Source organism: Columba livia, chromosome 1 (assembly GCF_036013475.1).
Source record: "Columba livia isolate bColLiv1 breed racing homer chromosome 1, bColLiv1.pat.W.v2, whole genome shotgun sequence".
NCBI lineage: Eukaryota > Metazoa > Chordata > Aves > Columbiformes > Columbidae > Columba > Columba livia.
In genome coordinates, this window is record NC_088602.1 from 54,957,620 (window position 1) to 55,166,827 (window position 209,208).

At 40.3% G+C, this 209,208-nt stretch overlaps 1 protein-coding gene across 3 annotated transcripts; it reads right to left on the bottom strand.

Moving 5' to 3' along the window:
• Positions 1-47,472: 47,472 nt before the first annotated feature.
• ABCC4 (ATP binding cassette subfamily C member 4 (PEL blood group)) lies at positions 47,473-204,629 on the bottom strand. Of its 3 annotated transcripts, XM_065056982.1 has the most exons (31): positions 204,419-204,629; positions 190,381-190,491; positions 187,819-187,939; positions 186,943-187,167; positions 180,810-180,899; positions 180,191-180,354; positions 175,918-176,043; positions 172,407-172,656; positions 168,152-168,256; positions 163,006-163,095; positions 162,459-162,650; positions 160,827-160,921; positions 160,634-160,720; positions 149,734-149,830; positions 148,487-148,702; positions 146,533-146,673; positions 145,400-145,437; positions 144,943-145,043; positions 141,760-141,906; positions 115,077-115,156; positions 95,796-95,946; positions 95,045-95,164; positions 91,102-91,212; positions 89,486-89,586; positions 87,136-87,327; positions 82,419-82,574; positions 78,458-78,547; positions 77,818-77,990; positions 71,596-71,701; positions 56,769-56,903; positions 47,473-51,904 (listed from the first exon to the last, which is right to left on the bottom strand). In XM_065056982.1, exons 1-31 carry the CDS (start codon positions 204,490-204,492, stop codon positions 51,797-51,799), a joined length of 3,993 nt encoding a protein of 1,330 aa, XP_064913054.1. In that variant the 5' UTR covers positions 204,493-204,629; the 3' UTR covers positions 47,473-51,796. The 3 variants fall into 3 exon arrangements, with proteins under 3 accessions (XP_064913054.1, XP_064913062.1, XP_064913067.1); XM_065056990.1 differs by lacking the exons at positions 47,473-51,904; positions 56,769-56,903 and adding an exon at positions 64,664-64,810; XM_065056995.1 differs by lacking the exons at positions 47,473-51,904; positions 56,769-56,903 and adding an exon at positions 68,528-68,651.
• Between the last annotated feature and the right edge of the window lie 4,579 nt (positions 204,630-209,208).

Sequence of the window (209,208 nt, forward strand, 5' to 3'; positions counted from 1 at the left end):
ATGACGCATGGAGGATAACAACTCCCGGGACAAACAAATGGCACTGTTTGGCAGTGTAAGCCTCACTTTCCACTTGCATTTGTACGTGTCTGTACGCTTCCCAAGGCAAAACTGGAAGCCAGCTTCAGCTGTGTGGTGGCAAGGTTGGAGGGGAGGGACTGAGGGAGGGAGAGGAGGAGAACAATAAGATTTTAGATACCTAGAACAGCGAGCATATGGTTAGACAAGAATAACGCATACAGACCAAAAGCTAGAGACAGCTAAGGATCAGTTACACACTGAGCCTCTAATGACCTGCTTACATCAAAAGCCCTTTCAAGGCACAGCAACATACCTGCCCTGCAAAGGCTCCTGAGCTACAGGATAATGTAATCATCCGTACAATATCCCTTCTCTTTTGTGAGTAGTTTAAGCAAAGAAAAGCAGCCACTAGTATTAAGCCTCATCTTGAACAATAACTAGGAACAATAATGTCACCTTATTTGCTAAAATGTACTGGATGTGTGTACACAGAATGACACTACCTGGGATATTTGGGCATTCCTTGAAGAGCCTGAGTATTTTTTTTAATTATTATTTTTTTATTTCTGGTGGCCATTGTGTAGTTGTGTGGGAGCTGGGGAATAATTGTCGAATCGGTTGAATTCATCTCATTTGTTTCACGAGCAGGTATTTAGATGAGCTTTGTCTCCCTAAACCTCTTAATATAAAGAGTAAACTAGATTGCCTGTGAGTGTATTGACTGTGTTAAGAATGCTGGATTGTATTGCAAAGGAGTTCAGGCCTGTAATGTTATCACTCAGCAGGAATGGATCCCATCAGAAGGCACATGGCGTGCCATGACGTAGCCAGCCTTAGACCACAAAAGCAGACTTTTCTCTGTGAATTAGACAAACCACACAAAAGGCAACAATAGCTAGCATAAACACTATTTAATACTATTCACAGGCTATTGAAGAGATGGGCGTTGACTAAGAATTGCAGCAAAGCCAGTACATTGTTGTCAGATGAAAGGACGCCTAATGAACAGGAAGCATCATTTGAGCAGGCTGACAGTAACCATATAACTGCAGGATTGTGGGACTGGCATTTACCCCATGGGTCTTTACAGTCAAAAAAATAAAGAGAAATTAAAGCATAAGGAATCCTTTTTTGTAGGCACTTAAAGCCCATAAAGCAACACAAGAAAGTGTACAATTGTCTTTTCATGATTTGTCTGTGCTTCAGCTAATCGTGAAAAAGAACTTTTGGGGTGCAGTAACTATAGGTTCTGTGTCGTAAAATAAACCCTTCAAACAACAGAAGATTTGAGAATTTGCAAATTGTCCCAATTGAAATAAGAGCTATATTTTTTCCCCAGCTATCTCAAAATAGATTCTAGCAATAGCTACCTTAGTAATGTCACAACAATAAACACTTTTGTACTTGCCCCAACAACCAGGCAAAATAAATGCCTAGCCGTGGTCCTACTTTGTTTGCTAGTGTGTAACACTAGAGGGAAACTAATGAAGTAGATTCCCTTCTGATACAATTATTCCAACTATGTCTCCCATCCCCATGATCACACACAGAAAATAGCTTCAAATTGTTCCTGCTTTTTGTTTTTAACTTTTTAAATCTTGCACTTAGGATTCAAGAAAGGTACTAAAATTGCTTTCTGTCAAGACTTCATCTGAGACAGAAGTGACTCAGGTTCTTAGAGAACAGAGGTCTGAGAGCCGAATTTTGTTAGTGAGAGTTTTTCTGAGTAATACTGAAAACATTTTATGACTGGCAAGTTTCAAAATGTTCTTTGGGAAACTGAATCTGGAATAGTGTCCACAGAAAGACCTCCAGGCCACTCTCGGCCTGTTATTTGGCAAAAGGCTGTGATGAATAGCACTGTGGCCAGGAAGGGGATATTATTATGTTCTGAAACTGAAGAACTGGCTCTATGCTGTTTGCCACTGCCTGAGCTAGGACAGTGGAGATATATATACATGCATAGATATACACACACATATATGTGTGTATATATATGTGGACTGGAAAATCAGCTCCTGTACTTCTGTTTTTCTCAGCCACCTGCCCCAGTAACACAGCAACCAGTGCACACAAGGGGCTGCAGGCAGGATTGATATGGATATGTATCTCTTTACTCCCACTTTTGGACACTTCAACCACAGAGAGCCCCAAACCAACATTTTTGGCACTGACACTGTGAGTAGGAAGCAAAGCAAGTTTTGAGTAACAAAGTAGTATATCCCATATCATGATTTTACCTCCTTCTCCACTAACCCCTATCAGCTCTTTCAATAGGTGCACTGTAATACACTCACAGAAAAGAAAGAGAAAGCAGGTGTCGAGGGAATGAAAACCTAAGATCCTTTTCCACATGAAACAGCTGTGAAAACGCAATGCATCTTGAACTGTGTTTCAGAGGTTTCCAGCTAAATTGTCCCCTTAAGGATTTCATTTTCTTTACAAAAATTCAACTACTTCAAAAATTAGTTCTACATTAAAAATTCTCTGAATGAACAAATGAGGGATCCAGCCAGCTCCTGACTCACTATCAGCCCAATTTACCTCACCCACGCAAACCTTTTGATATGTTCTGAATTAGAGCACTGCTTATGCAGTTGACTTTATACACTGTTTATTAACTGGCAGAAGGAGACGAAAAGAAACACTCAGATTACAGCATGCTGTGCCATTACACTGTTTTTAAACATCCCCTTTATGTTTATATAAATATATTTAAACATACATTAAAATAGAGAGGATGATTTTCACCAATACAGTCACAGTGACTAATCTGTCTAGTTCTAGAAATATGTAAGACACAATTATAAAAATTCATTGAGCTCGAGTAAGTAAGTCAGTGAATTAATGTTTAAGGGGGCACAGCTAAGATTTTCTGGGTAGCACAAACCGAGGAGGATGTGTGTGAGGGTGATCAAATGAATAGCTGATTTCAGCTTTAACCACCGACTGACTAGTGTAGTTTATCATTCATTTAAGGCTGGAAAAGAAAAACAAAAAGAAAGAAACAAAAAGAAAGAAGAGAAACAGAAGTTTAATTAAATGCCATGGATGCAGTATAATGCAAATCTCCCAAATAGAGCATAATTGGTTTAGCAGAGAGATCCAATGCCATAAATAACCATTCATAATCATATACAATTAACATATCAATAGTTCTTTTTTGGAGTTATAGTCCATAAGCTAAGTTAGTTCTTCACTAGAAAAGTCTGGCAAAACCAAGCTGTTAATTAAAACCTTTTCAGAATTTGGTGCCACATTTTGACTCCTCCACAAAAAAGTCTGAACCTATTATAGCGTCCCTCTTCTTCACAAGCAGAAGGACATGCTTTTTTGCCTGTTTAATATGGCATAAATCTTCAGAGAGGAGAAAACCAGCAATCTCAAGCCTTCCCATTACAGCTGTCTGGGTGAAGTTCACTGTGCCGTAGTACAGCACAAGGACAATACAGCAGAGCAGAGACTTCAGCTTTTTGTGCAGTGCCAAACAGAGTTTGTGTCTGATTGAAAAACACTTCATGATAACCTGAAACAGTCTTAAAAGAACCCAGTCCCAGCTGAGAGTTCACGTGCTTTAGGTGATAAGTATAAGAATAGGTTAAATATCATATTTTCCTCAGAATTAATGTCCTTCTTCTGTGTGTATAACAAAAATTCGATCCTGATCTCTCAGCAAAATAAAAGAGCTCATTAAAGAATGGCAAAGAGCTTGTCAGTTACCTGCAAAAATGCTGCGAGCTTTCTGAATTCTCCCAAATTAAAGGGCAATTAGAAAAGCTTTAACTGGTTGCACAAAGGGCTGAAATTTTCACCTCAAAATTGCTTCAAAGGAAGGTGTCTCTCCAAACAGCTGGAGTCCCTGCCCTGCTTTGAACAGAAGACGTGCAGACAGGCTTGCTTTCCAACTTTGCACCTTTCCTGGGGTTTGCCTTTATTATTAACTTCACAAAACATAAGTCCACAAAACAAACACCGGCCCCTTCTTGACTGACTGCTCCTCAGACCGCCATGGGCCTTCCTCCACCCTTTCTCTTTCTGTTCCTCTTTACCTGATGAGGTCCCACTTCAGCAGAAGATCTCCACTGTCTCTCTAGAGGCTTCAGCCATTGGAGAGGAACGTGACTAAATAGATGTCCTAGGTCCCTGCCATGCTGCTCACCCCTTTAGGTGGAAGTGCAATCATACCGGTTTTATTTTTGATTTACTGGTATGTTATCTTTTAACAACAACTCCACCAAAAGGCCTTGGAGCAACTATGTGGCCCTGCATGTGACAACATTTTGTCTTCATATCCACACATTTTCACCCTCACCTGCAAATCCGGCAGAACCATGAGGAGCAACACCCGTATTTAGCTCCATTGTAACTACAAAGTTTATTATTGAAATTACTTAAACCAACAAGCTAGTCTTTTCGAGATGACACTCATCTCACCAAAAAGAACATAAAGACACAAAGACTTGCCAGGATTCTCCCTCAAAGGAACCATGTCAAGCTGCAGCATCAGGTATATTTTTAAAAGAGATGATGCCTTTCTTATTCATTGAGTGTTGCTATATTATCAGCAAATCAGCTTAGACACAAATAACAGTCAGGACAGATATAATAGGAGTTATAAAACACTTTCTGAGCAAATATCCCTTCCAGACTCTTTGTTGAAATGAAATGGGACTCCAACACAAAAAATTGAATAATGAAAGGTCACCTTTCACCCCCTTAATTCTAATGCTATACTCAAGTCTGTGGGCTTTCTTACCAACATTTCATTAACAATGCTGTGGGAGGAATAGGGACTTTGATTGATGGGACCAGTGTTACACCATGCTAGTTGATTATTTCATATTGGATGTCATACAAAGATATCTAATAGCACTTAAATCATCAGCTAATGTAAAACAGAGACCATTTAAATCATGAGATAATGGGTACAGAAGCTGTACTAGTGTTTTAGTGTTTCCTAATCTCTGAATCAGCTGAACTTTCAAAACCAAACTCTAAATCCGGAGTTTCCAAATTCTCTAATACCAGTTCAAAACTGGCAGGCACGGGAAAAACAACAGCCTGCTACTCAACACCGTGGCCTTATAGACACAGATCTATGAGCTTAATCACTTGCTAGGACTTGATGACATTCCTCATTAATTTAACATGGTTTCCATCTTCAGAAGTAGAATAGCGCATGTAGTGGAATTTTTTCCCCACACCTGTAAGCCTGCTCTGCATCGTGTATATTATACATATGAATGAATGAAGCCCCATGGGCAGACATTTGTGGCACTGAGAACAGCAAGTGCCAACGTAAATAATATCTCTACTTCATTTTGAGCACAGGCAGAAGTCACCCACGTGCTTGTGTCATGCACGGAGAATGTGGGCACAAGCCTTTCTTCAGGTGAGGGCATGAGGAAACATCTGGGAAGTACTACAAGGGATTTTTGGATCCAAAAGGTGAACGAGTGTGCCAAGCACAGACATATTAGGAAAGCAAACATTGCAGGCCATCACTTCAGGGGCTGATGGAACACATGGAGGCAGTTGGGTCAGTCACGCTCAGTCTGTTCCTCTGGGAAACCTAGCCATTTTTCTGTTTCGCATTGACACATTTTTATGATCACCACCTGATCAAGGGCACCTTTCTCAAAGAGTTTTGTTGTTGTCTGATGAAGTGAGCTATTCAGGCAGTTTGAGTTTGGGCAGTCTGAAGACCATCATGGGCAGTGCAAGGAGCTGCAGGTACCTGAGAGGTGGCCATGTGGTGCAGCTTTTCAGTCACTGAAGGCAGCTAATATTCATTCACATGGGGTAGTACCTGGTTGACCAAACAAACATCTACAGTAATGTGAGACATCTAACTGTTCCCAAGACAGCTTGCTGGTATGACCCATGACCTTACAGTATAGCTCAAGGCCAGGTGGGACACTCTATACCTATGTTTAGACACTTACTGCCAGTCATAAACACAGCACAGGGTATAAATAGGCAGAGTTTGCAAAACAGCTACACTGTAAAACAAAATGTGGAGAAAGGGAATTTTGAAAAGGTCATAAATGAAGATTTGTTGGTGATGGCTCTACCAGGAGCAACAAGAGCAAGGTTTAGAGTAATATATGTCAAAGGACATGTGGGGGATGGTTTGAGAAGAACAGTGACAAGCTTGGAGCAGTGGATGAGAAACAAGGCTTTGTCCATGATGGCCCATATGGCTGGGCTGTGCGTGGAAGATCTGCTCTGCAAGAGCAGGGGTTGGAAGGTGAAATGTCAGGACAGACTTAAAAATGGTCAAGAAAGCTGTGAGAAGAGGACAAGTCTCAAAGGGAACATCCAAATATAAAGTTACTGAAGCTGGAAGTCTCTCTACTTCTCAAAAAAAGAGAGGAGAGGAGAGGAGAGGAGAGGAGAGGAGAGGAGAGGAGAGGAGAGGAGAGGAGAGGAGAGGAGAGGAGAGGAGAGGAGAGGAGAGGAGAGGAGAGGAGAGGAGAGGAGAGGAGAGGAGAGGAGAGGAGAGGAGAGGAGAGGAGAGGAGAGGAGAGGAGAGGAGAGGAGAGGAGAGGAGAGGAGAGAGGAGAGGAGAAAAAGAAAGAAGAAAAGGAAAGAAGAAAAAGAAAAAAAAAAGAAAAAGAAAAGAAAAAGATAAAGAAAAAGAAAAAGATAAAGAAAAAGAAAAAGAAAAAGAAAAAGAAAAAGAAAAAGAAAAAGAAAAAGAAAAAGAAAAAGAAAAAGAAAAAGAAAAAGAAAAAGAAAAAGAAAAAGAAAAAGAAAAAGAAAAAGAAAAAGAAAAAGAAAAAGGAAAAGGAAAAGAAAAAGAAAAAAAAGAAAATAAAATCAAGGCTTCCTGAAACAGCATTGCATTGCCACCTTTGGAGTTACCGAAGCTCTGATTTTATACTCAGATAAGAGTTTCCTCCACTCCTGGACTTGGGTCGCACCCAGAGCCTTTATTTCATTGCACCTGGTATGTGGGCAACACAAGAGAGTCCTGCTCCTGCTGCCCCTAACAAGCAGGGCTATTCAGTGAGAGTCCTTTGACATCCTAACCCTGGCTCTGGGACCAGCCCTTTTGAGCACGTCTGTTCAGACCTTCCCTTTGTCTTAATTTCCTTTCCCCCTTAGCATTTTTTTTTCTTCCTTTTTTTATTTCCTTTTTTTTTTTTTTTCCTTTTTCCCCAAAAAGACACTGCACAGTCCAGAAATTCCCTGCTCCTTGTGTTGCATGTCTGGAATCCTAACAAGTCAAACCACAGGAGTTAAGCCAAAAATTTGAATGGAGACAATTAAATTCTTCAACACTTGCAAAAATTAAGGAGTCATAATTTATACCAACTTTAAAATCCACCCCATCTGTTAGTACATTTCTAACAATGTGATTTGTCACAGGAAAAAGTAATTAAATGAAGTATATAAAAACAAGTTTCATACTGTTTAATGCATAATATATATTTTATTATAATTAGTCACCTGAACAAAGGATGATAAAGCTAATATAAATGGCAACACTTAGAGCATTTACACACACAGAAGATGTAGTGCAATCAAAATATTTTCTCCATAAAGAATTGATTTACACAGAATATTTATATGGAAAAAAATGAATTTTATTTAGGTAATCCAATTGTCTTCAAGAAACAGAAAGTTTTGCAAAAGGAGAGCAGTTATGTACAGTGTTTGGGCCTGATTCAGAGTCAATTAAAAGGCTCCTGCTGATTTCAGTGGCTTTCAACCAGCTTTCTCAGTGTGCCACTATGCTGAAGAGCTCCCTCACTGAGCCCATAGAAGGAATCAATGGTCTTTTACACTAAGAGAAGAACATCCCACCCAGATTAAATTGATCTCACTGGCTCCACTATGTAAAAATTTCACATTAAAGCTGCCTATTATCATATGAATAAATAAACCTTTCTAATGCTGTTATTGTTTTTGCCATTTCCATGTTGTGTGTGTTGTTTTGTTGGTTTTTTTTTTCTGTTTTTTTAGTTGTTTTGTTTTGCTTTGTTTTGGTTTTCCCCTTGACACTTGCAGACACACCTGTAGTGTTCTATTTTTGAGCAAGAAAACAGAAGGCTCTTTGGTTAAGTGTAATACTTTCAGCTGTGAGGAGATGTTATTGTTTGTGTGCATAGACCAAACAAGAAACTGCGAGGAAAAAAAAAAGAAAGGAACTTTAAAAATATGGTACTAGACACAGTTATAATGAAAATCTATTGCAGGGGAGGGAGATGGAGTTTATACCATAATCGGAAATGGCAGTAAAAGCAGAGAAACAAAAAGAACACCCGGAGTGGGAATGGTGAGGGGACCCATTTCCAACCTGACTCAGCCAGAAGGAGACTGTTCCTGTCGGACATTTAGCAAGAGCCACCGGTACTTACCAAACAGCCTTCTCCAAGGGAGCACCTATCTGTGGCCTCTCAAAAGAAACAAACAATCAGACAAAGTCATTTAGGGTCAGAACAGATAATAACGTCTGTCCTTCTAATTTTAGAATGAATTTCTAATACGTCTCAGAAACGTAAACCTCCTTCTTCCCCTTCCTGCAGCTATAGTCTTTTAAGTTTTCTTCTGCTTTTGGGCAAGGAGGATTTTGTTTATAGTGCTGAAAAGACAAAATCCAAAGAACTTTTGTTTGAAATCCTGGAGGGACTTTTTTTTTCCTTATTGATGTCTCTTAAACTAAGAATTTGTTATGTAAATTTAAGTTGCCAACTTTATATTATGCTTGTGCATGTTCTTTGTTTCTTTAATCAACCTTACTCTTGTGATGTAGGAAAAGGACGAACTACAATAAGCATGAGTCAAATTTTCCAGAAAGTAGCACACAAAAAAGCATTAGTGTTCCTTGTCATCCTTCATTTTACCTATTTATGCCCAAAATCTAGCTAATCAGTATTACCCACAGCTAAGAGCACTGCAGGCCAGAACATCACTGTATTGACTCCTAGGCAGAAAAAGAATAAGTGACATTGTTCATAACTCAAACATTACTACCACATTTCACTTCCAACATTTAAAAATAAAAACCAGAACCCCAAAGCCTTCATTATTTAAGTTAAACAATGAAATTATTACTGCGTCGCTTGAAGCCCTGCTTTGCTCCCAGTGTCTTAGGACAAATTTTTTTCCTGGAGAGTGATGAAGAACACATTTTATAAGACACAGATATATGCAAAGGAAGGCATCTTTAGATCAGCTCCAGGATTACAGGTTGCTATGAAATGAAGAAAAAAAGAGAGAAGGGATTATGCCAAGAAAACACGAGAAAAAACACTTTCATCTCACTGTCGAGGTTTGCAGGGAGGCAGTTTTAAAAGGTTGTTTTCTTCACCTTCCCTGTTACCTGGGAAATTCTCAGAATAAAGATGAACAAAATGTGAAAATTCTTCAGCTTGGCTAGCAAGCCAGAGCAGTGTTGACAGGATTACAGAAGTTGCCTAATTGATTCCTACTTTGCTAATATCCACCCCAAGAACTCCACTTTAAATGGTAAACAATCAACAATTCAGGGAGCTAAACTCAGGAGCTAAGTATCAAATCTGACTGCTCTTCTTTCCTTTTGGGGCTTGCCTGCCACCAGGGCTGCTCCTGCAGACAGTAGGGATGGGTTTGGGGAAGGGGCAGCCCCTGTCCCAACTCGACCCTTCAGATGCACAGTGACACCACACAGGTGGCGGACCAGAATGTAGGGCAACCAGCCCTACAACCTCCCCAAAGGCAGGGTGACCTTCCTCTTCCCCCTCTTCTACCAGGGTTTGGAAAAGGGAGAGGCATAACTTAATTCTGATTTTTAATTTATTTTTCTTTAAGGGAGCAGGAATTGCTAATCAGGTGTGTACGTGCGCTTGTGGGAGGTTTGCCTTCCACACACTCCCATGAGGAGGGGGATGGATGTTCCTACTAAGGGATGCAGCTGATGTGCTACCCGTGTGAGCCCTGTACTAAAACCAGGTGTGACAGTGACCAGCAGCTGGATCTCTATGTGCCTTGAATGAATAAGCATGACTTGCAATTTACGGATGATTCCTTGGCATGTATATGGATTATAAAATCTTGGACCAATGTTTACACACCCAAAGAAGCAGAAATTACTATGATTTTTTTTCTCTTTTCTCTACTGAAAAAAAAAAAAAAAATCAGCAGTAAAAACCAAACCCCCGAAATAGCAGTAGAAAGTTTTAATAAATGCACCTTTCTGAAACAAAAATGAATTAAAGTCCCCTAGAATTTCCCAGTGACTTGATAACAACCATTGTGTATCTTCATCTCTTCCTTAAAGGAATAATAATAAAAAAACCCTTACAATTCACAAAGCTGTCCCAATTCATTGCTATACTCATTTGCATGTACGTTTTATTCCCATTCTTCTACCCTTCTATTTGTGTCCTCTAGATGGTTAACTCCACAGGGAAGGGATTATATCTTTTCTTTTTTATACAGTTCTATGCATAATACTCCCCTACTGGTTCCTTTGGACACCACCGTAATATAAATATAAATATTTACTACAGTTCTAGCACCTAGGAGGAATTATCTCAAATAGCTGTACAGATGTAGGCAGTAAAATTTTAAAGATCATGGTCCAACAAATGCATGTGAATTGCTGTTACGTATTGATCCATACGTGAGGGATTCTTGCAAGACCTGCAGCCATCCAGGTTAGTCACTATTAGTCCTCATTTGCCAGCACTATCAGGGCTCTATATCACTGCTAGCTGATAGATATGCAGTAGGTTACATGCCCCACATTGTGTGAATTATTTTCTTTTTTCATGGGACTCGCCATTAACAGGGAAAGAAATTATAACCTCTGTCCAGGAAGTCCTGGGCCTGTGCAATCCTCCTCCCTTTCATTTGCAGAGTGGCACACTAAAAGCTGGCAAGACAAACTGTATGCAAAGCCATTCTGTAATAAAAGTATGACACAAGCGACTACTTGTAAATGATGGATTTTCTCCTTTCTCCTCAGTTCCCTGCTGTATATTATATAATATGGTCTGGTGTTAAAGGGAGATTATATGCTTGCCACATGGTAAAGTTTTCATGAACGCTGACTCCAGTTTCCACAGTTAAATCTACTGTTTTTCTAACGCAGGCAGGCACATGTGTCCTTTTAAAGTCAAGCTCAAATGAAATACAGGATCAAGTGAAAATAATACTACAGCAGGTGTCTCAGTTCCAAATTGGTTTTCTTAGATTGTTAGCAAGTTTTTACTCCAGAAAAAAAAAAAAAAAGAAAAAAATAATAGTGTGTCTTGCCAGTAATTCTTTATTATACAAGGTTTCAGGTAGAACAGCTGTATGAACAGCAAAGGAATTCCCTTTCTCCTTTGATCTCTAAAATGGGTCTATCTCTGAAATACAGCTACTTTTCAGTGCTGGAAATCAAGTGACAATCCTTAGAGGCAGACACTTTCTTGCCCACACAAAAATAGGGGCAGATGGGTTGCTCTTGGAGTGTCTTCAGATGATGTTTGTGATTTGGTCTCCTCTGAAGGCTGCCCTGCAAATCCCCAAGCTGACATTGTCACCCCAATAACCACAAAGCTATGACTGGACATCCCTTTGTCTATGCTGTCTACGTGGCTAAGACGAAGATGTCAGCTGGAGTGTCCTTGTTGGGATGTCTTCAAGAAGCAGAGTGCTTGGTGTAGTACATGGCTTCTGCTCAGTGGATAGGCCTGACCGTGAGAAGAAGCTGCAGATGCTCATGGGCAGCATCCTGCTTGGCAGGGAACACCTGCACCAGCTTTCTTGTTCCTGACCTTCAGATGGCTGCTCATGAACCAACTGCCCTGAACTTTCATCGCAGGCAAGGGAGAAAAGCATGAACTTTTTAGGGTAATGTTTATTTAGATGTACCTTTTAAAATGAGATTAATATCTTCTCAAACTGCTTCTTCCTGTTTCTCATTGATACCTGGGTAAATACCACCTCTAGCTGGCACATACATTTCACGGGGAAAAGTGACTCTGACACCATGAACCTGCACTTTTTTTGCTATCCATTTCTGAACTCAGAACTATACACTAACCTTGCAAAAGTGCTGTGATATGAAGTAAACAGGAGCTGATATACTCAAGCAACCCAAGTTCTTTTATTTCCCATTGCTTCCCAGGCAAGTTTTCCTTTCTCCTCCACACAGTTCTCCTGTATCAGTCCATGTACAGAGTGAAACACACCATGAAGTTATCCAGATTGTACCTCGAATGCTGAGGCCACCCCAGGAGATGTATATTAACCCAGAGCAAGATTGAAAATAAAATTTTTGTAGCAAGTTGGATTTACCACTTCAGTCAACAAATGAGTATTGCTGACTTTAAAGTAGTGACACAACTTCTTCCTTTTGCCTGGAAACCAGGCCTTGTATTTGATGGCTTGATCCATATCTTTGGTTCACCACACAGGGTAAATACGTTTGGCTTTACCTTCTGTTAATGCAGATAATTGGTGTCTGTCCAGAGTCACTAAATACCACCCAACTTTACCATGAGGCTGAGTTCAGTTGCTAGCTTAATTTCTCAAAGCTGGTGAGACTTTGCTGCCTTATTTCATTAGCATTTCATTAGCGTGTCTAGAAGACTGCTTTTCAACATTTTAAGTCTAGCCTTAGAGAGGGCTATAAAACTATTTGGTAAATAAAGTAATCTTCTATTTCGATGACATAGGCCATGTCTAACCTTTGGCTGTGCGTTGCAGTGCTCCTGGAGCTATGGTGGTCATGGTCCCCCAAATTCGGCACCAAGGAGTGCATGCCAGGGGTCCCAGCAGGGCCAGGCATCGTAGGCCACGAACAGGGGCGTTGGGCCCAGGGCTGGATCTGGGATGTAGCAGGGTGGGTACACGCCATGCACAGGCACTTGGCAGCACTCCCAGGTCCCGTAGTCTAGACACAACCAGTGGCTTAATTAACAGATGGATAAAAGTTGGGCTGAAATTTTAACGTTCCTCGAGTACTTTTATTGTTTGCTGGCAGACATTCCGGCCTATGAGGAGGAATACCCATGTATCCATGCGCTCCAGCCTGACATGGGTGTCTAACATGGCTCACAGGGAGTTGCTTTGATGGGATTAGCATCCTAATAAGAGGTGTACAGGGGCACACCAGCTGTTTTGGGGTACCTTACCTGGCCTCCATGTCCTCTCCACAGTGAGTTCTGTCAGCCCTGTGTCATACCTCCCAGCTCACACTAGGAACATGTTCAGGTACCTGAGTGACTTGCTAGGTGACTTTTGTCACAGAATCATAGAAACATAGAATGGTTTGGGTTGGAAAGGACCTTCAAAGGTCATTTAGTCCAACCCCTTGCAATGAGAAGCGACATCTTCAACTTGATCAGGTTGCTCCAGTCTGGCCTTGAATGTCTCCAGGATGGGGCATCTACCACCTCCCTGGGCAACCTGTGCCAGCGTTTCACCACCCTCATTGTAAAAAGTTTCTTCCCTATGTCCAGCCTGGATCTCCCCTCCTTTAGTTTAAAACCATTACCCTCTTTCCTGTCACAACAAGCCGTGTTAAAAAGCCTGTCCCCATCTTTTTTTTTCCCACCTTCCCCACATGCAGGGACAGTAAAATTCAGTTCCTACACTTCAGAGGCTGCAGTTACAGTAGCGAAGAGAGGTACATGCATGAACATGGGAACCAGAACAATGTGATATACAAACATTTAGCCTTCATCAGTTTAGGTATTACTGAATTGGTACTATCAGAACAAGCAGGAGCCTTAGCCTTGGACTAGGACATGCTACAGAATATACCAATGTCTTTGTTCCGAGGAAAAGGCAGAACCCGGAGAAATAAAAAGAACCAGTGTTGACTGATAACCTTGAGGTCATGACAGAAAACTCTTCCCAAATACTGGGAAAAAGTCCAAGAATACATATGAGCAAATTTAACATGGAAAAGAGAAATATTTTTCCCAGTCAAAACTAGTGGGGACCTACTTAAAATAAAGGTGAAAGGTTGGATGACGACAGGTTGTGAAAGCCCTTACCAACAAAAACAATAAACTTTATTTTTGTGCAGTAGAAAAGAGAGAATGAAAGAGAGAGAAACAAAAATTCCTACAGACCTAGCTAGTTGGGAGCAGAGAAAAAAAGCCTTTCTCAAGTTCACAGAAAAGGATTTTGCAGAATCTGCCCTTGCATGGAAAATCTGTGCTTCCTGGGGTACAAAATTTTTGACAAAGATTGTCTTTCATCTTAAAAATACATATTTCTTCTCTCTTCTTCAACCTCCTTGTCTCTGTGTCCCTCTCAGTAAAGTTATCTGCAGAGGAATGCTTGGTTAAACAAAATCTCTGGCTCGTGTCAAAGCACTAATTTTGCTCCTATTCCATGAGACGACTCAGTAGCTTCTGTTCCCCTTACCAGCTGCTATGCCTAGAAACATTTGTGCTTTTAAACAGAAATATTATTAAAATGAAATCCTGATTTGTGTTTCATATGTTGCTCGTCTTAAAAGTAAACAGACATCACGCAGACAATAAAAAGAGCTTGGACAGTGGTTTCTTAATCAGTTTCCATTTCTGCTCTCACTACACTAACACAAGGATCTCTCTAAGGATATTCCAATAAAATACAGATATTACCCACTGATATCCTCAAATATCTTAAACCTTTTCTATTCTCAACATATTTCACTAATGTCTCCTAAAAATAATAATCTGTACTGTTGCAGCTCTCTTCCACCCTACCAACATATAGACAACCAGGCGTAGAGGGACCATTGTGTCATCCACTCTGAGACCTTCTGTCCCATGAGCAAAGTGACTTTCCTGACTGCATTCCTGTTTTGATTGGAGCAGATATTATAAAACAAAAACAAAACAAAAACAAAAACAAAAACAAAAAACCAAAAAAATAATTTAACACACATATTTTTAACTTAGGATTGTGGAAACCACTACATGTGGAGGATGTTGCTGTCTGCACTAAAAACAATGTCTCCTCTGGTTTTGTATCTGAAAATCAGACCTAGTTTTGTCAGAAATTAGAGGAAAAAAAAGGCCTGTTTTTGAAGAAAATGCATCGACGAGCTGTACTTCAGTCAGAAAAAAAAAAGCAGCCATTTGTTTTCCATTACTACTTCCCATTCAAAGCCTGTAGTGAAGACTTCCCAGTTTGCCAGACAGTTGGTGGAGTCAGCCATGCCAAACTTGGCACATATTTAAGAGATATACAAACACAATGGATTAGCGGTATTTATATTTTACCCTTCACCTCTCACGGGGGTCATGTTCTCAGAAGAAGGTGACATCATTGTGAAACTTTACCCTGCTTAAGCCCCGAGCAACATGTCTCCTTATTTAAAGATCAGATTATCCCTTCTTCATTGTTTTGCGTTTGATTTTGCTTCTTTTCTCCATTTTGGGGAAGGGCAGCTCACTATTTTGAAGAGGTGATGGAGCATGCCAGGATTTAAGGAGTGAAAGGATTTTCTGCCTCTCCTTTGTGTGCTCTGAAGCTCAATATACTTAAAGTGCTGACTGCAGGTACATGGGCAGAAGAAAGCTTTTGTGCTGTTATATACCCCAGCGTTCCCTTGGACTATACCTCTATAGTCAGAAGACAGGAAAGAAGTTCAAACAGTTTTTTAGCCGCTTTCCATTTCAATGGGTGTTTATTAGCAATATCGCCAAGTCTCAGATATCAGCATTTGAAAGTGCTGATAAGGAGTTGAATGCACATGCAGATAACACAAGGCAAAGAGCAATAATGACTATAGATGTCCCTGTTTTAACGAAAGCTAGAGGACTAAGAGTTGCTCGTATCTGAGTTTATAATTTTCCACAGATGCTAGCTGGGTGTTAATATATGGGAAACAACTGCATCCATACTGCTTCTCCCACTGATATCTCCTCTGGATAGTTTTCTTAATTCATCAGCCTCAAACAAGCTCCTCAAATTAAGCAGGTTTGTAAACTTTGCCTGACTGTGGAAAACTCCTATCTTTCTATGTCAACTTTATCTACAATACTTTGCAGACTAAGGAGAGCAAACTCAAACCCCACATCATGAATCAAGGGAGTTTCTCATGTCAAGACTTTTTAGCAATTTTTAAAAATATTGCTAATATTAATTCATTGTATTTGATATTAATGGATGTGACAAACACAGAAGATATAGTAATTTCAGGAGAAAACTGTTTCAAAGAAATATGGTAAAGCAAGTGACTCAGTGAGATATTGGCAATTCTGAGGGGAACTCATGTCATTGACCATATGGAGGTGACAAAGTATCACCTCAATGCACTGTTCAAAGATTAATAGGAGAATAATATAATCTTAAATATCTGCTGAAAGCATGGGTTATAATTATGTGAATATTTTCAATACCGTCTTCTTACTGAAGGTGGGTGAATACTGTCATGAATGTCTGATCAGACATCGAACTGGATGTGTTTCCACCACACTCACCCACTTGCCAAGCACTGCAGTGTATTTTAATTTCACTAACATAAGCATTTGCAAAAAAAGTAAATTTCAAGGTCAGATATTTAAGTATTCATTGGAAAAGGCATTATAATTTAGTATGCATGAGTATTCATGCTAGAAATACTTGTATAATTATCTCATTTGAGCCAACAGCAAGGTTTGAAATCAGAAAAAAAAAATAAGAGTGCCTTTTAAAAAGCAACTGCTTTCATTGTACTGTCCTAGTCTCACCCATCCTTTCAATGGGTCAGTCACTAATAAGGAATTAAGACTGGGGAAATCTCTGTGTGCATTTTGATCTTGGTCTTGCTCCTACAGAAGTCAGTGATAAAGCTTCCACTGATTTCAGCAACGCTGCATCAGAGCTTTCATCCGCATAAGCATTAAGTAAGGGAAGAAGAATAGCACCGTGCAAGACACATGGCCAGTCACAATTTACTTAGAAGAAAAACATTAACAGGGATTAACAAAGACTTGCAGATATCTCTGTTAGCATGCATCAATCCACATTCTGCTATATTATGTTTCTTTGTATCAAATTCTAAATTCTTAACATACATATAAGCTAAATTGGGCTATTCTGGATCTGTACCTTTGGGCATTACATAGTGTGTGATCTACTCCCCGTACTGGGGGGGACACATATGTGCCAAAGTCTTCCTTGGACTTATCGTCCTCTTTCATTTCCTTCTGAAGTTCTTTTTTACTCTCAGTTTCTCTGTGGTAGGAACAAGTTCCCCCAAAAGTACTCCTACAAATAAGTACTCGTTTAAGGAAGGCAATGAAGGAAATCTCATGAAATCTATTTCCATTTGGTATCTTAGATGTATTTTATATCCAAAGATATTCCTTTTGTTTGCCATATTTAAGTTTTTGATATGGGGAGTGGCATTTCTGTGGCATTTTGCACTTCCTTTATTAATTCTTGAAGTAGCAGTTGTTCTATTTTTGCTCCCTATAAGTAACACAGGGCTTTCTCTGAGCCTTCAGGGATTCGATCTTACAGAGCTGCCGAGATTCAGTTTCTCTAGGTAAAGAAGCTCTTTTGTGTTGTTTCCACCTGAGCATCCAAACTGTGTTCAAAGAGAGGTGAAGGTAAAATTAAGAGTGAATCAGCATGTTATTAGATCTGTTTTAAGGGGAAGGGCAAAGAGAGTCCTGTTTGGTGAAGAACACCTGATCAGGCAACAGCTGTACATCAGCTCATGCATTATATCCCTGATCCATCTTGCAGAAATTACTACAAAGGGTTAAAGTTGGAGGGTACTTGTGGGCCGCAGCCTTCAATCTGCTCTTCATCTAGTGCATGCATGCATGCGGTTCTACATGCAAGGAAAGACTAATTTGACTTTGGGCACTTTTTGAACTATCTGCTGTGAGGTGTCCTCTCCTTGCCCTCTATCAAGCTAGAAATCAAGAAATGTGACCCCTGTGAAGATGTGGATACTCACAGAGAGCAAGGGTCTTGTGCTTGTGGCTCAGAGCTGCTCTCAGGGGTCCTTCAGTCCTTTATACTGCACCTGATTCTCAGTAGTTAAAATCTTGCAGACTTTAATGACTGCACGAGTAGCTGTGAGAACACAATGCTTGTGAAAATCACAGAATCACAGAATCGACTGGGTTGGAAAAGATCATCGAGTCCAACCCTTGGTCCAACTCTAGTCCGTTTACTAGATCATGGCACTAAGTGCCATGCCCAATCTCAGTTTAAAAACCTCCAGGGACGGCGAGTCCACCACCTCCCTGGGCAGGCCATTCCAATGCCTGACCACTCTCTCTGTAAAGAATTTCTTTCTAATATCCAGCCTAAATTTCCCCTGGCAGAGTTTAAGCCCATGCCCCCTTGTCCTATTGCTAACTGCCTGGGAGAAGAGACCAATCCCCACCTGGCTATAACTTCCCTTCAGGTAGTTATAGAGAGTGATGAGGTCACCTCTAAGCCTCCTCTTCTCCAGACTAAACAACCCCAGCTCCCTCAGCCTCTCCTCATAGGTCTTATGTTCAAGTCCCTTCACCAGTCGTGTTGCTCTTCTCTGGACCCGCTCCAGCACTTCAATGTCTTTCCTGAACTGAGGGGCCCAGAACTGAACACAATACTCCAGGTGTGGCCTCACCAATGCAGAGTACAGGGGAAGGATCACTTCCTTTGTCCTGCTGACCACGCTATTTTTGATACAGCCTTGCCTTCTACGTTGTATTGTAGCTAATAATAATAATAATAATAACAATAACAAAAAACAAAACAAAACAAAAACAAAAACAAACCACCACCACAAAGAATAACTAAACAAATAGCTGTCCCCCCATGAAAGCAAAACAAAACAAAACAAAACAACCAAAACCCCAAAAAACCCAAAGAACCTAAAAATAGGTAATGACTGAGTAAAATATTAAGGTCTCTTATCAGACCAAAGTAATCCTTGATGCAAGTGTTTGGGAAGGTGCACAAGAAGAGTCTCCCAGTGGTGATGTTAGAAAAGCGAGAAGTCCCATTCAGACTGCAATCAAATGTGGAAATTGTATTATAGAGAGACAGTAATTCTCCAGAGAACATGGTAGTTGTCACCGGTAAATACACCGCCAAGACCTGACATACTCTGGTTCAAGTAACCCACCCATCCGTCACACAGGCACATACACGGATACTTAAAAGCTTCCTAAATTCTGTTTCCAGGGCCTGATCCCTGCAAGGCTGAGGGACACAAATAACCTCGCCACATGCCAGTAATCCCATTATCAGGCAGGATCAGGCCCTGATCCTGAACATACCATCTCGCTGGTTCTAATCAAAATGCAAATGGCTCACTCTGCGTTTGGGTTAAGCAACAAACACCAGGAATATTTTGAGATTTCATATCCCATGGAATTAAGAAATCTTCAAGGATGTTTGTCAAGAGGAGGTTGCACCATACTTTTCTGCATTCCAGTTGTGTTAGCTATGTTAATGTATTACAATTTTAAAATCATGTTTTGTTCCCAAATCCTTCTGTGTTTTTTACAAAAACATCTCTATCATTACATTTGCATTTTAAAAGACTGCGGATGTTATACTTACAATGGGTATTATTTACATTTCAGATTTCCATGTATCTGCACCAACTGGCTTTGCTGGATATCTGATACAATCACGCTTTCCATTATCCATCTTCTTCTGCTACAAAGTTAATTCACTTTACCTCCAAACTTTGCTAGTCAAGCTTTGTATAATAACTCCTCTTACTATCCCTCACAAGTTCAGTGGCTCGTTAATATAGCGCTTACAGAGAGGGTGCACTACATATTGATCTAATTAAATGTTTTTGAATCAGGACAACAATAGTAATGGGATTAATTATTGTAATTTGTGCAGCAGAAGTATATACATAAATAGGCAATTTTTTTCCCCCCACATAGCCAGCAGAAAATGAATTTCAGACATTAGGACCTGAGAGACCAGAGAGCTACAGCTGCTGAGCTAGTGTCCCTCCCATAGTCCTGGCCAGCAGCTCTGACATCCCTGCACAAAGTAATCACAGATCACAGCATTTAATCACTGAAAACAAGCACTCCAGAGGACAGCAGTGTCAATATCCCACTCTCTCATTATCTGTTTGGATTGCACATCCACACTGTCAGATAAACAGAGTGGAAAATTAAGATTAAAAATATGGTAATTTCATTTCAGGCAGCAGGCACCACTCACTGCCCCTATTATGCTATTGATTACCTCTGAATTCAATTTTTCTTTCAATGCAAACTTTAATCTGTTTGCTACCCAGCAATTCAACTCCCCAAGGGCTATTTGAGAGTAAGTAACCATTTAATCTGATGCTAACTGAAAAATCACCGTCCTTAATGAATTGTGTAAATCATTCAGCTCTAAAGCACCTTTGACTTCTATTTCATTTTTTATTTTCTACTCAATATAGGAAGGGATCGGCGTGTGAATAATTACAAAGTAGCAAGTATTTTTAAATAGAGCAAATATGATAAAAACCCTATTATAGTGGGGCATGTGTAATGAACAGTACTTTTTAATTTCAAAATAGCTATTCATTAAAAAAGAATGGGAGATTAAAAAGAGAGGCTCAAAGCTCAAGGTAAAAGTTGATAGACATTGTAATTACATGGTTAATTTCAAAGATTTATATGCTGTTATGATTTAAAAGGAATTTTTATGACCTGACATTTTCATTTGAGAAGATTTTTTATTTAAAATTAATCTTCTAGCTCCTATTCTTAATTATTTCTTGGCAAGCGATAAATGGGAATACAAAAAATGCCCTATATCAAATTTTCAGCAGAATAAATGCATGTGAATTTGTGAACAGCAATAAAGTGGTCCTACTTACTGTAGTTGAATCACTTTACATTGAAATCCCAGGCTAAAATAAATTCTTTGTATATGGAAATTATTGACACTTTTAGGAAGGCTCTTAAGCTGCAGATTCACACCGTGATTTTTATTTTCCCAAGTAAGAAATTCAGGACACTTGGCTAAGCTGAAATTGCCTTTCTACTTTGCAATTCAGTTTTTGGCACACCTTTCCTCCTCCTCAACTTTGACGGGTTTTCTTCCCAGCTCCCAACAAAGGGACTGGCAGCCTGGGGAGGGACTTTGTCTCCCAAATTTCCTCCAGCCTCAGTGGCGGGGAGGGAGGCCAGGGGTTGATTCAGGCCAGACACACGCTCAGGTGCTTGTTTACAGCCCGGCTTGCGGAGGCGGCGTGTCCCAGGATGAGCTGGCTGCACCCCGAGGATGCTGCCCCATCCTCACCTGCCACCGAGGGCTCCTGCTCCTCCCTCCGGTGGGTCCCACACGGGATTTGGGATGCAGGGCACAGCATAAGGGATGCAGGATGCAGGATGCAGGACGTGGAATGCAGGGTGCTCACACCCTCGTGGTGCGGTGAACAGAGAGGCGAAGCAGCACACCCCAAAACATGGCTGCTGCTAACACACAGCGTTGTGGACAGCTGCAACAAGCCTAAAGGCATCCCCTGTTCCCAGTCCTGGTCTTGGTCCTCCTCCACAAAATACATCAGGCAAAAGCATGTGGGGACTGGGGGCTTATTGCATGGTACCTGACAGAAGATCCCAGTTGCCCTGCTTTCCTTCTGCAGCCTCCCCCAAATCCACATGGCCCCACTGCTTTCAGATGGAGCTGCACAGCTGCCAAGGGAGCCCTGCCAGGTCGGAGCGGTTGGCAACAACTATATTCTCCACGGCAGTAGCATGTTGAATAAGGAGAAGGACGAGCTCTGCCTCCTTGGAGCTACGCAAAGAGAGCCTGGAGGCAGCAGAACAGCAGTGGGGGGTGGCTCGCTCCCACACCCCCTGCACCCCAACGAGGGGGAAGAGCCAGCACCCACTCTGCTCCCTTGCTTGGCTGAGCAAAGCCAGCTGGCAGGTACTGAGGAAAGCACGCCACTCCTGCGGCTGTGCTGGTGTAAAACCTCCCAGGAGCATCTGGCTGCCTCCAGCCCCAGCAGGATGGTGATGGTGGTGATGGTGGTGGTGCTCGTGGCACCACGGTGGGTTCTCTGCAGCCCTGCTGTGTGCATGCAGGTCCGCGTGTATCCGCACGCCCTCAGCATCCTCTCTTCTGTTTGCACACACATCCACAACGCATGCAGGGTGATTGGTATGTGATAAATTGCAAACTTGCATACTAAATTACATTTTTATGCCCTCCAGACATAGTCACCTGCATTTTCTATCACATCTCATACACTTCTCCGTTGGCTTTGCTCTTCTTATTCCCAATCACAAATCAGTTAACAGCAGCTGCCATTTAAATTTTTCTTTTCTAATCTGCCCTGCCAGGTAAAAATTCCCTCATTTCCTACCAAATCCTCAATTCTGCAGGTGGCTAAAGTTCTACACTGCTTTATGCCCTCAGCTAGCCCAAGAGGCAACCACCAACACGACCTTTCCTGTGCAGAACACTACTGAAACTTGTCCAAAGCTGTGGGGCCAAATCCTCATGTTAGGGGTTTCGACTTCTCTAGGACTGCAGTAGCCAATGCCCAACACAAGGCTTGCTTGAGACCAGCTTTAAGATCTTTTTATGCAGTAAACAGGGAGGTGGAGAGGTTTCCACTGAGCGAGGGGGAATTTTAGCTTTCCTGCAGGATGCTTGCTTGTCATCCTGGAAATTCCTGAGCTTTCTTATAACATTAAATTATGACAGTATGATGTATGGTGAAAAGTTTTAAAGTGGGGAAAAAAACCACCAACTATTCATGTGGTAGAAGTGCACTCTCAGTTTTGCCACAGGTACTGTACAGAGTTGAAGTCAATAAGGCTACCGACATGAAGAAAGTGTTGCCGGTGTTTACAGAGCCCCAAGTCATCTGGATTGAGAGGCAGAAGGCTGGAGTGCCAATAACATTATTAAAAACTCTCTGCAATTGTTCCAAAATATTTCTTTAATAAAAGGCAGCATATACAGAATAGCCTGTGTTGGGGCAGAGTATAAAGATTTTGCTGGCACTTGTTTGGGGAAGGATGCATTAACCAATGTCTTATTACTGAAAGCATGATACCACACAGAAAGTATTTTGTGGAAACACAGATGTACTGGAAGCCTGCATGCACTGCAAACCTGCCTGACAAGACACAGCCTTTAAACAGCCTTATTCTCCCATCACAAACTCTTTCACAAAATCATAGGCATCTGACACTTAAGACTTAGGCTGAATTTTGAGCAGTTTTGTACCATGGTTGCCAAGAGTGTCTTTTTAAAATTCTTTTAGCAGTGAGACTGGTGTTTAGGGTCCCACTAGAGCTGTTATCTGTGTGTAACAAAAATTCGAAACGTTCTATTCAGACAGAAAGAGACTATAAATAAGCATTTTCAAATACTTAAATAATATTTATGTAATTAAGTCCACTTAGGAAAAGCCAGCACAAAACTCATTTGCATGAGGGACACTCTCTTTCTAAATCACTTCCAAAAATTAAACTTAGGCTCCTCAGGCTCTAGATAATGCACACTTTTCTAATTTAATCCAAAACACCTGTACAATTATCAAAACAATCCTCTGACAGGTATGTACTATACAATACACCCATGACATCGCATTTTAAAACTTGGTCTTTTCTCTATAGCAAAATGCAGATACATAAGTATATAAGCATACACAGACATGTAAACACATTGTAAGTGTGTAGATAGTATACCATAGGTATCTATGAGAGAGAAAAGTTGAGCTGTGCAACGTTTACTACAAATACGCTGTATATGCCTGCTTTCTGTCCTGTGTGTCACAGTAACGTGTGATTATACATTAAACACGTGCTATGCACATTGTATATACTTTGTCCACATACCCTGGGTATTTATTAAAAGCTGAAATTATCATTATGACTGCAAAATGAGGTTCTCCCTCCCCCTCGTTTCATGTTATACAGGAAGGATCTCCACGCAGACGAGGGCTACGAGCAGATTTTGCCAGCCTAGGAGAAGACCTGTTTTTCTGGCAGAAGGCAGCACGTTGCTAAACTGTCCCCTCAAGTTTCTCCGTCTCTTCAGGATTTTTTGTGCCTGTGTGCAGCAGGAGGCAGATCCTCCTTGGAGCAGAGCTTGGCTTTTCATCACTTGGACTTCATACATCCTCAGGAGCCCTTTCATCAACTCTCCTGCTGCCACGTTTCAGAGTCTCCAAAAAAAAAGAAAGTGATTAGATTTGTGCTTTCCAGGTGTGTCTGTTCCTCATCTGACTTACCAAAGCTTGTTTAGGCAAGAGGCAGCCAAAATCCTTTAAGCAAAGCCCCTTGCAAACAGGGAGTGCTCACCAGCAGCAGACCATGGGTTTGCATGTGTTTTTTTGGTTTTCAACCCTCTTGCCTCCCAGCATGCATGGACCTACATTCCTAATCCGATGGACACATTTGCCATAAAACAAAACACAAGCCTGCCACCTCTCATGTGCCTCTTCCAGACCTGCTCCTGTGATTTTTACAGCATCCAGCAGCCACGACTTTCAGTGGCTTGGCCAAAAGTGTAGACCTAGCCACCGGTTTGTGATTCATACTTTATTTCTAGGTGGTGCTTTTATGCTCTGCACGCACAGGTAGGATCCCTCCAGGGGGCTCGTCACTACAGTATAGCCGGGATGGCCGTGCAGGGGCTCCATGCACAGACAGGTGCGCCGTGGCCAAGTGCCCGTGTCCCTGAATGACAGATTTACCTCTTATAGAAACGGAGTGAAAAAGTTCAAAAACTTCCTCGGAGTTCTCTGAATTCCCATGTATCACTCAGATGATGTGTAGAGATCATCTGCTAGCCAGAGACCCCTGATGGAAGTTTCTACTATCTGCAATACCTAGATGCAGACGCAGTGAATAGGAGCAGGCTTACAAAAGCCCTCGGCGGCGCCTCTGCCTCACAACGGGTTGATGGAGGTGACAGACAGCAAGGGTTTAGGTTGAAGCTCCCACACTGTAATCTCTTAACCTAGAAGAGGTACCAGGTTACCTTGTTCTTTTCTTATTTCAGCTCTAAACTATCAGTATAATAGGAAAAAAAAAAAATCCGTGTGTGTGCACATAATTTCCTTTATTTGTCCTATGAGATTTCTCCTCTGGGAACATGAGTCCATAATGCATCCCCTTCATTACAGTGGTCAGTACTGATGGTCTGTCACAGTTGGAGAAAAATGCATGTATGCAGAGTAATTTTAAATTAATATATTTTACCATGTTGGTGCTGAAAACTGCCTCAAAAGCTGTTATGATCCATCATGGCAATGAGCACTTATGGACTTTTAAATCCACAAATTAGATGTTTTGCACAGGAACTAGAGGCAATTATGTTCAGCTCGGTGTGTGGAGCCTCAGACACACAAATCCAGCTTCAGCACGCCAACCCCAGCATTTGCTTGTTTGTGTATTTATTGATTTACAGGTGGGGATGAAGCTATTAAAACTGTATATATAAATAAAATGAAGTTCTGAAAGAGAGAGAAAGAAAAAAAAATCCCAAAAAAGCTCTGTGAACTTTGATCTATAAGAAGATTAGGCATCCTCAATACTTGTAGTTTTGAATTAGCGGAGACCACCGATATACGTGTACACGCACACACAATCACACACTCAAATTTCTCAACAGTAAGGAAACACAGAAAAAAAAAACCCTGAACAGACAGTTGCATGAAATTTTATTTTTAAGAATCCCATCTGGATCGAAACTTCACAGCTGAAATATCTGCAGAGTTAGCACATTTTTATGGCTATCCTAAGTCTCTGCAAAATGGATTTAATTTGAAACACCTACAGACATTTAAAGGTAAAAGGATGAAAGTGACCCCGTAGAAGAAAACACCAGACTGTGTTTTTGCAACGGTTTATTTAGGTAGCTGAACTCCCAGGTCTGCCACAGTGTCTTTCTGCCAGCCAAGCACATCCAGTACAGTAGGGGATGTTACCATAAATACAGCACAAAAACTCTTTTGGGCCTAAAAAAGTAGTCAGTACGTCTCATTACTTACCCCTTCTTTGATAACAGTGTGACATTTTCCTTTTCAGAACAGGAGTCTAAAGTGAGAAACAAGGCAAATTCCTTGCACCTCGCCTAGAAAAAAGCGATGAGCATTTGTTTCCCACTGTCTTTTTGAAAAGCTCTGTCTAAACACACAGTGAAACAGAATCTGTGAAACTTCCCATCATCACCTAAACCCTGAAGATTGGAAAGAGAGTGGGAACCACTGCCCAGTAAACCCCCAAACCTTTGACAAAGGTGTGTTTGTTTCACTCCTGCTTCCTGAGAGACCCCCAGTTTTACTGGTAGTTTCTCCAAAAACAGGCAAGTCTTTGGGTCTTGAGAGCATTGTCGCTTTTGGGGGAATTGGGGCAGTCTCAGAATACAAAAAATGCAAGACTTTCTGCATGGTTTTGAGCATGGGAAACCCCTGAGGGAAAGGTCCGTGGCAGAGGGGAGAGGAACAGAGAGGAGTAACACCAGGAGCTACGGGGACTTGGACGTAAGCTACAGTTAGCTGGTTTCTAAACTATTAAGGAAAGAACGGTGAAACCATAACTTAGAAGTACACACTGAAATGGATGTGGTGCTCAGGGCTGATTCTTGGCTTCAAAACAGACAAGGAAGGAGTGGAGAAATGCTTGACTGAAAAATTGGGACACCAGTTTTGAGAAGACATGAATAATAGGAAACGCGGGCAAGGTAAATAAAATGCTACCTAGTAGACAATTTCTGCTGTATGAATTAAGCAGCTGCTAAAGGAAACACTTTATTACACAACATATAATTAATGTGTGGGACCTTAAGCCACAGATACCACTGAGGCTAGACAAAGAGGATTTAAAAATGGGCTAGTGTTTATACGGATGGCATGAATATTGAGCGTTGTGGTACATTAGCTAGAACAAAAACCAGGTTACGTTCCAACACAAGGAGACATGTCGTACAAGGAAACTGCCTAAAAATTGATTTTGCATTATGTCCATGTCTTGTGGTTGCAGAGAACACTGAGGAGGAGCCGGGAGCCACTGCCCTGAACATCAACACCACAGCTGGGCAGGCTGGTACAGAGTCTCTCTTCAGTTGCATGGACTGAGCACATCCACAGGGGCTCGTGCCTCCGGCCAGCTTGTTGGTAGCCACCTGTTCTGCTGCAAGACATTGACTTTGCAGGGACCTGCCCTCCCACCTCCTCTCTAGGCACTCAAAAGAGTCCCGATGAGCACTTACAGCCGAGGGCATTGGAAGGGTCTGAGGGACCATGGGATGCTGAACTGAGGTCTTGGGACAGAAGAAGGAAAGCAAGATGATCATGACCAAGTCAATGGCCAGTCACACACAGCCCCTACCATTTTTCTAACTCAATAATGAGAGTTAAGAGGCAAACTTCCTCTAAGAACAATTAACATTGTAATTCTCCAAAATACAATGTCTTACCTCCTTCTCCACGATCTACAGTGTTGGCCATGCTTTCCGTCAGTGCATAAGACTACCTGCAGCCACTGTTTGTGTTTGTTTCACTACAAAGACATGTGAGAAATGACATGGCTTTGCTGCCTTCCTTCCTTTCTCATATGTAGTCTGTTAATGCGGTCTAGCTGGACTTTGTTTTGCTGAGTTACTGCGTGCCTCAAACGCGTTTACTGCTACACAGGCAATAAATAAGTATTAAATGCTGTATAAATAACAATAAATATTAAATCTACTAAACCACATTTCTGGAAGCCTCAGCAAAATGGCTCAGAGGTGGAGCACCTTTGCCATGTGGGTAGCTTGCTCTTGAAATTAAGGGCACAGATGAATGGCAAGGAAATTTATATGGCAAAGAAAGGCAGTCCAGAAGACTGTCACTGCAAGACACCTTCCAAAACAGATGAAAACATTACTTTTGATAATAAAAAGATAGATGAGCATGCACCCTGGTACCATAATAAACTCCCTGGGGACACCTCTGGGAATGTCTGAGCTTTGAGCTGAAGCACAGAGGTGGCATCATTAAGTGAGCAGCACATTAGGTGCGGCTGAGAGTGGTATAGCTCTGTCAGCAAGGTATGGAGCTTGAGCCAGGCTGAGAAGGGCAACTAAGTCATTCAAGCACAGCGTTGTATGGACCTAACTGTGCTAGTCCTGGTTTCAGCCCTGATACTCTGGTACACCAGCGGCTTTGCAAGACGTGGCCAGCCAACGTGAGCCCTGGGATCAGCAGAGGAAAGCCCCCATGTCTGATGATCCAATGTATAACAAAACGAGGACTCCAACACCTGACAAAACCAATGACTTGCACAGTGGCACTGCATATAGTCCCTTTAGCACTGGCCTCCTATCTCCCTGGTCTCACACAATTTGACAGGTCTTCTGCACAGTAAATTACCCTAACTGAGAAGCTGTGAAGATGCTTCCCTCCAAGGTGTCCCCAGCACCTGGAGATTAAAGTACTCTCTTGGGAGCAGAAATAGCTGACCACGAATTCCCACCCAGGTTCCTCGTGTCTCTGTTAGGTGTCTGAACTCTCATGCTGTGGGCTGCAGCTGGTGTGTTGGCACAGCATAACACCAAGGTGCCATGATAATGGCAGAGAGGTCTTCAGAGAGGGATTATAAGATCAGTGCTAATTGCCCAGGTGAAGCACCATCTTATCACATCTCTGTAGCACCCATTCAGTACTGTTCCTATGCTGGTTTGAGTTACGGAATCACAGAATCATAGAATAGTTTGCGTTGGAAGGGACCTTCAAAGGTCATCTAGTCCAACCCCCCTGCAATGAGCAGGGACATCTTCAACTATATCAGGTTGCTCAGAGCCCCGTCCAGCCTGGACGGGAATGTCTCCAGGGATGGGTCATCTACCACCTCTCTGGGCAACCTGGGACAGTGTTTCACCAACCTCATTGTAAAAAATTTCTTTCTTATGTCTAGCCTGAATCTCCCCTGCTTTAGTTTAAAACCATCACCTTCTCCTATCGCAACAGGCCCTGCTAAGAAGTCTGTCTACATCTTTCTTATAGGCCCTTTTAAGTAGTGAAAGACCGCGATAAGGTCTCCCCAGAGCCTTCTCTTCTCCAGGCTGAACAACCCCAACTCCCTCAGCCTGTCCTCACAGCAGAGCTGTTCCAGCCCTCTGGTCATTTCTGTGGCCTCCTCTGGCCCCTCTCCAACAGGTCCATGTCTTTCCTGTGCTGAGGGCTCCAGAGCTGGACACAGGACTCCAGGGGGGGTCTCATCAGAGCCTTTCCCTGACTGCTTGTGTTCACCCATTCTCCCCAAACACCCCAAACAGATGCTGACTAAGAGCCTCAGCAGCTAGAGTTGCCTGACTACATAACAGAGGTGGTAACCATGGTTTGCATTTCTATGGGTTTGCTTACACAGCTTTCAATACTTCACACAAGTTTCTGTGAAATATATCTCCTCCCCCAGCATTGGGACAGGGACCTTGGAACTCTGGAGGATGCGGAGCAAACGCATGTTTTCCTCCCCAGCCCTAACCCTACATCAAAACTATATACAAGTCACTGTCACAGGGGTATTAAAGACCCAAAGTTGGACTTGCTGAAGAGTTTTAAATAGCACTTGGAGCCTAATGGTTAGCTTCACGGGGTGAAATGTGCCAGCCTGGAGTGGATTCTCAGCATATAAAGAATCAATGACTGTAAACTAGGAGTGGAAATTGGAAGAGGCAAAGCACAGTGCAGAACTGAAAAGAAATGACTGAGCAACTAATGTGATAGGGCAGGAATTGAAATGGAGAAATGCATGCTATTTCTGTGCCCAAAACAGGTGGAAATGTGAGGAGGATATTTTCTTAAAAAATAAATATATATATATATATTTAAAAAGTAGTAAAAGCTTTTCAATTGAAAAAATATTGAGAGAGACCTTTGCACAGCTATGGGAGAAAAGAAAAAGGTGGCCTATGAACAAGCTGCAAAGGAGCCCGCCTCCAAATCTGAAACACGGCACAATGATAAATGGAAAGAAGTTAAACCTCTAAATGCTATAACTATCCTTGGTTCTGTTCTGGACAGATGTTTGATGTATTGTATCTCTCTGTGACAGAGACCTGAGGGTTCTGAGGTCTTTTTTTTATTATTATTATTATTTAATATTTTCACAAAACTTGCATAGCTTGTCATGCCAGCAAGGTATTTTTAATTAAAATGAAATGTATGTATGTGGGGTGAGCCAGAGTTTACGAGGACCTTCTTCAGGGGGAAAATGAATCAGTCCAGGATTTTCAAGAAGGGTTCAGGGCTGAGCTCGAGCTTACTAACTCGGGAGGAATGTAAATTAGAGTGTACTTACCAGGCAGGGAAACCTGGGATGGGAGTCAGGTTCTCCAGGCAGCGAGGGCGTCGCAGCTCAGCACGGCTGGCAGAGTATTTTCCAGCAGCAGGGGCAACACAAATGAGAGGTGCAGTTGATAACATTTAGCACAGGGAAACCAGAGCCCCATGGTGGGTGAAAGGCAGTTTTATAGGTACCTTGAGGAAGGACCTGCGTAAGCGCCATGGGGTGAGCAGCTGCTGAGTGTGTCTCCCAGGGAAGGAGAAGGGCCAGACTACACATACAACCTGGAAAAGTGCTGCTCCACAAAAATTCAGGCAGGTGGTTTAGCCTTCACTGAATCTAGAAGATCATGTTGCTGCTTGGATGGAAGCCCTTTGGAAACCAGGAGCAAACCACCCCCTTCTTCCGAAAATTTTCTGAAGTGATAAACAAGCTGCATTTACTAGGACTGATAAGCCGTGTTTTCATGGCTTTCGTCTGTGTTCAAGAGGCTGTTCATAAAAAACAATATTTAGTATTATACTGTCCTCTATATATATTGTGAATTTAATATCATACTATAATAATAGCATTTATACTAAAGAATAGTATTCTTTCCAGTGATCACAAAAAGGAGCCATTATGGTCATAAAAGTGAAACAAGAGGTGTTAGAAGACCCCCCCATTCATCTTTCTAGCATCAACACTGCTACCCTTTATTGGGATGAAAGTGGAAGTCTTCCCATTGCCCTGATTCCTGGAGTTTATCCATGAATTCATCTCTGGGGGGGAGATTCTAATCACTGAGGAATCTGACTGAGAAATGGCATGACACCTGAGTGCAGGATTAGGATTAGAGCCTAAAGAACATGGGACATGACCCTTTTTTTTGGAGGCAATTGTATATAATCATGCACTGGGAAACAAAAGGAATGTAATTGACGGCAAGAGCAGTTGAGAGGCGCAAGTTTATTTCTTCTTACAACACTTAATGAATGCTATGGATATATTTTATTTTCATATCATTCATGTAATTTCCTGAACATATAATGTGGTCTGTCTTTCCTTATCCTGGTAGATGAATAGTGTTCCTCAGTTTTTTCATTAATTTCTATATTTTTTAATTTTTTCTTCTTCCGTTGATTTCATAATGTGATATACTTATAATAAGTAGTTGTCCTCTCTGGAATCTTTCTTGATAAACAATACATGTGAATCATCATTTTTCAACCTTGTTCTGAACCATTTCAAAATTAATAGACTAATTAGTAACCTGGTAAATTATTACCATAACAATTTAAAAAAACCCAACCACTTTGGTGTGGCCAGAAATTGCTGTTGTGATAACATCTGTGACAGTCTTTTGCAACCCTCTGCCACAACCCAGGACATGAAAGCTTCTCTGCTATGTGCTGAAGCACGCTCTTGTGGCGGGACCCAGAGTGCCAAATATGAAACGGTGACTCACGTTCCCTGGGATCTGGTGATCCTCTCCTCGAATATTTTGCATAGCTGGATCTCCAGTCATCCTGCCTAACTTGAGGAGTCTGACTGAGATCCATGGAGAGGTGCAGGAGCAAGCCCTCACCCCACCAAAGGTACCTGAGGTGGCAAAACTGGGGCATCCCAGTATGGGGATGAACCTGGCGTGAACTGGGCTATATATTCAGATACTGGGCAGCAATACTCCAGCTTTGGTCTAGCTAAATTTCACCGGCTTCTTCTGTTCCTGCAGTGCTGGGTATCCCCCTCCCAGTAATAGACAGATACCCAGTACTAGACAGATACCCAGTTACAGACAGATAGCCAGGCCCTGTCCTGTTTTCTTCCATCTTTCTGAAGTTTCAAATCTTCAGCAACGCTGGTGTCTGCATTCGTGCAATACCACTGAGGGATTTTTTAATACTGCCAAAGCAGGATGACAGCCTCTGTGTGGTGATCCCATATCCAGCTTCATCTTCAGTCTCTCCCCACTACCCAGGGTGTTAACCAGATTATATTTCTATCCATCTTGCGCAAGATGAATATTTCTAAACTGGCTATCCCAGTCTCGCAGTCTGCAGCACTATCTGTGTCCGCAGCATGCATATTTTTATTTAGTCTCCCGTCCTTCAGGAGTGATTTTTCTTTGCCCTTCCCTAAGCAGAAGCCTCTCCGAAAGTCTCTTTTCCTATTATGCCTTCTCACACTCTCACCTTTAAATCTGCATGCAGGAGGGTGAGAGGGAGCTCATCTCAGACAGTGACATGTTTTGCCCACTTAGGACTCCTCCACGTACCACTTGGTGCTGCAATTATTTTACATTGTCTTAGCATGGGGCCAAAACACCCCCGCTGATCACTTTGTGTTTCCCCATGCACAGCAGCATCAGTGGCATGACAAAACATGAGCTCTGTCTCCATCACAGTCCTCACCAAGGTGCCTCCAGGAGCAAACCCACCTCCCACTCAAGCCATCACAAAACTGGCAGCTTTCTGATCATGTCCTTCACGCTGGTGCAGGAGAGGAATCAGTTTCACCTTCCTGTTGGTTTTCCTGCCAAAAGCCCAGCGTGTCTCAGTAGCGGCAGCCCATGTGTCACACAGAATCACAGAATGTTGGGGGTTGGAAGGGACCTCGAAAGATCATCCAGTCCAATCCCCCCTGCCAGAGCAGTCGTGACAAGTCTTCCTGCAGGTTTGTTGTGTTTGGGGTTTTTTGTTGTTGTTTGTTTGTATTTTGTGTGTGTGTGTTATTATTTTTTGGGGGTATTTTTGAAAAAACTATAAAAACTTATATTGTCAGCTAACTTCTTGGTAGTAAATTGAGCAGGAAATTGCATTTTTTTCCCCTCCAATACATTCAATCCATTTAATCAGGCTACAACTCTTTTTTGGTATTTTCTGTGGTTGTTTGTTTTTTTTTTTTTTTCCATTGGTTGTTTCTACGAAATTTTTAAAAATCTGCCTTTCTCTATTTACCAGATGTTTTTTTTCCATGTAACCTGCCTTCCACTATATGTAACCAAACAATCTCGAGTATCTATACTGAGACCTCGTGTAGCTAAATTTTCCTTCCTCCCTTCCTTCCTCCCTCCCTCCCTTCTTCCCTTCCTCCCTTCCTTCCTCCCTCCCTTCCTTCCTTCCTCCCTCCCTTCCTTCCTCCCTTCCTTCCTTGTTTCCTTCCTTCCTTCCTTCCTTCCTTCCTCCCTTCCTTCCTTCCTTCTTTCCTTCCTTCCTTCCTTCCTTCCTTCCTTCCTTCCTTCCTTCCTTCCTTCCTTCCTTCCTTCCTTCCTTCCCTCCTTCCTTCCTTCCTTCCTTCTTTCCTTCCTTCCTTCCTTCCTCCCTCCCTCCCTCCCTCCCTCCCTCCCTCCCTCCTGTTCTGGCTTCCTCCCTTTCTTCCCTTCCTTCCCTTCCTCCCTTCCTTGACATCCATTTGTCCATCCTCTTTGCCAAGTAACAACCAGGTGTAACAACCGTGGTACATTTATTGGGCAATAGGTAGCTATTTATATGTGCATATACATTCTGTAAAAGGAAACACTTTCTATCATGAAATGTATGCAAATGCCATACCTTGTTTCCATCACCAGGTTCCACTTAACCAATGACCGAGGCAATGATGTTTCTCGTACTTCACAGCAACAACTTTTGCTAAACTTTTGGTCTTTTGTCTAGTGGCACACAGAGAGGGCAGTGTTTGGTTGATTAGTAGGAAGGCTTTTGCTCATGTGGAATTATGAGATTGGCAGCACAGGTTTCAGATGCTCTCCTGCTAGTTGCACTACTTGAGATAAAAACTTGGCAAATGAGAATGCAGCTACAGGGGGGCAGGATCTTGTTCTAGTATATCAGCAGTTACAAAATGAGCTGAGCACCTTGTGCAGGAAAAGAAGAGGAAGCTGCGTCAGTGGCAGCAGCTGAGTACCTGCCTGGAGAGGCTTCGGCTGCTGCCCAAGAAAAGGTGCTGGAAAGCTCCAGAGGAATTTACTTCAGCTGCATCACTGGATGGAATAAATCCTCACCCTGCAAAGAGCGTGCATGTCTTCAGCTCCCAGGACTGTTTTCCTCCTCTGGCTACCTGGAAATAAGGCTGCCTGGTCAGGACTTTTATCTCAAGTTCTTCCCTTCATATCACTTCAGGAAGAAACCTGTCTCTTAATAAGTTTTCCATGGCGTAAGTTTAGCAACATTAACTCCCCTTCTGGTTTTCCACGAGCTCACAAAAGATGAGGTATATCCCTCTGGAAATGGATTATCGGACCTATATGGGCATACTTGCATGCCTATATGCTCCATCAGCAGCATCTATGGAGTCTAAGACAAGAGAAGCCACTCCAGGACTGAAATCCCTGATCCCAGCTTCCCTGTCTTGTGAAGAAGGCTGTCATGACCTGGAAATCTTCACATGGGAGTCCACAAAAGAAAGTAAAAGAGACAGAAAGAAAAGTTTGTATGGTACAAAGCATCCTACATATTCCGTAGAAAGCATGTGTTGCTCACAGAGGGACTGCAGTGGAGCAGAAGACATTTGAAAACCTTCCCTGGAGACCTGTGTTGGGTCTCCACAGAGTCTGGGAAGAAGGAAACGGGAAGACAGATGAGATTTATGATGCTTTTCTTTCAGCTTTCCCTGAATTGGAAGGTGGACATTTCAATTTAAAGGGATTTACACATAAACTCAGTTTCTTCACTTGGTAGAAGGTAAACTGTGGCCTGGGCAAAGGCTTTTAGCATTATGTTTGATTCTCCTTCCTCCTTCTTCTTTGGCAGATAAAACTTTATCTCCCCACACCCCTTATACTCAATGCCAAGATATATCTGCACATGGCCACCAGCATTTGGATACTCAAAACAGCATAAGGAAAGATAATGGCAGGCATTATAACCTTTTGGTATCAAATATGGAGAAAATAAAGACTGACAGGTCAGCACACTTCATACTTGCTGAAGGCTGGCCAAAAAGAGCTTGGTATTTAGGTCTGTGGCAGGCTTGAGGTTCCATCTGGGCTACCAACTCAATTACTTAACATAGCTTGAGAGAAAGGGCATGGTAGAGAAGATGGCATCAGTGCTTCTGAGTCCTCAAAAGCTACCTGTGGAGAAGGTAAACTCTCTTGGGGTCTATATTAAATGCTGTACATTGTGTACCTGTTGCTGAACAAAGGAAAAATAAATTGAAAATAAAACATTTCCAGGTGGGCTTAATTGATGTATAAACATACCCAGGGTACACATGGTGAAAGACTCTACTTTTTACACTTTGTTTCTCGTGTGTTTGCACACAGAAGTGCTCTTGTAACACTAACAGGACAGGATCTATGACCATAGCACAAATATAGAGGTAAGTATGGGTTTTGGCCCAAATAACTGAGACTTTAAGACTTATATCTCATCATCTGAGAGCAGTAGATTGTTTGGTGTGTTTGACACTAAAGAAATGTCCTTCATGGAGTTACAACATTGATATTAAAGCTCTTAATTACAGACCAAACAAGCCCAGAAACAAGGGTTTCATATCTTTCAATCAAGTAAAGGAGCCTTCCTGACTGCGGCAGTGTCTTCAAGAAAGATATCAGAGCCGAGTGTGGTCTGGATGTGGCCACTGGAAGAGCAGCATCGTATTATTCATAGAAATATGTCACGTCTGCAAACTCCTGTTCAGTTTCCAAATTGCATTCAGCTTTTCTAAGAAGTAGCCCTGACAATTTTTCATTCAGAGAAGAAAGGGACTCCCATAAAGCAGATCTAAGAGAAAAGAAGAAAAGTGACGAACAAGTTCCTGCATTTCCCACGGCAGGGCAAGAAAAGCACAGCTCCCAAGACATTGTCTCAAAGGGACGAGCCACAAGGTTCACATGAGGCACCTCTCCACACCACAAGCCCTGCTCAGCCTCCTTCTCCAGCCAGCACCAGCTCACCTGGGATTATCCTGCAACTATTTATTTCCATGGGAAAGCATTCCCATTTCCAATGGGAAGCATTAAGACATTCCCTTTCAGGAAAAAGAAAGGCTCCAAAAGCAGAGAAAGGGCTCAAGTAAATAAAAGGGACAAATTACCTGAACACACCAAGAAGAAATATGAAAGGATGAATTTGAATGGGTCTGCGTGGCGTGATAGTTTCTGCCATCAGACGACACCGCTGCCCGTGGTGGAAGGTCAGAGAAACACCTTTCTGCTCAGGGAGCTTGCTGAAATTAATCCCGAGACAAAGGGACAATCTGTGAAGCCAAGGCAGTTTTGACAACTCTCAAGATCAAACCCTCCATGTTTTGGTGCAGCTTTTTTTCCTCTCTTAATTTTGAAGGCAAATGCTGGGATTAAAATCCAATTTTTTCTGCAATTGTTTAGAAAAAAAAAAATGAAAATGGTGAAGAAAATATGAAGCAGAAGAAAGAATTTTCTACAACAGAGGCAGACAGGGTAATATGTTTTCCTCCCAGTTGTGCTCTGCAGGTATGGGCAGTCCCAAAGGTGAGGGAAATTTCAGCTGCTCCATGCAGGGGCTCCAGCGGAGGCAGGTCACCAAGAAGCATTGTGAGATGGAGTGGAGAAAGAGGCCCAGATCCTTCAGAAAGTCTTTATGGGACCAAGCTTCATGTCCAATGGTGGGGCAGACTTGGTGGCCATGGCCAAGCCTGCAGGCCCCCAGGGGAAGTCATCCTCTGTAAAGGGCTCCCATATAAACAGCCATCTCATCAGCAGGTAGACGCTGCACACCAGGGAGCCAGAAAAGCCGGGTAAGGGATGAGTAGGAACATATCAAAGACAATTATGTGTAAGTGTTTTTTTCCCTAAGTTTTCTCTTCCTCATCCTGCAACAGAAAAATCCTGAGAGGCCATGGATGAAGCATAAAAAATGGATAAAGGAGCGGGCTTAATTTATAGGGGAGCTTGAATTTTTAATCTTGTGCCCCAAAGAAACCACTGCCTAGGCAGCCAAATCCTATCTGCGGTGACTAATGAAGGCAGGAGGTACAGCACAGACCCCCATAGCAGCCCCATCTATCTAAGCTGGTGAGTAAGCAGATGCTTTAGCCTTCTCCACCCAGGAGGCTGAAATTCCCCTCATGAAGGCCCCTCTAACATTAATTGCAGAGACACAACTTGCCTTTTTATAAGACAAATTAATAATTTCCTTAATCCATCATCAGGAAATGGAAGGCTTTGATGCTTTAATTCCTTTCCTGTGACCATGGCAACAACAAAAAAAAAAAAAAAAAAGGAGGGAAGGGTTGGTTGTTAATTTTCTCATCCATGAGAATTTCGGCAAATAGCATGTTAGCGTTCTTTGTCTGTAAGTCTTTGCTGAAGACGAGTCTGGAGAATTACACAAAAGGTGGGTAACAAAATCAGGTGCCTGAGAGGCTATGGTACAATGAGGAGAGAGAAGCTGGAGTTAGTTGGGCTTTAGGTACCCTCCTGTAGTCAGAAATACAATGTAGAGAGAGCGGTTGGAGCACTATGGTAATTCATCTCTGTCCCACCATCCTTGAGGGTGAAAAACCAGCTCATGGGACTGTTGTGCTGGGGATGTTGAAGCCCAATGATGCTCAGAATGAGAAATCTGTTAAAATTATAATAGCAAGGGTTGGCCTACTTTCTCCAAAAAAAAGAGACAGAACAACACACCGTGGTTATTAGTCTGCAGTATAGGTAATGATAGCACTGAAATCAAGTATTGCATCTAAGTGCAGTGTATGCATGCATGTGCACATGTATATACATGTAAATGTATACACATGCATGTATCATATCTCCATACTTCACAGTCTAGTGTATGTTCACACACACACACACTACCCACTGCGAAAGAAGCTTCTAGCATCAGGATGGCAAATCCTTTTTATATCATGCACAACTTGCAGATGCGTGGGTAAACACTCTTTCCCCTCCAAAACACCTGGCCTCGTCCATACACCCCCTGAAGAGCAGTGCCTGATCCATGCTACACCCCCTGCCGCCCAGGAGGTTGTTGGACGTCGTAGGACAAAGCTGTGCCAGGGGGACCAGCTGTTTCATTCAAGGCCAGGCTGAAGGAGGCTCTGAGCAGCCTGATCTAGTTGAAAATATCCCTGATCATTGCAGGGGGGTTGGACAAGATGACCTTTGAAGGTCCCTTCCAACCCAAACTATTCTATGTTTCTGTGATTCAAAGTGTGCCCGGCTGCAGCACAGAGCTCAAGCCCTTCAGCTCACTGGTATAGACAAATCTCTGCACCCTTTCTTTAGGAGCACAGGTTCAGCCCCAGTGTCCACAACCTCCTTCTTACAAATGCCATCAGTCAGAGTAATCCAGGGCACAATCCTGCCAGCCAGTGTTCAAAAGGGCCATGATTTCACTCCTGTGGTTTGTGTAGAAAAATGCTTGCAGAGCCGATACTAAAAGCGACTCTGCTGCTGGAGTTTGCTTTGGTTATTCTGCAACAAGGAAAGGCTGGATTCCTAAGGCGTGAATCAGGCTGCGCAGTTTGAAGAAGGCTGATTCACCCAAGTTTGACTTTGCCAGAGTGACTGGAGCCAAGGCTTTGACCACGTGAAGGTATCAGAGCAAGGATCTAATATACCTAATCCCCAAACTGAATACACCATCCAGCTGGAAGAGCCCACATTCAGGTGCTAGGAGAAGGCCATGTGTCTGCAGGTCCTGGCAACAGGCTGCCTGGTCTGCTGAGAGGAGATGCTTCCCCTGCCCATGCATCCCTTTGTACCTTGGGTGTCCGGCCTCTGCTTTCTAACACACGCTCTGGACACATGCTCCTCTTTCCAGCTGCTAAGGTACCAAAACCACAATAAATGCTCAATAATATCCGATTTCACTGATAGTAAATTTAAAATGTTTTCATAGAATCACAGAATAGTTTGGGTCAGAAAGGACCTTCAGAGGTCATCTAGTCCAACCCCCTGCAATGAGCAGGGACATCTTCAACTAGATCAGGTTGCTCAGAGCCCCGTCCAGCCTGGCCTGGAATGTCTCCAGGGATGGGGCATCGACCACCTCTCTGGATAACCTCTGCCAGTGTTTTACCACCTTTGAAAGACACTGAGCTTGTTCAGCTGCTCCTCAGGGTTTCCTCACCAGTGGGACACCTCCCCAGGGATCATGTCCTACACAGCTTCATGGTTGCTCCAGAGAAGTGCTGCCTGTTGCATTTTTCCAGATGATTAAAACCCAAGACGGTGTTTTGCCGATAGCACTGAGAAATAGGAAATAGTTGCTGCAAGCCTGCATTTCATAAGGCTGGGGAGAAATTTCCAAAGAGGATTCTTCACCACTCCTGAACTAACACAAGTTTGTTTACATTCAAGAGTAAGAGAAGTTGAAAGGAAAATGTACCACACCTCTCAGGGAACAGGAGATGCAGAAAGACCTTAAAACCATACCGTTCAGAGCTAGAACTCTCAAACAGCAGTGCAGCCCAAATATTATTTTATCTCAGAAATAGTTCAGTTATTCTGACATTATGAGCTGAACTTCCCACAACAAAATTAAAATTAAATAAATTTAATTTTACCATGAGCTTAATCCGCATTTCTTAAAATACGTGTGGGCCCAGTTAACCTCGAGGGAACATTTATTCACTGAAGATGGCTGATCCCACCTCAGCGTAATATCTTGCCTTTTGTACTTCATTCCAGCTTCAAAATACAGATGTAAAGCAAGGGTATGCCGGTACCCTTGTGCCAGCACAAATCCCAAATGAACAAGTGTTTGAGTATCCCTACAGGCTACCATTTAGCTGAGATGCCCATTTAAAAATTCAGGGTGCCTTCAGAAGGTGGACAAGCAGGCCTTGGACACCCAAAGTACATTGGGAGAGTGAACTGGAGGCACACACTAGAAATGCCCTCCGAATGCCTATAACACAGAGTGTTGGTCTCTTTAACATAAAGTTGTTTACAGTAAGGTCTCAGGGCACTGTCATGTTTCTGTGAACAGCAAACAGGGAATGAGGGTATTTACAAGAGTCACAGCCCTTTGGAGCCAGTGGCAACCTATTTGCATTGCTGGGTGGGTAGAGCTGATGCACCTCGTAGTTCCAGCAAAATGAATGTTCTCAGGAGAATGGCAGAGATGTGTATTGTGTTTACTGTTACGGAGATTAGTTTAAGCACATGTATGTGTGTGGGCTTAGAGGATTAAGCATGATTGTGCACTGACAGGTCAATACTATTTGCATTTTATCATGTGTAAATGATATTAACACAGAAGTCATGACGCAATGCGTAGCAAGTTTCATTATCCCTCATTAAAGCAGCTCTCTCTTGCAAGTGCAAATTTACTGGAAGGCTGACCTAAATGTAGAAGCTGAATGCTGATCCTTATCTTAATGAACAAATACAATTAACCAAGTGTAAGAGTGTCAGGTATTGAAATGATCCTCTATAATACCTTCTTTCTTTTATTTCACTGCGATGAGCATCTCGTGATGGTATCAGAGCAGCACCTCAACTCAACACCTGGCAAAAACTAACCATGGGTCCATCGAGCATTATATCTGGGCAGTCAGTCCAGCCCCAGGGTAGCTAGCCACTTCTGCTGTGGTTGGACTTCCTTGAACATGTACTAGCCTTTCAGGATATGATGGGAAAGGCTTCTACTTAATGCCTTTCAGCTTCCTTGACTCTCTCTGAGAGTGGAGAGAGCCTCATTCCCCTCTGCAAGAGCTGGTGTACCTCACATAGTAGTGATCAACACTGAAAAATGCTTACAGAGAAAAAAGGGAAGCAACATGGCTAAAAATGAACCTAATCAGAGGCCGAAGATTGCTCCACTGGCAATTTATGATAGTGAAGATGCGAATGAAGGGGCTCCACAGGGCCTTTGCCATCCTTTGGGGATTCCTCTTGACAAAAGTGTGGCAAGGATGGTGACATCCTTTCTTCATTTTGGTTGCCTGATCTCCTCTGATTTGCAGTATCTGCTGCAATAAGCCAAAGACTTTAATCTTTCATGAAGACCCTACTGCTGAGCTGGCCTCCTCCCCTCCGGAGTTTAGTTCCTGCCTAGAAAACGAGGGAGAAATAATAGATTTCCATAGATGGAATGTTTTAAAAACAGGTTACACACAAAATTTTCAAGGTTGCAAAATTGCATTTGCATAAGGTTTATTTGTATAATCTCATCATAGAGTAAGAGTTATAAAAGTTGATGCTAATCCAGACTTGACTCCATTGATTAATAGGCACCATGTGCAACACATTTATGCTTTGGGAAGCAGAGACATCTTCCCGCTCAGTTAGGGCAAGGGACGTTTTGCTTGATCAGAGCAATGGAAAGTTGAATCTTCATGTGATTCTGCATCAAAGAGACATTTGGGACCGTCTGGGCTTTCCCAGCCAAAGAGCTACGTCAAAGTTGATTATGCAGACTATTTCGGATGAGTCTGCACAGAGTGCAATGATTAAGAGTACTTGTGAAGGTTTATTTCTGGTGTAAAGTCTTCTAAAGTTTTCAAAGCAACAAAAATTGTCTTACATACTTATACAATTATACAAGCACATCCTGCTTGATCTAGCCACCATCGCCTGTATTTTTTGAAAGAGGCAAGTTGTTTCATCTGGATTTGACAACTTAAGTAGAGAAAAAAAAGGTTAGATTTGGGATAGGTTTGGGCACTGAAACCCCTAACTTTTAGGTTATCTTGCCTCCAGCAGTTTATGAGCTGCTCTCGGACCCTTTATGTGGTTGATGGTGAAAAGTTGGGTTCTTCAGGGCTGAACCCAAGAGAGGTGGGAGGATACAGGGGATCTTCTCGAAGGGATCAGGCAGCTGCTTACATTCAGGCAATAGGAAAAGTGGAGGGCAAGGGTGTATCTGCAATTCTCTCTTGCACTAAAAGCCCCTTGAGGCTGGAGTGAGGCAATTCTGTCTGCTTGGGATCCATTGTCTGAAATCTTCTCCTGGAGATTGGTACCTACGCCCTTTCTTTCAAAAGACTCCACACAGATCAGCCTTTTAAAAAAACAAAGCAGGAAGAAGAAAAGGTGGTGATGGCTTTTATTATATAATGCCACGGTATTCAAAGTATATGCTGAGGAAGTGGGAGGCCTGGGTTCCTCTCCCGCCTCAGCCCGAGGGGCCCAAACCCACGTCTCCCACATCCCATGAGAGCGCCCCAACAACCAGGCTGGAGGCTACCTTGGGCGGAGGATCCTCCTCCACCCCTGCTTTGAAACTGCACCTCTCCGCAGCCAGGAATGTCAGACTCAGGAGGCTGGAGGGGCGTGTGGGGAGTGTGGGGAGGGAGCGCGTGTCTGACGCCGAAACCTCGCTCCCGAGGCCGGTCACCAGGCAGCGGGCAGCCTCGGGCTGCCTCCTGGCTCCCCTGGTGCTTGTCATCCCAGGAGGTTTGCACACTCACGGCGGGTTACGGCATCCAGCTTCCTCCTCGCTACCGTGGCTCTAGGAAAGGCTTCCAGCAAGGTGACACTGGAATGGGTGGGAAGGGTCTTTCCCCTCAATCCCACAGGGGTCCTTGTCCCCAAGGCACTTTCCTGGGAGGCAGCAGGCAGGGTCCTCCTTTGCCCCTCTCCCGCTACCTCTGCAGGTGCCCATAATGTACCTTCTTTTGGAGTCAGATGGCATTGCATGGGGAGGCTCTGGGTGAGGCTATTGGGGCCCACCGAGCCCTTAAACAAGGAAAATACCACTTTTCTCCATGCCAAGGAGGCTTAGGTGGGTGCAAGGAACCAGGCTGCTTGGTCTTGGCAGCTCTGGAGACCCCAAAGAACACGGCTCTGGGCAGCTGGGTAAGCTCCAAAGTAAAGACTCAGGTGTTTCCAGAGTTTCCAGGCGATTACAGGGTTAAGTGGCAATAGAGTTTTCCAGACAAGCTGCCCAGACACACGGACTTCAATTTATACCCTTTGGTTTCGATCCTACCTACAGCAGAGGAGGTTTCTTTCTTTCAAAGTGGGCATGCTGGGTGGCAGACGGGGAATTAATGTCCCCTCCCTGATGTTAGACAATAAATCAGCTCCTCACGAGAATTCGGGATTAAGGGCCATCCAGATGAATCAAAGTGGGAAATCAAGCTCTTTCCTCTACTTCAAGGCAATGGATTATAGAAGAGGGGCGCACTCGGCTTGATTCACTCGGTTATGATATGATTAGGTGTTAAAACTCTAGCACGACTGATAGTTCTCCCAACGTAAGATCAACTTTCCTAGTCAAAAAAAGAAAAAAAAGCAAGAAAGAAAGAAAGAAAGAAAAAAGGGAATTATGCAAACAATTTAACAGCAGGGGCCAGTCTTTATTACAGTCCCCTCAGGATGGGCAAATGAAAGCCCTGAACAGCTCCCAACAACAGTAGCCACAGTTACAGTAATCGCGCTTAAATATCATGTGAGCTTGGCAGCTCTCACCCAGCAAGAAGTCACAGAAAGGCACGTTACATGTAGCAATATCTGATAGACGTTTGCCTCAATATCAGTTCCAGGGAAAGGATGAACTGATAATTGCTCCTTGAGAAAAGAAAAAAAAAAAAAAAGCTGGAAGGAAAAGCAGCCTTTCTGGTAAATCTGTGACAACAGCATCAGCAGCTCCGACTGGTTTGTTGCCCATTCCTTTTGGCAGCTCGGCAAAATCATCTCCCAGAGATCTACACGTCTCTTTGTTAAGTAATCATTGCACTCACATTCATTAGGCTGCAGCAAAGGCATCCCCATTAACCAGCCCGTTGTGAGGTCCTTGTGAGCACCGTGGGCTCTTGTGCCTTCCTCACAGAGCAGCCAGGAGCTTCCATTGCTCCCTTGAAAGACAAGAAAAGAACAACTTTTTGTCTGTGAGACAGAGACGTCCGAGGGAAAACTCGCTGTTACTTCTGTCATGCTCCAGGAGTTGTCTCCCTAGAAATTTCTCCTTTTCAGAGGGCTTCTCCTCCTCCCCAGTAAGCCCGATTACTCCAAATGGGCAGCGGTCCAGCCAGCCAGCAGCTCGTGAGGACGACACCGAGATGAACAGGCTTCGGCCATGCCTGGCACAGGATAAGCATCTGCCCTTGCTTACCAGCAGCTCTTGGCCTTTCACTTTCTGCTTTCAGCAACGAGAACTGGTTCTGCGCAGCGTCTGCTGCAACTTCTTCCAGGCGCAGAAAGGCAGAGAGAACCCCGGCAAGTCAAACCAGTGCAGGGAGAGCCCTTGTAGGCCCATCCCGTCCCAGAAGAACACAGGCAGCTTGTTGCTCTCTCTGGTCTCTTGGCATGTGCAGAGGTACCTTCCTGTTCTCTCAAGGCTGGGATGGTCTCTACTGTTTGCTGCTGGAAACGGCAGCAGAGACTTTTCCATAAAACCATTCGAAAAATGCACATTCCCTTCCCTTCTGTGTCAACATGTGTGCATGACACGACATGCCGTTCGAGTAAATCTAGCTCTACTGACATGCACACTGACAGAACTGAACACACACGTGCGTTCCCAAAACTAGATGAAAACAAAAATTCAAATTCACAGGTGCCAACACAGACTATATCATTTAGTTTCTCTGATCTATTGTGACTCAAAAAAAAAATCAATAAACATTAACCACGTACATAAACGTGTGATCTACACAGAATGCTTGAAAGTAATTGCAAAAGAATTTGTTGAGTAATTAAAAAAAAAAGGGGGGGAATGAATGTCAGGAGGTGACCTGGTTGTGGGAAGAGGCACTTAATTCACTGCATGCATGACTCACGGTGAATTACTTGCATAACTCCACTTGTGGAAATCACTACTCTGCGAAAGTGCATACATGTTAAATCAACCAAAACACAGAGCGGTCCATACTCTTGATCCAATGCTGTCTTCTTGCCAGTACAGAACAAACAACTATCTAGCTAATGATATCTCAGCCTGGGCAGGGAGGTGGGGAGAAAATATTTTTTCAGTATCTTGGCAATGTTTTCAAGAGACAGCACTTGCTCGCCCTATTCATGCCCAGCATTTATGTCAAAAAGAAAATCTAGGCCTGTAATATTCAAGAGCAAGCTCTTGTTGACAATGAAACTTTGACTAATAAATCTGAGGCCGCGTTTCCCACCCAGCTCAGTTTAACGCCATAAGGTAATTATGGTCCTTTCCTGCAAAATACAGAGCTCCATGAAGCACATCAACTGGCACGAACATTAGCAAGATTTGCTTTCTTCAGGCTACTCTCAGGATAAACAACTCCTTCATTTGCTATCTGTGGTTGAACCCAGAGATACAAAGCTTACTGGAATTAAACAAAGGGAACTATTTGTCATTGCCCCCTAAGCCTTAATTTCCAATAGCAAGCCTCTAAAGCTAAAAAAAAAGGAAAAAAAGAAATAAAAGAAAAAAAAAAAAAGAAAGCTGTAGCTTTGTAATAAGCTTTGTGTGCCTACCATGATCCACCAGCCATATTTCAGGTATCAAATTCAGATGTTGGAGTCACCAGGTGGCACACATGCCTTTGGCTGCATCACAGTAGTTTAAACTGCATGAACTGGAAGCTCATTCTTTGGGTATAGTCTAAGCAGGAGCTTCAACTAGTATTTCAGAGCTCTTCTGTTAAAAGATTTATTGATTAGAAGGAAAACCTTGGTCTATAGGGAGACTCACTGCCCATATGTTGTGCAAGGAGCAGCTGCAGCAGGAACAGCTGGGTACAAAGAGCATCCCATCCAAATCAGAGGTCCATGCAGTGGTGACAGCACCGAGGGCAACAGCATCCTTGGGGAGGCAGGAGGATCGTGTTTGCTTTTGTAGAGCTGCCCAGCAGCTAAAGCACGGTCCCTGCAAACAGCTGCAGTCTCAGCCACCACCGCCCAGCTGGGGCAGGAGTTCTGGTGTTTCTACTGACAATCGTTGAATAAAATGCACAAATATTCCCTGGAACTGGGACCCGAACCTGGGATTTCCTTTGTCCCGGTGGAAACATAATCCACTCATGGTGAATATTCCTGAATATTATGCTTCGGTGATGCAGAAGACGGAAAGACCTGAGGGGCTCAGGCTAAAGAAAATGCAACCCCCGTGTCCACCCGAGTGTGTGCTCTAAAAACCCAGGAGAGAGACAAGAGCTCTGGTCCAGCTTTTAACTCAGCCACGTTTGAGGCAAGCAGGTATGATCCAAGCACCCTGCACTGAGCCCCTCCAATAACTCGGTGCAGGACATGCCCCAGCTTCCGAATGGCAGCAGGACTGCCTCCGCTGTCTTCTCCAGGTTATGATAATTTTGAGCATGTGCTGGATTTGTGGCTAAGAAGATCCACAGGGGATTCTGTATCTCAAAATGGGCGAGGCTACTGATTTCAGGCAATTTTGGGAGTTAAGTAGCGCCAAGGTGCAGACAATGGAAACCTGATTTCAGAGGTCAGCGTATGGCCCTGTGGTTTTGTACATTGATATTGCTCCAAATCCATGAACCAGCTTTATACACCGAGTTTATGAAAACTGTGTTTGTTTTGTGGGTAAGTTCATAAAACATATTTGGCTTTGCTATTGATCAGCAGCTCTCTTTCAGGCAAACTAAAAAATCCGCCTCACCTATTTTCTAAGAGGGAACTGTTGTATTAGCACAGGAGCACACAAATTTGGCAAGTGCATGCTCTGGGAGAGTACTGCACGTAGCACGAATGACTATCGTGCTGTGAAAACCTAAGCCAAACTCACAGGTAAAGATCGCTGCATGGTGGCTGCAAGGTAGACTTGTGGTAGAAACGAGACATTTTTAACACCTATTCCAGCATGATAAAAGGACAGATAACAATTCCTCTTGCATCAAGCCCTGGAAATTGCTGCACTGGGAGATTACTGACAAATGCACAATTTATCTTGTACTAAAAACTTGCATCGAAATAGTAGATTTAAGTGCCTGAGAGGGTTGGTAGACACGGGGAGAAACTTTGAGCGGTTTCCAGGAACGAGCAGATTTAGTGTCTTGTTAAATTAAGCAACAAACTCATCAGACAGAAGCACAGGATTGGGAGGTGACACCAGAATTGGGAGCTGTGCTGCTAAGCCGCTTTACTTCTGTGTCCATCAGACTTCCACATTTCGGCTGCCTAGCCCATAGAGCTTGCTGACTGCTTGGGGCAGAGACCGCAGCTGGGCAACTGCAGGGGTTCTTCCACAGCAATCACTTTTTAGCCCTTGCCATTGAAGCAAAAAAGCTTGATAATGTAATCTGAGAGATGTCAGACCGCAGATGACTGGTAAAAACAAGCTGGAATGTATTATTCTGTGTTGTACCTTTTCAGCCCTGCGAGCTGGTGATGCCATGAAGATGTGTCTGGAGATTTCAGGCGCAACCTGGCTTAGCCCAGCACTTCTGCTTTCAACCACATTCGCAATGATGACAGACTGCTGCACACTTCTGAGAAACGCCATTTATTGTATGACAGCAGTTGTCACATGAACATCGACAAAAGAAATCATTCCATAGCAATAAAAAAAAATAATTGAATTATTACACAGATGCAAACAAAACAAAACACCAAAACCAAACAAAACCAGAGTTAAAATGAAAAAGCAGTGCGTTGTTATGCAATGTAAAACATACACAGAAAGCCATGTTCTTCTGCTAAAGTGTCAGATGCTCATCGCCATCCCAGGAAATAAGTCGTATAGATTTTTTTCCTCTCCCCCTTGCCCTGCCCCAAGGAAAACTTAAAGTGAGATATTTCAAAGGGTCAGATTAACACAAAAAGCATTTTCAGGAGAATTTCTATCCTGTTTAAGTCTTTTGTACCCTTCTGGTTCTTTCCGCCATCTTGAACAGGTATTGGGAAGCCTGAAATAAACCGCCAACATCACTTAACCAACCAGCATGACTGATGTTGGTCAAAAGGTCTTCTCCCTTCCAAAGGGCCGCACAGACGGCATCGCAGAAGACAATGTCTGGCGAATGAGCTTTGGTTCAGTTCACTAAAGAGAATTTTGCCCTTAAAATAAGCAAGAGATAACCTGTCCTTGAGAACTGTGTTGGTTTTGACTCTCCCAGTGGTCTTTTGAGGAGGGGTGGAGCAAAGCTAGACCAAAATGAATGTCTGAAGAACAATTCTTGGGATTAGAAGTAGAGGCCGTTCCTAGCCTGTCGCAGAAAACAACTGATGATTTTCCGTATTACTGTATAAAATTTTATTCATTAGAAATAAGACTATGGAATACTTTAAGGCACCTCATGGTGAAGAAGTATTTTAAAGGCTTGAATAACTCACTTCTTTTTCCAAGATCTCCAGGTAGGAATGTAGCTTACAGCAACCAGCACTGCTGTTTCCAAATAAAGCATGGACATTTTCAAAGTGGAAGTTTAGAACTATTTGAACTTTTCTGTAAAAGGAAACATCAAACACCTTGCCCAAAAGGTAATTTGTCCATTTAACAGACCAAGACATTCACCAAAGGAAGGTCTTTCTCATCCCTGACCCGAGTTTTGCCATTCCGGTATATGGCACTTTTTTACTCAACTGAAATTAAACAGGTCAGTCAATCTTAACCAATAGTCACATAAACAAAGCAACTATCAACAACAAAACCAACAAAAGAATCTAAAAACCAATTTCCTGATTAAAATATTTGTTCCTTTAAACTAAAAAGATCTAAATAATGTCAACAACAGACATAAATGACTTGTTATCCATTGTTCTACCTGCAATTTATGGTTTCCAAGTGTGATTTTGTAAAAAAATTTGTTTTCTCTCACATTGATATTTGATACCTACAGCTAGTAATGTCCTGACAAAACACGTGAAGAAGCAGAATCAGCATTTTCAGAGATACCTGACATTTTTGTGCGCATTCAAAAAGCTATAGGGTCAAATTAATTCTGGGTCATAGACTGATAGCTGGATCTGTCAGGGTCTCATACCAGTGAGTCTGCAGCAGCCAGTGTTTTGCAGCTCTCCTCTGTAATGTAACTCACCATAGATTCATTTAAAAACCAAAATGAACTAAAACTGTAATTACACCCTTGGTTTACACATGTGTATCTCCTTGGTTCTGGTAGAAAAAAATATAAATTCAAGGTATACAGCCAGAAGAACGTACTGTTCTCTTAAGAGTATTTAAAACTCTCAGTGTATTATACATCATACTCACTATCTTGTAAGAACTAATGATTTAGAAATTAAAAGAATTCACTATTGTAAAACACAGTTAGACTCTGGGTATGTCCAAACTTCTCAATTAAAAAGGCAAACAAATGAGCTCAAGCATCAGACTCCATTAAGTGTCTACACTGTCTTACTGGTCAGCCCACCCTAGCTCTGTTTTTGGACCACTCCACCAATGTCTCTGCACGACAAAGCTTGAGTAGAGCTTGGACATGGCCCACACCATGGATCCCTTTCAAAAAGGCAGTTACAGACAAGACCATGCAAGGCCGAACTTTCTTCATGCGACACAGTCCCCCAGCATTATCCCAAGTGACTCTTTGCACTCAAAACTTTTCTACATCTTCACATACCTCTGCAATACAAACACCACCGTACTGAGCTGCAGAATATCCTTATTTTCAGACAATTTGAAATGAAAAGGAAGGCACAACGAAACACACTAGATGATAACCATGTTCTAGGTCTGTAAGTGGACTGCATGAGCCTGCAGAAGACCAAGGACCAAGTGACACAGAAAAGTGGATATGCTGATGTGGTCTAAGGACTGTCCATAAGCACTGCTCACAATCTGTGTGACATGGCTTTGGGGACAGGCAGCTGTCCATGACCATGTGCTGTTTAGCACCAGACGTAGCACAAGCCTCAGTGTGCACATCACTGCATGAAGTTCAGTCCCACTGACTTCCTTGGGATTCGTTCTAGTGTAAGATGCTCCACACCACAGAAGTGTCAGAACCTGCCAAAAGCAAGCTAAGGACAAGAGCATCTTATTTTGTAGCTTCCTCCCAATGACAGAAGGGGACATTACCAACAAAACAAGAGGCTTGATGCTGTTTTTAACCTGCAGCCCAGCAGGGGAAGCTGGCTGGTGGCACTGCAGGTAGTACGAGGTCCTCCTCTCTCTCCTGGGATGCCACCGCAGGACAGCAAACCTCTGAGCCTCACTGCAGGGAAGATGCTGCAAAGGGGGAATGAGAATTCCTGCATGGGACAAAGTCCTTCTAGATGAGTCCTCATACAGCCTTTGACCTCAATCTACTTCTGGACAAGGGGAGAGTAAATTTGAATTGGTTATTTGCTCGTGGAACTTCTTGATATGAGAAACATTCATGTTTGCCTTATTTTTAGACCACTGGGTGAACATTTGTCTTACAAAGGTAACAGCAAGCATCATCAGCATTTTTTTTCTCGAAAGCACAGTATTTGGCATGTCCTGAAGAGATCTGTTGCCCTTTAGTCTCTTCTGTGACCTTTAAAGAGTGAGATGAATAGATTTACTTTCCACTGGACCTCAGGGAGAAGGTATCTCCAGAAACATGAAAAAATCTGAAGCAGCACAGCACTTCCTTGATTTTTTGTCTTTTTTTTTAAAGCATGGGAATAGTGCCTTTGTGTTAAAGTGCTTTGCTGAATCAGGACATAAGTTATTCATACCGAACCTCTCACTACATTCTTCTCACTATCAGCAAGAACCACTTGAAACTACAGGTTGTACTTTCCTACCTATTCCAATAAGATGCCAACTTCAAACAGCTCGAGTTCAACGGAACCCCGATGCAAAACTTTAAATACACTAAGGTTAAATATTTTTAACATATATTTAATGAATTTGTTGTGTACCCTGCAGTTACAACTTTGGCTTGAAGGCACAAATATTAAGGCACAATAAATGCAAATAACGTATACATTTCAATGTGTTGTGTTGAAGATAACTTTGTACTACACAGTATTTAGGTATAATGACATGTCATTCAAACGTTTCCTCAAGTTATTTTAATACCTTTTTTCTTTGATAACCTGGATAAAAAAAAAAGGAATGTACGTTAAATTATTTAAATATTTCTTCAGTGCAAATGTGGTAATTTTCTTCTAAAGTATAGAGGTTTTCTTCTACAGTATAGAAGACAGACTGATTTTTCAGCATTTGGATTTTAGCAAAATAAAACTAATATTTACATTCATCTTGAACAGCATTACTTGAATTATTTATCAAAAACAAAGTATATAGTACTTTTTGCTATCAAAAAGAAAGAAGTATTTTTGGCTTGTTCTTTTTTCTACCAACCTGCATAGCTACTTATGACAGGCAGAAGGACGGCTGCGTTAGACAACTAAGGTGCACACTACCGAACCTGCTGTTGAGACACAGCTGTCGTGCTGAAGTGACACTGAAAAAAACCCCTTTGGTTTTGCTTGTTCTCCAAATATTTCCAAAAAAGAAAAAGGATGCATTCCAATTTTTTTTTTAATAGGCTCCAAATATGCACCCTAGACCTGTTAGGTGTCCTGCACCTGTTTAAATAAAACGAGATTTCTACCACATAACTTTCAAATAAAAACCGAGTCTGCCTAATTTCCTTGGCAATACAAACATAATTAATTTGAAAGAAAAACATATTGCACTGAAATGAAAGAAAGGGGGACAGCAAAAAATCTTCTTCTCAGTATTAAATAGGAAGGACGTCCAGTGCAAAGAATCGCTCCCTCTCTTCCCAATCTTGTTGACACTTGCAAACCTTGTCACTGAGTTTAGATGATCTCGGCTTTACATTCTATGGAAAACAGTTACGGTTTTGAGGGGTCACAGTGCAGTTTCAGTTATGCATAATCCTGAGGAAGGGTCCAGGGAGGAATCTGTGGCAAGCTGGCCATTCTGAACCACTTCTGGGTAATTCTTACTGAAGTACACCTACAAAAAAGATCGGATTCCATGAGTAATTATGCAACAAACACCTTTTAATTTCAAACAAAACTTCTGGAGGTAAATACAGTAGAGATAAATACATGTCCCTAAGGAATCCCAACAGGAACTTCAGGTTAGTGGCATTCAGTAACTGTGTGTAACTGAAAAATTAGTAAAATTACTATATGATCTTACATTATAACAAAGTGTGAGAAAAATCCCACGCAACCTGTAGATCCAGTCAAATCTTGGTAATTCAGATAAACCGATATATTTTATCACATTACATTAAACTGATAAGTAAAATCATTTTACTAGCTCAAAACATGAAGATAAATTAAAAACAGGATGACAAAGAAGCTGTGAAATCTTGCGTCTGCACAAGGGTTTCTCATTTTCACACATAAAATGAACACAATGGATTTGGATGTTAATATCAGGTTGTAATCCCTATATTTTACAAACTATGATTGACAACCATTGAAACTTCGAGGTATATGTATGAAATACCCCAGCGTTTAATTTGTGCTGCAGAGCAGTTATAGGGCCTATAGAAATGTGATCTCTGGATAGTGAACCACAATAATGAAAGAAGAAGCAAAAGCTTTAACAATGACTCAACCAAGCAACTTCTCTAAAATGTAAGATGATACCAAATAATAGGACAGTTCTTTGCCAAGCCTTTGAGTTCCTGAATTCTACCAATTTCTAGCTCAACTAGAAGAGATACAGGTTTCCTGATAAATGTATAATCAGAACATAAAGGAAATGAAATGCTGTCAAGTTTCACTGTTCCACAATCATCAGTTTTTAGTAGCTGTATCATATCTCTGTTCCTTGACAGATGCGCATAACAAAATGAAATAATGTCAAGACTTGTGTGCTCTTATCTGAAAATGTGTTTGGGTGAAAAAGGACTTCAAATGCAATTTTTTCAGAGAAGAATGTGAAAAGTTTTGTTCGAGTCTTTAAAAACAGAAAATGCGCTATCTTTCTGAAGCTGACACGTGTCACGAGTTAGGCCTCATAGTCAGATGGCTTTGACTGTGGCTTATGAAACATTTCTCCGATTTATATTTGAGAGTGTTGTCAACAAAGTTCAGTTTGTTTGATAATAATGTCCTTTTCGTATATATGAATACATGTATAAGATAAAAAAGAAATAGTAATTCTACAAAAACATTCCTGTAAGTATCACTGTCGTCTTTTGTGCGCGCACCCCAACGCAGGATACATGCATCTTTACAAGTTTCAAAGAATATTTAGGCCTGATTTGGATCAACAAAAGAATTGGAAGCCCTGTCGAGAGGCATCCCTTGGTAACGGGCCACAATCGGATGCAATGGAGGGAAGTAAATCAGGCGCCTGCCTGCACACAGAGACCGCAGCCCCAGTTGTGCATTCCCACCCTGTTCCTGGTTTAAAACATAAAACTCTGGCGTACTTTTAATGCAGATTTTGAATGTGACTTTTTTCTTTTTTTTTAATGGAAAGTTAATAGAAAATCTTGGCACATTACTGGAGACACAGTGAAATGGCAGCTGCTTTTCAACTGTCTCATTGCAATTCTTCCCCTGAGCCCAATCCCTCAAGATATTAAACACTCCAGTCTTTATACAAGTTTCTTCCACTGCCAATGCTGCGACGTTTTTAAAAGTAATCACTGAGGTGAGATAACACCTAATATTTTAATATTTGCACATCTGTCACAGCTTTAAAATAAAATAATCCTTATTTTTCCCTCACAGTACTCAAACTGAGTTCCCCTCACAAACTGATTGACAGAAAATCAGCCCTACCCTGATGCCACCAAAGCTTGTGGAAAAGACTCTCTCAGTGCTGCCAAGAGCATGGAAAACACACCAACTTTTGTTTATTTCAATAACTGAGCACATTTTTTCTCCTTTTTAACTCCTTGGTGACTATTTCCCACTTCCCCATAGGATTTTCTCCTGAAAGTTTTGTGTGAACTGAGCAAAAATAAAAAAAAAACGGCCTCAGGATGCCAAGCACAACTCTATTGCAGTCAGGCTCACCCGCTAGTTTATATATACACTCAGTGGTCTCCAATTCGAGCTGTGCCTGTGTTGTTCTTTTGACATTTGCAGAAAAAAATGGGGACAGTGAGTGACCAAGAGAGACATTCAAACAGCAGCGTTGGATCAATTCAGAAGCCTGAGCTAAGGTTACAGCAACAGCTTCGTCTTGCAACGCTTAGCTAAGATGCCCACAAGAATTTTTGAAAATTAGGTTTCTTCAAAGTTAGTCTTCCAATTTAAGGTGTGTAGTGCCTCTTCATTTGCACTTAAAGGATATATGTAGAATCCATACTGTTCCAGAAAACGTATTTAAAGTCTCACCTTACTTGAAAGAAGCTCTTGGTACATTTGTTCTGCACAGGACTCAGGTCCAAAGTGCAATAAATCAAATAATCGTTGCCAAAGCATGGCCACATTCCAAAGCATTTTACTTAGCAACCCACTGTAACGCCTTTTGAAAAGTATGTATATATGTCATGTTACCATTTCTTTTTATGTGCAGCATGCTGTTTTTCAACAACAGAAAAGAAGCTGTTCTTCATAAAAACAGTTCTTAGTAACCACAGTAGGAATGTACGAGACCAACAGCAATACATGTAACAGACTTACTAGTGTAAAAAGAAAAGCCATTGGAATCAGCTCTTGTGACTAAGCAACTTCTCTGAAACTAAGCATAAAGCACAAGGGACAGCAATAACAAAAACCTTGAATTAACATCCAAGCCCTTCAAACAGAAAGAACTGTAACTGTGCTTCTGGGTAGCTGCTGACTGGAGATACAGTCTCTCGATTCCCATATTTTTGGGCTGAGTGCGGATAAGCACCATGCTTTGCATTCTTGGCAGATGCTAAAGCTTGTATCTGCCTTCTAGCCTGGGAGTTAGCAAACTTTTTCATCAAACCACATTTCAGCAGAGACTGGTTCCTGGATCTCTTCCCTTCCTGTACAAAATCACATAACATTGATGTGGTAACTGCAGATGACTATACGGGCAAGCAACATCAGGCAATTATTACTTTTTTTTATATATTTTGAATTATCTTTGAATTCAATTGTGCAACTGGGGAGGGCTGTAGGGAAGGAAGAAAGGAGAGACAGCATGACACGGCTAAATCTCTACAGATGACAGCTGGACAGCCTCACCTCTTGCCTTTCCAAGGATCAAGCCTCCAGAAGCTGGCCTTCACTTTGCAAACACTGGCCATATGAATTTGAAGCTATCCTTCTAAACACCATTTATACAACCTCCAGATTGTCACACACATACCATAAAAAACATGGCTGACCCATTCCTTTCTAGTAATTAAATATAAGAAGTTACACAGTGGCAATGGAGAAGGACAGCAGGACTTAATATATAGCCTAGTTAAGGACAACACTGTTTCCTCAGTTCAGTAATTAGTGCCACACACTAATTTATAGTGTACATACAGTGTACACTCTTAGCTACAGAGCTTCACTTGAAAAACTCTCTTATAAAAAGAAACACCTTTCAGTAGCTCTAAAAAAATTCTAAGCATATGAATGGATAGAGAAACCTCTTCCATAACCTTCAAGAAGTCCAGTAAAATAGCCTCCGGACATGAGCACGCAGCCTTCAGGACAGCACGTTTTTTCTTTTCTTTTTTTCCCCAGCTTGCTGGAAATGCTCCTGGTTTTACTGGGAAATAGCCAGGCACGTGCCATTTTGTTTCCTGTCTTTACGTGTTGCTTCCCGTCTACTGGTGTCCTGTTTCCCCAGGAAACAGTTTGGAGTTTGTGTGCCCCTAGTTCTGCTCCACACATCCAGCAACTGGAGGAGTGGAAAGAATGGAATTTAGAGGTAAGACCTTTGCCTCTTGCCTTGAAAAGGCTCTCTCAGGTCGCTACATGACTAGTATCAGTGCCTTGCTTGCATGCTGAAAGTAAAGTTACAGGTCTATAAAGCAAGTTGCTGCCAATCTCTGTGTGGCTGGTCACGGCTGAAGCGGTACTGAAACTTCTTGGGCACTGGGAGAAATAAAACCTTGCTCTGGACATTTCACATGGTAAATTATCATAAAAAAAAATCAAGCCAAAAGTTAGTCAAAATGAGTTCCTCAATCACAGGTCATTTTTTTTATCTTCTTATCTCTGCTTCGGCTTTCCATCTCAAAAGTGGAGATGATATAGCCTCACCTCAGAGGCATATTATGAAAATTAAGCCATTGATGTTTCTAAAACGCTTTGATTGCCAGAGGAATGCTCACAATTACATTAATAATTCTGTACTCAGAGTAGGATCTGAATAGTAAGCAGGGAACAAGGAGGCAACCAAACATTCAACAGCTGTTTCTTAATTGAGCCTTGCTCATCCTATGTGCAGAACAGAGTGAGGGTACAAGAAAAAAGTAAGAGAAAGCACAAAAGAAAGAATTCGATCACACCCTCCAGAGACCATAATACAATTCACAGGTACTGAACCTCAAACTAAAATTTGATGGGCCCTCTTAAAAACACAGAAATAACAGATAAATGCTGGACTCTGCAGTCCTAACATGTTTTTACTGCAAGTTTTTCCTAAGATCAATGCCCAGCACAGGTGAGTATGTAATATATTATTTACACTTACTGTTTTGTGTACATACAGAAGGATGCAAGAAATCCAAACAGTCTTTCTGCTCAGGGTATATAAATACACTTATCATTTGGAAGTCTGTGTATAACCCACTAAAAAAAAAGCACTGGCAATGATGGCTTTGCCTTGCAAAGCAGAGATTCTTTACTGGAAGGCTTAGTGTGACACTGAATATGCTAACTTGAGATAAACAAACTGCAGAGGCAAACTTAATTATCCCTTCTTCTACAATTACCCTTTTTGCTGTTTCAATCAGAGAAGCCGCTTCAGTCTTGCCCACTTGTTGCACCATTTTGTAAAACAAGCCGTCTTGTTCTTGGAGCAAAATGTACGGTTCACCATATTCTTTCAGTCTTCCTGCATCTAAAACCTGTTAAATCAGCAGAAACCAACATATTAACATAAAAAATTCAAAAACAAACGTAAGAGACTACAAGCAAGGGGGAACGCAGGCACTTTAAGTGCTAAGATGAATTTTCTATCCTGAAAATGAAATATGTCTTCTTCAAAGTAGCATTGCACTTTTTCAGTTCATAGACCTGTTGTACAATTTTAGAGTGCCCTACAGCCATTCCACCTATAGGAATCCATTGCAAAGTTATGCAGAGTATGGAAATACAATGTTTGTGAAGCCAACAAAGCAGATTAGAAGACTCATTGTGTAAGAAAGAAACAAAGAGGCCTAAAATAGGCTCTGAAGTAAACAGCTGTGGGTAAAAACCACGCAATAACCACCACGACGGTTAAGGGAGAATAAGTAGGTCTTTTGGATTAGAGGAGGTGAAGATGTAATTAAAGAAAATGAGGGTGTTGCTGAAAAGATAAACAATTTCTTGCATCAGTTTTTGCCAACTATGTATTAGAAAGATACTTACCCTTAACCTATTCTTTCTGCATTAAAAAAAGAATATGAGATGCCACAAGGGATATAGGTACCCAACAGAGAGGAAGGGAGAAGGAAAAAAAACAACAAAGAAATTTAAAAGGCATTAATTCAATAAGCCACAGAGGATACATACAGCCAAATATATCAGAAAAAAAAAAAAGAATAAGCTGATTGAACCTGTAAGAAAATATTCCCACACTAGTGACTCTATTGAAGGACTGCACGGTAGCAAACACAGCACTTATATATTTGAAAGCCTTATGGGATTCATTCAGGGTCATTACAGACCAGCATATACATTTTGAGATAAGACAGCAATTTAGTAAAAATAATCATTAAAACACAAGTATAAGACACCCACATCACAGGTAGAATTTGTTGTCCACAGTTTTAGCAACAGTAAATTGTACCTCACAAATCTGATACAATTCTTAATGCACCAGGAGAAACCTGAAGGAGAAATGGTTTATATGGTTTTCCAGAAAGGTTTCTGGTGTAACCAAACAGCCGTGCTCCAAGGGACAAAAATTTTTCAAGAACCTGGACAGAAAACAGATTAGAAATAGAGATGGCATTTTCCTTTGTGGAAAACTGAACAGGTAGGAACTGGTGGGAACCACAATGTCCTGGCATATGTGGTAGCTACGTATGTGTTAGTCATCAGAAAAAGGAGTTATCAGAAAAGTGACAAACCTGCAAATGACACAAAAATGTGCAGGTAAGTCTAGACCAGAGGAGATTCAGATACAGCTCGCTAACCTCAGAGAATGAGAAATACAATAGCAGGGAAGAGTCAATATTGACCAATGCAATGCACTCAAACACTTAACTGGCTTATAAGTTAATGGTATTGACTCAAGAAAGATGTGGGTATCAGTCTACAAGTTCAGTACTTTAGTTCATGTGTAGGAGCAGCGAAGTTAAAAAAAAAAGGATTTATGTGACAAAACAAAGTCATTCAGAAAATATTTTTGTTCTTCTATAAATAAAATCTGAATACACATGGCATACTATTGAAAAAGATATTGCCACAACAGAGGGACTTCAAGGACCCCATAACCAATCCATAATTATAGCGTACACACTTGTAAGGGGAAAAAAATATATATATAAGATTAGAAACCGGAGCTGTTGATTTCAGGAAATAGATTATTATAATAAAAGGTATAATGAGGACTACTTCCAAAATAACTAAAATAGTTTGCAAACTGATGTTTGAAAGAAGAAACTCCAACGAGCTTGGAGACATATTCAAAGTCCTGTGAGGAAACTTTCAAATGTGCAATTTTTGCCCATGCAACTCCGAACAGCAAAACACCCTGATGAGCCAGAGCTGGGCAGGTCCCCAGTGCTCATGGAAAAACTTTCAAATATCGGTAATATTGCATGGCACAATATATGGTCATTTAACACACAAGAGATGCAGTATTTCACCTGTGTTAGAGAAGTCTACTTGCACGCATTGATTTTTTCGTCTATTTAGTTCTATGCCATTTAATTTGAATATTTAAGGATTAATTAGAAATATAATCACCATCTGTGACACACTGTACTACATAAAAGTTAAGGACAGCTTCCTTAAAAATACAATGGTAATATATCATATAGCGTTCAGCATAATAATTAAATTGGGGTGCCCCAGCAGAGGACATCTCTGGTGCCTTGATAATTGTAGGTTTTTTCAGCTGAGTACCAGCTTATTCAACCAGTCCTTAAGAAAGAAAACAAAAAGCATCTTCTTTAATGTGTCGCTCACAAGTAAAGAACGACAACAGAAACGCAGAGGGTTTTTTTTTTTAAATGTATATTACAGCAGTATTCAAATTTTAACATTAATTTTGCAAATTTCTGAAACAATCATAAACACGGACAATTTTCCTTCTTTAGAGGACCTGGGAGGGGAAAACGAAAATATTTATTCTTCCTTGACAAATTTTAAACAGTCAAGTCCAGAAGATGAACAGATAGTATGCGTCCAGAGCGATATGCGTGGCTAGAAAAACTGCATTCACATTTTAAACAAGTCACTAATCTGTTCATATCCTTTTCCTGAGGAATAAAACCAAACTTATGTTATCAAAATAGACAGAATAAACACAGGGAAAACAACTTGTGTTGCTTTTTAAAAAAATCTGAAATGAAAAAATAAAGTTAAACGATCAGACAATGTCATTCTTATAAGTCAGGAATACTCTACAAACCCTATTCACCAAGGAAAACCAGTGTTTCTAATAACAGCTGTCATCTACAAGACAATGGAGAGAATTTAAGCTGATTTACCTGGTAGTTATATATTTATACACTTAAAAAAAAGCGCTTAGACAAAGAGATAGGTTCTCTTCTTTGAAGAAATACGTGCTGATCGAATTTAAATAAATAAATAGGTACTTTGGCTAAGGCTTTGCATACTCTTACTCACTGACTCCAAGCCAAATTAAAATCATTAGGACTTCAAAAAGCCAGCCAATCATTCAGGAAAGGTGGAATCTGGTGTTTACCAGCCACATATTTTCTGATCAACCTCTGTGCAACTCTTATCACCCCACAATACGACCAAATCAAACTCAGATGCGCTCCAAGGCCGTCGTACCAGTGGAACTTGATACAGAAAAGCCAGAGAAGCTTCCAGCTGGTGAAATCAGATCGGCACCATCATTGTGGAAGAGACACAGGCAGGAGCACAGGACTCTGAATCAGCCTCGGATTTCATTGTAGACTTTAATGTAGATTTTGAGAGAGAGGCATTTTGGAGGAAACATTCAACTTTTCAGCTCCTTGGTCTGACCTTTTGTAAAATACACCAAATAAAGCCCCACAATCATTCTGTGGGACTTAATTGCCTGAGAAATACTTCAACACCTCTGAGAAAAATAAGACAAACACAGAAAGCTATATAAACCCAAAGCAGCCACACATAAACCAGGGCCAGATCCTCCACCGGCTTGCACTGGCAGCCTGTTTTACCTCGCCCGCACTGTTCTTGCCTTTGTAGTCAGATCTGTGTGACTTCAACAGGATTTTCTCAAGGGGAAGAGTAACTCCAACAGCACAAAATTTACAAAATTGGCCCTTAGTGATCATGCAAAAGATCACACAGAAAAATTCTTATTCAACGGAATTCATTCACCTACTTGTGTAAGGTGAAACTGCTCTTTACTCACAGCTATCCAAACTACCCTTACTCAAGCAACACTACTCAGACATTTTACGTTCAAACAGGGCTTAAATGCTGGATTCTCCTTGATTAAAATCCTCTCAAGCAAATCTAATTCCACTCCATCTAATGTTTCATCCTGGCTCAGTAGTCTGGGGCAGCGACTGCTCGTCCTAGTTGTGAAATCTTCATGTTGGGTAGAAGGCAACATAGTTTTGAGCAGCACTTTGTTTGACGTGGAGACACAGAATGACACAGGAGTGGGATTTAAAACATGGCAGGGAAGGGGCAGAGAAACAGAAAAGAAAGTTTTGAATTTGAATGACCTGCAAAGGCAAACATGGAAACACAGAATTAGCCATTTTAATGTGTTGTTTATATTAACTCCAGGTAGCACAGAAGGCCTATTTGCCTGTGCCACAAAAATGTTGCTGAACTAAATTTGTTTAAGATTTGGAAATTACAAAATAGTTGTCCATCATCTGTACCTTGCCAGTATATCCACCTCCACTCTGCCTAGGTCCCACCTCCAAAAAACCCCAAACTTTGCAGTATTTCCATTCCATAGCCTCACAGTTTAATGTATTAACCATGAAAAACACCAGGGAAGACACAAGGAAAACAAAAAACAGTGAAAAAGAAAGCAGGGATCCGTTTCACAAAGAGAGAAATGAGACAATGAGTGATGAGGATACAACATCCAGAGAGTCCAGATGCCAGCAGAGCCCTGAGCAGCAGAACCAGGACAGCACCGTTGCTCCTCGGTGACTCCTGCAAACTTACTGATATTGTTCTGTAGCACAGGACTTTGGAAAAGCATAGATTCATTTTGGAAGTGAATTTAAAATCTTCTTTGTGGATTACTGTAAGTAAGAGAAGTGTCAATAGCCAAAGAAAGGACACAGATCCTTAAAGATGCTGTAACAAATACCATATATTTATGGCTATCCATAGACACAAAAAAGAAAGTTCTAAATCCTGCTTTTTCTAACTTTCAGCAACCAAAGCAGACAAACCAAGAGAACAATAGTTATAAAACATTCTGAGAAAAAAAAACAGTCCAAGGTTGGAAGTGCTCAGCAACAGAGGAGGGGGGCATGGGAATTTATTTCAATTATTATTGAGGAATGACTACTATTCCTATTCACGTTCATCTTCACCATAAAGCCAGAGGGAAAATGGGACATTTAAGAGCTGATCATAAATGTTTTTATTTCCTATTCAAAAGGAATATAATTCAAGCAAATTATCTCCTAGGGAATACATCTGATTTAATTTAGACTTGGAGAAGACATCACCAAACAACAAAATTATTATTAAAGTTCAAAACTCCGTTAGGAGTACAACTTTGAACAATGTTTTCCTCAGAGAGCATACATCAAGATGATCTTCAATAAAGTCCTGGGAAGAGGAGAATATTCAGGAGATGCTTCTGGTTACATCATATTATAAGAAATATATTTACCAAAGACAATACAGAGCTTTGTGGGAAACAGTCTACAGCCTGTGCTCCAGTTGGTATTAAGTTCAGATGCATGTTCTGTCCCTCCATCTCACGGTTTGTCAAAACAGATCACAAACACGTACATACTTCTCTGAAGAACCATTTAGAAATATCAACCTATCTAAAGGGGTTTATGGACATTGAAGAACACTGAGACGGCTGCAAAGATGACTCAGAAAACATGATAAAGTTTTGTTTTTTCTTTTTAAGGTTTTTTTTTTGTTTGGTTTGTTGTTTTTTTTTTTAGGTTTTGGTGGTGGAGCTTTGGCTGTCTTTTGTTTTGGCTTTTTTAGTCTTCAGGTTTAATCTAAGCATTCCCCAACCTCTTTCAGGGCTCCTGTACAAATTATCAGTAACTCCAGACAAATTTGGTGTCAAGTAATGTACATTTCATACACCATATGTACAAACAAAGCAGAGCACACTTGGGCATTTACCTTCTTATAATCAGAATTATTCTTTTCAGACTTCCCAAATATTTCACCTCAGCAGAGCTTAAATTTGATGTAACAGCGTCAAATCTGCCACTGGGGTTTGACATGTGCCCCCTGCCCACCTTCCCCGCTTCACAGAAAAGGCAACTTCTGACACCTTGTTCTGTAACCAGAATCAGTGGATTTTTTTAAACTGAAATTATTCTTGTGTTATAACCTAGGGAAAATTGAGCATGCAATGCTGGCTGGTAAATTGTTGCACCTAGGAGTTACCTTTACTTTTCTTGTAGAGGCTTAAAAATCTTTTTCTCCATCTGACAGCATGCCACTGTAAGCTGGCTGGAATGTTGTGGCGAAAAAAGTATCAATTATGTATGTAGTAATGAGTCTTATTCTACTGATAATCATTTGATATTAACTCCTTCTGTCTCTTGACAGGGGAAAGAAGATTGTTAACCAGTCACTGCAGATGTTTCTTGTATTGTTCAGTCTCCTCACCTCAAAATATCTGATACACCACTGCAAGTTCAACCTTTCCCTTCGAGGTTATGAAGGGACCTCACGCCAGTTCTTACCAGCAGCTGTACACGCTGACAAAATTATTCTTTGGTCAATCAGTAATGACTGTTTCCATCACTGCGAAGCCACATTTCTCAACTGGGATTGCAGAATGGCTCAAACGTGGCCCTTAAGTGATAGAAGACACACTTCAGCTTCAGAAATCCCACTCTTTAATAAGGTTTTTGAGGGTCTTAGGAAGTTAGATAAGTTACAAGGATATTATACTTTTCAAGAAGTTAAGGAATATAGTTACAGATGACTGGGCATGTCTCTTGGTTTTATCAGTTTCTGATGACAATGAACTTGTGGCTCAGCTGCCGTGCACGCAGTTTTACCTTATCAGAAACTCTTTGCTCAAACCATCAGCCACCAGCATGTGCCCTGCTAATTTGCTTTTAAACAGCAATGCAGTATTTTTGAGGGAGTGAAAAAAAATCATTCTCTAAGATGCGTTAGTATTTCTAGTAGGGTCTGGATTCCATACCATTGTCTTTAAAGAAACATGATCTGGCCATCCTTTCCTTATGGAACCACATTCGCACACAAATGCCTGATAGAATGAGAGATCAAGGTTCATCAAACATTGGCTTCGCTTCCTGAAGTAATTCAAATCCAGCTCTTCATTTGAATGCTCCCAGCTGAAGTACTGCCTCAATAATTAGTTGTTTTATTTAGGCAAAAGAAGAATCTTGTTGGACAGCCCTCTTGAAACTGGAAGCAGCTTTTAAGAACTCAAAGATGCCAACATATTGGAGAGGTGTGGCTTAAAACTGGCAGAGAGAATCAACAATCCCAGTATCTTTTCAAGATCACTGGGATTTTGACTCATTTTAGAGACAGCTGTGCCAGGTGTGATATTTACAGCTGTCATAGATGCTTTATTTCAGCTGACAACACTTGCTCTGATACATGACCATGGCACATAGCTCAGTATTTTACACAAAACTTACCCTAAAATTCAGTATCTTCTCTTAATGGTAAAGATACATAAATTACTTAGCTTTGAAAATGTGTTCACTGCTGATATTTGTTGAACTCCATTATTAAATCCCAAGAAAGAACATGGAAGGATCTGGTTTTCCCTTATGGTTTGCTTAAATACCAACCCAGTTTCAGAAGAACTGAGAACCATGAAAATTGCCTTTGTTCACATTAAAACCAAACCGATAACTTCTGAAAAATCACTTGCTAAATGCTCAGCTCTTCCAGAAACTCTGCAAGTCTTGAGTTACCAAATGAAAGGACAAACCTAATGGTTCCCAGGCCCTTTGGTCTCCATCAGCTGTTCAGATGGGCTCCAACACAGCCAAAGGCCAAGTAGGTAGGTTGGTATCAGTCACACCCAGTGTCTGGTGGAACTGCTTCGACAGTCCAAAGAGTGGCCCTGAAATATTTCATCAGCCCTTATAATTTAGTGTTGAGATCCCTCCTAAATTTTCACATGTGATTTTTTGGATCCTGAAAATCTCGACATTCAGACAACCTTAGAGATATCCAGTCACCTTACAGAACACATGGACACAAGTGATGTTTTTGCTGTGTACATACTAATACTGATATTCAGATATTCTCGGACCAAGTACTATTTTACCTCCCTTCTGGCAAGGCATCTCAGCTGTCACCATTAACTTCAATGTTATGCTCCAGGCAGGTCCCCTTCTGTGACTATCCTTCATATTCCAACCTTCACATGGCTTTACCCAAGAGACTTTTGTCCCACAGCGCAGTCAGGATTTTTCTTAGGTTGAATAAAAAAAAATAAATTTAATTCTAATATTACCTAGTCTATATTCTCAAGACAGAAGCTTTGTCAAAAAATGAGTTTTATTAGTGATTGTTCCATTTGAATAATGACAGTAGGTGCACAAATACGAATAGAGCAACTTTACCTTGGATTAATGGATTGAGATCAACAAGGTACTTTAAGGTTTCTAGGAGGAATTAGGTGCCCAGGTATCTTTGGAGACCCGATTCCTAGTTTTGAAAATTTGATGCTCATTCAAGCTTCTATAATCCATTGAGCATCCTATTCTTTTAACAGAATAGACTTCAATAGCACAAGTATAATATGCTATAATATTTCACCATTCTCAGGATGGGCTAATATAAGGTCCAAATGCCCTTCAGCACTGTGCTACAGAACAAAAAAATACCAGTTTTACACCCTTGCAGTTTTCCTACTTTAGAATTTGGAAGGACTGAAAAACAACTCTGAATGCACCCCAAATCACTTCTACTTTTCAGAAAGTTTCATGTTTTACCATCCCAGGCTCCAGGAAAATCTATAGTCTTGCCAGTTGACCTGTCTTAAACATTTTATGCACTTGAGTGGGCCTGTATCTGACAGCAGGGAGCACTCTTAAAAAAACCCCCAGTCCTACAAGATGAGAGAGAAAACACTAAAGGCAACAACACACACAGTTTTCACAAAGAACTGTCTTACAGCTAGGACTGCACATTTCTGTATCTTGTGACTTACATAATCCTACCTAAAGAAAACATCTAAGATTTGCCGTAAAACACATCAATTTTCCAGTGGTGATATTTAACTAAGTGGCAAAAGAGCCATCAAAAGACGAGCCAACAGACCACAGCACTTACGGTTTTAACTCAGTATTACTAACTTAAGCGCACAACCACTACCTTCGTATGTTCTGCACACCTCCATCTGGAGCTGGGCCACTGCAGCAGAAGCTCATGTGAAGGCACTGGTAGGGCAGCTGGGGCTCCTTCAAGAGCTCTGCTCCTCATGGGGCTGCAGATTCACATCCCCTCATGCTCGTTCTCCCTCTAGCTCCATCACTGTTGCATCTGTGGCAGCACAGTGCTTCAAAAGAAAGAGTTGGAGACTGGCCTTGCCCTCACTGCTCTGAGTAGGGCATCCTCCTGGGAACAGGGAGCATTGTGTCCAGACCTCCTCAGAAAGAGGACAATATAGAACACAGATTTCTGCACTTCTTGGAAGAACGCCCCTCCCCATGCTAAGGAAGGGCAGCATTGCCATCTCTATTGTGTTCATGTAGGTGTCTATTGACATCATTGCCTCATCTCCAACTGAATGGATGAATACTAATGTGCAATACTGGCTCAGATAACAGAACTCCAGAGAGAGACAAGTGTTCAGACCTTGTCCACTGCACAGTATTTTCCATCTAGCTGCAGGCGACTCCCCTTTCACCATACAAACTGCCTGGATCTCTTTCCAGAGTCCCCCCTTTGCTTTCAAGATGTTTACAGCTACTCTTGCTGGACTGATTGCCCTGCTGAGGTTAGATGTCTACAGCACATTAAACACAGTGCCTGATTTATGAGACTCGAATGTTCCACCATGGTAAACGTAACATAACGTAACGTCAGAAAAATAGGAACAACTGAACAAGGGGGTGTTACCGGAAAGACGTGGGAAGTAATTTTCTGTTGACCAAAACAACAACTCAGGTCTGGCTGTGAAGTAGATTGTATTGTTACCCTGAATACTAGTCACTTCATAATGTAACCACAACAGGTTTTCCCATAAATAAATCAAATCTCTTCCCATGATTCTCTTAATCAAAAACTTCCTATTTGAATGACAGTTTTTAATTACTAGATCAAGTTCTGCTTGCATAAAGAGTTTCCATTTCAAAGAAATATTGCACTGATATGAAAAGTCTCTGTGGAGAAACATCCTTGTCATTGGAAAATGCACAAGTTTCGACTACTCTGTGGCTTTCCTATAGAGAGACCACAACACAGCATATAGAGCAAATAAATGCATCGGGCTCTTGCCAGATGCATATACTTAGTTTGCAACTGATCTACTATGTTCCTGGGTGAGCCTGCATTTCTGTTTGCTTCTGTTTCCCCCTCTGAAAAAACAGAGTTTCTATTAATAAAAAGTATTTCTCAACCTGGACAAGGAAGCAGAGAGGAGGAGGAGGCGGTGATAGGGATTTTATGAGATACCACTGGATGTCTTGGGAGTGGTGCCTCCTGGCTACCCCAGGCTGCTCCTGGCTGAGTTTTTGGTGAGCTGCAGATGCAATTTAGGTAAAAATCCCTCACCCTGTAAGGTCAGAACAGGAGAAGGAAGCAGCTGTTGTGGCGGTGGGGAAAGCTACGTGGAATGAGAAGCCAGTGAAGCAAACCTGAGCTGAGCTTCTGCTGGGTTACTCCATCACAGAAGAGGCGACTGCAGCAGTTACCCCATCCTGCCCCTTCTGCCAGGGAAAGGGGTGCCCACCTGTGCCAAAGAACTAAAATGGGTACTGCTGGCACCTGCCGGGAGGATTAACAACCTTGGTTCTCAAACTAATGAAGAAGGAATGAGAAAATGTCCTAAGAGACTCTGGAGCAGCACAGAGGGAGGGAAATAGAAATAAAAAAGAGTTTGAAAACCGCTGGATTATAATTTTATGGTAGTATTATTCGATGGCCTGACTTAACAAGTCTTTCCAACTTTGCTTCCAAAGATTGTATGGATACTCCCCTATCTCACCCAGGTGTTTGAAGTTTAATTAATTAATGTTTGTAAAGAGCGTTACAATTTCCAGATGAAAGGTCCTATGCAAGTGCAATGTAGTATTACTCATTGAGGTGATTGGGTTAGAGAGTATCACGTTACACAATACAGCTCTTCCCTCAATGATCTTAAGCGTTTGAAGTTCTGATAAAATGTATTTATCACTAAGATAGACATAATGGAAATACTCGTAAGGCGTGACCTGGATTATGAAACCAGAGGTATGGTTTTGGGAACGGAACAAACGAGAATTAAAACAACTCCTGAGGCCAGATTTGTATAAAATGTATTCTCCTCTTCCTTTTTTTTCCTCTTCCAGTAGGCTTTTCTTCTCCTCTAAAATAGAACCGGTTATTATGATGGGTGTGAGCAGACATGCAACAGTTCACGTTCAGTTCCTATTTCCATACTCATCCAACTTGACATTTTCTCAGGACTTTCTCAAAATTATTTTCTGTCTTTTTTTTTTTTTTTTCTTATATTTCTTTTTTAAATGTTTAGATTAACCCTAAAGATGAACATTTTCTTTTTGGAAAATTCTGCTTTCACTGGCAATTAAGTGGAATTAAATCAAAAGCTTGTGGACAACGTCAAAATGGAGATTGCAGTCAATATGCTCAAGACATTCAAAGCTATTTACATCAAGATAGGCTAAAGACTAGATCAGCATTAAGTTCATGACATTCAACAATGACAGATGCAAAGTCTTGAATCTGGAATGGAATAATTCCCTGCATCAATACTAGCTGAGGAGTAACTTGCCTGGGCATCACCTGTGCTGAAAAGGAGGTGAGGTCAAGCAGCATGTGCCATGGGTATCAACAGGAGCACAGAGCAAGGGAACTGCTTTACCCAGCACTCATCAGATCACATCTGGAATCTGGGGACCAGTTTTGACCCCCTCAGTACAAGAAAGATGAGGGCAAATTGAAGTGAGTTCAAAACAGAGTCACCAAGGTGGTCAGTGGGCTGGAGTACTTGACCTATGAGAGGCTGACAGAGCAGGGCTTGTTCACCCTGGAGAACAGACGGCTTCAGAGAACTTCACAGCAATCTTCCCATATCGACAAGGAATTTACTGGCAAGACAGAAGAAGCAGGAGCTTTAGTGAGACGTACATGCTATAAACTGAAGGGAGGCTTCAACTGGAAATGGGGAAAATAAGATTTCAAGGCACATAATTAAGCATTGGTGCAGGATGCCCAGAGAGACTGTGGAATGCCTATCTTTCAAGGTTTTCAAGACCCAGTTGGATAAATCCCTGAGCAACCTGATCTGAAATTGGTGCTGTCCTGTTTTGAGCAGGAGGTTAGACTAGAGACCTCCTGAGGTTCCTTCCAATCTGAATGATTCAATAGGATGGGAGGGAAACCCTAGTTTATGTTTAGGTTATGTATACTTGTTCAAGAACAGGCTTGGACTTTTGTGATCAAGAGAGTTGAACACCTTTGCTCAAAATTTCGCTGAAAAATAACTTTACTCATTATTTATCAAAAAATAATTGTTAATAATCCAACTTCCAGGTTCCATCTTTGTTCTTCTCTAATTTTTAACAAACTTACCATGATAACAAACAACAGAGATTTGGGATGGCTCATAAATGAAGGTACTACTGAATCTAGAGATCTCAGTTAAAGCAGAAACAAACCCAGGATTTTTAATAACACCAGGTGATGGAAGAACAATGCACTTCAGTTTGTGCATTTTTACTCTTAAAAAAGGATCTGTATCAAGTTAAATTTGTAAATTACTAGAACACATTATTGGCTCACCAAATTTTAACATAAACTGAAAGCTTTCTTTAGCTGAGCCTTCTCAATTTTTGTGATATTTAAGTAAATGATTAATTTTCAATGAATGCCAGTTTAATTTTTAATGGCACTCATTAATAGTTAGTTTTCTAGTGGGACATTATTTTTCCTTGCATTTTTAACACACATTTTTCTTACTCTTCCAAAAGTCTGCTATATTCCCACCAGGAGTTACATGCCTGAGTAAACCAAGTAATTAAAAGTGTAACAAAAGCACACCTGCCATAACTCTGATCATTCTAAATATGCGATCATACTTCTGATTTGTCCAGAAACAGAATCAATAACTGAATAAGGATGTCAAGAAAACTGGGGGTCACATGTCAGTAGCCTCCTTTTTTCTGCCCTATGGTTCTCACCCTCCTCTCTCCCCCCAGAAAATTGTAGAAATCTGTAAGAAGATCAAAATGGAGCAATGTAAAAAGAAAAAAAATATTTAAGAGTTACTAATGACTGTGGACTCAAATGCACACCTTCTGGAAAATCTGTTCCTTAATGCTCTAAAGAGGTCAAAGACATTCAAAAATACTATATTAGATAATGTATGAACATAAATGGACTTCTAGGAAACTAGTGGCTAAACTGAAACAACCTAAGATTAAGAATAATGTACAGACTCCAAAAAATGCAATAGAGTAACTATACAGTTGGTAATAATACTGAGCAGTTTGGTGAGAAGGGTGATTTCTGGGCTTTTTTTCAATGATTTCTGGCAAAAAAGTATAAAAAATAAGCCATCTATTTTTCATTACAACTGTATACTAAAGGCAAAAGTAAGAAAGCATCTTCGTGGAAAGAGCATTCTGTGCATAACATGTTAATGGTAGTTAATGAATCAAAACCCACAGAAATCCCTTTGGACAGCTAACAAACACACACAGCTATTAATTAGGTCATAGTTGTTTCCTCACAAATCTTTTGTTCACTTTAGTTGTAGAAAACACCAACATATCCATTAGACCTGTGGGGAGGTATTCACCAGTGAAGAAAATATTTATTTATTATATGTTGAATGCTTGCAATTATATGACTACTTATTGTAGTTCTGCTGGTTTCTATCTTCGTAAGTAAACTATAATCACTCAGTTCGCAATCTGCTTCATTCTACTCCTCAGAACACTGCTGACCTCAGTAGATCCAATTGGTTCGTTTTGTGTACTTCAGGTAACCATTGTAACTCAATCACAGATTTTAAAACATTGATGGAATTAACATGCTTCATTTTCACAAAAGAAAAAGTTGCAGAAATTATTATTTTAAGGTTACCACTGAGAAGTGAAGGTTAATTTCTGCTTGAAGGCCAGTTAAATTTGAGTTACATTCAGGAACATGGTTTGCCCACTACGTCAATTACTGTGAAGAAAATGCTTGCAAAGGGCTCCTGTTCGTACTGCAGAAAACTGCAAAACTGCCAGCTGCACATCATTTCAAGGATGCAAACCAGACTGATTTCCTGAGAGCCTGGGGAAGACCATTGCCTTTATGAAAATAATCAGCAAGTATTTCCTAATTTCTGTGCGTGTGCAATGCACCGTGCGGCAGACAAGATGGCAGAGAGGATATTTCACAGTGGCAGAGTATATATCACTGCTCTGTGGGGAACAAAGATGGCAAAGGTTGCTAGATTGGTAGTGCTTCATCTTTTCTGTCTGAACCTCGCTTTAGAAAGTTGACCATGTTCATCACCTCACCAGTCTAGCTCCACTTCTCCCACCACCACCCTTGCCCCAGGGCAACTGCTGCATCCTTAAACCTCTGTGTGTCCTGCCCCAGAACCTCCACCACTTCCTCCTCACACATCCCACACCACCAACTATTGCTGCTGCCTCCCTCAGCCCACCAACACTGAATTAATAGACCTGACCGAATCCAGCTGACTCCGTCCGGAGCCTCTTGGGTGTGCCTTGACAAGCTCCTACTGCTGGCAGAATTTATTTGCTCAGGTCTGCTGCTGTGCCTCACCTGCAATGGGTTTGTGCCTCGCAGGTTGGAAACCACAGGGCCAGACAATGTAAGAAGTCTTTTCAGGTCATCACTTCTACAGTTTTATGAGTTGTCAACCACAGTAACTAGGATAACTAGGGTAAGCCTAAAGTACATCTTAAACCTCTGCCCACTGTTAGATCAAAATTAAGACGAAGGTGTCAATAACATTATTCTTCTTCAGAAAAAAAAAAAAAAAAGGGAATTTTAAGCAGTTAATTGTCTTACCATAATCCTGTCACTGTCAATAATGGTGTTCAAGCGATGTGCAATGGTCAGCACTGTGCAGTGAGCAAACTTTTCACGGATCGTCTTTTGAATGAACTCATCTGTTCTGAAACACAGCAAGAGCAATACAGACAAAAATGAGATGTTTGCAGGGATAACTGAATGGTAGGTATGTTTCATGACTTCACCAAACACTACTGTATAGTGGGAAATACACTTATGAAGTCATAACAGTGCTTCTTCCTCTTGTCATACTAGATAACTTGGAGGAATATCAAGAAACATACTCCAGAATTTATCATGTAATACTTAGGAAGGAAAGAATTTCTTCTTGCAAGCAGAGCAATAGGTTTTATTTCAGGGGACTGATTTCTCAGGCTTTGCCTACAGAAACAGGAACATACTATAGAATCAGATATTCCTACAGATTTCTACACCAAAAAAGTCACTGTTATTTTAAGCCTTAGTTTGTGCAAGCAGTGAAGTTGGTGAAAGTAAATATCCTTCACTGCAAATCAACCGAAGAATGAACACGAGACAGCCTATAACTAAAGTTCTTAATTTCAAAAGCAAAAGGGGATCTGACAAAGGACGTGGTTAACTCAAGAACTTGAAAACAGAAAAAAAGAAAATTAGGCTTATTTCGTAAATCAAGAGTGTTAACTGGAACACACAACCCAAAAAATGGGATAAAACCTTTCAACTTAAGAGCCTCAACCCATTATATGAATTAACCACTTTAGAAAAGGATATCAGGAAGACACGTAAGACTTGTAAAGAATGAACACTTCACTTTAACCCTGTATTTCAGTGTCTAACTGCCACAAATCAAGCTGAGAACCCGGAAAAGGAAACAAAATTATACCAGAAGACACATAAGACACAAAAATGTTTTTTAGCTGTATAAACAAGCATTAACGCAAAAGAGGCGCAACACTCATAAAACTGGAAATTATTAAAGTAACTAACTCTACAGGAGAAGGAAGCACTGACACCACCTAACTTAGCGCATAGCAGTCAGGCTTAAATGTGGAAATCTATATAGTCCTTAGTCCATGGAAGGGGAAAGGCATGGCTGGAAGGTGAACCAGAGCACCTGAAGGAGGGAGCCGTCAGGGGATTAATTGAATGCCCTCTAGAAGCACCTGACAGCCCACACGGCACAGGAAGCCTCGGCTCCCAAGCTGGGCACAACGCCAGGCCATGTGAACACTCACATACCGCCCATCAGCCTTCAAAAACACAACGAAAGGTGATGATGGAGAAAAAGGCACTGTGGGAAGGCAGGTACAGAAATTAAAACCATCACCCTAGATAAAAAGAAGACACAAAGAGCTCAAAATGTACTGGCTGGAGACAAGGAAGTTCCAGCCTAGATGTCACACACTTAAAGGTATGGGTCTCATAACCAGGATTTCTGTTCAGACATGAAATTGTACTTTTATATATAATGACTAGAGAATAATAAATGCTGTACATGAACTTAAAAGGAGGTATCTGGGTAAACTGGTATACTGAGGCAGCCATGTTAGCTTCAACCAGTTGCTTGCAAAGCCTTAATTCTTCAAATTGTTAAGTCTAACTGGAAAAGATCAAATAAAATACAACAAAGATTCATGCAACACGTCTTCCTCTGACACATTACTATTTTTTAGGCAGAAGTAGTACTCTACATTGAATCTGTCTACACACGATAAATATGTGGTATCACTTCATAAATTAAGCAAAAAGAATTGTTCTGATGCCACCATGACAGAGTGCACTAACAATAAAAAGTGGACAAAGACAACACTGGAAGAACTGGATGACTTAGAGGAATGGGGTAACCATTAAGTTGCCACAGTAGAAAGCACAAGCTCATTCTCTGAAGGACTGAACATGACTTCTGCTACAAACTAACTTTAAGCAATCAACACAACAAAGGAACAGAGAGATCCGTGATGATGACAGGACAAATCATCAGAGAGAAGGAAGATGTAAACAGTTAAGTATGAGTTCCCACGCATCTTCATCTGGAGACAGAAACATTTAAGCTGTCATGAGCTTAAGAGAACCGTGTTCTGGGCTGCAGCCTGAGAAGGTTTGGTCCTTCTGCTGCTTCTTCTTCCTAAAGGAAGCTACAGAACGTGGTGGGAAGCAGGTGTTCCTCAACTCTTCCTTCCGAACCAAAGCCACTACTCAATCAGGGAAGAAGATGGGAGAAGTCAGGACACAGCTCTTCACCCCCATGTGTTAGCAGTCTCCTTAAGAAAAGGAAGTTGCTCATCATTAATGCCACACATCACAGCTTTGCCACACAACACAGTGCTTTCACCCCAGTGTTAACGTGTATCTGCTTGCACTTCCTTCTCAGCAATGCCTTAACAACCTAAATACTCTTACTTTCAAAAATAAAAAAAAAAAAACAAACAAGGCCATACATGAAAACTCTCTGTAGGGAAGAGGCTCATAGAGACAGCAGGATGTGTTCTCTGCAATGGTTAGAACAGCGAAACAGAAACAAAAGGTTCAATAGTCCCTAGAATTATGTGTAGTCAAGCTCAAGGTGAGGTTTCCTGCAGAGCTACCACAGAGCAGCCACTCATAGCTTGCTCAGGAATTTGGAAAACAACTTTTTAAAGGTCTCAAAATGGCTTGTAACTCCCAGGTTATTCCTGCTGTTATCTGAGGAGAACGCCTTATCCTTGAACATCCCTGTCCTCTGCATTTGTTTATTTTATCTTCCTTTATTACCATGCATTCCTTACAGCACCACCTCTTCCTACATTTACAATAGAAACCATTTCTCATTCTTTGATAGATACTATCAAACTATTATGTTAAACAGGTATTTCTTGAATATACACTTATCCCTAACAAGAAACTGCTGGCCATATTGTGGGTGTGACAAGTGTTATAAAACGAGACTACAAAGTAATCAGAAACAGACCTAATAGATCCATCTTCAAATATTGCTGTATGAAATCTCACACAGACATGTCTGCTGAGAAGGACTTTCTAAGGTTCATGGCAGCTTTCGGAATATAGTTTTTGGGGTGGCAGGCAGAAGCACCATCATTAACCTCCAGAGGAATCTCAGGAAGAAGGTAGCAAAGGCAAGAAAATCTAGAAGACTTAAGAAAAAGGTGTGTGTACAGAATTACATGCTGACAGGATGTAGAGACTATATCACATGCCAGTTAGAGCTGCCTGCCCTCAAGAAAAGTGCCAAAGGAAGCAGCATTTCTGTCCCTTTTTTTCAGGGCATCAACAGACCCTTTGTGGCACCTACCCACACTGAGAAGGTGGCCAGGCAGGTGCCAAGTGATCCCATCACCTGTCTCAGTGGATCAAACCCCATCATCTTTCAGGCACATTAGTAACCAAAGATGCAACCTGAATAACAAAACTGGATGACAAAGGCTCAGCCCCTAATTTGATTATATGAAAATGGAAACCACGATACTCCCCATTGCAAGGAACAGCACAACAAGAAAGCACAAAAATGGTGGTATTAACCGTCCCACTGGCACTGCAGGTTGAGGATCTAACACCAAGCTTCACAGAAACCCAAGATCTGGTGTAACATGAATTAGTTGACTGCATAAAAAGAAAACTATCTAAAGAGCAGGAATAAATAGGACCTGAATGAGAAGCAACCAAGCTGCTGAAAGGAACACTGCATAAGTAATTGTCTTCAGTGTAATGTCCTCCTGGATTGACCACACACTACACAACTCCTGAGTAGTTTTGGATAATTTCTCCAAAACAGAAATAGTTACAGAAAGCAGTTAGATGTAACAAAAGGTTAAACCTTACAAGCTTAAACTGGCTAATGAACTGAACTATGTGCGACGGCCGTTTTTACCAGACTCAATGATCAACCAACAAAAAAACCTGGCAGTGCACTGATCCCCTTAAGTTTTGTTCTCTATAAGCAGTAAAAATATGAGTTAACGCATAATGCTGTAGTCAGTGTGCAGAAAGCTCAGTAAGTTTAACTTACTCAGTATTTTTAAAAAGTTTCAATTACTAAGGACTTTGTTTCAATATATCACCAAAGCAACTACAGAAAGATTTTCAGCTCTTCTGCTCCAAATTTCATACAACTTGCCAGAACGGTTCAACTGCTTTAAAACGACTCCATTCTTCAGGGTGAGAATGCCGGCGTCAGGACCAAGAAGACAAGATCAAATCAAACATCTGCCATAATGTAAAACATGCCAGCAGCCTGACTTGGGGCAACCTTCCTTACGGCAAACTCCTCCTCTCCCTCACGACAGCGTTGCCACCCTGCAGCCTATGGGAGCTGGAAGATGTAAGGAGGAGGGAGAAGGATGATCTCTATAAACTCCTTCCCTTCACTCCTTTGCTCAGCTTCACTCAGCAGCAGACAAGGGCGGCCCAGCTGAGCCAAAGGAACATAGCGGTGAATCCCTCTGCCCCAGGGACACTGGAGAGGCAAAGAGATCAAGAGACAGAAAAAAACCCCCAAAAATAGAAATAGTATCTCCAGAGCTGGCGGCGGCTCCCCACAGTTTCCTACCCCAGATGCTTGACACGGTGTGTGCTTTGTCGCCAGGCTAGAGAGAAAGGGATGCCAGGCATGGGGGCTGTGCATCAGGAGAGGGGGAGGTTTTCCTTACATGCCAAAAATGCCTCCCTAACTGCTCAGTTAAGCAACCCACATCAGCATCTCCTGATGAACACCCTATCAGGTGGCACAGCTGGAAAATACTTGGCTCTAGTTATAGCAACACATGAAGGAAAAGGTAATAATGACAGCAATGCAAACCGGATTCAAAGGAAAAGTTCCAAGTTATTATTTGTATTGTTATGCCTAGAGTGGACACAAACAAACATCAACCTTATTATAATATATATTGCAGTGCACATTAATCAAGATCAATTAAAAGGATAGCGCAAGTGGAGAACATACACATGTGAGATGCCAAAATAGGGAGGATGGGTAAGATGGTATTAAATTTCCACAGCTATGATTAATGATGGTTAATCTATCAGTGCTCAGCTAAAAATAAAATAATAGTCAAAAAAGAGAAGAAAAAAAAGAACAGAAAAAAAGAGAACCTCTGGGAAGGGAATGCACTTCTCTAAAGGTTTTAGAAATACACTGTCAGCTGAACTGCAAAGCTACCCTAGTGGCATCACTTCTCCCCCAAGAAGATGTTATAAAAATGAGTCACGCCCAGATGACATACAAAATCCTTAATGCATCTGTTTGAGGGACTTGCTGTGTTATTGTCCTCTTTGGACTTTGAGTTCTCCCTCAAGCCATAGTTTGTTGGAACTATATATTCAGCCCAGAATAATTGATGCAGTACATTTGCAGTATTGTTTCCAAAATATTTCCACCAGTGTTTCAAATGTTTCAGAAATTAACAGTGGGGGTACTTAGCTATTGGAACAATTTAACAAGGGTTGTCATTGAATTTTTTTTCTATTGAGGTTGGATGTTCTGCTGGAAGTACACTCTAGTTCAAACAGGAATGAATTCAGGAAAGTTCTGCTGGCCTGAGTTATACAAGACAAAATAATGAATGATAAATTGGTCCCTCCTGTAGCTTTAAACATCTCCAAATCTGCTTTGTAATTCCTGTGGTGTTTAGGACAGCTTACCTTCCCCCTAGGCCCTGCTTTAGCTGTAACTTATTACACCGGCAGCCGAGCCATCTGAAGGAACAGCACCTCATAACCAGAAATATCCTGTTTCGCTTACGGCCAATTTTTCACCTTTCCAGTTTCTTTTATTTTCTTTTTTCTTTTTCTTTTTTTTTTTTCCCCATATTGTGTGGGGAGGTTTTTTGGGCAAGGGGGATTAATTAATCACTTAATTCATTTTTACTTATTTCCAAGATATTTCTTCCAGAAATCAACAGAAGCCAATTTGTTTCGTGGCTATTCTGATGTTACCAGCGTTCATCGCCATGGTTCTTGTCTTCTTGTCTATGGCTGCAGGACAGATAAACTTTGAATATTAATTTCCCTACTTTATGGAATGCACTGAAATTATGGATATTTTGAGCGCTTAGTTTGTATCTTCTGCTCTGTAGCCAAAGCTCAACCGCCCCATTTTGAACAGTTAATTAACATGCGATCATTAAAAATATAAAACAGCAATACAAACTACGAGAAGTACAAAGCATTTAAATTCATCTCTACAGTACAGATGATCATATTAGAAGAAAAAGTGGCTTATCTTAACAAGACAGATTTTGGTTTTACCTTGGATCCACGTTTGCTGTTGCTTCATCGATGATAAGGATCCGATTTTTTTTTAGAACTGCTCTGGCAAGGCACACCAGCTGTCTCTGACCAACACTAAAATTAGACCCAGATTCTGCCAGCTGCGTCTCCATTTTATTAGGTAGATCTTCCACAACCTCCTTCAGTTGCACCTGTTGACATATCAACATATTGCAGGATGAGTAACTCCCTTTTAAATCAGCTATTGTGTGTCTGATGACACAACAATAACTATCCAAGGTTTACCTTTTATATTCTGACATAAAACGAGTAAGTGCCAAGTTGGATTACACAGCGTGTCAGTTATTAAAATTCTAAAAACATTAAAGCGCATTGTTAAGAATCTATTAATGTTCATTAAAATGAAGATATGAATCAAAGCGCAACCAAAGCATCATCCCAAAGGATAATTTTTTAATAAAAGACCTACATAACAATATACGTGTCTACACACAGGCCCAAACACACACAAATGCACACACAACGGTCTACCTTCTTCCATCAACGGCATGCCCTTATCAAACCTGATGAAAACATCTAAAACCTAATGCACACAAGCACCATAGTGTTATTTGTCTTGTAATTATCAGATGTACATCACTAGATTTAATAAAGTCACCTCTTCCAAGGCATTCCACAGCTCTTCATCGGTGTATTCATTGAAAGGATCCAAGTTTTTCCTCATAGTTCCAGTGAATAAAACAGGCTCCTAAAACCCAGTAAAATTAGCAATCCATTATAAACACAGGTTTTCTATTGCAATAGGCAATTTAATAATAATCAGAACTAACCTAGATCAACAATAGCACAGAAATACACAACAACAAGCTGTCTTTCATGAAATGTAAAGGAGTATTTCACAATAGCATGCTTAAAGATAATGTACCAAACAGGACAGGTGTGTTTGCAAATTGCTGTACGCAGTTATGTCGGTACTCAAACGGGCATTTACATGCCACTGTTTTGATGCCACAAGCTATCTATATACCTACATGAAATCATCGCTCTTCTCCTGGTATTGTTAATGAAAACCAACAACTACCACTGTCAATGAGCTCACACGCCCAAATTACATTTGGGCAGGGTTGGTTTTTTTTTTTTCTTTTTTTCCTTCTTTCTTTTTACATTTCATACCATAAAAGCCCTTCAGTTTTACCATCAGCTCCTAAAAGGAACAGCTTTCACCATTACAACACAATGTTTAAACATATACAGATTGATGTTAATCTATACTGCCACAGCATCAAAGCAAGCTCACTCAGAACTGGAGCACTGCTGGGCAAAGCTCTAAATCAAAATACACCAGGGAGTCAAATCAGTATATTCTCCCATTCAAACAGCATTGTGGGTTTATTACCTGTGGTCGAAGCAAGTTTTGTTCTACTTCAGTTCCCGGTCAGACCAGTTAACAGATCATTAATCAAACTGGCACAAATCAATTCACACTGAAAAATGTAGCGTTTGAGAAGCGGAAGATGACTTTTAGTCCAGAACTCCTTAAGCAACAGATCAGTGCTCACTGATGTGAGTTGCCAGACCTGAGAGTCATGCACTGACACGACTTTAGGGCTAAACTCCTCTTCATACCACACACAAAGACAACAACAACAAGTCAAAAGCTGTAATAGTGCTAATCACAAATGGAGACCATTCATCATGTTGGCAGTCTCCTTTAAATTGGAGAAATCTTATGCAAAACATTTTCTTTTTTTCTCCCCTAGGAAATAAAATCTAAACTTACATTTGATAACTTGAGCTTACTTTGAGATTAACCTCTGTCGTGACTTATGCTCCACCTAACCCCAGTGATACCCAGCTCTCCAAAGGGCTGCGGCAAATCAGAACAGAATTTAGACCTTGACCCTTTTATTGTGTCTTTTCATTTCTAAACCACTCTGAGTGGTATAAAAGGATTAACAAAGACAGAACATGCCACAAGCAATGTGAAAGAACGTACGCATTTCTTGACATAACATGCCAATTATTTTAAAGTATCTCTTGCATTAGCAAAACATGTCACTAAAAACCTGTTGAATGAACAAAAGGATTTAATAAAAACATTAACAGGCTAAAGAACATTTTTCTTCAAAAACACCTAGAAAGCAATTTGTTTAACAATACATATTTTAATACACCATTTGGTGGGTTTCGAAGGTATTGTTACATTTATTTTCCTTTTCAATCCACTTTTACAGGTTGGGAAATAAGAAGCTGAATTTATAAAGTGTTCGTAACTATTATAAAAGTCCTAATAACAGACATGTACTGCAACAGAAGATAAGGCTATTTTTTAATTATCATTTCTGACACGGATTATTATTTAAAATAGTCTGGTTTATGAGAGGAAAGTAATAAGACAAACCTGTAAATAATTGTTGTAAAAATGCTTGCAGTCAGGGAGGCAGACAACATTTGCATAGAAAAGATTTACAAACACAACCTTCACACAGCTCCATCCAAGCAAGCAATTAGAAGCCTAAGCACATCTTCATTTCTCCAGGTAGGTATTTAAACTTACATATAAGAAAATGCCAGTCTTGCCTCATCACTCTCTAGGAATGGTTCTGTTTAGCATGCTTTGTAATTTTAATAAGCATCTCTCCCTCTGGTTTTTTAGCTTCCCACATAATTATGAAGATATTTGCTGCAAAATAACTACCTGATGTTACGTTACTATTTCTGTTATTGACACTATTATTAACACAGTGCAAGACAATGCCTATCACTCAGTTTACTACAGTATAAACCTTTTTCCAAACCCTCCTCTTCTTCTTACTACCACCACCACAGAGTTTTGCATATTTTTAGTGGAAACAAGTCTTCCTTTATGTAGAAAAGAAATGTTATGTGCTAGTTTTCAGACACTTAAAACCCTTTGGGACCATGATGAAAACCCTATCATATGAACTTGAAAAAAAAAAAAAATCACAGAACTCAACTGGATTAAAATAGTTTTACAACCATGTCAACAGACCAATATGTGAAAAAAAAACCCATGTATAATTAAACGCAGTGAACTCTGAGCATCTGCAGCACTCAGCACATAGAAACTGCATTTGACCAGCAATCTTCCTGTCTCAGTACTCTGTCTTATTCAACTGGGTTGAATTCTTCCAAATGCAGAAATCACCTGTCATGCAAGGCTTTCAAAAAGCTGTAGACCTTGAATGAACTGATGATCATCTACTTTCATGAGAACACTGCATGCAAAAAAATAGCACTTAAATCCACGTAAAGTCCTCTTTATGTACAAAAGATGACTAGTTCCAGTGAGTACCTCCACTGTACAATAACAAAGCCTTCAGCATGCAGAAACAAAAGACATCCTGCATTAGGCAACAATCCAATTGCTGGAGGAGTATCTTCTTTTTTTTTTTTTAATAATAGCATACTTGCTGCTTTTCTCCAACTCATATTAAAAAAAAAAATAATCAGGTAATCAAGAAAGGCTTAGAACCACTGTTCATTATCATTTTTATCAGATTCTCAATTCAAAGAAAGTAATATACCCTGAATGCCATCGTGCCAACAGGCTAGCAAACATTCAGATAGGAAGATGGTGTACGGACTCTAAATACAATTTCTGCAATAAAATACAGAGATCTGAGAATTAATGTTAAACATGGCAAACTAATTCCTCTGGTTTCCAGCTGTTCTATCTACCTGCTAGAAGATCCCAGACAAATTATTTGCCAAAAACATGACTTTGCACTTGCAGCCTATGAGCCTCCTCCCTCTCCAGTGGAGAGCAAATGATCAGAGAAGAGATCAGAGATCTCATGGAACATGGGAACCTGCACAGGCTCTGCCTTCAGGAAGTTTTGAGGTTATATATAACCCTTCTCTGACTCAATGTCTCATTTGAAAGTAAGACCACAGAAGAGAAGACCTGTGACGTACTGAACTTGTTGGAACATTCTTTCTTCTGCTTCAGCACCAAAGATGAGGGTATTCCCAACTCTGTTTTAGGTTTTTTCCTACCTTCAGCTTCTAAATCTCCCTGAGTTGTTATTCCTGGATCATAGTGACCCACTTTTTTGTCCGTTCCCCTGGTCTCCTCCTGTCCAGCCCTCTACAAATAATGGAAAGGCTGGTAGCTCACTTCTATTTGGCACACTTGCTCTTTCTAGACCTTGCCTCAGTCAGTTTGCACAGGGGTGACCAGAGAGGTGAGAGTGGTCCCCTCAAAGTCCCTTACTAGGGAGGTTTCAGGCAATGCAGCAGGCACGCCTTGCTGCCAAAGGATCAAGTGATTTCAGAGAACTGCTGAAGTTTGGTATATTTCTGGGAGATTTTCTCTACTCCTTCCAAGACTATAAGACAACAGCAAACTGATAACACCTACTCACAAGTATTCCAGAAGAACAGACAGAAACCTAGAAAGAAAACATTCCAGTTCCCAAAGCTGATTCTTTTTACCTTAAAATAACCAAGACCTTACTCAACTAAGAGTAACACCTCACTAAAGTTTCTACGTTTACTTCATATAAGGGTGCAGGGGAAACATATGCCGGCAAAGTATTTTAAATACTACAGCATTATATTGAAAATGTTTATAGCGGACCAAGTCACTCTCTTACCTGAGGTATAATGGAAATTTTCTTCCGCAAGTCGTGGAGCCCTAGCTCTGACGTCAAGTACTTGTCAATCCAAATCCTTCCTTCAGGTTCTGCCAAGCGAAAGAGAGCTGCTATCAGAGAGCTCTTCCCAGCTCCGGTTCTTCCCACTATTCCAACCTACAGAGAAGCCAAGCTTGTACAATTAAACCATGAGCTTTTCAAGATCAATTAATACGTCAAGCAACAGTTTTACAACATCACAGCATTTATAGTGGAACAAGCACCAAATAAAACTTGCTTATAATTAACATTTTTTCAAGAGGAGAAACTTCCCTCAAATCAGCCTGGATTAAGGTGACACTTGGATACCAAACAATTTCTTGAATCATATTCAAAGGTGAAAGATTTTCCCTTAATGTGTGGTGTTTTATTGTGCAAACAAGATAAAGTGGCTTGGTGTATAGAGTGATGTGATTCGAGCCTGCTAATTTTTCTAGTGAACCTGGTTTGCTGGGTGATGTTAGGCAAATAATTTCAGGTATGCATCTACTTCTCAATCCAAAAAAGGATTCCCACAAAGCACGTTGGGAACAATGTATAAGCAGTATTCCCATTTTAAATAACTGAGACTGATTTTGGTTAGCATGGTTAAGGTGAAGTACTTCAAAACAATCAAACTGTAAAGCCAAGACAAAGCCAAAACTAGCAGAAGGATTATAAACTGTATTCATGCTTCAAACAATTTCAACAGAGAGGACGCAAGTATTGAAAAGGCGATGTGAGCAAGATTTAATTCCTTTCCAAACAGGAGAAACAGTGAATAATAAAATCACAGTGATTCAGGTTTCAAATGTTCCCTCCCCCCCAAAAAAAAAAAATCAGAAGCTGTATTCAATGTGAAAAAGCAATGCTTTCAGAAAAAAAGAGGTAAAGAAAATGTCATTGAAGTTAGCAATCTCATATTTTACAACAGGTTAAGACATACAAATATTTCATATGAAACCAACACTTGGGAGAAAGTAGGTCCATTAATAAATGAGAGGAAACACATAATTAGTGTTGATTAAATACTACTTGAAGAGCAAACTTTTATTTTTTTTTTAATATGTTGTCTTCAGGTAAAGGATTATTAGAGAAAACAATGTACAGTAATCAATTGGATCAGAGAAGGTGATGGGAGTAAACCTCTACACAGATCTGATCTGGCAGGATTTCTGTATTTCCTGCACTCTGTTCTAGTTGCTACATTTCCAGAAAGAAATCAACACACTGGAAAGAGTTCAGAAAAGCACAACATAAAATTAAAATGGGTTGGAGATACTGATTTGATGAGGAAGGATTTATGAGGATAAAACATGTACGATATAGCCTGGCAAAGTGATTGAGGTGCAGAAGGGAGGAAGAAACATGAAAACCTTCATGAGGATACGTACAGACACCAGAGGGCAATTACCCACTGCCTGAGACTCAGCTGTATGCAGTAATGACTGCTGGAATGAAATTGAGCACAGGAAACATTACACCAAAGAACAAAGAGAAACTTCTTAAGAGTCAAGAGACACTAAGCTCAGCCTAAGTAGCAGTGCCCACATTTGATCCAAAACACACAAAGCACTGAACCAGCATACTGCGAGGGGCAACTTCTGCTGCATATTCTACTTCTATTTTCCGATTCAACAATTTCATCCAACATTTCATTATTGTGCTATTGTATATAAACTAATTAACATTTATACAGTGCTTATTCTTAAAGATACAGCCTAATTTAAGTAAATCTGTTACAAAAAATGATAAAATGTCTAGTGTTGTAAATCATATCAGTGAAACAAAGGAAAAATAGTTCTGAACAGTTACACTCCAGCTCAGAAAGAAAATGCTGAATGGAGAACACAGACACTCAGAGCTGTGAAGACAAAAGTTCAATTGTTTCTCTGTAAATGTCAGTGATATAAAGTATTGTATTAAGGATATAAAAAAAACATAAAAAATACATTGATACTTAAAATAAAAATGCAGCTGCTCTGCATATTGTCAAAATCCCACTTTCAGTTTGGCATCAAATGAAAGGACTATGCTCTTCAGTATTTGGAGGAATCTATTTGTATTTTTGGTCCAATTGACTACAGGCTGCTGAAAATTTACATGAATTTGAAACAGCTCTCAGTATACACATTTATTTAATTTTTTTTATATATTGTATTCTTCAGAGAGCAATGTTCATAGCCAGTGCAAACACAGCGACGGTCTGCAAATGGGAGTCCCAGCCACCTAACAGGAATCACATGGTCAGGATTTTGTCGCCTGACACAAGCCATGCGCACACACAGGAGTACACCTGCTACACCAGGCTCATCATTATCCAAGTGTCACTTGTACTTCAAAGTAGAATTGCACAAAAAATAAGAGAGAGTTTACAGCACGACAACTACTCCACTGAAACCACCCCTGTCTTTGTTATCCCTCAGGTAACCTCCCTCTCGTGCAACACTGTGAGAGTATTTACGTGAACAGCTGTCATGCCGTAAATCTAGACCCTCACCCTCCTAACTTTTTCCATGTAGCCATACCCTCAGATTTAGGATCCATCAAGACAAGATTAATTTAACAATGTATTAGTCAATAAGCATTAATAAGCACCCTAAACCAAAGACAGTGGTGTTTAAAACCCAAGGCTGCACATGCTAACCTTCTCCTGCTGCAGCTATAATACAAAATCATAGAATAGTTTGGTTTGGAAGGGACCTTCAAAGGTCATCTAGTCCAACCCCCCGCAATGAGCAGGGACATCTGCAACTAGATCAGGTTGCTCGGAGCCCCATCCAGCCTGGCTTTGAATGTGTCCAGGGATGGGGCATCTACCACCTCTCTGGGCAACCTGGGACACTGTTTCACCATCCTCATTGTAAAAAATTTCTTTCTTGTGTCTAGCCTGAAAAGGCAGCTGAAGAGGTGACTCACAGCCGGTTGCTGGCAGTGCTCCTCACGTGAGCACTCTGTGGCCTGTCCCCAGCAGACTGCTACGTTAGTAAAGATGTTAAAATGGAGTCCCTTCCTCGCTTGCTTTGCTTGTATGGAAACACTCAACGCTGAGTGGATCAGAAGAGACCCTAATGCACGAGCGACCTGCTAGTAATCATCCATTCTTACTGTACCTACAGCTGCCCAAACTGGGTGCTGGGGTGGCCACAAAAAAACTCTACAAGCACAGCAGCTGATTCACCCTGCCAGCGGCACTGCAGCCAGCAGACGCCTATATGAGCCGGGGATACAGCCGTCGCTGACAGCCACACGGTCAGAATCCCCAGCAGGTCCGGAAACCTGGTTCTGAAGAGACACTTCTCCATAATTAAAACCATTATAAGGGGCACAGATGCTTGGGAGATTTATTTTACACAGTGGCAGTCTACTGCAGTGTTGTGCAAAACATCATAGAAAACAAACACGAAGTTCTTGGCAATAATTTCGAGCTGGGCAAATTCACTTCAGGATGACAAAACCACAGTATAATCACTCAGCAAAAATAAATACCCCCAGTCATCCCTTCCCCTCCTGGCCCCACCAAGGACTGAGTCATCTGCTGCAAATATCTCTTGCTTCCGTTTTTTATTTTATTTTATTTTAGTCTCTCACTACGAAATGTAAATCTGCTTGTCTGCTGTTACATTGTAATGACCTACAACAGCTAAAGAGATGGCCCATAGGCAAGAAAAGTAGAGAGTAGATAAACATCCCTTTTTGCTCTTCTTCTTAAACAGCATTTTTAACTCACCCATACCTAAAATTCCATATACATCATCTCCATGGAGCAAAGTTGGGTTGAATTCTGCTAACACTTATGTTATTAAAAAGCTCCACCTGAGCAAGAGAACAGGTTTGGGACTGAATGGAAAAGTATGTTATAAATGAGGCCAGGGCAGTGACGGGATAGAGCTGAACCAGCCTCCCAGGGAAGACATCCTAGTCAAAAAAGTAGATGCGCATTTGAAATATGGCAAAGCACAAATTAACTCTGCAGGGCTCTAACTCAATTTTGTCTGTGGGGGAGACCTCCCCTGCAGCCTGTTGCCAATTTGGATGGTGTCAAAATTGGGGAGGAAGAGTCAAATTTGCAGAGGAGAAAGACACTTATTTCTATGTTTCTTTTGGCTACCAATCTAATTAATGGCAACAGTTAATTGGATTGGTAGCCGAAAGGAACTGAAATGAAATCCCCAATTCTAAACTTACGGAACTGATTTGTATTTCTTTCTTCTCCCATCCATTGTGGGCTCTGCTAGAGCGTGTACATTCCTTATTTTCAATTGTCTCTGTTCACCTTCTCTGTTGACACCCTTTGTTCCATTTATGTTCCCTCTACCGAATCCCCAGTTTCCTAATGAAGCTCCAGTTGCTTTGGATTTGAACAGACATTTGAGGCTTAGTCTGAGTTTTGAACGTCTGCCATTTTTTGATGAAACCCAAATTTTATCAGAAAATTATCAAATATATTTAACCTTTTTTTTTGATGGACAGAAACATCATATTCCCAGACACATCTATGCTACATTTACGGAAAATAAATAGGCTCCAACTTTTGCTATTAAATATGACTAAGGCTTATTTTTTAAAAGAACACTTACCAATTTCCTAACATACATACATACATACATTTTATAATGTATTTTTATCACATAACCTCTTGTCAGCTTATCATCTTGGCTTAATTTCTGTGAAAGGCTAAAGACAGCCATATACATACCTTTTCTTTTGGTTTAATTGCAACAGACAAGTGTCTTAACACCAGAGGTCCATCTAGACTGTAAGTGAAGTTAACATTTTCAAATGCTATCATTCCTTGGCTTGGCCATTCAGGTGGTGGACGCTTGTTGGTCTCCCAAGGAGCTTCTTTTTCAAGTTCTGTGTATTCCATTACTCTTTCTACTGATATCATCTAAGGGGAAGAAAGAAGACACATAACCGTAAGTTTCAGCTTCTCGCATACGTTGCAAATACTGCATCCATATATAATATATATGTGCGTGTGTATTTTTGCTATAAAGACTCAATGCAAATTATTCCAGAGCTTTTCTTTTAAGCACAGATGAGAGTATTTGGTATTATTCTATGCTTTCTTTATACAACTGAAAAAGTGGAAAGAATGCATCTCATGTCCTACTAAAGACACAAATCTATCATGATACATAAATCCAGCCATAAGCATTAATTTCTAATCAGGGTGACTAATTACAAATCTATGTATGTGCGTAAGTATTAAGAAATTTAAGCTATGAGAGTTGTTTGCCAGTCTTGGTTAAGATGACACCATTTCATTGTGTGCTCGGAAGACAAAGCTAGAAATGAAACTGCCATATGAGCTACAGGCAGATGCATGACAGCTACTAGCATCAAATTACTGGCTTCATCATCCTTTTTTCTGTCCTTATCAATACCACTGTGCTCATCCCCAGCAAATATTTTAAATATGTTTGTCACAAGCAACTTCACAGTCCTAGATAGCTGTTACTACATGATTAATGACTCATCTGCAATAAAATTTGTTTTCCTATACATTTTACACCAGATATGAAAGAAACAGCAATATTTGCTAATGCCGCTAATCTTACGGAAACGAAGAGAAACCAAAGTTGAGCTATCTAGAAACCTTTTTGCTCTTGGACAAATAATTAAAGTTCTGTTTAGGCTCTGGTGTGCATCCTGACCCATACAACTTCCTAATACAATTAATTTAATTTACTTATACCCATTCACAGACGGATTCTGAGAAAACAAAACAAAACAAAGCAAACATCATAAAGGTATCTGGTACGCTTATTTTGCCTGGAGTGGTTTTAAGGGCAAAGGTCACCAGACAGCAAGTTCCCTGACCTCATTCATTGCCACCTTCCCTTTCCACATTACAAAATAAGCTCCAGGGAATAACATATAAGGAAGGAATGGCAGAGTAGAATAGAGAGGAAATGTTTTTGCCTCCCCAAGATGTAGTCAGCCCTTAATAACAAGGGATCTTTGGTGGATGTCCACTTGTCAAAGAAGTCGATGCTAATCATAGCTCCATAAAATGATCAACATTCCACATCAAAGTCAGCTTAGGGAATGGTAAGCCTTTCTCCTCCAAAGTGTTTCTGAATCAGTCTCCAAGAGAGTAACCTAGTACATAAGAGTCCCACAGACTGACACTTCCAAAACCTCCCAACTAGTACAAAACACCCCATTTCTCACCAAAGTCTGTCACCACTAGTTTATTCGTGTTTGAAAAATGCTCTGAAGAAGCAACATGCTAGGCAAAAAAAACCCAAATCTAGCACAATTATTAATTTTCTCTGTTATTAGAGATGGTTTTGTAACATTAACAAAAGGACTGCACATATGGTCAGCAAATCATAATTACAAGTAACCTTCAGTTGTCAAAACAACACAAACCCCCCCATGTTTATGCTCAGTATGTTCTTTTTATAGTATTTTTTTCTTATCTATTAACTTAAGAAAGTAAATAGGCAAACTAGAATACGCTAGTAAATAGGTGGAAGGTACTTTATTTTATACCTTGGAAAACACACAATCCTCTCAGCTGAATATAAACAACTAGTTTCAAATATTTGTTAACTTACAACAAATCCAGAATATACAAGCCTTGATAATGAATTAACAAGACCCTAAAAGTGCCACAAGTGACATAAAACAAATTTAAAAATACAATAAGCAGTAATAAATTTAAAACCTCAAATATTAAAAAAAAAGTCTTACTTATAGAGAGGGATTAATTCCTTGCAATTTTATTGAGTTGCAATGCAATTGTCTATGCTGTAACTACACAGTCTTCGCTGTAAAGGGAGGTTATAAAGCCTCCCTTACAGTCAATGGAGAGGGACAATCACTGGGCACTATTCATCTCAATAGACATTAAAAAAATCAGTCAGACAAATGATACCCTGGAAGAAGCTATTTTTCTTTACACACTGTAAGTTGTACCTCAATCGCTTGCTAAGGTATTAATGTCCTCAGTTAATTAAGAAGAATCCCACCCTTAAGACCTCATGTCACAACCATGAAAAGGAAGCAAGAGGTGGAAAGGCAGAAATAAACATTACCAGGTTTTCGACTTCAGCACTTTGTCTAACACCCCACTGGAATGTTCCCATGAGGGTGATTGCGTAGGACAGCGCCAAACCAACCTGCCCTGCATTCAAAGCTGCAGAACAAAGAAAAGAAGAAAAAGAGAATCAAATAGGTACACTGGTAATTACACAAAATCCTAGTTAATTTCACTTTCATGAGGTTACTTACATGATGGAAGCATCACAGCCAGAATTTTGTTTGGTTACACTGTACTTGCCATCTACGCAATGAGTCGCTCTGGGCAATACATCTACTTGCTGCATTTTTTTTTTTGTATGTTTTGGTAATTGTCTCTATATTTGAAAAGATAATCCAAATTCTCCTTGGCCTGGCATTTTATCTAAAAACTGAGGTTCAGTGTCAATACCATACTCACATGGCTTGTTAGGATCATCCCTAACTGACTAAGCATTAGTAACTTTTCACTTGTTTCTAAGGGAATTAGATCAGCCCCTGAACCTAAGCAAAAAATAGTGTAAAATGGTTTCACAATAAGTTACAAACATTTACATCAACTTTGTACTCTTGTAAGTGATCAGATAAAATAACAGGACAGAATATTTCCCCCACTGTTCATAAAAGCATTTATTGTGTTCAGTGGGCCTGCTCTCACAAAATAAATTAATTCTGTCCGCCTCAATATTAAGCATGATTGTCCTCTGACTTACTTGAACTTTATCCTAGCATAGCTCTATTGACTTCAAGAGAGCTACTCCTTATCCAGAGGCAAGGAAGATTCAGTACCATTGTTTTGACTTGTCTTTTTGCATTCTAATAACATCAAACTTAGCTCAAAAGTTTCAGTGTGGAGCAGCACAGTGTGTTCAAATTTTAAAACACACATGCATATACAGAACTTATCCAAAAGAAAAAGAAAAGAAACAAAACCAGCAAATTAGCACTAATTTTCATGTCCAAGATAATTACTTCTTCCTTCATATTTTAGATGACTATCTCATCCTCGTACATCTAACCCAATTACATCCTGGATGATGCATACACTTATGACACTTCATGAGTGACAGAGAACATAAAATGTACTACTATGAGGCGAACTGGAACTGGCCTATCCTGCTGATCCGAGATATTAGGAGAGTATCCCTCGGAATTTTAGCTTGCCTTTTGGCCTACTGTGTTATGCGTAGAAAGGAAAAAAATGTTAAGAAGCAACTCTGTGGGTGTTGCAGTATGAAAAGCAAAACCCCGTAGGCCCAAAAAAGAAAGACGAAGGTGGAGAAACAAAAAAAATTAAAAAAAAAAAAAAAAAAAAGAGAAAGAAGATTTATTTGTTGTTATTACTCTGAAAGTCAGAATCTCAAAAGCGAAGACTACAGATCTGCAAGTTTGTTTGCCCATTTGTGGATGATGGGAGATGCATGCCTAAGCCCAGAAGATGTCTGAACTGCCTCCAGTATTTGCAGGAAAGCAGATACAGCCCCAGTGCCCTAGACTGAGGTCATGATCTAGAAAGAAACACTGAACTTAATTACAGTCCTTAAACAATTAGAAACAGCAAACTACGAAAAAGAGTTAGACATTACTATAGAAGGTAACTACTGGGTGAACTTTTTCTAACATCTGTACTTACTGTTGGCGAGAAGCAGGGAACCAAAAGCAACCACTATTACAAAAATGGCACAGATGGCATCCAGACGCACAGCAAACCACCTCGAGGTCGTCAAAAATAGAAACCAGGCCTCTAAAGTGTATTTAAAAAGACATAAGAGCAGTGGATTATTGGAAAACCAAGCTGTATAATTATTATTAAATTAATTTGTGTTGATATTATAAGTTGTTAAAAAAAACACTGACATCTTCAAGTGCACATCTGTACGGACTGATGATGATCAGAGTCTCGTCCAGTTTTCCTGAAACTAACCTAGTCTAACCTAGTTTTCAAACTAACAGCAACCACAGCTGGTACAACAAACAGTAATAGGAAGAACAACAGTCAAGACCTGAAGCATGGTCCATTTCTTTAAAATGGCAGCCTTTTTTTTTTTAACTCTAGTGGACTCAAGACTCTTGTATTAAAGGCAGAAGTACAACTACATTTGCTGTAGCTGGACTAGGTTCTACAAGCTTTTAGCTAGAGCATATCAGAACACAACTGTCAGAGCCAAGTCTTTAGAGGGCAGCTGCAGCCAGTTAAACCCCCGTAAGAGCCACTCAATACAACCAATGCAGCTACAGAGCAATTCAACTGACTAAATGCACATATCTACTTCTGGAGGAGCTCACAGGTGGACATCTCCACTGGGCACTTACATCCAGGTGTCCACAATTCGGTGCTAAATTTCATCCCAGATAGATATGCTACAGTACAAGATATAGAAGACAGCAAAAAAAGACACTGTAATACAGAGGGCAAAGCACTTGAATTCAGGGCCAAAACCAGAAGTCAAGTGGTCATAACAACATGTGACATTATGTCTTGCTTAGGCTGCAGTCAGATGAATTGTTCCAGCTGCCACCAACTCACAGCAGAAGGTTACCAGCTCAACCCTTTCTGCATCACTTGTCATCACTCCGTGCTAAAGATCACTGCTGTTTCAATTGTTTCACTGTTCCTTAGCCCAGTGCTGGGAAAGATTCAAACTAAAGAAAAAAAAACAAACCCAAAACAACGTCCTTTTATAAAAAGAGAGGAGGTAATCCTGGTTTTAAGCCAGATCATTTTGTATAGCCAGATTACGAAGTGATCAAATCAATAATTCAGCCAACAGAAGTGCAGGAGGGCAATAACTTCGAGGAGCAGTGGAGGGAAAGAGTGAGGATGACAACAGGCAGCCAAGTAAGGTCCAGAGCTGGTAACCTCTTAGTCCCACTTACATAAACCCTAACTGCATATGCCTGACCACTGGTTTCATTAAAAATACAACTGATGTGGTCTAATGGACCACACTGAAGCACACTGGACGGTATGTGCAGAAGAAAGTGCCACATCATCATAAACCTAGGTCCAGAAAAGGAATCCACTGTGATAAATTAGGGACCCAGGATCCGAGTGACCCTGGAAATACGGCCTGTGACAGCTTCCTGGTGACACAGAAGGCCATTTTTGGTGCAACAGTATAGTTGTAAGACCAGGAAATGGGACATTTGGGTTGCAGATTTTTTCAGCTCTAAGGTTTTTCTCCATTGATCCTGTTGCCAGCTTGTGATGGGTCATTCTGCAAACTTCCTCTGTAACCAGGGCCAGTTGCTGTGCATGTAGGAACATGGCATTCATGAGGACTAAAAACAACTCATCATGACATAACTTCTCACGACTCACAAGCTTGCTTACGGAGATACTGCTCTGGCAGCTAGGAAACTACAGTTTGGTCAAATCTCAGTATGCCTTTTAGATATTTTTTTAATCTAAAGATTATTTAATATCAAATTCATAGGCACCCCTGAAACAGGATATGGAGCAAGAGTCTTGTCAGCCCTGAACAGAGAATACCACTACAGTCAAAAGCACTAAACGAAAACATTGCTGGCTGGGAGAGTTTTCTGTGATGCAGCCAAGAGTTTAAAACTCTTTGGGGGATTTAAGAACACAGGACTCCAAATCTGTGAGCTAGTATTAAAGGTGTCCTCTTCTATTGGCTCTTGTTTGCACATGTTTAGTATCAAAGAATCATTCAGGGTGGAAGCAACCTCAGGAGGCCTCTAGTTAAACCACCTGCTCAAAGCTGGGTCAGCTCCAAGGTCAGACCATGCTGCTCAACACTTTATGCAGCTGAGTCTTGAAAATCTCCATGAATGGAGACTGCACGACATCTCTGGGCAATCTACTCCTCTGCTTGACTGTCCTCACAGCGAAAATATTTTTCCTTGTAATCCAGGTTAAAGACCTCCTGTCATAGCCGTTTTTTCACTCCTCCCACCATGTACCACTGAGAAGAGCTTGACTGTCTTTTTGGTAACATCCTTGCAGGTTCCAGAAGGCAGCCATTAAGTCCTCTCCAAGCCTTCTCTTCTGTGAGGTGAACAAGCACTGTTTCCTCAGCCTCTCCTCACAGGTAGATCTCTCCTGTTAGTCCCCTGACTACCTCAGTGGTCCATCTGCTGAGCTCGCTCCAGGTTGTCACAGTGTTTCCTGATATCTGGAGGTCCAAAGATGGAGGCAGGATTCCAGATGTGGGCTAACAAGTGCTGATGGTGATAATCACTTCCCTCCTTCCACTAGCTGTGCTCCTCTTAACACTGTCCAGTAGTCTCTGCTGGCCAGGCACATTGCTGGCTCATATTCCCTCTGAGGACCAAAACCCACACACACGCTAAGCAAGCTGATGCACCCCTAACACTCTGGTGGGAAAGACACCAAGATGAAGCATGTAGGTACACACCAAAGAGTGTGACTATAAGCACTGAAGCTTAATCTCGAAGGCAGGTTCCTAAACTGCCCAGCAGGGGTATTAATGGCAGTTTTGTTAGAGAGATGCATAAAAACAACTGGAAAATAGTGTGTTTATGTTCCTTAGGTCTGACCTTAAAATATGAGAAAATGTTTCTTTTAAAGGTCATGGTCCTCTTTGTACAGTGAAACCTATATATGCAGTTTATCCACTAAACATGTATTTTAAAACGAAGCTGAAAATCAACTTTGTGTTCACTCGCTATCAGCTTCTGTAAAATTGATTTGGTCAGACAAGTAGTAACTTGAAAATATTGAGAAATGGGGAATTCAAAGCTAGAGGTGACTCCCTGGAAGATATATTGCCCTGGTCACAAGTTACTGGGCTCAACACAGAGGTTGGTGCGCACAGTTCTACAGCCTATGATAAATCATATGTCAGAAAAAATCAGCTGGTCCGGTCTGAAGCCTTAGAAATCTGTAAATTACAAAAAAGGCGCCATAAAATATAATTGTATGTCTTACAACAGAGGAAATTCAAGATCTTACCTGACAAACACAAAATTGCAAACTTGCATTCTACTACATCTTGAAAACCATTGTAATAGAGAACATTTAACTGTCAGAAGGTAAAGAATCACAGTGGAAACCTGAATTATATTACTTATACATGCAGAATACTAATATTTTATGTGTTCTGGTCATGTTAATGCTGCATATTACATTTGAGCCCTGAAAGCTGCTCAAAGTAAAAAAGAAGTAAGATTTATGAAGCTTTTCCAAGATGACTTATATTAATTACCTCTGTCCACTCCTAGCACACTATTTAATATTAAACGCTTCATAATATTCTTGGTTTCCCCTCTCTCTTTTTAAAGATGGAATCCAGGAAAAATGTCAAAAATGATTATTTAAATATTATTTTCAGGCACACTTTAAAATGTTTATCTTAGACATTTTTAAAACATGTGTGGGTATCTCAAACTATTTAACAGCCAAAAGTAAACTCTCAAAATCCAGACAGATAATAAACGTTTTTCTTCTAATAGAGAAACTTTACCCTACAGAGACAAATGCACAGCTCCTTCTGATTTCAATGTACATTATATGCATGTCACTGAAGGCATAAGATATTTCGCTCTTACAGAGCAAAGTATTTGATTTTTCACTTCAATTCATCACTAACCTGAGTGGAGGTCTTGGTGTGCATCAAATAATTTCTGAAATCTTTCCTCTGCTTTCAAAGCCCGAATAGTCCAAAGTCCCTGGAGGGATGATGACAAGTGGGAGAAGACTGGACTTCGAGCTACAAAGGGAAATGAGAGTAACTTAGCAATAGCTGAAGGATAATATTTTGTACCACACTTATCTTTAATCCTACTACTTTATATATAACCGTACAAGTTACTGTGCTGCATCCTTTTAGAATAAATATGTGATATCTTAAACCAAAGCCTTCTTACTCCATTAGAATCAGTCAGACAGCCAGGCAGATTAATTTACACAAATGTGTCTTAGGTCTTTAACAATAGCCGTCACTGAAGGAATTCTTTGAGCTTTATTAATGACATAAGCCACCCATGTTTGTTATTCATAGTGCTTAATATTTCACATTAAGGACAAGCTAAAGTCAGGCACAAGAATCAGATTAAGTCAGAAACACCGTTAGTATGTGCGTGCAAGGTCCCAAGGACCAGCAATTTAGCATGTTCTTAACTAGCTTCACTTACTTCACAGATGAACTGACATACCTATGGTTTATCATGACACAAAACAGGAGTTAAGCATGTAATTCACCAGGCAAGAACCAAGGCAATAAGGAAGTTATTTGCATAGCAAAAGAAAAAAATCTTTGATGGATTGTCTATAAAACATTGGCATTTCACATAATAATAAGCAGGGTTCAAGCTAACTTTAAGTCCCGCCAAACTACATACTTGTGGATTCTAGACGTTTAATATCTCTTGAAGTGTCTAAGAAATATCGTCGGAGAAAAATGAAAAGAATAAATAGTGGAATTAAGGGGATGAGTATCCAAGGAATCACTGCCACAGCCACAGCCACCACACCAAAAATCTGTAGGAGAGTCTGCAACACAATAGAAACAAAATAAAAAATTCTTTGCCAGAAGAATTTCATTTAGAACAACTATAAAACTATTTAACACTACTGAAACACATATTTAAACATAACTACCAAATTTAAGAGTGGATCCATTGTATAACATAGGAGCAACATCTATTTTTAAGCAACTAAGAATTTATAGCAACACACAATTTGACTCCTTGTGCAGTTTATGCTTTTATCCTGTATTATTTGTTAAGAAATGTCTTTACAAAACTGGTTGAATGAACATTAGTGTATGTCCTTGTGAATTATTCTGTGCCTGCTGTAACAAAGTAATAGATGATTAATGAAACAGACAACTAAGCTTTAAAGGACTCAAGCTACCATGTGTTTTCACCCCAGGTAAACTGTTAAAGACTGACTTCAAGTTGAAAGACCTGACAGCTAGAAGAGCAAGTTTCAATATGAGCTTGTTACTTTTTCCTAAAAACAGCTTTGTCCCATTTAGAAAGAAAAGCCAATATCAGAGAAAGTGAGCTTTCTCTTCCCAAAGAATTGCTTTGGGAAACATAAGGGGAACAAACAAATAAGAAAAAAATTATGAACACTGCAAGAAGTGTCATACGAGGCTGGTTTTACCAGGTTTCCTTCAGAATATGAGATGGGCAGCTGGGCTAAACCTGAATTTACTCTCAGAAAACTAGCTATAATGTGGAATGAAGCATTGTTGCTTAGGTCAGAGGATCCCACTTCCACTTCCTGCATTAAATCTCACATTTCCTGCAGACCACCTCACATCCGTCACATCAAACTTCCACTTGAATACACTACAAAAAGCATTATCTGCACACAATTTTATTTCAGAACACCAGCCATATGTGTACGTATGTGTGTATATATGAAAAGAGTCCTGGCATACTGGAATCAGGGTGTCCATTTGCTCCTTAAAAAGGGAAAAAAAAACATACAAAAAGAAACCCACCTTGTACGGAAACCAGACAATAGAAATTCTATCTCAATACTAATTGCCTGTATTATTTTCATTAACGAATTCCTTAGAAATGACAATGCTTTCTAAAAGGTCTCCATTTTATGGACTGTAGAGGCACCACCTTCTTCATCATCACATATGACGCACAAGTGAATTCCAGCTGAATTTTGTGGCTGTCTGATTTTTGGATGCCAAAACTGCATAAGTGACCACTGCGTCCCAAGAATGTGTTTTATAGCAAAAAGGCTTCTGTCCCCTGTCCCTTTATCTGTGCAGCAAGTTGGAAAAGTTAAGCAACACATCAACTAAGGTCAGGTAGCAGAGTGCTACCCGGATTTTCAAACACTTTCAATGGAGGCATCTATCATAGAATCATAGAATAGTTTGGGTTGGAAGGGACCTTCAAAGGTCATCTAGTCCAACCCCCTGCAATGAGCAGGGACATCTTCAACTAGATCAGGTTGCTCAGAGCCCCGTCCAGCCTGGACTGGAATGTCTCCAGGGATGGGGCATCTACCACCTCTCTGGGCAACCTGGGACAGTGTTTCACCACCCTCGTTGTAAAAAAATCTATTTCTCATGTCTAGCCCGAATCTTCTCTCCTTTAATTGAAAACCATTACCCCTTGTCCTGGCGCAACAGGCCCTGCTAAAAAGTCTGTCCCCATCTTTCTTACGGGCCCCTTTTAAGTACTGAAAGGCCACAATAATGTCTCCCCAGAGCCTTCTCTTCTCCAGGCTGAACAACCCCAACTCCCTCAGCCTGTCCTCACAGCAGAGCTGTTCCACCCTCTGATCATTCCTGTGGCCTCCTCTGGCCCCTCTCCAACAGGTCCATGTCTTTCCTGTGCTGAGGGCTCCAGAGCTGGACACAGGACTCCAGGTGGGGTCTCACCAGAGCACAATATGCCTATGAAACTCTACACTTCCCACTGTGCTTCTGGTAGCCCACACACATATGCTCTAAAGCCAAAACTGAGTACAACCTTTTCCCCTAGATCTGTGTTTTTCCTTGAGGCTTCTGTGACTTTACCCTAATTTCACCTGACCAGAGAGCAAACCCACATGCCTTATGCATTACAACTGCACGAGTCAGCACAATTCAGTCTTCGTCTCTAGGCAAGATCTTGGCTTGTGATAGAAGATTTATCAGCGTAACAGCCTTACGTCTCATAGATCCTGAAAGTACATTATAGGGTCTCATTAACCTATTAAGGAAAATAGCATTAGGGTATGTATGGGGTCAGAGCTCTGAGGGAAGCTGCATTACCACTACGCTGCTCATCTGTGGGTTAAGGTGTTTACGGCATCGTGCTGTTTGACCTTCCAGATACATACAGTAGATTGCAAACACTTTACCGAGATTTCATCACAAAGAGGTAAGGTGACAGCAAAAGTGCACAGTGTTTCACTTGGATCTATCATGCACATGCTCATGCCAGCACAACGCAAAACAAAGCAGAGCTCCCATCAGCCCTCCTCTAACGCCTACTTCTCTGGTGTTCTTTAAAACCCTGTAAGCGTATTTCATTTCTATCATGGGATGAGAGGAGGGGAAATAAAGATTCCTGACCTACTCCAGATTTTCTCCTGTCTAGATCCCTGTTTTCCCCAGGGCTGCTCAATGACTTTGCCAAGCCTGTCAGCCAACCACACACCAGCTAATTTCTCAAGGCTCCCTCACCTCCATCCTCATCAGCAAACAGAGACTGAAGTCTGTTCCTTCTTTCTGATAACTCACTCCCAAATCTGCTTTATACGGCTGCTGCCTTCCCCTTCTCTCCCTCCATCACCTCCTAGATAGTCACAAAAAAGCGTTTTCTGAAGTATTTCTGCCTCTTCAGAGCATCAGCTGCAAACTTGAAATGAGGCGTTGAGGAAAGCTGCTTCAAGGAAAAGAATTCCAAGGCAAACAAATGTTTCTTGACAAAAAATAAAAAAGCCAAACTGAAGTTTTAGTGATGATAATCTACAATATGTTGCAAAGGACCAGTGGGGGTGGGAGTGGGAGTAGAGTAGAACTATTAGGATCCAGCTCATGTAAACAAAGCCTTGCTACGGTGAAAATACAGAGAAGGAAAAGATGGTTAGGATGACTAAAGTAAAAATCTGACACCGCCTTTGGAAGGAATTTTAGATGAGCCTGCACCACCTTATCATTATAAAAATTTATGATAGGGTGGATCAGTCATGCATGTTGTTTTTTTGGAAAACCAAACTTGCATACAAATTAACTCTTAATGAAGTTAGTCTGAAAGCCAGACACAACCACTTGCAGACTGTAATCATGTAGTTACTGCGTGAGGTAAGGCAAAGGTTCTACCTCCCGTGTTTCACAAGAGACAACGAACCCCTCCAGCTGGAGATGGCCCCAAGTGCTCGTAGAGTCACTGTGTGCAGGCTGGAGGACCCGAGATGATCAGCAGCCCAATGACAATGATAAGACCAGCAGTCTGACTGCTCTCCTCTATGCAGACAAGCAGTGAGCTAAACATGCACTTTGGACAGCAAGAAACAGTCAGGACTGGGTATCTAGACCTTGTCTAGCAGAATTGGCTTATAATTGAAAATTGCATCAAAAGTCTACAGCGGATTTCCCTACATAAAAGAAATATGGCCTACAAAACCAGTATCTTTTAAATGCTAAAATTAAGAACTACAGTAAAAGTCTTCTGTAATGACTGTGCAGAAAATAGTCACCAATTCTTTTTTTTTTTTTAAATAGGAGCTGATTAATTACATTTTATAGCTATCTGCGCAGTTCTGGAAACAAGGCCACCTCATACAAAAGACAACAGATGCAGAGGCTACTGAGACTGAAAATACCTGGACAGAGAAATCTAATTTGCTTCCAAATGGAGGCAAATTGTCTGATGTCCATCTTCAAATTTGCTTCAGTTTCCTTGGAGAAAAAAGAATCACCCACTCACAGGCTGCACATACTCTATTCCTAGAGTACAGAAGAGCACATGCTGCTACTGTTGGAATCATCCTCTTGCTTGCAAGAGTCCTGAGAGACTTCCCTCGTGCTTGGGTCAGTCACTTGGTTCACTGTGGCTTATTCTTCCTCAAGAAATCTCCTGCCTCACTAGAACAAACATACCCTCTTGTCACCCTTCAGGGAAGCGAATGCTCTGATCAGCACATTCACTTGCGAAACGTGCTTTCCCTTCATCTTCTGATGACCTACATATTCGTAATTCTTATAGGTGCTGAGAGGGTATCCCGGAGCTTCTATCTCAAACAGGTCTTGATCTAGGAAGAACAAGGTATTTCTGTAGCACACCCATACAACAGAAAGGCATTTAACGCCAGGCAAAGAAACAATAAGAAAAAAAAAAATCTGGAAAAACATGGGAATTACAAGCTATAAGCCTTACCCTTTGTTGCAGAAACGATACCATTTATATAATGTTAGAAGGCTCTGGGGAGACCTCATAGAAGCTTTCCAGTACCTAAAAGGAACCTACAAGAAAGCTGGAGAGGGACTTTTTACAAGGGCAGGTAGTGATAGGACAAGGAATAATGGCTTAAAACTGAAAAAGGTTAGATTTAGATTAGATACAAGGAAGAAATTCTTCCCCACGAGGGTGGTGAGGCACTGGAACAGGCTGCCCAGAGAGGCTCTGGATGCCCCATCCCTGGTAGTGTTCCAGGCCAGGCTGGACGGGGCTTTGAGCAACCTGGTCTAGTAGAAGGTGTCCCTGCCCATGGCAGGGGGTTGGGCCAAGGTGATATTTAAGGTTCCTTCCAACTTGAACCATTCTATGACAATTCTGTGATTTGAAGTAATTTAATAAAGTTGACAGGACAAAAATGCAAAAGCAAAATTTAGAATTCAAGATGTCTTCTAAGAATGTCTATCCTTCCCATTCTATACATCACTGCCCTTTCATATCAGTTATACCCTGAGCTTAATATTTCGTGTTTGGTTTAAGAACTTTGAAAAAGGCACCCGGCCTTCATGTAGGACCCTACTTTGAATGCCTCAGGTCTACTAGCACTTTGCTTCAGTGGGTACTCAGAGTCTTTTATCTCCTCATGAAAGTAACTGTAAAACACCTCTCTGTCTTTCTAATGAGGTCAACATACTCAGATCCTTGAGGTCTTCCATAATTCAAAAATAAGTTTTGCGCTTTGTTTGTTTTTAAATGGACCTTACAATGTATTTCAGGATCTCTTACAAAATACATGCATAAGGGGTACCATGTAGTTGTGTGTCTATGCAAGTTCCCAGTGGGATGTGTGACACCAAGTCATGGGTTTGACAGCTATGATAGAGGACCTACCACCACAGGAACCACACTATTCCAGACTTGCAGCTTGGTGACCTGGTAGGACCTCTAATGAATGAGTGGAGCCCAATGAATGGGATTTGAGACTCAGAAAGCTGTATGTGGGAGCCCACATGTGACTTACATAGTGAAACTCCTCTCCTAGTTTAGAAAGTGATTCATCTAACCTTTAAGTAGATACCCAGTGACCCTACAGTTGAATATTTCTCTAGAGTCCACTAACTGTATAGACTAGATGCCCTCTGACTACAGCAAAGTAAGCATCTAAAGTCCAACAAGCAGATAGCTATATTTTGATGACTGAATCTGCAGTCAAATCCCACCCAAGAACTGCAGTGTTCCAGAACTGGTTTTACCAATATTTAAGCAGAAGTAAAACAGTCAAACACACCCACCCTGGCTCTGCCCCCAGCTCCCTGGACCCCGATATGGACTCCCAAGGATTATATTAGCCCATGGACACTGCCATGAAGCCATACTAATTTAATAACAGCAATGGTGCATATCCTGGATTTCAAGTTTGCCACCTTAACTGTATGAACTTACGGCACTCTCCGTCAGGCTGTGCTGTGTGAAGTAAAGCCAGGTCAAGAAACTACAAAACCCCACTCTGTTCATACTTGCTTGGCATCACCCTTCTTCCTCCTCCCCTCCCCCTGACTAAAATTATTTCCTTGTTAGTTCTGCCAAATAACTGCATGCACAATCAATCCTAATCCAGTTCTGACATTTTCTTCTTCCTTGAACACCTTTAGGCTTTTTCAAACCAGAGTCTTCGGTCTGACTGCCCTGCATCTCTGTTCAAGCCCAGCCACACCAGTGGCTGGTGACACTGGCACAGCAGCGGACAAGCTTCCCTAGGGAGGAGACATCGCAAGGAGCAGATCAGAGCAACAAACACTTCACTCGGGCCAGCTGCATCCGGAACAACGTATTGAACCACATTGTAGATTTTTTGTTGTTGTTTTTTTCCCCTTTATTTAAAAAACCAAACAAAACAACAACAACAAAAGGCAAAAAATGCCCAACAACAACCAAACAAAACCCAAACAACAGAAAAACCCAGGAACCATCCAAATAGAAACCCTTTACCTTTGTGTCATAATCTCAGCACATAAGCAGCTCAACTTCATATTACTCAAAGCGGCTGAGTTGAGGCATGTAGTCTGTCTCTAAACTACCTTTTAAATAAAATTTATGAGCTTTCTTTCGGAACTGTTTAAAAAAAACTACATATGGCTGTTTATACTATTGCTTGCATCAAACTGTCAGGAACAGGTTTGTCTTGAGAGAAAAAGCAATGAAGACTTATGAGTATAGGAAGAAAAGCATTGCATGTAACTCCAATATTTAAAAGACATCTCAGATGTCGTGCTTTTCTGAAGCAACTAGTGACAGCAATATTTGACAGGAATGACAGCTCTCAGTCAGTGTTAATTCAGCTTTAGGAAAATGTGCATCCATGAGAAAATTACAAATACAAAGACAAGACAACCAATGCACTGAAAGGGGACAAAAAGGCACAGCTGGGAAAGAAATGAAAACTGTAATTTCAGATAAACTGAGTGAAAGAAAAATGTAAGAACTAAATACTGCCAGCTCTAAAAGCTTCGAAAACAGCAAGCCTGCCTTATCTTCCACGAGACACCCTCTCCTCCTCTGAATCTTGCTATTTGCAATTAGCCAACAAGAGGCTACCTAACTAAATCCATATGTCACTGCAAATGGGCTGAATGCACCTGTCAGATATACCACAGAAATGTATTCAAAATTCCCAATCACATCCTTACTGCTAGTACCTTCTACTTGTTCTTGTCTCTGTAAGATAGTCTTTCTGGATCATTGTTCTTCCAAGAGAACAAGCATATACTTAGCTCCTCAGGGCAAATGTTTTCTGTGCCACCAACATGCTCATTCATTTGACTTGGCATGCATTTTGTCATTAAGTGAAAAGCCTTAATACTTGTTTGAGATCATGGCGAATTGTGTCCAATTGTTCTTTACCAAGTGACCTTATAATAAAAAGGGTGTTTTCCTTAATACATTGGCACTGTCACCATTCTCTTGTATTTAAACAGCAACCTATCACCAGTAATCTCTTATCCTACAAGGGCTTAGAAACAGGCTTTCTGGGCACGCTGGGCCAAGAGGCTTACCTGCCTTATGCAGGTCTTGATTCCAATAGCAGCTCTCAAAAATCACAGTCCATATGTTGTCTGAGACTCCCATACATTGATGCTTTAGAAACAGACGCATAATCAAGCTCTGGGCTTTGTGATTCTGCCAGACACTCAAAACACACGTCCTTTAAAACTCTGCATTACATTCCTACAACATCATGAAGTTATTTTCCTTTTTGTAATAAATTATCTATCTTCACTCATCTAAGAAGTTAGTTGCCAGGGTGTTTTGGCCACAGTTATAAGTGACTTCCACCTAATACAGATTTTCCATTAAAAAACAAGCCCTTATTAGTGCCAAAACTATGGCCCCTACTTGTGCATCTCTACATGCAACTCCTGTTCATACCCACTGTACGTGAAAGCCAATACTGCCATGCAAAAAAGGACAGAGTCAAGATCCATTCTGGTAGATGGCTGTAGACAATGGTTTTTCTATTTATCAGCCATAAAATCTTGAGGAGGACTTTTAATTTGATTTTCTCAAATGCTCTTGTGCCTACTAGGTACTTCCATACAAAAATGTTCTCAGGGATTCGGGCAGCAAGGCACAACTTTGCAATGAGGATCTACATCAAAGTGAGAGGTCCTCTTCTTGCGGTTTAAAGGGAGTCAGTCACAGCTTTATTCTGATCTCCTGTAAAATGACACTAAAAAGTTAATATGTTTTGTGGTTCAGCAGTGCTAGGTTGGTTATCTTCTCTTCCAAATGTCCACAGTCCCTGGCTATATTCTTACACTGCTCTCTTCCCAAGGAAAAAAAAAAATGCAGGCACACAAAACCCATTCACATGAACTCCAGTGCTCTTTGTACCATGACAAACATGTTATCTTCCTGTGGAACACCTCAGATGCCAAGCACAATTTTACATGGTAGCTTGAGGAAACAGCATTAATCAGAGCGAGTGTAGAACATGCACACACTCATGCTTTGTTTTCTCAACAGCTCTTGCCAGAACCTGCCTGAAACAATACAGAAAAATATCAGGCACTAGCCAGCTCTCTCGGAGTTACTCTTCTTCTAAGCTAGCGGAAAGCAGCCCTTTCCATCATAATAATTTAAGGGGTTTGTGACCTATATATAAACAAGGACTCTAACACCCCCACCATCAGCAATAACAGCAGTAAGTATGACCACTTTGTTGGCTTTTGCACTTGCTACAATGCATTTTTGTACCTCCCCTGCCAAATGAGTGATATTTTTAAAAGGAAAGTAAAGAATGGCTCAACAATTTCTGCTCCCCTCCTGCGCCTTGAAGCCATTGCCAAAACTTTTCCCCAGGTATGTTAGCCCAATACAGCCCAGCTGAGCACAGATGCTGATGAAACCAAAACATTTCATTCAAAACTGGGTACTTTTCTCTTTAGCCTTGCTACGAATGGGGTATTTCCTACTTTGCTCTCACCAATATTTGTCCTCAGTCTTATCTCACTTAAAAGCAGTTTTTCTTTCAGTGCTAATTATTCCTTTCTTTCAATAGAAGGGGCACATATACTTAGAACAATTAAAAAAAAAATCAAGACATATCTCACTGCTTTCAGGCTACTAGACTACAGGAAGCATATCTGACAAGCTGATACAAAATGATGCAAAAAACAGACAGTAAAAGGACTGGGAAAGGAGCCTTGTGACACTCCCAGTACAAAACTGTGAATGCTAGGGTGCTAAATAGGGAATGGACCACAGAAAGCAGCCAGGTTCTCATGCTCTCCCCAAACACCATCTCCTGTTACTACTGATGGGCAAAGACCACTGGCCTTGATGGAAAACTGCTGTGACCCTGCATGCTGCTATTTAGTGTTCTTGTGGTCTAGTCCATTCACTTATTCACTAAAACCCTCTCCACTGTTCCTGTGAGGAACTCCTCTCAGCTAATGAAGATGTTATCATAACCTTTTCATCCATGCTGTGCACATTTTCTTCCCAGTTCTTCCAAACGTCTGGCAAAATTTTGCTTACTGCAGACGCTGCTGACCCATAAGTTGCAGTTTTGCAGAGCCTGTCTTTTGAGATACACGGACTTTTGTGCCTCAGGCCTCTTGTCCCTCACAGCAAAACGCCCCTGCCCCTCCCCAAGAATACCTCATTTTCAGCTGCATGACCTTTTCTGCTCAGCCAAGTCTAATTGTTTTGCCAGAAGTCAATTCTGTGTCTTTCAGCAACTTTAAAAGCTTTGTGCTGCATTTGGACTGGGGGCTCTTCTGTTAAGAGAAGTTTCAGTCCTTCAGTAACACAGATCTTCGGCCTTACAGCAATTACAAGCTTTTAAGTATTTTACTGTTTGTTCTTGCTATTTAAAATACACTATTCATATGTTTATTTTTAGGTGGAATGAAGTCCTAGTCATATTTCTTTAAGTTCCCCAGCAGCCCCTCTACCCCAGTTAAACAAAAACTATGAAAAATATGAAGGACTACAGCATCAGCTATCCTAAGAAACAAAACTACCTTCTGTTCTTTTCTGGTCGCACTCTTTCATAGCAGATACACAAAAAATGCTTTTTAGCTTGTCTCTGAGTTTTTTCCTAACCTCCCCAGATCTTTGCCACTCTGATAGGGCTATAAAATACTACTTTCCTATTCAAAACAAGCTCTTGACTCATAATTCTTCAGCTCCAGGAAGCTTATCAGTGGCCTGACATTTTCAGCAAGTGTATTTTAACTGTTCAGCACGAGTCTCTCACCACCACCACCAGGTTTCACCTGGTTCAGCCATTCTCTGCAGGTACACAACCCAGTGGCACCTAAAGAAGTAACAAGAAAATTTCTTGGCAGATAACAAACATTATTTACTGGGGAAATCACATGCTCATTCATAATTTGTTACAAATATGCTCCAAGACCATCAGGAAGATTTTTTAGAAGTTTACAGAAGCACATAATCATTTAGGTTGGAAAAGGCCCTCAGGACCATTGAGTCCAACCATAACCTAACTCTGGCACTAAACCAAGTCCCTAAGAACTTTGTCTAAATGCCTTTTAAACATCTCCAGTGACAGCGACTCCAGCACTTCCCTGGGCAGCCTGTTCCAATGCCCGACAACCCTTTCTGTGAAGAATTTTTTCCTAATATCCAATCTAAACCTCCCCTGGTGCAACTTGAGGCCGTTATTTACCACAAACATCAAAGACACACCGAAGTAACTGATACCAGGTCTGACCCCAAAATTCAGACTTTTTACCAGTGAGAAAAGTGAAAAACTATTTTTCTTAGTATTATGTTATTTTCTCAGTATTTACGTTATGTTTAAGAGAAGGATGGACAACTGAATTTGGTACCAAAGCCAGCAAGTTTTCAGTTTGAGAAGGGAAGATCTAAAACGATTATTTTAGTATATGAGTGACTATCATAGTAAAAGAGCTCTATTTGTTTGAACATTAGACTGATTTCAAAACCAGAAAGAAGAAAAGATTTAGGGACACGATTGCAAAAGAAAATGCAATCGCTCCAGAGTCCTATTCTTCCACCGTGCAGGAACAACCATTATCGAGCCTTTGAAAGAGCCTTTCTTACACACAAAGTTTTACTATTTCTAGAGTGCAATCCAAACTAATCAATTTTTTTTTTTTTTATGATACCAGACTATTCTGTAACGTAGATGTAACACAAAGGGATATAAGCTTCCCAAAGACATTTGACATTCAGTTCCCAGCCGAACTCTCATCTCTTGCTGCATGGAGCTGCCCAAACTGCAGCCTCTATCTTTTGAAGAACAAACTCATTGGGAGTTTTCAAATCAGCTGCAGAGTTCACCTGTCAGTCACAATACCAGCTTTAGCAAGAAAAACATTCTTACATTCTGTACGAGATGCACACATAACCCTGGCAGTGCATTTTTACAAGACACAGTCTTTTTTTATCCTAGAGATAATTCCTTGTCCCACATGTTTGTTTGGGGCATAAATATGCATAGTAATTTAACACACACATACACACACAGGCCAGCTACATGGCTTAGTAATTCAAATTTCCTCCAAGTTTCTCCTTCCCTCTTGAATCAAAAGTGAAATCTCCAGGACTTTTGCCGAACAGCGAAATCCTACTTTGTCTGCAAGCACACACTGTCCTATCTACAGCATATCAGTAGTTCAAGGCAATCTAGAAGATTTGTACTTATCACCATTTGGAAGAGGATTGCTACACTCTTTGACTGACAGCAGAATTAAAGATTTTTAGTTCCTGTGAAATATTAGAAATGTTAATGATCTGTAGAAGTTTTAAAGATAATCACCAGTTTGAGCCACAGTTGTTAAAGGTTGCAATAATGCTTAAAAAGTCAGGAAAATACCTGTAAATAATAATAGAAATCCCCACTGGCACCAAAAGCAGAAGTAGTACATAGAGAAAGATGGACAAAAAGAAAAGGATAAAACTACAGAACATGAGTTCACTTAAATCAGAATATTTCTTTGTACTTGTTTCACCGTAAGAAAAGCAAACAAGAAAATATATCTTCCAACAGGTTTTAAAAAGAGCCCCAGACAAACAGAATCTCCCTCTGGAACTTTTACAAATTCCACCTTAACCAAAAGAGGGGAAATTTCCAAACAACGCAGAAGGGGGGCACATCACTGGATTTCCATACAAGTATCCTGCCTTCTACTAGCTGAAAATGTATTGAGAGTTATCTGATGAAGAAAACAGACAAGCCAATTTGGAGAAGAGCCTATTTAAACCTTAACATAATGTTATATTTACAGGTTTTAGTCAAACATACCAAAATAACTCAAGAAAAAAATACATTTTTGACTTCCCTACCACTAAGCCACAATCTGTTTGAACTGTTACAGAAATGAAGAGGAACACTGCATCTCACGAAGCTCTCATGCTCTAGACAAAGAAATACAGAAGACTAAGAGAAAGCTAGCTTTATTTTCCTGATGTTCAATACACCAGTATTCCACAATTCATTGAGAAAATGGAAAGAACAGCCCAGTAACAAAGGTGCTATCTAGTCTTACCACATAAGTGGAGACTAAAAAAACTAAAAGGAAATGAGTTAAGACAAACAAGGAAAGCGGTAAAGGAAACATAGGAAAGGAAGATGACAGAAAGGTAATAAAATTACATTTTTTCAGTATTTTTTGTTCTTTCCCATGTTAGATAAGGGGCTACATCTTCAATTCTTATTAAAACTACATAAATACAAACCCCAAAATACTAAAAAAAGTTACATTATATGCCCACACAAATTAGGTTTGTTACTGCAATGTTATCTTGTTGTCTTGACACTAATATGTAGAGAATGACACATACACCTATTCATATAAAAATTCTGCACACTAATGTAAATAGGAAAAAGAAAAACAGGGTGAGAGAAATGATTGGGCTGGATTACATATAACCACTATAGTGAGAACTGACCTTTAGCCTTCCTTAGAAAAGCAAGGTCTGTGTATAAATGGGAATCCACCTATCAGCGGTGACTCCAGACTTTATACATTTTAACCTACAGTCATACCATCAATCTGAGTAAATATGCAGTCAGTATGATGCAAGACACTCATCCTTACATTCAAAGGAATGTGATGACAGGGACAGAGTGAAGACCAGCAATAGCTTTGGCATAGATTATTTCCACTGCTGGTCACCATCAAGAAGACTAATTGGCTACTGGGATTTAACAATTAAGGCATTCAAGGGCAGAGGAATGAAAGGTCAATAAAGAACTGCATTATTTAGACAAGTGTCTGTGCTAAACTCACAGCTCCTCCATCTTGGTCTTGGACACACAAGTGCAACCAAAGCCTCCTCCTTTTTTCCTTTAGTTCCACAGAGAAAAAGTTCTGAGATTTCAGTAGTCAAGTGCCATCAGGCAACTGGGGTTTTTAATTTATTTATTTTGCATTTAATCCCCAGCACAGCTGCAGAACCTCGTGATCAAGCAGAACTACCAGGATTCAGCAGAACGGAAACTAAAAGGTGTCTCCCAAGATACAAGTCTGCTCTGTGTAGCAGGCTAAAGAGAATATACTGACATTTAACAAAGATCCCACCACCGGTTATTTTCTCACAATATATTTATAGTCATATTTTAAACATACACATGCAAATACACAGAATTTAATGAATATCTTTTCAAACTCACATGTACGCACATAAAACATGGCTAAACTGGAAAGTAAAACCACATACCCCCCCTCTCTCAGAAATCACAAAATAACAACGTCATTGTTAAACTAAAAGATCCTGGAATTCCTTCTACACACTTTCCCTGACATCTTCACACAATAAAATGCAGGGGTCAGTGGTACTGAAACAAGGAACGGCAGTTCCACTCTTGTGCACATACGAAAGCAAGTGACCCAAGCTATTATTCCAGTCTGAGGCACTTTTTGTTCCTAATATCCAGATGCAGCAGCTTTCTCTTTTTCTTTTTTTTTTTAAAGAAATGACTGTGGACACCTCCTTCACATTTTCCTTTTCTTCAGCATTTTCACTTCATAAAGCTGCAGTCAATGTGTTTTGTGTGTGGTGAGAAGGGAATGGCACATTCAGTGGTGGTCTCAGCCACAGCCTACATTGGTGGCTCAAGTAGTCTCAGGATTAGGTCTTTGTGTGTGATGAAAGGATATGAAAAGTCAGTTATTTAAACTCAGTCAAGCTGTTGATTTTGGGGAGGAAAAAGGTTTTGCAATTCAGTCTTCCTCAATAAATCACTGCCCTTTTCCAAGGGCAGCTGCAGATAGTTCACATGTTCACAGTGTTCTCCAGAAACAAAACAGATCATTTTTTTTTGGCCCCTAAATCCAATATAGGGTAAGAAATCAAAACGAAGGGGGCATCACATTAAGTTACTCAGATTCACAAGAAACTAAAGCAGAAAATCAACTCTGTTAACAGGTAATAAGATCACTGAAGAATTAAAAGGGCAAGAAACTACAAAGAAAACCATCTCTTTAAAACATATAATAATATTTAACAAAACCAAAAGAAAGTGAAATATATTTCACTGTCCTATGTATTCAATCAGTTCACAGATATAATTTTCAGCCAGTAGTTTATCAGTTTGGGTACTTGTCCTGCATCACCTGAGGCCACAGTTTAAAGATGTTAAGCCTCTACAGATCCATCTCAAGCCAAAGGGAGATTCAGGTACTAAAAACAGGCCTTTGATGAGCTCTTGAAAATACAGCATCCAAAATAGTGGCCACAGAGGAGTAACGCACGTAAAATACTAGTAAATATATTGGATTATTAATTCCTAGTACTTCCTCATTATTTTTTTAAAATTCTATTCCTTGGCTGGCCTTTTTCCAAATTAGTATAATGTGTTTTATTAGTGCTGCATTGAGCTAGACATTGCTATGCATTTAACCAGGACATTTTAAAGTACAAACCCCACACCTGCCAGTGAAGTCCACATCAACAGAACCACAACTCCCACAGAGCTTAAGGCAGGAGGAGGAACAACAGTTGGTTATAACACTGAGTAAATCAGCTGGTGTTTTCAGAGGAGCCTAAGAAAATTAAATAGCAAAATCCCAGTCATTTTAAATGGCACCTGACTTCCTTAAGTCCCTTTGCACTAATTTACAGGACCATCAAGCTCATACCAACTCAAGAAAGCATTTCTGCAATCACCTGCATTTGGGCAGCTCTTTGAGGCTGCTGTCACGCCTGCTCTTTGATTAAAGTAAGGAATACATAAATAAAGCATACATATCTAAATGAAGTACATGTTCAAATCCCTTTAGAACATTTTAAAGCACTTCACACAAGTAGCCCCTTACCTGAGGAGATATTCACTTAGTTGGAAAAGACCTGCCAAAAATGCAAAACTCAGGATCGGAAAAAGAAAGCGAGACATTGAACTGAGTCTAAGGAGGATAACAGTACTAAGCAAGTGATCAAAAATACGCAAGCTCACGAAAAAACCCCAGCATCTTCACCAAATAAGTTCATTCAGCTTTTTGACTGATCTGAATCAACACACAAGCATTAATTACTGCCTAATTTTACACACATATTCAGTGCTGTATATGTAGAAATACCAAGTGTCATACTGAACATAGCACTGCTTTTTATTTTTTGGGAGAGCTGGTATGGAACCTTCTGGCCAGCCAGAATCCATTACAAAAGATAAGGCCCAGGCTTAAACTGCGGACTGTAAAGTTCATTTACTTTAATGAGCTTTGAACTGGACTGTAAATGTACAATTAAAGATACTTCAGTTGAAGTGCCTAACTTAACCTTTGGTTTATTTCCAGAATCTACCCACATAGTTCAAAGCCATGAACGTGTTCTCCTAAAAGAGGCTTATTTTTTATTTATAAATCTTGTGGATACAACAGTAATTTCTACAAAAAGACAGTCAACAGCACTGACACGACGTGTCTTATACACTGTTAATAAAAAAATGACTGCCTCCTTCTAGTGAGGACTGTCCCTCTTGCCTCCTCTCCAAAGACAGGTGTGCTGTATTTTGGTGCACTTAAAACCAAACAAAAAAGGATGGCAGGAAACTTTAAACATAGTGAGAGCTGCTACTTTGGGAACACTTGCAAAGCAACAGTTTTACAAAATCTAGCTAGGTTTTCAGAAGAATACACAAGGTCTATGATGCATTTTTGTGCTTGCCACATGCCTTTTATTTTTGCTTCAACAAATAAGTGTGCAGTAACTATCCACTCTCCTGAAGGGAACTGTTTCTTCTTCACTGACTCAATGAAGGATGTAAAAAATTCAGCTCTTTTAGTTCCAAGGAATTAATTTTCATCCAGTATAGCTGTCTAGACTAATCACGCTCATTATGACTGTAGTGCAGTGTATAAATCTTATTAGGGAGTCTACAAAGAACATTATCAATTTTTAGCGTTGCTTTAAAATCTGTACTTGGTGTAATTACAAAATTCTCAAAACTAGTAGATCCTATTTATTTACTTGCAGGTATTCAAATGAGCTCATATTGTAGTTTTTGGGTGTCCATTCACGTTGTGCTTATTTGTGCAGAAATTATACACTCACTTGCCAATATAGTAAAAGGCTGGAATGCTTCACAATGATCCTAGCAGTAACTCAGAAAAAGGACCACTTCTTCAATGCAAATCCGCTCAAGAAAAGCTTCTACACACAAAGATGAACCAGTTACTGCATTGTTTATTAAGTTTCACTTGATTCCTCCTGACAACCATTTAAACAATGAATGTTGGGAAATGTCTCTCAAAGAATCAACAACAATGGCGGGGATCAGAGCTTTTATATTTAGCTAATACTGTTTTTAGAAAGGAGAAAATATTTCTTCCTGAAGGGATTATAGGAAGTCTTATAAAAGACACCTGCAAACAAAACAAGTGACAAAAGATCTCTATCATAATTGATTACAGTTATCCTTTGTAAAAATCTGTGCTTCTTCAGAAATAAATATCATCGCTTTGCTATTGAATTTCAAAAGGCATCCACTAACCAACAAGCCTGCCCATCAAGAACAGTAAGTTTTAGACAACCCGCCAAGAAGGAAGTGGTTTTGTGTTATGGATACCAGTGCATTATTAATCGACAGTAATTTCCTAAATTTTCTTTTCTGATGCCAAATAGAACAGGCAAGCTTTGAAATACAGTATCATTTTAATAGAGTACTGGACATGTGACACCTACTTTATTTTTTTGAAAAGGAAAACTTTTCACTTAAAATACCAACTTCAGAATTTGACAAATTATTCAATAGCCAATTTAAAAGAAATGCACAAAGTAAGCAAGATGAGGGGAAATGTTTACAAAAAGCAGTTTACAGTAGGAGCTTGAAAGAAGAAAACGATCACATCTAGAGCAACAGCCTTCATTCTTTCAGACCAGTTATGTTTTGGTAAGGACATACTGCCGACCGTATATATATTTAATAGTCAAATGACTAAGTTTTCCAATTCAGTAGTAGATGATTCAGTTCTCTGTATGTGCCATGCGCACAGGTTACCTCCTTCTTGCCTCTCTTGGAGCAAACCAGCTGGTGTCCTCAGAAAAAAAAAAGTGTGTGTAATTCTCGAGACAGTTTTGCTTCAGGGTCTGCTCCCAAAAGGAAATATGGACAAGACCACACCAATGTTGGCTCCCTCTGCTTACACAGACTTGTCTAACATTTTCCCAGCAAATTTTGCATCCTCAGACAACCCCACATGCCTTTAAACCACATGCCAGGGCAGGCAAAACACCCACTCAGTTTCTCGCTATAAAAACGCCATGCAAGTGGGGCTGCAACACGGCTCTCGCACTTTAGTAAATGCACAGAACTAAGGAAAAGGGTTAATCGTTTTATCTCAAGACCGCGGGACCCTGAGGACGCTCTGGCCATGGGCGGTACGTAGTATGAACACACATACTGCTAAGAGAAGAGGATAACGCCTGCAGTACAGCCTGAGCTTCCAGCCAAAATACAGGCACATATAAATTGTCCCAGGAGTGCAGAAATAGAGTAAGATATGTTGTCTGCTAAGACAGTTAATGAGACTGAAGAAAATTTTGAACCTATATAAACAGTAGAAAATCAGCAGCATATTCCAGAAATATGTTTATATTGCACTTTCAAGGAAGAATGTGCCAGGGCCTTAAAAGTCCATAAATTCAAAATTTACTATAAGCAACTGCATAACTCACAAAAAACCTCCAACTGAGTTAACTGATAGGTAAAATACATCACACCTTCCTTTCTTCCCCAAAATGACATGTGGCACTGTAATGCTTCGAAAAACAAACACACACCTCAATTTAACAGCTTCACTAAACTAGGAAAAGGTTTTTATCTTAAGAAGTGTTTTTACCAACTCCTTAGAATATTTTTTCCTATTTTCAAGAGTTCAGCATTAACATGCTCAACCCAAAATGTCTTTGTTTTATTTTTTAAAGAAGTCAAAGCAAGGTTTAGATCCTGAGTAAGTTATCTCTAGGAGATGAAGCTAAGTCAGCAGTCGCACCTCCTGACTTGAGCATGACAAGCCTGATCCACTGATTCCAGATGATCCACTAAGACATTTCTATCTCTAGACTCCACAACTCTGTGTATTCTGTGATTCATGTTATTTTGATACAGTATGATCAATTTTTTTGCAGCCTTATCCTTCTGCAATTTTTTACAAGGAGGATTAATAGCAACTGCAATAGAAAAATTACCTTGGTATCATATATAATCCTTTATCCTTTCATCATCATCAAAATCTCAGTGCTTTGTCCATCTTTCTTGTCTGCAGCAACTTATTTCACTTGTTCCTATTAAGGCTATTACATTCACCCTATTACTACTAATCTTTTCTTTGTAAATAGCCACACCTATTTTAATCCAAAACGGTGTGGTAAGCATTTGATTCTTTGTGGAAGTAGACACGTAATTAGGTTAATCTGTGCTATCTTTTCATGTGAGTTGATTGTTTCTTTACTATGGACATATTTCTTAGAACAGCAATAAGCCTGCCAGATCGCTTGGAGGCAAATCAGGAGCAATTTACCAAGCATGTAGCTACTATGAACTGAAATCTTGACATAATAGCAAGCTGTGTATAGCCACTCCTACCTGCCAGTTATTACTCATGTTAGCTTTTACTGACACATTAAATTTCAACCGCACCTTCTTTCACGAACGAGTACTTTCATTCAACACAGCTGCGTCTGTGACAAATAGCTGGTCTTCACCAAAGCACACAGGAATCTAAACTCAGAATGCAGTGCAGAAGTCTTTGGCAGCAGCAACCGAATTACCTGCACGAAGTCCAGAAACGTCAGTGGAAGCAAGTCATCCAGGTGGCCAATATCTTTGGAGAAACGATTTAAGATTCTTCCTACAGAAACAGGGTTGGAAAAGAAAAATAAATATCATTCCTGAAAAGATCCAAATATCTTAAACACAACATGTTCTACCATTTTAGTAACAGTTAAAAGGAAACAGCTGGAATCCGAAGATAAAAAGACACTTTTCAAAACCACCATGAAGGGAATCTTCTACAACTCCTGCAATATATTTTGAAGAAGAATACTTTTTTACAAATGCTTTTCACCCAATTATAAAACCTTTACTTAAACTGCTAGGAAAAAATTAAAATGGGCTTTGAAGATAATAGTTCAATAGAATTTTAGGTAAAACACACATGCCTTATATGCTCAACATGTGCATGTAAAAGTTTACAGTTGAGCCAACTTAATTCAAGTTTCATCAAGCAACAACAGCCAGAATCTGCTCTTATCTTTGACTGAAACTCACTAGTGCACGTATGTCCCAGATAGATCATAGTTGATCTGGCTGATCCTTTTTAGTATTTTTGTTCCCACCCCTCCACTATTTATGTGGATTCAAATTGCACGTGTTTCTGGAATAAAATTTGAGACAGATTTGTGTTCATTTATATTTACTCAAAACCTTGACAATACTGATCTTTATTAAAGCTAATAAAACAGTTTTAATCTGCTGTCAGTGAAGCATTTACACTTCTCCATTTTCCCAAGTTCTACTTGAGTGAAAAAATCAGTTCTAGCAAGAGTTCTTTAATAATTAAAGTCACAATGCTGCCACCCATAAGTGGATTAGTATCTTTCTCTATTAATCGATACCTCTACTCACCAGGAAAGTAACAAAGCTAAGGATGGGAATCTGGCCTTTTCTAAGGTGTGCAATGCCTGTACATGCATTCACATTGCTTTTTTATCTACATATATCTTGATTCAATTATTACTGCTAACTGTACAAACACATTCACTGCATTGGCAACAAAAGGCACTTTTTTTTAATCTTTTCAAAGGTGCTCATTAAACTGAAAGTAGTTCAGTTTACAGATTCCGTGGAGCACGTTGGAGACGTAATTCAGAGATAAGACATACCAAAGTAACTTCTTTAGCAACCATCACTCTGGTTTTCCAGATTTAAGGATTTTGTTGCATAACATCAATTGCTTTTTTTAAAGGAATTTCTACTCCACACCAAGCAATATGCAAAACATCCTCTCCTCAGGCCTGGGACATGACTCCAAAGAGAGGTACTGGTGGCAAACAGCTTGTTCTACAGTACTTTACTACCAAAAGCAGTTACTTAAGACAGGCAACAGCAGAATTCATCCTACTTTTAGGCTCTGCACACAGAGAAGATGGGTATACAGCAGCACAAGACTCAGCAAGATCTCTTTCATCTGTTTCTACCATGAATGGCAGCTGGGGATGTTCTCTTTAACTTATTTCATGTTGGGTAGATACATCAGAAGACAGTCCAAGGCAACTTTTTTTTTTTTCAACTTTCCTTTTCCTGTGATTTCTTACACAGAGACTGGTCATGGAAGAGCGATCTAGAATGTATGGCATGCGTGCTGTAGCTAAGACTTGTTAACATCCCTAAATACCACATTCCAGGTTATTTCCGAATGAACCAAGAATTCACTGGCAAGAAGAAAATGATTCAAAGAGGTTAAATGCTTCCTTGTGACAGAGCTTTCCTTAGTGGCTTGTCTGGGAGGGGCAGATGAAGGGAACAAGATGCTATGATGGCTTGGGCTCAGGGCATTAGCAATCTGTTCCCAGCTTTGTCATTTGCCTCCCAAGTGACTCCGCTTTATTTTATGGAGTGAAGAGCAGAGTAAAGAGAGGTTAGAGTGCCAAGCCCCTCCATGAAACACTGTGAGACCAACCGATGACAAGCTGTATGCAAGGGCAAAGGATTATTTGCCACAGTGAGTGAACCCCACCTTAATTCAGCCTTAAAATCTCCCCTTTGCATCTTAAACTCAAATAAGTTTTATCTTCAGTGGTTTCAGCCTGATCTAAGAAGCTATCGCGCAAAAGCTGTCCTGTGTGACAGGGAGGATCACTCAGGCCATAGGGCAGGTTGATGCCAATGCCCCAGGAATCAAGTGAGGCCTTCACCATCTCCCTCATCCCACAAGTGAAAGAGCACATCCCAGGTTGTTCCTGGAAAAGCACTATGCTTCCTCTCATTTTGTATGGGAAGGAGGAAGGCTTCATGGTTAGAGGAGAGAAGCCATTACAAAACGCTTGCTGTCTAAAGCAACTTTAGTTTCAGTTCCAACAGCATCTCAGAGTTAAGTTCTCATTTCTACTGAAGAATGACCCAAAGTTGCTCACGGAGAAATTTTGCAGACTTTGAGTCTGGCTTTTGTTTGGTTTTTTTTCAGCAATTGTTTGGAGGCTGTGACAATCTCTAGCCATTTTCTGACAAAGTTTCAGAATTGTGACAAGGAGAGCACCAGTCTATAAGCACGATACAGATCTGTTCCGTAACTTTTGAGGGTTATAAGTTGGCACAGACCTAAGTGAGAGGTGCAGAACATTTGTCTACGTCCTGCACACCAAAAGCCACCGTGGCAACGTTCTCCTCCACAGTAACATCTCTCCTGGTGAAGTTCTTTGACAAACTCCATCACGAAGGAAAACTTGGCTCACTTAAGCCCGCGTCAGGTCCTCTGGTCTTACTGTTTCTTCCATATATCCACCAACTATTCCAGTTTCCACAGGTATATCAATCTGCTAATTAATTGCCAAAACTGATTTTTTGGCAGTTACCTTATGAAACTGTGAAGCGCAAAAGCATTTCTACAGACTGTGTTTTGACAGAGCTGTGAGCTGCCACTAGGAAAGTGGAAATTAATCTGACATTATCGATAAAACATGAAGACATCTTTTAATCTGCCTAATCCTCTTTAAAATGTAAATACAGCAATTCTGTAAAATGACATGGACTAAAATAAAAGTGAGCAAAAGAAATGGTCTATGAAAAAGGCAAACCTGGAAAACTGTAACCTTTTACAGGCCACCTGATACAATTAAAGCAATTTAAATAGTGGGCACGTGAATCAGTAGCTTCTGAAATAAATTTTCACATGAATCTCCAGTAGAAGAACTTCAGTTTTTTGAATTTTCAAGTTACGGAAAAAAGTAATTTATGGCGTACTTAGTGTTTGAACATAATAGTTCTGGAAAACGACACCTGAAGTCAGTAAGTCTACGAAAATACCTTGTTTCTTGCTAAGAGGTCCGTATCTCAGTGACAACCAATGATAGCACAAGGGCCAACAGGTACAAACTGGAACAACGGAGGTTCAACTTAAATATCAGAAGAAACTTCTTCTTAGTGAGGGTGCCAGAGCACTGGAACAGGCTGCCCAGGGAGGTTGTGGAGTCTCCTTCTCTAGAGACATTCAAAACCCACCTGGACACATTCCTGTGTAACCTCATCTAGGTGTTCCTGCTCCAGCAGGGGGATTGGACTGGATGATCTTTCAAGGTCCCTTCCAATCTCTGACATTCTGTGATTCTGTGGTCTCCCTCTCCTAACATTAATCCAGTGACCTTCTTTTGCTAAAAGCAAGCAACAAAGCCACAGCCTTAATCCTACTTTTGTTTTTATTTTTCTGCACATCCTATGCAGAACCAAGCCGCGGTAACCCGGCAGACCAAGTTCCCTCACCATATACCAGGGGGAGCAATGTACCTGCAAACAGACGTGCTGGGGAAAGATCCATAAAATGCCCCACAGCCATCGTGATATTGCATCCAGAGCGATTGCTACATTTAGAAGGATGTCTACAAGTAAATGAGGTCTGTTTCGCAAGGCATGAAGAAACAACTTTTTCCATTTACAGGAAGCACAGTACATCAGTGAGTTGTTTGTGCATTATTAAGCACGCAAGAGCAAACATCCCAGATATGAAAGTTAAAGTAGTCATTTTGAGTCGGGACTCCAAATGTCTACAGTTATTATTACAGTTTCTACTAGCAATTGCAAACCTAACTTTTTGGGATGGTTCTTCAGATTGAAGAAACTGTTGCACCTGCTATTCAAGAAAGGTAGGACCTGCACAGCTCACAAAAAAATAAATATCTTTTTTCTTTCCCAAACTTCTGATATCCTTCTCTCTCAAACCTACAGATTATCAACATCACCTTCCCACCTTACTTCATACTCCCAAACACCCCAAATTCCATATGTAAGCATTTCTGCAACATAGATACATGCGATGACACAATAATTCTTAGATCTAGTCCAGTATCTTTAATATGCAAAAATTTTCAAGCTCACTTAACACTTGCACCCTTTACTTATCCCAGTGAGTTTCAGTCTGGGCTTCAAAAGCCAAACGAAAATACTAAACCTAAAACTTCTGAGGCAAAGGAAATGTCGTGAAACCATTAACAAAAAAGTATTTGAAGAAATCAAGAATATGCCCATGTTAGAGCACCATCCAAACTTGTGAATAGTATCTGCTGTTTTAATCATTCTCAGGCTTCCACACAGTGTGCAGCATCAGTAGCAAGTTGCAAAAGGGAACGTGCTCTCTTCAACAGTCCTATGTTTGTTCTTACACCAAATAACTTAATCAGAACACACACTGTCGATACATTTCTTCCGAAGTAATTAAATAACTATACAATGCCAATTAATCACAGTTAAATAAGGGACTGTCACCAAAGTGCTCTGTACATATTTCAGACTATTTAATGGTCAAATACTTGGCAGTATCAAAGTTAAACAATGATTCATTAAACCTCCTCCACTACACAATGGTTAGGCTAAACTTGAAGTGAAAGAATCAAACCTCTTTTGTTCTCCATGAAAAAGACATCAAACCTCAGTATGTGATATTCTTTTCTTCCTCACTCTGTAAACTGCTTTAATTGCATGAATCAGAATGTGTTCAGGTGCTACGTACCCACTTTGCTTCTGCAGGTGCCTACTGATACTTTGGAATAGATGTTCAAACCTATCATCCAAATAATGAAAACACTTGACAGTGCGACACACCTATTTAAAATGTTTATACATACTTTAGGATGAAAGAAATATAATCCAAACTGAACCAACACTCAGGATGTAAACACCAGAAAAGAAAAAAAAAATATTTTTTTTCAAACAAGCGACTGTGAACCTCCACTGGAACAGCCAAATGCCACCAATAGCCTTCAATGTTGTGCAACTTAAATTCCAATATCAAGGACCCTAAGAGCAGCAGTATATTATTTCTAGATGTATTTGGCATTTCTAGTATACTTTGTTGGCCAGTGCACTCACTGAAATACTTCTGTATAACAGAATAAAGTGGGCAGATTGATTTTTTTATATACCTTGCAAAGAGTTCACAAAGGCTTTATACCCACTTGCTTCACCACACATTGCAGAAATACTTTGGTGCTACTTCTCTAGTCCACTGATTCACCTCTTCTGAAATGGAAAAGGATTTAAGAAAAGGACCTTCTAGGGACAGAAAGCTTTTGCCACTTGTCTGTGCATGTACGTGCACAGGTGCACGCTTCTGGAATTTTTTTTCCCTTAAGAGAATCAAGCTAATCCTCGATCCAGGGAATTTTAATTGCATCACACTTCCAGATTAATACACAAATGTTATTAATAAATACTACTTTGCATAGCAACCCAAACTCCTCCAAGGCAATTGGCCTAAATATCAATTTTCACACAAAAGTACACTGCATTTACCAGGAGAGAGAAAAAAATATTCAAATATTCAAAATCTCCCATGAGCACTCCCCCACAGCCCAGTCTCTATGAAGATAAAGCAACAAATTAAAACACTGCTATCTCCCACTTCTCGCTGCAAACTCACAGAAACCTGTCTGAAAGCAACTTGTACGGCTAGGAATGGATTCAAGGAGGTCCTCAGTCACACACGGCGGCCACCGCTGTGTGGCTGCTGTCACGCCTCAGGTTTTGTATACAGAGAGGTGATAACTTAGCCTAAAGAGAGAAATCAAGCACTTTAACGGCCCAAATTACAGCTTATAAAACCAAAGTAATTTTAAACATATGCATAGTAGTAAAATAACGCTCAGAAGTGTCTATGTGGTAATAAAAGGAAGGAATAAAAGAAATAACTGCACAGAACTGGGTGCGTCTAGACCCACGTCAGTTTATCGTAACTACACTGAAGACCTTTCCCATTCTGCCACTGGTATAAACTGGCAGCTCCCCACAGATATTGCTGTTAAACTACAGCATTCAGGGACTAATAAGTCTTCACCCATGCTCAGTTTACACATATAGAGTAAAAAATAATAAAGAATTCTTTTTTTAAAAAGTACTGCGACTACGAGCAGCTTTCCATTTCATCAAAGCAGCGACAAAGTGGATTGTCCATATCAAATGCTGGCAGGAGGCAGACATTACATCAACATTGTAAAATACAGCTATGAAATCAAGAAAATAATTAAAGATGGATTACTGACTTTGAAAGGAATTGTAAGTTTGTGAAATATTTCTTCAGAAAGAGATCTGGAAATGCATCTCCTGCATAGCTGTCAATTACTGATCTACTCTGTCTTTTCTTCCATATTTCTACAAAGAAACGTCAATAGGTCTGTTATCTATTTTTAATATATGTTTAGCACCGCATGTCCACACAAACTTCCATATACAGCATTACTCTCTTCCCCACAGGCATCCTATAAATATAAATAAGAAATTCTACCCCTTTTTTTTTTTCCTTTAGCAGCCTGAAACTGACAGGAATATTATCACTTTCTTAGACATTTGCAAATGGGCACAGTGGTGCTGGGCCAAGGTATGGTGAGATCATAATATCCATTTATCTAAACTGCCAGCATGTAATGAATTCAGGTGGGATGCCTTCTATCCAAATTAATTTACTACTTGAAAAGGACTTTTTACACGAATGCTGTCAAACAGTTAGGAAAGGAGAAGAAAACGTGAACGCCGTGTTTGATCTTATTTTTAAGTGTAGGATTTAAAGAAAGAAGGATAACTATGACGAAGATAAGAACGGAAAACAGGCATCTTTCGAAATTAATTTCTATTTTTACTGCTGATGGAGATGTCTACACTGCCTAGTATGAATACACTGATCCCAGTTGTACAGTTGTTTCCTGAGCTTTTCACTCCACTAGGAACACACAGTACTTTAATGACCTGCCGATCAGAATTACCCTGCTTGGAGGAAATCACAATAGGTCAATGCTCCATGTAAGTTGACTTATCCCTTTGCTAAATTATGTGGTACAGTTGATTTGTCTTTCTTCCTGGGTGTGCTCAGAACAGCATGTGTATTAACATCAGATATCACCGGCTGAAGTCTTATCTCCTCACGATACAATGCAATGGATATATGAAGTTTTCAATTAAAAAAAAAAAAAGCACAAAAGCAAAACATCTTGGAAAAAAACAGGAATTAGAACTTTCCTTTTCTTGTCAAATTGCTTTAATGAGAAATCTCAAAATGCATTCTGCAATTGTAACTCCTTTCACATCATAGATCATTAACAATTAACCAAGCTGGCTACAATTTTGGCTGTAATCGAATTTGTAAATCAGAATTTAACTTTTGTGCTGTCTTATACTTGTTAACAAAATGACCTCTTTTACAAAAGCATGATAGATGTGGGATAATATATTCGTTAACAACTCTCAAATTATTGATCCTTGCAATGGTACCCCCTGTCCCAATAATTAACATTCACAGAATTCTTTTTCTTTTAAGAAAGTATTTGAATAATTCAAAAGAACAAACTTCTGGCTATGTAATAAAGTTTTATCCCATAACTTGAGTACGAAGCTACATCTCTGTTTCATAATTACAATGACAACAAAAGCAGATACCTGCCTGCCCCAATCCCTGGAGTAATATTAAACCTTTCATGGGTAATTCTGCTATGATGATTGTCAGAACAAAGTTCTAACTATTTCAGAAGTTATGCTCTGGATATACTTTCTGCTTCTTTTTAAACCCATTTTTACTCAACGGAGCTATTTTAAGTTATCCTGAGTTTGATTAATAAAATCTACATCTAAACATATTGAAACAAATCAAAAACTAAAACCAAGCCACTAACTCTAATGTACTGCCAAAATACAGCACAACATAATTTCTGCTGTATACTACAAAATAAGCAACAAGATTTTAAGTCACACAGTCCAACTGAACCAAAAAAAAAAAAAAAGATATTTATACAGAGGAGGGGTTACAGAAAGAGCCGAGATGGGCCTCCTTTCCCCCCCTGAAAAACCAACCACAGGATGAAAAATGGTAACCACTTGCAACATCTTATCAACTGTCCTTTAAAGAGATGTCAAGTTGTATACTATCTACAGTATTTTCTGTTGATTTACACCATCACGTTTCTGTATTCCAGATGTAAAGTTATCTACTTCAACTTCTAACCACAATACAAAGCATCACTATAAGAGAAACCTGGAACAGTATATAAGAAACGTAGTTCTATATTGGCTTTTTACTGGCAAGATCATGACTTTAATTATTTGCTAAACCATTTAACCACAAGCACATCCACTTCTGAAAGAGCATTTCTGTAGTCTAGTTCTCCTTTCTGCTATAAATCCAATTTGGATTGAAAATACGTCCCGAGTGTTGTTTTGCTGGAGGGGGGGCTTACAATGAATTAAACTGAACACTACAAATCAGGATGGACTGAAACATCTGAAGAGCTGCAGGAATTTTTACACAAGAGGAAAAAAACAGCTTTTAGGGCTACTTTCAAATTTGGCGGTTATATATATCAATATATATCAATGGAAGGATTGAAACAAAAATGGAAATATCTGTTACCTTTCTAATAAGGCTTTTCCAACAACAAACAAGAGTTTTCCTGTGCTATTTATACTATCAAGACTAGATTCAGAATAGGCTTTAAAATACAGTAGTTCAGAAAACATGGGGGGCAGGGGGAAATCTCACATAGCTCTTGCAAATCTGCTCATACTTGCTGATTTTCTTAACATTCCATCTCCCTAAGACGATCCACTGAATAAGAATCTTAACTTGCGTCTTTTAAACATTCTTCTTCCCCTTTTGTATTTGGCGTTGAACTTCGAAGGCTCAATCATCACTCCAGTCTAAGATGACAACAACCAAGTAGGATGTTATTGAATATAAAGCCTTTGCCTCCTGAAATCTTCACTTGAAACTGCTATCTGGCTGATAAGGTTATCAGCCAGAAAACAAATCCAGAAAACAAATATTATCATGTATGTTACCAATCACATATATTCAGATACCCTCCTGCACGCTGAAGAGAATGATTCTGATGTAATCCACCCATTTTCTTCCTTTTTTGAAACCACGGAAGGAAATTCTATACGGACCATTGCCGTGAAAACCAACCCAAGACTTCTGGCCTCTACCGGGTGCATTCACTGTGAGGATAAAGCCTTTGGGCAGCTCCAATAGTAGTCTCTTCATCTGACTTTGTAAACCCTCATCTTCTGCTTGGCATGTTCTTTTGGTTCAATCATTTTTCTTTAGCTTCAGTTTCTTTTTCTTTCTCTCTCTTCTGGACAACGTGAATTGTTTGGCAAGGAGAGATTTTCTCTAGAGTTCATTCATTATGTACCCATGTAATGATTCCTGAAATTCCTTTTCATACTCATACTATTAAAAAATTCTATTGCAACGACATGGCTTCAGATATCCAGAAGTCACAATGGAGAACACTGGATAATTTTGAGTCTTTTTTTTCCTGTCTCACATGAAATGTCATTACTACTGAACTCCAGAGAAATTCTGGTATAACTATAAAAAAATCAAGACTGAATAGTTTTTTAGTTTGCTGTGCAAATTATCTAAGCATTTGCTTGGAAAATTTGCTACCATTAAAAAAGACACATTCTCCATGAAATTAAAAATTAAGCTTCAATTTAGGACATTTTAAACCACAGGTCAGAGCAAAGCCATAGAAACTTTGGAAACAACTAGATTCACAACTTAGGTACCACTCACCAAACCTCAAAGGAAGAAGATACTGGGAAACTTGTCATCCTGTTTGTAAAGACAGAGCCAAGCCCAGGGGTCAGGACACTCACACGAGAGGTGAAGGTTGGGCAGAAACACAAGGGAACGTGTTATTTTTGCCAGGCACCAAATGTGGGCTGCCCACCTCTTCAGCAAGTGTGTTAATTGCTCTCCCAGAGGCAATCTGCGGTAGGTTGACTTCAGCCCTGCTCCTGAAACTGTTCTCCCTTTGGATGAATCAGTAAATAAGTATGGCACCAGAATAAGGCAAACGAGCACCTGCCTGAAGGCTATGACAATCAGCATGGGAGGGACGACAGTTGGATTCAGATTTATTTTTTTTTGGCCTAATTTAGGGCATAGAATGGATCCTCTCCTGCGGAGCAGGCTGTAGGGTATAAGGAGGGATGACTTCATCTCCCCTTCGGTTTTGTGATTGGCACCAACTTCCACTTGCAAATCTCGCCTGAGAAACAACTAAAAATCTTTTGTCTCAGAAAAGCTGAAGGCAACCACATCCCAAGCATTTTCTTCAAGCTACAAGTGCTGTCCAAAGGAATCTAGCTATAGTCTGACAATATATTTCTTTGGGCCATCAGCTTCTGGGGAAAAAAACAGTATCACTATAACGTAAACTTCTTTACAGCCTAAACTATAATTAACAACACTGAAGTAGAAACGTAGGGTACCTTCAAATGGGAAAACGCAAAATACGAACTTTTATCTACTGCATATTATATTCATTACATTAAAAAAAAAAAAAGAAATTCTAAAAACTAAATGACTAAATGTTAAGCATTGTGAAAAGTTATATTGCACTGCATATGATTTTACTGTACCCCCTCTACTGGGCAACTCTTGGAAAGGTTCACCTCAAAAACAAAAAAGAAAAACATACTGGGAATAAGTAGCTGCAAATGACGAGTGAGTACCTGCTGACGATACTAAAACAGTAATAGTGTACTGAAATACCAGCAGTGTTGAAAGAAACTTTAATGTTCATGTATGGATACACTTTTAACTCCTTCCCCTAGATTTTTTGACAGCTGAATACTAGAGGTTAAATTATTTTAGAAGCATACACTTCCATATACATTGCTTAAAGTGAAAATCTAACATAGCCCTATAATTTTTTATTTTTTTGTGGCTTTAAAATAATAAGAAAGAAATTTGGAATGTAAACATAAATATGTTAACAGCAACATTTTTTTACTTTTCTATAAACAAAGAAACAAATTCACACGCAAAGAGGAAAAAATGGCTTCACTGAACAGTCATTCAAGCAAAAGTGAATACAATTTACAATCTATTTCGTCTTTGTTCAATTCAAAGACAGACTTCACTGTGAAGCTCTGATTTACAGCTGTCCAGCACTATGAACTCCTAAATAAATATACAGGCAAAAATAGAAGAGTGTCATCTGCAACAAGGGACTCCTGAGAACATTGCCATTTATTTGCATGACAGAAAGACCCAAGAGAGGATTAATGTATCTGAAGTGAAAGGCAGAGCCTCACTAGGATGCATGCTGGACCATCACGTCGTCAGCAGCATGTCCTACCCCAAAGAGTTTGTTGTGTCAGTTAAGAGAAACCAACACAATTGACTATAAAAGGAACAACAAGCAAAGGGAAGATGTAGCAGTACGCTGGAACAGAAAGTTGCAGGACAAGATGTGCGCCTTTTCTCTTTTCTTTTTTTTTTTTGAAGTACAAGAAAACAAAGGGGTCAGTGAATTAATGAGTTTCTCCACCCATATGTTTAACTACTGTCAGTTTATTGTTATACTGTGGTTACAATGATACTGGTGTACCTTGAGAGATGATTTGAAGATGAAGAAGAGTCAGCTTGTGGATGAACTTTACTGCACAGAGAGCAGGAAGTTACAAAGATGTAAGCATGAAAGATAAGCAGGCAAAACGATGATGGAGGGAGGAAAAAACACAAGAATGTGCCAACAGCTCCAGTTACCAGGTGCAGAAATAGTAAAAGCTTTGCATGGGAAGAGGGCTAATGCTCAAACAAAGCCACATTCCTTTCTACACCTCCTGGTAGACTCCCTCAAAGTACACTGGGGCCATAAGATCAAGAAAAAAGCCTCTCTCCATCTGGCCTCGGGGAAGAGCTGCAAGACAGAACTGTCAGAAGACTAGCTGGTAGTAACAGCCACAGAAACTGCCAAAGTTCGGATGTTTGGATATTGAGAGGGCTTTGTACATGCTGACTTGAATTTTCACCCTGTGCAAACTGGGTGCTTGCACATGCCCTCTCCTTCACCCTTTCTTTCACTCACTGCAGATCTCCTCCCCCTTTCCTCTCCTCCCTCTTCCTTCAATATTGCTTCCTCCATTCCCCTTCACCACAGAATGGCACAAGTTTTAGACACAAATAAGCATGCTTCAAAAAGAGGAGAGAATCACAGAATAGTTTGGGTTGGAAGGGATCTTCAAGGCTCATCTAGTCAAATCCCCTGCAATGAGCAGGGACATCTTCAACTAGATCAGGTTGCTCAGAGCCCCGTCCAGCGTGGCCTGGAATGTCTCCAGGGATGGGGCATCTACCACCTCTCTGGGCAACCTGGGACAGTGTTTCACCACCCTCATTGTAAAAAAATTATTCCTCATGTCTAGCCTGAATCTCCCCTCCATTAGTTTAAAACCATTACCCCTGTCCTGGCGCAACAGGCCCTGCTAAAAAGTCTGTCCCCATCTTTCTCACAGGCCCCTTTCAATTACTGAAAGGCCACAATAAGGTCTCCCTGTAGCCTTCTCTTCTGCAGTATGAACAACCCCAACTCTCTCAGCCTGTCCTCACAGCAGAGCTGTTCCAGCCCTCTGGTCATTTCTGTGGCCTCCTCTGGCCCCTCTCCAACAGATCTGTGTCTTTCCCGTGCTGAGGGCTCCAGAGCTGGACACATGTCATGCCTCACAACAACCAAAGCCTGAAGCCTGACACGGCGGGGCACAGGCTAGGAACTGTGGAGGAGTTTGGGACCAAGCAAGTAAGAAGGTCAACACAAGTTGTTTGCAATATGCATAGTAGAAGAATCCCTGAATTAATGCTTTGTAAATGCAGAGTGATACAAAGAACCAGGTAGGCGAACGACAGTAAGTATACGTGAGCCATAAAGGCCACAGGAAGGGTGTTTTACACTGAAAAACATTATAAAATACTCTCATGGACCTAAAGCACAAGTTATAGTTTGGAATAAACACACCAAATTTTGCAAATAATCACTGATCATAGTCTGATCTCAGACATTTTAAAACAACTGCTTTGCCGTTATTCTGCATTAAAAACAGCATTAACACAGTCTCTGATAACGCATAATTAAAATAGAAAAGTATGCATATAACATCGAAATTAAATGACAGAAAAACATCTTGCGTTTCTCCTTTCCCTTTCAAAAAAACAGCATGAGCACAGAACTACATTCTGGATCAATTTGTGGATACATCATTAAAACATACAAAAAACAAACATATAAGTTCAAACAAAAATAACCCAAAAGGCAAAATAAAAAACCCAGAAGGCAAAATTGTGTCAATAACTCAACCACTATTAATATTACAAAGTATTAATGAGCAACAACTAAGCATTGTAGATTTTTAATTATTATTTTAGAGAACAAATGTTGGCTCTGATGATTTTCAAAAATGTCGTTTAGAATGCATATGAAAAGCATTCAATAAACTTTTCATCACAGCTGAATGGTATTTACAACGCCTCTTAACTTTCTGAATGTGTATTTTGTCCTTGACTGGCTCTGGAGAGGAAGTCCTTAAATAGCAGTTCACATTTCAAATATGAACATTCAATTCCTTAAGTTCTTAGTGGTCAACTATACAGCGGTCCTGCTTTCAGGAAGAGGTCACAGACAAGTTTAAGTGTTTGGATCACTCTCAAACCTTTCAGGACCTTCTGGAAAAGTGGGGGTTTGTTTGTTTGTTTTGTCTTCCCAAAGAAAGGAAACTGAAATGTCTCCTGATATCCAGGTTTTGTATTCTTTCATAATCTGGTGTTTTTCTGGAAAACTGTCATATCGCAGTTGGTACAGAAAGTGCTGATCCTATGAAACAAAAGTCGCTAGTACGGCACATGATCATGTGGTTAGATCTGCTGCCTCTTCTAGAAGGTTCCTTACTTCAGCGGGATACCACCCTCATACTGCAGAAGTCTGTCCTCAATGGAACACTTGGTCCAATTAGACCCTAAATTAAATAAGACATCGCAACTTACCTAAACTAGAAACCCAAATAAATATTGAAAACAAAACCTGAGGTATGTTGCAAAACAATATCCCTGAAGTGTTACGGCTTGCATGGGTCACATTCTTTCTACTCAGTGCATTCAGATACCCAAAGGACCATTATGCTCAGAGAAGGGTTCCTGGGAGAACTGAAAGTTTCTGACATAAGAGAATTTAAACTAGCTGTGAATCCCGTTGAGGAGCTATGACTCATCTCTGAGGTTTAAATTAGATTATCAGCCAAGTGAAGCAGCACAGTAAATCTACAATAAAAAGACGAATGCCTACAGGAAAATAATTTTTGCCCCTAGTGGCAGATGCTTGAACTTTAAAGGATCTGAGACTAAGCTCTTTGACTAAGCCTTCCTGACAGAAGACAATTGAAATAATTTCTTTAGTTGGTCCAACTTTGCTTCATATGCCACATGGAAACAATATCTAAACCCAGTAAAAGAAAGTATATTGTCACTTCTAAACCAATTGAGGATCAAACAATTTACAGAAACCAAGACTTATTTTGCTGACAATTAAGCTCTATCACCAAGACTTGAGATTCAATGAAATTTGACAATTGTGAAGAAAGAGGCTTTTGTCTGATTAAGTCTGAAGCATTTGGAAGAATCAACAAAAAATAGAAGACTGAATTAGATCGAAGTATCAGAGCCTTTGAGGATAGTCTAGAATTCACTAATCAAAATAACTGCCTTCCTTGCTCTGTTTCCTCTCTGATTGCTTTGGTACTACAGCAGAAAGGCGTATAGCAAAAGGCAAATTTGGCCTAAGGAGGAAGCGTTACACCCATCACACCTCTTCTCACACCACCAGCAGACTTTGTCTATCCTGCTGGTCAAGCTCCATTATGAAGAACCACCATCCCTTTAAAGATGAGATGAAAGACAAGTGTGAATCATTGCTGTACGCCAAATCTAAGGGGTGTGAAGGGCCTTTTAAGCCTTTTTCTTCCATGCTGAAAGCCATCACACTTACTCTGTGGTAATTCACATACAACCCAAAGAAGTTTGCAAACTCTCTTCTATTTTAGTGCTGGAAGTCACCAGCTGGGATAATACTCTGGCATCTCCTCCTCACAGAGTCAAAGAATTAACATATCCTTTTCTTTTTCCAAGAACCATAGGACTAACCTGTTCCCTTTCTGCCCATTTAATTGAAAAATACATAAGACTTCTATTCAAAACACGGCCATGTTTTACTTTATAATTAATAGAAAGCAGTCAAGAAGCATTTGTACGTCTTGCATCTCATGAGAAGTACAAACAACAGAAGTACAAACACAAAGGTTTTAACAAATTAAGCAGTGCTCACGGGACTAATTTTTAACTTGAAGACATCTCAGATGACTTCAGAAACTTGGGATTTTGCATTTCATAAAATGTCCATGTCTCTAATAAAAGCACATAATAATATTGCTTTGTTGCATGGCTAAAATGGGAAAAGAACAAAATCCTATTTTTCCACAGCAATGTTTCTATTTTTTAAGCAAACAAACACTTCTGCAAAGTGTCAGATTGGACATTTCTACTCTCGAGCACTCAGCAGGTGAACAAAATCATCTGTATAAGCCTTCATAATCTTTGAGAAACACTTATTTCTGAACAATCACTTCTAAATACTGTTTCTTAAGCCTTCGGTAGTAGCTGAGCAACACTGGTCATTAAATTGAGGTGCAGCAGAGTTAATTTTTTCTTATCTCAATTAAAAAAAAAAGTTAGGATTGTTTCTTCTCTTTTTTCTGTTGGGGATTTTTGGGGGTTTAAATATATAAGCAGCATTTAGTGAATGGCTTTGAATTCAATATTAAACCATACTCGTAGCTTAATTACGAAAAAAGATAATTGTCACTACATATTTGGAATATTAAAACTTGTCAGCTTTACAAAGACCTCAAGGCACTTTCTTCTCTCAAATTTAGTTTTATTTTGAAAGCGCTCATTAGATAAGATTCCTTAGTATTAGAAAAGATTTCTTAGTATTAAAACAAGTCTGGTATAACTAGTTTTCTGTTAGAAATATTGGGGACAAAAAATGTTCCTTCTATATTGTTAGTTCAATAGGAAAAAAGGGTGACAATTCTAAAGCTAAGACCATCTATATGTCACAGTTCTGGTGCTTTCAATTTGCAGAGATTTCTACAGATATCTTTTGCCATAAATAAGCATCCAACAGTAAGGGAACATTAGCTGACTAAAGGTAACTACAACCAACTCTTCCTGAAACCATTTTACAATTTTTTAGTCAGGAAATACCAGAAATATTCTGGAAGGCTAACAGTAATTGTTTACTTTTGGCTGATTGTTCAGACTGGGGGGAGGGAGAATTGTTCTTCTAATAGGAGACTGGGGAATGAAGGAAGGGAGAAAGGAGAGAAGCATTACACTAACATCAAACAAAACACATGGGGTTTACGTATTTATGTATTTTAATATATATGTTGTATATATGGGTGTGTATGAAAATAAATATTAACATGATGGTTAATTCCTTTATCTTAAATTTAGTGGTAAATTCAGAATACTGGAGATTTTAAGATACTCATCCTTAAGCACACAGATAGCTGGGTACCCTGACACTGTAGTCAGTAGGAAAGACAGCTCTTCTCCAGCAGGATTTAGAGCCAAAGCCTAACATTGCTGCTCTCCATAATGCCCTGGAAGAGCCTGCCTCTCTGCCATGTACACAGTAAACTTAGGCTAATGTTAACCACTGCGAATATCCTTCTTTGCCTGGTCATACACGCTCTTCAAAAGGGAATCCTAAATGGCTAGAAAATAGAAATAATCATGGATTTGAAGAAATTCTATTATTTTGTGCCAGAAAATTGTATGTTTTACTCACTGAACCCTTAACCTCTATTACTGAAAGGATAACCTTACCATAACAAAGATGCCATTTGCACTTTACACTTAACACTAACTTAACCAAGTAAGTGCCACACAACAAATCTGGTCTAAAACAGGCACAGGAACCCTAGCACTTCAGTTTGCTTTTAGTTTCTCTTCTGTAAACTGAAAGTTAGGCTCCTGTCTCACCAGGCCATACACAGATTTACTCCTGTTTATGGGTCATAACAAAACCAGAAGGTTCTTCATTACGTTGCCCAGCATTAAGGATATATTCCCTCTTTCAGAGAGAGGGAAGAAACAGCAAACATGAGTGGCAGACAGCACCAGTACTTCTAAAACTGTTCATTATCCCATGTAATGAGAAGATCACTGCATACAAAACACTTAACATTCTAAACCAAATCTCTCTAAGTGAAGACAGACACTCACTGCTTTCCCTCTGAAGACCAGAATGACAGTTTCTAAACATAAAATAGGCACACTGGAAGAAGAGATTAATGATATCGTGTAAAGTTTATTTGCAGCTTTAAATGCTCATATTAAAAAAAAGACAGAGGGGAAAAAACCAGCACTGAGCATATGCCCCCCAGCATCTAACCACTTACTGTCCTCTGGGTATGTCCTAGAAAGGATGGGGCAGGAACAGTCTTCCTGTCTGAGAAATTCCTTATGACATCTTAAAAACAGATGTAGGAACTTTGTCTGAAAACTTAGACTGAACTGTATCTATTTTGGGTTCTGAACTTTCAAACTGATGAACATGAAATTATGCCGAGAAATAAACACATGCAGGGACAAAGGAACATGTATTCCCAATGAAGGGAAGCTTACCACAAAGGAGAGGGTTTTTTCTTGCCTACGCACGAATTAGTAATATTCTGTATTGCATCATTTGCATATTAAACAGACAACAACTTCATTGAGAAAAAACAGGTTTACCACACACGTGGAGAAATCTCCTCACATCTGATGAAAAGAAAACCAAGGAAGAAAAGAGTTAGGTCATCTGTCCTCTATCCATTATACCTTATAATTGCCAGCAATAATGTCCATGTTCCAAATGTTCACCTTCTTAGTTTTCCATGCACCTTCAGATTATTCTGCAGTCTGTGCCCCAACACTAACACAGGCTTGTAAAGAATTATGCTTGAAAGTGGGCAGGACATACGGAGCAGATAGTGTAAAGGAGTTGGGAGAGATAGGAGAGTAGCATGCCCAGACACAGAAAGCAGAGGATAAATTCAGGTAGACAGCGGGTGAAAACTAGCAATGCCATGCCGGTGGACAGAGAAACCAATGGTAAGACAAGGGGCAATGGGTACAAACCGGAGCACAGGAGGTTCCATTTAAATTTGAGAAGAAACTTCTTCTCAGTGAGGGTGCCAGAGCACTGGAACAGGCTGCCCAGGGAGGTTGTGGAGTCTCCTACTCTGGAGACATTCAAAACCCACCTGGACATGTTCCTGTGTAACCTCATCTATGTGTTCCTGCTCCGGCAGGGGGATTGGACTGGATGATCTTTCAAGGTCCTTTCCAATCCCTAACATCCTGTGATTCTGTGATATGAGGAGTTTAACTTTAAACTTCGAGTTTACAAATGTCATAAATGTTGCACCAGGAGCATATGATAAAAGCTCCAGTTGGAGGAGTATTAGTGACCTCTATATTCTTTTTCTAAATTTGCAAATGAGGGGATGCTACAATCAGAAGACAAGCAGGTCAGTCATCATTCGCGAGTCTTCTATAGCAAACACAAAACCAAATCCACCTAGTTAACACACAACACACTTCTATTCTGAACCGAACAGTTGAGAATAAAGACTTTGATGCCTTTCTCCCATATACCAGCCAGCCCGCTTTGTATGCTGGCTCAGTGAACACCATTTCTTACCAGCATTAGATGAGTCATGGCTAAAGCAGCCTCAGCTTCTCCAGACATTGCAGTAATCTCCTCACTCCACAACCTCTCATTAGGGACCACCACAACTATATATTCTGCTCAAGCCGAAGTCAAAAGCTACGGCAACAAAATATGCAAACGACAGTCACCTAGGAATGGTTCAACAAGAACCCAAATTTTAATTATCATTAAAACAAACCTCCATGAACCTGCAGTTTCCAGTTTCAAGCTACCTACCTCAAGTCTGGTGTTGTCACAAGCAATAATTACTGTCCATTACATACCACTGTTATAATTACAGGACTATTGTCCAGTAACTAATAAAACAAAAATGAATGCTTTTCACATGCTTGATGCTGTTTTAAAATACTTTGTGAAGTTCTCTTAAGACTGGTGGCTGTCAACATATCCAGCTTGTCACAATGCTGCCTCCTTCAAATATAACATTACCCTCAGAAATCAAAACCTGAAAGAGGTCCTGCATACGTATTCACATGAATACATAACAAAAAAACCTCTGTCAAAGTACCTACTGATTCTTACAGAAAAAATAAGAACACCTAGGGAAGACGGGATGGAAGCAAGCAAGCAATGTTGTCTTGTACTATCTGCAAGTAGCTTAGTAAATAACTCTATCACGTTTGCATTTTTTAAACTGAACAGCACACTAAAGTCAACCTTGATTCAATACCTCCACTTCCCTAACTGTCGATTTCTGTCCTTAAATTCTTATTCTGGATTGTCAGAAGAGGCAGATCCACATACGACACCCATTCTTTTCTACACTAAACTACTAATTTTGGATGAAGAAGTGCCTTTTGTTCCCAAACACTCTCCAAGATCACCACAGGCACAAACTAATCTTCACTTGTTGCATAATCTGCAAGATGCTGGCAATCTGAAAACAAAAAAACAAACTCAAAACCAAAACAGACTAATTAATTCATGCAGATGCTGCAGTGCAGATTACCTAGGATCATCTGGGAGAAAGATTTCTGTGCAGCATAAAGCAGAAGAACTAATGAAATGAGTTTGCACTGTGATAGCCTTTGCTTTCTTTTAATTTACAGCCATTCAGATTAAAAAAAATGAAAACAAAACCAAAACTTAATATCAAAATGGGCTGTTTATTCTGCAAACACCACAGTGATTTAACTGTGTCTGTAAGGGAGAGCAATGAGAGGTTATGGCATGGTAAGGAGCTCAGAAGAGCCAAGAGCCTGACATGTAGGGCTTTCACCTGGGATGGGGGAGACAGATGTTCAAGGCCCATATGAAACTACAGAGGGAGGAGAACTGGGTTCCTTCCCCACATTCCACATATGCCACCTGGCTATTTGTTATCCCTGCTCTGCTCTTCCCCAAAATAATTGGGTTTGGAAACGCTTCTGCCTTGTTCCAAGGTGGAATCAAAGTGGGGTTTCGAGAAATTTTCTGTCATTTCTCAAAAATACTTCCCACCCACGACAAGCATCCACAAACAGCAAGAGGAGGTCCTGTCCACGTAACACCTCCAGTCCCCGCTATCCACAAGAGTCACAGCAGCATCCACCCATTTTAATCAGATTAAAAAAAGCAAAAAAAAAAAAGGTATATATTTAAAACAGTTTTTATCAAGAGCAAAAGAATCCTCTATCCTTCAGATTATCTCCAGAAGCTTATCATTTACAGCTGCATCACCTCAGCTACACCTTCTTTTAAGCCCCTCACAGTTTTTGCATCAATATTATTGCAGTCTCTCCCTCTGTTTCTGAGCCTCCCCAATCAACCTCCTTGCCACAAATCTCATCAAATAGTCTGCCATTTATGCGAGACTAAAACGTCACTCCATTTTTACTCTCTTGCCACATTTGCAGGAAAGATCTGTCTCTGAACAGCTTCTGTGCAGTCTTCTAAAGCCAATACTTCTAATTAGGTTTCTCTGTCTTATTCAACTCCGCCATGCCTCCTTTTTGCTTAGCTGAGGTGGGGCGAGAGCAGCTCTCTCTGTAGCTGCTTTAGCAAAAGAAAAAAGAAAAAACAGCCTTTGCAGTATCTGGGCAGGTCAGCATATGGTCAGAAATGAGTTTCGCAGCAGGCCGTTTTCCCCACCAGGGGATCCTAATGTGAAGAAGATAGAAAATCTCTGTGAAGGGACGTGAAATCTTGTGCCAGGAAAGCAGGAGACTGCGCTTGGAAGTGGTTGTCAGTACAAGCTTCACGCTATTTCCCTATCAAATAACGTCCCGTCCCCTCCTACAAACAGCTTTTCTGTAAACCTTTTAATTTTATCTCCCATATTAAGCGTAAATAGGGTGAGCACTGACTCGGTGAACTGAAAATGTAATGGGCTTGTCTCATCAGTTTATGGCCAGGTTTCATTCAATTACGATTGCAGAGAAAAATAGGATAGGGTTGAACTGAGTTATGCTAATAGATGATAAATGTAAACATAACTCCAGAGCAGTGTTTGCTAACTTTAAATACTACTCCTATAGCAATCAACTTTATAAGGTTCCTGACAGAATCATAATGGTGATAAAACACATGGAAGCATAAGACTATTTAAACTCTTAACAAAAGCCCGATAATACTAACAGTAAATGAGCAACTCCCACAAAATATCATTTAATAATCACGCCCTGATAAGGTTTAAAGTACATATGGCCATTGTTATATGAAAAAACATTAAAGTCTTTTTTTTTTTAAAACACATGTAGCAACCTAACAGGTTACTACCACACCTACTTCAGTGAGGAGCTGTTCCACTCAAACACCCAAACATAATATTTACAACGCTGCGCGGTTGTTAAGGATCTTGATGATTGATGGAACTTATTGTGTTGCCATCTTAATGACAACAAATGTAAGTGATTACCAACACGGAAGACAGAATCTGTGTTTTTATTTTACAACAAAAGGCAGTCCTATAGGGACTTCTTTTCAACACAAACGAACAAACCTGCGCACACATTAACGTTCTTCAGAGCTCTGCACAGAGCGTAAAAAAACAAAGCTTCTGCTGCTTTAAAGACAATGTAGTTTTTGTATTAGCTTAAGAGAACGTGAAAGCTGTCATAAGAGCTGGTATAGTTTTTCACAATCCCACAGAATGCATCTTGACCACAAGGAAATATCTGAAAACTGTATCAGAAAGATAGCATAGATCTTGTTTCTGAAAAAAAAGGAAGCAATTGAGTCATTGACTCAAATAGGAACACAATACACTTTCTGGCATCGCTACTGAATATTTATATCAGTGATGAATGAGACTACAAATGAAATATTTTAAAATGAAGCTTTGCCTTGTTAACTGCATGATATGCCAAAACACCACCTACTGTAAATCACAGGGTTTAAGACCAGTATTTCTTGTTTAAACATGCTACTTGTTCAGCAGAATCGCTTGTGTGAACAAGCACACATTAATGTACACTAACTACAGCAGTTTCACTATCCAACTGATAGAGTATAATTTAACAACCTCATTATCAGCATTGTAATTTTCAGACTGCTGAAATGTCATATTTGTTGCAAATATTATATGGTTTAAATACGTTAACAACATCGCCCATTTGACTCTTCTGTCAGATAAAATGCAGATAGGCACTTGTGCGCTGATGAACATGCTTTTAATCCTACAAAGAAACTTTCTCTGTCAAATTATAGGTGTTTCAACACTTGATTTATGAACACAGTAATTAAAATCCTTATGCCTTAAAGAAAAACAAACTCTTCATTATAACAACAGCTTTCTTTCACGTTTTTATCTTTTAATATTCAGAGTTTGCTTTTATATGCTGCTATTAGCTATCAGTTTGGTATGTCATTCCTGGCTGCCAAGACGGGAGAATATTTCTCTTTATAATCCGGTCAAACCTCAAAGTCTGGATGAGCACCCAAAGGGATCAATGTTTATTCACAGCTTCCACAAAGCATTCGTGGGGATAGAAAAATCTGCTAATTTAACAGGTAGAGGACAACTATCACACAATTCAGTGCTTTCTGTTTCTAGGAAGGCCAGAAATGCTGTAACATCTGCCAAAATATTTCTCCTCCCTCTGTGAACTGTCAGAACCAAGAGTTTGGAGACATACAATTAAAAAAACAAAACAAAACAAAACTAGATTTTTCACATGTATTTCTGTAGTGGCTCTGGTTCAATTTGAATTTTAGACAGACCTATGGAGGGGGAAGAGATTCCTATTTTATCTGAACAAATTCATGCATATCATTCATTCATTCTTACAGCACCCATCAGCACAGCAGCAGCAGGTTTCAGTTTCCTAAACTCAATGCAATTCAGAATTACACACAATCTCCAGTAAAACTACCATTACTGAAAGTGATGCAGTTACACATTAGCATCCCTTCTCTAAAGAAATCTCTTTCCCCAAATCCCAGAAAAGAACAATTCATTTACAAGCTAAGCAAGTAATCTTGAATCAAATCCTGAAGCTTGTCAAAACTAGGATTTCCTAAACTATCAATAAGAAACTAATTTCAAAAGAGGGAACTCCCAATTCAAGTCACTGCTGCAGAAGTCCTGGTTCCTTTTAACCAGCTTTCTATCAAATTTGTTTGAAATGTTACAAAGATCTCGAAAAATAAATTAAAAGCAATAATGGCTGAAGATCTCCTTGACAGGACCAAAGCATTAGACTCTATAGGGTTGTCTGACTTTTGGCCGCAAATCAAAAAGCCAGCAAAGTTCCTGGACTCAGCATTACGTGAAGCTGAAAAGCTGACCGTGTAAGAGATTAAGAGAAAACATTATACTTGCAGATAACAGGGACAGCTTCACAGAACCACATTACTATTGCTCAGTAGTGAGGTTGAAAATTCCCTCCTCAAATATAATCTCTAAAAACATAACAGATACATTTCGTTATCCTTCTAACAAGCTGTTGCAATGCTAGACTGGGATAAAACAGATCATGCTGCCCTCTTGTGCTAGACGTGCACAGAAATCAACCCTTTTATTCCTGCAAGTGACACATGAAGAGGAATATATAAAGCATTCACTATGAAGCAGGAAACCTCCACATTTTCCTCTTTACAGATACCTTGACACACATGCAATTCCTTTACTGGAATTTGGATAGAAGAACAAAGGAAGTTTCAACAGAAAGAATTAACATTCGAAACTCAAAAAAATAAACAAGTTCTGTCAACAAATGCAGACAAGTCAGATGTGAGAAATCCTAAAATTCAACCATGTAATCTGTAACTTCCCATCAAGTTTTTACTATGGCTGTTTAAGTGATCTTGTACAGATACCTACTGACAAATTTGGATTTCAGTCATAAATATCTGATCATTCTTTCTGAATGCGGGATAACACAATAAGCTTCAGTCACTTAGGATTATCAGCTCAATAGGTTTAGGTTTAGTGCTTAAGAAAGAAAGAGACAGCCTTTTATTAATAAGGTTCTTCTAACACAAAACATACTAAAGCAGTAACATCTAACTATTTTTATATCTATGCCAAATCACAGAAAGGTGAAATCTGTGTACAAATATTTTTGGGTGGGAACGGAGAAAGGAGAGGGGTCCTCACATGCCTCTTCTGTCTCTGCTATGTAATCCAGTTTCCAAAAATATATTTGAATTCTTATACCATCTGTGTAAGATGCTCATTACTACTTCCTTTACAACCTTCCCTTCCCTATATATTGCTATTGCAATCTGTAAAGAAAGATCTTGGGCTTGTGCCTAAACTGACTCACAAAGCGTATTTTTTTTAGAAATAAGTCATTTCATTTATTCAGCATGACTGATTAGAACTACACTGTTTGGAGCTGACAGACATGTCATGATTCACCACGTATTTCCATTTCCTCATGTCGACTCCCTGATGCTGCTCATTAGTCTGTTTCCCCAATAAGAACTATTGGGAGTTTGGGTTGTCTATTTATTTAGGTTTCCTTACTCAACTTTGGAACATGGATCACTGTGTGTTCAAAATACTGACCGTGGCATTTTTTAATTGCTGATTATTTTTGGATAAATAAAACAGCAAAAAGTCAGTTCAGCAATTGCTTCTGCTCAGGTCTTACGAGACCTCACACAAATACTGAGAATACACTGCATGTTTAAATGACAGATCCGACACTGCAGTAGCAGCTTGGTTAATATGGAATATGATAACTAATAATTTGGCTTGGCTATTACAATCACAGCCCTAGTAAAAGCCTTTAATAATTTCATTTTCTTTTTAGTCTTTTACAGTAAGGCATACTAAAAAAAAAAAAAGACTTCTACTTAAATATTACCCCAATGCAAAAAAAACCATCTGAAGTTCTAAAATATAAAGAGACAGTAAAAAAACCCGTAAATCAGACAATGAAACATAAATGTTAAAAGCAGAATTTCACAACTGCTACATGCTGCATCTCTGAACAAGAACATCCTTTCAGATGTCATCTTTTCCCTTTTCTTTTTCCAAAAGAAGTACAGATCAGTACAGCAGTACTTTTGTATGCTGCCACGACCAAAAGAAAGACACAGAGAAAGAAATATATGCATACTGAAGTTAATCTTCTATTATACAATATCTGCTGATAAACAGGAACACACATCTGTAAGTCATGACAGTGTGTGAGTATCAGTGATAGGCAGGTTTTATGAATGCCACTTTTACAAAGTCCTGCTAATTTGAGCTTCACAGTATGTTACAAAGCAAACTGGTATTTATTACTCCACATTGTTCCTGGTGTGTAGTTCTTAGTTTGTTATGATGAGCCAGGTTTATGGGCAGTCTTATAATATGATTATGTATTCCCTCAAAAATACAGTTACTGCATATGCTGTGCACACACAAGAAAATAAAAGAGAGAGAGAGAGAAGAGGAAAATCCATGACTACCTGACAACAAACCCCATCAGTACCATGATTTCTTCTGATACATGTGCTCTCACTAGCTCTCCACTAACCTGTCCCCTGAGCTTATGGCTTCACTTCTAATCCTTCGCAGTGATCTTGAATTTACACTACCACTGACTCTCAGTACAAGTAGACTATGTAACACAGCCTTACATTCTGCAGTTGTACATTTTGTTTTTTCAAGGGGAAATTGTACATGTTCCATTCACCATATCATAGACATGAACCTTTTCTCACCGTGAGTATATTTCTCATGAAATATCACTTATTTCTCTGAAACAATAAGGCCATCCCTATATACCGTTACAATCATTAAATCAAAACTCTGAATTACCACACATGCTCAAAATTAACTTTTAGAAGGGCAAATAATTGTTGGGGTTAAGCTTTCAAAGAAAAATAGAAGGCATCCCCACAAAATGCATGCATATGCGTTCAGCATATGGAATACACCTCTGTGTAACTGAACTAGAACAGCAAACCAACTAGCAGGTCAATGTGCCACACCAAAACCACATGTAATTCACTTTTCTGTACACTGTATTTGAAGAGAGCAACATCAACCATCAATAAGTAGTCACTGTTCTGACTTCATAAATTTAAAAAGACCATGCTGTTAAATTTAGAATAAAAGAAGAAAAAAAAAAAAAAAAACAAAACAAAAGCCACAAATGTACAAATGTGCAAAAATATTGTAATATCGTAATTGTCCAGAAATAGTATGAAATAGTATAGTCAACATGATGGTACATTAAGGTACATTAAGTGTTAAGAGGTTTCTTACTATTAACCTTACCTATAGGATTTCTGTCGAAAAACAAGACAGGAGCTTTCAAAATGGACTGAAACATTTTGTTGTGCAAATTCTGACTGGAATTAACAAGAACTTGAAACACCAGAAGACTTCTTATTATGCCGAACAGTATTGTAGCCACCGTTAAACCTGAAATAAAGAAAAAACCACAAAGCATGCATACAGATATGGATCTTTTACAAGGAAAAGAATTTATAAATAAAACTGAACTAAAACCAAATTTTGTTGACTTCTGTATATAGCAAGAATTCAAATTTAAGCCTAGGTACTCAGACTGAATGCAGAACATAGATATCTTATATTTGTACACTAATTTCAGTTACTATCAGCTCATCAATTTAAACAATTTCTCTTTTTTGGCTTGAAAGAATTGGTTCTTTATGTAAATGTAGGAAATGTCTGTTAAACCACAAAATAAATCTGTATTAAAACCTCCTGCATAACATCTCTGCTAAGAAATTCATTTCACAGTGCCATGTATAATTGTGGCTTGCAGAAGTCACTGTGAAGATTCAGCATTTGCCAGCAGGTATTAACCAAGTAATCTATACATGGCTATTTAGAGACAACCTTGAGTTATTCTCAATCAGCCCAAACCACTCATGCCATTCTTCCCCTTGTAAACTACATCAAATCATTTAAATTACGTGTATTCTTGAACACAGTGTAAGATGCATCCCTTATGCCACGTGAAGCAGAGGCCTTTTAGGGAATTGGTCTGCAGATTGTTTGTCTTTCTTCTGGGCACATCTCCACTCACAACACAGGGGTGCCGGAGGGCAAAAGATGGAAAGAATGATGAGATCGCTGCTGCTGCTCTGTTTGCCGTGTGTGATCTCCAGTGTGGCTGCCCAAACTCCCAGTCGATGAAGGTGAACAGCAAAGGTGTTAACCTTACATCTGGCAGTGCTTCCAGACTCCAGGTGATCTGCTCCAGAAACGAAGCACAGCCACCACAAGCCCAGATGCTCAGGCCTTGAGAACATCCTGAAGTTAGACCCTAACTGTCAACATAAAACATTGCCTGTTCTAAGGACAGGTTAAAACTTGACATAATTCAGAAATAGCTATAGTAACAGCGGGTAAGAGTGAGGTTTTAAATTATGTCATGTGGTTAAGTCAATCAGTTATTCCATCCTCCTTACTGCTGTATCCTCCCCAGCATGCAACAAAAGGTATCCCTATCGCATGTGTCTCCTCACAGCTTATGGATCACGTTCTACACGGTGCTGTTTTTAAGAAAAAACAAAACATGGCCGGGATGAGAGCTTGTTTGCCTTGTCCTGATTGCTATATTTTGGGCCAAGTACAAGAAAACAACTTTTCCACGAGTAACGGCACGTATCCAAGCAGGAAAGCTGGGTCATGCAAAAAGGGAGCAACGGGGTATGAGGCAGGAGGCTGTGGCGAGGCAGGAGGCTGTGGCAGAGCCCACGCCTAAGAGCAGTCTGTGGGAGCAGAGGGAGCATGTCCTGGGAACCCCACATTTTGGTACAACTGCACTCAGGTGTGGAAGCCACTGGAAGCTGCTGGCACAACCCTCATCAAACAAATCACCTGAAAAGACCTAATGGCTGGCAAAAAGGCGAGGAAGGAGACTCACTTTCAAGTCCCTCATCCAGCCTGTCTCATGCTGAAGGTTTTTGCTTTCCCTCCGTTTACAAGCTCACCACCTCGGTGTGAGAGAGACAAGGGCTCTTTGCACGCTCACTTTACAGAAAAGGTGTGGAATTGGTACCTCGCTTCTCGCCAATGGGGTTTCCCATTAACAGAAATTTTACTCTTCTAAATCTATGTCTCATAGAAACAAAAAGGAATTGGAAGGAACTAACACACTTATTCTTTTTTTTCCTAACATTGAGAGTAATAAATACAAATGTTAAATTATTTTACACAGTTACAGAGGTTATAGAAGAGGGCAAGTTAGGTTATTACATACTTCATATGAAATGTATTGTCTTTTTATAACTTTTTAAACTTCACTTATAATTTTGTGTAGGTAACTCAATGCTGTTTGTCCAACTGTTGCAAATATCTCACCAAGCCATCTGAACATTCCAATATAAAGGTAACTTTTGCTGTTATACTATATAGAACAAAATTTGCCTTAAAGGATAAAATTTTCCATAAAGTGGTTTAGGTTATATGGCCAGAGAAAGCCAAGTTTCCCACACTTAATCATACTGTGCAGTCCACTGAAACAGCTCATGAAATAAGACATTACACCAAGAAAATACGAGCCAAGTTTATCTGGCTCCTAAATTGTGGTTTCCCAGGCCAAGCACAATGTTTTCAGTCAAGCACTTGGATCACGTGGCGTTCCAAAAAAAACCCAAACAAAAAAATCCTCAGCCCAGCCTCTCGCCCATGAGAGATGTTTCTGAATACATTCAGTGCATGTTCTTCTGGTATTCCACCTGTTTTCTCATACATATAATTTACATCTCCATCAATAAACTACCATGCCATACCAAACTGTGCATCACCAGATGTGGTAAATAGCAGAGTCTGAGAGCATATTTCTACTCATGATTTTTCTATGTCAATTTTTACTACATTTCAGAGCAGTATTTCAAGATGTTTGGATGTCTGAATACAAGGATCAATGCCCTTTTCTGGATACTCAGAAGCATATGACTACCTATTGAAATATATTGAAATGTTTTTTAAGCATCCTGCTTTGCATACCTTTGCAGGATGCTTTTTTAAAACTGGTTGTTTTGCTATGACACTTCAGAAGGAATGTAGCCATGCCAAGTCTTACAACAGCGTAGAATGAAGATGCATTTCTAATCCCTCTTGCCCATCCATATAATGACTGAAGATTTAGCTCAATGGCCTATTAGTATAGACAATAACCACAACCTTACGGTGACTGACTTTTTGAATACTCAATTCCCAGTTTACTTTCCAAAATCCAGGCAAGGCAAATTAAGAGTCTGCATTCAACTTATTTCTTCCATTAGTTTTTTTAATTTTATTTATTCAAATTAATTTAGTCAGGAAGCAAGACTGAGGTTCCTAATCTGTTAAGACATAACTCAGTTATTGCTTGAAATCGCATTTTCCCACACTGCCGTTGCTTCACACCTCTCAAAACTGTTTATTATAACAGGTCAGATAATAAATAGTTCTTTAGACACACACACGTGCACGTTTAACTACCTGCGTAAATTCCCAAATAAAAGTTAAGGTCTAGATGTTCAGTCTCATTTGCTCCATTATTTCCATTTGTTGTGACATTCAGCTTTTCTTGATGATTTGCCCTGTGGAAACGCATACAGAAGATAAGGATCATCAAATCACATTCCACAAATATTCATAAGTACACTTAACCGTTTCTAAATTCAACCCTGTTGAAATCTTCTGTTCAAAAGATCCCATGTACTGATTTGTCATGCATCACACCATGAATAGAAGCTACCTCAGGCTACACTTTGGCATAAAGTTTAACTTTCTTTCTACACACAAAATGAGTGAAGATCAGAAAAAGATCAAGAATATTCTGGACTTCCCCAGAGCAGGAGTTTTCCCCCCACACCACCTAAACAATGATTTCTATTAGATGAACAGCTTGACTGGAAAGGCAGAAACAACTGACCAGTTACTATCATCAACTCACCAGTAAGAAAGCCACCAGTCCTGAAGAACATAGGCCACCTTGAGTAAAAGAGGCAAACACAAGAATCATCTTACAAAATGAAAAAAAAAAATTAGAAAATTAAATTTCCTTGCTATTCTTTCATGTTCTCTGGGAAAACATCACATATTCAGGAAAGCATGCCATCCGGTCTTTCAAGATGAGCAGAAATTTGCAAAGCACATTAGAAGGTGCATTAGAACCCTCTACAAAGAAAGAAGTTACCTTAAATTACCTTACATGATAGCAAACTAAAGAAAAGCAATACACTTAAGCAAACAAAATATAGTAGCTCTTCCTAATGTATGTTAATTGAACATTAAAGAGCTCATTTTTTCAGTTCCTAAATTTGCTACTAGAGATATTCCAAAATGCTTTTTGATTAACAAACTTTCTGATGTTACCAGTCCAGAAATTTGTGTTTACAGGAGATAATTACCAGAAACAGGGTTGAAGGAGGATGAGAGAAGAGAGGGAGGGAAAAACTCCTACTGCCACCTTCCTTCTGTGCTGAGAGGTGACTACAAACTTGTAACACAGTCATTTATCTCAAAATACACCTCTGTTCACGTGAATTTAAACTTCTGGGCAGTCTACTGCAGAGATTTGATCCTGCTCAGCTATCTTTCCTACAGACTCAATTCAAGCACAATCAAAAAGGAAGTAACATGTTTAAATATATCAACTATTTTTTACAGCCAAGACCAATCACTTCCATGAAATGAATTTAAGCTCTCTCAGCAGGAAACAGAGAAGAAGGCAATAAGCTATCTCCATGCAGCTTCCTCAGCTCACCATTTCTTTCAGTAAGTTCCAAAATCATTTTCCTTGTTTAAAAATTCTTTTGCATACCTGCTACGGCCTGCATTATATACAATATTTGCCTATCCTCTTCCTCACTATGGATCAGCACAAGATCTCTCAATGCTGTATCAAAACTTCATGCTGATATATAAAATTTGACCAAGTATATAACAAAATTATTAGACACCACCATGGTCCCAAACATTTCAGATTAAACATCTCAGTAGAAAGCAAAACACTATGTTAAAAAGAAAAAAAAAAAGGCAACCCCAAAATAGATTCAATGTCATTTACGGCTCCTGATAACTTACCTGTGCCAAAATATTGAACACTAAAAGTATAAAAATCACAAAGCAGTTTGCTCCTGCAGTGAAATATTTTCTGTAAAGCTTAAAGCTGATTTTTCCCTCCGAGCGACTCTCCTCTGGCACTGCAGCCAGTGCATTTTCAGCCTAAAAAAACCCACATAAAATGAATTAAAAACACCAACCTTGCAGTTACAGATTCAGTATAAGCCACTTGAAAGTCATGGTTCAGAATTAGCAAACAATTAAATAAGGAGATAAAGTGAATGCGTATAAAAACTTTAAATATTGGAAGCATAGCTTTGACAAAAAAAAATTAGTTTCAGTGCAGTAATACTAAAAAATCTCTGCAAAATGACACTGTGAGGATTTTATTTTGCATTGCATCATGCCATGTAACATGACTTCATTTACTACCAGAAATATTTACTCTAGGTGACTCCTAAGCCAAATTTTTTCTTTTCTTATACACTACCTTCAGTCATAACAGCTCTGGAAACTCAGGCCTTGAATTGGGAAAGATTCTGCTTTCAGAATGCAAGAATGTGTAATGCTTCCTTTTCAGAAAAGTATTTAAAGTAAATGCTCTTCTGCAATTGGGTACCAAAATCAATCAACATATGCTCAGAGTAACAAATTATCCATAAAGTTCTAATCACCTCCTTGTAAGTACCAATAAAGCATCTGTAATAATGGAAAACAAGTAAAATGACAAATGAGAAATCATATTAAGTAATCAATGGATGGGGGACACTGAAAGACAGCAAAGGATAAACACGAGACAGGCATAAAGAAGGTGAAAGGACTATTCAAATGAACAAAACTCAACTTTTTTGTTGTCAGGATACACAGCTGTACAAGAGCAGTGGAATCAACAGACCTGACTTAGATGCAAAAAGAGAAACCCCACCAACTCATATATAAAAGAAGAGAAGCCTATCTTGGGGTTTTTTTCTGTTTCTCCAGTCCCCTCTTCCACATCCACCCACCCACCAGCTCTAATACTGCTAAAAAGTTTGGCACACCACTGTGGATTTAACAACAGGGTAACCACTGGAACATTAATAATATCAGATACATTTTGGGCATGAAACCACTCCTCCAAAAAGGTACGAAAAACGAAAGTCTGTAGCAGCCTTTCTTTTTTTTTTTCCCTTAACTCACTGTTTTTCATTATCAAAAAGAAATAATATACCCATAGCATAAAGGTGACCATCGGGGACACTCAAGGATTGCTTTTTCCATTTGTTGCACATGTTGCATAGATGCAGTGCTAGCACAAGTCTAGCGGGGTCACAGGGCTCCTGCCCTGCTTCATGTGAATGCAAACACACGAGCAGAAGGCCACCTATGGTACAGAAACCTTTCGGCTGCTTTTGCACTGAGCAGACCAAGAGATACCAAAGCACCTGCAAGTCCAGCTGGCACAACACCAAGTGTTCTGTTTTCACCAACAGAAGGGTTGGGAAGAGCCATGCTGTGGTGTCCCAAGGTTAACCCCTCAGGGCCATCTCAAGATCATGTCAGGATGTTAATGCCAACCATGCAGATGTAGACTTTGTGTAAAGCCACTGCTTCGACATAAACCTTCCCTGAAACCCTGAGCCCACACAATACAGTGGTATTCACCCTTTAAAGAACCTCTGGCAGAGGACAGGCTGAAGGAAGCACCCTGTGGTGGTTTCAGACACCTCTAGGAATGATTCCTGCATCCAGCAGAGCTGATGCTGAACCTGAACAAACTCACTCTGCTGGGTTTGAGCACAGCAGCGCAGAGCTATGGGATGCCTGTCCTCTGCAGGACTGACAGCCAAGCACAACGCTGGGCAGAGCTCTCACCTGCTAATGCCATCCCACAGTCCCTGACATTCAAAATGCAGCAGGGGAAGCCCTGTCACAGTTTAAGTTAAAAACCAGCCAGACAAGAATTGAGATACATCTGTGTCCTTCGAGCACTCACAGGTGGTTGTTCCACTGGTCCATCTTTCTGTGAGGGGACAGAAGAATCCTGGGACCAGACAGAGGACTCTGAGAAGGTTCGGCTCCGGGCAGACTTCAGGTTGGGGGTTCCTGGAACCGATGGCTGTTCTGCCTCCTCATTGTTTTTCAAAAGGGAAGCAAAGTCGACGCCAGATCTCAGGAACTCTGAATAGGTACCTTTCCCCACCATTTTACCCTACAATTAATATAAGCTTTGATTATCTTCATTATACACTTTCCATAAAGGACAATTTTTCCTACTGATCCCTGCTGCCTCTGAGGTTCTGCAGTTGCTGAGCACACATCCCGCTGCAGTAACTGAGCTGAAGCCTCTAACTACCAGTTCCTCACTCAGAAGAGCAGAAACAAACTCTTTACCCTCTAGCCAGCAGCTAACACACAGGATGACAAAAGTCCAGTTACCATCAGCTGAGAATTACCTCCTTGAAGCTGTGGGAGATAGCTGTGCAGCTTTAGGACAAGCTGTTGAACTACATATATAACCATCAGAATTTTTATATTACTCCAGGCTAGGGACAAACAGCAGCTTAATTTTCTGGTCCTCAAAGAGCTCTAAAATGAGCAATACAGACCATTTCCACACTTTTTACAGCTCTATCAGAAACTCACTTCTAGAAAGCTACTGTAACTTTTAAAGAGATATGAATGGGAGGAAAAATGTGGCTAGTGTCCTTTTTTGCAACTTTGTGATAAATCAAAAGTAAACCAAAGTTCTTGTCTTTCCTCTCTACCCCTAGGTATCTGGTACAATGAAGTTCAGGAGGAACCAGTTTCACTCAAGGCCTGTTGATTCTCAAAGGTATCTGTGACTATTTCTCAGCCTTAGTTTAAAAAAGGGACTGGCTGCAAAATGAACATAGTTCTTAATTCACACAGAAGTGTAACAAACAAGAATAAAAGCAGAGCATTAACACAGCCTCAAACTAAATAATTCTCTTACAGCATATTATACATATGTAAGATAAAAATCAATATGTAAGTTTAAGTATATGCATGATTAAATTCAGGAACAGAAATTCACGGAAGGTATTCTAAGAAAAATCAATTCATTTCATTTATTATTATAAATCTTTAAAAACATATATCATCATTACTAGATAGAAAATATATTTACAAACCAAAAATAATTTTTTTTTCATTCCTAGATTAAAAAGGATAATTAGAAAGTATGTTAGATAACAAAGTACAGACACTGAAATCACTTACATCTTTTAAAATTAGAATCTGATTTGCAGACCGGAGATATTGCAACTGGTGAGTGACCAAAACAGAGATCTTCTGATGTAAGGCCTGACAAATACATCTGCAAAGAGATCGAAAAGTTAATTAAAAAATAAGTGTCCAAAAACATTTTGACTGTTTCCATAAAATGTTTTCTATTCAATTATAAGGCGTTTGAAATAAAAAAAAAAAAAAAAAAAAAAAAAGTCCATAATTACTTAGGCTTATAAAAATTACACTTAACAAATACGGTCCTTATTTAGCTTTGTAAGTTTTGAAGGTAGGGGAAATAAATGTCATATTTCTGGTCTGGGGTGAAAGAGAAAGAAATATCTTAAGGATATTTCATTAAAATAATCTTAAACATCCTCCTAACAAATGTACGTGTCATAAGCTGAATTGCAAAGAGGGTATCTTACAAAAATTAAACTAACAGAAAGAGAAAGCAGGACAACATGACAACATACTGATGACAATTATAGCAAAATACAACTAGTAAAAGTAACTTCTTTAAGATGAGCTCTCAGAACAGTGCTAACAGTGAGCTACTGAGAGTTCTGGAGAAGTAAACAAGCACTACTGATCTGAGCCACATTCTGGTATGTATTGGGGTAGAGGAGTGAGTCCTTCAACCATCTCTGACCTTCTCTCATGGAGTCAAGGCCTACCTTCCTCTCCAATACCTCACCTGCTTACCCTAGAGGCCTCCACAAGTTCGGGACTCAGAGAGAAGAGTGAAGGTGCACAAAACCCCGTCAGCAAGTGCAGTTCAATCTCATACAGTCTTACCAGAAAAGACTTCTGGTATCTTTTCAGCAGAGCCCTGAAAGGCCAACAGAGTCCAAAAAAAAAAAGGGGGGTGGGGGAAAGAGCAAAACCAAGAAAAAAACAGCGCAGTTTCCAAGACTACCAACACACTCATTACCTTCGCCTTCATCCCCACAGTAACACCACAGCGAGACAAACTGTTCAAGAGGATGCCCCTTTCTCAACTACTCGCTATCTTAAGAAAACAAGGAAAACTGATATTGTCTAGAACTGAAGTGTCCAGTGAAGGCATATACATTGGCATTTTCCACTTGGATCAAAAGTGCCTTTTTGAAGATCATCTCCCAGTTGTCTCAAATCTATCAGCTGCTGCTCATACTGGTGAGTGGTTTTGGGGCCCACAAACCCGACTTCTAGACAAACCCAAGCAGGGACACACGCTTTGGCAGCGCCCCTCATCAGAATGCAGCTGATAAGGAATGAAGCCCACAGGGCCGGGCTGCAGCCTGCTGAAAGCAGAACCTTCTGAGTCACAGAATGGTTGGGGTTGGAAGGGAGCTCTGGAGATCATCTAGTCCAACCCACCTACTAAAGTAGGTTCACCCAGAGCAGATCACACAGGATCATGTCTAGGCGGGTTTTGAATGTCTCCAGAGAAGGAGACTCCACACCCTGTCTGGGCAGCCTGTTCCAGTGCTCTGGGACCCTCACTGTCAAGACGTTTCTCCTCATGATTAGATGGAACCTCCTGTGCTTCAGTCTGTGCCTGTTGTCCCTCATCCTGTCGTTGGGCACCACTGAAAGGAGTCTGGTCCCATCCTCTTGACACCTACTGTACATGGACCTCAGCTCCACGTATTTTTCTCCACAGACCCGCTCCCCTATCAGGCTCATTTTCGCTAACATGCTATCTCCCGTCGGCTAACATGACACAGGAGGGTGGCACTCAGCACAAAAGAAAAAACAAACACCCACACACACATACAAATTATCTCCCTGTTCTCCAAAAAAACACAAGCAAAACCACAGCAATACAATAGTACAAATTCAATGCAGAAATGCAAATAAGGAGAAAGGGTGGTAAGGCAGGAAAAGAACATGACCTTAACAACAATGATATCATATTGCTTACTGTTTTTCATACATTCATGTTGTATATGCAATTAACTCCCCACACAGCACTTAGCATCTATTTTATCACACCTACAAAGGCCGTAGGAAGTGGAACGCCATAAAATGGCTAATACTAGTACTAGACAGTATAATTACATGCTATACATATTACAGTATTCCAAATAAACTGTGCAGTAAAATTAAGGTAAAAGTAACATTCTTCCCGAGAAAGATACATGCTTGCTATGCAGCATTCAAGAAGCAACTATAAACCCATGATGTCATTCTTAGGTGGCCAAGATAACAATTAATCAAGGTATTTACAGCAGCATAGCTATTTGAGCAGTGGCAACTATTCATACACCAGGTTTTCCATGGCGGCATTACTGTGGTGTGGCTACTGTCTACCCTCTGAGCAGTAACTGAAACAAGCCACATTGGCAACTAGAGCACCAGGTGAATACACGCAGCAAAACATAGTCTTCAACAAAACCTAGCCAGAGAACTGGACATGGATCAGAGAGGCTACAGGATATTTACTAGCGCACGGGAAAGCTGCCAAAAGAGAATATATCAGGTATTCACTGTGAAGAGATCTAGTGTTCCTCTACATAGTCCCACAGCCTATTTACCACTTTGATCGCTGATTTTTTCTGTGTGCCACATATATGTCTAACAGCTTACTGGGACAAACTAGTCACTAGAAAATCCCATGGCTGAAAACCTTTAAACCTTGATCCTGAGTCACAGTGAGCCCACTGCACATCAAGTTTGCATTTGGAGGGAAAAAAAACAAGAGGAAAAAAATAGTGGATTATCACAGCATCAGAGCAAACCAATTGGAACAGTCAGAGCTGTCAGCACAGCGTCCTGTGTGATCATGATCTCGGGAGGCAAGGCAAAAATGACCTCTGTGAAAATTTATATTTCCACTGATCTATCAGTTCACTCAAGTGAGGATAAAAAAAAAAAACAACAACCCAACAATTCTTGATTTGATGTCTATCTGGGTAGAAAGAAGCTAGCTGAATAGTTTCTTGATAGCAGGTGAGTAGAAAAATTGTTGTTACAATTCACTGGCAGAAGCACAGGGAGGAAAAACAGCAACAAACAGTGTATATTTAGATCTATTACCACGGTAAACAACTCACTGCTCAAACAGCTCACTAGAAAATTTTGCCATTTAAAACAGTGTATCATAATGGAGCACAGAAGTTGCAAAACTAGTAAAATACTAAGCATATACTTAACATGTGTTTCAAAACATCCAACTACTTGAGTTTTATGTTCGAAACATTTTTCTAATTTTATTTTTTTTTTAAATATTCTCTCCCACTTGACAACATCTATTCTGCAGTTTACAGCAGGCATTAAATTTGTACAGTGCCTTGGGTGCCACAGAAGACCAAAGCCAGAGTTAAAAGAGAGGCTCAGCAACACCAATTGGGGCAAAAGGGCTGGTGCGAAACTCAAGAGAGCTCGCTGAATTCTTGTTAGTAAAAACTTGGTATTGTCTTAGACCTGAAAAAAAAAGGGGGCAAAAAAATCCCCCACAAACAAAACCCACACCAAACAGAACAAAAAAGCCACCATCACAAAAAACAAAACCAACACCACACAACTCCAAAATAGTCCATATGTGTTTATAACTGGTTCAGTAAGGCTTAGTTTCATCACACCATCTACTTTTAGGAATACTGCTCTGTGCAGCTGAATAAAGACAACCATCAGTTTTGGGTGAAAACCCCAATTTTATGCGAGCCACCATCCGGCAGTGTCTCCCTTTCTCACTGATGAATTGGGGGATCCAGGGAAAGCCCGTCTCAGCGGGGGACACTGCTGGTCCATGGGTTCAGACCTCTGCTGGAGTATGCCCAGAACTGCCACCACGTTTCGACTCGCTGTTTAAAACCCCACAAGGGTGACCTTCCTTGTGCTTCTCCGCACTCTTGGGAGGCACACTCTGTTAGTCAGAATGCGAAGCATACTTAATGCATGATAACAGGAAAAATGACTGCACAAATTGCAGTCGCCATTGAAACATTCATTAAATACACAAGTGCACACACACACACACAGCCAGACAAGATCTGGACAGAGAAGACCCAAAGGTTCATCAGCTTCTTCAGTACAAGGAAAAGGAAGATGAAGGTGCTAGGAAAGTTGCATCTTGTTCCCCAAGTAAGAATCAATCAAAACTTAGAAGCACCCCTGACAGATGTCAGACGGGTTGTTCTGCATGTTTAAGCTCAAGAACAGAAATTTCAACATCCTCAAAGATGTATTCCAGGGCCAAGTTACTTTCACCATTACAAAATTTTTCTGTGAAGTCCACGTTCACATCTTTTGGTGCAAATCCACTACTTCCCCAAGGGCAGTAGGTTCCTGTGTACACAGTCCCTTAACACACTAAGTCTTTCTCCTCCAGACAGGAAAGAAAAAACAAAGTCCCCCAAATATATTGCTTTTCTTTTTTTCTTTCTAGTGACAAATAGTTCTCTCTTTTGTTTTCCCCCCTCCCCGCTACCCTTGACACATAAATGTTCTTGATGGGCTACACTGGAGTCTGAAGCTGGTCTACATTTTTTGGAAGTGCACAAAAATGAAACATTATTCCTGCTGAGACCTTACAGGTACAAAACATTATAGGAGGATTGCTTTACCTGTACTACCAGATATAGTACTGGTCATAAATCCCAGGGTGCAGTTTCCTCAACAAGAGCATGACATTGCTGACTCATACTTTATTTGTGATCTACCACAATCTGAGCACCTCCTTTTCCATAAAGCTGCTGCACTAATGATCCCTGCTCATTGTGTGTTCACGGAGTCAACATTTTGCACTTATCCCTGCTGCATTCCTCTATGAATTCACAACCTGTAACCAAGACTTTCTAAACCCCTGTCTGTCTCCAAAACTGCCTGAAGCACCACCTGGTCTTCCATCACCTAAAAATGTAGCGTTAATGACCTTTTTTCATCATCAGAAGTACCAGACTCAGGATAGAACTCTCCAGAAATTACACTCTTCCAACTCAACAAAAATAAGCAATATTTTAAGTTAATAAATGTAAGTAACAGTACACTATCACCCATTTTAAAAACCCATTGCACTCTGACAGCAAACTGTTATACAATTAAAAACAAATTAGCTTGAGCTTTGATAGTGCAGAGCATGCAGCAGAAGACACTCAGAAGGGCCCTACAAGAACACAGTGCTCCTCTGTGTAAAGAGCACCATATTGGTGCTTCTGTGCATACGAATCCTCCTTTGTTCTTCCTTCCCTATCAGGTTTTCTCTTCTTTTAGACAAGTTGTTCTTTAATCTTTTTTAAGTTTTTATCTCCAAGAACCAGCTTTCTTTCACCTCTACAAAGTGTCTCTTCTTTAATGATTCCACTTCCTTCCTTACCATTCTTTTTGCCCCTCCATTATGGAAGTTCACATGCAAGTTTAACTTTAGTTAATACTTATATTTGTTTCAATGGTAACAACCACTGAAATGAAATTAAAGCACATGCAGAAGTACTCACAGGCATAAAGCCTTTGTTATATTAATCTACCAACTACATTTGCTTTCCTCTCCCTTTAAATTTAAGTGGTTTAGGTAGAACAATCCCCTAGTTGTTTTTTGTTTTTCTACATTTCAAAGTTTAGAAAATTTCAGAACAACAACAACAAAGTGTGACATGTTTGACAGAGACAAAAAAAACCCACACCTACTTCTACTATGGTGTTTCTATTTTTATGCCCATCTTGCTAACCGGTTTTCCCCATCTCATGACAAGTCCCAGCCTCCACTGGGCTAACACATAAAGACAACCAGTCTACAAAATCCATTGCCCTGTCCAAGGCACCAGCCAGAAGTGGATGGCTGCAGAAACTATATAAGTGAACATACAGTGATGCTTCCTTTGGTACACATTTCTAGCTTCCAGAGTCCATATATCAGGGACTTTTTGAGACAGAGATCTTAGTGTTTAAGTAGCTCTTCATGAACTTTTCCTACATGAATCTTTTCTGATTTAGTATTCTTAATACTGTTTTGCAAGTGTACCCACAGACCACTAAAGCACACAACTACACCGGGGCTCTCCAAGTGGGTTTTTTTGCTTCTGTATCGTGTGATCTTAAAAAAAAAAAAACAAACCCTCAAGCATTTATGTGAGATAAAAACTAAAAAATGTTACCATTTTTTGAAAACACATAGTGTAGAGGAATCACACTTATGCTTTTCACTTTCTGGGAAAAACAAACAAACACTCCAAAACCCTCGGCAACATCGCTACAACATATTCATACCTTTTAAACATATTCCCTACAATAAATACAACAGAGCTCAATGAATTTCAATTGTATCATCTAAACACAAAGGTATAACTAATATGTTTTTAAGAGCAACACCTGTAACCCAAAAAGGAGGTACAGGGCATTGATGTTTGCCCAATACTTCTCATGAGGGCTGCAACCTCTGCAGTGGGATCAGAGGCATAATAAGCGTCGACCAGGTGTGAAACACAAAGTGGGAAGGAAGCCTTAGAGATATCCTTGATTTAGAGAGATTCTACCTGAAAGTGAGTGAAATCCTTATATTTAGACACCAGCTCCCCTGTACACTTGTCATCAATGGAGGAATATATATACATACGCCTTTAATCACAGCACTGGCAAGGGCATGCCAGGCTTATCTTTGCTTGGTCCCTCTGACATACCAACTGTGTCTGTAATCCCTCTACAGAAACAAAATATGCTAGCTTTTATCTGCTAGTTCTACAGGACTGATGAGCTCCACTTTCTTTTAATTACCTATACCACCATATTAGCACTTTTTCCTCAAAATCCCAACATTACAGGAGATCGACAAGCACATCCCACTTTGAGACGTATGAGACTGGAAGCATTCACGGAGTCCTAAGGGTTCTAAAACTCAGCTTACTTTAAACAAAGGAAATATTTAGATCTATATATTTATTTATTTTTTAAAATGCTTTTATTTATTCACCCTACTTCATTTTGCTCCTCCCCTCAAGCACTTCTGGGGCTTAGTTAAGAACACACTGAGGAATTGTGGTTCTCTTAATCCATGCACTTTGCATGATGGAATTTCCCCACCCTGCTGTCAGTTCAATTCTTCCTCACCTTTTTCTGCAGTTACAAAGGACACCCTTGCTACAAAACCATGCCTGCTCCCTTCCCTCTCTCGCAGAGGAATGCTCAGCTACCTCAGATGGCAACGGAGAGACTTTATCTTTCAGGACACCTGGTCAACCTGCCAGGTGACTCTCCGGTCAGCTTCAACACATGGTTATCCTATGAGCCACTGCGCACTTAACGTGTCCCTTGAGTTCCTATGGGATGCCATCACCTGCTACCAAAATCCTCCACCTGAAGAGATGCCAAAGTTCATTACTGTGCTGTGATAACTGTGGTGGTGGAATTCTGTTTGATAGGAGGAATGATACACCTGTGCATACCAGTCCCAAGTACCATCACAACTACTTTAGGTCTGATTTCAAAAGATTCATAGACTGTCCTGCAAGTCTGTCTACTTTCACAAGAAAGAAAGGAGGCTGATCACCAACTGAGGCTGGCACACAGCTCCTGTCACTGGAAAAGACACAAGGGAAGAACCGTAGCTGTGTTAACAGACTGATGGATTGTAAATCTCACTCTTAAAAACACCATTTCGAGTCAATATCACTGATGGAACACAATTTAATTTCTATCCAAAGGCGATCTGAAACCATATAATCTATAGAAATATGCTTAGAAAGGTGCACAGGGAGAGGAGGAAATTTCTCGGGATTGAAGCACAACTGAATGATTTTCATAGGACATCACAGGCTATTCCAAACTTCAGCATACAAAGAAACACGCTACTGTATCTGTATGGCTGTCCCTCATTTCAAAACTAGAGGTCTCAAAACACCACATTCCTAAAAAGTTAATGAAAAGCTATTTTTATTTATATATTTATATACAATACATGTATATTTTCATACATGCACACAAACATATAGAAAAACATAGAACTATACTGGTGCCCCCTCACTGGGAAAAGGTTGAAGCATGCCTATTGTTAACCATCAAGAGAACTCACAGTAAAAGAGGCTACAAATAATATAAAAATAGGGAATCTCCAGTTTATACCCTACTAAACCCCAAAGAATCTGACCAGTGAAGAGGAATTCATTGAAAAACTGACTTTATCTGTTCCATCACCCATGGAACCACTTGACTGTATTATGGAGAAATTCGTAATAAACACATCCCTTATTAATAATATTGTGGACAGTTTTGCCACTGGAGCTGCGCTACCAGCATTTTTTCTCATTTGAAAAGTATTTATATATTTTAAATTGTTTACTGCAGTGGCTGAACAGAGCGAGGAGAAGCAGCAAATGTAATGAGCCAGTCATCCACAGACCGCAGCTTCTGCGAATTACTAGGAACATGCCTATCTTTGATGTAAACACAGAGACTACACACTTCTAAAAAAAAAAATTAAAAATAATATAAAGCTACAAGAAAAAAAAAAAAGGAGCGAGTGAATTGAACAATATCCATTTCAGATTCTCATTAACTAACCCACTGCTTCTTCCATCTCATCCATTGTTTTATGCCTCGTGGTTCAGACTCCTGGGGGCAGCTCATATGAAGTGGTGTCTCAGACATTCCTCAGCACCATGTTCTAAGAAATCCCTCTTGCCCAAGTGCTTTTCTCTCTCCTCCACATTTCTAGCACTATTCAAGAAGCATTAAAGAACATGCTCTGCTTTGGTTTTCAAAGCAAGCTACCCCAGCACCTTTAACAGCTGCCATGGAAGGTCTTGGAAGACAACTTCTGTTTGTAAAAAAGCCCTCCCTAAGATCTTCATCAGGGAGGCCTTGCTTAGTTTTCCTTGCCATTGCTACTCCACCCAGTCCGTTTTTTCCAGACAATGCTTTCATTCTACTTTTATCTGTTTCGCTCCAACTGATCTAGAGCTGGCAAGGAAGAGCAAACAAAAGTAAAATAAGAACACCAGCAAGTTTTCTGAGTTTCAAATTCCCTGACATAATCTCCTTATTTCTCCTCATCTCCACACATTTATCAGCAAAACATACGCTGTGCTCGCAGAGCAACAGCTTCTGGCTCCTTTATGGCTTTGTACGTACAAAAACCCAGACTTCAGGTTCTGCAGTAGGACAGAGGTGTCAAACTCCTTTTCAGCGGGGCCACATCAGCCTGGCAGTTGCCTTCAAAGGGCCGAATGTAATTTTAAGACTGAATAACTGCAGGAGTAGTTACATTTATACAGTTCTAAAATTACATTCGGCCCTTTGAAGACAACCGCCAGGCTGATGTGGTCCCCAGTAAAAAGGAGTCTGACACCCCTGCCGTAGGATGCAGATGCTCCTGATGTCACAGCTCACATAAAATGCAGAATAAACTGAAGAGGCAACGTGACCTCCTTTGCAAGGCTCTACTGCACTCTCCTGTTTTCCTCTGTGTGAAAAGACCTGCAGACTTAAGGGAGAGACAGGTTAACAGCTTGAGCGGGTGAACTTTCAGAACTCAGGTGCTGATATAGCCAGATGCTGGAGTTGTAGAGTGATCTTGTGCAGAAACAGAAAAGCAGCAGCTAAACCCTAGATATCTTCAACAGGCATTAAGGGAATTTGATAGTGTGTGTGAACTACAGAAGTAATGAACTCCATCTATCAGCTGTGGCAGGTGAAAATGGTCCTGCACACAATAACAAACATAGAGCCTATGCATCATAAAACTCTTACTCCCTGCTGGCTGATGGAAACAAACAGTAGCCATTTGAAGAAATCAATAGAACAAAATGTTGATGGTGTTTCAGAGGGATCTCCAAATTCAAAACTGCAAACATCAATAGGACGTACAATTTTCAAATGCGGATACTAAAGCTTCCCCACATGGGGAATAATAACACGCATGCAATGCTAGTCAATGCAAATTTGACAACCGTTTCTGCAAGATGAGGTTTTTTTATGATTGTCTAGGGGTGGAGAGGAGGGAATAGGAGCAAAACCAAGTTAATTCATGTATTTGGAGCACGGAATTCAAAGCATGTAAGTATGCCCAAGAAAACGTTCTCACTAAAGGCTTCAACCAAAGCCCAATGAACTCAGTAAACGGAATTTTTTGTCTTCTACTTCTAATAAATTCTAGATTATACTTTTTAATACCAGGCTATGAGGAAGCAAGGATGAAACACGGCCTGGGAATAACTGGATTATTCTCACACTCGCTATGTGCTATAGATTAGGCAGTCTGAAAGAAGAGAGAGATGGAGGAGAGAGAATCCACTGAGAAGGGAACCTGACTTTTCACAAACACTCTTCTGTTTCTTCAGGAATGAAAGGAGGTCCAGTATCGCTTGCTTTCACAGTAAGCTTATACATTATCTTTTCCTCTATTTCTACTCTCCACAGTCTGCTCTGTAGGCCATGGTTTTCTCTTTCAACTATCTAAGAGAGATTTCAACCATTCAAGAACCAAAATGAAAAATCACTCAAAAAATCTAAGAGTTCTGTCCTTTTCTTTAGCCACTTTAATTAAGTGCTTATTACTATGCAAATAAAGCTGTAGCAAACTAAGAAGTGATTTAAAATCCCAACCCATATTTTTCTTCACTCATATACATATAAAATACATAAGCCTGGTATCTATAAACCCCAATACTCAGGTATAAAATCTGACATTTTCCTCAAGAAAATGGCATATGTTCCCTTAGAATAATTCTAATTATAGTATCTTCAAAATGGTCTTTTACAGGGCTTTTAAAAATCAAGAACAAAATGACAGACACACATGGGAAAAAAAACTATACAATTTCCAAATACACAAAATAAGAGGGCAAACAAATTCAAAAAGTGAATGCATTAAGCTTCAGGAAGAGATCCATCTCCCTGAAAGTGCTTTCTCATGTTTTTCTAAAAGGAATTATAAGATAACAATTGTACTTTAAACAAAAATAAAGCAGTAACCTACTTTTCAAACAAATGTCTCCCAACTTCAGCATCTACTGCACTCAGCGGATCATCCAAGAGATAGATGTCTGCATCCTGATACACAGCTCTAAAAGGTTTAAAGAAAAGTCAGTATTGCAAAGTCTTGTATTTGTTTACCGTAGTCACTAAAGTCTGACAACTTGTACATTATAGAAACAGCAGAAAACATTAACCTGGCCAGATTTACACGGGCCTTCTGTCCCCCGCTCAGCGTAGCTCCACGATCTCCTATTACAGTTAAGTCACCATCTGCTAATAATTCCAAGTCCTGTGAACAGGAAAGAAGAGAGAGAAAGATTTTTCTTTATTTTTTTTCATCGTTTGAACTTCTGATCGACAAAGCTGCTTCAACATAACATTTTGTTCTTTGAAAAGTCTTAACTTATAGTCTCACATTAAAAGATAAAGATTCATACTAAATGAAATATCTATATGACTTTGTACCTTCCGCAAAAGATAATTAAGAAAGCAGGAAAAACAGGTGAGATCTTAAAGTTCAATTTTTCTACAGCTTTGCCAGAAGGAATATTAATTCTTAGTATTACAAGGAATATTTGGTGGTGATTAAAAAACAAACAATCAAACTAAAAATTATGAAGTATAAAGTAATTATTTTTACTAGAACAAAATGAGCTGTCACAATAAATAAAACCAAACTATTATCATCAAATTATCTTCTATTTGCCAATGTCCCTAAGAATTGCATTACTTTTATTCTTACTGCAACATATCCATGAGAAAAAACCACAACAACATTCATCACACAATTTGGTTAATTTATGGGGCTTGGGAATACAAGCAACAGAACAAAATAATACAGCGTTCCATGTCATATTATTGTATTTCCTATTAAAGAAATACAGAATATTTTGTATTAAGCTATAAAACGTATCCTGAAAGTTTAGTCATAGCTTTTGTAAGATGAATAAATTTGAAAGAAAACTATGAAAGCAAATCTACCATCAAATACGAAGTGTTTTTTCTTTTTTAATGCAGTCTGCTGTCTTTCAAAGTCACTAAAACTTCAAGTTCAGACAACAGCATATGACTGAAGATCAGGAGGAGATATTAAAACTCTATCTACTGTGTGTAAAAACCTTGCAAAAAAATGTTCGTCACAGTAACCATCTGCTTTTCACCTGTGTTGCTGCTGACAGGAATCTCGTAACATGCTGCATGGAACCTTTTTAGCTGCCAAGCAAAATGTCTGTTTCTTGACAAATCTGGCTTAATCCTCTTCTATATCTCATGTCAAACTCCTTTGCACACAGACCTTTCAAAGATATTTTTTTCATAAAACTACTTGGGCTCAGTAAGTTCTCCAATATATAGCACTAAGGTTCTTCTGATAGCTGTTAGCGATGCATAATATGTGATAGATGTGACATTTACTTTCAAAAAAAACCAAACAGGATATATACAAAATGGAAGTTACAAACTGAGCCAGCTTGATAATTTGTTTTCCACCTTTTATTGCATTTACACACATTCTACCATAACACCAGTGCACAGGGCTAAACTGATTATGAAATTAAATAATTGGGAATAGCTTTTTCCTAATTTGTCTGTGCTTCACATAAGCTAGATCTCCCTCTAGTGAAAGTTTTAGGAATTACAAGGATGTGCTTACACAAATGTCAAAAATAATTACGCATACTTCTGTTAAGCAATAGGATCTTTTTCACATGCTACTAATAATAAACAATTCTATATGTTATATATTGCAACACATACCACAAGTTTGAAAGAACACCAAGATAAAAATAAACATCATGAAAATAAAACACTTAAGGAGAAAACTGTACCTTTTTAAGAGCACAGACTTTTAAAACTTTTTCGTATTTTTCTTTCTCATATTCCTTGTCAAACAGTATATTACTTCTTACTGTACCAGAAAACACCCAAGGCTGCTGAGAAACATAGGCGATTCTTCCAGTAACGTTTATCAAACCTTTGTCTTTAGGCAGCTCACCAAGTATAGCACTTAAGAGTGAAGACTGGAAAAGATGTAAAAAGTAAAAATTGGAAAGTTTGATCACGTTAAAGACATCACAGAGACTGAGCAGCGTTTACTGGCACGATGACCTATTTCCCCCGTCTGTCAAACTACTGCCAGCAGTAGAAGAGCACGAGCACTCTCTACATGGAGCCTAGAAGCAACGTAGAAAATATTGTTTAATTCTGGACCATCTCCTCCCCAACCCTAGGAGTTCATCTGCCTGTCTTGGACACCAGCATCTCGATGTCAAGTGTGGTGTTATACACAGAAAGGAACTGTACATTTTCAAGTTTCTGTTTACATTTATCAAACTCATAAAAAGCCCACAGAACGGAGTAAACATTAAGACTTACCTTTCCAGCTCCTACAGGACCGATCACAGCCAATAATTCCCCTCGTCTGACAGTAAATGAAAGTTGCTGAAGTGCTGGGCTTTCTAAACTCTGTGAATTTAAGAAAAAATTAGGTTTCCTTAGTAACAGAATATGCACCATCAAAACAACTCTTTAGAAACAGAATACAACGCACATAAATCACTATAAATTAGCAACCCATAGGCCCAACACACGTTCAGGCACACAGCGTGCCTCTTCAGCAATTCACAAACACTTCTGAAAGACCCCGGTCCTTCACCAAATGAGTCGCACAGATAAAACAGCGTTCAAGGAACGAGGAACCTGAAGGCAGCAGAAGCGGCGCCTCCTCGCGTCCTCACCACAGCTCAGCACAAAGCTGGGGTGGCCACCTTGGACACATGCTGGCTACCACACCGGCATTCATGGCCCCAGCACAGCCGGCCTGGTGACTCTGAGGAGCCAGAAAAATGCTGGAAAAAGGGAGGGTTGAAGCTCTCTCGGAGCCCCAGGAAAGCCAGGTCTGTATTTGCTCTAGTCAAGGCTCTATCTGAAGTGAAAACAGAAAAACGCCATTTGATTTTACACAGCTTCACCTTGTAGGACGTGGATTCTCAGAGACTCTTTGTGCACAACGTAGTGCGCTATTTGTGTGAAAATAACTACCCTAGGATTGTTTGTTCAATATTCCTTTTTAGCATGCCTATCCTTTATGTTACACTACTGATAAGTGCTTATTTCTCTACGTATTTTGCACCTCTCCTATCGAGGTTGTAAAAACTCCTATTTCTTGTGAAAAGAAAGGATGCTCATGTGTTTAATAGCTATGCGAAACTGCAATTCCTAAGGGCCTGGTGCAGCTCCCTCTCATTAAAGCAAAACACCCTTGTAACACGATCTGCCTTTACATGCATCTTAGACCTCATGAAGCGTGACTGACACCAAAATGCAAACAGGAAAATATATGCATTTAAAAAAAGAAAAATTAAAAAGCAGTATTTCTATTAAAAGGCCAAACAAAAACCCAGCCATAAGCTTCAAGAAAGGAGAACAAGGTGAAGAATACCTAGTATACCTCTATAGAGCTTGCAGATTGCTTAGAATTTCCAGCCACCCTTTGAAGCTCTAGGGTCCGCCACTTAACCCCACATGAAAGATGCTGCATGATCAAGTTCTGGCACTGCGAAAAGGGGAAGCTTGGAACTTGTTTCAGACTATTTGGGAGAGACACAGGTACAGTATCCATCCACACCTGACAGCTGCGGGAGCAGGGCTGGCACACGTGTCCACATGTGCCAGGAGAAATACTTGGTTGGGCAGCACCGTAGCCTGAACCCAAACCTGCACATCCCCCCATCACAGCCCCTACTTTGCAGAAGCGCCACAGGTTCACAAAAAATCAGAGTCACGCTGTGAGAACCCGAACTTGTGCACGTTGTGCAACTCTGCAAAACTACTTTTGTTGCTATTACTAATTTCCACAAGGTGGCATCAATGGGGCCTTTTTCCTTTTCTCCACCCTCCTTCCCAATCAGTGTTTTACCATGAACTTGATCTCTCTGTCCAGAGAACACAGTTCAGGTGTTCAGATAGTGCTAAGGTCAGGGGAATTCTACAAACTCATGGCAGCCAAGGCTTCTTTTTTTCTTTTGAATACAAAGGTTGTAGGAAGAGAAAAAAATCTCTTATGAAATAAATTAGGCTACATGGAAAAGTACATAAGCTTTCAGACACACAGGCCCTTCTTCAAGCTTCTTGAGACTGTGCTTCTGTATTCACAAAAGTGCAAAAATACCCCCACTCACACTCAGGTTTTCAAAAAAAGAAGATATAAGAACCTAAAAATATTACAGAAATTTTTAAAAAAAAGATTTTCAACCATTACCCAAACATTACACATTAAAGCACTGTTGTGAGATATCATAGACCCTATGCAATGCAATGCAAGCAAACAGCATTGGCCACAAATACCCAAGGGACATGGTATTTTCACAAAATAGAATTCCTTATAATTAAAGACACTTTGTCCTGAATTCATCACACCTATTTTTAGGCACTAAACTGAGGCACCTAAATTAGAGCGCAGACTAATATTACAGCTAAGTTCATCTGACAGCTCATTACCACAAAGGTCCCAGCTCCCCTGTGCCCGCATATGCATCTTTCACTTCTCTCCTGCCATTTGTTCTTGCCTCACCTTGCAAAGGGCTGGTTCATGGCACTCAGCTACCAGAAAACAAATTGTATTAAAAGTGATTCATTTTTCATTGTTTTATCCCTCTGAACTGGTTCTCCACAGGGTCATACATCCAAGCATTAACAGCAGCACAAGGGAGAAAACAGAGACATGGAGTGTGAGGACAGAAGAATATTCCTTTCAGGGGCAGCAACTCCTTAGGTGAGCCTGGGGAGACCTTACACGTCCTACACTCAAGAGGAAACCACAATTCATTAAGGGCAAGTGTAGAGTCTTGCATCTGGGCAGGAACAACCCCAGGTTCCAGTATAAGTTGGGGAATGACCTGTTGTAGAGCAGTGTAGGGGAAAGGGACCCGGGGGTCCTGGTAGGCAGCAGGATGACCATGAGCCAGCACTGTGCCCTTGTGGCCAGGAAGGCCAATGGCATCCTGGGGTGTATTAGAAGGGGGGTGGTTAGTAGGCTGAGAGAGGTTCTCCTTCCCCTCTACTCTGCCCTGGTGAGACCACATCTGGAATATTGTGTCCAGTTCTGGGCCCCTCAGTTCCAGAAGGACAGGGAACTGCTGGAGAGAGTCCAGCGTAGGGCAACAAAGATGATTAAGGGAGTGGAGCATCTCCCGTGTGAGGAAAGGCTGAGTGAGCTGGGTCTCTTTAGCTTGGAGAAGAGGAGGCTGAGGGGTGACTTTTTTAATGTTTATAAATATATATAGGCTGTCACGAGGATGAATCTAGACTCTTCTCAGTGACAAGCAATGGTAAGACATGGGGCAATGGGTTCAAACTCGAACATTAGAGGTTCCACTTAAATTTGAGAAGAAACTTCTTCTCAGTGAGGGTGCCAGAGCACTGGAACAGGCTGCCCAGGGGGGTTGTGGAGTCTCCTTCTCTGGAGACATTCAAAACCCACCTGGACACATTCCTGTGCGACCTCATCTAGGTGTTCCTGCTCCAGCAGGGGGATTGGACTAGATGATCTTTCAAGGTCCCTTCCAATCCCTGACATTCTGTGATTCTGTGATCCCATCTAAGGTATACGGAGATCATAACATCACACAGAAGTATTATCCTACTTAGGCTCCTCATTTCCGTGACTAAAATTACAAGGGATAAATTTGGCCTCTGTTGAAATGCTTAACTTTTAAATCTAAAGTTGCTCAGCTGACAGACTGTTCTGTAAACTCAAGCCACACCAGTGAAAACCCAGACTGAAGAATCCCTGATTCTATGCTGGTATCAGACTAGTCTGTGGGACTCAGATAATACTTGCCTTATTAAAACAAGAGTGTTACCACTAATTAATTGTTTTTGCTTATCTTTTGATAAAGTGTAATACTCCATGTTATTTTTTTCCTAAAAGTCTAGCTAATAATCCCTTTTTTTACTTCCAGGGATGTGCGATTTGTGGATTGTTGGGATTTTTAGTAGCTCTTTCGGCTCGTAATCTTTAAAATTAAAAAATTACCAACCAGCTGTACACTGTCTATATAGAGATCTAAAAAGTCATTAGAAACCTAGTCAGGGCAGTAAGCTAAATTGGTCACTTGACAAAGGATAGCATGCTTTGTTATTCCTTTTCTAACTCCTCTCTCTCAGAACTCATCATCTTTCCAGTAAGCAAATTTGTAACATTATTTTGCAACACTGTAAGAGTATATAAGAGTAACTTCCTGAGATGCTTTTAATAATTCTGGGAGAACTATACTTCTCTCATGCACACTGCAATTAAATATCAAAATGAAAATTACATAAAAAGTTTTGTGGGTGGTTTGTTTTAAATCAAAAGGAAACCAGTAATTCCAGTCATGCTGCCCTGCTTTACGCAATATAAACAACTTGTGAAAAAAAGAAGGTGATTTATGAGCACATTATGCAATCATTTCCTATAACCTGTTATTGGTATCAATGTTGGCTTGGGAAGAAAACAAAGACTAAGAAATACATCCTATTTTGCATTAGAATGTATTCACCATAGAGTTTTTCATATCAATTACAAGTTTGTTCCATGTCTCAGAAAGAATTTATGTCACAGAGACAACTCCAAGAAAGCAAAGCCCAGTAATGTAGCAATTTTCTTTTGTAGCTGAGCAGTAGTAGTAGGTAGATCCTCAAACATTCACACTTTTCTTCCTTGGGCCACAGCACATGTAGGACAAGAGGGTACATAAAGGGAAATACATGATGTCTTATTTGCATTACATTTACATGCAAAATTCATTTTTAGAGCTTCCAGCTTTTCTTACGGAGACTGAAGCTTCCCTCGTGCAAGGATACTGGCAGCTCATAATAGCTCCAACAATTCATCACAAATTGCTGCTTGCCATAGGAATTTCAGTTTTAAAACAGAAATAACAGTCAATCTTTGTCTTTCTTACAGAAAAGGATATATACCAGATTTATCACCTGTGTATTGTCCCTTTTTCTAGTCATTTTGGCGATTTTGGCAGATTTTAAGCAGAGAACAATTTGTAGCGGAACACTTTCAATTAAAATACACAGAGTAACAAATACATGCAGACTAATCTCTAAAGCTTTCACATCTGTTATGAGAAGTATAATATTGTAGTAGTTCTAGAGTAATGGACTGATCAGTGCTTGGTTCACAGAAAAAAAACCCCATACACTAAGGCCCACCTTACTGTGCTGTCTGTCCTTAATTCCAGTTGAGGTATCTTAGCTACAATACAGCGCTGTTTAATAACAAGAGATATTTTCACACAGAAATGTATGAGTTTTCATTTAGCATAATATTCAGGAATAGCTACTTCTAAGATGCACTTGATAGTGTTTTAAGTACTATTCTACAGAGACAGCTTAACATAGTAAAAGGATTCTCATACACAAAGGATGGAATACAAAACATCAGCACACTATAGATAGACATAATTCTTTTTAGACTTAAAATGCCTGTAACGCCAACATACTTTACATTTAGTAGAAGTACATTTACCTTATCCCAATAGCAAGTCAAATCCTGAACATGAAGAATGATATTCTCATTATTACCATGCAGTTGTGGCTTGAAGTGTGAGACTTCATCAAGCATCAGAAAGTTCTGCAATAAAATAAAAACATGGGATATTGCCTAATGTGAGACCAGGAATGGGAAAGGAACCCAAGCGCTTATATTTGGAAGCAGCATACAGAACATTAACTATGGGGAAAAAATTAATGCCAAAAAATGACCCAGGAATTACATTTCCAAAGCAACACACAACTCCTTTAACAGTGTACCTTTAAATAGCTAGCAGTCCCCTCCTAAAAAAGTGCGGAGTTTTTAGCACGAAAGTTCTACGACACTCTAACAACATGCTCAAACAAAAGAAAATTCCTCAATCAAATGGACCTTAAGAACTAGTCCTGTCTTTCCCTTGAAACACTGCCGTACCTTGTAATTGTTTGATTCCCCCTTCCCACGCAGAAGAGGTGAAACCCTCGGTGCAACACCTTATCATTCCACTGCTTTTATGTGAAGGCTTATTTTATTTTAGTTTTACTGAGAAAAACGATGAGGACACAGTAAGAAGCTGTCCATTGTTCTTATTAAGCACTCTTCCAGTGACAAAAATGCTGCAGAACACTATCTGAACTTCTCCTCTTTTTAAAGTCTAGGGCATTAACAAAAAACTTGATTACACCTGCATGACTGGTTCATTCCACTTTTACTACTGTACTTCTACATTGAGGAGGACAGGCAGGCGCTGATCTCTTCTCTCTGGCAAGCAACGACAGAACCCGAGGGAATGGCAGGAACATGTGCCAGGGGAGGTTTAGGTTGGACATTAGGGAAAGGTTCTTCCCCCAGAGGGTGGTGCAGCACTGGAACAGGCTCCCCAGGGAGGTGTCACGGCCCCAAGCCTGACAGTGTTCAAGAAGAGACTGGACAAGCCCTCAGACACATGGTGTGAACTGTGGGGTTGTCCTGTGCAGGGACAGGAGTTGGACTCGATGATCCTCGTGGGTCCCTTCCCACTCAGGACATTCTGTGATATGTTATATCCCAAGTCAGAGAACCTTTCCTTCAAGTTGCATAAATGTGCACCTTTGTACCATAGCCACACTTTCAGTACCTCTTGCCCAATGCTAGATTACAAATAGCTCAAAGACATTTAGAATCACAGAGTGTCCTGAGTTTAGAATGGAAAAAAGCAAATTCTAGAAAAAAGTTTAAGACAAAAACAATGAAAAATTCTATCATGCTTTGAATCACAGTGCAGAAAGACCTTAAACAAGCCACTAGCAGACCAAATTTTGAGACGAGGAGGAAGGCCTTGATCTTAGAAGCCAAGATTAGTTAACAGGTACTGAGCTGACTGCTTGCAGACACAAGTCATCAGGAGGAGGACGTCGGGAGCCACAGGAGAGCAGCAAGGGCTCTGCCAGGTGCTGACAGGCACAGTGGGGCTGCTCCAACCCCAGCCGGCGGGGATCTCTTTAGAGCCCTGAGAAATGAAGGGTTCTAATGCAGCAGCCTGCAAACTCAATGTACGTACACATATACCTCCACCACGTAAATGTGCAAAGCCACACATGCCTGAGCTCTCTGGCCAGGTGAGTATTGCTGATCGCTGTTTTTAGACGGGCAGGACCCAATGGGTGTGTGTGTGAAAAAAAACTAGGGGGGAGAGGGTGGGAGGCAGGGAAAGAAACTCCAAACACAGCCTAAATGAGTACTGGGGTGTGTGGATTGAGAAAAGACCTCAGAAGTGTGATTGGGATTTAGATGATGGCTGAAATACCACAGCAGTCTTAAGTAAGGAATTGTCTCTCATTGTTTCTGCATTTGCTAAGAGTTTCCTCTTATAGCAGTAGCATTAATCCTTGGTATAAATCCTAGCAAGCTATTTAACTTAAAAAATATTACAGTATCACATATGGAAGCTTTCAAACAAAACCAGTACAAACGAAGAAGAAAGTTATATGGTTAACATCATGAATTTTAAACAGTATTGGTGAAAAAAAACCTACACTAGAAATACAGCTTTCAAATGCAGGAAAGTAACTTAAGCCTTAGAGGCTGTTTAGGTTCTCTTAAAACATTCTTCCATTGGTTTTGTACTTAATAATCTTCCAAGCAGATAAAAATAAAGTTGCTACCATCCACAGGATGCTGAGAAGCAAAATTTACCTCGAGATATGACTCTGTCCTCGAAAGAGAAACATTTATGTTTTGCACCCAGCTACAACTTCTCTTTTCTGCATGTCTGTCAAAATAACCCTCCCAAAAACAACTGCTCCCACTTTGTTTCACAAGGGAACCCTGAGCTTGTTGCTCTATCACAAAAGGGTGAATGAGCTTCAAGAAGAGATGCAGACCAGCTCTCAGATGTCTAGCTAAGGGTGAGGGGAAAAGAGAGCTTAGGTGAAAAACATAATGAAGAGATCGCTCTTCTTTTTGCCACACAGTTCTTATGCGTGTATAAATGATTATGGAAAGAAAGGCTACTACTTCCCAGATTACTATCATTCTTTATTGTCACATGAAGCACAGTATTTCCTGCTTCCTCTCTCCATCTGAGAGTACTTTAAGATCAGTGCAGAAACCTCGCTTGTTCTACAAAATGTAAGAGAAAGCACCTTCTTAAAAAAATACATTTTCAGTTTTGCCCAAATATACCTAGCCATCATCTTAATAATTTTTTTCTGTATTTCCTTCTCTCTTCTCCTAATTCCTTTCCACTTATTTTCATCTCAATAACACATCTTTGGTCATCAGTAGCATCTTGTCATTCAGTAGCAAAACATCCCGCCCTAAAATAGTTTGGGACATGGACCGTAAAAAGCTGGCAACAGCATCTGGGATGCTACAGATTCATTAGGACAACTCCTTGCCCAATGAACCTCAATGCTGGAGCTGGTTTCCAAAAACCATCCTTAAGGAATCGTAAGTGCCAGGGAGCTGGAGCCAGATGCCAGAAGCAAATTCATGTGACCACTACGATACGCTGGAAACAGACACAAGAGGGAAAAAGGGCACAGATCATCACTGCCTCTGCTCAAGCAGCATTCTCCTGTTTTACAGCATCGTTTTCAGGCATCCACGTCTCTCAACCTGCACAGCTTGTAAGAACCCCTGAAAGAGCACTGCCCTGCAGCTGGATACAGAAAGCACAGAAAAGACAGTGTGCAACATCCAGCATCCCAGGCACTTCCCTCCTCTCCAACACTTGAGTTTAAAAAGTAATAGTAAATGTTAGTGCCTACAACATTGCTGTGGTCATGATCTTCACACATTAACCTTCTCTAACTTCATTTGTGTCAGCTCTTACAAAACGCTTCTTAGAAGTGCAAAGATTACCTGTTTAATACATAGGTTTTTGTATAGTTAGTAAATTTAATATAGCTGGACAATTTATCAACAAAAAGCTGATCTATTATATTCGAGCATATTGGAGAAGAAAATAAAATAGGAGATTTTTAGTTACTTTCATCAACAAGTGGCACAGTGACACTATGCAAAGCCATATTATTACATCTATAGTGTTTGTTTGCGCTATTTTAGATTAGATTAACCTGGTTTTCTTGCAAAACGAAGTTCTAAAATGGCTGTCATCCTTAATTCTGTATTTCAATAACTTGACAATTCGGGATTGTTAAAGGTTTAAATTCAAAATGCATTTTGCAGTTAAGCCTTCTGCTTTGCAGTTTATGCTAAAGTCCTGGTACTACACATCAAGCATGACTATTTTATCCACAAGATACATTAAATCCAGCAAACCAAACAAAATAAAGTCCATCTGCCAAAACCAGCAGCATTACTGATGTTCATCCTTATTGAATTTGAGTCTTCACTCCAGTAGTGAAAGCAGCCACCACACCAGCCGGGGCTTACACGTGTCCTCCAGAGCCGACAGTGTAGAGCAGTGCAAATGGAATGTGAATCCTACAGCTTCCATCTCTCTGCTTTGTCCTCCAACTCCCAGTCCCAATATATCTGCATATCTGTATACACGTTCCTCTTGCTTCATAAATGTCTACAGCATCTCTTTGCATGTACACTCTTTGCCTACATTTCAGCCTGCCCTACAGCCCATGTAATGTTTTGCACACACATACACACAGAAACACATTTAGTTTTCAAAAGAGGTTATTTCATTAAAAATCCCAAACTGCAAAACTAAAGTAGGGCTGCTTTTTTTGGTGACATTAAAAAAATATTAGAGTAAGAGAAGAAATCCACATACCATTCAAATCCATCACCATACCTTTATTCGTCGTATGCTGACCACCGCCTCGGATACTCTCTCAACAGCCGCCGGGAAGAAGAGAGTTACTGTCAGTCTTACTGCACCATACAGGGACACCGCAACAAACACCCGGCTTGCAGAGATGGCGTTGCCGAGCAGCACATATGCCATGAACGTCATGAACACTGTTATTTTGCTTGCCACAAAGAAAGAGGCTAAGTTCAGTCCTCGAAGGTAGGAGCTTTTCATAACCATGGCAATCTCCTTCCTAAAAATGTAAAATATAAACAATCACATAAACCTCTCTCTTATTACAGTTGCCCCCAACAAAAGGATGAGGGAAAGCCAGACTCAGGTTTTTACTTTTATAACCTTTCTACGCCCCTTGCAGCACCCCAGCTGATATATAAAGAATCTATGTTATATAGTAAGTAACAAAAAGGAATCTAAAAGGCTTAGAAACTGAGTGGGGAAAATTATGATATTTAATATCATAGTAGCTATAGAAAATAATTATTTGTCAAAGACAGAAAACCAAAATATTCTTTTTTTCCTGCTTGGGTCAAACTAATATTTTAATTCAGATTCTAATCTGCTTCAAATCTTTCTGGGTTGCATACAAGAACAAAGAGGAAAACACCTCTGTATAAGGGATAAGCACCCACAAACTCCTTGTCCTTCAATATAAAAAACCTGTGGAGTTCAGGCATAAACCTCCTGGAAATATCAACGCACACTCTGCAGTTGAAAAAACAAGACAACTTCCAAAAGATCAAGAGTTCACCTGTGGCCCAAGTATCTAACATTATTCAGCTGCTGCTTCTCAAACTAGATCATAGAATCTACAGTATTTCCTTCAATTTCAGGCTAAATTCTTCCCAATTGGAACCCTGCTCCTGGCTTCTTTTGCTCTAGGAATTCTGGTTCATAATTCAGAAACTACTGATCTGGGAGGCCAATTGTTCCGCCAGCCATAACCCGAGCTCAATAGCGACTGAAGTACTGCAGAGACACAAGAGTCTCCCTCCAGCAACTGAAAAGCTGCTGATATTCTCAATTTCCACTTTCAGTTTCCACTTCTAAATGACTCATCAAGTCTAGTCCTCAAAATGTTACTGCGCTATCTACAATGTGGATGCCATCAGGCTGAACTTCTTACTAAAATAATAATTTTTCTTTATCAAGAGAGCCATAACAACTTACTCCTTTCCCATATACCCTAGTTTTATCTGCTTGAATTAATAAAGAATATAAAATCCTGTAACAATTCCTAATTTCTCTTCCCAAATATTCTGGCAATTCTCAGGGAAAATCTTGATCATTTTGATTACCTTCCATTTGGAACCATACACTAAGATTAGAAACTGAGTTATGATTATACAATTTGACGTAAATTAAGTCCTCGCTGAACAGAAAGAAGGATGCGGGATGCACTACTGGAAAACTAGTTAAGCAGCTTTCCCACTATACTTGCCAAATTGGCTGAATTGACAGACTTTCAAAGAGTTTCAAACACTTATATTTTTCAGCTTAAGGGCTCACAATCTCTGATCTCCTCCAGAGTACAGTGAAAGAACATTTGTATGTAAACTCCTTGAACTCGGTCTAATTCAATTACTTCTACAATCCTGAATGAAACTCTTTTCCCACCCTCTAATAATCCTTAATAATCCTCTTGCTATCTGTGGATAATCAGCAAGTTCTTTGTGCTACTCTCCATAAATATTAGGCAAATTACAGCCTAGCCGCAGGCTGTACATAATATACTACATTGTCTTAAGGCACAGGGTTATATAAAAGGAAACTAATACGGGAAGCCACGGGAAAAAAGAGCAACGGAGGAGTTCAGATGTCGTCTTAGCAACTGCCAAGGGCCACTGTGGGAATACTGGCCAATAAAACACCTGCTTGAATTTAAAACTTTTAACTACAGTTTTCCACAGCGCAGTTAAAGAAGAGAGGTCAAAATACGTTTTGGAAGAGCTTATTTCTCTCCATCACTTAAAAGGAAGTTTCTAATCCTAAAAAGGTGTTTGACTTGGAAATCTAAAGTTTAGTTATTTGAATACACTCATTAAGGAAGCTTTCAGTAAAGAAATACCCTCTCTGGCTTCACACAAGGAGAAAAGGATTATGTGCATGAGAGGAAATGTACCAGGGCACATTAGCAAGTTTGCAAGCCTGCACATGGATGTAAAGCAAAATAATCCTTTTAAAAAAAAGGAATTTCAAATAAAACAAATTTAAATAAATAAATAAATAAAAAAGGAGAATCTACAGCAGGATAACAACCTTCTACTTATATGCTAGAGAAGAACATAACATGAAAAGTAAATAATGAGAAATATACACCTGAACTCCTCCAGTTATCCTTTAGCACTGAATGCTCTTATATTGTCAAGTAAAAGCATAAATATTGGCCAAAAATTACATTTATGAGTAAGTTTTAATCAGATGCTGATTGACCTCTGAGATTAAAAGTCTTAGGATACCAAACTCAGCTGGGCTTGCCAGTTGAACAACAGGGGAATTTCTGAGCTGCTGCCTTTCTCCCCTCCACCCCTCCCAGATGGCTTGAGCAATACGTCAAAACGCAGAAAGGGAAGCAGAGCACAACCTGGGGATACTGTCATTTAGGACAAAAAGTCAGTCTCCATATATTTCTCAGAAGAGAAATGCCTGCTTATTGTTCCTTGCTATTAGTTTACAGAACTGTGAGAATGAGATTGTTCAATTACAACTATTACAGTTTACTAGTTGCTGTTTTTACAACTGTAAAAACTGCTGTTTACAACTGTAAAAGGAAACGTAAAAAAACCCAAGAAAACAGAATTTCTAAATCTCAAAGTCTTTCTTTCTTTTTCTGACCCTTCAAACATATTTTCATTACTTCACTCTTGCTATAGCAAGTTTAAAAAAAAAATTCAAATGTCCTGGCTTCAACTGGGATAGAGTTACTTTTCTTCCTAGTAGCTGGTATAGTGCTGTGTTTTGGATTTAGAATGATGTGGATAACATCCTGATGTTTCAGTTGTTGCTACGCAGTCAAGGACTTTGCATACTGGCCTGCCAAGGAGAAGGCAAGGAAGGGACAAAGCCAGGACAGCTGACCCAAACTGGCCAAAGGGATATCCCATATCATATGACGTATATAAACTTGGGGGAGGGCACTGGGGGTGATCTCTCCTTGGAGATGGGATGGACATCAGTCAGCAGGTTGTGAGCAAGTGCATTGTGCATCACTTGTTTTGTATATTCCTTCACTATGATTATTATTTGCTCTTCCTTTGCTTTCCTATTAAATGGCCTTTATCTCAAAACAAAACTTCTTTTTTTTATTATTTTCTCCCCCATCCCACTACGGAGCGAGCAGCTGTGTGGTGCTTTGTTGCTGGCCTGGGGTTAAAACACAACACCAAAGAAACTCAAGTCAAATGCACTTCAAAGCACAAAATAATGCACTTATTTACATGTAAAAAAATGGAAACAGATACCGATCATATACCAAGCTGTATCTTTCCAGGATTACCTTCTTAAACCATTCACAAGTTCCGCAAATGATTTTTCCCAAGCGTACATCTTTATTATCTTCATACCACTTATGACTTCATTCATGGTCCTAATCCTGACATCGGTTAAGGCGGCCGTCTTGCTTCTGTGAACAGCACAAAGTAAAAATTCCCAGATTCTCAAAAGAAGAGAAACTATTTACAATCACATTACACACTCATATTAATGACGTTTTTGCTTTTATGTGTAAAGAGGATTCATGTAACTGTAATTGTATTAAAGGGTCTTCCTGAAACAGTATCTCAAAGCTGATACACAGCAGACAGACTTGGAACGCCTGTATTCCTGGTATTCCCTTTTGTCAAGGAACTGTGAGTTGATTCAGTGTTCGGAATTATATGTCAGCTTGCACAAACACATGGTATTCCTTAAACAATATATCTGTGTACAAAAGAAACCTCAAAAATTTTACAAATATTACATTTAGAACTAAACAAAAAAATCAGAAAATTACTTTAAAAAATGGTTTTGAAACGCCAAAATAAGCACCATTCTCATAAGGCTCTTTTGATATTGTTAAAGAAACTAGCTTCCACTTGTCTTTTCAAGATTAACTCTAGTTGAAGCAAAGATTACTTAGCAACACTACATGAGCTATAATTTAGGACAGCTAATCTAGATATGGTTTTGTTTAATAAAGATTCTTTAAGCATTAAGTGTAATTAATACTAAAGTAAATTTATTTGGTTTAGGCCCACATCATGTTTGCACTGATGAACAAACTGAAAAAATATATATGATTAAATAAAGTCACATGTAATGAATGCATAAACCCTGCTAATAAAGCTTATTACAACTCTGAATTCATTCATGTAGACAAACATTCTTTGCAAATAGTGAGCTATGGTAGGCCTTATTTTGATAAAATATACCTTTTCTGCTAATTTACTTATTTTTGTTTATACCAATGAAAGTTAAGATTCAGAGATCATATTAAAAAAAAGCAGCTCTTTAGAAGGGGTGGCTGGGTTTTGTCAGCTTAACCTGCCCCCGTAAGATTTCTCTGATGCTCCGGAAGAAATTGCCATGTTTAAAGCACTTACGTAGCAAAAATTTCAGGTGCCTGCTCATCATTTTAAAAAAAACTTCTCAGCACCAACGTTCTCAGCACCAACTTCTCATCCCAACATGCTGGGGTGGCTGAAGCAGGGTATTAGGAAATAGTTATACAAGAAAACTGACAAAAGAAATGTAGGAACTTGGCCTTAATACAATCAAGGCTTCTTATTGAGCATGAAGACATCCTAGTCTAAACCAACCATACTGACACGGAACAAGATTATCTTTGCTCAGTCTTCTCCCTTCTTCAAAAAGAAAGAGTAAAATAATTCCCCAAAGAATGTGAAAGCTTATCCTTTCTTCCCCATGCACACACCACCACTGCAAAAGGCAAAATTTAGCATATGTTGCTCATGTCTCTGCAGCAGCAAACAACAATTCTCACCTGCAACCTTTCGAAACAGTCACCTTTCAGACCTAACTTGCACAGTCAGTCTCCAGATAACAGAAGGTTGAAAATAATTCAAAACAATCAAGTTGAGAGAGGTTTCTTTTTTAAATGGCATGAACCAAAAAGGCTACAGTTCCCATAAACCAATTTTTCAGTTTTCCTGCTGAAATGCTAGCATAGTAACCATCCTCTTCCAAATTGCTTTAAAATATTCAAGAGGTTGGGAGCGTTATTTTTGTTCGTGGTGGTAGTGGTGGTGCTTGTTTTTTTAAAAGTTACACTCCTCTGCACTACAAAAAAAAACCCATACTTTGTACATACGTACCAGAAGCTACAGTCTCAGAGATATTATATCATGGTTTAATGCACACAGACTTCCAGTGCACTGATGGCAACTTACAGCAGAGGAAGACATGCCCCCCGTTTTAAAAACGTTGAGAGTACATGCAGATCAAGATGACTGGGAAACACATGCTCACACTTAAGAGCACAGTAGGACCGGAAAATTCTTTAAGTGTCTGAAAAGTCCCTTCTATGATACTAATAACTACTCTAAGTTAGGCAAGCTGCAGAATTCCTTTTTGATTTCATGAGGTCTATTTGGTGGGTTTTGATCACGTTTGACAACAGTTCCACACAGTTTTTCTCCTAAAAAAAATTAAAAGGGCTTTAAATGAGAATATTACATTTGCATGGCTAAGCAGGGGGAGGGCTGAGCTCTTGTGAATAAATATATATAAAATAGTCTTCAGTCTAATAATTAAACTATTTCTCAAATAATAATTAGGTCGTGTGTATTTTGTAAAACTTGTAGTGTTTGAGTATGTAAAACATACACTGCATAATACAGAGCATACCATTCCACAGGATACTAAGGCCATTTCTGTGAACTCCTTCAGCACTAAGCTGATGCCAGCATCATAAACTGGTGTGCATATACGTGTTTACAAGACTGGGTCACAAGCACAATGCTGAATAATAGCACAAATTAGCTGTCACAATAAGCGTGCCTGGATTTTAGCAAAAGCTTTAATCCTTAAATTACTTCTTCATAGCCTGATTTCCTTAAACCCATGTAGATTCCCAGAAATTGCCACTTGAACACACTCATCACCACAGAGCTGGAGTCCATTTCAGTTTTCCCATTAACTCCTTCTGTTCACTGCACATTTCTATTTACAAATAAAAGATCTATGCACATGCAGACAAGTAAAAGTTCTTGTAGTTAACAAATATGTTCCTCCATACTGCATCCAAACAAGTGGCTGTTAATGAATGGGGGAAAAAACCCAAACAACATTACACTGCCACTGGTTAACTTTTAAAATACATACCTTCAAGAAGACACTTTTGGCACCTTGTTCTCTGACCCTGGACAAGTCCCTTAATCTCTTTGTGCCTCAGTTTCCCATCTGTAAAATGGGGATAATAATGCTTACCACCATGGATAAGGCACTATTGAAATGCTAAGTATTTTAACTATTGACTTAAAGCTCAAAACCTCAAAAACTTTAAAAACCCAACAGTGAAGTAGCTTGATTCTTATGCATGCATATTACACATGCAGTGAAAATATATGTTTAAGAATATACTGAAAGTGTTCCACAAACAGCTTTGATAATTTAAAAAAACCCTAATAATTTGACGAAGAACACTGAATGGCTCATTATTTGAGAAATAGTACATAAGCATAATAACTGAAGACTATCATAGTGGTTACAAATAGAAGGAAGTCTACAGTTGGTCTGATTTGGTAATTCTCAGTTCACTCTTCATACCTAGCCATGCAATGGCAATGCCAGCCTCAATACCTCTGGAAAACTTGTCTTAAAATACAACTTGACAACAACAGTAACTCAACAAAAAAAGTTTTACTTATCCAAAGAGCTAGAAGGAATCCATTCACCCTGAATACAAATGCAACAAAGATGCATAAACACTACTAAGCATATGTGTACACGGTAAAGGAGCACAAAAATATTCCCATTTAGACGCCAAAGCCATTTATAAACTCATGATGTAAGTAGAGCATGATTAATTACACAAGAAACAAAAAGTTAGGAAGCCAGAACATTGAAGACAATTCAATATTCCCACTTGAGGTAAGCTTTTTTTTTTTAGGAGGAAGTCACAGAAAAAAAAAAATTAAATGTGTCTGATAATGGAAAACCACTGCAAACTCATTTTTATCTCCACAGCCAGGAACCTTACAGTTATAAACCTCATAGCTGGCAGGAAAACCACCATCGTAATATCTTTCTTCCTTTTTCTCTCAGTTCTTTCCACTTTGCCCGTTCTGCATCTTTGTCTTGGAGGAGATAGAGTAAAATCTTTGAACATGAAACTTTCAGAGCTTTCTGCTACAACTCCTGTATCACTCCAGTAAGTCAAATTTACATCAGGACTGACAGTCTTGCCTTTGTAGCAACCACTCCCTAAGCATCAATGCAGGAAGGCAGAGCTCAAGGAATTACACACAATTCTATGCCAAGATCTACAGTAAGGCAGCTACAGAAGTAGCCCAACTCTTCTAATATTCTGGACAGCTATTGAGTAGCAGATATTTACAGCATGTCTGGAAGACAGAACACTTCAAGTCCCTAAACAGGAATTCAGAAATCTCACATTAGCAATGATGAAAAATGGCAGCGAAGATAAAAGACAATGCAAAACACCTCACCAGACAGCAGCCGATCTCAGAGCAGTACTCCACCTCCATCCAGCACGCACGTTTTAAAACTCAGGACAGAAAATACCTACAACTCAAGACGTGCACCCTTACCTTAGGGAAGAAAAAAGCCTCCCAATGCAGGTCTGGACGGGAAGAAGAATAATCAGAACCGCCATTCCTGCAAGACACGATGGGCCTATCTCCACCCAGAGAAGTACTGTTACTGCTATGGCTTGAATTGGTCCAGCCCACAAGAAGTGCAAGAAAATCGTTACCTAGGCAAATAGTTCAGAAACAAAAATTAGCTTTTGGTCTTAGCTAAAAAATTAAACCCTAATAACACAAGGTTGATGAAGATGAAGCACCTTTGCCTGGGGCAGGTACTGAGGCATCCAGTGAGAAGTCTGCACCAGACTCAGAAACTTAAATGTGCACGGAGGTGCCTAACCTCCAGAAAGTAAGCAAATTGCCACAGTGATTTTTTTTTATCTTCATGCACCAACATTTCTGTGAGCTTAAGAAAACAGCAGAAAAATATTTAAGGCAGGGCAGGGGGGGAAGTATGTTTTCCTCCCATATTTTAAGAGAATGTTTCTCTTCCTACAATGTTAGAGAAACAACTAGAAGAAATGTTCACAAGCAACACATAGTCACCAGTGGTAAACAAAAACTTCTACATTCAAACCCCACAACTTTTTAGCCCCTTGGAGAGATCTGCAATACTCCTTACCTGATCGAATTTGTTCACATCATTCGACAGAAGATTTACTATTTGACCAGTGGTAGTTTTCGCCATGGCTACGTTACTGAGACGAAGTGCCTAAAAAAGTCAGAACAGTTTCAAATTGTCACAGCTGACAGAGCACAGTACCTCTGTGCACAGAAGACTCAATACTCAAATACAATATCAGGGCAAAAGCTGAAGTCACATTGCAGCTTTTGCCTGAGAATACCTGTGCACCGTTCAAGAACCTCAGATATTGTGGGCTAGGTTAAATACTCTGAAGAAAGCCCTGAAGAAGACAGTATAAGAAGACAGTCTAGGGAAGGACTGCAAGAACTTAAGTGCCAGAACTATCTTAGTGTGGGAAATGATTAAAAATGGGAAAATACCAACATAGTATGTTAATAAAGAGTCTGCAACTTTTCATTTGAATTGCTTTCCCCCACATTATGAGTATCTCTTCTAAACAGGAATGAGAAAACTTTACCCAAAGACCAAATTAAAATGACAACATTTGGCCAGCTGAAGAATTTTGTTTTGGATGGGATTCCTGACAGAAGACAAAAAACCCAAGTTATTTAAGTAATTTTACACTATCACTTCTTACTAACACTGCAATCTGTGCCTTCTGTCTTTGCAAATCAGACTTACTATCTCTTTACAAATTCATAAATATTTCCCTTGCTAATAACTCTTGTAAAATCATAAGATTTCTGAGTTATATTAAAGGAAGTTTAGCACATGCTATGAGAAGCAAAAGGAGTAGATATAAAATATCTGTATAGCTTAATAAGTTAATCAGTAAAGAATAGGATGTGATTATAAAATAACCCCCCTCCCCAAAAAATCACATATGGAAATATGCAATCTGAACATTACTGGTGTCCTGGTTTTGCTAAAACCAAGACCAGTTCTCTTGCAGTAACTTTCCTTTCAGCCAAGTTCTTCTAAGTACCTTCTAAGTACCCGCATGTTTTTCGGACACTGCACTCCAGACTGATAAGAGCGATCAACAGAAAGCTGAAGAAGCTCATGTTTAGCTTTACTGCTATGACAGCCAAGAATTCTGATAAAACTTCGCACGTTCAGTCGCGAGAGGGGCGTGTCTGCAAGGAGGGGCAAACAGAACAGGTGACTAAAACTGACTGAGTATTCCATCCCATATGCGTCACACACCCTATAAAAGAGGGAGATCACGAAGGTCTCACTCTCTTCGACCATGGCCGGCATCTGAAGAGGACCCTGCCTGTCTGCCTGTGATCCAAGGTGCGAGACCCTGCATCCCTGAATCCAGTTTCCAGATCCCAGTTTCCACGTCAGCTCCATCACCGCTGGAGGGACACCAACTCCCTATGGAAGGGGCAAAACGCTGCCACCTGGGAATTTCGAGACTTGGTGGGTTTTGTATATTTTTTCTATTTATTAGTAGCATTAGTAAAGCCTTTAGAACCTTTTCCAATTCGCAAAGCCTCTCTTCCTTATCCTTCTTATCACTCTTTCCTACCTAAGGAGAGGGTAGAAGGGGTATTAACAGAGAGCACCTGCCACAGTTACTGTCACCTTGCAATTAAACCTTGACAACTTGAAAGATCCAAACTGAAACAGCTCAAACATGCAGATAATAGACCCCGCTTCCTTCTGCTAAAAAGAAAAGACAGTTTTGCAGCACAAGTAAAAAAATATACAAAGCATGTTACAAGTTTTCCTGTACCAGGAATAGTTCACTCCTCAAAATCTTAGCATTTTCAGGAAGTGCACATCAACGTATCCTTCTCCAGTTATTTAGGATTCTTTTTTGATGAATAATCTCATCTGAAAAGCACATATTGTTTCAAAAATATTGTTCCAGTACTCTAAGTCAGGTGCAAGAACATTAGATATCAAAGTACTATTCAAAGCATCATTTCAGACAAAGAGCCTTACATTTCTTGTACCTCACTGTTGGGTTACAAAGGCGTTAATCACAGAGAGAATCCCAACCCTAACTTCACTGAAACCAGCAGGCAGAAACACTGAAAAGTCCACTAAGAAATTCCTGTGATATTCCAATAATAAATCTAGGATACTGGGTATATGAGAGATAAGATTTAATTATTTGAGAAAATCATTGCTTCATTCCCTGTCTTAAACAATTTGTCCCTCATACATCTGAAATTCCACACACAGCTGCCTGCAGGAAACGCAGCCACAGCACCTCCACATTTCTATCATGTCTACTCCATGCCACATACCAAGTTTGATAAGCTCCTCGAAAAGCTGTTATGGATATCCATAGACCATAATAGCAGGAGTTCATGTGACACATGTTTGAAGAATCATGGAATCATTTTGGTTGGAAGAGACCCTCAGGATCATCAAGCCCAACCATAATGTAACTCTAGCACTAAACCATGTCCCTAAGAACCTCACCTACATGTCTTTTAAACACCTCCAGGGATGGTGACTCCAGCACTTCCCTGGGCAGCCTGTTCCCATGCCTGACAACCCTGTATGTGAAGAATTTTTTCCTAATACCCAATCTAAACCTCCCCTGGTGCAACTTGAGGCCATTTCCTCTCATTCCATCACTTGCTACTTGGGAGAAGAGACCAACCCCCTCCATGCTACAACCTCCTTTCAGGTAGTTGCAGACAGTGTTAAGGTCTCCCCTCAGCCTCCTTTTCTCCAGGCTAAACAGCCCCAGTTCCCTCAAGAAGTTGCCCGCCCAGGTGTGTTTACAGCACCTACTGCTACTTACTCCTTCATGATACAGACATAATCTGCTATTTGAGGTCCACCTAAGCCAGAGAACACTGCACTGGTGTCTTCCTAGTGGCTCACGGCCGGGTCTGTCTCAGACCCACCACCTGAGTCACCTTTCTGGGTTGTTCCTACCTATTTCAGATACAAGTAGCAAAAACAGTTTCAAAATGTACCAGACCAGCTAATTTTGACCAAGACAGTCTCAGAAGGAACGATGCAAGCCTCTGAGCCACAAGGAGGGTGCTCAATGATGACTGATTTGCCTTCTCAGGGAAGAGACAGTTGCTCCGATCATCAGCGGCAACCCAATTTTAGTCTTCCCTTCCTCTTTCAAAACTACTTTTGAAGTAGCACTCTTTTTGAATTTTATTTTTTTAAGTTAAATAAGCCTTACATTTTCCTGGCTGAATGGACCTGTCTAGACTGCAAAGTGTACAGAATAAAATGGAAATATTGGATACAAAGAAGCAGCTTTACTTATATAACCCATTTCCACCAAAAAGTCCCATTTTGGCACTTTCTACTACATCTGAAACACAGCACCACACAAGCTGCTATGAAGAATATTAACTCTATCCCAGCCAAAGCCAGTACACTGTCGCTTTAAATAATGCTTTGACCAGAACGTTGATAAATGCACGCCGAAGATAAGAAATACTACTGAAGATTATCTGGAGCCATATGCCTTTTTAAAAAGCAACTGTAGTTTAAATTTACATTTTATTTTACGTTTGCCAATTATCTGTTTTCAGCACAAAAATCTGCTTGATTTTCTGTCTATAAATTTTCCATACAGGTGTATTTCCCAGCAAGCACCCTTTCTCAAGGAAAACAGGTTTTAATTGTATGAACTAATGACAGCAGTTTGTATGCCTGATGTCTTCGGTAAAACAATTTTTCTTCCCCCATATGTAATTGCACAGGTCCATTTTCAATTCTTCAACCATTCCATTTAACCTTCTGTACTCCCATCATAATGTTTTAATCTCTCCCTGTTCCAAAAAGTTAATTTAACAGTACATTAAAAAGAGAGAACTGACCTCAGAAAGGAATAATGTAACTGTTCAGTCAAATAACTCCTGACACCTGTTTGGCTGCTTCCTCTCCCAACCAACTACTCCACAGCTTAAACTGCTTTAGTGTTTATTCTGAACCTCAAAGACCTTGTAAAAGTTAAGTCTTCTACAAAAAAAAGTCAGCCTCACATAAGTAGCCTTTCATTTTAGAACATGAGATTGCAAGTCGTGAGACAGATTCCACTCTGTCTCATACAAGTTTCCTGCATGCAGCAGGAATACTTCTTACTGATCACAAAACATCTCTGAATTTGAATACAGGGTTTTTGCAAATGAGATTTTAATTTTCCAGGAGATTAAAAAGGGTCTAATACTTAAGAATTATAAGCATTTGAAGTTCTCTATTAAGGATGCTCTCTCATCCAACTCATTCATCCTTGCAAATCCAAGTTTTTATTTACTACAGCAATTAATGAACACTGCAAAAGTGCTGGTAAATTAGCATCCAATTCCTTTCAAAAGCCTGTATCAGGATTAACAGAAAGTATGACCTATGTATAAGCCTCAGATAATGAAGACAAATTATTAGAAAGGTTTATCAATGTTCTGCTGTGACCTCAGCCTTCACCCTCAGGAGTAAACATTTATGAGATGAGGGGAGATTACTTCTCCATTTAATCTCATCTCTAGAACTAAAGGTGCACATTATGAACACTTCTTTCCCAAGCTTCTAAGCTAATATCAACACGGCAACAAACAACACCGCTATATACATATTTCACGAATTTCAAACTGTGTTATGATAATCAGTTCAGTAAATTAATACCTTAGAGAGATGTTTATGTACAAGAGAGCGGTGTGCCATGTTAGAGCCGAGTTCCCAGCGGATAATTTCCAAGGTACCAGAAGAGGCAGGAGAATGAATATGTGCATGAAAAGCAATCACCACTACAATAGGGACATACTTACTCTCCTCACTTTACTGCTTTGCTCAAAACCTTTTCACGACATATAACAGCAGCACAAGTGTTTGCCTTAAGCAGATGGTACCTATGTTTAATGGTTAAAATGACATGGATTTCTTGACATTCTAAATAAACTTTACAGTCCTGATCCTTCAATTAAACTTGCTTGCTGTGGTAAGAACTGGCAGGTCACTACTCCAGCAGCACTAAAACCAGAAAGATGGGGACAGAGATGGGCCCAAATGCATTGGGTATTGTCAACAGCTTCAGAAGAGGGAAACAAACATTCGCAGTTGGTTTGCTTGCTCCCCAGAGCAGGGGAAGCCAGCATTTCATCCTGGCTGTTGCTCAACTCCTTCCTGCAGATAATGTCCATAACTTCTCTCGTTCCACTTTCCATCTGACAGTGGCTTCCGCTCCGTCTGTATTCAAGGACAGCTGTCTCTTGATCATGACACACAGCCAGCAAAGAAACCACAGCTTACTGAACGTACATTCCCTTTTCACTCTTCAGTGGCTTCAGTGAAGGACTCCAGTGCTCCCACAGTAAAACCAGTAATTGATGCTAAAGAAATGGCTTTACCCCACCTTTAGGATTGAGCTCAATTCTGAACCGCCTCTCCTCTTCCCACTCCTCTCTCTCTTCCCTCCCAGTCAGGGGGGATACTGAAGGGACCTGCCTGTTAAGAGGCCAAGCATCCCCAACAGCCTGGAGGTGGCAGCAGCAGAACTGCAATTCTGCTGCCTCTCCCTAAACTTACCCAAGGGACACCTTCTCTGTCCTGCAAAGGAGGCGACTCACTAGCTCCACAGCATTGTTGGAAGAAAATATAAATATATCCCACCATTAACCACAAAAAGGAATGGGGGAGAGGGGCAGGGGGTGAAACTGAACAGTGAAGCAATTCCCAGGCAACTGAGAGTGCTGAAGCAGATGGCAACAGCCAAGCGTAACATCCTCCCCAGGGATGAAACTGCAGGACTGAGTATTTAAAAGGAGACAAAGCACTTAGGGACATGATTCAGATGCCACATCTCCTTTTAAATCAAGGGCCAGCATCCCCTGGGAGCTCTGCCCCTCTCCTGCTGCACGCTGACAGCCTCTCACCACTGCACAGCACAATCTTTCCACAGCACGAGCAGGTGAAAATCAGCAGCTCCTCCTGGGCTTTAGGGCTATTTAATCCATCACCTTCACTAGGAGAACTGAAGCTGTCATTCGGACAACATATTGCCAAAGAGAAAGCAAAACCACATACATACATTTAAGGTCTGATACATATTAGCTTGCATTACATTTCTATGAATAACGTCAATGGAATCGCATGCATTAACATAACAAATAAATGCATTTTTAAACTCCTCTAATGAAATAGCTGTCAAATTCGAAATGTACCTGTAAACAGTTTTGCTTACCTTCCGATAAATCATATGGCACATAGCCACCCTCAGCTTCATGCCAGCCCGCTGTACATGATAGAAGTATAAGTGGTGCATTATAGCCAAAATAAGCGTGCACACAGACAGTGCAGCTGCGTAGCAATATGCAAACTTCAAAGCTACCTCATCTGAGGAATCATAGTTTTCAAAATAATTAACAATTTTTCCCAAAAATATGGGCTGAATTATTTTGAGGCTTTCCTGAATGAAAAAGAAAGGAAAAAAGTATTAATAATTTCATATCATACCACGCTACCCAAGTTTGTAACCGGGCAAACGAGAGCAAGTGCTGCTGTAAATCACTTCCCATATTATTTTGTCTTTACTGTGCTCTAAAACATCAAGCCAATTTTTATCAACACATAAACGAAAAGAAAAACGTTCCACACTAAAATTTAGCTGAATCTTTAAAATGAACTCTCCCAATTATTACTAAAAACTTCTACATTATAAAAATGGTATGAATATGTATTACACTTTCATTTTTAGAGATGACAGCGTGCCCTGTACAGCCATTTACATATAGAAAAAACTTTTCTACGGGGCACCCCACTCAGATAGATAAAATACACCTAAACCTTACAAAGCAAGTCAATGGCTTGTAATGTCTCAAAAATATTGCACTGATATCAGTTCCCTGTTCCACATACATAATCCTGCAGCTACGACTCTATTTTTGAGTCTCTATGGGGATATAGCTCTCTTTTACTTTCCTAAGAGGCTACATGAACATTAGAGATGCTCTGAACAGCTCAGCATGAAGTTACCAGTATGTATCATGCAATCTAAGAGGCCAAGTTTCACATTTCTGTTAGCTAAGAAGTGTATTGTATGACATTTTACACCACTTACCTCAATCATTGTGAAAATTCCAAAAACTAAATAGGATTTCCAGTAACAAAGAATAATGGCTTTTGTTAAATGTGGCGTTTTTCCTCTCTTTTTTGCTTTTTGCACCTCTTTATCCCAGTACCTGACAAACAAAACGCAAACATGCTGGAGGACAGCAGTAAAATCGTAAGGCAATTACCTCAAATAAAATACTGTCAGACTTACAGCCAGATTGCCATGATCACTTTTCTACAACAAAACAAAAAAAATACAAAAGACGTTAACAGATAGCCGTGCTTTCTTGTTGATCTAAACATGTTGTACTTAGTATTACAGGCTTATTTGCTCCTGTATAATCACAAACAATTCACCATTGTTGACTGCTATTGCCTTTGACCATCTGCAGGTGAGGAACTCCTCTTTCCCTTTTTTCTTTTCTTTAGGCTGGATATTAGAAAGAAATTCTTTACAGAGAGAGTGATCAGGCATTGGAATGGCCTGCCCAGGGAGGTGGTGGACTCGCCGTCCCTGGAGGTTTTTAAACTGAGATTGGACATGGCACTTAGTGCCATGATCTAGTAAACGGACTGGAGTTGGACCAAGGGTTGGACTCGATGATCTCTGAGGTCTTTTCCAACCCAGTCGATTCTGTGATTCTGTGATTCTCTTCTCAGTTCAGACAGCCACTCAGTTAAGAGCCTATTATATGATCTCCTGACCATGGACTGAACTGAGGCAGCACCAAGTGTCTTTATCCTCCTATAAACTCTGCACATCCCCAAGAAGGTTGTGATGCACAACCCTTTCTCATGTCTGGCCCTTTCGTTTTTCCCACCATGTGCTTCGATGAGGACGAGCAGATACGGCACAGGAGCAGAGGGAACTGCCCGTGGCAGCTTCGTCACGTCTCGTTGAAGTTAAGGATTACAGCACCAGAGTGGCAAAAACCTCAATGTTACCGCCTGCCTGCCCACGAGTAGGACACAATCTGTTCATATTAAAATCAAAGACAGTAATAACAAGCATGATTTTGTTCCGTTACATGTGAATGAGAAAGCATCAGAACTTAAGCAGACTTCTTAAAACACGCTGTTGTCAGAGAGGATATTCCCTTTGCTCCTGGGGGCTAAATATTTTCTGCCAAGCCCTCTAACCTTGCTAGTTCGAGGGTGGAAATAAGCCTAAGGCATGAAAACCAAATTATTTTGCAACAAGGCACACAAGTTTGATGCATACAGTATGGTTAAGAAAACCATTTATTATTATTATTATTATTATTGTAACCTTCTTTTTTTTGTTACAAGGACTATAAACTTATTGTCTAAAAGCTTCAGAATAAGAAATGAAACTCTGTAGATTCTGCGAGCTTTGTTGGCCTGAGAGAAAAAATCACTTCCTTAGGTGGCTAATTATGGATTACATACTCTGCCTCTTGGTACACTTAAGAATTACTTTTTTTTTTTTCTGCATGCTGTATTTTCCACCATTTCCTGACGCATGGAAAGTGTGTGCTTTTACTGTAAGCATCATTGGAAAGCGTCCATCTTCCTCCCCTGCGAACTCCCTGAACTGCTTCAAGACACATCTGTGGAATTTGGCAAAGCTCTTCAGCTACAAAGATGCTAAAAGCTGCACCCCTATGAGCTTATCGCGGTCCCGTTTTCTTCAGTTAACTCAGCCAGAGCAGGATGATGTAAGACTTTGTCACAACCTTTCACTTCTGGATTCCTTTTACTTGTCGAGGAGTCTCTCATCCCAAACAAACTATTAGGAAAGTCGATTTGCTCCAGCTTCAGCGTAAAGGAGAGAAATAGCACAGCCACACTTTCTTAATACAGAGGCCACCTTTCATGAGGAGACACCTCTTCCTGCAATTGTATTTAACAAAAAAAATATTTGAAAAGAAACACCTTCTCTATTGCAAGGGTCAAGACAATTTACATAAAATGTTGTTCTTGGAAGATATTTCACTATTAAAAGAGATAGATCCTCCTAGGGCCATGACAACATGGATTGGTACACAGTCCATGAAAGAGTATTTATAACAAAACAAAAACGCCTTCCAGAAGCAAGCTTTTAGAAGTCTAATGCATTTTATCCACTCTACCAAAAAGTGGCATTTTTTCAATATTCATATATTTATATACACACATATATAAAGAATACACAGCTGTAACTTAATTCCGTTTATTCAGCTTATGCTCAAAAAAACACACTAAAACTTTTTCCCCACTTTTATACAGCTAAATTGGAAAAGTTTCCATAGCTATTCTGCCACAGACCAGAAGACTCAATTTATTAAGGATTACTGCAGCAACAGTTTATGAAGTCTTCTTTTCCATCCTGCAAAATGTCATATTAATTATAAATGATGCAATGAAAATATTCCAATACACTTTCATTATGTGTAACTTGAAAAAAATTAAAATGGTGAACAACTTCTAAACGTTATTCTTAGCTCTTCAGCATTTTAGTAGATCTTGTTATACTATACAACCTCTTTTAATTTTAGAATAGGAGTAAAACTCTCACCTTCACCAGCAGAAATAAGCAATGAAAGAAAACAAGGATTTTTCTCCTTACCACTGCAATTCCTCTCCAAGCTTCTCTGAGGAATCTTCTGGCAGCACTTGATACATATCATCTTCTTCAAGTTTCCGTTTATGGCCAATAATAAATAAGGGATTCAACCACCTATTTAAATACAAATTATTAATAAAATGATCAGCAGACCCTGAGTAATTTCTTTACATATTAGTTCTTTTATCCCTTTCTTCCCTCCTTTTCTGCCCATCACTCAACAGCCACACATTTTATTGCACTTTTCTCTTACCTAAGAATTAACTAAGTCCCATTTTACAAATAGGACAGCACTTCCCGTTTCCTAAAGCTGTTTATGCCCCACAGCACTTTACTCTCAGACATCCAGTCAGCACAACTCTTCTTGGCCTTAAGGCAACTGTTTTCTTGTAGTGATTCCTTATTTTTAAGGAAAATTAGCATTTGTTTAAGTATTTAGGAAAAAACAGAACTCAATCCAACTACTGAAATGTTGATAGTAAATAAAACTGTAATACATATTAAAATATTTTTTTTGTAACTAGCACGGCTATCCATTTACATGAGGTAAAAAATAACTGCTGTTCAACTGCCATATTGACAGATACTAATGGCCAGTAAGGACAACCATTCAATTATAAAAATGAGTAAATAATGGATTATCTCTAGAACTGATCTTAGCCACGTTTGGAAATATAAACAAAAAGTACACTGTCACAGTGCATAGGTTCAAAAAAAGGAAAATATAGCCCAACAGCTCAGTTTCCTTACTGGACAGATTTTTAAAAGCTCAGTATTTCATGAGATCACTTTGAATACAAATTGTAATAGAACTACTGTGGGCTTGTTGGAAAAGGCAGTATTTTGTTAGATCAAATAGTACCGTCAGTAAGACTGGCTTTTATACTCCTAGATTCTTCTTCAAGCCTGAAACACAGGTCAAAGAGGTCCAAACAGTTCCAGCTGTGCTCCAGAGAGCAGAGGGGTATATGGCAGAAAGCACAAAGGTGACAAGTTGTTCATGAGAGGGAGATAAAACAGGCACATCTTAGTGGGAATGGGACAGGTAGGGAAATTGCAGTCAGCCACTTAGTTTGTCACTACTAAATCCATGATGCTTGGTTGCCAGGAGACGTGCAGATGTTGGCTCTCAGGATTGTTTCCTACAAGAACTTTCTCAGTTGACAAACAAGATCAGAACCAAGAGGTCTGGGATGGATCTGTTTTGGAAAAAATACTCACAGTCATGGCAAGCTGTTTGATGTCAATTACCTGTGACAGTTCATAACTGCTGTTTAGTTTCTGATGTTCAATTATTCCCTGGCTTCACCAATACAGTTTTTAAAGAGCACCTGGCATATTAAGTGAGGTATATTATTTTCTGGGAGGCCAACATGTGGTAATTCATAACTGGGATGGTTTACAGTGAGGGCATTTAGTTATTCACAACCACAATGGTGGTTATGAATACTCATTGATTACCTTTGTATTTTTTGCTCAGGCATGTTCCAATTTAATTTTGTATATGCTGGCTTATGGGAAGTTTGTTGATTAGAGAGTAGAGCAGCAGGCTGAATGCTAGAAGAGGTGGCTTAGAGAGTTTCTTCAAAGATAGAACAGTTGCAAAAACCTTTTTCCACAAGCTCAATGGCACAAATGCATGCAACAAATGGGATTAATAGTGGTTTTTCTTCTCTACTTAGCATGTCAGCAGTGTTTGTGTGACTCATTCAGAGATCAGGTCTCTATCCTTAGAGTAGTAGCATCTTAGATGCCTAACAGGCCTCTTTAAACTCTTGGAGCAATTACTGTACATCTGTGAGATACGTAAACTGTTAAGTCCTCTGTGTATGTTAAAGACACAATTAGAAAGTACTTGTCAGACCAGTCTGTTCCTTGCACTGTGCAGCCAAATAGCATCAGGGCCCAAATCACTGCCACAACTTCAGGAGCTCCAGCTCCTGACCAAACATCTCAAAGATCAACTGCTCCAACCAGCAGAAAAGCTTCTGCCTTGTTTGGCACAATGAACCTGCTCTTTCTTGTTTCTTCTTCAGCCTCAGTTCTTGCTGCCAGTCACAGGTAAAAAGCAGACATGAGGCAAATTACCTCAAGGCCATTTCTGCCCGCTGGACAAGAGGCTCTATTTGCTCCAGGACAGACAGTAATGGGAAAGATCTGCAGACTTCAGTTGACTCATGTGGCTGACATCAAGTGTTCCTCCTCTTGCAACATCAGTGTTAGCCTACAATGTACTCCATAAACAAGTCACAAGTCTCCTTTCTGACAGAGAAGGACGGAAAACAAGTAGTCTTCCCCAGCTCCTTTAGAACAAGAATCAGGATGGAACAACCTTTTCATGAAAACACAGGGATAAATCCTTCTCACATCTATGGAAATGGTTATGAGATTCCACTAGCTACTGCTGCCAAGGTGGTGAAAATAAAAATCATTCTCACATTTAACAAAGAGCATAAATAGGATATTTATTATAGAATCACATAATGGCTGAGATTGGTTGGAAGGGACCTCTGGAGGTCATCCGGTCCAATCCTCCTACTCAAGCAGGGCCACCCAGAGCTGGTTGCCCAGGACTATGTCCAGACAGATTTTTAGTATCTCCAAGGATGGAGCCTCCACAAGCTCCCCGGGCAACCTGTGCCAGTGCTTGGTCACCCTCACGGTGAAAAAGTGTTGCCTGACGTTCCAAGGGAACCTCCTGTGTTTCAGTTTGTGTCCATTGCCTCTGGTCCCGTCCCTGGGCACTGAGCAGAGCCTGGGTCCCTCCTCTTTGCACCCTCCCTTCAGGTACTTATATACATTGATGAGATCCCCCTGAGCCTTCTCCGCTCCAGGCTGAACAGTCTGAGCTATCTCAACCTTTCCTCTTAGGAGGATGCTCCAATCCCTTCACCATCTTTGTGGCCCTTCACTGGACTCTCTCTAGTATGACCATGTCACTGGGCAGCCCAGAACTGGACACAGTACTCCAGGTGTTGCCTCACCAGTGCTACATACTGCTGTCCATTACTGGCAAGTAGCAGGATGCACAAAGGAAAATAAAAGACACTTAAAAAATATACTTAAAAATACACTTAAAAAAATAAAACAATACTCTTAATGTTACTCTGTAGAACATCATTCCTTTACTTACACTTTTCAAAACACAGCGAAAAACCACAACCAGGCCACAGGAAAGACACCACTTCTGTTGAGGGCAACTACTCTTTCCTCACGTGAGTTTGATGCAGCCCTACAGCCAACAGCACCAGAAAGTGTCGACCAAAGCGCAGTCCACTTGCAAAGTAAGCAGATGGTAGACAACAGTCTGAAGTCTACAGGATTGTTAGAATCATCCAGCTTATTCTTTGGCCTTAAACTCTCAAAAAAACTTACTGATGATACACTCACCTCCACTGAGTTCTTACAGTTTGTAGGAAATCCCTTGTGTCTGCCCAGCTCCAAACCGATCAAGTACTGTATGTACTACGAAACTGAATTTCCAAACTGAGTAGCAGACAGTGCAGGGTAAAAGCTGCCAAAAATCTCAAGGTTTTCACACTATTAGTTCTAGTGAGACCTAGCGTAAATTCAGGGCTTCTCACGTTTTCCCATTAGTTAAAACCATAATCTCAAAAACAGTAATATATTGCACTATAATCTCTATCTTAACATTAAAGAACACAAGGAAAACCAACCCAGAGTATGCAGAAAACTTTGGTAATTCATTCTGTGACTCATTTATTATAATGGACAACACGGCAAAGACTCAGCACAAGTCCACATGTTTCTGTAGGGTTAGGAAAAGAAAAAAAAAAGGCATAAAAAGAAACAAAATTTTTAAAATCATTCATTGTTGAGCTTTCTGACTATTCTCCCCCAAAATACTCATCTTCAAGAGCAACTGCTACGGAGATCTTAAGGGTACAAAAGTTTTTAACAGTATGTTGTGTTACTGCAGGCTATACTTGAACGTCTTTAGAAGAAGGCTAACAATTTTTCTTGTCAAATTCAAAAGTACACTTAGTCTTTGAAGACCTTTTAGCCCAAGAATGAGTTTTTAATTGTCCACTGCAAATTCTCAGAAGAACAGCTGAAGTTTTACCACCTTACTGATGTGTTCTGTCCACACTGGAAGGTCTACCTTCAGACAGAAGAATGAGCAGATGTTCATGTTCACTCATTAAAGTAAAAATTCCCAGCAGGATGCCATGTGCAGGTTATGGCCTGTAGAATTTTCCGCCCTTAGGGCAGAATTGAGGCCCTTCTATTTCACCCAGGCTGGTGTTACTTGGGTCACGCACTCCTAAGAAGCAAATGAACCAGGCCCGTCTCTTGCCTGAAGGCCCAGTTAAATCAGGAAGTGCTGTAAGAGGACTGCTAAAGGAAGCTGGCAAATAAGGCAATGGCCTACAATAAAGAACATCCCCAAAGCCTCAACTTAGCTGTAAAGGAAGACTACTCATCAGAATGATGATGTCTTTTGGCCAAACAGAGATCAGATAACACCAATCTCTTCAAGGGGGGGACTAATAAAAAAGGTCCACAGAAAAGAACAACTTGTTATGAACACAGAAACTGTGCAAGCTGCATTACTCTTTCATAAAAAAGCTGAAATAATAAACAGAAGTTAAGATGACCTAGGGAAACAGAGGGAATATATAAATAGTGATGCAACTACTCTTCTAGTCCCAAGGATGGACATAAAATGCACTTGGTACTGATCTATTGCCTGAAGAAAGAGAGAAGCAACGTGGTGGGGAAGAAACGCTTGCACTTCAGTCCCACATTTCTATATTTTCTTCTGAGGAAACTGTTGAACTTCAATAAAAATAAGAGCCCTTATTCACCATCTTCTGTTTACCCCAGTACTATCCTGTTTGCTAAGAATTTTGAATACTTAGTTCTTACACATCGCCTCATTTCAGCCACCCTTTTCAAAACACAAGGTTCACACGATGCTTAGCCCAAATTTTTGCTAGCATGAATAACACATAAAAACGCAAATATCTGGAAGAATCCTGAGTACCTTCTGCTCTGCTGGGAAAGCCTCTGTTCTATCAAGGCGATTAGTTGATCAAAGACATCAATTTGGAAAGAAGCCCAGAATTAGTCCCTGTTACCACCAGAACACTGATGTCACTAGGAATAAAGATTAAAAAATAAATGAAAAAAACAAATCACTCTGTAACCTGATGCAAAGCCAAGAGATGGCCAACTGCAAAACAGTAACTCACTGCTCTGACCTCAAAACCTTTCTACCTTTGCAGCAGTACCTTGGGCACTGATATAAAAGAAAGTGATTCATTTCTGAATCAGCAGATACACAAAGACCGTAAAACAAACATTCACTTCCCGCATTTCCCTACTCCCGGGCCATGACATTACACACCCTGTAACAACACAGCCAATCAGCCACAATTTACTTGGTTGTTCAGGAAAGTTCAATTTTTACAAGCTGTAACTAGAGCAGCTCCACCAGGAATCTGGAAAGCCTCTAAGGTCTCCAGAGAAAGTGAAGAATCACAGTATTTTCTTATGCTTGTAAGAGAAGTGAGACCTCAAGGTCTTAACTTCCTCACTCAGATGGCATGTAAGAGAATCGAGCCCTGCTATCCAAAAGGCAGGGTCAGAATACTCATGCTGCTTGTTTCATACATGAAACGTAATTTCCTAAACAAGAAAGCTTTTAAATTAGGTTTTCTATCATCCCAAAAGAATTTCTGTTCAGCCAAGTAAGAAATATGTTATAGATAGGTAGATTAAACTAAACATAGAATCATGGAATGTCCTGAGTCGGAAGGCACCCACAAGGGTCATCAAGCCCAACTCCTGTCCCCACACAGGACAACCCCACAGTTCACACCATGTGTCTGAGGGCTTGTCCAGTCTCTTCTTGAACACTGTCAGGCTTGGGGCCATGACACCTCCCTGGGGAGCCTGTTCCAGTGCTGCACCACCCTCTGGGGGAAGAACCTTTTCCTCATGTCCAACCTAAACCTCCCCTGGCACATCTTCCTGCCATTCCCTGTCACTGGTCACCAGAGAGAAGAGATCAGTGGCTGTCCCTCCCCCTCTCCTGGTGAGGAAGCTGCAGCCACCATGAGGTCTCCCCTCAGTCTCCTCTAGGCTGAACAAACCAAGTTAATTAAACCACTCCTCATACGGCTTTCCCTCCAAATCCTTCACCAACTTCATAGCCCTCTTCTGGACACTCTCTAGCAGCTTTATATACTTTTTATCCTGTAGTGCCCAGAACTGCACACAGTGCTCCAGGTGAAGCTACAGTGTTCAGCTCAACTGGTTCATTAACCCCAGGATGGGACCTGCTGTGCCTCTGGATTTATATCGTGCCCTCCTTTCAAACACCCAAAAACTACCATTCTCACCCACAGAGCAGGCTTGCAGAGCTTTCCAGAAACCCATGTATATTTTGCAAGATCTTCATGAAATGAGAATGTTTGTCAGAAAATGTCAGCCAAGCAGCATTTGCAATTACATTACAAGGGTGACACAACTTAAAAACGTGTCAAGATCAAAGGATGTGTCTGTTGGGGCCTTAGGTGCACCTGCAGGCTTTAATTGCCCTGAACAGCCCTGCAACCATTACACAATAGTCGGTCACTAAGATATTACAGTACCTTCCTCTGCGCAAGTGCAAAATTTTGCTCTCACCAGTTTCACAAAAGCCCTCACTTCATCACTGGCCAAGTCAGAAAAATCAGACTAAAGGGGCTACTTTTCTAATTAAAAAAAAAATTAATCATTTTCTCTTTCTTTATTTGTAATTATAGGCAGAAGTTTAACTTCTGGGTAATTTTATAGCACCCAGTCAATGCCACGTCCTATACACTCTCATCAACTAATTCCCTAAGGAGGTGGTTTACAAGCTGCGTTTTCCTCATTCCTCTTAAGCCTATTTGCACATTACATTACAAGCATCATCTGTTCACACTCAATGTCCAGTTATTTTTCAACAGTTGCACAGGAGAGTCTTTGTTTACTCAAATTCTTCCATAACACCAGGATTTCATCTCCTTGAGCAGCTTGGAAGCACTACTTCAACTACTAAGCCTCAAAGTAACACATATTTCTTTCTCTTGAACCACCTACTTCAGAGCTGGGTTGGTTGGGTTTTTTTTTGTAAAACAAATAGGGTTTCCTTGCAGGACCTTTTGATTGAAAATCACGTTGCTTATCCTCCATGGCTTACCTCAGGTGTCTACCTGCTTCCTTTTTCTGTTCATTACCCACCTTCATCACTTGAAGTTCTACACCAAAATAGTCTGTAGCCATCATATGATTTTTTTTAATCCTATCTCTACTTCACATTTCTCACCCACTCCCTTCAGTAAGCTGCCTTTTCCCACTTCCCCTTACCAAGGCAGTCATCTACAATTAATAAAGTAAAGAGAATGGGGTCTGGTATTTTTTCAGATGCTTTTCAACTGGTGTTTTGGTTGCAACTTCCCTCCTCGGCTTACTGCAGCTTAAACAGTAGATTTTCTCACTGCCTACAGTAAGAAAAAATAGGAATACAATGAAATTACTTCAGAGGCATACTAACTCAAAAACACCCTTCAGGCTTCCAGTTCCAACACCAGACTGTATTAACCTTTGATACCCAGCTTCATCTCATCTTCCATGCTGTTGCTTTTCCACAGCACACTGTAAGCAGCCAGGTCACTGAACATCCACTTTCTGATGTTAATGGTAACTCAGCTGGTATTTAATCACACTTATTACATGCTATTTTAATACCGTTCACCTACATTGCACCAGCCAGGTATGAAATACCTGATTACCGTAGCATACTTCCTGATATTCCAGCTGACAAGATGTATTACAGATAGGGCAAGGGTTAAAAAGTAAGCATATTGCGGCTAATATTTTCTGCAGAGCCTGGAAACAGGGAACGAAGAAGCAGCATCATGTATACCTGTGACATTCTTGATTCCAAACCCAGCATCCACATGCCAAAAAGAACATCCAAAGTACCAAAGACTTGACGCAAAGGTCTGAGATTATGCCTTATAACAATAAAGTTTTGTACAAGCTGTATATTGAAGTAAGGCTTAAGGTGTTCCATCGAGCAAAGGGAAGAGAGTTCGTAATTTCATAGAAAAGAATTGGACATCCAAACACATTCCTAATCTCAGCTTAGATAATGACTAAAACAACTTAGTTGGAGCGAGCAGTTCCTTCATCACTTCAAAAATGCATCTAAAAACTGTGTTATAGATCTCATATATGTTTAATAGAAAAAAAAAGAAACAAAACAAACAAACAAACGGACTCAAACCCTGAAATCAAAGTTACACAGAAAGTTTACTTCAGCATAATGGTCTCTGATTTCAGTTTCCAAAAGAAAATGCAAATACTGAAATCTAATGGTAGCAATTTCTGTATTAGCCTCCTTTCTGGCAAGTAATGGAAACAGGAAGACTTAAAACCACCAGTTGAGTTTGCACTGGTATTACAAGTGGTTGGGTGTCAGGGATAAAATTAAATAGATGATTGGTCTTTTTAACCTTCCACTCCCAAAATCTAATTGCATTATCTCCCTCCTCCACTTACTGAAGGCCTTGAAGAATTTTCTTGAAGCAAGGGGAAAAAGCTGGATTTTGGGAAAAAGAAATAAAACATACTCCTAATGTTGAAGTTTTGTAGGAACTATAACAGGGACATTTTCTCTCATATACGATACAACATGCTTTACCTAAGGCATTCCAAAAGCAAAAAGCCTCAGTGTTTCATTATACTCTAACAGTTATCTGATTTCATATCTAAGCACAGATATTTACTGTAGATAGCAAATGCTAACATTCTGATAGTTTATACACACTTGCTGTAGTCGATATATTTAGCACTCTTTAACCATGTATTTTAACTTCACTAGCTCATAAACAATGACTTTCAAACAATATTTTCTTGTGCATAACACAGCCCTTTTGCAATAAAGCAAGGAAAACTTAAAAATGAATGCAGTAGTTCAAGAGACTGCATTACTTGAATTTGACTACAGGATATTAAATATCTGAAAATCTGAAAAATGAACAAACAAGGCATCACCTTTTTAAAAAGTTGTATGTGCAATCTGTTTTTTTTTTCAATCAGAAATAAAAAAAGGCAAGTTTGATTCCATTCTTTGGCTATTACAAATGTGTTTTCTGTGTATCTATACTGAAAATGCTTATGTATTTGTTTAGAGCTTCCTATAGCACCACAGTGGTCCTGCTAAAAATAGCCACCAGTAAGTCAACAAATGAACTAAAAATTAGCTACCTCAGAGATCTTTATAAAGCGGCATCTATTAAGAGTTGCCACCGTCACTAATTTCAGGCAACGTCAGTTGGAATTCAGTAGACACCAGGCAAGATCCCAGGCAAACTGCAAAGCCTGATGCTGCTTGATATTTTCATTTGTCACCTGAAGTAAACCTAAAATCCTCGCAGGCAAATCTATTCACTGACACAGTAAGGAACACCGATCGGTTTTAATGGTGGCACTGCTGGGCTCTGGCTGGAACTTCCAAAAAAGCAACGGATTCTTTGCCTAACCTCTTCCAATGCAAGGCAAGATAGGCTTTTGAAGACAGTCACGTCACAGGGCTAAAATGCGGGTGACGCTTAGGCCTGCTCAGAAGTCCAACTCAATCAGTCAGTGGCCCTTCCGATTCTAAGCTATGGGGTGGAGAGAGGAGGAAGAAGTTACGGAAAGCACGTAGTTATAATTCACATTATTCACACCGCTACAAGAGATGTGCGTGACATAACTGCATTTGGTCACACAAACAGCTACAAACTCTGCAGGCATCACTGAAAACCTTTGAACCTCGATACCTGAGCTTACCCCATTCTGTCCACACTGAAATCCACAGGTAAAGATATTTTTTTACTCTTCTCCCACTACATCCCAGGTCAGAGCAGGAAAGAAGACTTAGTGGTTTTGTCCTTTATTCTAAAGCACGCACTTAGTAAGCCAAGAACAATGCCATCAGACACCAACAGGTAACGATAAAACAACTGTTTATTCCTTGGAATCACAACTGTGCGGATGCCTCGGAGCAAGTTCCAGTTCATGTTTTAATGCTGTTATTGTAACAGCAATTGCCACGTGTCAAGTGATGATGTAAAAAGGCATCCAGCCTGAGGATGCTGAGTGTCCAGTGCTCCAAAGGAGCTGAGAACTTGTCATAGGTCCAGTGAATCTGTGACATTTAAATAATTACTATCATTAATTTATGTAAATATTATTATTTTTTAAATTACAAATATAGAAAATTTAGCAGGGCTATAATTTCTTTTAGTTCTCTGAACAAAAACACCAGGTGCCCTTTCCAGGGTGTTCCCACTTGCCCCCCTTCTCATGTTATCAATGCGTGAAAAGTTATCCAGCTTTTCTAAAATTTAATCATAGCACATATTTTGTAACTTTCCACAGAAGTGGATTCAATGCCTGAACAACAAAGCGTATAAAAACTTAACTACTGTATCACTAAAACTTTTTGAAGAGAACAAATGCTGTAAGCAGATAAAAACCACATCTGCTACATTATGAAAATGCAAGCTCAAATACGAGTTAATAGTTAGAAAAAGTACAGTTACTCTGTACAGTTATTAACTTAATAATCATCAGTCCACACAGCAGAAAAAGCACTGAAAAGTACTATTCTGAACTGCATGAAGTATGGAGTACAAGACTTTTAAAACTCAAAACGCTTTCTACAACAGAATAGCTGTTTGAACATGAAAAACACTGGACCAAATTCTCTCTTTCTTGGAGGGACATAAAAAAGAAAGCGAATCCTTCTACCTATCCTTCAAAGCGAACTGAGCCAGCAATAAAAAAATAAAATTAAATTTAAAAAAAAATAAACAAAATACACACACCAAAAAAAGCCACCACACAAAACCAAACACTGATTAATTAAATCAGAAATATACGCAAGCGCTGCTAACTCTGTAACTGAACAACCGACAAGAGAAGTTTGATGAGCATGGGAACTTGTGACTCTGAAGGTCATTAGCTACAGTAATACCTGGAACATCCAGAAAAACAATTTTGGCTTCGATAATCCTGTGTTAATATAGAAAATTCTGTGAGAGATACAGAAAATAAAAATATTTTGCAGCTGCCCTGATCTTCATCCTTCTGTCATAAACAGGTTTTTTTATTCTTGTAACATCCAGACTAACATTACACGCGGGATGCAATACAAAAATAATAATATTCACACGCAATCCAGATGCTCCCCTTTCCCATGAATGTACTACTGGAGCATTTAACATTCATCAAGCTCATACTTGTCAAAGTCGCAACCTAAAAGCAAGAAGACAAGCTTTGAACAACAGGAGAAGAATGTGTCTTCAGCCTACACGCTCATTACCTTAGATTTATAATTCAATGAAAACATGACTTTATTTTTCCCCTGTGGGTTTGATCCTGTTTCTTTCATACAATAATTTTAGCTTTTCTTCTCTACCACTGGCAACAAAACAGGAGGTGCTTCCTTACAAGGGCAAAATTGAACTTTGGGAGCAAAACATCAATAAAATAAAAATAAGAAGGACCCTTACCCGGCTAACTGCAATGCCCTACTTTCTGTCCTCACTGACCACAGGCAGCCAACACCTGGGTTTTGGAGAGCAGAGCAGGCACACTCAAGCAACCGCATGGTGGTGGCTGCCACTACTCCCAGGACAGCCCTTCTCAAGCACTGTTTATCCCATTCTCCAGCTGAAAATGTCTCAGAACATCCCACTGAGACAGCAGGTAAAATGAAGCAGCCTGTCAGACGCTGTATGCTTTGTAAAAAGGAAGAGCAATTCTTAAAGCTACACTTAAAGTCAGCTTTGTGGCTGATGAAGAGTGTTTTAATGTTTCCCTGATTTTATGTAAAACAGTATTTACTTACAGAAAAGTGACAGCCTTTGCTTACTCGATGTAAGCCACTTCAGACATCACTTCAGCTGAAATTTTCACTAAGAAGAGTCTTACACTTGCAGACCAGTAAATAACAAGGATATACTAGTATTTTTGACGACCACATGCAGCACAGGTAAGAGAAGAGGTTTTAAAGTGTATTTCTGCTACTGTGAATTATACTGCTACGAAAGCCTGGAAAACTGTACACAGAGGACAAACTCTAAAGTTTTTCACACCACACAAATCCCTTTAATCAAAGCACAAGCCCTACAGCTCTACACTACCAACAGACTGCAAAGCGTGAGGTCCCAGCCGATCTCTAGACTTCCAGCAGGCCTGCCACCTCACAAGCACAGGCTTCCACCTGCTCTGCCCTTTGCACAATGAGCACCTACAAACGTGTTTGGGGTAAAAGGAACTTTTCAGCAACTTGCCTAAACCTTGAGAAGTTTAAGGTACTCTGTTGTGCTGTTGAACACCTCCCTGCAATATATGGACATCAATACAAAGGTCTAAAAAAAGGATGATGGGAGCAGGCAGAGAACCAGCTCTTAAACCTGCACACTTCCTTTTTCACATCCATCTGGCTTGTTTTTGGCAGAACTACCAGTAACACCACAAGATCCCAGCAAGGGAAAGGGAACAGACCAGAAGCAATGCTGCGTGGCCAACTGAGGTTCATCCCTCTCTGCCTGGATTTCCCAGCAAAGCTGTTTCCAACACGGGAGACCCTGGTGTCAAAGAAGAATCCACAAGTCAAAATGCTGAACACAGGGAGTTCTGCGCAAGAGTACAACACCAACCCGCATTTTTCCTTTTCCCTTCTTTTTTTCCTTTCGCACAAAGTAGCTCTGAGGACATATCCTTGACCGAAAATTTGTTTAGATAAAATTCACAGGGCTTTTAAAATTCCCCTACCTTCCAAAAGCGACTCCTGCACCTGCTCAGAGTTGCTTATAGGCACAAAGAGTTTTTTTACTTGTGTTTCAGAGGCTTCCAGAAAAAGAACCGCATGTGCCATACCCTCTTTTCCTTCCCTGCCTCCGCCACATAACACACCATGTGCACCCTGGCTCAGGCTGTGGTAGGGAAAGCAGAATAAGCGGTATGCCAGTAACTGCTCTCTTCCAAAGGGGATCTGCTAAAGCACACAAGCTTGATGCTCTCCCATTTCACTTTGCACATGTTCTATTACATTTCCAAGCAACTAAGCTGCCGAGCTGTTAATTCCCCGCTGCCTGGAATAATTATGTATATCTACACCAAGGTTCCCACTAATAAGAAAACACACGCTAACTCTGAACTTGCAGTCATCTGGTCCCACAAAGGTCTGTGGTGACAGCGTAACACCCTGTGATACCCCAAGCGCCCCCCAAAGCCACCTTACACCGGGGAACTCCCCCGCCACGCGGCTCAGAAACCAGCCCATTCCCGGCGGGGGAAAGCCCCGCGGCGACAGGGAGATTAGCAAACCCCGCCGGGATGAGCAATACCTGCCCGCGGTCCGTTATGCAAGTGGGGAAGCAGCACCGAGCCAGTGAGCAGCCCCGGACCCGGGCGAGGGGGCGGCGGACGCTCCCGCCCTCCCGGCAGCCACTGAACTACCAAACATGTGCTCCAAGGGAACGACGGGGCCGCTCTCGGCGCCGCCCGCCCTGTCGGAGGCGGGCAGGGCCCCGGCCGGGCTATCCCCAGAGCGCGGCCGAGGATCACCGCCCGGCGCCGGCTGCCGGCTTCACCTCAGGAGACCCGGCGGCGCCGCGGCCGGGCTTCCCGCTGCCACCTGCGTGCGAGGGGCTGCCCCGGCCGGCAGCGCTGCCTCGCCGGGCCCGCGGGGGCGGGAGGCAGGTCGGGGCCGAGCCGCGGCTGCAGAGTCACCGCCGGCAGCCGGCGGAGGAGCGCGGGCAGCGTCAGCCGCTGCCTCCCATCCCCCCGCCCGCCGCCGGGGCGCCCGGACCCTCCCAGGAGCCGCGATGAAGTGCGAGCCGGACGGCCCTAAGCTGGAGCTCAGCATCTCCCGGGCGGCCAGGCGAGACGAGCGGCGCTAAGCACCGGCGCGGCGGCGCCCTCCCCGCCGGCGGGCACCCCGGAGCCGCACCGCCCCCGCTGCCCTCGCCCTCGGGCGGGCACTCACCAGAAGAAGAGCCGGGAGCAGAGGTTGGCATCCCGCAGCGGGTTGGGCTTCTCCTCACGGGGCACCGCTTCCATGCCGCCCGCCGCACCGCGCCAAGCCGGCGGCGGCAAGCGCGCAGGGACTCAAAGGCGACTTCCCACCGCGGCAGCCCCCGCCGTTCTGCCGCCGGCCGGCGCTGTTTCCGGGAGAGCCGGCACCCCCCGCCTCGTCCCTCCCTCCCGCCGCAGGACGCCTCCTGCCGGCCCGGCTCCCCCGCGGCGCCCGCCCCAGCGCCGAGGCGGAGGCGCCGGGCGGCCTCGGAGGCCGCGCTGTGGCGGGAGCCGCCTCCTGGGGCTGGGGCTGGGGCTGGGCCTGCCGCGCCTCCCCGGGGAGCGCCGCGGGGCGCCCTGTGACGCTGACAAGTTCCCAGTGGGAGGGAAGCGAGGCCGCCCCGGTCCGGGTTGGTCACCTCAGGGCAGGCCCCGGCCGTCCCATCCCCGGTTTCTCGCCTGCGTGTGTCCCTCACTGGTGAAAAGCATCTGCTCACTGCCCGCAGGAGCGAGCCCAGCTCAATGGCACCAAACCCCGCCAGAAACACTTACTCTCACCTCTCCTTCCTAGATCTTGTGGATACTTATATTAAAAAAAAAGACTCATCATCATCTTTCCAACTTGAACATGGGACAGAAAATAAGGGTCTGCATTCAGCATGGCAGTTGTTACTCCAGCGCTCAAGGAGGTGGAGATGAGCCAGAGACAGCTCTGTGTCCACAGACCCTCAGTGCTATCAGGAAAGTGATGCTTAGGAGACTTTGGTAGTACAAAGTAGTTACTTAATACCAGGAGATGTTGCATCACATAAATCCTTGAAGCAATTCTCAAAACTTCAGCAAGTAATCACCATACTCCTCACCGATACTGTCACCATGGCCTGCCACAGGGAGTGGGACCAAAACAGACGCACGGAAATAGGAATGTGGGATATATATCTGAAGATAAATGGGAGAACTATTCAACTCCATGAAAAAGTAATTGGCAAAACAGGTTACTGCCATTCTGTAACTTCTCTGCAGTCTCAGAGTCACAGGTGGCTGAGGTTGGAAAGGACCTCTGGAGGTCATCTGCTCCAAACCCCCTGCTCAAGCCGGGCCACCTAGACTTGCTTGACCAGAGCAATGTCCAGACAGCTTTTGAAAACCTCCAAGGATGGAGGCTCCACAGCCTCTCCATGAAACCTGTGCCAGTGCTGGTCACTCTCTCAGTGAAAAATTGTTTCCTGATTCTGTGTTTCAGTTTGTGCCCATTGCCTCTGGTCCCGTCACGGTGCAAAGCCTGGCTCCCCCCTCTTTGCACCTCCCTTCAGGTTGTATCAACATATACATTGATAAGATCCCCTTGGGCCTTCTCTGTTCCAGGCTGAACAGTCCCAGCTCTCTCAGCCTTTCCTCTTAGGAGGATCCTCCATCATCTTTGTGACCCTTCATTGGAATCTCTCCAGTATGTTCATGTCTCTCTTGTACTGGGGAGCCTAGAACTGGACACAGTAGTCCAGGTGCTGCTTGACTAGTTCTGAGTATAGGAGACGGATCACATCCCTCAACCTGCTGGCAACACCCCTAGGACACCATTTGCCTTCTTTGCCTCAAGAACACATTGCTGGCTCATGTTCAACTTGGTGTTCACCAGGACCCACAGGTACTTTTCTGCCAAGCTGCTTTCCAGCTGGGCAGCCCTCCGCATGTACTGGTGCCTGAGCCTGTTCCTCCCCTGGTGCAGGACTTTGTACTTCTCTTTTTTGAGCTTCATGAGGTTCCTGTCAGCCCATTTCTCCCATATCAATGTCCCTCTGGATGACAACCCAACCTAGTATAACAGCAACTTCTCCTAGTTCTGTATCATCAGCAAACTTGCTGAGGATGCACTCTTCTCCATCGTCCAGATCATTAACCCAGATGTTGGATGGACAGTTTTGGAGCCCATGTCGATGCATGATGTACACTGCTACTCACCTCCATCTAGACCATACAACTAATCACAGCTCTGAGACTGCTTCACTCTCCAGCTGAGGCAGCTGTGATAGGCACTGTTCTTACGTTCTGATTGTCCATCTTATGCCCCCAGTAGTGACCAGCCCTATCCCTTCCCACTAAAATACATTGTCAGTGAAACAATTTAACAGGGCTGGCATTTGACTTTCATTATAGGCATCGGAGTTGACGTGGAGATAAAAAAGGGGTAGGGTCTAGGCTACACTGTGTTATTGAAGAAATAGCATCAGTTCATGCTTGCAAGAATGTCATAATAACCGTAAGTCAGACAAATTAAGCTGTCTGTCAGTGAACATTGACAGGGCTGGCAACAGCATACACTGCTTGAGCAGAGATAATGTGCCACAGAATTTTGCAAGCAGTAAGTAGTACACTTGTCAACAACTGTCTATAGATCCTCCCAGATTAAAACAAGGAAATACTTTCATGGAAATGGTGCAGTGTTTGAAGGGATAGGATTTAATAAAATAGTGTTTATGTATTCAAGAACCTGAATAATTAAATTATCTCCAAAAATGTATTAAGGAAAGCTCTCTCCATCAGCAAAATCTGACAGGTTTGTTTGTGTGAAGCAAATTTGTCTAACAAGATAATCACAAGATAATTAAAAGGTATGACAGCCCAATGCAAGTCCCAAAATGCCAATAACGTTTGTGTCAGGCAGTGGGAGAAAGGAAGATGTAAATCTTAAAACTGACTTCCATTCATGAAGCATTACCTTTGTGAAGTAAAATATCAGGCCAGTTGTCTTGCAATGAAAGATCATCCAAACATTCCTTAGTTTGGGCGAGGAAGTAGCATACTGGTCAAGAACAAGTATTTTATTTAGAGAACATGATTAAAACTATTAAAATAAAATATTAAAGTAACTTTTTCCAATAATATTGTAATGGTAGGAAAAGCACAAAGAACAAACCTTAAGTAGTACATTTTTCCTTTGCCAGCACTATTAGTGACAAATGTTGACACTACTTATTTTAAAATAAATACTAGTGTGTACTTCTAAGTCAAAACCAAAACACACTGTGAAGTTTTTGAGAAGCGGAAACTAAAAGGAATGAAGAACATTAAATTCAACCAAAAAAAAAATCCTGAAAGCCAAATTAATCTGTAACTGTATTTGTCAAGTGTGTAAGTAACTACTAGAAACTGATGCGGTAATAAAGTGTGAAGCAATTAACAACAGAGATACTTGGGAAAATCTAAGGCTGCAAATGGAGAAGAAGGGGGAGAGAAAATAACACAGTAATGAAACTAGTAATCGTCTTTCTATTTTAGGGGAGAAAAAGCAACTTCCAATTTATTCGTTAATATTTTGCTATGGCAACAATATATTCACAACATGGAAAGAGCAAGATATATAACAGACATCAAAGTGCAACTTAGTATATCTGTAATACAGATAGCAATCTAGCAAAGCCAACTACTCAAATAGAGTAATGGCCAAATTAAGCCAACGTCATCTGAATTAAACCCATTATACATATACATTGTGCTAGGGAAATCAATTAAATGATCACAGAGGATGTCACAAGCATGCAAACACACAAGATTCCTTATTTCTTCAGTGCAAAAGAAATGCAATAGTCACTAAATAAGCATTTGTGTGACGTGTGGCCTTAAGCCCTCTTTGCTCTAGTCTCTTCTCATTCTGAATGCAGCCAAACTGACTAGTTTCTTCATTTGCATTTTGTATGGCACTTATCACTAGAGTACAAGGAGTTCACAAACATCTGCTTTTCTCAAAACACTTAGACTATAATTGGGCCGTTTCAACTAGTTCCCAAATGGTAAATAAAAGCATGTGGATCTTAAGGTGAAATATAGCCACTGATCCCTGTTATGCAGCAGGAACCTAAAGCTTAGTCTTCCAGAGGATGTAGCACTATAGCCTTTCCCTTTCAGGCAAGCAGCCATTGATTTCAGAGCTGAACAGTTTCTCCATATCACACCCCAGAGCCTCAAAACAGGTACGTAGAAAACCAAGACGACATGTGCATGAGTCTGTCTGAAAAGTCTGGATAAAAGATTTGATGAGCGCTATGTGGTGCTCTTGAGGCCATACTAGGGACAGAATCACATTCACAGCTGTTTGAAAGACATCAGAGGGAGTAGTTTCCTAAAGACGAGCTATGACAGCAGCATGTGAAGGCTTTACAGCAGCACATTGTTTGAGTTTAATGTTTTTGATTGAAGCCAGGCAGAAAGGCAGACTGAATGCCTGCCTGACAAACCCAACAGCCTTGTTTCCCGCCATGCCACGGGCAGGAATGCTGGCTGTCCCTCTGGCTGTGAGCCCAACTTGTCACTATTTGGTGACCTGACTCATCATCTTCCTGATGTATCCACTGGAGAATAGTTTCTCATCCTCCTGCAATACAGACATATTGGCCTCTTCTGATTCAGCTGCAGAAGAGAAATATCAGTGCTGCAGAGCCAAGCTGTAAGTAATTTTGCTATTTCAATCTGGTCATCTGTGTGTAGTTCCAACAGTCTTCCTCGGGTGCTCTTCCTGCTTCTTCTTTCTACCCCAATAGTCATCTTCATTTTCCCCATATCTTTTTCTGCATCCCCATATGAATTTTCTACTGCCATAATTTCTTATTTATAGCAATTGACTTATTCATTTTCCTTAAATCATGGTGCAAATTCAGATGCCTAAGCATAAGTGCCTTCTTCCATTTTAGACATGGTAGGATATTCCACTTGGCCGTAAGTTACCACTCCAGGTCTCAGGTCTTGACTAATTGTGTCATATTTGGC

Excerpts from the sequence above, each read along its gene's own strand:
- ABCC4 (XM_065056982.1), bottom strand. The coding sequence starts at position 204,492 with ATGGAAGCGGTGCCCCGTGAGGAGAAGCCCAACCCGCTGCGGGATGCC. Across the intron at positions 163,096-168,151 it reads TGACTTGCTATTGGGATAAG|AGTTTAGAAAGCCCAGCACT; the intron begins GTAAATGTACTT and ends TTAAATTCACAG. Across the intron at positions 115,157-141,759 it reads TTTCGACAGAAATCCTATAG|GAAGAATCTTAAATCGTTTC; the intron begins GTAAGGTTAATA and ends CTGTTTCTGTAG.